The sequence below is a fragment of the Salvelinus fontinalis genome, chromosome 20 (assembly GCF_029448725.1).
Source record: "Salvelinus fontinalis isolate EN_2023a chromosome 20, ASM2944872v1, whole genome shotgun sequence".
NCBI lineage: Eukaryota > Metazoa > Chordata > Actinopteri > Salmoniformes > Salmonidae > Salvelinus > Salvelinus fontinalis.
In genome coordinates, this window is record NC_074684.1 from 19,977,492 (window position 1) to 20,265,849 (window position 288,358).

General features: G+C 42.8%; 13 protein-coding genes and 3 pseudogenes across 19 annotated transcripts; 7 read left to right on the top strand and 9 right to left on the bottom strand.

Moving 5' to 3' along the window:
- Window positions 1-26,705: 26,705 nt before the first annotated feature.
- Window positions 26,706-37,460, bottom strand: gnpat (glyceronephosphate O-acyltransferase). The gene is made up of 16 exons (XM_055872751.1): window positions 37,298-37,460; window positions 36,994-37,182; window positions 36,436-36,612; window positions 36,120-36,249; window positions 35,848-35,975; window positions 35,653-35,728; window positions 35,127-35,278; window positions 34,741-34,871; window positions 33,880-34,103; window positions 30,670-30,918; window positions 30,325-30,404; window positions 30,087-30,227; window positions 29,556-29,655; window positions 29,026-29,119; window positions 28,865-28,926; window positions 26,706-28,514 (listed from the first exon to the last, which is right to left on the bottom strand). Exons 1-16 carry the CDS (start codon window positions 37,319-37,321, stop codon window positions 28,471-28,473), a joined length of 2,001 nt encoding a protein of 666 aa, XP_055728726.1. The 5' UTR covers window positions 37,322-37,460; the 3' UTR covers window positions 26,706-28,470.
- A 38-nt stretch (window positions 37,461-37,498) lies between these two features.
- On the top strand, window positions 37,499-40,253 carry c20h1orf131 (chromosome 20 C1orf131 homolog). The gene is made up of 7 exons (XM_055872752.1): window positions 37,499-37,703; window positions 38,191-38,477; window positions 38,576-38,632; window positions 38,751-38,846; window positions 39,059-39,145; window positions 39,233-39,264; window positions 39,484-40,253. The coding sequence occupies exons 1-7, from the start codon at window positions 37,622-37,624 to the stop codon at window positions 39,608-39,610; spliced, it is 768 nt and encodes a 255-aa protein (XP_055728727.1). The 5' UTR covers window positions 37,499-37,621; the 3' UTR covers window positions 39,611-40,253.
- On the bottom strand, window positions 39,777-67,063 carry LOC129817476 (E3 ubiquitin-protein ligase TRIM9-like). 3 transcript variants are annotated; one of them, XM_055872748.1, is made up of 11 exons: window positions 66,161-67,059; window positions 54,414-54,509; window positions 53,235-53,357; window positions 51,100-51,210; window positions 49,913-50,066; window positions 47,500-47,568; window positions 47,076-47,236; window positions 46,567-46,705; window positions 44,480-44,783; window positions 43,030-43,192; window positions 39,777-42,723 (listed from the first exon to the last, which is right to left on the bottom strand). In XM_055872748.1, exons 1-11 carry the CDS (start codon window positions 66,917-66,919, stop codon window positions 42,673-42,675), a joined length of 2,130 nt encoding a protein of 709 aa, XP_055728723.1. In that variant the 5' UTR covers window positions 66,920-67,059; the 3' UTR covers window positions 39,777-42,672. The 3 variants fall into 3 exon arrangements, with proteins under 3 accessions (XP_055728723.1, XP_055728724.1, XP_055728725.1); XM_055872749.1 differs by lacking the exon at window positions 47,500-47,568 and having other exon boundaries at window positions 66,161-67,056; XM_055872750.1 differs by lacking the exons at window positions 39,777-42,723; window positions 43,030-43,192 and adding an exon at window positions 43,317-44,040 and having other exon boundaries at window positions 66,161-67,063.
- Window positions 67,064-68,305: 1,242 nt separating this feature from the next.
- exoc8 (exocyst complex component 8) lies at window positions 68,306-70,958 on the bottom strand. The gene has a single exon (XM_055872753.1). It carries the CDS (start codon window positions 70,758-70,760, stop codon window positions 68,691-68,693), a length of 2,070 nt encoding a protein of 689 aa, XP_055728728.1. The 5' UTR covers window positions 70,761-70,958; the 3' UTR covers window positions 68,306-68,690.
- Window positions 70,959-71,499: 541 nt separating this feature from the next.
- On the top strand, window positions 71,500-79,847 carry LOC129817480 (DNA-dependent metalloprotease SPRTN-like; annotated as a pseudogene).
- A 283-nt stretch (window positions 79,848-80,130) lies between these two features.
- Window positions 80,131-83,386, top strand: fam89a (family with sequence similarity 89 member A). The gene is made up of 2 exons (XM_055872754.1): window positions 80,131-80,582; window positions 81,222-83,386. Exons 1-2 carry the CDS (start codon window positions 80,331-80,333, stop codon window positions 81,480-81,482), a joined length of 513 nt encoding a protein of 170 aa, XP_055728729.1. The 5' UTR covers window positions 80,131-80,330; the 3' UTR covers window positions 81,483-83,386.
- A 15,808-nt stretch (window positions 83,387-99,194) lies between these two features.
- On the bottom strand, window positions 99,195-105,912 carry LOC129817114 (protein ARV1-like; annotated as a pseudogene).
- Window positions 105,913-105,982: 70 nt separating this feature from the next.
- ttc13 (tetratricopeptide repeat domain 13) lies at window positions 105,983-128,252 on the top strand. 4 transcript variants are annotated; one of them, XM_055872755.1, is made up of 23 exons: window positions 105,983-106,202; window positions 106,897-106,991; window positions 107,145-107,220; window positions 107,317-107,387; window positions 107,634-107,699; window positions 107,972-108,064; window positions 108,415-108,531; window positions 108,626-108,736; window positions 108,849-108,931; window positions 109,078-109,219; window positions 114,075-114,249; window positions 114,392-114,548; window positions 114,737-114,867; window positions 115,169-115,301; window positions 115,473-115,565; window positions 115,700-115,783; window positions 115,858-115,942; window positions 116,201-116,310; window positions 123,232-123,367; window positions 126,022-126,101; window positions 126,281-126,359; window positions 126,482-126,561; window positions 126,653-128,252. In XM_055872755.1, exons 1-23 carry the CDS (start codon window positions 105,998-106,000, stop codon window positions 126,765-126,767), a joined length of 2,517 nt encoding a protein of 838 aa, XP_055728730.1. In that variant the 5' UTR covers window positions 105,983-105,997; the 3' UTR covers window positions 126,768-128,252. The 4 variants fall into 4 exon arrangements, with proteins under 4 accessions (XP_055728730.1, XP_055728731.1, XP_055728732.1 ...); XM_055872756.1 differs by having other exon boundaries at window positions 116,204-116,310; XM_055872757.1 differs by having other exon boundaries at window positions 115,873-115,942.
- Window positions 128,253-143,413: 15,161 nt separating this feature from the next.
- LOC129817925 (C-type lectin domain family 11 member A-like) lies at window positions 143,414-145,490 on the bottom strand. The gene is made up of 4 exons (XM_055873522.1): window positions 145,294-145,490; window positions 144,889-144,985; window positions 144,600-144,791; window positions 143,414-144,468 (listed from the first exon to the last, which is right to left on the bottom strand). Exons 1-4 carry the CDS (start codon window positions 145,402-145,404, stop codon window positions 144,068-144,070), a joined length of 801 nt encoding a protein of 266 aa, XP_055729497.1. The 5' UTR covers window positions 145,405-145,490; the 3' UTR covers window positions 143,414-144,067.
- A 707-nt stretch (window positions 145,491-146,197) lies between these two features.
- LOC129817484 (uncharacterized protein C1orf198 homolog) lies at window positions 146,198-148,562 on the bottom strand. The gene is made up of 4 exons (XM_055872759.1): window positions 148,183-148,562; window positions 147,675-147,725; window positions 146,891-147,559; window positions 146,198-146,721 (listed from the first exon to the last, which is right to left on the bottom strand). The coding sequence occupies exons 1-4, from the start codon at window positions 148,486-148,488 to the stop codon at window positions 146,665-146,667; spliced, it is 1,083 nt and encodes a 360-aa protein (XP_055728734.1). The 5' UTR covers window positions 148,489-148,562; the 3' UTR covers window positions 146,198-146,664.
- A 2,192-nt stretch (window positions 148,563-150,754) lies between these two features.
- Window positions 150,755-186,232, top strand: LOC129817485 (cation-independent mannose-6-phosphate receptor-like). Its single transcript, XM_055872760.1, has 48 exons — window positions 150,755-151,006; window positions 151,633-151,772; window positions 154,169-154,293; window positions 154,767-154,865; window positions 155,911-156,043; window positions 159,694-159,805; window positions 159,985-160,090; window positions 160,304-160,463; window positions 160,662-160,854; window positions 160,980-161,083; window positions 161,229-161,405; window positions 162,300-162,446; window positions 162,706-162,852; window positions 163,763-163,900; window positions 164,069-164,219; window positions 164,462-164,639; window positions 164,938-165,053; window positions 165,246-165,405; window positions 165,748-165,924; window positions 166,033-166,134; window positions 166,266-166,367; window positions 171,363-171,537; window positions 173,182-173,355; window positions 173,510-173,659; window positions 173,806-173,981; window positions 174,165-174,252; window positions 174,372-174,581; window positions 174,691-174,821; window positions 174,935-175,038; window positions 175,171-175,301; window positions 175,491-175,687; window positions 175,937-176,063; window positions 176,282-176,413; window positions 177,335-177,603; window positions 178,121-178,336; window positions 178,472-178,621; window positions 178,757-178,915; window positions 179,102-179,306; window positions 179,494-179,646; window positions 179,757-179,991; window positions 180,166-180,302; window positions 180,470-180,587; window positions 181,041-181,187; window positions 182,420-182,604; window positions 182,884-183,070; window positions 183,345-183,506; window positions 183,623-183,692; window positions 183,854-186,232. The coding sequence occupies exons 1-48, from the start codon at window positions 150,867-150,869 to the stop codon at window positions 184,286-184,288; spliced, it is 7,530 nt and encodes a 2,509-aa protein (XP_055728735.1). The 5' UTR covers window positions 150,755-150,866; the 3' UTR covers window positions 184,289-186,232.
- A 543-nt stretch (window positions 186,233-186,775) lies between these two features.
- Window positions 186,776-190,971, top strand: LOC129817926 (solute carrier family 22 member 2-like; annotated as a pseudogene).
- A 4,863-nt stretch (window positions 190,972-195,834) lies between these two features.
- LOC129817487 (solute carrier family 22 member 2-like) lies at window positions 195,835-202,532 on the top strand. Of its 2 annotated transcripts, none has more exons than XM_055872763.1 (11): window positions 195,835-196,333; window positions 196,848-196,951; window positions 197,040-197,194; window positions 197,933-198,101; window positions 198,230-198,344; window positions 198,433-198,533; window positions 199,804-200,018; window positions 200,124-200,232; window positions 200,329-200,441; window positions 200,549-200,648; window positions 202,463-202,532. In XM_055872763.1, the coding sequence occupies exons 1-11, from the start codon at window positions 195,917-195,919 to the stop codon at window positions 202,530-202,532; spliced, it is 1,668 nt and encodes a 555-aa protein (XP_055728738.1). In that variant the 5' UTR covers window positions 195,835-195,916. The 2 variants fall into 2 exon arrangements, with proteins under 2 accessions (XP_055728738.1, XP_055728737.1); XM_055872762.1 differs by lacking the exon at window positions 202,463-202,532 and adding an exon at window positions 200,754-200,952.
- LOC129817486 (plasminogen-like) lies at window positions 201,258-227,101 on the bottom strand. The gene is made up of 19 exons (XM_055872761.1): window positions 226,957-227,101; window positions 226,136-226,271; window positions 225,935-226,041; window positions 225,351-225,465; window positions 217,723-217,862; window positions 217,380-217,500; window positions 216,319-216,437; window positions 215,916-216,078; window positions 215,637-215,761; window positions 215,260-215,419; window positions 214,724-214,917; window positions 211,112-211,260; window positions 210,891-210,984; window positions 208,949-209,063; window positions 208,748-208,822; window positions 206,091-206,231; window positions 205,873-205,979; window positions 205,566-205,711; window positions 201,258-201,753 (listed from the first exon to the last, which is right to left on the bottom strand). The coding sequence occupies exons 1-19, from the start codon at window positions 227,003-227,005 to the stop codon at window positions 201,589-201,591; spliced, it is 2,421 nt and encodes an 806-aa protein (XP_055728736.1). The 5' UTR covers window positions 227,006-227,101; the 3' UTR covers window positions 201,258-201,588.
- A 500-nt stretch (window positions 227,102-227,601) lies between these two features.
- Window positions 227,602-232,751, bottom strand: LOC129817488 (12-(S)-hydroxy-5,8,10,14-eicosatetraenoic acid receptor-like). Its single transcript, XM_055872764.1, has one exon. It carries the CDS (start codon window positions 232,544-232,546, stop codon window positions 231,524-231,526), a length of 1,023 nt encoding a protein of 340 aa, XP_055728739.1. The 5' UTR covers window positions 232,547-232,751; the 3' UTR covers window positions 227,602-231,523.
- A 21,092-nt stretch (window positions 232,752-253,843) lies between these two features.
- Window positions 253,844-256,294, bottom strand: LOC129817927 (12-(S)-hydroxy-5,8,10,14-eicosatetraenoic acid receptor-like). Its single transcript, XM_055873524.1, has one exon. The coding sequence runs from the start codon at window positions 256,078-256,080 to the stop codon at window positions 255,067-255,069; it is 1,014 nt and encodes a 337-aa protein (XP_055729499.1). The 5' UTR covers window positions 256,081-256,294; the 3' UTR covers window positions 253,844-255,066.
- Between the last annotated feature and the right edge of the window lie 32,064 nt (window positions 256,295-288,358).

The window sequence follows — 288,358 nt, forward strand, 5'->3', positions numbered from 1 at the left end:
ATCAGTCCTAAAACGAACGTTCAAAACAATATTGTGACGAAACGTGCAAACCATGAATAGGAAGACAGGCTCATTATAAATAAATGGAACGGGATCAAATGCATGGAAATCACGTTTGACTTTTCCATTTATTCCATTCCATTCATTACAATGAGCCGGTCCTCCTATATCCCCTCCCACCAGCCTCCTCTGATTCCCATTATCACCTTTGAAGTATTTGGGGCATCTGTCAGGGCGGTCTGTTTTCACTTTTTCTGGATGACTTCCATTCACAAACGCAACACTGTCATTTAGCATATGGTTGAAAATGCTGAGCAGATGGAAACTATAGCTGAATGTTTTGTTTGAAATATCTCAAGGCTTAAAATGCAATATAGACAACTGTCAAAGACATCGAAAGCATTCCAAGATCAAAACTATTAATTACATCTAAAATAGACAAGTAATTGCTTCACACCATGAAAAATAAATACCTGAGAGTGATAGGGTGTACTGTGATTTACTCCAAATGTAATGGGAAAAGACAACCATTCCAGCATTAGCATGTCTGCCTTTCATGCTGTGGGATGAGGAAATTCTGTTGCACTACCTGAACCTATGAAGTGGAATTGAGTCACAGACACTGAGTGCATACTTTTATCGCTCTGCTGAAATGCAAGTGGTGGAGAATATTCCAGCACACTCACTCCAGGGACCCCGGCTGGGATTTTTCTTTTACACATCGCTAAATTCCAGCAAAATCTCTGCTCCCATCTCTCACCCCAGACTATCTTGCCAATTTTCCGCATCTGTAGATCTAACATGTTTCATGCGTTTCCTGCCTCCCTGCAGGGGCCCTAGCTGGCTGCCGCTGGTCTTGTGCCTTGTGTCAAAGACGAGTGCATGAGATGCCCTCTGACATTTTCTGCTCTGCAGTGTCCGACATTCTCAGAGTGGTCCTATAATTAGCTCTCCTGTGTTTACCCCCACTTGAGAGAGAAAGAAACTGTTACAATTTACCAGGCGAAAGGTCAACAGAGGAGCTCTCTGGACCTCAGAGGGCAAATTAAACAGGAGGGCCATCCTGTAATCTAAATGAGTGATGAGGGATGGAGGCTGTGGAATTAGAACTTCATCACGTCTTGAAGATTCCAACTGGGTTCATATCAGGCTGTTTGATGTTCTGATGTTCCTTCCATTCTGTTTCAGCCTGTTCTATATGGTGTACAGCTCTGTCATCATGTTGTTACGCTCGTTGTTGGAATGAGTGGACAAAGGTGCAGCGTGGTAGGCGTAATCTTACTTTATACAATGAACACCGGAAAAAAAACAAATACAAACGAAACGTAAAGTTTAGTAGGGCTAAACAGCACAGTACCAAAACAATACCGAACAAACGAAACGTGAAGCTACATGCAGTGTTCACAGGCACTACACAAAAACAAGATCCCACAAATAACAGGTGGGAAAAGGCTGCCTAAATATGATCCCCAATCAGAGACAATAATAGACAGCTGCCTCTGATTGGGAACCATACCAGGCCAACAAAGAAATAGAAAACATAGATTGCCCACCCTAGTCACACCCTGACCTAACCAAATAGAGAATTAAAAGGATCTCTAAGCTTAGGGCGTGACACATGTTCCTTAGTCACCTATCTCTTAGTAAACATCATCCAGTCCAATAACATCAGAGAGAGCATGGGCCTCCCATGTGTCTGGACTCAAACTAAAGTGAGATGAAAAAAGGGGGGATAATTGCTAAGGAGACAAGCACCATTTACATGAGGAATGAAGAAGAGGAATTAAAACTGCATACTGTGTCCATTTATTTATTGACTATAGCAGGACTGTTGCATTTGACGATCAGGACAAGATATGCATTTTATTTCTTAAATCAAGATGTTAGCGTGGGTTTCAAGGAATGTAGATTGTTGTGAGCCTAGCAGTATTTTTCTTGATGTAAATCGTGAACATGTATAACTCTGTTTTATACCAAACTCCTACTCACTTTTCAAACTAGGAGTAGTATAATGCTTTAGGGACCGAAAATACCAAACCACTGACTGACCTTATCCATGTATCTGGTTAAGTTGATTCAGTCTCTGCAAATTATGTATTCCCGTGATTTGTTCCCACTGAATCACATGAGCATTCACCTATTTTGTAGAGTCATTGTTCCATGTCGCTCTCTCACAGGACATTATGAAGGGGCTCAGTCAGTAAGGGAGCCTTTACCTATTACACACACCCCTCTCCAGAATCACATTGACTCAACTATTTAACAGACTCCCCTGACATAAAGACTATACCTTGAAATATTTTCTCGTAAACCTGAGAAAATAGTAAAATGTCGCCGAAGAGAATGGCTGATGTTTTACATGCTCCTGACCAATTGTGCTATTTTGTTCGTTTTTACATTGTTTGTAACTTCTTTTTTAAACGTATTTTGTACATAATGTTGCTGCTACCATCTCTTATGACCGAAAATAACTTTTTTACATCAGAACAGCGATTGCTCACCACCAACTGGAAGAAGCTTTTTCCTTTAACGAGTCGGACGAGAAATATACTGCTCTCCAGAGAGCAGGCCAAAATCTCCATCATTTACGTGAAGAAAAGATGGAGGAAAAGAGGGCTCAGATCAGGCTGCCTTCTGAGAATCCATAGGCGAGCGAGTAAACTCCCACTGCCATCAATTCTACTTGCTAACATGCAATCATTGTAAAATAAAATTGATGACCTACGATTACGATTATCCTACCAACGAGACATTAAGAACTGTAATATCTTATGTTTCACTGAGTCATGGCTGAACAACGACATGGATAATATAGAGCTGGCGGGATTTTCCATTGCTCGGCAGAACAGAGATGCTACGTCTGGTAAGACGAGGGGTGGGGGGTGTGTGTCTTTTTGTCAATAACAGCTGGTGCGCGATGTCTAATATTAAAGAAGTCTCGAGGTATTGCTCGCCTGAGGTAGAGTACCTTATGATAAGCTGTAGACCACACTATCTACCAAGAGAGTTCTCATCTATATTATTCGTAGCCGTCTATTTACCACCACAGACCAATGCTGGCACTAAGACGGCACTCAACCAACTCTATAAGGCCATAGGCAAACAAGAAAATGCTCATCCAGAAGCGGTGCTCCTAGTGGCCGGGGACTTCAATGCAGGCAAACTTAAAATACCACATTTTTACCAGCATGTCACATGTTCAACCAGAGGGAAAAAAACTATAGACCACCTTTACTCTTCACACAGAGATGCATGCAAAGCTCTCCCCCGCCCTCCATTTGGCAAATCTGACCATAATTCTATCCTACTGATTCCTGCTTACAAGCAAAAACTAAAGCAGGAAGTACCAGTGACTCGCTCAATACGGAGGTGGTCAGATGATGCAGATGCTATGCTACAGGACTGTTTTGCTAGCACAGACTGGAATATGTTCCGGGATTCATCCAATGGCATTGAGTGCATCGACGACGTCGCCCCCACAGTGAATGTACTTACATATCCCAACCAGAACCCATGGATTACAGGCAACATCTGCATCGAGCTAAAGAGCACTTTCTGCCAGTCCTATCTGGTCCAGCGACAGTGGGTTTGTGCCCATAGGCGACGTTGTTGCCTGTGATGTCTGGTGAGGACCTGCCTTACAACAGGCCTACAAGCCCTCAGTCCCGCCTCTCTCAGTCTATTGCGGACAGTCTGAGCACTGATGGAGGGATTGTGCGTTCCTGGTGTAACTCAGGCAGTTGTTGTTGCCATCCTGTACCTGTCCCGCAGGTGTGATGTTTGGATGTACCGATCCTGTGCAGGTGTTGTTACACGTGGTCTACCACCGAGAGGACGATCAGCTGTCCGTCCTGTCTCCTTATAGCACAGTCTTAGGCGTCTCACAGTACAGACATTGCAATTTATTGCCCTGGCAACATCTGCAGTCCTCATGCCTCCTTGCAGCATCCCCAAGGTACGTTCACGCAGATGAGCAGGAACCCTGGGCATCTTTCTTTTGGTGTTTTTCAGAGTCAGTAGAAAGGCCTCTTTAGTGTCCTAAGTTTTAATAACTGTGACCTTAATTGCCTACCGTCTGTAAGCTCTTAGTGTCTTAATGACCGTTCCACAGGTGCATGTTCATTCATTGTTTATGGTTCATTGAACAAGCATGGGAAACAGTGTTTAAACCCTTTACAATGAAGATCTGTGAAGTTATTTGGATTTTTACGAATTATCTTTGAAAAACTGGGTCCTGAAAAAGGCACGTTTCTTTTTTTGCTGAGTTTAGTTACCTGGTGGGAGACAGAAAGAGAGAGAAATGACAGGGAAGTCGGAGAGGTACAGTTCATCTGGGGTGTAATACCTATAGAAAAAGTAAATTGGCTGTGCAGTTGGGCACGGTAGATTAGCAAACAGAGGTTTTATTAAACCAGAAATGAAATAAAAGTGCATGTATCCACCCAAGGCCAGAAGTATTTCCATCCTAGACTCTGTCTGATGTCCTGCCATGTTGGAGTCATGCTTGGATGATGAATGAGGAGGTTACAATTAGAAAGACCACTAGACTTTTTCCCACAAGTGGCAGCTAAGTAACTATTAACAGTTTTCCTACAAATACAGAGCTGTCATCGTCTGTATCAGTTCTGTCATCCACGGATGGTTCCATTTCCAGTCAAACATTGTATATTTCATGTGTATGCACAAAACACCTGGATTTCTTAGCCTGAATTTTTGAAAATAATTGTTCTCTTTGTATTATGTTGCTTGCTCATAGACTCTATCCCTGGGAGCATACTATGTCCACACCTGGATTTAATTCCCATGGGGGACCAGTACAAACAAATATGAAAATGTATGCACTCTAATGTAAGTCATGCTGGATAATGACGTAAATGTAAAACCTAGTGTCATCAGACGGTTAGATCATCTGGGACAGTCCTCCCTGAAATGAACAGGTTATTTAGTCAACCAGGATTATAGTGAGTAACCTAAAGTTATTAGGTTGAAGCCAAGGTCAGTCTCCTATGTACAGTATTCTACTGAATGATATTATAGGTGCTGTTGCCTATCTGAATGTAGCAGAATTTCCTTATGCCCACATAGGTTCAGTAAATGCAATAATGGTGTTAAAACTAATACAGAGGATAAAACTTCAGCCAATAACCAAGAGGTATGATAATTGAAATCCATTGGTCTTTGGCTAACGGGTATTGCTTTTAGGGTAGAAATAACACTGACACCTCCATGGTTGGTTGTAGCAATGGGCACTGATATTTCAGACATGTACATACAATGGTACATTTAAACTCATTCACCACCTCTTAAGTGATGAGTTATGTATCCCCATCAACCCTCCAGCTACAATAGCTTTTACATTAGCAACACCTTTTAGATCCTTTATACTCAAGACCAGGCCTTGAGGTTTATTAGACATTTTAGCAACAGAACATAGAATATCTGACATGCTGGCTTGACTACGGCCGCCCGCTGAGGAGAGAAAGCAATAGGAAATTAATCAGTATTCAAATTGAAAAATCATGTTGTCATCACAGAGCAATTTGTGTGGAGATTCTATCTGATACTATTAAGACCAAAGGTATGTGGCTCAGCCAGCCGCTGGAGAGAGTATGTTCTGCCTCAACATTCAATTTAAGAGTCATTAGTTTGGATTATCCCTTTTCGACAGCCAAGCTGGTGTTGTATCTAATTCTAATTATTTATCTATGTAAAACACTTGTCGCCTCTCTCAGTCCTGATAGAGGCCCAGACATTACAGTGCTGTCTCTGTCTCTGCAGCGACAGCCTTACTAAATTAACTGGCCAGTGCCAACACGGGGCCAAGCCTCTCCAGAGTGAAAGGCCAAAGTTCCGCTAGACCATTTTTACAAACCGTAATTGTTCACCGCTCAGAGAGACAAAAACAAAATCGACAGTCTTGACGTATCCCATGTCTGTCTCCTTTTGAAATTAATCAAGGGCTTGTATATGGGAAATGAGGTGGCATTTCCCAATAATGAGAAAAACTGTTTCCTGGCCCGAGCCACCAAGATTGACATTTTCCATTACAAAGAAAAAATGTACATATGTTCGTCCATCAGTGTGTCGGGTGCAGTTGATTTTGGCACACGGTGCCAGTCAGGTCATCAATCTTCAGTATCCAGACGCAGCCTTGCAGTGGAATGGGGAGGTGTTGCGATGATTTATTAAAAGAGTGGCGGTGGAACCCTGTGGTAAGGGAGCCCTGTAAATCCTGATAAAAGCAATTTAATGCCATCAATCATGCAATAGTGGGGCTGTAACATAACAGTGGGGAGTTGGGTCACACTCACAAACACCTGAACTGGGAGGTATCCATTTTACCTGAACTACAGTCCTCTGTGTACAGACACTGGTCTCCTTGTAATAGTAATAACAGATTCATTCACTTGGTTTGCAACAGGTTCTAGTTACTACAAAGATGTAAGTCAATAACTTGAGGAGGGAAAGTATTAAACATTCAAATTAAAAAAACATTGTCTTATGAGGGAAGTCTTGCTATTCACACACAAACCTCAAGGTGTATTAAGTGAATTGTAACGGTTGTCCTCCTACTCTTCGGATGAAGAGGAGGAGTAGGGATTGGACCAAAGCGCAGCATGAAAGTTTGACATACCGAATTTATTAAAGAAAAGATGAAACACGATAAACACTTGAAAAGGATTACCAAAATAACAAAACGACGTAGACAGACCTGAACATGGAACTTACGTAAATACACGAAGAACTCAGGAACAGGAACAGACTACATACACGAACGACAAAACGAAACAGTCCCGTGTGGTACACAGACACAGGAGACAACCACCCACAAACAAACAGTGTGAACAGCCTACCTTTATATGGTTCTCAATCAGAGGAAAATGTCAAACACCTGTCCCTGATTGAGAACCATATAAGGCTAATTACAACCGACCTAAACATAGAAACACATAACATAGAATGCCCACCCCAACTCACGTCCTGACCAACTAAACACATACAAAAATAACAGAAAACAGGTCAGGAACGTGACATGAATGATTTGTTGGATGGCAATATTCCATCTATCAATGGATTTCTGCTTGGTTATCCTGGCCTGAAAGGAAAACCCATCACAAGGTAAAAGGTAGTATTTAAAAAGTCCAGGGATTTGCATGCCTCATCTCATGCCTCAGTCAGAGCATATTCTCATACCAGGGAGGCACCGCCGCCTTGCCTCCTGTGTAGCATAGTCTATTTTCTCCTGAAAAGTTGTTTAGTTCCTTCCCCCAGCTGGATTTGTTTTTTGGAGGACTTGCTTGGACAATGCATCTTTTTATTGGACAAGCCAGACTCGGGAGGCCTTGAGAAATGATTTAATTTACTCCACCAGGCAGTAAATCAAAGTTCCTGCATTGCCTATGCAGCGGGATCAGTGATGTGAAATATTTAGCACCATGCTACTATCTCCTGCAATGCAAACAAGACAGATTTATATGAGGCTCACTCCTTTAAAGAGAGAGGAAAAGTATAAAGGTAAAAGCATAGGGAATGTATCTGATACTGTGGACTGTTTAAGAAGCAGGTATTGAACTTCTGAGGCCTTTAATCCTAGTATTTAAGAAGGAGGCTCTGTGTACTGGACCATGCCAGCATAGAGCCTAATGGTAATGATGCATGAAGGGAAAAATCCTAATAAACACACCCTGACATTAACGATATGAGTCAACGTGCCCAGTGCATGCCTGCAGATGTCTGAACCATGTGTGCGCCAAATGTGTTCATTCCGCTCTTCCTGTGAAGAACAATACAGTATACATATGTCTGTCTAGCACAGAACTGGGATGAAAAACCAAAAATTATCGACACAGACCAAACCGACCACTTATCGTGGACATTTTGCTGATATCTTTTATTACAATAAATAACCTATAGGGCCCTACTAGAGAAATGTGAAGTTTGAAATTAAATACATTTGCTAATATGGGTGATTGTTAATGGACAATTGATGGCTACAACATTCAAAGTACTAGTAGTAGTTTTAAGGGTAATATAAAAAAATAACTGGTGCACATTGTTATAAACATATCATTCTATTTATCTCTATCAAGGTAATTGTCAATTTATCGTGATATGGATTTTTGTCCATATTGCCCAGCTCTAGTCTAACGGCCCGAAAGAGTATAGATTTCCTCACTAATTCACTGCAGCCAGAGGGATGACTCTCAATGTGAGTCAAGCTTCCCCAACATTTAGCTGTAATTTATCCTCGCCTCTCACCTGGCATCCTTCAATGTCAGTGAAGTCATGCAGAATAAACATAGTACCATTCCCTGCAGTAAGATACACACCCCCTTTGAAATGAGCCTGAACTACTGCCACCTGTTAACATTGTAAACACACAACACCAGTGATTCACAGACAGACTCATACCATCCCCTCATCCTCTACAACTTGGGTATTTCTTTTCCTGTACCTACTGTAAGCTACCTCTTTACCTCCCCTACTGTTTAATATTTTTTGGTTCCTCTGACCTGGATGAACAATGAGGAGACACCCTGGCTGAGGGACACACTGTCAGACACAACACTTTCAAACTGTCACTTCTGAACTGAGGGCGCTGACAGGCAGCACTGACACCTGTTCGAGCTGTCGCTCTGCCCTCCCCCGGGAGCACCATTATCTGGGAACCATCACCCCACCAAGCGAAAGCGTTCAACAAGGCCAAAAACAATGACACGATCGTGTTTGCATGCTGCTTTTGAGGAAATTCCTGTCGAGCGAGTCTGAGTTTTATTCTGGGTCAGATTAGGAAAGATTTACAATGACACATTTCCAAACTTCAACTTTTATGCATTTGTGGATTGATTAAAATTGGTTCTTGTGACATGTAGCAACTGTGACCCAGCTAGTGTTCTTTGAACTGTCACAGCTAGAAACATGACGACACATAGAAGCCAGCAGATATAACTTCCTGGAACACTGAGTATACATACAGGAACATGATGTACTATTAACCAGAAATTGTCCTTAGACACTCTTGGCGTTTGAGTCCTATAATAATAGCATAAAGTGAAGTTGGAGGATATGGAACGAGAGTGCAGCTGTGACCCTCTAGCCATCTACTCATGGCTTTACAGGTGTCTGAGGAAAGCCAGGGAAGATCGTCAAGGACTCCAGTCACCGAGCCACAGACAGTTCATTCTGTTACCGTCTGGCAAATGGTAACAGAGACAGCTTCTACTACCATACCATCAGATTGTTGAACAGCTAACCCTAGCTGTCTACCTGCTCACCTCAGAGGGTGTTTCTCAATATGCATACTACAGTGCTCCACACTCTCATGCTCTGAGTGCATTCTCCGACCAGATTTTCTTGACTATGTCCTTCTGAGGACGAAAGTGTTGAGAACCCATAAAACAATACATTTGAGAAGCACTTGCACTCACCCTACTGTATTACCTCATGCTTCACATCCCCATTCACTGAACTGTCTTCCAGAAAGGACAATGGCAACAATAGATGAAACAAGACATACACTGTACACAAAGCAAACGTTTAACCTCATAATTATCAGCTAGAGATATGAATGGTAATAATCTAGCTAGCCAGCTAGTTAAACAGGCAAAAATGACCTAAAACTAATGTTGCGCAAGATAGATGTACATTCTTCATGGCTAGCTAGCTAGCCCTATTGACATACTAGGGATTTACCCATTCACTGAACCGTCTTCCAGCCAGGACAACAATGGCAAGAGACTAAAGGTCCGAGGTCCGCCTGGCATTGCTGCTATTCCAGTTTCAACTGTTCTGCCTGCGGTTACGGAACCCCTACCTGTCCCAGACCTGCTGTTTTCAACTCTTAATGATCGGCTATGAAAAGCCAACTGAGATTTATTCCTGATTATTATTTGACCATGCTTGTCACTTATGAACATTTTTGAACATCTTGGCATAGTTCTGTTATAATCTCCACCCGGCACAGCCAGAAGAGGACTGGCCACCCCTCATAGCCTGGTTCCTCTCTAGGTTTCTTCCTAGGTTTTGGCCTTTCTAGGGAGTTTTTCCTAGCCACCGTGCTTCTACACCTGCATTACTAGCTGTTTGGGGTTTTAGGCTGGGTTTCTGTACAGCACTTCGAGATATTAGCTGATGTACGAAGGGCTATATAAAATAAACTTGATTGATTGATTGACTAAACAAAATATACACAAAGCAACCATTTTACTAAATAACTATCAGCTAGCTATATATGAATTGTAATAATGTAGCTAACCAGATAGTTTAACAGGAAAAAATGACCTAAAACTAATATTATACAAGATAGATGTCAATTCTTTGTGGGTAGCTAGCGAACAATTCTTCGTGGCTATCTGGCTAGCTAACAGTACTAGTAGCTAGCCAGTTAGCCCTATTGACTTATTATGGGCTTGCGATCTATGGTACGTAGACAGGTAAACATGTCCAAAATAACACAGCATGTATTTATTAATGTATCAAGATAAAATAATGTAGTCAGGCAACATATGAGATGTGAATAGGCAACATGTCATCCCAAAGTCGGAGTGTATTTTCTCTCGCTTCAGCTGAAATAATGGCCACCATTGATTTGAAGAAATGTTGCACCATTGTTTACACGATTGCTTCATATTTCTTTGCATACTTTCCGTTGAAGCTTGCATCAATGCATGCTTCAGATATGTACAAACAGAGTACGCATTTGAGAAATGCCCTCCGTGCTCCGTTTCGCATACCTTGATTTGGACTCATTCTCGGACACTCCCATGCTCCAATTTGCATGCTCAGAGCACGGTAGAATGCATTTTGAGAAACACCCAGAGACTATCTGCACCCTTACACACACACACACACACACACACACACACACACACACACACACACACACACACACACACACACACACACACACACACACACACACACACACACACACACACACACACACACACACACACACACACACACACACACACACACACACACAGAGAGAGAGATAATCAACCATATATAAACAAGCACACATACTTCCACATACTTTCACACACACACTAGCCTCAGTGGGGTCGTAATTAAACGGATGTTCCGGTTTTCAGGGGAAATGGAAGAGAGACGGTTTTCAGGGGAAATGGAAGAGAGCCATGTGACTTGACTTCCGCTTTCAGACACTAACAAGGCGACATTCCATCTTAACTCCTCCACATTTACTGGAATGGTTGAACAGTGCAGAAGATAACCTCCCCTGACAGTTAAAAATAAATATTGTTAGGACCAGAATGTGGGGGATCTAGTTACAGGCATTTCGTTTATGCCTGCTATGTTAGGTTACACACACACACAGAGAGAGAGAGAGAGAGTCAACACTGCTTTTCTAGTATATACTATTTATTCAACTGCACAACTTTATGTTGTTAACACTGTCATCCTTGACATAGCACATGCATAATGTATAATGTAATTAAAATAGTGTACATATCCGTTTTATTACTATGCATATTACCTTATTCTAAAAATCGATTAAATTTAAAAAACACTCATCAATCTATACAAAAATATTACGTTTTTTAGACATTTTTGCAGATGTATTCAAAATAAAAAACAGAAATATGTTATTGACATAAGTATTCAAACCCTTTACTATGATTCGAATTTAGCTCAGGTGCATACTGTTTCCATTGGTCATCTTTGAGATGTTTCTACAACTTGATTGGAGTCCACCTGTTTTTATTTTTTATTTTTTTATTTCACCTTTATTTAACCAGGTAGGCCAGTTGAGAAAAAGTTATCATTAACAACTGCGACCTGGCCAAGATAAAGCAAAGCAGTGCAACAAAAAACAGCACAGAGTAACACATGGGATAAACAAAAGTGCAGTCAATAACACAACAGAAAAATCTATATACAGTGTGTGCAAATGGAGTAAGGAGGTAAGGCAATAAATAGGCCATAGTAGCTAAGTAATTACAATTTAGCAAATTAACACTGGAGTGATAGATGTGCAGATGATGATGTGCAAGTAGACATACTGGTGTGCAAAAGAGCAAAAAAGTACATAAAAACAATATGGGGATGAGGTAGGTAGTTGGATGGGCAATTTACCGATGGGCTATGTACAGCTGCAGCGATCGGTAAGCTGCTCAGACAGCTGGTGCTTAAAAGTTAGTGAGGGAGATAAAAGTCTCCAACTTCAGCGATTTTTGCAATTCGTTCCAGTCATTGGCAGCAGAGAACTGGAAGGAAAGGCGGCCAAAATAGGTGTTGGCTTTGGGGATGACCAGTGAGCTATACCTGCTGGAGCGCGTGCTACGGGGGGGTTTTGTTATGGTGACCAGTGGGCTGAGGTAAGGCGGAGCTTTACCTAGCAAAGACTTATAGATGACCTGGAGCCAGTGGGTCTGGCGACGAATATGTAGTGAGGGCCAGCCAACGAGAGCATACAGGTCGCAATGGTGGGTGGTACAGTGGGGCAAAAAAGTATTTAGTCAGCCACCAATTGTGCAAGTTCTCCCACTTAAAAAGATGAGAGGCCTGTAATTTTCATCATAGGTACACTTCAACTATGACAGACAAAATGAGAAAAAGACAAATCCAGAAAATCACATTGTAGGATTTTTTATGAATTTATTTGCAAATTATGGTGGAAAATAATACATTTTCTCTCAAATTTTCTCTAGGATTGAGGTCAGGGCTTTGTTATGGCCACTCCAATACCTTGACTTTGTTGTCCTTAAGCCATTTTGACCCCAACTTTGGAAGTCTGCTTGGAGTCATTGTCCATTTGGAGCTCCCATTTGCGACCAAAATTTAACTTCCCGAATGATGTCTTGAGATGTTGCTTCAGTATATCCACATAATTTTCCTACCTCATGATGCCATCTATTTTGTGAAGTGCACCAGTCCCTCCTGCAGCAAAGCACCTCCACAACATGATGCTGTCACCCCCGTGCTTCACGGTTGGGATGGTGTTCTTCGGCTTCCAAGCCTCCCCTTTTCCTCCAAACATAATGATGGTCATTGTGGCCAAAGAGTTCTATTTATTCATCAGACCAGAGGACATTTCTCCAAAAGGTACAATCTTTGTCCCCGTGTGCAGTTGCAAACTGTAGCATGTTTTTTTTATGGCGGTTTTGGAGCAGTGGCTTCTTCCTTGCTGAGCGGCCTTTCAGGTTTTGTCAATATAGGACGTCGGGCCCTCATACCACCCTCATGGAGTCTGTTTCTGACCGTTTGAGCAGACACATGCACATTTGTGGCCTGCTGGAGGTCATTTTGCAGGGCTCTGGCAGTGCACCTCCTTGCACAAAGGCGGAGGTAGCGGTCCTGCTGCTGGGTTGTTGCCCTCCTACGGCCTCCTTCACGTCTCCTGATGTACTGGCCTGTCTCCTGGTAGCGCCTCCATGCTCTGGACACTACGCTGACAGACACAGCAAACCTTTTTGCCACAGCTCGCATTGATGTGCCATCCTGGATGAACTGCACTACCTGAGCCACTTGTGTGGGTTGTAGACTCCGTCTCATGCTACCACTAGAGTGAGAGCACCGCCAGCATTCAAAAGTGACCAAAACATCAGCCAGGAAGCATAGGAACTGAGAAGTGGTCTGTGGTCACCACCTGCAGAATCACTCCTTTTTTGGGGGTGTCTTGCTAATTGCCTATAATTTCCACCTTTTGTCTATTCCATTTGCACAACAGCATGTGAAATGTATTGTCAATCAGTGTTGCTTCCTAAGTGGACAGTTTGATTTCACAGAAGTGTGATTGACTTGGAGTTACATTGTGTTGTTTAAGTGTTCCTTTTATTTTTTTGAGCAGTGTACTTGGGTACTATTGTTTGGTCAGATGAACGTGGTACCTTCAGGCATTTGGAAATTGCTCCCAAAGATGAACCAGACTTGTGGAGGTCTACAATTGTTTTCTGAGGTCTTGTCTGATTTCTTTAGATTTTCCCATGATGTCCAGCAAAGAGGCACTGAGTTTGAAGGTAGACCTTGAAATACATCCAGGTACACCTCCAGGTGACTCAAATTATGTCAGTTAGCCTATCAGAAGCTTCTAAAGCCATGACATCATTTTCTGGAATTTTCCAAGCTTTTTAAAGGCACAGTCAACTTAGTGTATGTAAACTTCTGACCCACTGGAATTGTGATACAGTGAATTATAAGTGAAACAATCTGTCTGTAAACAATTGTTGGAAAAATTACTTGTTTCATGCACAAAGTAGATGTCCTAACCGACTTGCCAAAACTATAGTTTGTTAACAAGAAATTTGTGGAGTGGTTGAAAAACTAGTTTTAATGACTCCAACCAAAGTGTATGTAAACTTACGACTTCAACGGTAGGTCTGTAACAGTTTTGATCTAGTGTCACACCCTTTGAAGAGGGGGATGACCGCGGCAGCTTTCCAATCCTTAGGAATCTCGGACAATACGAAAGAGAGGTTGAACAGACTAGTAATAGGGGTTGCAACAATGGCGGCAGATAATTTTAGAAAAAGAGGGTCCAGGTTGTCTAGCCCAGCTGATTTGTACGGGTCCAGGTTTTGCAGCTACTTCAGAACATCTGCTATCTGGATTTGGGTGAAGGAGAAGCTGGGGAGGCTTGGGCAAGTAGCTGCGGGGGTGCGGAGCTGTTGGCCGGGGTTGGGGTAGCCAGGAGGAAAGCATGGCCAGCCGTAGAGTAATGCTTATTGAAATCCTCGATTATCGTGGATTTATCTGTGGTGACAGTGTTTCCTAGCCTCAGTACAGTGGGCAGCTGGGAGGAGGTGCTCTTATTCTCCATGGACTTTACAATGTCCCATAACTTTTTGGAGTTAGAGCTACAGGGTGCAAATTTCTGTTTGAAAAAGCTAGACTTTGCTTTCCTAACTGACTGTGTGTATTGGTTCCTGACTTCCGTGAAAAGTTGCATATCGCGGGGACTATTTGATGCTAGTGCAGTCCGCCACAGGATGCTTTTGTGCTGGTCGAGGGCAGTCAGGTCTGGAGTGAACCAAGGGCTATATCTGTTCTTAGTTCAACATTTTTTGAAAGGGGCATGCTTATTTAAGATGGTGAGGAAATTACTTTCAAAGAACAACCAGGCACCCGCTACTGACCTGGGCCAGGTCAATTAGAAAGGCCTGCTCGCAGAAGTGTTTTAGGGAGTGTTTGACAGTGATGAGGGGTGGTTGTTTGACCACGGACCCATAACGGATGCAGGCAATGAGGCAGTGATTGCTGAGATCCTGATTGAAAACAGCAGAGGTGTATTTGGAGGGCAAGTTGGTCAGGATAATATCTATGAGGGTGCCCATGTTTACGGATTTAGGGTTGTACCTGGTGGGTTCCTTGATGATTTGTGTGAGATTGAGGGCATCTAGCTTAGATTGTAGGACAGCCGGGGTGTTAAGCATATCCCAGTTTAGGTCACCTAACAGAACGAACTCTGAAAATAGATGGGGGGCAATAAATTCACATATGGTGTCCAGGGCACAGCTGGTAGCTGAGGGGGGTCTATAACAGGTGGCAACAGTGAGAGACTTATTTCTGGAGAGATACATTTTTTAAATTAGAAGCTCGAACTGTTTGGGCATAGACCTGGAAAGTATGACAGAACTTTGCAGGCTATCTCTGCAGTAGATTGCAACTCCTCCCCCTTTAGCAGTTCTATCTTGACGGAAAATGTTGTAGTTGGGGATGGAAATCTCCAAATTTTTGGTGGCCTTCCTAAGCCAGGATTCAGCCACGGCAAGGACATCAGGGTTGGCGGAGTGTGCTAAAGCAGTGAGTAAAACAAACTTAGGGAGGAGGCTTCTGATGTTAACATGCATGAAACCAAGGCTTTAACGGTTACAGAAGTCAACAAATGAGAGCGACTGGGGACACACAGGGCCTGGGTTAACCTCCACATCACCTTAGGAACAGAGGAGGAGTAGGATGAGGATACGGCTAAAGGCTATCAAAACTGGTCATCTAGTGCGTTAGGGACAGAGAATAAAAGGAGCAGATTTCTGGGCGTGGTAGAATAGATTCAGGGCATAATGTACAGACAGGGGTATGGTAGGGTGCGGGTACAGTGGAGGTAAACCTAGGCATTGAGTGACGATAAGAGAGGTTGCATCTCTGGAGGCACTAGTTATGCTGGGTGAGGTCACCCCATGTGTGGGAGGTGGGACAAGAGGGGTATCTGAGGCATGTTGAGTAGGGCTAGGGGCTCCGCAGTAAAATAAAACAATGATAACTACCCTAAACAACAGTATACAAGGCATACTGACATTAGAGAGAGACATAAAGCGAGGCATAAAGCAATCACAGGTGTTGATTGGGAGAGCTAGCTAAGACAACAACGGGTAAGACAGCAACAGCTAATCAGCTAAGACAACAACAACAACAGGTAAAATGGCGATGAATGGGCAGAGAGGGTCAGTTAACTACACACAGGGCCTGAGTTCGAAGGCTGGGGCCGACAGATAAACAAAATGGAATACCGTATTAATGAACAGTCCAGCAGGCATCAGCTATGTAGCCAGGTGATCATAGGGTCCAGTGAACAGCAATAGATGAAACAGGGAAGTCGTTACAACGCTAGCAAGCGGGAGACACGGCGTTCATAAAGTTAGCAGGCCGGGGCTAGCAGAAGCGTCTTCACCGACGTCCGACAAAGGCCGGTTGAGGGCACAACAGACGGAATTACATCGGCAGACCAGACGTAATGGATCAGCCGGGGTCCGTGTTGACAAAGGGTCCAGGCCAATTGGCAAAAGAGGTATTGTAGTTGGAGTAATTTAGTTTGCTAGCTGGGAGATGCGCCTGGCTGGAGGCTAACTGGTGCTGGCTTCGGGGCAAGGACGTTAGCCACTATAGCCACTCGGTAGCAGCTAGCTAGTTGCAATGATCCGATGCAAAGGTCCAGAGCTTACAGCAGGAATCCGGCAATGTAGTGGCTTCTAGTTGTGTTAGTGAAGAGTCCGGGAGGCATCAGCTGTGTAGCCGAGAGATCATAGGGTCCACTGAGCTGGCCGGGAGATGGGCCTGGCTCAAAGGCTAGCTTCGGGGCTGGGCCACTCGGTAGCAGCTAGCTAGCTGCGATGATCTGGAGTAATGCTCCAATAATGGAGTAATCTGGAGTAATGGTGGAGAAAAACAGTCCGATATTCTCAGGGTTGATATCGCGGTGTGCAGATTGGCGGGTATTATCCAGGGTAAAAGCGGCTGGTGTCTGAGCTAGAGGTAAAGGCCGCTAGCAGTGGCTAACAATGACTAAATAGCTAGTAGCTAATTAGCTGGTTAGCATCTGATGGCTAGCTTCTGATGGAGCTATAAGGTCTAAAAAAATAGCAGATCCATATCACATTGGGTGAGGCAGGTTGCCGGAAGGTATATTTAATTTGAAAATGGAAAAAGAGATTGAAATATATACAAAAAAAAGACGAAAAAATACCAAATTTACACGGGACAATGAAACACATCTGCACTGCTACGCCATCTTGGAAAATAAGGTTAAGTGTGCTGAAGTCAATTGATTGGACATGATTTGGAAAGGTACACACCTGTCTATATATTGTCCCACAGTTGACAGTGCATGTCAGATCAAAAACCAAGCCATGAGGTCGAAAGAATTGTCCGTAGAGCTCCTAGACAAGATTGTGTCAAGACTCAGATCTGGGGAAGGGTACCAAAACATTTCTGCAGCATTGAAGGTCCCGAGAACACAGTGGCCTACATCATTCTTAAATGGAAGAAGTTTGGAACCACCAAGACTCTTCCTAGAGCTGGCCGCCCAGCTAAACTGAGCAATCAAGGGAGAAGGGCCATGGTCAGGGAGGTGACCAAGTACCCGATGGTCACTCTGAAAGAGCTCCAGAGTTCCTCTGTGGAGATGGGAGAACCTTCCAGAAGAACAACCATCAAATCAGGCCTTTATGGTAGAGTGGCCAGACGGAACCCACTCCTCAGTAAAAGGCACACAGACAATAAAGACTCTCAGACAATGAGAAACAAGATTCTCTGGTCTGATGAAACAAAGATTGAACTCTTTGGTCTCAATGACAAGAGTCACTTCTGGAGGAAACTTGGCACCGTCCCTACATTGAAGCATGGTGATGGCAGCATCATGCTGTGGGGATGTTTTTTAGCAGCAGTTACTGGGAGACTAGTCAGGATCAAGGGAAAGTTGAACAGAGCAAAGTACAGAGAGATCCTTGATGAAAGGTTCACCTTCCAACAGGACAACAACCCTAAGCACACAGCCAAGACAACGCAAGAGCGGCTTTGGGACAAGTCTCTGAATGTCCTTGAGTGGCCCACTCAGAGTTCGAACTCGATCGAGCATCTCTGGAGAGACCTTAAAATAGCTGTGCAGTGACACTCCCCATCCAACCTGACAGAGCTTGAGAGGATCTGCAGAGAAGAATGGGAGAAACTCCCCAAATACAGGTGTGCCAAGCTTGTAGCGTGATACTCAAGAAGACTCGAGACTGTAATCGCTGCCAAAGGTGCTTCAACAAAGTACTGAGTAAAGGGTCGGAATACTTATGTAAATGTGATATTTATAAAAACTGTTTATGCTTTGTTATTATGGGGTATTGTGTGTAGATTGATGAGGGGCGGGAAAACAATGTAATGCATTTTAGAATACTTTCTGAATGAACTGTAGCAAAATGAGACGACGAGATACAGTTATGTGACAAGTACATTTGATTTGATGTGAGGCTTAGCTCAGGGACTCAAACCCATCCAGTACAGTGTCCCTGTACTACCCATGCGTCTTTAGTAGCCTGTATTTCTACTGCTGCCCCTCACTTCACTGATGACAGAGGCTGACCTCTCAGGGAGGTGAGGCGCCCAGCGCGCTGCTCCACTGCAGCTTTCAGATAACCTTGCCCTGTCATTGCATTCTCCTCTTATCAGAATCTTTAAGCAGCAGCAAATGCAATTTCCCAAGCTCTCCTGGGTGCCTGCTTCAAATCCACCCCAGGCAATCTGGAGGTTTGATCTGACATCTTTAAGAGGGACTTGAACCGTACCAGTATTCTTTTTTTTTAAATCTTCATAACTCTTAGTCCAAAACTCAAAACAGATCATCAAAAAGGCAGTTGTTTCATTTTTTTATTGACAAGTACAACACACAAAATCACTTTTTCACTAAACTTAAATCCGTGATTCATCTAGAAATACATGCTTTACTTAATCCAATTGCTCTTAATTGATGATCACCTAACAGTATGGCAAACCTGTAGATTTAACATGTAAACTGGCTTGGCTAGTGCAGATTATGAGAACTACATCATGAAAATGGATGTCTAAATTAGAAACATAAAAAGTATGATAAATACTTGAATGTACTACTATGATGATGACTACTATGATTTTACATCCCAGTAAGTGAATTGATCGCGTACACAGATTAGCAGATGTTACAGCAGGTGCAGTGACATGCTTATGTTTCTAGTTCCTACAGTGCAGTAATACAATATCAATACAATACATTACCAACACGCAAACAATCCAGAATTAAGTTGCTGGGGTCTTTTGGGGGGGGGGGGGGGGGGATTCACACTGCTTTACTAATATTGCATTGGCCAATACACTACTATAATACCATAGTATCTGACATTTATGTAGCAGATACTATTATCCAAACTGACAAAAATCCACACATTTTGGTATCTGACACCAGTGGGAATCAAACCAACAACTAGTACTAGTACCATGCTCTAGTACTAGTACCATGCTCTTATGAACTGAGCAACGTACAAGACCACTACTATATTCTAAAATACAATACGATTACAATACAGGTGGAAAATTGATTGCCATCTCCATGAGCGTACCACACTCCTTCAGGCCATGGATGAGGCATGCAATTTATTTCAATCCAGTAATACGTATGTTGGATTTCTACCCCAGGTGCATGATATTTACTGCGATTCGATGAGAACCTATAGCCAAATGCTCAAGACAGTCTTTATGCAAACGAGTGCCTGCTAAACATTATGCTGCTTTCATTTATTTTATTAAATTACATTGTGAAAGATGTCTTCAATGATCACACATAGGATAGAAATTATGTAAATGTGATGTTCAATCAATTTTAATGTCGAGTGCAAGTGTATTGCCTAATGTGAAAACGGTGTAATGTAAAGGGAAACATGTATCTGACATTTTTTGCTTTTTGAATTAACTGGTTGTTAAAATAACTAAATGAGTAGATATCATGTTCTGTTTTGGTGATTAAACCAATGTACTTATATTTCACAGTAAACATATATTTTTGTTCAATGGTTGTGTGGTGAAAGATTTCTAGATTTCTACCTTTCTAGTTTTAACATGAACTAATTTAACATTATCAACGTTTCCCTTTACTGTGGGAATTGTGATCAAATCAATTAAATATTAGACACTTTCAGTGCAACATACAGAAACAAAACGACCTATGCATGACTTAGTATGCAAAACTAACTATGCAAGAGATTTTGTTGTAGGCAATCGGAGTAGGATTCTATTGCTTTGACAGGTATGACTCAGGCCCATACTCCACAGACCGGTGCACCATAACCAATCAGAGGTGCAGTAGGCCTATATGCAAATAGACCATTGCCATATATGGATCTGTGCCATTCCCTTTGAACTGGACTATTTTTACATGAGCAGTCGTGAGTAGATGTCTCCCTACATGTTGCGATGTGTGCATATTTGTTCATAACTTTGCTAGTTAGTGAGTTATTAGCCCAGTTATAGATAATTTTTTGTCAGCAATAGTGGAGTGATTGCTTCCTACAAGAGCACAAAACATGTACATTTCTAGACATCTTTGAAAAGCTAGACAGGTAAAGAGCTTATTTTTTTGTCTAAAGGGGCAGTGTTGTATTTTGAGACAGGCTAAGATGTCAATAGGCAGAGGGTAGCATAATTTGTCTGATTCTCTAATAATGGTATGGGAATAATGATGCATTTTATTTAGTAAAAGAACAGCAAATCAAATCAAATCTAAACAAATAAAATAAAATCTACATGGTATCGGGATGAACAGGCTCAAGTGACTGAGGTCCTTGATGATCTTCTTGGCCTTCTTGTGAAACCGGGCAGTGTGCCCCTGGGTGATGCGTTGGGCTGCTTGCACCACACTCTGGAGAGCCCTGCGGTTGCAGACGGTGCAATAGCCTACCAGGCGGTGATATAGCCAGACAGGATGCCCTCAATGGCGCATCTGTAGAAGTTTGTGAGGGTGTTAAGGGCCAAGCCGAATTTCTTCAGCTTCCTGAGGTTGAAGAGGTGCTGTTGCGCCTTCTTCACCACACTGCCTGTGTGAATGGACCATTTCATGTTGTCAGTGATGTGCACGCAGAGGAACTTGAAGCTTTTCACCCTCTCCACTACGGCCCCGTCGGTATGGATGGGGGCGTGCTCTCTGCTGTCTCCTGGAGTCCACAATCAGCGCCTTCGTTTTTTGATGCTGAAGGAGGGATTGTTGTCCTGGCACCACACTGCCAATTCTCTGACCACCTCCCTGTAGGTTGTCTCCTTGTTGTTGGTAATCAGGCCTACCACTGTTGTGTCGTCAGCAAACTTGATGATTGTTGGAGACGTGTGTGGCCACGCAGTCATGGGTGAAGAGGGAGTACAGGAGGAGGCTGAGCACGCACTTCAGTGGGGCCCCCGTGTTGTGGATCTGCGTGGCGGAGGTGAAGTTGCCTACCTTCACCACCTGAGGTCAGGCCGTCAAGAAGTCCAGGATCCAGTTGCAGAGGGAGATGTTCAGTCCCAGGGACCTTATCTCAGTGATGAGCTTCGAGAGGACTATGGTGTTGAATGCTGAGCTGTAGTCAATGAACAGTATTTTCACATAGGTGTTGATTTTTTTCCCAAGTGGGAAAGGGCAATGTGGAGTGCAATAGAGATTGTGTCATCTGTGGATCTGTTGGGGTGGTATGCGAATGGAAGTGGATCCAGGGTGTCTCGAGATGGGGTCCTCTGTAGCTCAGTTGATAGCGTATGGTGCTTGCAATGCCAGGATAGTGAGTTCAATTCCCACGACAAACCATATGTAAATTGTACGCACGCTGACTAAGTCGCTTTGTATAAAAGCATCTGCTAAACGGCATATATTATTATAATGGTGGTGTTGATATGAGCCATGACTAGCCCTTCAAAGCATTTCATGGCTACAGATGTGAGAGTTACAAACACTCTCTACTGAACTGTACATTCATAATTTCAGTGGATTAGTTATATAGAATTGTTTTTAAAACATTGTAAATATTACTTATTTGCAATGCAAAAAAGACAAATGGAGATATCCAGTGGGGAACACCAAGCGATATCAGGGCCCTATTCTAACTGGCTTTCTTTCTCTCCCACATACATTCCCAGTCGTTGTCTGGGAGGGAGAACGGAGTCCGTGTGAGTCACTCCCCATCAGCCAGCAGTGTACCCCTCAGGCCATCTGAACACTGATGTTGTCAACTTCATATGTATTCCTCTGCAGACGCGATGCAACGTCAAGTTGGAATGGGAGAAGGACAATTGTCTGCAGTGAGAAGACTTCACTATTTACCACAGTCTACTGCTAGAATGCATCACTAAAGTTTCTGTGTGGTATCTGTTTAGCCTGTGTTCACTGGAGCAGAAATAGAAGGGCTATATGAACCTGTGTTTTGCTGGCAGGATGAATGCAAAGTCAATTAAAACAGCCAGAGGTTGTTGGTGGATGGATGTACAAACAAGGAGAAACATGCATGCCCTATTCAATCAAACAATTCAAATATCACCCATCCTCATGTCTCTCTCATCAGAAACTAATAGAACACTGATCCAATTTATGACATAGGATGTTTCAAATGAGAGTTGATCAAACCACTATGACAGTGCAGCTCAGAAGGCTGATATCCATATTTGATATATAATCACTCTCATTTACCATAGCATCAGACTGCTATTCTCCTCCCTATACACTCATACAGGTCTCTGGAGACAGAAAAAGAGAGGATCAGTGTAATTGTAATTATGGAAACTATTTTGGCAGCCGAGTGCACTCATAAAACAAGAAGGGAAGTTTACCTATCCACTAATTTTAATTAACTAAAGGTTTGCTATTCACTTAATGAAAGGGCTCATTGAGACCCAATGGAACTCATTTTGTCATGCTAATTGGGAAGGCCACAGCCAGCAAGCCTAATGCTGTGTACCCACTAATTTGAATTGTGCTGATCAGCCTGCTGCTTTGTAATTTCATAATTACATTTCCTGTAATGCAGAAATGCACTTGCCTGAGGGTACGGCTAGGCAATGCATCATGAACCGACTTTGATTAAATATAGCGAGGGTATATAGGAGGTGGGAGGAGGAAATCCAGCAGAAGTTAACTCCAGTAATGTGCTGCATGTAGCCTACAATCAATGTGCAGGCATTGGAGAGAAGACTTGTTATATAAACTAAACAATCTGAGCATTACCAACCAATTGACATAATCTCAGTTTAGAAAGTTGCTTCCTTTCCTTCTGAGACATATTGAATACAAAGGAGCATTAGATGTAATTTCCTTTCTGTGGCTTATGCACTTAACATACAGTATATAACTCCCCATTGGGCCCAGCAATCTGCATTTTCCAAAGCAGGAAATAGTATAATTATGGGCTTTTTCTATACTGAGAGTTTATTAATCCATAGGTTAGAATGAATATACTCTATTATATTGGGAGGTATGAGTTAAGGAGCACACAGCTAAATGCTGGGCCTTTACAATTATTTGACTCTATTTAACTAGGCATGTCAGTTAAGAACAAATTCTTATTTTCAATGACGGCCTAGGAACAGTTGGTTAACTGCCTTGTTCAGGGGCAGAACGACAGATTTTTACTTTGTCAGCTCGGGGATTAGATCCCCGCCCCAATGAATAGATGTCACATTACCTTTCCACATCTTGTACCTTCATCGATGTCTCTCAGTACTGCAAAAGAAATAACAAATTGAGAGGATGTTCTTTGACAATAATGACATCCAGGGGGTACAGAGAACAATACAAGCCCACAGACACGACACGGAGAAGGCGGCACTTTCTAATGAAGTGTAGATAATGGCCTACTTTCACTGCATATTGAATGGACCTGATAAATGCAACCCGATGCATATAAGGCCTTATATTTATATGAAATGTGGCATATGAAAGGAAAATATCTAAAGACAACGCTTAGTTTAAATACAATATACAAATATTATAGCATTACAAAAACATAGAATGGATAAACATTCTCTATGCCATCATTCCCCACATATTCACAGCAGATGCTTTATACTTTGAGTACAACTTCGTTTAACTCATCTGCATCAGGCCCAGGTGGGTGTGAAGGTGTTGCAGGAACACAATATGCCAGATCCATTAGTTTACCAAATACTTTTTTTCCTTTATAATGTGTACTTCGAGGATCATGACAAAAATAAAGAGAGCTTGATTGCTCTCTGGGGGGTTCTGGCTCACCACTTCAATTAGATTGTATTGAATTGTATTACATTTTCTCCAGGCTGTCACTTCATTGCGGTCGCCATCTGAGGATTATTATTTATTTTCCTGTCAAACTTGCATCTCCAGAAATCCCACAGAACCGAGACACTGCTCTGAGAGCGGAGTAGAGGAGCAGAGGGCGGTGTAAGAACTGACTGCTAATGGATCCACTCCCTGGTGAAAGAAAACAATGTGTTGAACAACGTGGGACATTCTCACTTGGCAGACATTTCGAATTAGACTCCTAACACGCAGGGGCAGGGGGCTGGCTCTCAGAGGAGCGTGGGGAGTGGCATGTCTCTCTGCCATGTCAAGAACTCCTCTCTCTACTTAATGATATCACTGACTGTGTGTCATGAAACAACATGTTTTGTCTTTTGAGTCTTCAAACAACTACTCCCAGTCTCTGATGCTCCAAACAAGGTATGAGATATCATAACATAGGAAGGCTGAATCAAATGTTTTTCTGAACTGCAAATCATTATATCATTGTCATACAGTGCATTCGGAAGGTATTCAGACCCCTTCCCTTTTTCCACATTTTGTTACGTTACAACCTTATTCTAAAATGTATTAAATAAAAATTAAAAACTCAATCTACACACAATATCCCATAATGGCAAAGCGAAAACAGTATTCACACCCTTTGCTATGAGACTCGAAATTGAGCTCAGGTGCATTCCGTTTCTATTGGTCATCCTTGAGATGTTTCTAAAACTTAATTGAAATGCACCTGTTGTAAACTCAATTGACTGGACATGATTTGGAAAGGTACACACCTGTCTATATAAGGTCCCACAGTTGACAGTGGATGTCAGATCAAAAACCAAGCCATGAGGTCGAAGGAATTGTCCATAGAGCTCAGAGACAGGATTGTGTTGAGGCACAGATCTAGGGAAGGGTACCAAAACATTTCTGCAGCATTAAAGGTCCTCAAGAGCACAGTGGCCTCCATCATTCTTAAATGTAAGAAGTTTGGAACCACCACGACTCTTCCTAGAGCTGGCAGCCCGGCCAAACTGAGCAATTGGGGTAGAAGAGCCTTGGTCAGGTAGGTTACCAAGAACCTGATGGTCATTCTGACAGAGCTCCAGAGTTCCTCTGTGGAGATGGGAGAACCTTTCAGAAGGACAACCATCTCTGCAGCACTCAACCATTCAGGCCTCTATAGTAGAATGGCCAGACGGAAGCCACTCCTCAGTAAAAGTCACACGACAGCCCGCTTGGAGTTTGCCAAAAGACACCTAAAGGACTCCCAGACCATGAGAAACAAGATTCTTTGGTCTGATGAAACCAAGATTGAACTCTTTGGCATGAATGCCAAGCGTCATATCTGGAGGAAGCCTGGCACCATCCCTACGGTGAAGCATGATGGTGGCAGCATCATGCTGTGGGGATGCTTTTCAGCGGCAGGGACTGGGAGACTAGTCAGGATTGAGGGAAAGATGAACGGAGCAGAGTACAGAAATCCTTGATGAAAACCTTCTCCAGAGTGCTCAGGACCTCAAAATGGGGCGAAGGTTCATCTTCCAACAGGACAACGACCCTAAGCACACAGCCAAGACAACGAAGGAGTGGCTTCGGGACAAGTCTCTGAACGTCCTTGAGTGGCCCAGCCAGAGCCCGATCTCACATCTCTGGAGACCTGAAATTAGCTGTGCAGCGACACCCCCCATCCAACCTGACAGAGTTTGAGAGAATCTGCATAGAAGAATGGGAGAAATTCCCCAAATACAGGTGTGCCAAGCTTACAGCATCATACCCAAGACTCACAGCTGTAATCCCTGCCAAGGTGCTTCAACAAAGTACTGAGTAAAGAGTCTGAATACTTGTAAAATTTGATATTTCTGCTTTTATTTTTCATACATTTTCAAAAATTTATAAAAACTTGTTTTTGCTTTGTCCTTATGGGGTATTGTGTGTAGATTGATGAGGGGGAAAAACAATTCAATACATTTTATATTAAGGCTGTAACATAACAAAATGATGAAAAATTGAAGGGGTCTGAATACTTTCCAAATGCACTGTATATGTTCAGATGGATATTACGCCACTATGCAAATTGCCAAGGCTAATGGTGTTTGTATTTAGGCAGGATGTATTCAAGGAAATTAATGAAATTAGACTTTTCAAGGTTAACTACTAGGCATCAACCCATTTGTGACTATATCACACATTCATGATGAGGCCACAACTCCCAGTAGCAGAGTAATAGGAAAAGCAAAGATTGGTGTTAAAAACATTATTTATTTTTTTACTGCACTTCCATAGATGGGAAAACCCACCTGACTGGCCTAACCTGTTTTCCACAGAGCCCCAGCAGCAGCACTTCAGTTGAACAGAGTTAATCTGGTTCATGCCCCTTAAATAAAGCATGTCATGAGAAAAAAATATAAGTGCTGATATAGCTGTTAAAAGAGCTCAGAGGCCTGGATTGAGAAGGTAAATAGAGTGTGGTGACTTTAGAGAACTCAACAGTATGTCAGAGAAAAATTGATGGAAGCTAGGGGATTTGCTGGCTGTATTATCTTACTCAGCAGCATGACCACAAAACAACATGATGGAAAATACTTCCCTGATATGACACGTCCATCCACATTACTTCCCTGGAAAATGACAACCTACAGCATTTCATAGAAGAGGAGCAAGCCTGCCATCTATGGGAAGGTCATAAACATTTCTGCCTATAGATAACCACAACATTCCCCTAGTCCTCAGAACAGTCACACCATCTACCATTATATTTCAAATGCTTTATTCTTCCTGTAGATTTACTTCAAAAAGCATCATTGATCACAGTTAACTGCCACACACTGTCACATAGTTAAATGTTACTGTACAGCAACAGTAGTCATTAATGTTAGAACAACATTAATTCCACATCAAAAACACATACACATTGCACCCTACTGCACATGACAGAATGGTAGGGTAACATAGACACGTATACTTTGGCAGGAGACCAGCAGTCAATGCATCTGCTGCACTTGGTAACAGAGATCATGGTCACATTCTTCATGTGTTTGTCAAATCCGCATTGTAAACACAGTCATATCAAAGCAGTTCAGAAACATACTTCGGTCACACTAAACAAACCAGGAACTATAGGAAAGGAGAGATTATGGCACATCCTCAGTGGTCAGGGTACCTTTGTGAAACGGAGTATTCCACAATAGTCATTATATATCAGAGTAACAATGATGCAGTTGGATATGTAGCACTGCACATGTGTATAAAACAGATGTAAACAACATATGGCTCTCATGTTTGGATATTATACCATCAGCATATCTGATGAACTCACAAACTCTTTGGCTTTGATCATGAGAGGGGGTGTTTCTACTCCAAATCTGTTTTTATGATATAATAAAATATAGTAAATACAATTTCTTATCTACCCAGTGTTAACGTTGCATAAATAGGCTGGTATCCTCAATTGGGTCTGTAAACAACATGATGCGACCCCATTTTTGTAACAATGATTTCTCTGAAAAACACACAAAGGCAACGATCCCAGCAGAGGAGAAAGGGAGAGGTCCACACCAACACAATGCAAACACTAACAACATACATAAGTAGCAATATCACATCAGGCGCCATAACATCAAAATAACAAATGAAGAATATATTAATGAGTCCAAGCAGTGTTAGAAAACAAACGGGATTGCACAAAACGTGTTAATTAAAATGGTTACTATTAAATTACTTTGGCAACCTCGGAAATGTAAAACGTCTCTAGACAGAAACGTAGTTAGTGTGAGCGAAGATCTAAAGAAGTATTTCGGTGTTATTTGTCATATAAAAAATTTGAAGAGTGTGTGTGTGTGTAAAAACGGTGTCCCAGATGGCATCCCTGTGAAGTTCCCTTTAAAAAACTATGACAAACAACCTTTGTAGTCAGCAAAGCTGTGCTCTCCTGGAAAATTTGGCATTATGGTAATGAAGGCAGAGTTTACTCTCCAGAGTTTTCATTGGCCCGCGAAGTGAGTGAACTACAGTCGAGCGAGGACAGCTTTCTGAGTGGGAAGTTTGCCTCCTGAAGAGAGTAAAAACAAAATCAACCATCAGGACTCACACACTTGTGTTGTGTAATGGAAAATCCACTATAGGCTAGCTGTCATGCATGTGTCAGTGCCACATCATCCAAAGTGGGTCATGACAACTGCTGTAACAAAAAGTGTAAGTAGGCCAGCCCTCAGTACCTGATGCAGCCATTTGAAATGAAACAGCACTACACAAGCCTGTGTGACTCAAATAGAATTAAATATACAATCATCTTATATAACTTTGTGTCAACCCATCTCTATACAGATCTTCTGCTATAGCAACAAGAGAGACTTGGGCTGATCTGAGTCTGATTGATATGACTGATCATTCTACTCTTACCCAGTATATTGTCTATAGAGTTCACAGCCATCTTGTTCACTATGAGAGTGACTTGATCAGCTCTGAAATTAAAGAACAAAGTATTCACAGTCAGAACAAACATTCCCACAGCAAAATGGAACTTCACAACCCAGATATAGGAGTAGTTGAACTGGACTTACACTTTGACCTTTGTTACAGCATCCATACGCAGCAAAGCGGCAAGAGCATTCTTCTGCATGTCTGACGATAGCACCTCATAGCACCTCAGGTTTCCTGTGAAAACACACAACACAGAATGCTCACTTCTGAGAGTTGGCAGTAGCATCTAAAGCCACAAGATGGCAATTTTCATTGTGTCATATAAACCAAGAGCAAGGGTGTAGACATGAAGCTGCCCACTGGGCACACACTGGTTGAATCAACGTCGTTTCCACGGCATTTCAATGAAATTACATTGAACCAATGTGGAATAGACAGATGTCCAGCTAAACCTACCCGCTGGGCACAGACGTGGACATAAAGCTATGGTTATGGCTAGGGTTAGTGGATAGTAAGTTAAAATGTTGTTGACAGACAGCTGAACATCTACAAACCATGGGACTATCCAAATAAATGTATACTGTTCCACTTGGCTATAAACTAAAGTTGTTATGCTGCTGACTGAACCCAGACCACACTCAAAACATTTCAGAGAGTGAAGTGAAGGCACCTGCTAGGATGAGTTTGACAGCGAAGCTGCGGACAGCAGGGATGTACTGCTTCTCTGTCAGGCCCTCACTGGCCTCCTCACAGAGGTACCGACACACCACCTAGAAGAGCCACACACAAGAATTCAACACCAGTCAACTCACACACAGCCACTGAAGACCACGGAGTGGCACTATCCAAAGAAATGTGCAATGCTGATTTGTGGACACCCATCATGTAACACCCTAACGTGACAGTGCTCTGGTTATAGAGCTCCCTCTACTGGACACCGGTCATGAAAATTCATATTTCACTGAGGATTCTCCTGCAAGACAGTTGCCACTGTAAAATGAATTGACAACTTTTGGGAACTCCAATGTACACAATACTGCTAAATCATCAGGCCACTATAAAAGGCTCTTGAGCTCTTTGAGTAAAATGTAAGAAAAGTGTTTTAAGTTATGAGAAAGTAATAAAGCTATTATAAAGCCATCAGGAAGTATCATGCTCAGATAAAAGGTTTACATTAGTGCTAGACTGAGGGCCAGTGTACCTGGTAGCCTTGTAGGAATGGTTCCAGCAGGCCATGGAAGAAGGAGAGGGTGGGCTGACCTATGTCTGTCATCACTATGTCCTGCTGCGGCATCTGAACAGCACCAGTCTTCACCAGCAGGTAACACGCCTCCTCAAAGTCCTGTATGGATATTCACCATAGGAATAAGTGCATACTAAGAGCTTATTACGATTTTAAATCGCTTAAAATTATTTGTCACTGTGCATGTAAGTATTACCTGGACAGTGTCCCCAGGACAGAGGATGAAGTCATTGGAGAACATGTCCCAAAGGAAGCTGAAGCAGTTGTACACGTCATCTGAAAGATGCAGCCTTTGTTTAAATAAGTGGAAAAACACACATTCAAAAACCTCAGCCATGTATACTAGCTAGCACCCTATTGGGACGACATAAAAGCAGATATATTGAGTGGAAACTTAAACTGGGGCTATATACTATATTTCAAACCTAATAAATTTGTTCTAATAAGCATCTTTGAGTCCATGAAGCACTATATAAAACCCATGAATGTACTACTAATATTAAATGAGATCAGAGAGTTGGCCTACTGCCAGGCCACTCACTCTTCTTAGAGGAGGCTGCCGTGTGCATGGCCACAGCCAGCATGGCGGGCCGGAGGAACACGTGAAGGACCTGGTTCCTGTAGGAGGCACAGGAGAGCACGCTGACGGCTCTGTTAAAGAGAGCCTCCTCTGGGGTCACCGGGCCCAGGGGCTCCCCTACCACCAGACTAACCCGGCCCCCTGAGACACACGCCAAGCCCCTGTGGAGAGCCAGGCTGGACGACACCACCTTCGCTGTGGGAGCATGGTCTGGATGAGCGAGAGAAAAGAGACAGAAACAAAGAGTGAGACAGAGAAAAGAGAAGAAAGTAACAAGGTGACGAGGCCCAGCAGTGAGTTCTGTCTAGACGGCACACGCAGGGTGTCTGAGACGATCCTTCAGATCCTGTCACAACATCAGTGACTCATTAAGGATGGCAGGGAAATCCCCAGAGCAGTGACAAGGGACTGATGTCTGAGGCCTGGAAGGGCCATGAGAGCATCATCTGGGTGTGGTTAGCAAGCCCAGAAGTTCACACAGAGCTAATTATAAAGCTAGATCAGTCGCTCATACTCAAACATGTATTCTTCTGACATCAAAGGGAACTGGATATCAAACATCATATCGCATCAGGAGCAGTGGGTCTGATAAATAATATAGGGCCAGTCAAAGTCAGTGAGTGAACAGATTCTGCACTTTTAGGTAGAGAATGTTTTTAGGGCTCATGAAACACTTTTGTCCAAGAAAGACCTTGGCGAGGAAATTACATTTTTTTTTTTTCACTGGGTCAATTCCAATACGATCATACCGCAATCAACCCCCGATTACATGTGTGGGGCAGTAAATAAAACAATTTAAAAAATAGAATAACTTTGCCTTTGATTAAATTCTAATGCAATATGTATGACATTCACTTGTTGCCTGGAGGTGAACCAAATGTGCTGCATTTATATTTGGCCAGCAACATACCACTGTGCATCCCACTGCTGGCTTGCCTTTGAAGCCAAGCAGGATCGGTCCCTGGATGGGATATCAGATGCTGCTGGAAGTGGTGTTGGAGGGCCAATAGGATTTTTGGAGGGGGGTTGTTTTTTATGTAAACTTTATTTAACTAGGCAAATCAGTTAAGAATAAATTCTTATTTACAATGACGGCCTAGGAACAGTGAGTTAACTGCCTTGTTCATGGGCAGAACGACAGATGGTAACCTTGTCAGCTCGGGGATTTGATCCTGCAACCTTTCGGTTACTGGCCAAACACTCTAACCACTAGGCTACCTGCCACCCCTACAAGAAACACTAGGAAGCACTCTTTCCTCTGGGCAAAAAAAAAAAACTCAGCAAAAAAATAAACATCCTCTCACTGTCAAGTGCGTTTATTTTCAGCAAACGTAACATGTGTAAATATTTGTATGAACATAACAAGATTCAACAACTGAAACAAACTGAACAAGTTCCACAGACATGTGACTAATAGAAATGGAATAATGTGTCCCTGAACAAAGGAGGGGTCAAAATCAAAAGTAACAGTCAGTATCTGGTGTGGCCACCAGCTGCATTAAGTACTGCAGTGCATCTCCTCCACGTGGATTGCACCAGATTTACCAGTTCTTGATGTGAGATGTTAACCCACTCTTCCACCAAGGCACCTGCAAGTTCCCGGACATTTCTGGGGGGGAATGGCCCTAGCCCTCACCCTCCGATCCAACAGGTCCCAGACGTGCTCAATGGGATTGAGATGCGGGCTCTTCGCTGCCATGGCAGAACACTGACATTCCTGTCTTGCAGGAAATCACTCACAGAACGAGCAGTATGGCTGGTGGCATTGTCATGCTGGAGGGTCATGTCAGGATGAGCCTGCGGGAAGGGTACCACATGAGGGAGGAGGATGTCTTCCCTGTAACGCACAGCGTTGAGATTGCCTGTAATGACAACAAGCTCAGTCCGATGATGCTGTGACACACCGCCCCTGACCATGACGGACCCGCCACCACCTCCAAATTGATCCTGCTCCAGAGTACAGGCCTCGGTGTAACGCTCATTCCTTTGACGATAAATGCAAATCAGACGATCACCCCTGGTGAGACAAAACCGCAAATCGTCAGTGAAGAGCACTTTTTGCCAGTCCGGTCTAGTCCAGCGACGGTGGGTTAGTGCCCATGATGTCTGATGAGGACCTGCCTTACAACAGGCCTACAACCCTCAGTCCAGCCTCTCTCAGCCTATTGCGGACAGTCTGAGCAATGATGGAGGGATTATGCGTTCCTGGTGTAACTCAGGCAGTTGTTGTTGCCATCCTGTACCTGTCCCGCAGGTGTGATGTTCGGATGTACCGATCCTGTGCAGGTGTTGTTACACGTGGTCTGCCACTGCGAGGACGATCAGCTGTCCGTCCTGTCTCCCTGTAGCGCTGTCTTAGGCATGTCACAGTATGGACATTGCAATTATTGCCCTGGCCACATCTGCAGTCCTCATGCCTCCTTGCAGCATGCCTAAGGCACATTCACGCAGATGAGCAGGGACCCTGGGCATCTTTCTTTTGGTGTTTTTCAGAGTCAGTAGAAAGGCCTCTTTAGTGTCCTAAGTTTTCATAACTGTGACCTTAATTGCCTACCGTCTGTAAGCTGTTAGTGTCTTAACGACCGTTTCTCATGTGCATGTTCATTCATTGTTTATGGTTCATTGAGCAAGCATGGGAAACAGTGTTTAAACCCTTTACAATGTAGATCTGTGATGTTATTTGGATTTTTACAAATTATCTTTGAAAGACAGGGTCCTGAAAAAGGGACATTTCTTTTTTTGCTGAGTTTATATATCCAATGCCCCAGGACAGTGATTGGGGACATTGCCCGGTGTAAGGTGCTGTTAAATGGGTCTCGTGAGTAGCGGTGTTAACCCCGGAGTCCTGGCTATATTCCCAATCTGGCCACTTAATCATCGCCAGCTTCCAATTGGCTCATTCTTCTCCCCTGTAACTATTCCCCAGGTCGTTGCTGTAAATGAGAATGTGTTCTCAGTCAATTTACCTGGTAAAATAAGGTTTAAATAAACAAATATTTAGGCCAAGTTGTGCTGAGGCTACAAAAAAACACTAAGCAACAGCATCAAAGAGCTTACTGTATCATTTGAGGTCAACAGGAGAGTTAAAGCACAATCAATGGTGTGTTAAAGTTAAAAGTAAGAGTTACACTGGGATCAATGTGCATTGCCTATGCCTGGTGTGGATCCTACCAGGCCAGTCCAGGAAGGCAGCATAAGACAGGGCTAGGCCTCGGAGCCAGACGGTCTGCTCTGTCAGCACAGACAGTTCCAGGCCCTCCAGGTTCTGCAGGAGGAGGGAGGCCATCAGGACCCAGGGCTTCAGCACCATGTTGTCCTCCTGCAGACGCACTATCCTGTAGGCAGTGTCATTCACAAATGACTGGGTCTCCTCCATGGGCTTCCTAGGGATGTGTCTGTAACAGGATAAGACTCCAGTGATTACTGAAGAACATGACTAACCATCTCAAATTAAAACAGGGTCTCAACTGAATTGTATTCATTTTTTAATCTCAGGAAAAAAAAGCCATTGAAGTATTAGCTAGTGGGGAGAGTTATGAGTCAGGGATTAACATTGAAGTCTGAAAGGCACTTGCCCATCAGGCATGTCAGGAATATTTTTGGGTTGCCTGAAGATCACGTGGTCAAAAAAGTAAATTTGCTATTTACATGTAAAAGTGCCATATATGGCCTGCCTTTCACCTACACATCAAAAAGAGCAGTACTGGAGTTCTTTGTACTTTTGTTGTTATAAAAAAAAAATACTATTATTATTATTCTTTTTTTTTTTTATCAGAGCAGTCTCAACATGTCCGACTGCCTGAAATTACACAAATTTAATGTTTTTAACATAACAATGGGGACGAACCAGAAATATATGTTTTAGTGGAATTCTTTGCAGTTTGGTTGTTTTTTTAACACCTACCCAATGGGGCAACATAAAAGTAGGCTCAATTTATTCCCCAGGGATTAAGGCAACACTTAATGTCAATCCGTGTGAGCTATTGTAAGTTATGAGTGTAAGGTTTACCATAAATAGACAGCACAGTGTACCTTGGGAAAAGGTTGTACTTAGAGCGGTTGACCTTGCCCTGGGCCAGACTCCGTACTGACACTGGTTGGCCAAAGTACACATGAATGCTGCCATAGTCTTCACTGAGGATTCTCCTGGCTTTCAACAGTCCCTGAAAGGCAAAATTGCAGCCTATGTTTGAGTGTCAATATGCAATTGCCTGGCATTGTGCTGTGTAAACACAGGTGCAGGATATCAACTAAGTGAGGTGAGATATCAATGTACGCAGGAAGTAAGTTAATTTCAATCAATACTGAAAAACCGATGAAATCAAGTGAATGTCTACTTTCTCCAGACAACACCTCTCTTGGTTGTAAATCTATTTCCATCAGTACAGTACAGGGCTAGGCACATAGTAGAGACTCACAGAGGTGGACTCCTTAGGCTTGGGCACTCCCAGGAGCTCCCTGGCATAGAGAGATTCCTCTAGTATCCTCTCATAACTGATGCTGACAGGCACTAGGTTGACATCAAACACTTCTCCTTTGAAGAATGGTTCAATCACGATATTCAGTAGCCCTGAAATGATGAGAGCCATGGTCCAAAATGATTACAGTGGATTGGTTTCTCATACATCTACAGACAAGAGCATTGTATTGTTTTGAAATAATGCCACTGCAAAAAATGACATTTATTGGGGTCAATTCTGGCACCTCTCCCTGGGTGTATAACAGAAAATCTGGCAATGGCAGCAGAAAAGCTATTTCCTGTCACCTAGAGTTTTTTGCTGAAAGAAGAAAATGTCATAAAACAAAACACTTAAATGCTACATACTGCACAACAAATGCAGAGCTCAGCAATAAGCTCAATCAAAAGCAAGGAGCCAAGTCAGATATATGAATATAAGGATTTTGGTCAAGTCTCCAATCAAAACAACATGGATGTTTATTTACCTAATTTAGGGGTGAGGGACTTGCATGTTCGGCTTCTTGTACCCTCTAAGAAGAACTCAATAGGTGCAAATCCATTCTAAAAAACAAATTCAGAGATAGACAGACATACAAATTTAACACTCAGCACTTGCTCTGTTACAGCAACAAAGCACAATAAAAGGACAGCGGAACAGAACAGTAGGTCATTGTGCATACCCTCAGCATGGTCTTCACATACTCTGAGAACACAGCCCAGTACAGCTTGTCACCTCCAAACGAGCGCCGGATAAAGAACGCTCCTGACATCCGGAGCATCTCACCAACAAATTTCATCCCCATGAAATCTAGATCACACAATAATATCCTCAATACTACGGCGAGCAACAACAACATAAAACGGCCAAACAAAAGATAAAAGAACAAAGGAGAGTGTTTTTACACAGAGTGAACATTAAGGTGTTCAGAGAGACATTGGAGCAGATGCTTACCCATGCCTGCAGCGATGACAGGCAGGGCGAGGTCATAGGTGTATAGGATGTAGGACATCAACAGAAAGTCCATGTAACTACGGTGACTCGGGAGCAGCACCACCGGATGCTCCTGGATGGCCTGTTGGAGCTGGAGAAATTAAGAATGTGTGGATATGAATTAACTTTGTTAATAGGACAAATAGTTAATATCCCATATGTCCCATGCTCCTTAATCTACTACTTTGCATTACATTTCCAACATAACTCAGAATCAGAATGCTATTTGATGAGGAAGTGAGCTACCGTTTTTTATTGTCAGACTCAGGACACTCACTCTCTGGATGCCCTCCTCGTTGACACAGACATGTTGGAAGAGGGTTTTGAAGGCCTTGGTAAGGGCGAAGGCAAAGAAGCGGACGGTGCTGATCTGGAGCCGATGGGCCATCTCCTCCAGAATGACAGAGGCCTCTTCTTGGATGATGTCAGGGGCCTTGCCAGACTCTTGTGACACCTGGGCATGATCATCAACCAGAAGGCAGGGGTTATAAATAATACATGTATTGCCATATCCCCAAAGACAGTTTCAGAGTATGTTGTCAATACATTCGTCATTGGTAGTCAAACCAGTTTAAACACTGAAGGGATGGAATTAACCCGTTAGGTGACAAAGTCAAGGATAACTCTGCATGCATGCAAAGCAATGTCAGTTACATTCATGCACACATTGTATCAACACATTTTGTAATCTACATGTAGCCTAAAATTGTGGATCAGAGGGGTTGCATGTCACTGTGGTGTGAGGCACAATAGAAGAGCTGAGATGTAACACTTGACAACCTATAACAACCAATGACAAACTTTGCACATGCGGGCTATGGCACTGATTACCTACTTTATTAATGACATAGTGTAGCTGATCAGATTGGAGAACGATAATCTTGAGCATGTTTGCTTTGCAGGGAGTGACTCCCTTGTAAAGAACCGGTGCATAGCACCTCAACGCGTACTTCAAGTCGCTGGATTTCCTCCTCTCTTCTAAAATGTCTTCAAAGCCATCTCTCTTTAGCATGGGGTCCCTTTGCTGTAACGTTACAAACACAAGAATGTTAAGACAGCTGGCACAAACAGTTGACATTTAGCTCAAGTGTCAAACATGTTGGTGGGTGGGGCAAGCTAGCAATGTATAGCCTACGTACCGAATAAAGAGTTTTTGATGCCATTCCTTAGCAGGTATTATAAAAACATAGATGCTGCTTTGGCTGAAGAATCGTCGACAGAGATTTAAGCTAGATATATATGTTTGACTCGCTGGATAATTGCCTGCTATGAATGGCTACTTCCTTGTTTGTACATTAAACTACGGTGGCCAAGAAACGACATCCTGATCCTGTTGCTTTTCACTTGCATAGTACGCACACGTGTGTACATTGGTTTGTTATCAGTCATCCACAATCGTGTTTTTTCTTTGTTTCCCTATTTTATTTCGTATTTACATGATATTAGTTTAGTCACTGCTTGAAATGGACAACAACGAAAATGGAAAGGAAGAAGACACGGATCAGTTTTTTCTTGACCATGTCCTGAATACGTTGTATGATTTCGGTAAGCAAAAGTTAGCAATTTAGCTTGCTAGTTAGCAAACAAAGCAAAGCTAGCGTGTTGGAATTTAGCTAGCATTAGCTATCCAGAGATGGTTGTCTTACTAGTAGTGGTTGGACGTCATCCTTTATTTACCAGTTTAGCTCTGTTTTTTATACTTGCTAGCCATTAATTTAGCTAGCTAGCAGAAAAGCTAACGTTAGCTAGCTGTGTCTGTGACGTGTTGAAACAGGGCCAACCTCTTCCTGGAGAGTAATTGGGTGTGCAGGCTTTTGCTCCAGTACTGCATTAATATGTGTTATACTAATGAGCTGCTTTTTAGAAACGTGATTAGCATAATCCAGTTTATTTGAGCAGGGTTGGCGCAGAAGCCCACGCAACTAGCAGCTCTCCATGGCCACCCCAGTTCAAGGGGAGGCTAGCTAGTTGCTCATTTGTGTGGCTTGGTTCGGGTGGTCTTGAAGATTTTTCTAACAGCATGTTGTTACAGGTGATCGAACAGTGTCAAAGAGAGAACAAAAGTCACAGAAGAAGAGATCCCAAAGTAGTGAGGTGGAGGACGAGGACACCGCTGCAGACGATTGCAGTGATACTAAAGACAGTCTGGAAGTCAGACATTCAGATATCTCAGCGATTGACCTTCCTGGTGCTTCTGAAGTTGGAAACACAAGTTCAACCACTAAACAGGCACCACCAGTAGAGGTAGTCACATTCCAGGATCCTACAAAAAGACCGAGACAAGCCAGAAAGCCACCAGTGCCAGAGGTCAAGGACAAGGTACTATGCCTAACGGCATCTGTAAAAGGCATATTACGATTTCACCTCAACCTGAGCCTCTTGTCAGAATCATTGCATCTCATACATTTTTCTTCCAGCCTCCTCAAACAAAAGAGAAAAAGAAGGTGGACCCAGATGAATTCAGTCTAGAAAAGGTAACAAAGTGAATGTTCTAGGATATTGAAAATCTACCCAATTATGATACAATCTTATACCAATGATCCAATTATTTTGTTGAATTACAATGTCTTCCTGTTTTATTTTGTTTGTTAGGCTCGGTTAGAAGTTCATAGATTTGGAATCACTGGATACCAGAAAGTGCAGCAGAGGGTTTTTGAACAAGAGCGAGCCATCATGCTTGGAGCAAGGGTAAACTGTGGTTACATAAAGTAAACATGATATTTTATGCACATTCCAGAAAGTGTAATCTCTCCTGCTATTTGCACACCAACAGAGTTTACCATATAATTTCCCTCCCTTGTAATATACAAACATGATCCTCGGACAAAGTTGTGTAAAGTTGGCGTTGGTTATGATGAAGCAGAGTAAATAGTCTGACAAACTTAATTGTTTTATCACAGCCCCCTAAGAAGGAGTATGTAAACTACAAAGTGTTGCAGCAAAGGGTTAAGGACAAGAAGCAAAAGGCAAAGGAAGAAATTCAGACGGTAAATTGAATGATATCCCCATCATTTCGCATTGAGTATGATGTCATCTCAGTTCTGAATTTGTATACCAATTCTTTTCCATTCTAGAACTTAAAGAAAAAGAAGATGACTAAACCAAGGTTAGTGATGTTATTCTAAGTTTAGCTTTAAAATAGATTTCCAAATATGTGGACATTTTGCCACAATTGAATAGGTATGAACCACTGTCAGTAACTGTTATGTAGTACATGTTTGCTCCATGCCTCTACTTATTATGAATTTCTGCCTCCCTTAAGTGTTAAATCTCCATGTTTCATACTCTGTGTTCACTGAATGTTTCATGCTGTACCATTTACTAGGGATGAGAAGAGGAAGTCATTCTCCAGTAAAGCTCCTACAGGCCAGGTGGGACGCTTTAAAAATGGAATGCTGGTCCTGAGCACCAAAGAAATTCAGAAAATAAAAGCCTCCATCAAAAAAAAATAAGTTTAAAATAAATGCCACAAAAGTGATGAAGTGAAAACAATGATTAAGAGTTGCATTTTTGGGAGTTAGGAGACTTTTCACATGAAGATGCAGTAACGGACAATTGATGTCCAAGCCACAATTAACATAACCCCAGAAAGACTACAGAAAAGATGTGAAGAGCACATTCATATTCCATCACAGTTTATTCATTATATAAAGGAAAGAGAGCATTTTTTTTTTCTTTTAAGCTGTATAATATGAAAACAATGCCAAGTACAACGCATTTCATATACAAACCACTTAGAAGTACGAAACGTTTACATCGTATGAGAACTAAACATACGTAACAGAATTCTATAAAATAAAGCACAGCTTTTTGTGAACACACTCTGGACACGGATGCCAGTGTCCTAATGGACCAGATGACATTCCCTATGAGGTTTTGTGGTGCACCCTGCCTAGTTCTCTGGTAGGTTGCCAGTGAGAGGGCACTAGCCACGACCCCAGGGCATGAGTTGCAAGCCTGTGTTTAGAAGAGAGATGCCTCCCAGACACTACAAAAACCTTCCCCACATGGCATACTGAGGGTGGGGACAGTAAATGTGGGCAAAATAAATCTCTGAAATGTATTATACATTTATAAATAAATATATGAAATAAATGTGTCTACTGTCAGTCTCTTGAGGCAGAGTCAAAGATTGAAACCCAATTGTAATCTGACAGTCGTGACTGTTTCTAGCACCATTTTCTTTAAGGGGGGGTGGGGTGTTCACATTCAGAAGCAGGCTGGGAAATGCATGCCAAACACTACAATATGACACTTCGAGACGATAAGCTACTATGTGAATTTACTACAAAGATTCCTATGATATTATGGTCTGTACCGGCAGTGTGTTTGTGAACACCATTTCCATGGTGATTGTTGAGAGGCTACATGGAGCCAATTTTGTTTGTAGGCCTCTGCAGTCATCCCTTTTGGGTACATGACACTTCACTATACTGTAGTTGCCAACACAAGCACTTATTGAGTTTTATAAGAATATCTTCATAACAGGGATGATTCTCTCATTGACAACATTCACTTGGAGACACTCAATAACCAACTGTACATGCTGCAACCTGATGCATTGGCTTGTCTATACAAAATGGCTTTAGTCAATATCATTTATTTACCCTGGGAATGGTCACCTCCACATTTTAGCTTTGGACATACTGTAGTTCTGTGATCAGACAGTCTGCTCTACATCATATCAACATGTTTAATGTACAAGGCATTGGCTCTGTTCAGAGAACATTAAGCACAGCTAAATAAACCTAACATTAGATTTTAAGACCATTCAAAAATGCATGACTATATTTGGTGTTTTTACAAAGCGAGGATACAAGAACAGTACAAATCATTTTCACCAAGGTTGTACCACCATGCTTCAACACAGACTGAGCAGAATTTGTATTCTAATAGCAATAGCTTTATTATTCTTAATCCAAAAACCTATTACCATTTTGGATTAAGGGCACATCACTTTGAAGCAACACTTTTAGTAGCAGTCGGAGATCAAAATGTTTAAAAAATTAGAATTACAGAATATGATACAAAACAACTCCTAACTGCATCTAATCGTGATTAATGATATACCAGTATGTGAACTTTATGAGGACATGGTCAAATGTAAATGTGGGATAATAAGCCTGCCTAGTATCTACAATTCCATTAAGGACCCCTCGGACAAATCACAAACGCACTGCTTAACCCTCTAAATTAAAGTTGTCATCTGACATTGTATGTTAATATGCTTGAGCCCCATAAGATATTAAATTGTCACATAAATGGTTAAACACATTTTTTTTTTTGTTATGGGGAAATTAAAGTGATGCTGTAATTTTGACTTCAAACTCTAGGGGGCAAATGTATTGTACTGTACTAGGTAGTTTGAAAGGCTTCTGCATATCACTGTTTTAGGAATAGTTTTACTATGTACAGATGGAGTTAAGTAAACTAGTTTGCTTAGAATGCATGCTTAGGACACATTAGTCATATTTACAATTTCCTTACATACAGTATCATGCTATCTTGACCCTCTAGTGGACTGTCAATACAATATTTCTAACTGCTTTACAATACCTTTAACAATACTTGTTTATTCACATGAGCATACACCCTCTTAATAAATATTTCAATAGTGTAGTAAAACCCAATGCATAAACAGTAAATCGTTTGAAAAAAGATACATATTTGTATTTTAAATAGTTTGACAAAATATACATGGCAATGTTACATCTCAATGTCACAGTGGTTTGGCTTCACTTTGAACCAAGATTTGTCTTCTAGTGACAGAATTGTAGGTACCGTTTGTACTCTGATTTGTCCTTTACACAGATCTGATGATCTATGCTGGGGTGAATTCAATTTCCTTAAATGAAATGTATAGTGTATAAAATCCCCATAGGTAATTTTCAATTGAGCAGATTTCCAGATGAATTTATTCCAATTATGGTATGGAAAGGCTTTGTAAAGTTGCAAAGACAGTATTTCACCAATAATGTGTCTAAGAAAAGCTGTATTATTCTCAACTTTTGAATGAGAAGGGAAGGGAAAGAGGGATACCTAGTCAGTTGTACAACTGAATGCATTCAACTGAAATCTATTCAACTGAAATGTGTCTTCCGCATTTAACCCAACCAGTGATTTCCTATAAAGAAATTGGAGTATACAAAGTCTCTATGAAGGAACCTGAGAGAAGAGAAGTAGAGAAATTGTACTGTAGGACATCTCATGACTCTACCCTCATATGGGATTTCGTTCCAGTGATGCACTTCAATAAAGCACCCTGTGGCATTTTGACTGTAAACACAGAATCTGATTGTACGGCTTGAGATGCAATTAGGACCTGTAAAATTACAAAAACAACAGAATATTTTATATACAAAAGTCCCTCGTATATAAGACTCCCTACAAGGGTGATATTTGATCGTAGGCATTAAACAGCATAAGATATGCTGTAGTAGCAAAAACAGATGGGGATGGAGCAGGAGGAGTACATTTTGACATTGGTGGGACTGTGCCAGGACACCTTAGGAGGCTACTGCTGCTTAAAATTCTTTGGCACCTCCATTCCTGTTAGTAGGGTAACCTGTGAAGGACAAACATTACAAAATGAGATCATGACAGACTAAGCTGCTGACTCGAGATCCAGGATTTGACTTTCAGGAGCCACAGAGCTTACTAACTCAACATAATGTATATTTGCTGGTACGTAAGAATGGAATAAAAATATGTGCATATGCAGTTTAACATATCCCTAATTTGAAATGAATTTCATTACTAAATTAAGGCCATAATCCTTGAATTTCGAGACAAAACTACCCAAATTTGTACAAAAAAACAATGTTCTCCAGAGTTTTACCATCTAAGCAACTCTGTCTGACTGTCTGCTCACCTGGACATTCCTGTTGATGCTGACAGCAGGCATGAAGACTCCCTCCAGGTTCTCGAAGGCCACGGGGCCATGCTGCTGTTTGTTGATAAAGAATGTTACAGTGTGCTTGTTCAGGTCCAGCAGGATGCCCACAGTGGCACCCTTGCTGATGCCCCCCTCGGCCCTGCAGAACACACACACACACACACACACACACACACACACACACACACACACACACACACACACACACACACACACACACACACACACACACACACACACACACACACACACACACACACACACACACACACACACACACACACACACACACACTGAGTCTAGGCCTAATGGACCATATCAAAACAGATCAAACAGGCCCTTTGAGAGTGGTATGGGATCTCAGAGGGATAGAGGGTTGCCAATGACTCCAAACACAGTTTGCAGCAAATGGCTTTCAGCAGTTTCCTCTATTCAAAACATTAGATTTGACCTAATTGCAAAATAATGTGTGTTTTGTATGTAGGCTGTGTGTGAATTGATGTACAGTAAATCCAGATTACTTGTGGTTCACCAAATATATGAAAACCGCCTCTTGAGCTTCTCCTTCAGGGTGTGTAGCTTTCTCCATTCCAATGGCACAAAGTCAAATAAATACATCAGTATCCAAACATCTTAAATACTTTGGCAATGCAAAGCTGTATGTAAATAGTTAAACTCAATCCAGTCAACTCACCCAAAAAGCCAGCAGATTTTTGGTTTTTGAGAGTGAGCAGCTCAAACAACAAAATGGTGGAAGTGTGAAAGCATCACCGTTGTCAAACAGCTATGTCATGATTATGTCATGATTTCCAGATTTCCATTATGCTATGTCATGATTTCCAGAGAAATCCACTAGGCGAAAGAAACAAACAAGCAGAATTGCAAGCAAAAATCTGCCTTTGATGATTACCTGACATTCATGTATACCTGGCACTTTAATGAGGGAAATGAGTGTGTCATTGTGGGTGATAGGCTCCAACGTGACAGCTGACAGGAAGAGAAATAATGAGGGTGAACAAACACGAAGATGATCACAGGGAAACCTTTGAATCAGCTACTGAAAATGGTAACTACTACTGCATTATTGTTCATTAAGGGGGAAGGAGGATTGTGCTTTGTGTATTCTTGTCTCTGGATGTAGATTGCTAAGCCTGTGGAATTTGAATCTATGTATTTCATTACTCTATGCTACTCAGTAAGTATACAGTATAAGATTAAGTAAAAATGGATTTTCACAAAAGAATAAGATCACTGCCCTACAAATTATCTCTTCCATTTACAACTAACTGCCTGCCAATATTGTACGTGCGTAAGTGGGCTATTTCTGACAGTATGACACACAATGAGGATGATGATTATTTCTAAACTTGGTTAGCTGTGGAGGAGCAGGAGTCAGCCTTCCACCCCTGAGAGATGTCCCACCTACCTGTTGGTGTGGGAGTTGTTGTGCATGAACCAGCTGCGGTTGTTGTCCACGTACATGGCCCAGGCCTTATCATCCTTCCCCAGCATCATGTCCTTCATCGTGTTGATCCTCGCCACCCCGAACGCAGGGTCCGGGTGGTTGTCATAGCGATCCACCATGAGCTCCCAGTAATGTACCCCCTTGGAGAAGGCGGCAGTCCCCAGCACCACACGGTCATCATAGCTGTTGCAGCTCACCGTCTGGTTCTCATTGGTCAACACAATGTCCCTGTGAGCCGAGGCGGGGTCGAAGGTGAACCACGCCACTGCAGGAGAGACAAAGTAGAGCAGTAGGATGAGTCAGAGAGAAACGAGAACATTTCCAGGTCTCTAGGCTATGGCTGCCTGAGTGAACCTTAGTGGAAGATGGAGAGCAGGAAAGAATGAAACATGATGCTATTATAGAACAGCACGATCAGCTAGGACCCTATGGTGGGCTGCATACCGGGAGATGACACATGAAATATTCACAAAGCGCCACAATGAAAAATTCAACTTGATGTTCTCATTTAAATGTCAAGCACTGGATTAATTCTCATTCCGCAGAACTTTGCCCATAAGGCGCTGTATCAAATCATTGCAATGTATTGCTTTAATTAGCCCCATTCCTCAGAGAGACACTGCTATGTTGGAATAAACAGTTATCTGGCACACGACAGGCACTCACTAAGGCCTCCACATGCAGAGATCCATTGTTATTGCAATTGGCAGAGCCATAGCTGGAGCCGCCTGCACTCTAAGTCTAAACTCTCTCCCTGTCTCACCGCTCTGTCAGCCGTCAGCACATTGCCATGCTTTGCCTCCCAATCTCAGCCTTACACTCAATCAATGGCATCGACAACCTATTCTCTCTCCCTCTGCTCTCTCTCTCTGTCTTCCCTCCAGAACTGACATGCTAGAGTAATCACAGTCTGGCACGCGCTCGCTGTCATCCTTTGCTAAACAGCAAGACCACTTCCACTGTCTGCCAGCACTATATCAGGACTGGACACCTCTTTAGTGGAGCTCCTTCAGCTCTGGTTCTGGCATGGCGCTGCCTGGTGTTTACTGCTCTCAGCTTTGAGGCAGATAAACCAGGAGGATTCTGGGGACTCGGTCCCGGCTAGCACCACCACACCCAGCCAGGACAGTGACAGATTGCACAAGTCAAATCAAACTTTATTTGTCACATGTGCCGAATACAACAAGTGTAGACCTTACTGTGAAATGCGTACTTACAAGCCCTTAACCAACAGTGCAGTTCAAGAAGAGTTAAGAAAATATTTACCAAATAATCTAAAGTAAGAAATAATAAAAAGTAACACAATAAAAGGACAATAACAAGGCTATATACAGGGGGTACTGGTATTGAGTCAGTGTGCGGGGGTACAGGTTATTTGAGGTAATTTGTACATGTAGGTAGGGGTGAAGTGACTATGCATAGATAATTAACAGCGAGTAGCAGCAGTGTACAAAACAATGTTAATAGTCTGGGTGGCCATTTGATTCATTGTTCAGCAGTCTTATGGCTTGGGGGTAGAAGCTGTTAAGGAGCTTTTCGATCCTCGACTTGGCCCTCTGGTACGACTTGCTGTGCGGTAGCAGAAAAAACAGCCTATAACCTGGGTGACTGGAGTCTCTGACAATTTTATGGGCTTTCCTCTGACACTGCCTATTATATAGGTCCTGGATGGCAGGAAGCTTGGCCCCAGTGATGTACTGGGCCGTACACACTACCCTCTGTAGCGCCTTACGGTCAGATGCCGAGCAGTTGCCATTCCTCAGAGTCGCCTTCCATTAAAGTGGGATCGGGATGCCATTGCCGTTAAGGACACAAACAAGAGTGTTGCTGGTTGATGGAAGGGAGAGGCTCTGTAGGCAAACAGCAGGCCTGGATGTCCCAGAGGACTAGCTTGGCTCAGCAGCACTGAATACAGAGTATCATACTGTACCCCGGGTACTAATTAAGCCTGCCGTCCCCTGGTACCCAGTCAGAGAGAGGTCTTCCCTTCCTTCCCTTTCTTGTCTACAGTTAGGTCCACAGAGAGAGAAGACAGAAAGAAAACCCACCGTCAGATGTCTTCAGCACCACAGTTTTGCTATAGGGCCCCACCCCGGTGGAGTTGTAGGCCTTGACTCTGGCGTTGTAGGAACTGTTGAAGTGGAGGCCGTCCACGGTGCACACGGTCTCCTTCCCGACATACACCTCCTGCAGATATACATTACAGCACAGGACCATCTGGCGTTAGTTAGAGCTCTGACTCCAGCATAAGCACTATGAATAATAAAATATTCCGTAGAGGTGACAACTGTTGTCTATAGGTGAAATTTACTCCACATATAATTACAGTGGAAATGTATTACACATATTGAAATAATCTTGGCTAAATAAAATATTTCCCATAGATTCCTTGCATTGCATAATGAGCATCAACTTTCTTTGATTAAAGTTTAAAATTCTTTGACTAAATCTACTGTTAAAACAGCAGAGCGTGAAGTGCTCCATCCTAGTGTCAGACTACATGGAGCGTCGGACATGACGACACACACCATCTCTAATATATGAAGGATTATCTGACCCTGTATTGACCCCCATTGCCATCGTCCAGCTCCAGGACGTAGCCTTCGATGGGGTTGCTAGGGAACACACTGACCCTCCAGGCCAGGGTGGCACTGTTGTTGCGGGTGCAGCACTTCTCTAGCTGCAGCAGGGGGGCCGGGGGCACCGTGGCAGACTCCACTGGAATAGAAACGGATAGCAGGAACACCACAGAGGAGTTAACATCTATCACTGCATGGATAAGTAGCGGTGATAGTGGTTGTTGTCAGGCAGGTGTCAATATTAAAAGGGAAGAGTGTAAAGGGTAAAACATGCATGGGAGGAGAGCACTGTCGGGACCACTCTATGCCCCTTAACATGGTGGCCTGGTGTGGGCTGGCAGGTCTCAAGGAGGAAAAGGGGACAACTTGGATTTGGATGATCATATAGCAGCTCTGAAATACCTCCTGAGCTCTCCGTGTCTTTCAGTCCACCTGCATGCATTTGTTTCAATAATGGAGTCTCCTGAATATCTGAAACACGATATTGGACATTTGTTCATGTGTGATGCTTGAGTTATTTTGCAACATAGTGGAACTGATCAACTGCAGTGCTTTCTCAAGAGAATGCTGGTTCAACTCCCCATGGGTTAAAAATCACATTTGTTTTACATTACGTTTTACTTGGGCCAGACTGAGTTGGCAACTGGGTAAGGGAAAATCCTGTCTGCTTCATTAAGTGTTGAAGCGAACTGAAATACATATTCGTTTTGTAAAAAAAATATATCCTGGTATTCTAGGACATTGACAGGGGATATACACTACAAATCTTCCTCAGATTTACGCAAGCATAATATTTGGTTGCATGGTTAAATAGACTAATGGAAAAATAGCTGTGGACACATAGTATACTCAGAATATTGGACACCTTTCTGGTCAGTTTTGCAAAAACGTTTCTACCACTACACCAAGCAATTAAGCACAGAATGAGTACAGATTATGCATATCACAAGAGACAAGAGTATCTGCTCAACTGATGAACAGCCATACAAAACACAGTACAGTCAGGCACACTTAAAAGATGAGTCCACTGAAATCTAAGGGACAGATTGAAATTCACTGGGGGGAGGGGTGGTCCAAAATAAGAGAGGGTTATCAAACTTTTGTTTTTTGCTTTGGGGAGGGTTGTGTGTTTTTGGGGGGGCATGGGGGAGGGTAGTGCCTTTAGTCCCTGGTTTACATTCACTCTTCTGCTCATATTTTCCCTATAAAGAATGGCTTGACTTACTTTTGATACTACCCTAATAAAGTTTAGAAACGTTTGTGAAGGTTTAGTATGGTGGGGCTTTTAAGCTCTCCAACTGACTCCGAAAGCTGAACTTGAGGTGAGGAAGACTGTTTCAGCCCTACCAGAGCTACTCCTATAATATAACAATATAATGTTTATCTTTATACAACATTTATGGATACATTTTTTACTATTTACCCTCCTTATGTAGGTCTATATCTGTATAGCAGACGCAGCAACCATCTGACCATAAAGAAATCACATCGGTGTCGTAGGATCGGCATATCTCTCTCTCTTGGGTTAGGCCTAAGCTTATTTATTTAAATATGAATATAATACAGTGGACACGCAATGCCCTGATACATTTTGCACTAAAATCTCTGACAGCTGAACCGTGAGGTGGACAAGGATTTTTTTTAGGAAAGTAGCCTAAACCCCCCTCAAAAAAATAGGCTTTAAAGTTTTGCATATGCTATATGCTCTCTCAGAGAGAGAAGGATGACGGTGCTACAACACCGATGTGATTTCATCGAAACACAAGGAATAGCTTGTGAGAATTGTACTTAAACTCCCCCTTCACACTCATCTGGAGGTTGAGCATTTTTTTGTCTATCTCTGTAATGTGTCTGTATTTATGTAATTGTATAGTATTTATGTAAACAAATAGGGACCACAATGGAAATAAGTTGCCGACTTTATAGTGAAATCCTGGTCACTTTAAAAAAATATTTGTGTACAGTATATATGTATTTTTTTAACTGACAAAATCTATCAGTCAATCAATCCAAACTGTAGCGGCCAATTGATGAATGGAAAGAGACATCTGTTACAAAACACCAAAATGTTTAATGACATTCGGCGATTGCCAAGCCAAGCCTTTAATACAGGGTAAGCCTACAAGATAGGGAGGGATGTATTTTCTGTTTGTCGAGATTGATATAGTCTATTTATTGTGGTGTTGAAAACGGAAACCACGATATTGAAGTGCCCGAAGTCTGTATGCTTTGCTTATTGTTTGTGTGGTGCATTGGCACAGAAACCTGAAATTTGTTGCTTATATTTTATATAATTATAGATATGGCATCAAAATGTTGGAAATCAGATTTCCCCCTAGCTGATCATTGTCTGCACCAGGCTCTAATCGTTGTGTAATGAAACAGACAGGGAGAGGGAGCTCGTCTGTGGTGGTCGGCGAACCCTCAACATTCTGGCCCGTAGTCCTGTGTGGCATCGACTGTTCCACAAAAGCATGCTGAAGTGGCAAAGTCCATATCCACGTTTATAAACACATGGTCGCTACAGTTATTGTTATTTGTGGTCTTAAACATACTTTTGAGTTAATTTTATGAGGGGGAAGGTGTTCAATTTATTTTACAGTACAAGGGGAGGGTCATGTGAAAACTTTGGGGAGGGGGTGCATTTGTTTTTCATGACAACTTGAGTTGGACCAGTCCCCCCCCCCCATCCCCCCGGGTAAATTTCGAACGGTCCTTAACAATATAACAATATATTAAATGTGTATGAATAGACTCACACTATACAAACAGTGTGACTTATAAAGCAGATTAAAACATTACATAGATTGGGTACCTTTGCTCTGGACAAAGTCCAGCTGTATTAAGGTCTGAAGCAGGGGGTCGGTGTTCAGGGTTAGGTCAAACTCAGGGCCCACCTTGGGCTCCAGAGCCCCTTTGACCCACTGGTCCTGAGACGATGTCACACGTTTGATCAGCGCATCGGAGATCTACACAGAGACACACACAGTAGGAGGGATCAGCATCAAAGCAGATACAACTCCCCTAAAACATTAATCCTCATAGTAAATATACTATTACAGAGCGCAATATGGTTGGCTTTTTATGATTTCTCTGAGGCTTTGTGCTTCTGGAAAAATGCCAGCAGGAAATGTGCTGAATTTAGGAATAACCCTGTAGGGCAGTGGTTCCCAACCTTTTTCAGTTACTACACCAACAACTGAATTTGGCTCTGCCCGAAGTACCCCTGAAGTACCCCCTCATGTACATTTTACCAGTAGCCCAATGGACTCAGGAGTCTTCTCAAGTACCCCCTGTGGATGGGCCAAGTACCCCCTGGGGTTCTAGTACACCTGGTTGGGAACCACTGCTGTAGGGTACCAGCTTTCATGCTACCTGCAGAGCTTTTGTGAGAATTTATACAAGCTTTTATGTACAGAGCACAGATTTTGTTCCAAGGGGTATAAGAAATTGTACAATCAACACTTCATACAAATTTGAAGGGAGGAGATAAGCATTGATTCCCAGAAGATAGTCTTTCCACTCTATTTCATCTGATTCAGACCGCTCCTATCAAAAGACGAGGAGAATCAATGGCTTCCGGCTAATGGTGTGGGGAACTAAATATGTCACCTTGATGAGGGTGTCACAAACCAATGTTCAGTATCACGTTAATCTTTATTAGTACAAGCCAATGAGAAATGGTTTGGAATGACCTGTCAAGTATCAATATCTTCATCCACACTTAGCCAACAACAAAAACATCTATCCACATCTTTCTACAAGCTTATCATATGTATTCAATCAATATTTATTAGTATAGTAAAATATATAAGCGGTTCTTCAAAGGTCTCCTCTATTTGGTCTTAGCATTTAGAGCCCAGTAGGAGACAGGAACATCTGAGGGAAGTTTTCTCTGCATGAGAGGCAGACCGGCAGGCAGCAAGGATAGCCTCATCCATATCCTTCTACTAGCAGAGCTCCTGACCCATTCATCTATCCTTCCATACATCACTACTGTACCTGCAGGAAGCCGCTGGGGTCGTTCTCTTTGATCACCTCCAGACAGTACTCCATCATGCCTGTAGTCTGACGTAGCTTCATAGTGCAGTGAGTGATCTGGTCACGCACCACCTGAACACAACACAACACATGAGAAGCCAGAAGGACACAGACAGGCACCCTTTAATGTCATATTAACACTGGGCAGGCATTTCACACACACGCACGCACGCACACACACAAGTGGACCCCAGGAAGAGTAGCTGCTGCTTCAGCAACAGCTAATGGAGAGGCTGGTGGGAGGAGCTATAGGAGGGCAGGCTCATTGTAATGTCTGGAATAGAATATATGGAGCGGTATCAAACACATCAAACATATGGAAACCACATGTTTGACTCTGTGTGCTTCCTCCTCTCCACAGAGCACTGGGGAAAATGGATTTGGGTGACTGTCAAAGCCATTCATTCACAGCTAATTGAAATTCAGTGGACTGTCACCATTTTATGAGCCATTGTTTGGATAGACCACTTATACCTGCTCATGTGTTCAACTCATCTTTGCATTTTCAGGAAAAAAATATGACTATCAGATTATAAATGAAAAGGTCATACAAGGTAGATTAATTTCAAAGCAGTTAATCCCTCTTTATCAAATTAAGCCTTACAATTCCAAATTTATCCAATAAATAATTTGATTAAGTCACTGACACATTCAGGCAATAAACCAATAATTAATTAAATGCTCATAAACTATTCAACTGGATCTTAATTGAATAAAATAAGCATAAAATTAGCATTCCTAAAGGTTAGATTGAATAAAATATCACACAAATATAAACACACCAGAGGACAGTCAGGAACTGTCATATCTATCCAATGATAATGAATGAGCAGTAAGGTAAATAATTGTAACGACTCTGATTGAATTGACTGTATAATCCTCACATTACGCAGCATTAAAACAATAACAATCCAGCGCTCTATGGATTATGCCTGGACTAGACTGTCACGAATGACATGAAATCACTCTCTCCTTGGGAATGTGTAGTGTGGCGAAAGAGGCCACTGATAAAAACACAGCCGACAGACTACTGGCTCGGAAGAAATGAATTAGAGTAGAAAATGACATTCACTGACACAAACTAACACAACACTTGACGATTGAACAGGGGGAAACAAATGCCCTGATGTTGGGATTACATGATAAAAAATAAGATATTAGTGCCTTTGATGATAGAAACAGCTGTGTGATAGCTGAAATATTTTCAGTCGGGGATCATTGTCTTGTAGCTGATATAAAATAGCTTACCGCTAATCACCAACCATCTATCTCCACCACACTGTAGAAGATCAAATGTAATGGACACCAAATGCTGTCACGACAGTAGTTTGGTAAAAGCCCAACAACTGCTTTTTACAGTCCAGTTACTGATTTTACCATATGGCCGGAACTAAAGTCCATAAAACTCTTATTTTGTAATCTTCTGAAAAGGGTACATTAGTGTGATGGCCTTAATCAAAGTGAAATGAAAAGACCCTTTTTTCTGCTGTGTGATGCTGCAGCAGTCCTAGCTGCTCTTCAGCTCCAGCCCTGATAAACACAACAGCTGTCCTCTGAAGCCCCAATCCTCCAGCCGGGCACGTTGAGCCTGGGCATGGATCCATATGACCCACTGAGAGCTTAACGCCAGCCAGCCTGCAGGCCAAGGCCCACCACTCAGCTGGGGCTTCAAAAGGAGAGGACAGGGGGGAGGAGAGGAGAGAGACCTGGGTCCAGATGCACCTCGACCTAGGCCGAAACATGTGCACAACCCTGGATGCCCTTTGTTGCTAGAGAGAGCTGACAGCTGAGTCAATCACTACTCAGAGTTGTATTATGAATAACAGTTATCTATTGCTCATATTTTTTAAGTGTGCAAAGTCATGTTAACATATTTGATGCAGAGAGAGTACTGTGATTATTGTTATCAATAAACCATAAACCATTCACCGAACTGAATGATGCCATCTGTACATTACAGCCAACATAACCTGGTCCCCAGGCTAATTGTGCACAGTACAATCCGAGCTTGGTCTGGTGTGTGAGACTGCAGTCAACATGACGTTCCCAACCATCAAGCTGTTGGAGTGTCCATCAGATCAGACCCGCTGACCCACCTTGAGCTTGTACTCCCTCTCTTTGGTAACCTTGGTGAGGAGCTTGGCTTTCTGCCGCGTCAGAGCCTCAATAAGGGCGTCACACTGAGCCACCAGGCAGGCCTCGAACTCCACCCCGTTCTCCTGCCAGGGACACAACACAACACATCGCTTACTGACAGAACAGGGAGGTACAGGGCGCTAGGGCGAGACACAGAGAGACAGGGGGCAAGGACACCACCGGACTGCATATTCTGACACCACGCTGATTCCTGTTAAATCTTCCATCATCGACACTGTATATCAATAATTTATGTGAGAGTAGATGAGGCCTGAGATAGTGAATTCTAATCTAGAAACACTTTGCACTCAGTTCAAGGATGAGCAGAGCTGGGATTATACTCAAATAGAATCCTCTCAAACTGAGAATAAGAGTCTTAATAAATCGAATCAAATTTTATTTGTCACATGCACCAAATACATGCCACATGCACCACACAGGTATAGATCCTACCGTGAAATGCTTCCTTACAAGCCCTTAACCAACAATGCAGTTCAAGAAATAGAGTTAAGAAAATATTTACTAAATAAACTAAAGTAAAAATTATAAAAAGTAACACAATAAAATAACAATAACAAGGCTATATACAGGGGGTCCCGGTATTGAGTCTGTGTGCAGGGTACAGGTTAGTTGAGGTAATTTTAACATGTAGGAGGGGTGAAGTGACTATGCATAGATAATAAACAGCAAGTAGCAGCAGTGTGAAAACAAGGGGGTGTTTTTGACAATACACAGCATTGCTGCGACTGATAAGACATGGAAGTGCAGTATAAAAGCTGTGATTGTCTGGGGCAGTCCCTGTGGACAGTGTTGCCGTGCTGATTAGAGTGGCACAGCAGCCCTCTCCTGCTTCAGCTGTGAGCGTGGTCACAAACAGATACCTTTGTACCCGCTGAGCGACAAGAAGAACTTTTATAATCCCCACAAGTTTCCTGCATAATAAAAAGATTCTAGAAAGTGACATTGTATGAATCTGTAGCTTATTTCTTCTTTCTTTTTAGTATTTGTTGAGCATCTGTATACCCTTGATCTACAAAGCTGACTACAGGTAAGTAGTTTATGGGGAATACAACTTAAATTGATATAGGACAGAAATAACATGTGGATATTTCAATTGGATCTGCAAGACACAATGTTACCTGTATCTGCTGAAGCATGTTCTTCAACTGCACCAGAAATTCCTTGGCATCCTTGGCTTTATCTGACACACCATTCAAAGCTTGGGACAGTTGACACTGTGAATCAAAAACACACAATTAATCATACAAAATAAATAAAAAACACAATCTATGCAGACATTTCAATTGAATGAGTTTGGGAATGCAGCCACTTCTGAGCAATAACTCTCCATGTCACTTCTCTAACATGTTAAGATTAAAGCCTGGGGCAGTACCAGTGACGAAATATTCAGTACAGTACCAGCGATGATGCAAACAACTAATAAACACTTCACTCAAGCCCACCCACATGACCTCTTTGGTCATAATAATCAAGGAGATTCAAACGAGCACCTCAAAGCCATGTGTAGAAGTCAAGCCCTCACCTTGTAGTCCTATAATCACTTATTTCTCTATCTTTCACCAGATCTGCTCTGTACTGAGGCTCATGGCCCATGAGTGATGGGTAATCATGGTGTAAACCAACCCTGCTGTGATAAATCTGGCCAGGATCCAAACCTCCCACCTCCCTCCCGCTCCTCCCACCTGCTCCTCCCACCTGCTCCTCTTCCGCTGGGCCTCTCTGTAGGGCTTTTCTGGGGCTGGGCCTGTGGGCTATGTGCGTAGGTTCAAGAGGGCTGCAAATCAAGCCATCTGGCAAAACAAGCTGTCTGTCTGCACCGCTAACAAGGGGATGAGTGATTCCCCTCCTCTTTGCTGTTTCTTTCCACCAGGGCCCGAGTCACAGCCCCAGACAGATAGGACAAGACAAGAGGGCATTGCCAGGCCAGTGTATGTCTGCTAAGCCCTTTCTCTCTATACTGTGACACTGTGTCAGGGTGACCTCCAGGGGGAGGGGGGAGGGGTCCGGGGGCCCTCCTATGGGGAGAGAGCCTGCCACACGGCAACCTCCTGCACAACACCAATTAATGTCCTTTCACTGGGTTGTGCTTGTTTATCCTGACAGTGTTGTATGGGAGAGTTGGATTCAATATGGTAAGGAAGGATGCTACTGCTCAACATGAAGAAATGATCAAGGGAGCCATATCTTCAAGGTTTTATCGGTCTTGTCATGAGCCCCCATTGTAAGATCCAGTTTTTCTTTATGAGCTAATACTAAACTTCATGTTATAATTAAGTTCTGGATATTGTCCTCATGTGGCTCAGAAGTGGTAGCGATCTCATTTGTAGAGATGGATTACAGCATCAGTGGTAGACGACCTACATAACACCTTCACTGTCACTAAGGATGACAGGTGAGCTGTGGCAGGAAGAAACACCTGTTGTGAAGTAATGAGTAATACGGGTCATAAGATGAAAGGTGAGGCTCTATTCTTCAAAGAGGAATCCAATTAATAATTTTACAAATGTACCCTTAATCGTAATGTACACTGCTCAAAAAAATAAAGGGAACACTTAAACAACACAATGTAACTCCAAGTCAATCACACTTCTGTGAAATCAAAATGTCCACTTAGGAAGCAACACTGATTGACAATAAATTTCACATGCTGTTGTGCAAATGGAATAGACAAAAGGTGGAAATTATAGGCAATTAGCAAGACACCCCCAAAAAAGAGTGGTTCTGCAGGTGGTGACCACAGACCACTTCTCAGTTCCTATGCTTCCTGGCTGATGTTTTGGTCACTTTTGAATGCTGGCGGTGCTTTCACTCTAGTGGTAGCATGAGACGGAGTCTACAACCCACACAAGTGGCTCAGGTAGTGCAGCTCATCCAGGATGACACATCAATGCGAGCTGTGGCAAGAAGGTTTGCTGTGTCTGTCAGCGTAGTGTCCAGAGCATGGAGGTGCTACCAGGAGACAGGCCAGTACATCAGGAGACGTGGAGGAGGCCGTAGGAGGGCAACAACCCAGCAGCAGGACCGCTACCTCCGCCTTTGTGCAAGGAGGAGCAGGTGGAGCACTGCCAGAGCCCTGCAAAATGACCTCCAGCAGGCCACAAATGTACATGTGTCTGCTCAAACGGTCAGAAACAGACTCCATGAGGGTGGTATGAGGGCCCGACGTCCACAGTTGGGGGTTGTGCTTACAGCCCAACACCGTGCAGGACGTTTGGCATTTGCCAGAGAACACCAAGATTGGCAAATTCGCCACTGGCGCCCTGTGCTCTTCACAGATTAAAGCAGGTTCACACTGAGCACATGAGCACATGTGACAGACGTGACAGAGTCTGGAGACGCCGTGGAGAACGTTCTGCTGCCTGCAACATCCTCCAGCATGACCGGTTTGGCGGTGGGTCAGTCATGGTGTGGGGTGGCATTTCTTTGGGGGGCCGCACAGTCCTCCATGTGCTCGCCAGAGGTAGCCTGACTGCCATTAGGTACCGAGATGAGATCCTCAGACCCCTTGTGAGACCATATGCTGGTGCGGTTGGCCCTGGGTTCCTCCTAATGCAAAACAATGCTAGACCTCATGTGGCTGGAGTTTGTCAGCAGTTCCTGCAAGAGGAAGGCATTGATGCTATGGACTGGCCCGCCCGTTCCCCAGACCTGAATCCAATTGAGCACATCTGGGACATCATGTCTCGCTCCATCCACCAACGCCACGTTGCACCACAGACTGTTCAGGAGTTGGCGGATGCTTTAGTCCAGGTTTGGGAGGAGATCCCTCAGGAGACCATCCGCCACCTCATCAGGAGCATGCCCAGGCGTTGTAGGGAGGTCATACAGGCACGTGGAGGCTACACACACTACTGAGCCTCATTTTGATTTGTTTTAAGGACATTACATCAAAGTTGGATCAGCCTGTAGTGTGGTTTTCCACTTTAATTTTGAGTGTGACTCCAAATCCAGACCTCCATGGGTTGATAAATTTGATTTCCATTGATCATTTTTGTGTGATTTTGTTGTCAGCACATTCAACTATGTAAAGAAAAAAGTATTTAATAAGAATATTTCATTCATTCAGATCTTGGATGTGTTATTTTAGTGTTCCCTTTATTAAAAAAGGGGGGAGAGGCATCCTTTTCCTTGTCAGCAGCATCCTTCCTCTCTTATTATCTGATGCAATGAATGCAATGAAGAGACCCAGTAATGTCATTAGAGAGAGAACTCTTAAGTAATATGCATGACATTCAAGAGCAGAGGCTTTCAACAGTGGAGGAGCATAGCTATTCATTTCCAGCCCAGTGTTTAGGGATCTGGGTAAGACGATGCAAAGCTGCAGTGCTCATCTGTGGCGTTGACCATGATTTCAAATGGGTCTTTAGGGACACTCCTGGAGGAATAGCTTAGATTCTTATCGCCTCCATCTCCATTTTTGTTTCCCCTCTCTTTTTGTCTCCACCTCCTCCCTTTTCTCCCTCTCTCAGCAGCTATGTCATTAGCGCTCCACATCTGGATGAGAGCAGAACCATTCTCCCTCTCCGGCTCAGCCTCACACAAATCCTCTGGCCGTATGGCACACTGCTGCTCCACGACCGACTAACGCTCAACAGCATGTCCACGACAGCCAGCACAGCACAGTGCTGCACAGCACAGACAGCTCAGTACAGCATCACAGAGAATGCACACAGTTTGTGTTCGCATTGCCACGTACTGTGTACAAACTCCCTGGAAAGACATGTATCAATCTTGAGGAAGCTTGGAATTACTGATAGTGACTTTCCTTTCCCGAAAGCCAGTACCTCGGCTTGGACCGAGGTACAGGAAGCAGAGATGGATTGGGTGGTGGGAGCAAATGTCGTCTACCTGCACCCAACCTGGCTCTTGTGCGCTCTGATGCCAGTTATGGGAGGCTACTCGAAAAAGAGAGGGCAGCCAGGTTTGGTATGTACCCCCCGCCACCTGTGTCTGCCTCGGTCAAGCACTGCTTGCTTCTCTTCCCAGACTTGTTGATGAAGGGTCCGGTCCCACCTCAGTGATACGGTCCTACGTGGACTTTCAAGACTGGACTAGCTAAATGAGCCCTGCATAGCGTGCTAGCCAGGTTGGCTAACTCTCTGAGGCGAGCTAGCTATTACTAACTATTCCTGCCTCGCCACAGTGGTGTTGCTGGATTAGCGCTCTTGTTTAGTATACAGTATGTAGCGTTAAATTGCTTGGTTATTCTAAACGGACCGTGCTGCGGTCAAAGATGCTAGCTAGCCTAGCTTATGCTAAAAAGCCTCCTGGCTAAAGTCGGCAAGCATGCTTAACTTCCGGCGAGTCAAATTTACTAGCTTTCCCCAGCGTTATGGCAACCCCATTCCTATTTTCAGGTCCTAGAGTTGGAGGAAGTGAAGGAAACCGGTTTTGCGCGCACCTCAAATGAAAAAGTAGCCCCCTGAGCACTTGGCTGGGGTAACCCCCGGAGCAAGGGGCCATGACCAGTGCCCCCCTCTGCAAAAACATTACTGTGACAACAATGCCCCCACGCTTGGCAAACAGTCTCACGGAAGCACAGTCTTTCGAGCTCCCGAGTGGCGCAGCGGTCTAAGGCACTGCTTCATGGTGCTAGAGGGTTGTCACTACAGACCGTGGTTAAATTCCAGGCTGTATCACAACCGGCCGTGATTGGTAGTCCCAATGTCATCCGAGTTAGGGTTTGGCCGGGGTAGACCGTCATTGTAAATAAGAATTTGTTCTTTACCAACTTACCTAGTTAAATAAAGGTTAAATAAAAACTCACGGAAGCACAACGTATGTTGGAAGCTTGTCCATATTTAATGCTGCCACCTCCGTTACCCGCGTTCCACAGTGTTCACAGGGTTCAAAGGGTATATCAATCTCCCCAGGATGACAGTGACAAGTTGGGTCACTGTCCTCATGGGAGCGTCCCTCCCCATAGGTGGCTCATTACTGGGATTCAGTGTTGATTCCTGCCTGTAGCTCACTAGTCCCTATGAGGTGTCTAGTGATACAGGTTATGGTCTCTGTAGGCGATTATTTGTTGGTAGCGGAGTCGAGGGAATAAGCAGGGTTGGACACGACCAAGCTGTCTGGGAATTAGATTAAATTACGAAAGACACCCGTCTGTCACAACAGAAGGGGTCTGTTTTTCAGAGCTGTCTGTCCCATTCCCAGCTAGGTTACAAGGCACTTTGTCTACCGGGTGCCTATGACTTTGCTAACCTTCATGATAATGTTTTTTCCCTGGATCTATTTTTAATGCGTGCCGTCCACCGCTGGGTGCCAGCCCGTCACCGGAATGCATCTTACTGCCTAAATCAGTGAGGCTCGTTGTGACAACAGTACCCAAGTGGCACGGCCAATCGGGGTATGTCACTGGTCGCCAGAGCCCATGTACCCAGAGTAGGCTGGGCTTTAGGTAAACCATGGCACATAAACAATGTTTTTTCAACCGAGTTCCACTATTCACGGGTGTTAAAAGTGTTGTCTCCCGTATGTGAGTTTAATGAAATGTGTTCCTTCTCCATGTTCAGACATACGGTTGTCAAGAGTGGTGTAAATGGAAGAAGAACCAATTTCTCCAAGGCTACGAGGTGGAGTCCAATCTGTGTCGACCAATGTCGCGCATGTGTAGTGTCGCCCTGGATCATGCGAACAGTGACATCAGGCTACAATTTGGTGTGCATCCCCCACGCTTCTGCAACGTCATCACATCGACTGTTCCCAAGGCCTCAGCGCCCGTTTTGAGGGAGGAAAGATCTTCCCATCTCCAGAAGCAGGCAATCCGAGTGGGTCCTATGTCCGTACATCCTGTATACCTGGTTACGAAAAGGGATAGGACTTTTGGTCCCATTGTAGACCTACATGTCCTCAGCAAGCACCTCAGAGTCTACAAACTCAGAATGCTCACAAGCAACCAGATATCACAGCAATTGGCTGGTGGCGGCAGAGTTGAAGGGACAAGCAGTGTTACACACATCCATGCTACTGTCCCGTATTCAGCTCTAGGCTTCATAAGAAACCAGAAAAAGAGCTGTCTGAGTCCCTCTCAGCGCATTCCGTTTCTGGGTCTAGAGCTAGACTGACTCGCGTATCACACCTTTCTATCCCCACGGATGGTGTCCGGCTTTCGACTCTGCTTAGCCAAATACCGGCTGGCCCACACAGTGAATTTTCGCCAGTGCCTATGCCTACTGGGGTTGATGGCTTTTGTGGTGGAAGTTGTTTCCGTGGGGCTATTGTTGATGCGGCCCTTCCAGTGCTGAGTGCTAGCCACTCACCTGGACGCAACCCTCAGCTATTGTCAGGGGGCTCCCATGGGCTGAGTTGGGCTGAGTTGTATCCCAAAAGTTGATCACGACAGATGGATTCCCCAGAAGGTGGGGTGAGCTGTACGAAGGAAACTCGATTCGGGGGGCATGGACACTTGTGCAGAGCGCACTGCATGTCAATTACCCAGAGTATCTGGCACTCAGGCGATTCCCCCAGTTTTTGTTGGGCTGGCTTGTGCATGTCAGAACCGACAATATCTCAGCGGTGGCGTGCATCAACAGATGGGAAGAGACTGTCTCTCTCCCGCCTAACCTTTACTCACTCCCTATTGCTGGGGAGCAGTGTGCACATGCTTTTGCTTTGGGTGACGCATGTCCCCAGTTGCCTTTACTCGGGTGCAGATATTTTATCTAGGTGGAACCCTCTCTCCCAGGTATGGGACATTTTCAATATTTTTCTCGATGAAGGACCCGAGTGCCCCATTGGGAACGGACTGTCTGATGCACCAGTGGCCTTGGAATCTCCTTTACACGTTTCCGCCAGTGGTTCTGATTCACCTCACGTTGGAGTGTGTGCACCAGGAGTGCTTACCATTGATTCTTGTGGCTCTCCAGTGGCCCAGGCAGCCTTGGTTTGCGGAGACATTCGCCTTTTAGGCGGGGACCCGTGGAAACTCCCGTAGCACAGGGACCAGTTGTCCAAGGCACAAGGGCAGGTTTGGCAAGCAAGACCAGAGATTTGGTTCCTATGGGCCTGGCCCCTAAGAGGGCCAATTTGATGGCTAGAGAATTACCTCAGAATGTTGTTGTTACCATTCAGTCTGCAACGGCGCCCTCCACGAGAGGGCTGTATGCGTATAAGTGGCAAGCATTTGAGCTCTGGTGCCAAGATAAAGGACTTGTACCTTTTCAGTGCTCTTTTAGGGACATCCTAATGTTCCTACAGGAGCTTTTCAAGCATTCTCCACTTTAAAAGTGTACATGACCGCTGTCTCAGCATGTCATGTGGGAATTGACGGAACCTCACCGGGAGCTCACCCCCTGGTTGTACAGTTCCTGAAAGAGAGAACCGGTCTCTAAAGACCGGCCTCTAAATATATTGCGCCCACATGAGACTTGGCGCTGGTTTTGGAGGCACTGTGTGCATCCCCTTTGAGCCTCTGGAATTGGTGGATGTGAAAATCCTCTCCTACAAAACCTCCATGCTCATGGCTTTGGCTAAACGTGTTGGGGACCTCCATGCGTTATCCGTACACCCTTCCTGTACTCAGTTCGCCTCGGGGAACTCTAAGTTGCCGTTGTGTCCAAATGCGTCCTTCGCCCTGAAAGTCATGGCTGTGTCCTACAGGTCCTTAGCTTTTGAGCTATTTCCCAGGTTTGCTTCTGAAGAGCAACAGAGGTTGCATGCCCTGTGTCCGGTGTGAGCTTTATGCACGTACATTGAACGGACCTGGGATATCCGCTTATGTGACCAACTTTTTGTCTGTTTTGCTAATCCAGCTCGCGGGGCAGGGCGCTCTCTATGCAGCGTCTCTCCCACTGGATTTTCTGGATCTCCCTGGCATATACCAGCAAGGAGCAAGGTTTACATAAAGGTGTACACGCCCACTCCATCAGGGCTCTGGCAGCGTCTTGAGCGTTGTTTAAAGGGTTGACTATAGGAGATATTTGTGCTGCGGGAAGTTGGGCATCACCACACACTTTTGTGAGGTTTTATCGCTTGGATCTCACTGCTTTCAGTATAGCACACAGTGTGCTAAAGCCTGGGACAGGGAAAAGTCACCAGGCAGTGTGCCGTGTGCGCAATACCCAGACTGCCGCATTTGGTGGGGTCAGGTCTGGGTGGTCTGCCATGGGCCGTTTCATTTAGTATCTGTTGGGGTCGGCTTGGGTTGCAATTATATTTCCCCATAGTATGTTCTACCGAAGTTGACTGACAAAGGGAAAGTAACGTTATGACTATAACTACTGTTCCCTGAAGGAGGTACAACACCTGTTTGGCCCCACACCGTCTGTTCCTGGGCTCGGTGAAGAGCGGTATTAAATTGAAGGAATGAATTCGAGCCTCACGCTTATCACCGTAGAAAGCCGGACTTCCAGCGAGGTGCGGATTTCATTGGCCTTGTCAGTTGTGATTGTAGATCCATCAACAGAAGTCGCAAGAGTGTGACTCCCCATACTATTTTTTACCTCATTTCCCTCCTTCAGTGAACAGTAGTTATAGTAATAACGTTATGTTATATACTTAAAAGGAAGCGCCTTAACAAGATATCAAATATTGATAGGATTTGCTACATTAATATATGTATGAACATGCAGAATATGGACAATTTCCATTACATAAAACCCAGTTCAAATTACACTTGCAAGGAATAATTAATTAATTATTTCTTCATACTATGGGACAGTCAGCTTTCAGCTGTGTAGCTAAATACATCGAAAAGCATTGATCATAAATTATTCCTGCTATTTGAGATATTACACATATTGTAAAACCTGTTACATACACTTACAAAGTTAGAATATATTAATCCCAATTTTTTTCAAACATTCTGGTAATTTGCCACTGTGTAGCCATGGTAACACTTGCAGTATTTGCGCACAGCACTACAATCTCTGTCCACACACTTCATAAAGGTCTTGCCCAAGCACTCATTCTCTCCTCTAAAAATAGCTCAAAAATTCTCCTGCTCCTATGCCTTTGGTTACAGTAGTTGCACACATAAAGTATACGCACTCATCCTTTTATCCCTGGCTCCCCCATCACCAAACGTTTATTCATCACAGCATTTACCAAGTCTAGTGTATCAGGAACTATGCAGCTAGAGTAAGGCACAGCACACATATTCAATGGGATAGGCGATACTGTCATTTACATTAATAACTACATTCTGGAGCCAACGCCATTGCTGGGTCTGGGAGAGGGGCTCCCTTTTTCTCTATGCCTGAGGTAGCATAGCAAGATGTCTTCAGCTGCAGTATCATCTGTATCTACAAAGAGGAACCATGGTTTCTCTAATCTCCTAAAAGAGTCTTTGTGGCCATTTATAATGTGCAGTATTTGGGAATTCAGGACAAAACAAAGTTGGTTGTAACAATCGGCGAGCTGCCCTTCTGGACTTGGCAGGGCCCGATTGCGCATGTCTGCTGGTGCCTAGTGAGCAATGCCCTGTACTTGTGCATGCAGGTATAGAGTTTGGGACCAGTGTGTAGTGTGTGTGTGTGTGTGGGGGGGAGGGGGGGGGGCTTTAAATAGAGACTGACTTTGGGTGCTTCTGCTTGGCTGCCCACAGGACATTCATAGGAAACTACACCACTATGACTTACCATCCAATCCCTCATCTGTGGTTTATCCACTAGTAAATACATATTTATGATGTATTCCTGGCAACAAAAAAAAATCACTAACTCACAGTGGCACTGTAAACGGAGAGAAAAATATCATTGATACCCTAAGGCAGTCCCTTGTGTTCCGTTGTTTCATTTGACATACTGTAAATAACATAAACATAACGATGTCCTTCTTTACATTACTTTCAAATCATGTTTGTAAAAGCATCCCCATACAGAAAGATAAGATTGACAACTGAAGGTCCAACAAAAACTAATGGGGGTTTATTGTTATTCCCACTAGCAAGCCAAGTGCAATACAACAGCTCGAGCACTGTAATAAGAGACACACCCACACACCCCACCACACAAGAGCGCACACACTCACACACACACACACACAGTCTCTCATTCCCAGTGGACGTGGGTCAGATTTGAGGAGTGAGACAGCAGCAGTCCGGCAGAGGAGGTGTGTGTGTGTGTGTGTGTGTGTGTGTGTGTGTGTGTGTGTGTGTGTGTGTGTGTGTGTGTGTGTGTGTGTGTGTGTGTGTGTGTGTGTGTGTGTGTGTGTGTGTGTGTGTGTGTGTGTGTGTGTGTGTGTGTGTGTGTGTTGGGCTTTCAGTGCTGATTATGTTCTCCACAGTCCACAGACGGTCAGCACACACATGCCTCTCCATTATCAGCACTCTGGATCTCTGCAGCATGGAGGATGACAACTGCCTCTGGGCCACATGCCATAATCCATCTGTGGTCATAAAAGAAACCTTGGACGAGCAGCCTTTCTCTCTCTCTCCTATCAACACTGAAATCTCCAGGCCTTCCTACCCTAACTAACAGACTGGTTGTTGAGTCTGTTCAATTGAGTTTTCTGTCAGCTCCTAGAGGAGGACAAATGATAAAGCATGTCAGAGCCTGAGGGTGGATCTGGAGCTGTGGATGAGAATGTGAGTAACAGATGTGAATTAGTCCCCTATGTCACAACAGAATTACATCCTAGTGACAGTGACATAAAGGGCTGCCTGGTGTAGTGGACTCATTCATACATTTGGTCTCGTTTACATTTGGGCTCAGTTGGTAGAGCATGGTGCTTGCAACGCCAAGGCTGTGGGTTCAATTCCCATGGGGGACCAGTATGAAAATGTATGCAGTCACTAAAGTATGTTGCTCTGCATGACAGTATATGCTAAATTACTAAAATGTAAATGTACAGTGACATGGGGAGCTGTCTGGTGCAGTGGACTCATTCAAGAACAGGTGGGAAGAGTGATAGTGTAACTTCAACAGTACAGAGATAATTTGCCACAATAGCAGACCAATAGATTCATGTCCTCCCCCTCTTCATAAACACATACTCCCATTCCATCTCTCTCTCTCGTTCGCTCACACACACACACACACACTTCCAACCTGAGAAGAGCTCACTTGACCATCCCATTCTTGTCAATACAGAATGTTGGCCATAAAAACACTAAATGGACGATGTACTGGTGTGTAATTGAGCTCACTCAACCCCAGGAAATATATGAACTAAGCGCTTCTGCATATTTTATTTATAGGGCTCATTACTTATACATGCTGCTTCACACTTATGTGATTTTCACAGTCCTTTTGTGGGACAGTAGGCTAGTGTGATAAAAGTGAACTGAACTCAGAGCAACCCTTCTAATCAGTGAGGGTGAGTGGGAAGACGGATGCATGCTGTTTGATAAATGATGGATGGAAGGAAGGTCGTGGGGCATACAGTCCCAATCATGCAAAATGTGAGATTAGTGACCCAGTTTGCTCTGAGGGTGATAAAGGCTTTTAATTTTATTTGTGATAGCTGTGTAATAGCTCAATGTAATGTGTGTGTGATTGGGTACTACTCTACTATCTCTCAGTCCACATTCTGCCTATAGAAATGCTATGCCTGGGAGGAGCAGAGCCCAGCTCTGAGTCACAGCATCCTACTCCTCTTCACCATGTAGTGGGAGCTGAGAAAACCATGGGGCATGTTACACAGCGCTGGTGACCTTTTCACAAACCCAGAGCTGTACTGTAGGCAGGGAAAATCTGGCCTAGAAACTGGAGTTTAGTAAACTGACACTAGTGAGTCAGACTTGTGGGTTCCAATTATTTATTCATCTGTGAGTGAACCTACTATAGGTTACCACGGATGAATTGTCCCTTACAGTAAATTGTTGGTGTGATTTAAAAGGCACTGATGACATCGGTGATGTGATGCTGCACAGAGCAGCGGATTATGGCCAAGCCATCCCCACCGCCTCCATCCTTACCTTGTGCTGTTTCCACATGGCCGCTAAAGGTTTTACATCGTGACTCCCATGCTTGCCACCCTCCAGACACTTCATGCACACTGGAGTCTTGCAGTTGACGCAGTACATGCTAAAGTTCATCGTGTCATGGTCTGCACATGTTCCCTGTTTGCGTAAGGTGGCGGCGGGCATCTGCTGTCCTCCTGCAACTGGCGATTGGGTCGGTGGCACTAATCGATGTTTGGCCAGCTGTCCACGGGAAGGGTGGCATCGCTGCTGGCAAGGTGTGCAGTAAAACACGTCACACTGCTCGCACATCACAGTGGCATCGACAGGGTTGCGGTCACATAGCTGACATTTCACGTTGACAGAGCGGCTCTGTTGATACCGAGACACGATCGCCTCCAGTAGCCTGTTACGTGGAAAGCCCCTCAGCCCCCGCTCATCCAGAGAGACACTACGGTGACAGAGAGGACACGTTATGGAGCAGTGGCGGTGCACCAGAGTCGGAGGAAACACCCTCACCCCATTTGGAGACTTGAGGCACGGCGTGTATGATCCATAGCCGCTGTCCGTTTCACTATACATGCTCATTTTGTCCATATCCAAATAATCGTAGTCCGAGTTGGAGGCACGGCTATGCGGTGGTGTTTCACCTTCTGGGGTCTGTACAATGATATTTCGGGCGCACGCCAAACACACATTGTGCGAGCAAGGTAAAAGAATAGGATCCTTGAAAAGAGAACCGCAAACCGGGCATTTTAATTCTTCATCCATCATGTCTTCTATACAACGCTCCTTACACAGAACGCAAGAGCAGCAATCTATGAAAACAGACCAGCACTATTTGATACTGACAGCTCCCTTGCCCGTTTTACGCAGGCGCGCGCGAGTCGGAATTGTTGGCGTTGTAGTCCGAGTGGATCAGTTCTGCAACTGCAGCTTCACAATAAGAATTTCACGTTTATCAACAACAAAAAACTACAACCCCCTTAATCACAGTGAGAAGCCCCAACGTTTGTGAAAAATATGGTAATTGTAGGCTATTTACACCTCGGTGATACTAAATTTGTTATTAACCAGTAGGCTATCTTAAACCATATGGGTAGCAGACACACCTGCCTGCGCATTTAATAGGCTATTGAATGTGCAATGAATGTTGGTGGTGATTTCATTTCATTTAGATTTTCAACCTAACCATTTAATGAAATGCTGGATGCATATTCTGAAAATGTGGCACATTTTCCCAGAACGTTTCCCTTATCCTACTGATATGTAGGTCAAGTTATATCTATCCATGATTCACATGTTTTGCATATGCACCCATTGTCCTTGCCAAATTGGTTGGCATCCCTGTGAGCACACTGTCATTGAAATGTCCTGTCAGGCATAATTAACTAGTCAGGACAATGTGTTCCCTGGCCCTGATGTGTGCAATGCAGCAGGCTTGGAATAATTTACATCCATTGTGGCAGTTTATAAATCAATTGGTCTCAGATTATCTGAGATCCAGTCAAGGGGCTGTCATTTCAAGAGTATAATTGCTTCATACAATGGGAAAAACGCCACAACATGAACAATTGATAACTCATGCTTTGTATGACACAATCCCAAATTAGACTATCAAAAAATGTACTATAGGCTATCTTTGATTGAATGATTTTAAGATACATTTTTGATTCCAATGATAATATGGTAGCTGTCAAGACTGTATGCCAGAATTTCTTTCTCCCCAAAATTGTACCCTCTGTTATGTCTTTAGTATGTGAATTGAGTTTGTTACAACAATAATTGAAATATTTTGAATATCCAATCCATTATCCATTTAGAAAATCCTGAGACTTACTATGTGAATTTTGATGCCATGTTAGAAGACTATAATCAGTTATGATGGAAAACATTGAACATAAAACCCCTATTTTATCCAGAAATAACAAATGTTCTGAAAATCTTCACTAGGGATATGAAAAATATTGTATAAGAAGATTATAGTGTCAAAAAAAATCCCCTGCCCTCTTGATCTTTTTTTCCCCATCATAACACTCAATCGTAGGGTCAAAATCCTTTTTCACCATTTGGTTCAGTAATCCTTCGAATTTCCATTGTCTTGCAGAAAGTTAATCAAACAGTATATTAACAAATATTTTTTTCATTAATTGGACAAAATTGTTATAATGCATACACTTTTTATTTTGAGAGATAATTTGGGGGATACCATAGCGTTTTTCAGAAGCGCATTCATACAAATCAATAACATTCCTAAGTGCATTAAGTTAATACATGGCTTTATGAATCAGTCACCTTATTCCAGATAGCCTACTATTCGTAATGCTATTTCATCAAGCATAGGAAAAATAAGTGAAATTCTAAAATCACAAACTATATCGATGTCATTGTCTTCAACATCACATTCAACAGAAAGAATCATCACGGAATAGCCTGTACGACATAGCAGAATAAAGATTTCATCAGTTGTGGCCAAAGATTTGAAGTTCAACAGTGGCATCAATACAACAAAAAGTGCTGTTCACAACAGGTTATCATCCACCCACTAGACCTGAGACATAGTGCTATCAGGATTGACACGACTGGGCCGTGCACTTTTTCTCAAGTCCTGTAATTGCTTAGCAGGTTTCCCCACTCCTTCCTCAAACCTCTTTTCCACCACAGGGAGGACAGTATCGTGCAGGAAGGAGGCATTTTGGAGAATGAAGGCTTTCTTCTCTGCCTCCTGTTCACACCGCAGGCTGTAATCGACGTGCTGCACAGCCACAAGGATGATCTCCCTCAAGCTCTCCAGCAGGACCATGTGCAACTCTGGGAAGTAGAGCTTCAACCCCTCCTCCAGGAAAGCCATCATCTGTTTGGTGAAGGCCACGATGGTGTAGCTGAGGTTGACCCAGCAGTCGTCTCCTGTATACTGATTGAAGCTGCTCATGCCACAGCTGCGCATTTCCTCCTTCAGCTTGGTCAGAGCCTCTGGTGTCATTAGGTTCATCTTCCTCCACATCTCCTCAGAGTTTCGGTGCTTGGTGGCCTCAATGATGATCTCCTTGTAGCTCTGCAAGGCTGCCTTGATGTCTTTGACCAGGAGGGACTGCAGCGTGAAGGTGAGGTCCAGGCCGATTTCACTGAGCTGCTTGCAGTGCTCCTTGGCCACCTTGACACACTCAGCAGCAGTGGAGAGGTTCTCCTTACTGTCAAACACCTGCCCACTGAAGGCATCCACAAACGTCTTCATGGATGAGCGCGACCAGACCACAAATGCCGAATAGCAGCCTGTGTTACCGGCAAAGTCCATCTCAAACTCTTTGGCCGTCTCCAGCAGGCTAGTGAAGAAGATGTTGCAAAGCTTGTGTATGTAGAGCAGAGTAGCCCCCTCAATACGCAGCTGGCGGATGGCGGTCTGCACAGCAGCGGCTCGGTTCTTCAGGAAGAGCTCACAGGCCTTGGTGGACTGCCCCAGCCGGATTAACTGAGACACTGCCCGACGGGTTGCTTTGGGTCCCCCACGGAGGGAACGGTCAGGAGAGAGCTCAAACACCAGCACCTCCGTCAGCTGTCGGACACGCTCATCCACCTTCACCCTGAGATCCTTCACCCTCGTATTGACAGGCTGGTCCTTCAGGTACTCGTTCAGCTTGTCCAGGAGGTCCACGGCACCTTCAAAGTCCCGTTGGGCAATGCACACGTCCAGGTCCTCGGGAAGCTCCTGGATCCACTCCAATCCCAGATCCACTGCCTCCTCCGAGTCAAAAGGGTTGGTCTCTTCGTCATCAAAAGGGTTGGTCGAGACCAAGGCCTCTGGTCTCACAGGTGAATTGGGCAACTCTACCTCTTCCGTCTTATGTTTTTCCTGAGTCACTTTATTTTTCTTTGTCTCATCAAGGATCTCCAGCCACTCCTTTTTAATCTTGCTGTTCTCTGCCTGAAATATGCGGCTTTCGGGGAACATCAGGATTTTAAACATGTCCTTCATTGGGGGATGGTCTTTCACGTTAACGATTGCAAAGCTCTCCAGATCATACAGTGCATTGTATTTGTACTTCACTGTACCGTGGCGATTCGCTAACCAGGTGGCAATGAGAAGGCAATCATTCATCAGGAAGGCATGCACTTTTTGAAGTTGTGCCATGTTGTCCACATCATATTCAACCAGGTCGCCATTGTACACTAAATACCTGCCTGGGGTGTCCATAATGTTTTTGCACCCCTCTACTTTCTCAAGCAGTGTAGTCAGTGTTCTCTGTTTCACTTCCTCTGTCTCTTTGGGGAATGCTGCCAGCATCTCCTTTGCCGTTTCATCCTTATCTGTTGAGAGCAATGACTGGGTAATACTCTCCATGATACTCTTCTGCTCTGTCAAAATATGACTCAGTTGGTACATCTCACTCTCCAGGTACGAAATCTCTTTGGCAGTTTCGATGAACTGTCTGTAATTCTTGTAGACATTTTTCTTCAGGTTTTGAGCCGTTTCATCTGCTAGGGTCTGTATTTTTTGACGATGTTCCTGCAAATCTCTGTCGCCATCAGACTGTTGTGAGAGATGCTTGACATAATTTTGGGGGTCGAAATTAGCTGATTCCAATTGCTTGCGCAGTCTGTTCGCCTGGTCTGTCATCTCCAACGTTTTAAGGTATATTCTTCAGATTACAAACATGTGCTAGAACAATAATAATATACAGAAATAGGTGAGAACGACTACTGACCGGCTTGTTCTTTTTTGATTTTAGCAGCACAGTACTAACAGTCAGGAAGGGGGAAATAGGTTAACACCCAAAACGTCACGAGACGTCCGGCGACTAGGTGGCCAACAAAATGTGTATTATGGTCAAAGACTTTCGATTATAATGGCAAGATAATCGAGTGACCGCTCTAACAATCGAAACACATGTCGTTAAAGATGGAAGGCAGACAGAAGGTTGTGAGATCAAGTGTGACCATTATAGCCTATAAGAGGGCAGATACTCACGTCTCTTTGACCTCCATACAAAAATTCCTCACTTGGTCTTATTTTTGTGTACAGATTTAGGGCAGAGTAAACCCTCCCGCTTCTCCTTTTCCTCTCTGGTATGGTTTAAAAAATAAATGCATTGAATCATAAAATACATGGTGTGCTCAGTCATCGAAGTTGTATTGATATTGAGAGATCAAAATGACAGTCAATATTAGTTTGAACGTTTTCTTTTATTTCAGCGTAAGTGTTATGTAAAATCCCGAGTAAATGTTTAGTTGGACAACATTTATTCGCGAGTGCTACAGTAGTGTGTCATCACTAGTTACTTCAGCCACAATGTCATAAATCCCGCCTATTTCTACAATTTATTTTTCTTAAAATTTGATTTTAAAACTAAACATAACCTCAGCCACACTGCTAACCTTATGCCTAACATTAAATTAATGTCTGTAAAAAAAACGTTTTACAATAGAGCCATTTTGACTTTGTGGCTGTGGTAACTAGGGAAATCTCCGTGGAGGAACAACATATCCCAGAATTCCCAAAAGCACCGTAGACTGAAATTACACGTATTTTGAACAGGCGAGAATTTTATATAGTGTGTACTGTTATCTACCTAAAAATAACCAACATGAATCGATATTTAACTTAAGCAGGATATTGAGGTAAGCTTACGTAGATATAACAATAATATTTATCAGACCATGATGACAGTCATCTGAGGGTTGGTAAAGTTAAAGTAAAGCGCATTCATTAGCTAGTTAACGTTATAGGGCAACGATATTATAGTCAGTAACGTAAACTCGTACATCGCCTTGGTCCGTACATTTGCCTTTATTTTAGCGCCCCAAATACTTCCAGATGAACTGTAATGTCAATACCATTGTAAAGCACAATTTCTCCCCTTTCCAACATTATAAATTACATGACCTAAACGCTGCCCGTTTCTGCATAATTCAAGCAGGCAATGAGCCACGTCAGGTCTTTTTTTTAAAGGGCGGGTGGGGAAGCGAAACTAATGCGTGATAGTGAGAAGGAGAGATTTAATGTGGGAAAATAGCTTTTTTTCACTCGATCTGTCCAACTTATCGCCTCTAAAATGTAAATTAAACACTAAAGAGTTTATATAATGTGTCATTACATACCTATTTGAAGGTTTGTGTCGAATTTGAATCGGGTTTTTAGGGCGGTGCTAAAGTGATTTTAGAAGTAAACAGCGGCTTTGAGAATGATGATCGCAGGCAATGATGACGCAAAAAATGACTAGGTATCCCCCCTTACCCCCGGCATTGTCCATTTCTTGTTTTTAAACGATGAGAGAAGTGCTCCACCTGATGGAGAGAGATTGTAAGACAGAAATAGTTGCTTTATGCGTGCTGTACGTTACGACATGACACGTCACGATGTAACGGAGGGTCCGTTTTTTGAACTTTTCTCCAATACTATAGAACCATTACCATGTCGATCAACGCTTGAATAGAAACCTAGTTCACACCCCAGATTTTGAAGTCAACACAGTCGCTACAGTCCCATTCGTTTTCTTTGTAGCCTCGTTTGAATGTTGCGGTTGCGCACATTTGTACGGAATGGGGTGAGTTTACGTTACTACCAATCTAGCTCATCTATACTGAACAAAAATATAAACGCAACATGTAAAGTGTTGGTCCCATGTTTCATGAGCGGAAATAAAAGATCCCAGAAATTTTCCATATGCACAAAAATGTGTGAATTTTGTGCACGAATTTGTTTACATTCCTGATAGTGAGCATTTGTCCTTTGCCAAGTTAATCCATCCACCTGACAGGTGTATCAAGAAGCTGATTAAACAGCATGATTATTACACAGGTGCACCTCGTGCCGGGGACAACTCTAAAATGTGCTGTTTTGTCACACATTACAATGCCACAGACGTCTCAAGTTTTGAGGAAGCGTGCAATTGGCATGCTGACTGCAGGAATGTCCACCAGAGCTGTTGCCAGATAATTGAATGTACATTTTTCTACCATAAGACGCCTCCAATTTCGTTTTAGAGATTTTGGAAGTATGTCCAACCGGTCTCACAACCACAGACCACGTATATGGGGTTGTGTGGGCAAGCAGTTTGCTGATGTCAACATTGTGAACAAGAGTGCCCCATAGTGGTGGTGGGGTTATGGTATGGGCAGGCATTAGCTACGAACAACAAACACAATTGCATTTTATCTATGGCAATTTGAATGAGATACCGTGACAAGCTCCTGAAACCCATTGTCTTGCCATTCATCTTACGCCAGTACCTCATGTTTCAGCATAATAATGCACTTCCCCATGTTGCAAGAATCTGTACACAATTCCTGGAAGCTAAAAATGTCCCTGTTCTTCCATGTTCTGCGTACTTAACAGACATGTCACTCATTGAGCATGTTTAGGATGCTCTGGATCGACGTGTACAACAGCGTGTCCCAATTCCCAACAATATGTCAACTGGACTCCCGAGTGGTGCAGCGGTCTAAGGCACTGCATCTCAGTGCAAGAGGCGTCACTACAGTCTCTGGTTCGATTCCAGGCTGTATCACCTCCGGCCGTGATAGGGAGTTCCATAGGGTGGCACAGGTTTGGCCGGGGTAGGCCGTCATTGTAAATAAGAATTTGTTCTTAACTGACTTGCCTAGTTAAATAAAGGTTTTAAAAATCTATATAATATCCAGCAACTTCACACAGCCGATGAAGAGGAGTGGGACAACATTCCACAGGCCACAATCAACAGCCTGATCAACTCTATGCGAAGGAGATGTTTCGCGCTGCATGATGCAAATGGTGGTCAATACCAGGTACGGACTGGTTTTCTGATCCACACCCCCGACTCTTTTTTTTTAGGGTATCTGTGACCAACAGATGCATATCTGTAATTCCCAGTCATGTGAAATCCATAGATTAGGGCCTAATTAATTTATTTCAATTGACTGATTTCCTTTTATGAACTCTAACTCAGTAAAATCTTTGAATTTGTTGCATGTTGTGTTAATTTTTGTTCATTGTAGCTATCCATCTAACTTGAATTATCTTTTCAACACCAGTAGCTAGCTAGTTGAACATGGACAAAGATGTTGTGTTTGCCATTCAGCTGCAGGAGCAGTTTGACTTCGAGGCATCCTCATACACACCAACTGATGATAACTGTGGCCAAACCAGCAAAGAAATGGAAGTTGAGTCTAGCAGCAACGATGTCATTCCCTATTTACGTCCATCTTGACCCAAGTCCAGATGTGAGGGCAATGCTTCTAGAGTTCGATGACACGTTCTTCGGGGGAAAGCACAGTGGTGTGGAAGTCAAATGGAGCCCTTGAATAACACTGTAAGTCTGAACGATTCAATCATCTGATATGATAAATATGTCTATGATTATATCTCATACATTAGAATAATGGCTGCCCATCAACTGTCAGAATTTAAAGCATGTGGGAAATTTGGCTGTCATGGCTATAACTGGTCCATGTGAATGTTTTCCTGTGGTTAATTTTCCATTATTCAATACCTGTCTCTTTATACAATCTTCAATTGTAGGTATGCAGGTGTGTGTTCTTACGAAGGACGAGGTGGACTGTGTTCTATTCGACTCAGTGCGCCTTTACTGAAACTTAGACCCCGTTGAAATCTTGCACAGGTACTTTGACTAACAATCCTGAACCTTTTCAGATTGTTGGCAATTGTATAAGATACAGTTGAAGTCGGAAGTTTACATACACTTAGGTTGGAGTCATTAAAACTTGTTTTTCTACCTCTCCACAAATTTCTTGTTAACAAACTATAGTTTTGGCAAGTCGGTTAGGACATCTACTTCGTGCATGACACAAGTAATTTTTCCAACAATTGTTTACAGAAAGATTATTTCACTGTATCACAGTTCCAGTGGGTCAGAAGTTTACATGCACTAAGTTGACTGTGCCTTTAAACAGCTTGGAAAATTCCAGAGAATTATGTCATGGCTTTAGAAGCTTCTGATAGTCTAATTGACATAATTTGAGTCAATTGGAGGTGTACCTGGATGTATTTCAAGGTCTACCTTCAAACTCAGTGCCTCTTTGCTTGACATCATGGGAAAGTCAAAAGAAATCAGACGAGACCTCAGAAAACAATTGTAGACCTCCACAAGTCTGGTTCATCCTTGGGAGCAATTTCCAAACGCTTGAAGGTACCACATTCATCTGTACAAACAATAGTACGCAAATAGTACAGACGCGTTCTGTCTCCTAGAGATGAACGTACTTTGGTGTGAAAAGTGCATATCAATCCCAGAACAACAGCAAAGGACCTTGTGAAGATGCTGGTAGAAACAGGTACAAAAGTATCTATATCCACATTAAAACAAGTCCTATTTTGATATAACCTGAAAGGCCGCTCAGCAAGGAAGAAGCCACTGCTCCAAATCCACCATATAAAAGTCAGACTACAGTTTGCAACTGCACATAGGGACAAAGATCGTACTTTTTGGAGAAATGTCCTCTGGTCTGATGAAACAAAAATAGAACTGTTTGGCCATAATGACCATCGTTATGTTTGGAGGAAAAAGGGGGATGCTTGCAAGCAGAAGAACATCATCCCAACCGTGAAGCATGGGGGTGGCAGCATCATGTTGTGGGGGTGCTTTGCTGCAGGAGGGACTGGTGCACTTCACAAAATAGGTGGCATCATGAGGGATGCGGATTATGTGGATATATTGAAGCAACATCTCCAGACATCAGTCAGGAATTTAAAGCTTGGTCGCAAATGGGTCTTCTAAATGGACAATGACCCCAAGCAGACTTCCAAAGTTGTTGCAAAATGGCTTAAGGACAACAAAGTCAAGGTATTGGAATGGCCATCACAAAGCCCTGACCTCAATCCAATAGAAAATGTGTGGGCATAACGGAAAAAGCGTGTGCGAGCAAGGAGGCCTACATACCTGACTCAGTGACACCAGCTCCGTCAGGATGAATGAGCCAAAATTCATCCAACTTATTGTGGGAAGCTTGTGGAAGGCTACCCGAAATGTTTGACCCAAGTTAAACAATTTACAGGCAATGCTACCAAATACTAATTGAGTTTACGTGAACTTCTGTCCCACTGGGAATGTGATAAAATAAATAAAAGCTGAAATAAATAATTCTCTCTACTATTATTCTGACATTTCACATTCTTAAAATAAAGTGGTGATCATAACTGACCTAAGACAGGGAACTTTTACTTCGATTAAATGTCAGGTATTGTGAAAAACTGAGTTTAAATGTATTTGGCTAAGGTCTATGTAAACTTCCGACTTCAACTGTATAACGTAAGCAAAGTAGCTGATGTAATTTCTTCAGTATAGCATAACATGGAAATACCCTGTTATTCCAGACACTTCTGCATGAGATGATCCATCCTCTTCATGACTTAGAACAACAGAGGTCATGATGGGCATGGACCTGAGTTCTGCAAGCACATGGAAAGAATCAACCAAGCCGCTGGAACTAAAATCACAGTAAGTTATGCTCGGTGTCCCATCAATGTCAACTGTCAGTGTACTTTGTGTTAATATGTCTCTGAATCAACTGTGTTCCACCAGGTCTATCACACTTTCCATGATGAAGTGGATCTCTACCGTCAGTACTGGTGGCGGTGTGATGGGCCCTGTCAGACTCGTAAGCCCTACTTTGGATATGTGAAGAGGGTAATGAACCGTGCCCCCTCAGCCCAAGACGCATTGTGGGGGGATCACCTACGCTCCTGTGGGGGCACCTATACAAAGGTCAAGGAGCCAGGGGGTTATGGAAAGAAACTAAAAAAGACAGACAACAGCCAAGGCAAGACAGACATCAGCAAAGACAAGAAGCCTACAGACAAGCCCACAAGCAAGTGCAAGGCTTCCAGCACATCTACTGCAGGTAATACATGTATTTTAATCGTCTAATGAGTGCTGAGAGCAGTAATATTATTTGCAATTCAAAATATGGCTTTGTGAATGTGTCTTCGTGAATCTATGAACCCTATGTTTTGGTCTCAGGCTCTGGATTACAGGATATAAGGAATATCATTCCATTCAGTGACAAAGGTTTTTTGCTTGGAGGGAGTTCACAGCCACCATCATCAACTCAAAAACCTCTTGTCAACAGTCCCACAAAACCTCTCACTACTCCTTTGTCTCCCAGACTTGTACTGTCCTCCAGCTCAGGCAACAGCTAAGGGAATCAACTCGCCTGAACGGCCAGGTCTGATTATCCCACAGAAGAAGGGAAGCACCACAACCTACATAGCAGGGGGAGCCCATGGTCCCTTCAGAGGACAGAAACCACCAAAAATGTCAGCAAATCCAAGGCATTTTTAAACATCAATGGTTCACATGCTAGGGTTTACAAACCCAACAGCACTGTGACCAAGCCACATAGTGACTCCTCAGATGCTTTAAAGACCAAACAAAGTTTTGTCCAAGGCCTTGTTAACGCCAGTGGCTGGAAGTCTGGAAGTGCAGCTAGTACTAGTACCTCCACTGTCTCAAAACCAGCAGCTGAGAACAAAAGTGCATCTTCATCTGTGGGTGGTTTGAACTTTGGAAAACCAGCCAAAAACGGCCATTTCCTCAGATACCAGACAACTGGACAGCCATCGCTCTGGTGTTCCGGCCGCATCAAAACCCGGGTCCCCCGAGCCTCACCATTCCAACTATTTCGAAGGCCCTGAAAAGCCTAGTAGAGTCAACATTCCAGTTTCTAGGAAGAGGCCTTGGGAAGGTTGCACTTCTGCTCACATCTTTGACCATCAACGTCTAGGTGTACAACGGAGGACAAAGCAGCCCCTTCTGCAGTTCAGAACAGCACTGCCATCTCTGCAAGCCTTAATGTGTCCGTCAGTGGCCCAGTATGCCAAGCCAAGGTGCAAGAGTCAATAATCAATGCACATTTAGATTCCTGTCTCTCGTGAGAACGGAAACGTGAGCTGAAAGCCCAGCAACCATTTTATATGGCAAAACTTTTAACAAGTCTCAGCATAGGTGAAGTTTTAGAGTTTGTTTTCTTGAATTCAAAGCTGATTTTGCTTATAAGTTTAAATGTAATTTCTATCTCATGTAGGACTGCTGTAAGAGATACAGGTTTGAAGTTTTCCAGTTTGACTTTTGCTTGCATCTACTATGTCTTGTAGCCCATTGTTCAATTGTGAAATTCTACCTCAAACTATCCAAATGTTTTAGCGTTGGAAATGTCCTCTCTTAGGAAGAATTGATTTCATTGGTACCACTTCTACTTGATGGCTTGATGTTGCTATGACATAGGCAATTGATATAGTTGCTGCGGTCTTGAATTTGGAATATGTCTGTCTGGTATGCTGATCTGGCATTATAACATTTCACACATGCTTGCTATTCACTGGTATGAATTTTATTTAAACAATCAAATGTTCTTACAATACCCTAAGTATCTTCTGGCTGAATGTGCCTTTTCATAGTCCTCCTCAATGTCTGACTACAATGGCAGACTAATGGAAATCAATAAGAGTCTCAAGTACCATTTCATCATATCACTAAACTAATTAAATTGACTGAAAAATTACATCATTCTCGGACACATATACTTCAATACCCATACATGCTCAGATGCTTTTGAATAGATTTCCTGCCTCCCCAAGGGTGTAGACCAACGACGAGAAATGTCTGTTGATTCACTTTCAAAGAGTGCAGGATGGTTTTATGAGGACGTAACTAGACGGGCCAAGAGAGCAATGACAGTTTCCGTAAAGACAAACTTATTGTGCAATTTAATACCGATAGTGCTCTTTTCAAGTACAGTACTATTTGAGTCTGTGGTCTCACATGCATCAAGGAATGTTTTTCCTAGAATAAAACCAAGGAATATGTTATTTAGGGAAGGAAAGTGCAGGGGCAGTGGAGTGAGCTAAATGTCATAGAAGAGAGGAAGGCAGCAGAGTTCAAGGAGTCAAAGACCAACAATAAGACTGGCAGCTGTGTCACAACTTCTGCTCCTCCTGACCTGCAAGATACTGAGAACAACCCAGACAATTAGCACAATGACAAATATGTAGCATATTATGGATTTTAGGAAGAAAACAGACAAAAGAGCAGTGCTAAAATTAGTTGCACCCTGTTATCTCTAGCCTGTATTTAATGTTTCGTCAGTGGTAAACTGACAATCCTTTCAGCTTGAGTGCCGTGAAAAGGCACCAGCACTCATGTTGATTATGAAGGCTGTATGGGGTAGTCACTAACTGTCCTTGTCTTGACTACACAATTTAAAAACGAATTTTGAGTTCATTTCAACTCATATTGATGCAATGCCAATTCATATAAAATAATATGTTTTAAGTGAGGGAATACATGCATTTGTTTGTTTTTCACATTTAAAATTACTTATGTCAGTTGTTGAGACCTTGCTTTTTCAATGACATCTGACATTTTTTAGGCCACATGTGCCTCTGGGGGTTGGGCTTCATCTCTTTGTTGAGGGTCTGTTGTTAGTGAAGAAGGACCATGGATGGAAAGCCCACCATCTGTCATTCATACTGACACCTTTGTTCTGCAGACACATACTTGTCATGATGACCTCACCCACCCTCAGTTTGCATGTTGTACTATTCTCAGTCAATGGTATTCATGTTGCACATGTCAAGTTTGTTTCTTTTCTAAGTGTTCCTTTATCCTAAAGAAAATAAGCTTGAGAACTTTGATATTTGATAAAATGTTGAATGATGGCTATTTGGTGGTGGCTCATTAAAACTGTCTTCATAATAAATCATTCCACATAATGTAGAGCTGTGATTTACTTCAGGAATAATGCTGCGCTAGTCGGAACTAAGAAAGTCGAACATTTCCGACTTGCTAACTGGTTGAATGCGGCACGTGTAACTACAACCAGTTTGTAAATCGTACTTTTCCAGGTTTCCTAATTTCCGAGTAGCACTTGAACGCGGCATACACCACATGGATTAGATAGGAGGGTCACTCGAACGAACGAAAAACACTCTGGTATTAGGTTATGAATATTCAACCTCCCTTTCCTGTCCGTCACTGCGGGTAACGCCCAATCAGCCTCGAACTGTGTTAAAGGGACAGGAAGTGCGAGTTAGCCAGAGCTCGAAAGGAGAAGATTACGGCTGTCTGGTGTCAACGACTGTTGCATGTTGTTTGTCGGAGATGTGCTTTTCATTCCCGAATGTGGTGATTTATAACGACTAAAACGTATTAAAACTGAAAGTATTATATTTGTTTGAGTAAAAAAAGGTTTAACGATGAACGGTAAATCTGCGAATGGCACAGCGGGCGGAACACTGGCCTCCATTGAGGGGCTACCCCCACTGCCAAAGAGCCTAAGCGGCTTGCTGAATTCAAGCGGCGGGTCTTGGAGAGAGATGGAGAGGATGTATGCAAAGAAAACCATGATCCAAGACGACCTTAGCCGTGGGCGAAACAATTCCGACAATCTGCTTGCAAATAAACCGGCCAACCTTGATGCGGCTTTAGCACTCCTCCGAAAAGAAATGGTAAGAAGTGAAGGGGAGGTGAACAATTTATGATCGCAAACAGAATCGTGGGGGGGTTCCTTTTTATGAGGTGAAATGAGAGTAACAGCTGTTCTGACAGAATCAAGAAATCACTCCGTTACTGTTAATTACTTCATGGTCTAATTAGTATCCTGGCTCTTATGGTCGGCGTTAACATGTAAACCAACAATTTTACACTGGCAGTTTCCAATGTATGTGTGATAACATTTGCAACGTTAGCTAGTAACGGTGCCACAACAACAATGAAACATTTATACATTGTTGCTTGTAGAATTTCATAGCCTACATTCATACCATGCAAGCTCTGCCAGTTTGGTTTCATTTGAAAGCCTACACAATCTATACTCCATTGACTTGTGTGAAGATGTTGCAGTAGGAGTATCTTTTTGAAAGCTTACAAATCAAACTCTTTCAGCCTCACTGTAGGCCTATCCTCCGATGGGATTAATATTTGAACCCATAAAATATTTCTGCTTAATTGGAGAGAAAAAATTCTAGTTAAAGGCATGAAGCACCTCTGCCAATGTTTGTCTAATTGCTAACGGTTAGGCATAAGTATAGTATCAAGCACCTGTTTGGGAGATCTTAAAATAATTCAGGTCATTTTTATCTTTCCAGGTGGGATTGCGTCAGCAGGATATGTCGTTGCTGTGTCAGCTCTGGTCCCTCCATGAGTCAATCCAAGAGTACAAAGGCAGTTGCCAGGATCTCAGCGCCGGGCATGGGATAGAGAATGGCTACTTTGACGAAGATGATGAATACTACCAGGAGACCAGCACAACACCAACTGATCAACCGGAGGGAAGTGAGGCGACATCTCCCAAAAATGGGACAAGCAAGGACTCCTGGCTACAAGACTCTTTCCACATCACCATTTGAGTGACCCAAGAGCTGAGCTGTTTGCTCCTAAGCTTGACTCTACACGTTTGAGGCAATACGCTTTTTATAAAGAGCTGTGCCATGCATTGAGTTTTGCTGGCTTATAGTCCTTTTTCAGCAGACTTTTTTTTCATAAATATATACAAAAGTTAATTATTTATTATAAATGTTTTTTCCCTTATTACTATGGACATTTAGAGTTTTCTATGATTGGGTTGTGTGTACTTCCAAGCTCCTTGTCATCTTCACAATGTTTACAGGATTGAAATCCCAGACACTGGGACAGTCTTGATAAACAAAATGGATGGGATTCCTGTCCTTGCAATCAGGGGAGGAAATCAACTTTTAGATGGCATGTAGTGGCAGCTGTGACTGGTTTGTGTTGCCACGGCTGGAGAAAAGTATAAAATGCTGGAAATTGCTTACTTCTGGAAGGGTTTAAAAAAACAGGGGTAAGTAAGCATGTGCTTCTCAAAGCCCAGTCTATGGTGTGCAGACGCCAGACTGTGCTTCCTTTCATAATGTGCTGTGGCTCCATACTTTTTCAGTTAATAGTTCTTCAATGAGACTGGGAAGTCTGCATTGTTGAATTAAGTACAGTTGCTTCCATAAACCTTGTTTTCAATTAACTCAATACAGGGTACCCATTACGAAGTCAAAGTATGTTGACCCCACTAGGACATGCATTTAGTGCACGTATGGCAATGTTGACTATAGTCTCCCATAGCCAACTGACCCGATCTTGAGTTTCTATGCGCACTCAACATTTAGTTCCATAGACCGCATCAAAATTATTTAAGCTAGAAATGCATTCTTTAACTTTGACAATTTTGTGTGTAAACTGGTCCACAATTCATGTGCTTGTGGTACGTAAACCAAAGAGTATATTTGATGCTCGTTTGCTGAAATGTATTGGGTTTTAGGATTGATAGTGTAAAATGCAATGCTCTTCCTGATGCATCTAGTCTGTTTACTCTCCGAACAATATATCAAGAATGTTTTGTAATACTGGTGGTTGATCTGTTATGTATGTTTTCTTCACTGATTTAATGCAATTGAACAATATACACACCAGAGGATGATTGGAGGTCATAAACAGCATGCTTTCAAAATGGGGAGTTGAAAGAAAATGTTCACGGTACCTTCTATGCCTCAATGTGAGTGATCATGTACTGAATTTTCTACCTCCAGCTAAACTGTAAATGTGTATTACCGCCACCAGCCGCAAATTGAAAATCTGTATTTAAACAGAATACTTAAAAAAAATCTCCATTTAGTGCCTTTTTAGGTCTCAGACCTTGGCTATTGTTGTCTGTCCCTTCAACTCACAGCACTTTTCTCAACCTGGTCATGTCTTTTTGACAGTCTCATGGTAAACATGTTGTGCACTGCATACAGCATACTGTAACTCCAGTTACTTGTTCAATTCCCACCTAAAAGGAAACCTCTTATGTTCACCAGTGTCAATAATCCAAATATGAAATGTACACTTTTTCATGTGGCAATGGATATCGTCTTGATTTCATCCAATCAGAAAGCTGTGTTCTTGTACCACAGTTCATCTCAAGTTGTTGCCCCTGAATCCAAATCTACAGACCTAAAGGAATCAATATAGGCCTCAAGCCAAGAAAATTAAACATTGATTTCAGTCTGGTGTCAAGGTGGATGAATCTGTCATCAAATGAATAATATATTAATTTCATCTATGAATCTGGAGGATTGACAAATATATTGTGTTCCCTCAGATACAAAACTCAGTGTATTTGAAGGGTGTGTTTTGTATCAATCCATTCCTCATGTTTGTTATTTTTCAGTGAATGACCATACTACTGTTTTTGGAAGATTGTTATTATGCTCTCATGTGATAGCTATACTTATGGATTTAATAAAATGACTTGATACTCTATGTGTGTTATTCCTGCATGAAACTCATTCAATGAGGCAACTGAACACAACTGTCTACTTTAGCTCTAAAATTAGCTTTGGCTTTACAGGTCAGCACTCACCACTTTTATAGTGTATTGATCACCCTTAGATCATTGCACTTCTTGAGAGTGAATTTAAATAGTTTAGTTTTATAGCTGCCATAGAGACATCCTTTGTGTTTTGGAGATTGTTCACTACAATGTATGCTGTTCATTTTAAAAATGTATCTCTTATTCAAAAGAGGCATCCCTGAAGTTGCTATATAACTTACATTTAACTAGAGATCTAAACTCAGCAAAAAAAGAAGTTTCTCTTTTTCAGGACCCTGTCTTTCAAAGATAATTTGTAAAAATACAAATAACTTCACAGATCTTCATTGTAAAGAGTTTAAACACTGTTTCCCATAATTGTTCAATGAACCATAAACAATTAATGAACATGAACCTGTGGAACGGTCGTTAAGACACTAACAGGTTACAGATGGTAGGCAATTAAAGTCACAGTTATGAAAACTTAGGACACTAAAGAGGCCTTTCTACGGACTCTGAAAAACACCAAAGAAAGATGCCCAGGGTCCCTGATCATCTGCGGGAACGTGCCTTAGGCATGATGCAAGGAGACATGAGGACTGCAGATGTGGCCAGGGCAATAAATTGCAGTGTCCGTACTGTGAGATTTCTAAGACAGCGCTACAGGGAGACAGGACGGACAGCTGATCGTCCTCGCAGTGGCAGACCACGTGTAACAACACCTGCACAGGATCGGTACATCCGAACATCACACCTGCGGGACAGGTACAGGATGGCAACAACAACTGCCAGAGTTACACCAGGAACGCATAATCCCTTCATCAGTGCTCAGACTGTCCGCAATAAGCTGAAAGAGGCTGGACTGAGTGCTTGTAGGCCTGTTGTAAGGCAAGTCCTCACAAGACATCACCGGCAATAACGTCGCCTATGGGCACAAACCCACCGTCGCTGGACCAGACAGGACTGGCAAAAAGTGCTCTTCACTGATGAGTCGCGGTTTTGTCTCACAAGGGGTGATGGTCGGATTTGCGTTTATCGTCGAAGGAATGAGCGTTACACCGAGGCCTGTACTCTGGAGCGGGGTCGATTTGGAGGTGGACGGTCAGTCATGGTCTGGAGTGGTGTGTCACAGCATCATCGGACTGAGCTTGTTGTCATTGCAGGCAATCTCAACGCTGTGCATTACAGGGAAGACATCTTCCTCTCTCATGTGATACCCTTCCTGCAGGCTCATCCTGACATGAACCTCCAGCATGATAATGCCACCAGCCATACTGCTCGTTCTGTGCGTGATTTCCTGCAAGACAGGAATGTCAGTGTTCTGCCATGGCCAGCGAAGAGCCCGGATCTCAATCCCATTGAGCACATCTGGGACCTGTTGGATCAGAGAGTGAGGGCTAAGGCCATTTCCCCCCAAAATGTCCGGAACCTTGCAGGTGCCTTGGTGGAAGAGTGGGGTAACATCTCACAGCAAGATTAGGCAAATCTGGTGCAGTCCATGAGGAGGAGAATCACTGCAGTACTTAATGCTGGTGGACACACTAGATACTGACTGTTACTTTTGATTTTGACCCCCCCTTTGTTCAGGGACACATTATTCAATTTTTGTTAGTCACATGTCTGTGGAACTTGTTCAGTTTATGTCTCAGTTGTTGAATCTTGTTATGTTCATACAAATATTTACACATGTTAAGTTTGCTGAAAATAAACGCAGTTGACAGTGAGAGGACGTTTCTTTTTTTGCTGAGTTTATATGTTCAGCTGAAGGTAACATTGTTATTATCTCATACTGAAAACTGAGAAGCAAAGCTTCTGGAATTTGCAGTTTAGGTGAAGTAGAAAGCTATTGCACAATATGGCTATGTAAGTGTTTTCTTATCAGGTCAAGGCTCTGTAGACAAATCATGTGATCAACACTGGTGGACCCTCAGACAGTTACCCTGTTACTGTATCTTCTCACAGACAGACAGCAACGGTCAACAATCGTTACAGTGGGGCAAAAAAGTATTTAGTCAGCCACCAATTGTGCAAGTTCTCCCACTTAAAAAGATGAGAGAGGCCTGTAATTTTCATCATAGGTACACTTCAACTATGACAGACAAAATGAGATTTTTTTCTCCAGAAAATCACATTGTAGGATTTTTAATGAATTTATTTGCAAATTATGGTGGAAAATAAGTATTTGGTCACCTATAAACAAGCAAGATTTCTGGCTCTCACAGACCTGTAACTTCTTCTTTAAGAGGCTCCTCTGTCCTCCACTCATTACCTGTATTAATGGCACCTGTTTGAACTTGTTATCAGTATAAAAGACACCTGTCCACAACCTCAAACAGTCACACTCCAAACTCCACTATGGCCAAGACCAAAGAGCTGTCAAAGGACACCAGAAACAAAATTGTAGACCTGCACCAGGCTGGGAAGACTGAATCTGCAATAGGTAAGCAGCTTGGTTTGAAGAAATCAACTGTGGGAGCAATTATTAGGAAATGGAAGACATACAAGACCACTGATAATCTCCCACGATCTGGGGCTCCACGCAAGATCTCACCCCGTGGGGTCAAAATGATCACAAGAACGGTCAGCAAAAATCCCAGAACCACACGGGGGGACCTAGTGAATGACCTGCAGAGAGCTAGGACCAAAGTAACAAAGCCTACCATCAGTAACACACTACGCCGCCAGGGACTCAAATCCTGCAGTGCCAGACGTGTCCCCCTGCTTAAGCCAGTACATGTCCAGGCCCGTCTGAAGTTTGCTAGAGAGCATTTGGATGATCCAGAAGAAGATTGGGAGAATGTCATATGGTCAGATGAAACCAAAATATAACTTTTTGGTAAAAACTGAACTCGTCGTGTTTGGAAGACAAAGAATGCTGAGTTGCATCCAAAGAACACCATACCTACTGTGAAGCATGGGGGGTGGAAACATCATGCCTTGGGGCTGTTTTTCTGCAAAGGGACCAGGACGACTGATCCGTGTAAAGTAAAGAATGAATGGGGCCATGTATTGTGAGATTTTGAGTGAAAACCTCCTTCCATCAGCAAGGGCATTGAAGATGAAACGTGGCTGGGTCTTTCAGCATGACAATGATCCCAAACACACCGCCCGGGCAACGAAGGAGTGGCTTCGTAAGAAGCATTTCAAGGTCCTGGAGTGGCCTAGCCAGTCTCCAGATCTCAACCCCATAGAAAATCTTTGGAGGGAGTTGAAAGTCCGTGTTGCCCAGCAACAGCCCCAAAACATCACTGCTCTAGAGGAGATCTGCATGGAGGAATGGGCCAAAATACCAGCAACAGTGTGTGAAAACCTTATGAAGACTTACAGAAAACGTTTGACCTCTGTCATTGCCAACAAAGGGTACATAACAAAGTATTGAGAAACTTTTGTTATTGACCAAATTCTTATTTTCTACCATAATTTGCAAATAAATTAATAAAAAATCCTACAATGTGATTTTCTGGAGAAAAAAAATCTAATTTTGTCTGTCATAGTTGAAGTGTACCTATGATAAAAATTACAGGCCTCTCTCATCTATTTAAGTGGGAGAACTTGCACAATTGGTGGCTGACTAAATACTTTTTTGCCCCACTGTATATAGCAACCAACCCGGCTGGGCAGCTAAAATTAAGGCAGATCTGAATGAATCTCCTCTTCACACACTCAAACTTCATACACCAGCGTGTGTCCCTTAGAGTACAATATGAGCTACTTGTATTTAAAGGAGAAGTGGGGGTAAATATTGACTAGCATCAAGTGCCCTTTTGGCAGTGGTGGAAAAAGTACCCAATTTTCCTACTTGAGTAAAAGTAAAGATACCCTAATTGAAAATGACTCAAGTAAAAGTGAAAGTCACCCAGTAAAATCCTACTTGAGTAAAAGTTTAAAAGTATTTGGTTTTAAATATACTTAAGTATCAAAAGTAGAGTCCATAAGGGAGGACGTAGGCGCAGGTAGGACGTAGACGGCGGACGTAAAGGTAACGTAAAGGTAATGGCGGACTGAACGAAGTTATGTAGAGCACCTCAAGATAAAACATAATATTCGAAATATCTGCTAAATTAGACTAAAATATTAGCACTAAATAATCTGGTGGGTGATAACCTTCAATCTGGATAATGACACAAAACAAATCCTAAGACTAGAGACATTTATCGACAAATATTACGAAAACAAGCAACACCCAAACATGACGTGAGTACCAAATTCTCTCTCATGGATCTAGTTTGTATGTCCAGTAAGCATTCCTTCAGAACGTTGTTCTCCTTTTTAAATTCATTCATTTCGGTTTCAATCTTATTGACTGTCCCTTTTAGCGCGTGTGTAACCCAAACATGACGTAACATGACGTAACATTCCCCAGTAAGACAGGGGAACCGATTCAAAAACGAAAACGTGACTCCTCAACCGACACTGATGATCTAATATTCTCACCACCGGCAATGGTAAAGGTCGAAACCGATCTGTTAAAATCAATAAATGACAAACTGGGTATACTTGAATTAGTTAGTAAAGATATAAAAGTTGAAGGCAAGCCTAGAGATGAGTGATGAAAAAGCTGCGGCTTTGGAGAAGGAAACACACGCGCTAAAAGGGACAGTCAATAAGATTGAAACCGAAATGAATGAATTTAAAAAGGAGAACAACGTTCTGAAGGAATGCTTACTGGACATACAAACTAGATCCATGAGAGAGAATTTGGTACTTACAGGTATCCAAGAGAAAGAAGGAGAGGTTCCTGAATCTGTAGTTAGAGAGTTCCTTTTTGCAGCGCTTCAGATTCCACGCGAAGTTATCGATAAGATCCAACTTGAACGTGTACACCGCCTCGGACAGAGAGGGCAGAGGTACGAACGCCCAATCGTTGCCAAATTTGCTTCATTTAAAGATAAAATAATGGTTAAAAGCCTGGGTAAAAGACTTGCTGGGACCAAAATTGGCATGAATGATCAGTTTCCGAAAGAAATTGCAGAATGGCGCAAAGTTCTGTATCCAATTTTCAAAGAAAATAGATTAAAAGCGAAACGAGTAGCTCTCGTCGTTGATAAACTATATATTGATAACCAGTTGTTCAGAGACACAAAGATTACTCCATGGTTATTTTAAAAATTACAAAGTTCTCATAGATGAGGAAAATAAACACAATTCAAGCCCGGTTACTGATTGTAACAATACAATACAAAATATAGCTTTTCTATAAATCTTCACATATAACTAATTGAACACAAGCACTATTTCTACATAGTGAAGATAAAAACTAAGTAAACAGAAGGCACAGTATGTGTGGATGGTGTGGTGTGTGTTTATTTTTATTTGTTATGTTTGGAAAGTTGAGTGAGTAATGAAATAGTTGCATATCCCAGAGCCAGTGTATTGCTGTGGGCCGGGTATGAGAGGGCTTTCAATGTTGTTCAGATGATGGATATACTTTTATAATGAATTATACGTCTTATTTATTTATTGTCCTATCATGGGGAACTACATTTTTTAAATAAATTATATCTAATTATTTATTATCCTATTTTAATGGTACGGCCCATGGCCCTATACCCTAGACACCCACATGAATGGCCCAGATACTAAGGAGAAGTCCCTAACTGTTTTATGTGCATGCTGTAAGCGGTCTGTATGCAGCCAAAATGAGGTCAGGGACCATGAGCAGCACTGCCCCCTCAAGATTCTGAGCCTGCTTGGCAGGGTTTGTCCTGCAAAGCCAAAGCCCCCTAAAGGGAGAGCATAATAAACAAGGAAATTCTCAAAGCAGCTAATGAGAACCTTGACGACCTTGTACCTAGCCGGTGGGGATTCCGGTGGGGTGCCCCCACCCAGGCAGTGGCAGTGCTGGCAACACTGGCTGCAGTAACCCATGGGGAGGGAGTCACACTCGGACATTCAGAGAGGGGGTATATTATTGTGGCCCTGGTTGCACGAAACCAATCGGACTGCATGGAGATGCTTGGGAACATGGTCAAAATGGATGACCGTATTGTGGGTGTTTCAGGAAGAAGGTGTACATTTGACCTCCATCATCTAGGATGTGACAATGGTAAATAAATCTCTACATTTATGCTCATTTTTTGCGCGGTCTTGCAGGCCTTCTCATGCAGCTGCAACTGCAAGTACATTTGTAAATCATGACCCATCTTGAGTTGGGCTCTGGGATGGTGCAATTGTTGAGAGGGTGAGCTTATGGTTGTGTGGGGGTAAGGGCTGAATGTGTGTGGGTGTATGTGTGTATCCCACAACTGTTGCGAAGGAAGAAGTAAAAGATGTTAGGGACTATAGAGGATGATTCACAGCAATATGTAATAAAAATCGAGGTGAGGGCGATGGAAATGCATTTGGCAATGGATCTGCTTCGGTTCGGTGGATGGTGCTGTGTGCACTTTTCGAAGGATGGATCCCAGTCGGTCCGGGGCTGTGCGATGCGGGGGGTCGGGGGTGGTCTGCCGGGCATTGGGATGACAACCCAACTCGAGATGGGGGCTTTTGGCGGGTGGAATAGTGGGGACCAATTGGAGGTTTGCTTAGTGGAGATGCAAATGTCATGGTACAACTATGTAGACACTCAATCATTATGTTACTTTTTAATAGGACGTTTACAAACATATATTTTGATAAAAATAATTGAAAGGTGTGTCTCATTATGGTAAGTGGTGAAATAAGTATAGCCAGTTACAATTGTAATGGCTTAGCAGATAATAAGAAAAGACGATCAGTATTTACCTGGCTAAAAGAGAAGGATTATAATATCTACTGTTTACAGGAAACCCATTCGACAGTTTTAGATGAAGTTTTGTGGAAAAAGAACTGGGGGGGGCGAAATATATTTCTCCCATGGGCAAAGAAATTCAAAAGGGGTGATGGTTTTAATTAATAATAACTTTGATCCAAATGTGCAACTTGTCCAAACAGATCCTCAAGGTAGATGGATTATTTTAAATATGTTATTGGACAATAAACATATATGGCTTATTAACCTATACGGTCCGAATAATGATGATCCAAGCTTCTTTGACAATATATATAAGAATGTATCAACTCTACAAGCAACACTAGACTCTATTATTATAGTGGGAGATTTTAATACGGTCTTAAATACCTCTATGGACCGGAAAGGAAATCACACTACAAACTATCACCCTCAGGCGCTTAAGGAAATCAGGAATGTCATGGATATATTGGAATTAGTGGATATATGGAGACTTAAATACCCTGACCTAGTGAGATATACATGGCGGAGGCTTAATCAAGCTAGTCGCCTTGACTACTTTCTTATATCATTCTCTCTGGCACCAAAAGTTAAAAAGTGTTTGATAGGGGACAGAATGCGGTCGGACCATCACATAATTGGCATATATATTACTCTTACAGAATTTCCACGTGGGCGAGGATATTGGAAATTTAATCAAAGCCTACTAGATGATAAATTGTTTAGAACTAGGACAGAAGATTTTATAACTGACTTTTTTAGACATAACATAGGTACAGCAGATCCCCATATTGTATGGGACACTTTTAAGTGTGCCTTTAGAGGCCATGCAATTCAGTACTCATCTATAAAACAAAAGCAATTTCGATCAAAAGAGTCCATATTAACAAAGGAAATTGAAGGACTAACAGTACAGTTAGATAACAATAAAAACGGTACCATAGAGGCACAGAATAAGTTAGAGGAAAAACAAAAAGAATTGGAGGAACTTATTCAAGAAAGATCCAGTGTAATATATTACAAAAATAAAGCGAAGTGGATGGAATATGGGGAAAAATGCACCAAATTCTTTTTCAATCTTTAATATAGAAATGCTACCAAAAAAACGTATTAAAACTTGTTACAAATGATGGAGTCACGCATGATTCACCAAATGATATTTTGAAAGAGGAAGTAAAGTACTTTAAGAATATATTTTCGTTTCAGGCTCCTCCATCTCCACTAACTGAAACTAATTGTATGGATTTTTCCCCTAATAATAATGTAAAATTAACATCTGTACAGAAAGACTCATGTGAAGGCCTAATTACAGAGGAGGAACTACTTGATGGAATTGGGGCCTTTAAGGATGGGAAAACTCCAGGACTGGATGGCATACCGGTGGAAGTATACATTTTTTTTTTTGATATACTCAAAGGATTATTAGCTTGTTTTAACCACTCCTATATAAATGATAGATTATCAGACACGCAACAAGAAGGTGTGATATCATTATTACTGAAACAGGACCCAAGTGGTATATATAAAGATCCAGTCCATTTAAAAAATTGGAGACCTCTTACACTTCAGTGTTGTGATGCAAAAATCCTAGCAAAATGCTTGGCGCATAGAATAAAAAAAGTTTTGTCAGATATTATTCATCCTAATCAGACAGGTTTTTTACATGGACGATACATTGGAGATAATATAAGGCAAGTACTGGAAACAATAGAACACTATGAAATATCGGGGACACCAGGCCTGGTTTTCATAGCTGATTTTGAAAAGGCTTTTGATAAAGTACGACTGGAGTTTATATATAAATGCCTAGAATATTTCAATTTTGGGGAATCTCTTATAAAATGGGTAAAACTTATGTATAGTAACCCTAGGTGTAAAATAGTAAATAATGGCTACATCTCAGAAAGTTTTAAACTATCTAGAGGAGTAAAACAAGGTTGTCCACTATCGGCATATCTATTTATTATTGCCATCGAAATGTTAGCTGTTAAAATTAGATCAAACATTAATATTAAGGGATTAAAAATCCAGGGCCTAAAAACTAAGGTGTCATTGTACGCTGATGATTCATATTTTCTTTTAAAACCACAACTAGAATCTCTCCACGGCCTCTTAGAGGATCTAGATACATTTCCTATCCTCTCTGGATTAAAACCAAATTATAATAAATGTACCATATTACGTATTGGATCACTAAAAAATACACATTTTACATTGCCATGTAGTTTACCAATTAAATGGTCTGACGGTGATGTGGACATACTCGGTATACAAATCCCAAAAGAAAGAAATGATCTCACTCCAATAAATTTTTATAGAAAGTTAGCAAAAATAGATAAGATCTTGCTACCATGGAAAGGAAAATACCTGTCTATTTGTGGGAAAATCACCCTGATTAACTCTTTAATCATATCACAGTTTACCTATTTGCTTATGGTTTTGCCTACACCTAGTGACCTGCTTTTTAAATTATATGAACAAAAAATATTCAATTTTATTTGGAACGGCAAGCCAGATAAAATTAAAAGGGCCTATTTATATAACGAATATGAATTCGGAGGGCAGAAATTATTCAATATTAAAGCATTAGACCTCTCACTAAAGGCATCAGTCATACAAAAGTTATACTTAAATCCAAACTGGTTCTCTAGTAGATTGGTACGAATGTCTCATCCTATGTTCAAGAAGGGCCTTTTTCCCTTTATTCAGATTACACCTGCTCACTTTCGGTTGCTTGAAAAGGAAATAATCTCCAAAATATCTTTCTTTTTTAAACAAGCCTTAGAAAGTTGGTTGCAATTTCAGTTTAATCCACCTGAAAGGACGGAACAAATAGTACAACAAATCTTGTGGTTAAATTCAAATATAGTAATTGATAAAAAAAACTGTATTTATCGAAGAAACGTTTAAAAAAGGTATAATTTTTGTGAATGATATCATAAATAGGACTGGTGGAGTAATGTCACACATGCAGCTAACACAGACATATGGAAATGTTTGCTCTACCCAAAATTACAACCAATTAATTGCAGCATTACCACAAAAATGGAAGAGGCAGGTGGAAGGGGATAAAAGTAAGGAACTTGTATGTCGGCCTTATATTAAAGAACATAAATGGTTAAAGAAAAGTGTGATAAATAAAAACATATACCAATTTCATTTAAGGACCAAAAAACTTACAGCTGTGCCATATAAATTGCAAAATAGTTGGGAAGAGATTTTCGATGTACCCATTCCATGGCACATGGTTTATGAATTGATACGCAAAACAACGCCGGATTCAAAACTTCGAATTTTTCAATTTAAATTATTGTACAAAATTCTTGCAACTAATAGAATGTTATATATATGGGGGATACAATCTTCCCAGCTCTGTAGATTCTGCTGTGAGGAGGCAGAGTCATTAGACCATTTATTTTGGTATTGTCCGCATGTAGCTCGTTTTTGGTCACAGGTCCAGGAATGGTTGAAGAATTGCAACATTTGCGTAGAACTAACGCTACAGATAGCAATACTGGGGGATTTGAAAAGCCATAGTCAATCAATCAATAATATAATAATTATTTTAGCAAAAATGTTTATTTTTAATTTACAATCCGTGGAAGCTATGAGAATAGGAAGATTCAAATCTTTTGTGAAGCATCACAGCACAGTTGAAAAATATATGGCAAATAAAAATCCGAAATGGATGATGTTGGAAGATAGATGGGAAAGGTTGAGTGGAGCTGAAGGGTGGGACTAATAACAAGATAAACAATGTAGGGCATACGGGATCTGTGAAATGTGTATAGGTGCGGAGCTATTGTGAAATAGCACAGTTACAAGTGGAAATCAAACTGGATGGACAACAGAAATAGAGGAAGGACTAAGAACAAACAAGAGAGAACTATTATAAAGTAGACTGTGTCTGTAAAATGTGTATAAGATGTATAAATTGAAGGTAAAAACAGAAATGTTTATCAGTTTACTCCAATTGGGGGATCGGTGGTAGGGTTTGCGGGGAATAATAATAAAGGTATACTCTTTAAAAAAAGTATGTATGTCTATGTATATATGTGTATATGTATGCATACGTGAATGGATATATATATTTACCCCAAAAAATATGGGGGATTGGAAATGATGCAGACAATTACATTGGAAGCAACATTCTTTCCGCAATATTAAGCTGATCCACCCCCCCCAAAAAAAAAAAAAAAAAAAAAAAGGATCAAAAGTAAATGTAATTACTGAAATATACTTAAATATTAAAAGTATAAATAATTTCAAATTCCTTATATTAAGGAAACCAGACGGTGCCCTTTCTTAAGTTACGGATAGCCAGGGGCACGCTCCAACACTCAGACATAATTTACAAACTAAGCATTTTTGTTTAGTGAGTCCGCCAGATCAGAGGCAGTATGTTCTCTTGATAAGTATGTGAATTAAACAATTTTCCTTTCCTGCTAAGCATTCAAAATGTATCAAGTACTTATGGGTTTCAGGGAAATGTATGGAGTAGAAAGTTGATAATTTTCTTTAGGAATGTAGTGAAGTGATAGTAAAAGTGTCACGATCGTGTGGTGGATTGACGGACCAAAACGCAGCAGTTGGAAAATAAGCCATCTTCTTTTATTTTAAAAGATGACGAAAAATAAACACGACACGAAACACTTTAACAAAACAACAAACGACCGTGAAGCTAAATAAACGTCGTGCACACACACAGGCTACAAACGTTCTGACATAGACAACGCTAGACATATACACTCAACACAAAACCATATACTCCACCCCATAACCCCTTTACCAAATAAACACCCAAAACCAACAAAAACATAATCATTCCCCATGTCACACCCTGACCTAACTAAAATAATAAAGAAAACAAAGAATAATAAGGCCAGGGCGTGACATAACCCCCCCCTTGAGGCGCGAACTCCGGGCGCACCATACACAGTCTAAGGGAGGGTCTGGGTGGGCTCCCCTCCACGGTGGCGGCTCCGGCTCTGGTCGTAGTCCCCACGTCACCACAGTACCTAACCACCTCCTAGGCTTCCTCCAAACGACCCCCCTCCACATTAACCCCATTGCATTAAGGGGGAGTTCCGGACTAAGGGACAGCTCCGGACTAAGGACCAGTACCAGGGTAAGGGGCAGTACCAGGGTCAGGGGCAGTACCAGGATAAGGGGCAGTACCAGGGTAAGGGGCAGCACCAGGGTAAGGGGCAGCACCAGGGTAAGGGGCAGCACCAGGGTAAGGGGCAGCTCCAGGGTAAGGGGCAGCTCCGGACTGAGGAATGGCAGCTCCGGACTGAGGGACTGCAGCTCCGGACTGAGGGACTGCAGCTCCGGACTGAGGGACGGCCCATGGCTGGCTGACAGATCTGGCTGCTCATGGCTGGCTAACGGATCTGGCTGCTCATGGCTGGCTAACTGATCTGGCTGCTCATGGCTGGCTGACGGATCTGGCTGCTCATGGCTGGCTGACGGATCTGGCTGCTCATGGCTGGCTGACGGATCTGGCTGCTCATGGCTGGCTGACGGATCTGGCTGCTCATGGCTAGCTGACGGATCTGGCTGCTCATGGCTAGCTGACGGATCTGGCTGCTCATGGCTAGCTGACGGATCTGGCTGCTCATGGCTAGCTGACGGATCTGGCTGCTCATGGCTAGCTGACGGATCTGGCTGCTCATGGCTAGCTGACGGATCTGGCTGCTCATGGCTAGCTGACGGATCTGGCTGCTCATGGCTGGCTGACTGATCTGGCTGCTCCTGTCTGGTTGGCGGCTCTGGCAGATCCTGTCTGGTTGGCGGCTCTGGCAGATCCTGTCTGGTTGGCGGCTCTGGCAGATCCTGTCTGACGGACGGCTCTAGCGGCTCCTGTCTGGCTGGCGGCTCTAGCGGCTCCTGTCTGGCGGACGGCTCAGTGGGCTCATGGCAGACGGGCGGCTTTGCAGGCTCATGGCAGACGGGCGGCTTTGCAGGCTCATGGCAGACGGATGGCTCAGATGGCGCTGGGGAGACGGATGGCTCAGATGGCGCTGGGGAGACGGATGGCTCAGATGGCGCTGGGGAGACGAGCAGTTCAGTCAACGCTGTGCAGACGGCAGACTCCTGCCGGCTGAGGCGCACTGTAGGCCTGGTGCGTGGTGCCGGGACTGGTGGCACCGGGCTGGGGACACGCATCTCAGGGCTAGTGCGGGGAGCAGCAACAGGACGCACAGGACTCTGGGGACACACAGGAGGCTTGGTGCGTGGTTTAGACACTGGTGGTAAAGGGCTGGAGACACGCACCATATAGCTAGTGCGTGGAGGAGGCACTGGTGGTACTGGATTGGGGCGGGGAGGTGGCGCCGGAAATACCGGACCGTGCAGGCGTACTGGCTCCCTTGAACGCCGAGCCTGCCCAACCTTACCTGGTCGTATGCTCCCCGTCGCCTGACCAGTGCGGGGAGGTGGAATAACCCGCACCGGCCTATGTAGGCGAACCGGGGACACCATGCGTAAGGCTGGTGCCATGTACGCCGGCCCGAGGAGACGCAATGGTGACCAGATGCGTTGGGCCGGCTTCATGACATATGGCTCAACGCTCAGTCTAGCCCGGCCGATACGTGGAGCTGAAATGTACCGAACCGGGCTATGCACGCGTACAGGAGACACCGTGCGCTCTACTGCGTAACACGGTGTCTGCCCGTACTCTCGCTCTCCACGGTAAGTACAGGGAGTAGGCGCAGGTTTCCTACCTGACTTCGCCACACTCCCTTTAAGGCCCCCCCCAAGAAATTTTTGGGTTGTACTCACGGGTTTCCAGCCTTGTCTCCGTGCTGCCTCCTCATATCGCCTCCTCTCGGCTTTAGCTGCCTCCAGCTCTTCACGAGGAAGGCGATATTCTCCCGGTTGAGCCCACGGCCCCTTACCATCCAGTATCTCCTCCCATGTCCATGAATCCTGTGTAGGTAGGTCCTGTTGCCGCTTTCCATGCCGCTTGGTCCTATAATGGTGAGTAATTCTGTCACGATCGTGTGGTGGATTGACGGACCAAAACGCAGCAGTTGGAAAATAAGCCATCTTCTTTTATTTTAAAAGATGACGAAAAATAAACACGACACGAAACACTTTAACAAAACAACAAACGACCGTGAAGCTAAATAAACGTCGTGCACACACACAGGCTACAAACGTTCTGACATAGACAACGCTAGACATATACACTCAACACAAAACCATATACTCCACCCCATAACCCCTTTACCAAATAAACACCCAAAACCAACAAAAAACATAAACATTCCCCATGTCACACCCTGACCTAACTAAAATAATAAAGAAAACAAAGAATAATAAGGCCAGGGCGTGACAAAAAGTTGTCAAAAATATAAACAGTAATGTACAGATACCCCCAAAAACGACTTAAGTAATACTTTCAAGTATTTTTACTTAAGTAGTTTACACCACTGCCTTTTGGAATGCAGCCTGTAGTGAACATGCCTCTGTGCTGGGTTGAGCACCTGTTTAAGAGATTGTGGTAGATGAACATAATCTTGATTGAAAGCAAATCCAAGATATGTGTAATTCTGCCGCTGGGATGGGACAGTTTACAACACAAGCAATGGGCTATGCACAACTGGGCTGTGCCAACATTCACAGACCACAAACACACTGCTCACCACAAAGCTTTAGCAATTAATGGGAAAGAACACCAATAAATTCCCTTGGTTCTACTAACGCCAGAAAACTAATACAGCTCAGGAGTTTTCAGATGTATCCTTGAAGTTGGGTTTTATTCAGAAAGATGATGAACACAAAACTAAAACCATCAAAAAATTGTTGATGAACACTTACATTACTGGCAATCAAATATGGTGTGATTAGAAGCACATATGACCTTTATTGTGTCAACAGATGTGCTGTCTGAAACCTTGGTTAACTTGTCCAGAGGATTTCGAAAGCTGATTGAGAGTTTACAGCCCAGCTTTGGCACAGAACAGTCAGCTCTCCTTCAGTGATCCTGTCTGACTTTTACTCTCTGAGCCCTGGACTTGGCTGGCACTATCCTCATGAGCTTACACTGAGCTCTTCTTCATCTCCTTCACTGACATAGAGAATTACAACCACAAATTCTCTATTCTTCATGACATCTTTTGTCCCAATGACTAAAATGTTGTTTCCCTTTAACATTACATTCATGCACTGGTCTCAACATTCTAATGCCTCTTATGTGATTCTTGTTATACTAAACTGATTATCCAGACTCATGATCTACCACTACATCAGGTTGAATAATGCTGCACTCACTACACGCTTGCTGGAACACTTTCAGCCTTTCTCCATTACCAACACTGAGCTGGGGACGTTTAGCATGTGTGCTTCAAGGTTTACTACAAGGCTTGAAACCAGTTTGATTTCACAAGCAGTGGAATGTCTTTCAAAACATGGATCTACAATTACTCGCGACCACCTGAGGCCTTTCATAACACGTTCCCCCTGTTTGAAGGCACCGGGCTGGGTCAGCACGTCAGGCATTAGAGATTATTTCTTTGAGATTACACATTTCCCGTAAGTGACCGCCACTGCTCTTTAGAATACACATCGCCAATTTACTTGATACATTAGCGTACAGTATGAGTCCGAGGAACATGTGGTGTTTAATCTCTGTTCTAGCATTGTTGTTTACATTTCCATCCACTTGACATGCCTTGTTGTTTGGATAAGGTACCGATACTCACTATTCATTCAAGATATTCCTCTTACAATTTTCTCCCCTTATTCCATATGCTTGCGAGGCAAGCAGTCTAAAAACAATGACTATTTGTCATCCTGGACCATTCACGGACAGATGCTCAGATCCACTTGAGGTATCCTTGTAAGGATACCAAACAAAACATTTCAAAGCATAGTTCACTCAACGATGTAAAGACGTGTTACAACTTGTGAGCACAACATGAATCCTGAACCGAGTTATGGCAGGAATGACAAAAATGAAACATTAAACATTTTATCACTGTACAAAAAGGAGAAGAAAAAAAATAAGATCAGTTCGAAAAATCTCTAAGGACAAAACAGTGAGTAATCAAAAATATGATTTTATTCACACTGACTTCAGGCTCTGTCTGCATACAATAATAGCATTTTCGGAGGACATTAGTGTGCTTCATACAGTTAAGAAATACCAACAAAGCAACTGGCTTTGGTCAGAAAAAATATAAAGGCTCTGTGTATGCACTACTTAACCAATAAGGTCTCAAGGGGCCATAGCACATGCATTGCCTTCAGACAATATACCCTTTGACTTCTTCCATGTTTTGTTGTTTTTCAGCCATTTACACACAATACACCATAATGACAAACTGAAAACAAGTTTTTAGAAATGTTTGCTAATTCATTGAAAATGAAATACAGAAATATATAATTTACATAAGTATTCAAACCCTTAATCAATACTCTGCAGAAGCACAACCATTCTCAGGTCTTGTCATAGATTTTCAAGCAGATGTATTAAGTCAAAACTGTAACTCGGCCACTCAGGAACATTCACTGTCTTCTTGGTAAGCTATTCCAGTATAGTTTTGGCCATTTGTTTCAGGTTATTGTCCTGCTGAAAGGTACATTTATATCCCAGTGTCTGGTGGAACGCAGACAGAACCAGGTTTTCCTCTAGGATTTGCCTGTGCTTAGCTCCATTCCATTTATTTTTTATACTGAAAAATTCCCCAATCCTTAACAATTACAAGCATACCCATAACCTGATGCAGCCACCACTATGCTTGAAAATATGGAGAGTGATACTCTGTAATGTGTTGTATTGGATTTGTTCCAAACATAACAATTTGTATTCAGGACAAAAAATGAATTTCTTTGACACATTTTTTGCAGTATTACTTTAATGCCTTGTTGCAAACAGGATGCATGTCTTGGAATATTTGTATTCTGTTCAGGCTTCCTTTTTTTCACTCTGTCAATTAAGTTAGTATTGTGGAGTAGCTACAATTTTGTTGATCCATCCTCAGTTTTCTAATATCACAGCCATTAAACCCTGTAACAGTTTTAAAGTCACCATTGGTGTAACAGCTGTCTATCTCTTCCTCCTCATCTGACGAGGAGAGGCGAGAAGGATCAGAGGACCAATACGCAGAGTGGTAAGTGTCCATGTTTTAATAATATAAACTGAACACTACACAAATAACAAAATAACAAATGTGAACGAACCGAAACAGTACCGTGTGGCGACAAACACTGACACGGAAAACAAACACCCACAAACCAACAGTGAAAACAGGCAACCTAAATATTTATTTATTTATTTTATTTTCACCTTTATTTAACCAGGTAGGCAAATTGAGAACACGTTCTCATTTACAATTGCGACCTGGCCAAGATAAAGCAAAGCAGTTCGACACATACAACAACACATAGTTACACATGGAGTAAAACAAACATACAGTCAATAATACAGTGAAAAATAAGTCTATATACAATATGAGCAAGTGAGGTGAGATAAGGGAGGTGAAGGCAAACAAGTAAATACAATATAGCAAGTAAAAAATAACACTGGAATGGTTGGTTTGCAGTGAATGAAGGTGCAAAGTAGAGATAGAAATAATGGGGTGCAAAGGAGCAAAATAAATAAATACAGTAGGTAAAGAGGTAGTTGTTTGGGCTAAATTATAGATGGGCTATGTACAGGTGCAGTAATCTATGAGCTGCTCTGACAGCTGGTGCTTAAAGCTAGTGAGGGAGATAAGTGTTTCCAGTTTCAGAGATTTTTGTAGTTCGTTCCAGTCATTGGCAGCAGAGAACTGGAAGGAGAGGCGGCCAAAGGAAGAATTGGTTTTGGGGGTGACCAGAGAGATATACCTGCTGGAGCGCGTGCTACGGGTGGGCGTTGCTATGGTGACCAGCGAGCTGAGATAAGGGGGGACTTTACCTAGCAGGGTCTTGTAGATGACCTGGAGCCAGTGGGTTTGGCGACGAGTGTGAAGCGAGGGCCAGCCAACGAGAGCGTAAATATGGCTCCCAATCAGAGACAATGCAAAACACCTGCATCTGATTGAGAACCATATCAGGCTAAATGAACAAACCTAAACACAGAAACAAATAACATAGACTGCCCACCCCAACTCACGCCCTGACCATACTAAATAAAGACAAAACAAGGGAAAATAAAGGTCGGAACGTGACAATTGGCTTCATGGTGAAATCCCTGAGCGGTTTTCTTTCTCTCCGGCAACTGATTTAAGAAGAAAGCCTGTATCTTTGTAGTGACTGGGTGTATTGATATACTATCAAAAGTGTAATTAATAACTTCACCATGCTCAAAGAGATATTCAATGTGTGCTTTTTAAAAATTGTACCCATCTACCAGTAGGTGCCCTTCTTTTGGAAAACCTCCCTGGTCTTTGTGGTTGAATTTGTGCTTGAAATTCTCTGCTCGACTGAGGGACCTTATAGATAATTGTATGTGTAGGGTACAGAGATGAGGTAGTCATTCAAAAATCATGTTTAACACTATTATTTAACACAGAGTCCTGAACTTATTGTAACGTTCCTGACCTGTTTTCTGTTGTTTTTGTATGTGTATATGGTCAGGGCGTGAGTTTTGGGTGGGCAGTCTATGTTTTCTGTTTCTATGTTGGTTTTGGGTTGCCTGGTATGGCTCTTAATTAGAGGCAGGTGTTTTGCGTTTTCCTCTAATTGAGAGTCATATTTAGGTAGGGTGTTCTCACTGTTTGTTTGTGGGTGATTGTCTCCTGTGTCGTCGATGTATGTACCATATGGGACTGTTTGGCTGTTCGTTCGTTTTGATGTAGTCTGTTTCCTGTCCGTGAGTTTTACGTTTAGTTAGTTAAGTTCATGTTCAGGTTTAGTCTACGTCGTTTTCTTGTTTTGTAATTTTGTAAGTGATTTGTTTTCGTGTGCCGTCGTGTCAAATAAAGAGATGGCATATTTCCCTAATGCTGCGTATTGGTCCACTGATCCTTCTCTCCTCTCCTCATCTGAGGAAGAGGAGGACAACAGCCCTTACACTTATTTAGGCTTGCCATAACAAAGTGGTTGAATACTTACTAACTCTAGATATTCAGATTTTCATTTTTTATGAATTCCACTTTGACATTATGAGGTATTATGTGTAGGTCAGTGACAAAAACATCTTTATTTAATCCATTTTAAATTCAGGCTGTAACACAAGAAAATGTGGAAAAAGTCCAGGGGTGTGAATACTTTCTGAAGGCACTGTAAAGCCAACCTATGTGAACATATGTGTCAAATGCTTATTATTCCACAGCTCCTATACTTAATCATATAGGCTGCAACACCAAGAGAATATTGCTCTCTTTTACTGTACAGCTTCAATGAAATAAAGCATTCAAGGCAATACGTATGATTACTCACTGCAAGTTCTCTCTCTCTCTCTCTCTCTCTCTCTGTGACACACACCAATCTTACATCTGTTCCATATCAAAATATTTGTTGCTTTTACACAGCCTGTGGTTTTTGGCATTGCACAGAATAAAGAATATGTTCAATATGTCCTTTCTAACGTGGTAGGTATTTCACAAATAGCCTCAGGAATGCCCAGTATCCTTATTAACTCCAATACCAACAGAGAGGTTTTTGTCAGTGTTTGACTATATGACTAGGCACACTCCACACAGCACTGATAGTTTCCCCTCACCGCTCTCTGGTCCCGGGTATAATAGGCGCCATTGTAACAGTGTGTTCTTTAGGACCGGCCTGAAACAGGTCACTGGAATGGCAGGATGTCCTGTATGCTCCATGGAAGTGTCTGAAATGCCTGGGCTATGCACGTCTCCAATAGCAGACCCACACACACAGCCAGCAGGGAGAGCCTTCTGCTGCAGTATAGAATGACTGGAGAAGAGAGGAAATGATCAGAACACAAAAATGACAATATGCAGGAAAAGTACTTGTTTTGAACAACTGCACATCATGTTAATCTCCTACTTGCTGTAGAATTGAGAAATACTGCCATCAGTACAATAAACTATGAATTCTACAGAAATCCAATATCAATCAAATGTATTCATTAAGCCCTTTTTACATCAGCAGTTGTCACAACGTGCTTAAACAGAAACCCAGCCTAAAACCCAAAGAGCAAACAATGCAGATGTAGAAGCACAGTGGCTAGGAAAAACTCCCTAGAAAGGCAGGAACCTAGGAAAAAACCTTGAGAGGAACCAGGCTCTGAGGGGTGGCCAGTCCTCTTCTGGCTGTGCCGGGTGGAGAATATAGTACGTGGTCATTAAAGCCAGATCGTTCGTCAAGATGTTCAAACATTCATAGATGACCAACAGGGTCAAATAATAATCATGGCGGTTATAGAGGGTGCAACAGATCAGCACCTCATGAGTAAATGTCAGTTGGCTTTCCATAGCCGAGCATTTAGAGGTCGAGACAGTATGTGCAGTAGAGAGAGATAGAGAGGGGGAGAGGGGTGGAAACCGCAGGTCCGGGACAAGGTAGCACAACTGTTGAAGAGGTCAGGGTTCCATAGCCGCAGGCAGAAATGCAAAAACTGGACCAGCAGCACACAAGGGCCATTACCCTGTGTATTGTGAAAAACCACAGGGGCCACACAGAGACTAGTGCTTGCTTTGTGGGCCTGATTGTTTGGTGAAAAAAACATAACGCATAATGGTAATGCAGTTTTAGTGAATGAATGGATTCGTTTTGGACAATTTTGGGACCATTTATAACTATTTAGTAACTCTAGGGAATAACAGAATTCATGTTCGAACATGGATTTTCAAGCTAGGAGTAAGAGCTGCCATCTGCTGGTGCACATCAATGCTCCTGCTCCTAATCATTACCCTGTGAGCTGATGGTTTCTATTTTAATAGAACATGACTGATGTGAAAAGTAGATAGATATGGGGCTCGATGTGTGAAGTAGGTTATTTACTAGTATCAATAATGAGTTATGAGAACTTTTCAATCCATTTTCACTCCAATTCATTCACTGAATTGACAGGAACAGAGATGGCGCTAAATGTGAGTGACTCTAATGGGAGCGTTGGTACACTGAGGGAGGAGTTGGCTAATATACCTCTGATAGCCTGAGAGTTGGACGTGAGCACAAACAGCTTGATGAGGCTGAAACAGAGCGGGGAATAGTCATGCTCCCATATGACTATAGGGATGAGCAGAATGTTGCCATAGCTGGACAGCAGGATTTCTTTCAGCATTAAGCTCAGTTCAAAGTCCTAGCCAAGCAGCATCTAAACCAGCTAAAGGAAGCACAGCACTCCGACAGAGAACGCACCCAATTCTGTGGACAAATAAACTTGAAATTAGTACCAACCAGCAGAATACTGTCATTTGTATGGAATCATTGTGAAAAGAAAGCAGAATTTGTCACTTCAACCACACTTGGAAACATTGTTATAACATTGATATTAACATTGTCATATGCATGTTTGTTGATGAGTGCATGAGTTGTTATAGTAATAATGTGCTTTTCCCATGAGCAATACACCAAGAGCTGCCATCCTAAACATTCCCATTCGTTGGTGTATCTAATGATGTCTGCAGGGCCATTGTTCTGTTCAGATCCCTGAATTTGTGAACACCTCAGGTAGGACTCACACAGCAGGCAAAACACACACAGCTTCTAGTGAATCTGTAGAGGAAACCATCAATAAGACATACCATCATGTCTTGTGTCTCTCTGCAGAGAAAATGAAAATGCAACGCAACGTGCATCAAGTCTCCTCAATTTTCGAAAGCATGCACTGTAATCTGACTCTGGTGAATCGTTATTTGAGTGTCTTACTGTACTTACGTTCAATGTAATGTTGAACAGAATGTGTGTGAAGGCTTGAGTTTAGCATAAAATGGCACCAATCAGAATAATGACTGATCATATTCAATGTACTTGTCCACAGGCCTTTGGAAGGATTCCTGAAAGAAGTAGAGACATTTACCCATTTCAGACAGAAGGTGTGGTATGTTACCTGTAAAAAAATATATAAGGCAATGTTTATATGACCCCCATTCAAACAGTCCCTTATTTACTATTGAATTGCAGATATAATCCTTTTACATATCAGTGGGTACCTGGCAAATTGGTAGGGGTGTTGTTAAACCATGGGGGCTGTTTGCAGTTCAAATTTGGGAGGTGTTAAACAATGGAAGTGTCAATGAATTTACCTGCAAAAAAGCAGAGAACCATTCACACAGACCGGACACCTGTATTTTGGTTAAATGGTCTATCCAGGAATCATGTCGAGGTCTTTTGGTGGCATTTATTTTTCAACGTTTTTTACCTCCTACCCCTTTCAGATATACGAAATGGCTGTTGTAAAAATGCAGACATGGTAAATTTGTGGGATTTTGGTCTGTGTATGAAAGGGATAAAACAGGCACTCCACACCAAGCATTTCTCTAGCTTCTATGGCTAAACTAGATAGACATCTTACTGTTTTATCTGTTATAAGGTTAGAGTGCCAACCTCTAACCAGAAATGTCAGCTAATAACTTGAATAGAAACACAACCCCAGCTAACCAGTGAGAGCTCCCTTCATTTCTAGCTAGCCTAGCATCAGTTAGGTAATATCTAAACCAGTTAATGAATATGGGCCAGCTAGTTAACTCACACATATTATTATCTTCAAGATCCCATTACTGTAATCTTTGCGAAGCTCGTGTGCGTCCTTAATGCATTCAAAACATCTAAAGAACCCATTTGCTATTCTGTTTTATGTTGGCAACTTGGCAACGATAAGCAACCAGCTTGAGGAATCTGACTTCCTAGATTTATGCATGATTGGTCGGGAAATGTAGTCGTTTGCAGTTTGGCTAGCGGTTTGGGTCAAAAGGGGGCGTAGGTACCCGGGAACTACATTACCAATGCTCCCGCGCTCCTCATCTCACATGAAACACAACATGGCACCTGCTGGCCGGGGTGTTGTTGTGGTAGTCCTCTCATTTCTGTATTTATTCCGTGTTATATTTTCCACTGAATACTTCTCTACACTTACTTTTTTTAATAGCGAACTGCATAAACATGGTTGCAGCTCTCCGTCAGAATGGGAGGAATACGCAAGTGATTGCGGTAAGTTTTGCCACGTCCTCGTAACTCGCTGTGTAAATGTAGCTAGCTAGCAAAAGCTCTCTTTTTCCGCACCCGTTGACAGGAGGTTGGCTACTGTCCTAGCTAGCAAGCGATGGATATTACCCGCTCTCTCGTAGAGGTTAGGGTTTGATGGTAAAGGTCAGGGTAGAATCAGAGGCTCCTCAACTGATATGTCAAGATTTAATAGTACTAATAATACTTCGACAAGGTCCTCAGTTCCCCCAATAATACAGTGTTATGATGTCTTCACCTAAATACATTTTTATACACAATGTCAGCTAGTACATGCTGCGCGTCTTTCCTGCGCGTGAACGTAACCCAGAGCGCAACTCAAAGCTCGCGCTTGTCTTGCTTGCACAGGTTCTGTATTGGAATGTGCAATCAATGTATTCAAATAAAATCTAATTACATTGTAAACTGTGACTGAATCAAAAGATCTAGGATAATGAATGAAATATGAATTACTTTCCCACTGAACAATCACAAAGCTTGTAGTTAAGGCTTTTATGAATCATTCAACAATCAAATATTAGTATTTGATGTGACCTGTCCCTTCATTGCAGATCAGGTAAGAAGCCTGCAAATGTTTGTGATCCTTATCTATCCCCATAATGACCAAGTTGGCAGCAGTCGGGTTGCTGTGTTGAGTCTGATGCTGTATATTTCCCCACAGAGTCCTCCATTCTACAGTTGGACAGCCCAGACTGTGAGGAAGGAAGCAACCCGCCATGCGAGTCTGTCTTCTCTCTCAACGCAGAGAAAATCCTGGTGAAATGCACATAATTCACTAAGATCTCAATGCTTTTGCCTTGTAATTTTTGTTTGACTGACTCATCATTGTAGTGGAATATGGCACGTTTGTTTTCACAGTGGAGACTGAATGTGTAGCTAACTACAATGATCTTATCTTCTTTCAATCAGAGCCAAGCCAAGTTGTTCATAGAGCAGAAAAGATTCCCGTTTGCAGTGGACAACCACAACACAAATGAGGAGCTTGGTGAGTTAATCTTGTAAGAGTTTGGAATGTGGAGTGCATGCTATACATTTCTGCTATCAATGCCTTTTTGCTTGACTCATTTTCTTTTCATTGCAGCTATAGGATATGTTCTTATTGGCAATGGACTCTACGATGAAGCCATCAAACACTTCTCCTTGTTACTACAGGTTGGTTAACATTCATAGATGCATGAATTACAACACACATCTGTATATATGTCTTGGTCTGGCTTACTTGACAGTTTGAATAATGCATATTCTTTTGTTTAGTCAAATATATGAATAGTAGAGAGACACAGACTTCATTTACATTACATTACCTTTTCTCTTTCTCCTTGCTTTGAATATGTTGTGTGGTTTGCATTTGCAATAAAGGACACATTTCTTATCAGTGTTTGTTGTGCTCTGGTGTAGGGGGATCCAGAGGTGGTCAGCGCCATCTACGGGAGAGGGATAGCATACGGGAAAAAGAGTCTGCAGGTAAGTGATCACATTAGCATGATACGGGAGTTCACAGAATATTGATACTAGAAGTTCTATTCAGTTAGCCAATGTTTGCATTGAGACACATCTTAAATAAAAATCAAATCTGCTCAGCCTTTTGATTATGAGAGTGCCCCCACTGGGGACCCTACTCAGCAGTTAGCATGTGTGCGTATCAGTGGATGTGATTTGATAAAGGCTGAGAGTGGTGATTTTTTTGTCCTAGTGTGCCCAATGGAGGTGACACTGTTTATTTTCTTCTATGGAAGGACATCAAGAATGCAGACTTGGCGCTGTTCGAGTTAAGCCGAGTCATCACTCTGGAGCCCAACCGTCCTGAGGTGTATGAACAGCGGGCAGAGGTGAGGATAATGCTAAGCCTGTTATGGGTTAACCCTCTTTTTGTGTTAGACCTTGTGTTAGGGTATTGGCTTTTTTGGGGGTTCACTATCATGCTTGAATTGTATGTCTCTTTGAATGGAGCAGGTTTCTATGTCACCACATGCAAAATTGTTACAAATGAGTGAGGGCGGTGGTATTCGCTCAAGCAAGCATTAAAAAGATCTTGCACAGGAGACAACCACTGTTGTATTAACGGTATGCCTTGACGTAGCCTAGTTACTCGACCATTGGACTCCCCCACACAAGTAAAATGAAGGGAAAGTATATTCTCCTCTGATTTTCAAGTTTTACTTGTATAATGTGCTTGCAGATTCTTTCTCCTCTTGGAAGGATCAGTGAGGCTCTGAGTGATCTCTCCAAAGCCATCCAGCTCCAGCCCTCCGCCCGTCTCTACAGACACAGAGGAACTCTGCTCTTCATTTCCGAGGTCAGACTGGCAATGTATTAAAGTTTCTGATGAGTGTTGATATAGAGTTCAGTTCACACCGTGGGTTTTATAGGCTTTTTTCTTCTCTAAATAGGATTATGTGGCAGCTATGGAGGATTTTCAACAGTCTTTGGATCTGAAGAAAAACCAGCCCATTGCCATGCTATACAGAGGTCTAACCTTCTTCCACAGAGGAATGCTCAAGGTATAGACATTTTTGTAGAAAACCATAGTTGCTCAACTTTGAGTACTGCCAGTATAACCAGTTTTTGGTTATATCCCTGCACGTTTACGATACAGTTTTGTCTCCGATCCAGGAAGCCATTGAAACATTCAAGGAGGCCCTGAAATTAAAATCTGACTTCATAGATGCGTACAAAAGTCTCGGACAGGCTTACAGGTACAGTGGGGATGCTCTATGACCTGCTTTGGTTTCAACCAATGTGGCTCAAAGTTAGGGCCCTGAGTTCTTCCTAGTCAGGAAAAACTCAGGGCCTTAGTACTCATGGGCCAGTGCAGTAATTGATCCCTTTTGTGTGTCTGTAGGGAGCTGGGGGACTTTGAGGCAGCCATGGAGAGCTTCCAGAAAGCCCTGATGCTCAACCAGAACCACATCCAGTCTCTGCAGCTGAGAGGCATGATGCTATACCACCACGGCAGCCTCCAGGAGGCCATCGGCAACTTCAAGGTAATGGCCGTGTAACACACAGCTTCTTTCTCCTGACACAATCAGTCGACCACACATTACAAGTGATAACTAAAAATAGTTTTTATGTAGTTTAGTCTTAGTCATTTTGACAAAAATATCATAAAGATTTAGTCACATTTTTGTAATTTGAATAATTATTTAGTCTAGTTATTGTCAAAATGACGAAGACAGTGGGCCATTTTAGTCAACTAAATGCCCTTTCATTTTTAGTCACATTTTAGTTACATCACATTTTTATTGCCTCAATAACCTATAGTAAACATAAATCACTGACTTCCATGTGCACAAACATAGCCTTGTCCTACCAACATATTTTTGGGCATAACATCCTATCGCATGATTCTCTTTCCAACAGCCGAATTGGCAGCAGAACACATTACTCGGCAGCAGATTAAAAATCACATCTCTTGACAGGGCTCCAGATTAGCATTTTCCTCTAGGGGCACTGGTGCCCCTAACTCTTTCAGTTGACTTGGTCGCACCAATTTTTTCCTGTGGCATCACACAATGGAACAAATTATGAATCACCTTATAAAGTCATTCACAGTGCTTTAGACAGTGTAATTGGCTACTGAGATGGTAGGCTATTCAATAACTAAGTTGTTTCATCTAACATGTCCAAGCAGGAATGCATGATTCAAGATATTTTGATGTGCAACCTAATCCAGTAATTGTCATGAATTGTGGGTTGACAATTAGGCATTGTTATATTTTACTGTTAAAATAGGGCTCCACAATATTCTGAATTTTTTGGTTCAATAGAGATGAATTTGCCTACATCTTTATGTCTACTAATATCATAGGCTAATTTATTTTGGGGCTAATTCACCACACGAGGAAGTGAAAACTCAAAACACACTACTAGTTGTCATGTACAGTGGTGTAAAGCACTTATGTAAAAATACTTGAAAGTACTACTTAAGTAGTTTTTTGGGGTATCTGTACTTTATATTTTTCTCAACTTTTACTTTTACTCCACTACATTCCTAAAGAAAATAATGTAATTTTTTACTCCTTACATTTTCTTGATACCCAAAAGTACTCGTTACAATTTGGATGCTTAGCAGGACAGGATAATTGTCTAATTCACGCACTTATCAAGAGAACAGCCCATGTCATCTCCTACTGCCTTTGATCTGGCAGACTCACTTAACACAAATGCTTTGTTTGTAAATGATCTCTGAGGGGCTATCCGTAAATAAAATAAAAAACAAGATAATGGTGTCGTTTGCTTAATATAAAGATTTTTTAATGATTTATACTTTTACTTTTGTTACTTAAGTACATTTAAAACCAAATACTTTTAGACTTTTACTGAAGTATTATTTTCCTGGGTGACTTTCACTTTTACGTAATTTTCTTTTAAGGTGTTTTTACTTTTTAAAATTGGGTACTTTTTCCACCACTGGTGATGTATTAATTGAACAGCAATTTTTATGTCCTAAAAAAACTTTGGTAGTTGTAGCCTGCTACCCTACTGTAGCTATAGTAATCAAAGTTCTGTCATAAGTAGTGGTCTAAATAGCTAGCATTATCAATCTGTTATTACCTGAGCGTATATATTGAGATGATGCTCTTTCAGATGTCTCTTGAGGTTGGTAGTGTTTTTCCCCTTTTAATTGCGGGTGCAAACGCTTTCTTCTCCCGTGGAAACGTTGCATTCGCTCTTGTTTGAATCGACACGATGAGTAAAGTGGCTACAAACGTTGCCCCTTTTTTTACCGGGAGCTTGTGCCATACACCGGGAGAGTCGCCATGGCGTGTGCCTTATTTGCATCAATGATGTTTGCATCAATGATGTGTTGCTGCCAAATTGGAGAATGGGTCAATCTTTCCAAAAACTCTTGTCCAGTCCACTTACGAGAGTGTTCGTCAACTGAAACGAAAAATCATTTTCGTTTAGTTATAGTCTTCTGGGTCTATTCTAGTCAGTTATCATCTCGTCAATTGCCACTGAAAGATAGGTGCTTGCCGAATATCTTTGTTGACGAAATTAACACTGCAAGTTATTCTCCTGATGGTTTGTTGTCACTGTGGCTTCAGGCGGTTGATGGAAACGCAGGCTAACGAGCAGCAGTGCCATGCCCCTGAGCACAGATGTGTGTTATGTAGGCCACACTCTGACTGTCATCACCTTCCATATCCCTTATCTGTCTCCATGATGGCCTATTTGCCTACTGTCCCATCGGCAGCCCCTCTGTGGTGACTCCGTAGGCCTCATGCATTGATGTGGCATTACTTTGACGGCTACTACCAGGATGGCAGGTAGCCTAGCGGATAGGAGTGTCGGGCCAGTTACCGAAAGGTCGCTGGTTTGAATCCCGAGCTGACTAGGTGAAAAATCTGCCGATATGCCCTTGAGCAAGGTACTTAACCTTAATTCACCCTTTTTATAATGGCTGACCCTGGCCGTGACCCCACTCTCCGAGGGTGTCTTGGGGATTTGGGATATGCAAAAAACACATTTCCATTTCACACATGCGTATAGTACGCAGGACCAATATAGGCAACCACCAAATTAATATTATTATTAACTCTAATTGCTCCTGTAAGTTGCTCTGGATAAGAGTGTCTGCTAAATGACAAAAATGTATACACTACCGGTCAAAAAATGTAGAACACCAACTCATTCACAGGTTTTTCTTTATTTTTACTATTTTCTACATTTGTAGAATAATAGTGAAAACATCAAAACTATGAAATGACACATGTGGAATCATGTCGTAACCAAAAAAGTGTTAAAGAAATTAAAATATATTTTAGATTCTTCAAAGTAGCCACCCTTTGCCTTGATGACAGCTTTGCACACTTGGCATTCTTTCAACCAGCTTCATGAGATAGTCACCTGTAATGCATTTAAATTAACAGTTGTGCCTTCTTAAAAATGTATTTGTGAAAAAAGCTGTCATCAAGGCAAAGTGGCTATTTTGAAGAATACTTTTATTTGTTTAACACTTTTTTTGGTTACTACATGATTCCGTATGAGTCATTTCATAGTTTTGATGTCTTCACTATTATTCTACAATGTAGGAAATAGTAAAAATATATGTGTGTGTGTGTGTGTGTGTATACAGTTGAAGTCGGAAGTTTACATACACCTTAGCCAAATATATTTCAACTCAGTTTTTCACAATTCCTGACATTTAATCGAAGTAAAAATTCCCTGTCTTAGGTCAGTTAGGATCACCACTTTATTTTAAGAATGTGAAATGTCAGAATAATAGTAGAGAGAATTATTTATTTCAGCTTTTGTTTCTTTCATTACATCCCCAGTGGATCAGAAGATTACATACACTCAATTAGTACTTGGTAGCATTGTCTTTAAATTGTTTAACTTGGGTCAAACGTTTCGGGTAGCCTTCCACAAGCTTCCGACAATAAGTTGGGTGAATTTTGGCCCATTCCTCCACAGAGCTGGTGTAACTGAGTCAGGTTTGAAGGCCTCCTTGCTCGCACACGCTTTTTGAGTTCTGCCCACAAAATTTCTATAGGATTGAGGTCAGGGCTTTGTGATGGCCACTCCAATACCTTGACTTTGTTGTCCTTAAACCATTTTGCCACAACTTTGGAAGTCTGCTTGTGTTCATTGTCCATTTGGAAGACCCATTTGCGACCAAGCTTTAACTTCCTGACTGATGTCTAGAGATGCTGCTTCAATATATCTACGTAATTTTCCTACCTCATGATGCCATCTATTTTGTGAAGTGCACTAGTCCCTCCTGCAGCAAAGCACCCCCACAACATGATGCTGCCACCCACGTGCTTCACGGTTGGGATGGTGTTCTTCGGCTTGCAAGCCTCTCCCTTTTTCCTCCAAACATGACGATGGTCATTATGGCCAAACCGTTCTATTTTTGTTTCATCAAACCAGAGGACATTTCTCCAAAAAGTATGATCTTTGTCCCCATGTGCAGTTGCAAAACGTAGTCTGACTTTTTTATGGTGGTTTTGGAGTAGTGGCTTCTTCTTTGCTGAGCGGTCTTTCAGGTTATGTTGATATAGGACTCGTTTTACAGTGGATGTAGATACTTTTGTACCTGTTTCCTCCAGCATCTTCACAAGGTCCTTTGTTGTTCTGGGATTGATTTGCACTTTTCGAACCAAAGTACGTTCACCTCTAGGAGACAGAACACGTCTCCTTCCTGAGGGTATGATGGCTGCGTGGTCCCATGGTGTTTATACTTGTGTACTATTGTTTGTACAGATGAACATGGTACCTTCAGGCGTTTGGAAATTGCACCCAAGGATGAACCAGACTTGTGGAGGTCTACAATTATTTTTCTGTCTTGGCTGATTTCTTTTGATTTTCCCATGATGTCAAGCAAAGAGGCACTGAGTTTGAAGGTAGGCCTTTTAATGACTCCAACCTAAGCGTATGTAAACTTCCGACTTCAACTGTGTGTGTGTGTGTGTAATGAGGCGTCACTGCAGTATCTGGTTCGAATACAGGCTGCATTACATCCGGCCGTGATTGGGAGTCCCATATGGCGGCGCACAATTGGTCCGGGCTTGGCCGGGATAGACCGTCGTTGTAAATAAGAATTTGTTCTTAACTGACTTGCCTAGTTAAATAAAACACATCAGCTTACAGGACCGTGTCATGTGCTTCCCACACTACCTGTGGAGAATGTGGTTTGGTGGAGTCATGATTAATCAGTCTAGAGCCGTCACCCGCAGGCCGTTCACGCAGTCATCAGCGATCTGCAGTAATATCCACTTTGAGTCAGAATTATGTATGTGTGAATTTGAGGTTCCCTCCCTTTTTTAGTTATTACACCTATTGGCGTCATTGGACTTGATGTGCGACACCTTCATGTTGAATTGTGTTTTGCAGAGATGTCTACAGCTGGAGCCCTACAACGAGGTATGTCAGTACATGAAGGGTCTGAGCCACGTGGCTATGGGGCAGTTCTATGAAGGCATCAAGGCTCAGACGAAAGTCATGTTGAACGACCCTCTGCTGGGCCAGAAAGCAAGCTCGGAGTATCTCAAAGTGAAATACCTCAGAGGTGAGTGCAGCATTCGTGACCTCTCAACTAACATTTCAACCTGAAGCTGGATGTTTTATCTTTGATTGTTTCTTATCTCTGGAGATTGATGGTTTGAATCTCTCATGTCACCCCCCCCCCCCCACCACCACCACCACCACAGAATACTCTCGCTACTTGCACTCACATCTTGACATACCTGTGGCAGAATACAATGTTGATCAGGATCTTCCAGGAAACTTCAAAAACCACTGGGCAAAAAACCTCCCTTTTCTTATAGAAGACTATGAGGAGCAGCCAGGACTGCAGCCTCATATTAAGTGAGTTCTAAGGGATATACACCTGCTACTGACTGAACACAGTTCAATATCTTCTGCCAGCATTGCAGTATAGGCTAACTGATAGGTTATAGAATAGGCTCATTTACTGTAGTTGACATGGACCTACTGAGTGTTTGTGCTATTCAACCCATTTGTAACTGATCTTGTTTCATGCCTTGTCATTGTATGGATGTTCTACCTCAGAACTTTGAAAGCTACAACACTGAAGTTCAGAAGCTCATTTGCACAGCTGATCACCTTGGTGGCCTTATGCAATACAATACTCCAGGATTTCTTCCAAATCGCAGAATACACAGAGGTGGGTGAGTCACCTAGACACATTAGAATTCATACTAAAATCTGTTGTCCTCTTGTGTACCTTCTCAGCTGAAATCAGATTAAGTAACTCTATAACTTTTAATGTACTAATATCAGCCCTGAACTTGTTAAAAAACCCTATGCATGCTGGTATGAAAGTTTTTTTTGTTTTTTTAATTTATTTTTTATTTTTTCTGGAATACGTATTCTCTGATCCCATCCTATGTCTTAAATCCGGTAGCTCCATAACAGTATATTTCAAAGTTTTGAAATTTAACATGTTCTGTGTTTCACTTCGAAAGCTATGGGTCTGGCGACTCTAGAGGTCATGCAGGCTATGCAGCGCACCTGGAGCAACTCTAAGGTGCGAGTCAATGGCAAAACCAGGCAGATGCAGTGGAGAGACATGTTCGATATAGCTGTCAAATGGAGGAGGTGAGGTTTGGGTGTGAGACTGTTTGAGAAAGTTACTATACAATAAAGTTATTACAACAATGCACATCTGCAGTATCGATCAACACCCTGTCTGCAGTTTTTTTATTGTCAGTCTGTGAGGTTTGATACATGTTTCATGTCAAGTCATTCTGTTGGTCTGTCCCTGTGAAGGATCGCTGATCCAGACCAGCCTGTTCTTTGGCTGGACCAGATGCCTGCCAGAAGTCTCAGCCGAGGGTTCAATAACCATATCAACCTCATCAGGTAACCTAAAGGAAAACGACATATCATCTCAAAGATAGTCACTGTGTAAATCTAACACACAACAAACTGTAGAGTCAAGTTGTATTTTTAGAAATCCTTTTTGATAATGTGGTTTCCTGTTTTTTGTCTCACAGAGGACAGATCATCAACATAAGATACTTGGCGTATTTTGAGAAAATACTCAACTTCATCAAAGATCGAATATTGGTTTACCACGGGTGGGTTTTTTAAAGAAAATACAGATAGCGTTCTATTGGAGAAATATCTTGGCTTACTTATGCATTGTCCTCAGGGCATACAACCCAAGAGGCCTACTGGAAGTCAGACAAGCACTGGAAAATGTGGACAAGGTGGAAGACCTTCTCCCCATAATGAAGGTAATAAGGAACAACCACCAGATAAGAAAATATTGACTCCTCGAAATAGTATGATATAGTGTTTTCAGATTCTGGACCCAGGGGGCATAGCTCTGAGGCCTGATATATTCATGGACACAGCATATAGGTCCTAGGAACTACTAAGTGGTGTGTGCTAGATACGATATAATGTGCTAAAAGGTCTATTGCAAAAACATCCAAATTGAGATATCAACTTGGCATGAGTTTCACAACTGTCTTTTCATTTTTATCCTGAAGCAGTTTAACAGTAAAACAAGGGATGGCTTCACAGTGAACTCCAAGGTGCCCAGTCTAAAAGATCCCGGGAAAGAATATGATGGTTTCACGATCACCATAACAGGAGACAGGTCAGTTTATTTCGTTCTAATAAATTAATAACAAACTCCTCTCTTGACATTATAATTTCCATCAGTGGTTTGCCTAAGCTTTTCCAATCATACAGAAATTTGAGACACATTTTCTCATAACTGAACATCATTTAATGTGGAAAAACATCAGTTTATTATGTCAGCTCAGTTGAAAGCAGTTAAATACTTCAATGCATTGTATATTCTTGTTCATTCGAATTCAGCGCTCAGGGGTTTCTGTTAGGGAACTTCTAGCAAATGTTCTAGATCTGTTTGTTGAAGTTGCATTCAATTTATGTACATACTAGAACACCTCATCCTTTCCTTGCATAACACCATGTTGAACAGGGAAATAAAATGTAACTTTTCCAAGTGCCCCTTGAAGGGAAAGAACCAGACAACCAGTCCGTTTGGTGGTGCAGAACAAAAACACTGAGAAACTGCCGGAGGAGTAAAATCATTTGAATTCAATCACTTTTTGACAGCACCCGTTTTGATTTGAACAAAACCTTCCATAAATATTTGCTCAGAAAGTTACTTTTTGGGGTCTGAATGCCAAAACATTCAAGAGATAAAGGTGCTCAAAGTTGACCCATTTTGCATACCCCACCATAAAAATCGAATCAAATTTTATTGGAGATGTTATTGCGGGTGTAGCGAAATGCTTGTGTTCCTAGCTCCAACAGTGCAGTAGTATCTAACAGTTCACAACAATACACAAATCTAAAAGTAAAATAATGGAATTAAGAAATATATAAATATTAGGACGAGCAATGTCGAAGTGGCATTGACTAAATACAGTAGAATAGAATACAGTATATACATATGAAATGAGTAAAGTAGTATGTAAACATTATTAAAGTGACTCGTGTTCCATTATTAAAGTGGCCAGTGATTCCATGTCTGTATATAGGGCAGCAGCCTCTAAGGTGTAGCTTTTCCACTCTTAGTAGCCATGTTGTACTTTTTCAGTTTTGAGTACATCTTGTAGAAGAAAGCGAAGCGCTGCGTAAAGTAAAGTAAACTTCCCTGCATCGTGCTGATTTTTCAATTGAGAATAAATCGTTTTACGCACATCTCTAGCGTAATGGCCGTTTGTCCTACAAAGGGCGATCACATACTCATGGAAAGCCCAGCTCATTGGCCATCTAGCTAGCTATGTTTTAAAACGATAGGTGGTCACCGGACCAAGACACTGTCAATTAAGTGAACACCATCCGTCTCATTGGTGCATAATGATGGCTGACCTTGATGGGCTAATTGACGTGTTGTGTAGCCAGTATGTAATGTAGAATGATGAAACAAGGTTTGGTTGACTTCTAGAGTGTCTGAGGATTGCACAGAAACTGAACTTGACTGGGTGAGACAAGGTTTAGCCGATTTAGATTTCATAAATTGGTTTGTTGAAAGAGTCGGAATTCATGCAAATTGCTGTATAGAACATGGATCGTGTTAGGATATATAAAAAAAACTAGGCTACATCTTATCCGTGGGACCCCAGGATGACAATCTGAGCAAGATTACTGAATGTAAGTGCATTATTTACTGTCAGAGGTGAATGTATCAAACCAGTTGCCTTGATAAGTTGCTTTGTTGTTGTGCACTACCCTCAAACAATAGCATGGTATTTTTTTACGCTGTAATAGCTACTGTAAACTGGACACTGCAAATAGATTAACAATCATTTAAGCTTTCTGACGATATAAGACATGTCTATGTCCCGGAAAGTTGGCTGTTTACAACGCCATTCTAGTCAAATATCGCATATTAAGCCAGTAGAGGTTAAACAAATGTGGTTACTACTGACTCCTTGTGGATTTGTGTAATTTGATAAGAACCGCATTGTCCTTCAATAATAACGAACGCCAAAATGAGTTTGGACTTCTTGAACCATACACAAACATTAGATTTATGTAAAGTAAATTCATAATGTTTACTTTTATCATTAACGCTTAGATCTAAGTATAAACAAGTGCAAGCAAACAAGCTGCGACGAGGTAGGCCTATTCGTTCAGCACTTTCAAAATGGACACTGAAATTCAGATGTTAGTTCGGATAAATTCAGCAAGTTGCATGTTGAGACCTTAACTTTACTCTTCTTTAAGTCACCACACAGAGAGCGAGAGAGACTCAGTTAGCCTACCATTTGAAGTATTTTATTAGGCCTATGTGGTCTAAAAAGGAAGGAAAATACAATCATGAGGTTCCACTTTTATAGACATTATACAGAAGCACAGACAGTGCAATGTGCAAACTAAACAAAACAACCCTCACAATATCAACTGGAATTACATTGGTCTATTCCTAAACTTTTTGTTGAAAACAAATATTTGAATGGGAAGAGACTGTCACTGAAAAACATGGTTACAGACCCAACAACATTTATATAGTATCTCCTCCTCGTCAACAAAAACACATGAGCTAATTATAATACACAAAGTATGCAAAACAATTATATCAATCCAACATTGCCTTAAAGATAGACCTATATAAGCAATAGGCCTATAACAATTGAGATGCACAAACTATGGCACAAGGGAACGATGAGTGGATAAGAGGCAAGCTGTAATTTCGATTAAGACATTAATGAGCAAGCTAAGATGGAGGTAGTCAATATAACTATTTGTTCAGCACTTTTGAAATGTACAGTTACAGAATTTAGAACATGGGGCGTTCTTACAGTATTCTCCCTGCTCACCAAGTCAGAACCGTATGATAAATAAAGGTGGCATATAAGCAGACAATGAAAGCTCTCACGATATTCGATGATGACGACAAAAAGAAACAGGCTATAGGTACATGTGCACCACCAAGTCAGAACAGTAGGCTAAGTTCTTAGGGGGAAAGGGACCAAATTATTAGGGTGAGGCACATGGGCTACTAACAACTTACTATGCAACATACACTTAGTGTTACTTTCTTAGCTATAGTATACAGTGCTTTCGGAAAGTATTCCGACCCCTTGACTTTTTCCACTTACTTGGACCACACACCCTCTCCACCGAATAGCAGGCAGGGGAAGCAAAATAGTGATCGCAACACTTGCAGTTATCCACTGATGCCTTCCAAACCACTCATTGTTGAATTTGCGATTTCCGACTGGTTGTGTAATGTTTATGTCCAATGGCCGATGATCATCAGTATATTTGATCTAATTTCTCTTCATATGACAAGGATTGAAAAGGATTTGCCAGTAGTTTGTCCGTGATTCCTGATGTTGATTGCTTGTCTAGTTTGCTAGCTAAGATTTTTAGTATGATGTTGACATCATCAGTCCAATCAAAGCTACGCTAGATGTAACGTTATTTGATGTAATTTATCTGTGACCAATGACCTTGAGCCTTCTTGGATGGGCTCTTCTAATGTAAATCTATGGCAGCACCCAAGGGGGCTTGAACTGCCTAGCTCTCCTTGTAGATTATGAGTGACAGAACACTGAGCCAATCACAGCTCAACTAGAGTTGATTACCAACACCTACGCTGCCTCATCTACCGAAAGAGACCATGTTTGTATGCGACATTATTCACTCAATACATTTGTTTATACATTGTTTGCAAACTGATATGTGTGACAAACTAATGCCAAAATAACATGCTAAACAGGTAGGGCTCAAAACAGGTTGGGCTCTACCTGACCTGCCCTGAATGATGGGTCGCCACTGACGTGGTGTCTCAATTGATGGCGGGCACAACACAAAAACCTCAGATGGAAAAAAACACAAAAAGCCACAGATGAAATGGGGTCTAAGCTACAACATATTCTACTATGAAACAAATTGGAGTTTACACATTTTTAGATAATTTACGTTAAAGGTTTAAAAATGCATGCATGTATATGTGTGTGTATATAATATACATTAGATTGACAACACTGTAAGCTTTTAAATTACAGTGCCTTTGGAAATTATTCAGAACCCTTGACTTTTTCCACATTTTGTTACGTTACAGCCTTATTCAAAAATGTATTATATTGTTTTTTTCCCCTCTACACACAATGCCCCATAATGACATAATAAAAATAGTTTTTTAGACATTTTTGCAAATGTATCAAAAAACAATCACGTTTACATAAGTATTCAGACCCTTTACTCAGTACTATGTTGAAGCACCTATGGCAGTGATTACAGCATTGAGTCTTGGGTATGAAGCTTTGCACACCTATATTTGGGGAGATTCTCCCATTTTTCTATGCAGATCTTTTCAAGCTCTGAGCGCTCTGGAGCAGGTTTTCATCAAGGATCTCTCTTTACTTTGCTTCGCTCATCTTTGCCTCAGTCCTGACTAGTCTCCCAGACCCTGCCGCTGAAAAACATGCCCACAGCATGATGCTGCCATCACCATGCTTAACCGTAGGGATGGTGCCAGGTTTACTCCAGACGTGACGCTTTGCTTTCAGGCCAAAAGGTTCAAGCTTGGTTTCATCAGACCAGAGAATCTTGTTTCTCATGGTCTGTGAGTCTTTAGGTGCCTCTTAGCAAACTCGAAGCGGGCTGTCATGTGCCTTTTACTGAGGAGTGGCTTCTGTCTGGCCACTCTACCATAAAGGCCTGATTGGTGGTGCTGCAGAGATGGTTGACCTTCTGGAAGGTTCTCCCATCAACACAGAGGAACTATAGAGCTCTGTCAGAGTGACCATCGAGTTCTTGGTCACCTCCCTGACCAAGGCCCTTCTCCACCGATTTGCTCAGTTTGGCCATGCGGCCAGCTCTAGGAGGAGTCTAGGTGTGGGCAATTCCTTCGACTTCATGGCTTAGTTATTGCTCTGACATGCACTGTCAACTGTGGGACCTTATATAGACAGGTGTGTGCCTTTTCAAATCATGTCCAATCAGTTGAATTTACCACAAGTGGACTCCAATCAATTTGTAGAAACATCTCAAGGATGATCAATGGAAACAGGATGCACCTGAGCTCAATTTCGAGTCTCATAGCAAAGGGTCTGAATACTTATGTAAATAAGGTATTTCAGTTTTTTATTTAGAATAAATTAGCAAAAATGTCTAAACCTGTTGTTATGGGGTATTGTGTGTAGATTGCTGAGAAGAAATATTTAAAATGTTTTAGAATAAGTGTCTAACTTAACAAAAAAAGTCAAGGGGTCTGAATACTTTCTGAAGGCACTGTATATCAAACTCAATCATTTATCCTTTTCAGTGATGAAGACATGGATGTCTCATGGTATGGTGGGGAATACAAAATGGGTCAATTTTGAGCACCTTGTATCTCCTGAATGTTTTGTCATTCAGGTCCAAAAAGTGATTTTCTGACCACTTCTTCCATGGGCAAATATGTATGGGAAGTTTTGTTTAAATCAAAAGGGATGTTGTCAAAAAGTGGATTTACTCAAAGCAAGAACTGCAGTGTGACATACTGTATGGATATCCTCAAGTGTGAAATATTAGTTAAAATGAATGGTTGCATCTGAGAAATGAAATACACTGAACAAAAATACTGTATAAACACATGCAACAATTTTAAAGATTTTATTGACTTAGTTCATATAAGGAAATCAGTCAATTGAAGTAAATTCATTAGGCCCTAGTCTATGGATTTCACATGACTGGGAATACAGATATGCATCTGTTGGTCACAGATACCTTAAAGAAAAGGTAGGGGCATAGATCAGAAAACCAGTCAGTATCTGGTGTGACCACCATTTGCCTCATGCAGAGTGACATTTCCTTTGCATGAAGTTGATTGTGGCCTGTGGAATGTTTTCTCACTACTCTTCAATGGCTGTGTGAAGTTGCTGGATATTGTCGGGAACCAGAACACGCTATCGTACACGTCGATCCAGAGCATCCCAAACATGCTCAATGCCTGACATGTCTGGTAAGTATGCGGGCCATGGAAGAACTGGGATATTTTCAGCTTCCAGGAATTGTGTACAGATCCTTGCGACATGGAGCTGTGCATTATCATGCTGAAACATGAGGTGATGGCAGCTGATGAATGGCACAACAATGGGCCTCAGGATTTCGTCACAGTTTTTCTGTGCATTCAAATTGCCATCGCTAAAATGCAATTGTGCTCATTGGCTGTAGCTTATGCCTGCCCATACCATAACCCCACCGCCCCCATGGGGCACTCTGTTCACATCGTTGACATCAGCAAACCCACAGTTTCATCAGCTGTCTGGGTGGCTGGCCTCAGACGATCTCGAAGGTGAAGAAGCCGAATGTGGAGGACCTGGGCTGGCGTGGTTACACGTGCTATGCGGTTGTGAGGCTGGTTGGACGTACTGCCGAATTATCTAAAATGACATTGGAGGCGGCTTATGGTAGAGAAATTAACATTAAATGACCTGGCAACAGCTCTGGTAGACATTCATGCAGTCAGCATGCCAATTGCACGCTCCCTCAACTTGAGTCATCTGTGGCATTGTGTTGTGTGACACAACTTCACATTTTAGAGTGGCTTTTTATTGTTCCCGGTGCACCTGTGCAATGATCATGCCGTTTTAATCCACTTCTTGATTTGCCACACCTGTTATGTGGATGGATTATTTTAGCAAAGGATAAATGCTCACTAACAGGGATGTGACAATTGTGCACAAAATTTGAGAGAAATAAGCTTTTTGTTGGATGAAATATTTCTGTATTTTTTAAATTTTTAATTCAGCTCATGAAACATGGGACCGACACTTTTCGTGTTGCGTTTTTATATTTTTGTTCACTATTGAAACGGCCAACCCCCTATTTGAACGTATTGCATTCTTTGTCATTCAGTTCGGACTTTCTGAAAAAAACTTGAAATACAAAGCTTGAAATATGATTCAGCTTGTTATTCTACCTCTAACCCTACAGCTTTCACCAAAGTGTGCCTTGTTATCTGTCCCATGATGAATGTTGATGTATGTACAGTTGATGTCCATAGAGACCAAGGTGTTTGTTCAGACGGTGTGTATTTGTGTTACCTTAGAGTGGGGAACATGCTGTTCTCAGTGGAGACCCAGACCACAGAGGAGCGCACTCAGCAGTACCAGTCTGAGATTGAGTCCATCTACAAAGACCTGACTGCCAAAGGCAAGGCTCTCATGCTGTCCACTGAACTTGGGGTATACTCTCTCTCTTCCCCTCTCTTCTTCTTCCCTATTCCCTCTGTTTTCTTTTCTCTGACTGTCAGTGTTGGCTTCCAGTTGTGCGATTTTTAAATGCCATCAACAATCTGATCCATACTGTTGCTTTCCTATCTGATGTAACGCACATGTTTTTCTATTTTCTATTGTCGTGTTGATAGATGTATTCTCTACCACTGAAAATGTGGAGCAGTTTGTTTCATATGAGGCTACCTTACCTGTTAAAGGGAAAATCCACTCAAAAACATATATATAAACTCAGCAACAACAAAAAAACGTCCCTTTTTCAGGACCCTGTCTTTCAAAGATAATTTGTAAAAATACAAATAACTTCACCGATCTTCATTATAAAGGGTTTAAACACTGTATTCCCATGCTTGTTCAATGAACCATAAACAATTAATGAACATGCACCTGTGGAACAGTCGTTAGTGTCTTAACAGCTTACAGATGGTAGGCAATTAAGGTAACAGTTATGAAAACTTAGGACACTAAAGAGGCCTTTCTACTGACTCTGAAAAACACCAAAAGAAAGATGCCCAGGGTCCCTGCTCATCTGCGTGAACGTGCCTTAGGCATAATTGTTTTTCACCTTTATTTAACCAGGTAGGCTAGTTGAGAACAAGTTCTCATTTACAACTGCGACCTGGCAAAGATAAAGCAAAGCAGAGTTACACATGGAATAAACAAACATACAGTAGAAAAAGTTTATATACAGTGTGTGCAAATGAGGTAGGATAACGGATGTAAGGCAATAAATAGACCATAGTGGCAAAATAATTACAATATAGCAATTAAACACTGGAGTGATAGATGTGCAGAAGATGAGTGTACAAGTAGAGATACTGGGGTGCAAAGGAGGAAAAATAAATAAAATAGATAACAGTATGGGGATGAGGTAGTTGGATGGGCTATTTAAAGATAGTTGATGTGCAGTGATCTGTGAGCTGCTCTAACAGCTGGTGCTTAAAGCTAGTGAGGGTGATATGAGTCTCCAACTTCAGTGATTTGTGCAGTTCCTTCCAGTTATTGGCAGCAGAGAAATGGAAGGAAAGGTGGCCGATAGGAATTGATTTTGGGGGTGACCAGTGAAATATATCTGCTGGAGAGCGTGCTACTATGCGTGCTGCTATGGTGACCAGTGAGCTAGCTTTACCTAGCAAAGACTTATAGATGACCTGGAGCCAGTGGGTTTGGCGATGAATATGAAGCGAGGGCCAGCCAACGAGAGCATACAGGTCGCAATGGTGGGTAGTTTATGGGGCTTTGGTGACAAAATGGACGGCACTGTGATAGACTGCTTCCAATTTGCTGAGTAGAGTGTTGGGGGCTATTTTGTAAATAACATCGCCGAAGTCAAGGATTGGTAGGATAGTCAGTTTTTTACGAGGGTATGTTTGCAAGGAGGCATGAGGACTGCACAGGTGTAACAACACCTGCACAGGATCGGTACATCCGAACATCACACCTGCAGGACAGGTACAGGATGGCAACAACAACTGCCCGAGTTACACCAGGAACGCACAATCCCTCCATCAGTGCTCAGACAATCCGCAATAGGCTGAGAGAGGCTGGACTGAGGGTTGTAGGTCTGTTGTAAGGCCGGTCCTCACCAGACATCACCGGCAATAACGTTGCCTATGGGCACAAACCCACCATTGCTGGACCAGACAGGACTGGCAAAAAGTGCTCTTCACTGACGAGTCGCGGTTTTGTCTCACCCGGAGGGATGGTCGAATTCGCGTTCAGCGTCGAAGGAATGAGCGTTACACCGAAGCCTGTACTCTGGAGCGGGATCAATTTGGAGGTGGAGGGTCCGTCATGGTCTGGGGCGGTGTGTCACATCATCATCGGACTGAGCTTGTTGTCATTGCAGGCAATCTCAACACTGTGCATTACAGGGAAGAGATCCTCCTCCCTCATGTGGTACCCTTCCTGCGGACTCATCCTGACATGACCCTCCAGCATGACAATGCCACCAGCCGTTCTGTGCGTGATTTCCTGCAAGACAGGAATGTCAGTGTTCTGCAATAGCCAGCGAAGAGCCTGGATCTCAATCCCATTGAGCACGTCTGGGACCTGTTGGATTGGAGGGTGAGGGCTAGAGCCATTCCCCCCAGAAATGTCCAGGAACTTGCAGATGTCTTGCTGGAAGAGTGGGGTAACATCTCACAGCAAGAACTGGCAAATCTGGTTCATGAGGAGGAGATACAGTACTTAATGCAGCTGGTTGCCACACCAGATACTGACTTACTTTTGATTTTGACCCCCCCCCCCCCCCCCCCCCCCCCCCTTTGTTCAGGGACACATTTTTCAATTTCTGTTAGTCACAAGTCTGTGGAACTTGTTCAGTTTGTCTCAGTTGAATCTTGTTATGTTCATACAAATATTTACACATGTTAAGTTTGCTGAAAATATATGAAGTTGACAATGAGTGGACGTTTCTTTTTTTTGCTGAGTTAGATTTTTCCTCCGTATTCCCACTGTTGATAAAGTCCCAAAATGTTTTGCAAGTCAGCGGTCAAGTTTTCAAGATATTGGACTTTCATGTGACCACATCATCATTGTGTAATGATATTACCTCTGTAAGTGGACCCTGTAGTATGAATTGTGTTTTTGTTTCTATCTTTTAGGATGCAGATGCAGTGTGTAATTTAATCCTCTCCCTGGTTTACTACTTCTGTAACCTTATGCCCCTCTCCAGAGGGTCCAGGTAAGTTTTGTCCAAATCATATTTTCTGCTATAACCATCAATACATGTTAAGGCATGTGTTTCAGTTGGTCTTCTCTGAATTGTGATTTCATTTTGTGAAACGGTTTTTAGTTATGAAATCAGTACCATTTCCCCATTTTTGTTTTTTTTGTTTTTGTTGTCTCCATTTCCCTTTTCAGTGTTGTGGCATACTCTGTTGTCATGGGAGCACTAATGGCCAGTGGAAAGGAGGTGATAGGCAGAATCCCAAAAGGGAAGGTAATAGTGGCGTTTTGCTCTACTTTACACTACTTCATTCTAATACGTTACATTTCCCAGTGGTGGTATCAATGTTGTAACAATGTGCCTGGTTTAAGTATTTTTCTCTTTTTTTTTTTCAGTTGGTTGATTTTGAAGCCATGACAACACACAGTCCTGATAGCTTTAGTAAAACAGCTAAAAACTGGATGAATTTAAAGAGGTGAGTAGCTCGGCATGCCCACTGTTATCAACTTTAACCACATCATAAGATGGCCAATTATTGTATTGATAAACTTTTTTTTTTACCTCAGCTTACCATTGTGGTACCAGAGTCTTCCATCGGTAGCAGAAACGTTCCAGACGACTAGAACCATGATAGAGGTCCTCAACACGGACTCGACATCACACTGTCCAAAGAAGTCCTAACACCACGTCTCCTGATGAGAACAAGGGCCACTCTCCCTGTCCACTCTCTCTGCTCATAGTCTCTCTGGCCAAGCTCAACCCCCAAAGCACAACGTCTGTCTAAACATGATTTATGGGAACTACATGTTTGTTCAGATATGTATGCAATACCAGCAAAACCCTAGTAGGGTCTAGTATGTAAAAGCTAAGAAGCATAATTGATTTGAATGGGAGGTAATCTCGATTGTGATTGGCTCTAAAATGCAAACTATTTTCTTTTTAAAAACTCTGTCTGTAAGCAGAGAAAGTGGGGGAGGAGATTCTAAGATATACACTTTCCTTCAGGGCTATTCTATTCCACTTGGGATACTTGAACATTTTCGAAAAGTCAAGCAATCTTTTTATTTAGTCTTGTCGATGGTGCGATTGTGGAGAGTGTCACTCTGTGGCATTGCCTTTTTCAGTAATTGTTTTTAACGTGACCAATAAAGGGCATGAGGCAGGGTTGGTTTTAGGTTAGGTCAAACTTGTTTTGGGGAAAGAACACAACAGTAGTCCTCTGGTCTTATTTTGAGACATCAGTTTCTGTCTTGTTGCTGTTCTCTCTTTATCAAATTATTTGAAAACATTTGAAGGAAAAAATAATGGTCTTACTGACACAACATTTGAACAAATGTTCAGGGATACATTAAGGGGAGTTTGTTCAACTGCTCTGAAGAACCTCTTCATGTGAGGACAAGCTTTGGTGTTCAGTTTGTATGTTTCCCACTTACCCTTAAAATTAAAAACCTCTTCAGGATCGGCCCCTTTTTTTTCTTCAATTTTCGCCTTAAATGACATTCCCAAATCTAACTGAACCATTGCATTTCTGTTATAAATGTTGTATCAAGACTGCCAAAATGTGCCTAATTGGTTTATTAATAACTTTTCATGTTCAAAACTGTGCACACTCCTCAAACAATAGCATGGTATTCTTTCACTGTAATAGCTACTGTAAATTGGACAGTGCAGTTAGATTAACACGAATTTAAGCTTTCTGACAATATCAGATATGTCTATGTCCTGGGAAATGTTCTTGTTACTTACAACCTCATACTAATCGCATTAGCCTACGTTAGCTCAACGTCCCGCAGGGGACCCACCGATCCTGAAGAAGTTTGTGAATGACAGAATAAATTATGCATTGCCTGCCTGAATCCTTACGTAATGAGCTCCAGAGGATCAAAATAAATAACCAACAACAATTTTAAGTACTCTGCTTAACTTTATTTTATTTTTTGGCAGAACTTTTATCATGTTTCCAAATCAATGTTAGTGCTGAATGGCTGGGAGATTTGTTTTAATCTTTTTTTTTTGCACTGGGTGAGTTAGCTATGTTTATTAAAGCGCTAAGGTGGATTTTTAAGCATATGTCCCAGCTTGAAGTTTAAACTTGAAGGAAAGAAATCTGTGGAGATTTTAGGGAATTGGGATGTTCAATGGTCAATACAATTGGTTGACAAATGAGTTGTTGTGTCTTGTTATTTCAATTCAACCAGGAGTGATACTGATAGTTATCTAAAGTTATACCAGATCACCCACTAAGACATTAATTCATGAGCTTTCTTGCTACCCCTTTCAAACACATCTTGCTTGTACTTTCATTCAGGTCAGCAGATGTTGCACAAGTGCTCCTAAATACTGTAAACCACCATGACTTTAGCCAAATCATGTGATGTTTCTGATAAGCCGAATAGGATATGGTTTGTTTGCTTGCAATACAGTTGCAGCTAACACTACTGTTTCTGCTTTGCTGGAGGGGGTTGACAGTTCCCAGAGATGGCTGAAGATATCAGTGAGGCAGGGGATACTCTTATTTATGGTTTACCAGGCTTGTATACTATGGGAAGAAATCTACTCGAAAATGGCAAGAAAGAAGCAGCGGGTACAGTATACTACCGATATTTCTGTAGCTATCTTGTGGCGCTAGCTACTGTCACATTTAACCTATGCAGTAGTGATGGGTCGTTCTCAAACGAGGCTCGCATATCAGAAGAGCCCGAACTATTGTAGCGACCCGCACAGACAGCTGTGTGTTATGTGTTAGGCTAGTAGGTGGTTGTGTTGTACTGACCAGTACCCAGTGTTCGCGGGGTCCGACATGTCAATCAACCTGCTATCTGCCAATCACGGGAATGCCTGTAATGTTCTGATGCCGGGCATCCTGGCGGTTGGCGGAGTGGCGTGGAGGGGGGTTGGGCAGGGGGATGGAGCATTGGAAGTTAAGACCAGGTTTAGCCTTTGTTCTCTCTCTTATGTCTGGGCTTCCCAAGAGAAGGTCACGATTGGCTTGTGGGTTATCTGTCATTTATTTGGCGTGGGCTACGGCCAAACAGTAGCCTGTGTAAAGTTGGTTTAATAAACCGTCAATTCGCAAACTCAATCCTCTGTCTGGACGATTGTTCATTTATGATCTGGTCAGGTCATTACACTATTTATAAAATATAGAAAAAATAATTTATGAATAAGCAAAAGATTTAAATTAATAGAATGAACTAATTCAAAGAACGAAAAAATAAATAAAATAATATAGGCCGAAATGCTCAAGTGCACGCACATTCGTTCTAACTGTCTGCTCAGACTAACAGCCTCTCTAGTCCATTGTATATAATCTATATATACTTGTGTTCCCTCATGTACTTTCTGTATTGATTTGTTGTTAATTAAAAAAAAAAAAAATGTTTTAAACTTGGCACATTGGGACGACCCCCCCCCCCCCCCCCCCCCAAAAAAAAAACAACTAAGCGCATCTCCTGTTGTTCCTGTCAATCAGACACACAGTGTCAACCAATGAACCAAAGATGCGTGAGGGAGGGCCGAGCAAACTCACTCACAGTCACACACTTAGCAGCCTAGGAGAGAGAGGAAGGACAGCTGTGAAAACAACAGCTGGAAAATGAGTCGGAAGCACAGTAGCATTTGGATGCATTTTAATAACATAGACCATGTTAGAGCAAAGTGTATATATATAAAGTCGTGCTATAAATTCTCAGACAACCCAAAGATTCCTTGATGCCCTTCCAGACTCCCTCTGCCTACCCAAGGACGTCAGAGGACAAAAATCAGTTAACCACCTAACTGAGGAACTCAATTTAACCTTGCGCAATATCCTAGATGCAGTTACACCCCTAAAAACTAAAAACATTTGTCATAAGAAACTAGCTCCTTGGTATACAGAAAATACCCGAGCTCTGAAGCAAGCTTCCAGAAAATTGGAACGGAAATGGCGCCACACCAAACTGGAAGTCTTCCGACTAGCTTGGAAAGACAGTACCGTGCAATATCGAAGAGCCCTCACTGCTGCTCGATCATCCTATTTTTCCCAACTTAATTGAGGAAACTAAGAACAATCCGAAATTTCTTTTTGATACTGTCGCAAAGCTAACGAAAAAGCAGCATTCCCCAAGAGAGGATGGCTTTCACTTCAGCAGTAATAAATTCATGAACTTCTTTGAGGAAAAGATCATGATCATTAGAAAGCAAATTACGGACTCCTCTTTAAATCTGCGTATTCCTCCAAAGCTCAGTTGTCCTGAGTCTACACAACTCTGCCAGGACCTAGGATCAAGGGAGACACTCAAGTGTTTTAGTACTCTTGACACAATGATGAAAATAATCATGGCCTCTAAACCTTCAAGCTGCATACTGGACCCTATTCCAACTAAACTACTGAAAGAGCTGCTTCCTGTGCTTGTCCCTCCTATGTTGAACATAATAAATGGCTCTCTATCCACCGGATGTGTACCAAACTCACTAAAAGTGGCAGTAATAAAAAAAAATATATAAAAAACTATCGGCCTATATCGAATCTTCCGTTCCTCTCAAAAAAAAACATAAAAACTGTTGCGCAGCAACTCACTGCCTTCCTGAAGACAAACAATGTATACGAAATGCTTCGGTCTGGTTTTAGAACCCATCATAGCACTGAGACTGCACTTGTGAAGGTGGTAAATTACCTTTTAATGGCGTCAGACCGAGGCTCTGTCCTCGTGCTTAGTGCTGCTTTTGATACCATCGATGACCACATTCTTTTGGAGAGATTGGAAACCCAAATTGGTCTACACGGACAAGTTCTGGCCTGGTTTAGATGTCATCTGTCGGAAAGATATCAGTTTGTCTCTGTGAATGTTTTGTCTTCTGACAAATCAAATGTAAATTTTGGAGTTCCTCAAGGTACCTTTTTAGGACCGCTATTGTTTTCACTATATATTTTACCTCTTGGGGATGTCATTCGAATACATAATGTTAACTTTCACTGCTATGCAGATGACACACAGCTGTACATTTCAATGAAACATGGTGAAGCCCCAAAATTGCCCTCGCTAGAAGCCTGTGTTTTAGACATAAGGAAGTGGATGGCTGCAAACTTCCATCAGATTCCGATGGAAGCTCATCAAATAGTAAGAACTATTTAGGATGTTAATTCGTATTTCTGTTGAAAATGTTAAACTATTATTCCGCCATTAATTTCAGTGCGGTCTTGCTTTAACGCACGCTGTATGTCGTAGTAACGTTAATTTTAAAAATCTAACACAGCGGTTGCATTAAGAACTAATGTATCTTTCATTTGCTCTCCACCCTGTATTTTTTAGTCAAGTTTATGATTAGTTATTGATTATATTAGGTGCCTCTCCCAAGATTTCTCCCGACATTTTGTTTGCAGTTTGGCTACTATTCTCATTGTATAACCACGATTTGTGCCGCTAAATATGCACATTTTCGAACAAACCATATATGTATTGTGTAATATGATGTTATAGGACTGTCATCTGATGAAGTTTTGAGAAGGTTAGTGAAAAATTTAATATCTTTTGCTGGTTTATTCGCTATCGCTAACGTGCATGAATCAATGCTGCTGTGTGGTTGGCTATTGTAGTAAGCTAATATAATGCTATATTGTGTTTTCGCTGTAAAACACTTAAAAAATCTGAAATATTGGCTTGATTCACAAGATGTTTGTCTTTCATTTGCTGTACGCTGTGTATTTTTCATAAATGTTTTATGATGAGTATTTAGGTAATTCACGTTGGTCTCTGTAGTTATTCTAGCTGCTTTGGTGAGATTTTGTGATGGTGGCTGCAATGTAAAACTATGATTTATACCTGAAATATGCACATTTTTCGAACAAAACATATGCTATACAATAGATATGTTATCAGACTGTCATCTGATTAAGTTGTTTCTTGGTTAGTGACTATTTATATCTTTATTTGGTCGGATTTGTGATAGCTACCTATGCAGTAAAAAAATGGTGGGAAAAAAAAGTTGAGTCTTTTGCTATCGTGGTTAGCTAATAGAAATACATATTGTGTCTTCCCTGTAAAACATTTTAAAAATCAGTAATGATGGCTGGATTCACAAGATGTGTATCTTTCATCTGGTGTCTTGGACTTGTGATTTCATGATATTTAGATGCTAGTATTTACTTGTGGCGCTATGCTAGGCTATGCTAGTCAGCTTTTTTACTGATGAGGGTGCTCCCGGATCCTGGATGAGTACCAATTAAAAGTTAAAACTCGGACAAAACAGAGATGCTTGTTCTAGGTCCCAAGAAACAAAGAGATATTCTGTTGAATCTGACAAATAATCTTGATGGTTGTACAGTCATCTCAAATAAAACTGTGAAGGACCTCGGCGTCACTCTGGACCCTGATCTCTCTTTTGACGAACATATCAAGACTGCTTCAAGGACAGCTGTTTTCCGTCTACGTAACATTGCAAAAATCTAAAACTTTCTGTCCAAAAATGATGCAGAAAAATGAATCCATGTTTTTGTTACTTCTAGGTTAGACTACTGCAATGCTCTACTTTCCGGCTACCCGGATAAAGCACTAAATAAACTTCAGTTAGTGCTAAATACGGCTGCTAGAATCCTGACTAGAACCAAAAAAAAATATCATATTACTCCAGTGCTAGCCTCCCTACACTGGCTTCCTGTTAAGGCAAGGGCTGATTTCAAGGTTTTACTGCTGACCTACAAAGCATTACATGGGCTTGCTCCTACCTATCTTTCCGATTTGGTCCTGCCGTACATACCTACACGTGCGCTGCGGTCACAAGACGCAGGCCTTCTAATTGTCCCTCGAATTTCTAAGCAAACAGCTGGAGGCAGGGCTTTCTCCTATAGAGCTCCATTTTTATGGAATGGTCTACCTACCCATGTGAGAGACGCAGACTCGGTCTCAACCTTTAAGTCTTTACTGAAGACTCATCTTTTCAGTGCGTCATATGATTGAGTGTAGTCTGGCCCAGGAGTGTGAAGGTGAACGGAAAGGCTCTGGAGCAACGAACCACCCTTTCTGTCTCTGCCTGGCCGGTTCCCCTCTCTCCACTGGGTTTCTCTGCATCTAACCCTTTTACAGGGGCTGAGTCACTGGCTTACTGGTGCTCTTCCATGCAGTCCCTAGGAGGGGTGCGTCACTTGAGTGGGTTGAGTCACTGACGTGATCTTCCTGTCTGGGTTGGCGCCCCACCTTGGGTTGTGCCGTGGCGGAGATCTTTGTGGGCTATACTCGGCCTTGTCTCAGGATGGTAAGTTGGTGGTTGAAGATATCCCTCTAGTGGCGTGGGGGCTGTGCTTTGGCAAAGTGGGTGGGGTTATATCCTGCCTGTTTGGCCCTGTCGGGAGGTATCATCGGATGGGGCCACAGTGTCTCCTGATCCCTCCTGTCTCAGCCTCCAGTATTTATGCTGCAGTAGTTTATGTGTCGGGGGGCTAGGGTCAGTCTGTTATATCTGGATTACTTCTCCTGTCTTATCCGGTGTCCTGTGTGAATTTAAGTATGCTCTCTCTAATTCTCTCTTTCTCTTTTTCTTTCTCTCTCTCGGAGGACCTGAGCCCTAGGACCATGCCTCAGGACTACCTGGCATGATGACTCCTTGCTGTCCCCAGTCCACCTGGCCGTGCTGCTGCTCCAGTTTCAACTGTTCTACCTGCGGCTATGGAACCCTGACGTGTTCACCGGACTTGCTACCTGTCCCAGACCTGCTGTTTTCAACTCTCTAGAGACAGCAGGAGCGGTATTGATAATTTTAATGATCGGCTATGAAAAGCCAACTGACATTTACTCCTAAGGTGCTGACTTGTTGCACCCTCGACAACTACTGTGATTATTATTATTTGACCATGCTGGTCATTTTTGAACATTTGAACATCTTGGCCATGTTCTGTTATAATCTCCACCCAACACAGCCAGAAGAGGACTGGCCACCCCTCATAGCCTGGTTCCTCTCTAGGTTTCTTCCTAGGTTTTGGCCTTTCTAGGGAGTTTTTCCTAGACACCGTGCTTCTACACCTGCATTGCTTGCTGTTTGGGGTTTTAGGCTGGGTTTCTGTACAGCACTTTGAGATATCAAAGTGCTTTCCACAAAGTGAAAGCAGCTGTGGAATACTTCCACAGGAGCACACTAGGTGCTGAAAAACTAAAGTCTACACAACGCCAGATGGGGATGCCTGAGCTGAGGCCTAAACAAGACTGCACTACAAGATGGAATTCAACATTTTATATGTTGAAGTGGTTTCTTGAGTCAAAGGATGCCATCATCTCTACCCTGGCCATTGTCAATGCACCTGTTGATGCTCTGACCCAAGAGCAATGGGAGGTGTTGGAGGAGGTGTGCAGAGTCCTGGAACCCTTTGAGCAGGTCACTGTGGAGATCAGTGGAGAGAGGAGTAAGCAGTTATTACTACATCATTATTTAATCCAGTATTATATATGAATATGAGCAGAAGAAAAGAATGTAGGGTTTTTAAAATACATGTTTTTAAGAAAAAAAAATAGGTGGCAGGTTTGTGAATCCTGAGCAGAAGGCCTCAGACATCAGTAGACAAAACATGAACCTGAACTAATAAGTTACTGTTCTCTCTTTTCAGCTATGAGTCAGCCTCAAAAATGATACTCCTGTGTAAGGGTCGGCAGCGAATCACAGCCAGCCACCAGAGAGAAGCAAATGTGACAGAGTTGATGGACACCCTATGTTCATCAATGGACAGAAAGTTCCACAGAATGGAATATAATCACGTGCTATCAGAAACCGCTGCACTTGACCACCAGTTTAAGAAGTTAGCATTCAGTGATGCCAGAGCGATTGATGCTCTTCAAATAATAATCTCAGCAGCAGGGAGCTGGCTCAGGCACCAGGGCAACAGGAAGAAGAGGGACCAGATGGAGCAGAAGCACCAGCAGTAGTGCCACAAACGTCTGCTGTTTGACGAGAGAGCAACTGGGGTTGAAGCACGAAGGAATCCCTCAGCAGATGCCATAATGGAGGTCCAATCCTATTTGGAGGAGCCCCTCTCTCCATAGAGTCTACATAGTGGCCACATCCGTTCCCTCTGAGAGGGTCTTCTCTAAAACGGGACAAATAATTACTGAGAGAAGAAACCGCATCAGCCCCTCGAAAGTGAGGCAGCTTGCATTTCTTAATGCAAATCTCTCATAAAAGCAAAATATTGTCAGCATTGCTGTGTGCTGCTGGTTATAACATGGCAATAAAGAAGAGAGAGAAAAAAGGGACCAATTTAATGTTTTAAGTGGGATGCTGCAGTTTTGCACATTGTTATTTATTTTTCTTTGACATGGTGCAATATTCTATTATTATGTTGTTCAGATTGTATTTGTTTTGAATGGTTACATTTATATGCACTTTGTTTATATACATTAAAATGTTATCCTTTAAATGAACATGTGTAATAGCATTCTTTTTCATAACAAACCAATGCATTTTTAAACACATTGTGGTTAAGGTAGAGTATGATTTCATTTAATAATTTAATTAGAATAGTTTTAACACCAATTCAGGTCAAACTATCGCAAACTGTTTGACTTGAAAAAATAGAAAACATATTTTTTGAAGAGCCGTTTTGGAGCCAAAAGAGCCGTCTCTTTTTGGTGAGCTGAGCCAAACGAGCCGGCTCACTGAAAGAGCCAGAATGCCCATCACTACTATGCAGAGTGAGCCAAAAATAGCAATAGACAGGGAATAGCAATGAATATAAAATAATATTGACTGTGATCTGTAAACCCTAGAGTGAATTGCATGTGCTGTAGCCTACAGCAGGCTTTTCAAACTGGGACGGAGGTAGCCTACCTGTCACGACTTCTGCCGAAGTTGGTTCCTCTCCTTGTTCGTTCGGCGGTCGATGTCGCCGGTCTTCTAGCCATCGCCGATCCACCTTTCATTTTCCATTTGTTTTGTCTTGTCTTCCTGCACACCTGGTTTACATCTACTAATTAACATGTGTATTTAACGCTCTGTTCCCTCCATGTCTGTGTGGGGTATTGTTTGTTGTCAAGGTTGGCACGCTTCCGGCTGGTTTGCGCCGGGTTTTGTTTTACCCGTGCTTTGTGGCAGCCGGTACTTTGTACTTGGGTTTTGTACTTTTGCTGCCTCACTTGTTCTGTGGGCATTTGTTTTTGTGACGCTGTTGCGTTCTGTATTATGATTGCCTAAGTAAAGTGCTTTGTCCATTCATCTCTGCTCTCCTGCGCCTGACTTCCATACACCAGCTACACCCACCATTGACAGAATACCTTACCTTTTGATGAAGTCAGCAGGAGCAGGTGCCCCTGTTATTAGGGTAGAGGAGCGCGTCCAGGAACACGCAGCGATGTTCCACCATCTCGGCGCCGCCATTGATCGCGTCGTCCAAACAATGGACCGCTGGGAGAGACAGGGAGTTCCTCCAGCACCTCCACCAGCACAACAGGGACCTCCACTACTCGCTCCCCCTGCACCCAGTTCCAGTGGGAACTGTACGATGGGACGGCTGTTGACTCCTGTTGCAGTTGGAGTTATACCTGGCGACCGTCCACCCGGCTCCTTCGGGCCATGAGAGGGTGTCCGCCCTCGTCTCATGCCTCTCGGGGAAAGCCCTGGAGTGGGCCAACACCGTGTGGAAGGAAGGAGATGCGGTGCTGGACCACTTTGAGGAGTTCACCTGTCGTTTCTGGGCAGTCTTCGACCACCCGCCCGAGGGTAGAGCGGCGGGTGAACATCTTTTCCACCTGCGGCAGGGGACGAGGAGCGCACAGGTGTTCGCTTTGGACTTTCGGACCCTGGCCGCCGCAGCAGGATGGAACGACAGGGCCCTGATCGACCACTATCGCTGCAGCTTGAGCGAGGATGTCCGTCGGGAGTTGGCCTGCAGGGACACCACCCTCACGTTTGACCAACTGGTGGACCTATCCATCCAGCTGGATAACCTGCTGGCTACCCGCGGACGTCCAGATCGGGCTCTGTTGGTTCCATCCCCCAGGAGGATGGAACAGGAGGCCGGAGGAGGGGCCTTTGCGTGCACCATCTGTGGCCGTAGAGGGCATACTGCCGGTTGGTGTCGAGTTGGTTCCTCTGGGGGTCGAGGCAGCAGGCAGGGCACTCTAGCGTCACCCCAGGTGAGTCGGCACAATTCTCACCTAGAGCCCTCGGTTGCACACCTGTTTTTGCATGTCATGTTTCCTGAGTTTTGCCCGCATTCCCAGCATAAGGCGCACGTCGATTCAGGCGCGGCTGGGAATTTTATAGACAGAGCATTCGCTCATAGTTTAGGGATCCCCATTGTTCCAGTGGTTGTGCCCTTCCCAGTTCACGCCTTAGACAGTCGACCATTGGGGTCGGGGTTGATTAGGGAGGCCACCGCTCCCCTGGGCATGGTGACGCAGGGGGTCACAAGGAAAGAATCAGTCTCTTTCTCATTGACTCTCCTGCGTTTCCCGTGGTGCTAGGCCTACCCTGGTTAGCCTGTCATGACCCCACTGTTTCATGGCAACGGAGTGCTCTCACGTGGTGGTCACGAGAGTGCTCGGGGAGGTGTTTAGGGGTTTCCGTTGGTGCTACTACGGTGGAAAGTCCAGACCAGGTCTCCACCGTGCGCATTCCCCCTGAATATGCCGATTTGGCTCTCGCCTTCTCCAAAAAGAAGGGTCCCCAGTTCACTTCAAGGGTCTGGAGGGCGTTCATGGAGTGTCTGGGGGTCTCGATTTGCCTTACCTCAGGTTTTGCCCCCGAGAGTAACGGGCAGGTGGAGAGAGTGAACCAGGATGTGGGTAAGTTTCTGAGGTCTTATTGCCAGGACCGGCCGGGGGAGTTGGCGGCGTTCGTGCCCTGGGCAGAGATGGCCCAGAACTCGCTCCGCCACTCCTCCACTAACCTCTCCCCCTTCCAGTGCGTACTGGGGTATCAGCCGGTTCTGACTGCTTGGCATCAGAGTCAGACCGAGGCTCCTGCGGTGGACAACTGGTTCCGGCGCGCAGAAGAGACATGGGACGCCGCCCATGTTCACCATCAGTGCACCGTGCTGCGCCAGAAAGCCAGCGCAGACGGTCACCGCAGTGAGGCCCCGGTGTTCGCACCGGGGGACCGGGTCTGGCTCTCGACCCGAAACCTGCCCCTCCGCCTGCCCTGCCGGAAGCTGGGTCCGCGGTTTGTGGGGCCATTTAAAGTCCTGAGGAGACTGAACGAGGTGAGTTACAGGTTACAGCTTCCCCCCGATTACCGTATTAACCCCTCGCTCCATGTGTCTCTCCTCAGGCCGGTGGTGGCTGGCACGCTCCAGGAGTCTGAGGTGCGGGAGGTTCTGGACATCGAGGGGGCCCCGGCGTACTCTGTTCGCTTCATACTGGATTCGAGGCATCGGGCGAGGGGGGGGTACTGTCACGACTTCCGCCGAAGTCGGTTCCTCTCCTTGTTCGGGCGGCGTTCGGCGGTCGACGTCGCCGGTCTTCTAGCCATCGCCGATCCACCTTTAATTTTCCATTTGTTTTGTCTTGTCTTCCTGCACACCTAGTTTACATCTCCTACTAATTAACATGTATATTTAACCCTCTGTTCCCTCCATGTGTGTGTGGGGTATTGTTTATTGTCAAGGTTGGCACGCTTTTGGCTGGTTTGCGCCGGGTTTTGTTTTACCCGTGCTTTGTGGCAGCCGGTACTTTGTACTTTGTACGCTGCCTCAATTGTTCTGTGGGCATTTGTTTTTGTGACGCGGTTGGGTTCTGTATTATGATTGCCTAAGTAAAGTGCTTTGTCCATTCATCTCTGCTCTCCTGCGCCTGACTTCCATGCACCAGCTACACCCACCTTTAACACTACCACTTTTTCCTCCAAACATAACGATGGTCATTATGGCCAAGCAGTTATATTTTTGTTTCATCAGACCAGAGGACATTTCTCCAAAAAGTATGATCTTTGTCCCCATGCAGTTGCAAACCGTAGTCTGGCTTTTTTATGGAGGTTTTGGAGCAGTGGCTTCTTCCTTGCTGAGCGGCCTTTCAGGTTATGTTGATATAGGACTCGCTTTACTGTGGATGTCGATATTTTTTTACCTGTTTCCTCCAGCATCTTCACAAGGTCCTTTGCTGTTGTTGTGTGATTGATTTGCACTTTTCGCACCACAGTAAGTTAATCTCTAAGACAGAACGCGTCTCCTTCCTGAGCGGTATGACGGCTGCGTGGTCCCATGGTGTTTATACTTGCGTACTATTGTTTGTACAGATGAACGTGGTACCTTCAACCATTTGGAAATTGCTCCCAAGGATGAACCACACTTGTGGAGGTCTACAATTTTTTTTCTTCGGTCTTGGCTGATTTCTTTAGATTTTCCCATGATGTCAAGCAAAGAGGCACTGAGTTTGAAGGTGGGCCTTAAAATACATCCACAGGTACACCTCCAATTGACTCAAATGATGTCAATTAGCCTATCAGAAGCTTCCAAAGCAATGACATCATTTTCTGGGATTTTCCAAGCTGTTTAAAGGCACAGTCAACTTAGTGTATGTAAACTTCTGACCCACTGGAATTGTGATACAGTGAATTATAAGTGAAATAATCTGTCTGTAAACAATTGTTGGAAAAATTACTTGTGTCATGCACAAAGTAGATGTCCTAACTGACTTGCAAAAACTATAGTTTGTTAACAAGAAATTTGTGAAGTGGTTGAAAAACAAGTTTTAATGACTCCAACCTAAGTGTATCGCCACCTGCAACAGAATATAATTTGTATGTCTCTAGCGTTAGCGCAATGACTGGAAGTCTACTGGAACGTTAGCATGCTAGCTGTTCCTCTTCATCCGAGTCTGGGGAAGTAGATAAAAGGCTTCATTGCAAAATCTCGAACTATCCCTTTAATATAGTGTAAATTACAAATTTTTTTTAGGCGTGCCGTCTGTCTCAGTGATAATTTTCCAGATGGAAAACTATTTCAGTGTCAATTTGAAGGAAAACAATCAAATAGAAGGCAGTAAAGATATTGAACTATATACAGTATATATATTTTATCCTAATCTTTGAGAACTAACAATCAAATAAAAGCTAGACAGTCAGCGAGCCCCCCCCCCCAAAAAAAAAGAAACAGGCATTCAGGGCACATGCCATTGATTTTGTTAAAATGTTTGAGCAGAGGAATACAGCACTAGCCATGGATAAAATTGCAGGAAATTAGCTTTAAAACTGAATAAAATGTATCTCAGCTCAATGCCAAACTATTTGGAATTCATGGAAATGTGCTTCAAAAGTGCAACATTTTCTCTCAGCTCAAGAAAAAAAAAAATATTGCCGAAAATTTGCTGTACAACAGCAATATACTTTTCTAGCTAATAGACTATGCTAGAGTTTATGCTTCCTCTTCCATTGAACTGTGGGAAGGTCAAAATAATGAAACTGTCCATCAAATCTATTCATTTTAAAATGTTGATTACTTCCACTTGGCATTATCAATCACCTTTTCTAACATATGATGGGGATCCATCATCTATTGTTATTATCTATTATTCTTTTAGGAGAAGAAAAAATACATTTTGACAATGACACTTCTCTCCCCCAATTTTTGTACCAGCCATGCCAAGGTGCAAGAGCAGGTAGAGGAGCTCCTGCAGTTGGAGGTTAGTCTTCCATTCTACACAATGGTCTATTGTTATCTGTGATATCAGGTGAACTTTTGGCATGACTTGAGAGATGTTGTAATACATATGTAATGGAGATGTAATAGGTGTGTGCTCCTGCAGGAGGAATGGGATGCCTTTCTGGACCACATAGACACTGAGCTGAAGACAACTGACAAGCAGCTCACAGGAGGCCTAATCTCACAGAACCTGAGTGCTGATACGCTCCTCACAGATGCCAGAAGTGGAAAGTGAGTCACCATACAGTACCAGTCAAAAGTTTGGACACACCTAGTCATTCAAGGGTTTTTCTTTAGTTGTACTATTTTCTACATTGTAGAATAATAGTGAAGACATCTAAACTATGAAATAACACATATGGAAACATGTAGTAACCAAACAAGTGTTTAACAAATCAAAATATATTCCTACTTAAGATACAGTATACATTAAACACATTTCCTCTTTCTATGAAGAAAATGATTTATACAATGCCCAATTATTTTGGGATAGGTTTGTATAATCCATGTCCTCATTATAATTCCGTTTCTGATATGATTTCAGGTGGGCGCTAACTTTGTTCTGAATGAAGGCAGGAAAGTGATCCTTTCTCATCCCTGCAAGAATCCAATGGACAAGCCTGAAGTAACACAGATGGTGGCTACCATCTTGTCTGGTGGCCATCCTACTAGCTTATAATGTAGTAGTGATTCGCTCCATCTGAGTGGACATGACACTGACCCCTCATTGGAAGGGAACCTCCTTGGCTTGTGTGGATGAAGACACGGCTCAAGCTTATGACCTCATGAAGAGCAGTGTCTGAATGGAACTCACAAGCCAAGAACAATCACCATTCCTGCTGCGGGATTAGTGCTGCGCTAGTGCTATTATTCCTGACTGAATTCTATAATTGTCAATTCTATTGTTAACTGAACTTTTGATTAAATTAATTCAGATCTCAAGGATTTTTGAAGGTCCATTGCAACCATTTTTATCTCAATATCAAATAATTTCTGGGTAACAATTAAGTAACTTACTGTGATTATTTTTTGACCATTTTACTTGAAAACAAAATAGCTTCTTAGCAAAATGCAATTTCTCAAGCAAGAATTTAGATAGGACTGTCTGGGAGTGGTCTGAGAGAGGGGCCTAATTGGAGGAGTCTAATGGGAGTTGTGTAACCTGAAAACTAGCTGTTATTGGCAGAGAGGAGGGCAAACTCTTTGTTATTGGTATATTATAAAACAGGTGGGTCTAATCGTGAATGCTGATTGGTTAAAACCGCATTCCAGCCGGTGTCTATTTCACAAGTTACCACCAGCTAAATCTATGATGTTAAAATGCCTATTTACTCTGTCCCATCTGACTGTGTAATTCACTGTCTAATCAGCCCGGCCAGGCACTGTTTAAACTTGATCGCCACTATAAAAAGCATCTAGACATTATCTCACATTTCTTTTAGACTAACATTCAGTTTTCAACAGCAGAGATTTGTATAAACCTTGCTGTCTGTCTCTCCGACGTTTACAACATTGTTTCAATATTCAAATTACATCTCCAGATATTACATTAGTAATGAACGCGTCGGGATGAGACAGACAGGCTGACAGACACCAGTTCAATAGGGCGGCGCACAATTGGCCCAGAATTGTCTGGGTTTGGCCGGGGTAGGCCGTCATTGTAAATAAGAATTTGTTCTTAACTGACTTGCAATAGTTAAAGGTTAAATAACATATTAAAAGTTTTTTTAAGGTAATGGAACATTTAGAACGAACGACTGAGTTGCGTCCATAGATACAGAACAAAAGACTGAACGACTGGGTCGCATCTCTGGCAACCGAACCAATAGAACGAACGACCAACCGGCCGCTCGAACCTGTGTTTTGGAGGATATATTGGCACGGTTCGTCTCAGGCCTGACAACACCGTGCCAATATATCCTCCAAACACCGGCTTCTCGGGCATTATCACGTAATTAACTTATCACCACCTGGTGATGTCACAATTCCACAGTACTATTCCAACCTAATAGTGTGGAAATAAAAACTGAGTGTACAAAGCATTTTGCTCTTTCCATGATATACTGACCAGGTGAATTCATGTGAAAGCTATGATCCCTTATTGATGTCACTTGTTAAATCCACTTCAATCAGTGTAGATGAAGGGGAGGAGAAAGGTTAAAGTGTCACGTTCCTGACCTGTTTTCTGTTGTCTTGTATGTGTTTAGTTGGTCAGGGCGTGAGTTGGGGTGGGCATTCTATGTGTTGTGTTTCTATGTTGGGGTTAATGTGTTGCCTGATATGGTTCTCAATTAGAGGCAGGTGTTTGACGTTTCCTCTGATTGAGAACCATATTAAGGTAGGCTGTTCTCACTGTTTGTTTGTTGGGTGATTGTTGCTGTGTCTCTGTATGTCACACCACACGGTACTGTTTCGTTTCGTTTCGTTCGTTCTTTCATTTATTTATTTTCATGTGTTCCTTCCTGTTCGTGTGTTCATGTTATATGTTCTCTAGTTCAGGTTTGGTCAAGTCGTTTATTGTTTTGTAGTTCAAGTGTTTTTCGTGTTTCGTCTTTGTTTAAATAAATCATCATGTATTCATCACCCGCTGCGCCTTGGTCCGCTCATTCACCACAAGACGACCGTTACATAAAGAATGATTTTTAAGCCTTGAGACAATTGAGTGCAACTCAAATATTAGGACAGTGTTCTTAATGTTTTGTACACTATGTAAAAAAACACTGGAAATCACGTTTTTGACTGCACTGCCTCTTTAAGGATAATCACTGACTTTATGAGTAAAACATATCTGATCATGATACTGTGACAGAGCATTTTCAAATATTTTATTGCCCAATATTTGTCCTGAAACTATGCTGTTTACATTAACTGTGAAAAAGTACAGTAATAACATTGTATGCTTTTAATCATGATAAACTGAATAAATATTTTTATAATCCAGTTTTAGATTAAATATTCGATCCAAAGTATTCGATATTCAGCCAAAGAGATTTGCATAGCTTAGAGTGAGTAATAAGTTACGTATATATTTATTTTTTCAGTGTGGACTAAGATGAGCACTGTCTGTCTGTACAGTATGGGTTTGATACTGTTTTCTTTTTTAACAGTATGTTAAATGTGTTATGGATTATTATTCAACACAAGCACCATCAGCTAGTAAACAAAAATGTTATTGAGTATTGAACAGTATGATATATAGATTGTGGATCAATGACATCCCCTATTGCTTTTTAAACAAACAAAAAAACAAAAGATTTTACTTGAAATATATAACAAGATAGATAACTACTCATGATAGATTATCCACTAGGTACATTTTCGTCAAACTTGGCTGGATTTGTGTTTCTGAAATGTCAGATACTTGTCAAAAGTTTGAAGAAAAGGATTAGGCATCAAACTCACAGAGGTAAGACATATTCCTGTCACAATAGTTGTCCCACCAGTCCCCATCATCTGAAGCCATGGCCACACAATTCTCCCGCTTGCCACCGTCCGGCTGGCTGGAGAGGAAGTGCTTGCGCCACTGGAAGTAGGTGACGTGTGTGTTGTCCTCAAACAGGTAGAGTCCCTCAGAGCGCAGGTCATTGATGCCCAGCCACACAGGCCAGTTCCCTGGATGAAAGAAAGCCTTGACGTAGTCTGCCAAGGCCTCCTGCTCCTTTCTGTCCCGAGGCATGGCCATCCTTCCACCCCGCTCCAGGCACTTCTGGGCTGCCCCTGCATACGTCTCATATGTGCGGTAGACCAGATAGCACTTATACCCCACCCGTCGGCCCTTCTGACATCCTAGGAAGAGGAGGAAACATTTCACCTTTAGTTTTTCATGATTTTATAATGGTTTTTCATCCTTCCATTTTAAAACATTTGAACTATTGAGAGTAAAAAGTTCAAGGTAGGTATGCAGAATGCAGACATACCCTCCAAGCGGCCAATCTCCTTGCGGTTCTCTTTCGTGAGGAGCGATATCTGTTGCATGGTCTCCTCTACCTCCCCGAGGGTGCCGTCCAGCCGGGACACTCTGTCCAGCAGTTGGGTCACCTTCACGTCCAGGGTGTAGTGGCCCACATTCAGTCTGTGGATGGCCTGATCCATTGCTGCCAGCCTGGACACTGTTTAAGAGAAAACATCAGAAGTTATGTTTGACAATTCAGCAATAATTTGTTCAGTGTGTAGTGTATAACTTTTGTTGAGTCTGTGCAGACATACAAATATAGTTGTATGTGTTGTCAAAGTCTGAGACAGGACTGGGCTCTTGCTCCTCCGGTAAGTCTTCTCTCGCCTGTTTCCCCTGAGTCTCTGGATTCTGAAGGAAACAGTGAGGGTAAAACATTTGCAACCAATACTCCAGCTCCTCCACTGATTTCCATTATATTGGGACTGTTACACTAAATAGCTCCACTAAAAATACACTATAGTTAAAAAGACATAAAACTAGTCTAGGGGTTTCCATGCAATAATGACAACATAATGAAAATGTTACAATACTCTATTTGAGTTTATGTGCATCTGGAGAATTCATTCCATTCTTACTGCGCTAACAATGTGCTACTATACCACCTTAACTGATTTGATGTCTTAGCTCAAAATCTTCAAGCGAGTACAAGTCCTCACCTCAGTTGGTGTTGCATCGAACGGATCCTCATCTTTGATGCCGCTGTCCAGATCAGTCAAGCTGAGTGAACACATACACAAGACGATGACTAGGATGGCTGCTATTCCCATTTTACCCTGTAGTAACTTTGGTATCCCTCTGTCGTGCCACCTCTCTCTCTCAATCTCACACTCTCCTGTCGTTCTGACTTGTCCTGGGCGGGCCTCCCCAACAACAGGAAACCTGCTTTTCCTATCACCTCCCACTTCCACACTCTGTGTTAACAGTGCACTTTTAGAGGTGGACCTTTGGTGGCACACGTTCCTATTAATACAGTCCACTTTTATTACGGCGAACATGAGGATTTGCCAGTGTAAATAAATCACAGTAGTAGAGGCAGTGGTTGTGCAGTGGTTGTGGTGAGTAAATTTGCAGGGAAAATGAGAGTCAATGTATCCCTATGTGCTGAAGTCATGGCAGACAGGAGGAATGCCAGTTAAAATGCCACAAAAATCATACTTTCCATTCCACAGGCCCCAGGACTTGGACATGAGCTAGCTAGGTCTGCTAGGATGTCTGGGTGTGGCTACTGCCAGACACTGAAAGGGCTGAGTGTGAGGCAAAACTGAAATTTTCATACAGATTGCTGAGGATAACTGTACAACGCAAAAATAGGATGTGCAGTATCCTCCATAAGCATGTTTTTGACAGTACACTTGGAGTAACTTGACCAATACAGACATACAGTACACATGTCTGATGCTTTGCTGGTTTTACGTTTCCATTTTATCAGGGTCTGCTCAGACGGTTCATTCTCTATTTGTATTTTTGTGAGATGTTCTCATTTAAACCAAGATCTCTGCTGCCACATTGTGGACTGATATAGTCACTGAATCAAAAAAATTACAATCCCAGAACAACGACTTCATTCTCTATAATTTATTTGCTTTGAATCCAGGTTTTCAAAATGTATGAGTGCAATATAGCATACAGTAAATATAATTTACATACAAAATTCTGTAAAATAGTACTCTCTTGTAATGTAAAATGGTTGTAGATCTATATTGCAAGTGGTATAAATCACTTAACATGATGGCTTTCTAAACATACCGCTTTGAGTGCTTCTCATTAGTGTACACTACAGTAATGCTTAGCACTAGTACGAAGTCAGAGTAAAAAAGGTAAAGGTAACAGCTGGAGGGTGCGGGTTCTGGCAGTGGGGAATCAAAAGCACACGTAGTGAGATATGCCATAAAAAGCCATTTAAGATAAATAGACATGGTCAGTTCAATTGTTGGCTTTCCTTAATACATGTATTAAAATGGTCATCACAATGGTCCTTCTAATGTTGAGTTGATCCAGTCACTCAATGTTGTTACTTGAAGCCGCTGTTACCAGTTGTCAAGAAAGTCAAATCCGGTCTTCAGGACGTTACTGCTGGTATTAAACTGGTAGGAGAAAAAAAAAAAAAGAACATTCAATTAGAACAGTACAGAACACAACTTGAAATAAATTTACTATGTAACAACATGTAATACAGAGTAATTAGACTGTTACTACACAGGTAAATGCTGTTGTCAATTTTTGATCAGTATCAAACCACAATGGGTTGTTCACCTGAGCGAAGGTGGGACTGGTGGCCAGTTGCGACTCAGACTGAGCAGCAGCCTTCTCCTCTCTCTCTCTGGCAGTGTTGCCTGAGCGGGCAGGGGAATTGGTGGGCAGCCCCGGGGATTTATTGGCCAGCCCTGGAGTGAAGACGTCCTCCACTGTGTTGCTGACTGAGGGGAGGGTGCTCTGAGCGTGCTCCCAGCCAGCCACAGTGGACGACACACTGATAAGAGCAGGGGTAGGAGCCACGCTCATAGGGGTCACACTTAGGGCTGCTGGGGGGGGGACACCGATGGGCACAGGGGGAGGAGGCGCAGGCGGCCTGGGGGATCTCTGCGAGGTCACCCGTACCGGGGGTGGGCTCTCCTCTGCCTCCTTGGGGGTGGGCTCCTGACGAAGGTAGGAGGGCAGTGGCTTCTCCCCCTTCTCCAGGGACTTGATTTGGCTGGGGGTTAGGGATTGGAAGTCTGCCTGTTCACCCTCCAGCCTGGATCTCTCAGCACTGATCTTCCAGAATGAGGAGGACTCCTCTTTCCTGCCCAGGCCGAGGCTCTCGCCATTGGACACCTTGCTCAGCTGGCTGCTCTGGGTGACATTAGTTGGCTTGTAGTTAACTGTTGAAGCGGAGATGCCCTGCACAGATTCACCTGTTGTCAGGCTGATGTCCAACTGGCTCTGTAAAGAGAGAGGAGATAGTGTGTTGACCGAAAATAAAATGTGTACTGTAGCTACATCAATTTAAGGTAATCTTGTGAATGGTAGAATAAAACATGGGCACAGTCATACACACCTTGGTCTCCCAGGAAAATGGAGCAGAGTGCTCATCTTGCCAAGTTATGTCCTGAAATTGAACAAAAACAGATGTTTTCATCAAAGTGTGATGATTAGTGACAAATCACTACTCTCTTCACATGCAGAAACACTGCCACAGTCAGGTTACTGGACTATAGGACTGTACTAGCTGGCTGAGTGTTTTGATAATCCAGTGAATCAATTGACAGCAAAACAAAAATAGCTAGTTTCACAGATTTCCCAAATCAGACAGAGCATGTTATCATACAAAATGCCCATCCGTATATACCATGGGGAAGACCATGATGAAAAGTGCCATCTGATCCATCTCGATCTATTGCATTGTTTTGTTACTGGTATGATGTTTACCAGCCCAAATCTCAATCGTGGCTAACCAAATTCGTGTGTTAGCCATTTTAGCTAGCTGGAATCATGCGAGAAAAAGTAGATCATTCTATATGAAATAGATATGTGGCTACCAATGCAAATCGGGTAAAAGTCCATACCTCAACACCAAAATGGACAATTTTCTGTCCAGTCTGAATGAGCAATTTAGGATAACAAATGACTTCTTCTCGGTCAACCTTATGCATAGCATATCGAGCACGAATATGTGGGTCCATCATTCCATTGTCGATGGCGCTGTCTTGTTCATTCGGTGTCATTTTCTCCCAATCGGGTCCATGTCTCTCCTTGATGTTCTCCCTTTCTTGCATTATTTTCCTGGCCATGGAGTTGATGGAGGAGAAATACTCCAACTTTTTCCGCTCCATCCTATGGGCATCGGCCCCTGCCATAGTCGCAGCAGCCATTTTTCGACCAGCTGTACAGCATTCCTGAGCGTTGACAGGGAGCGGTCATTGATGACGTATAAATGGGAAGATGATGAGCGCGTTCCTCTGCCTAGGCGTTGCTGACGCATACCAAATATTACAACGCCTGAATAGGTAGCTATTTTAAGAATCAACTAACACCATCAAATGTTATAGCAACATTGGTGCTTTCAAGATAACGGGGAACTCACCGAAAAAGAATAAGGTAAAATGATGACGTCAGTCACCTTCAGGTCGGAAAGTTGGAGCTCTAGAAAGATTTCCGAGTTTCCAACTTGGAATTCCCAGTTGGCTGGCCGTTAAACATATTTTTTCCCCGGTCGGAGCTAGTTTTTTTTCCCGAGTTCCCAGTTGTCTTGAACATACTGAAGTCATACGTCTGAGATTTCCGAGTTCCCAAATTATGTGAACGCGGTAACTGTCAGTCTATGACACAGTCGACGACTTAGCCGTAATCACTGGTTGATGCAACAACGTCTGAGCAGGGGAACGCGACCACTCATTTACAGCCATATAATTAGAATAGGCTACTATAATGTTCATGAACCTTCTTATGATGGGATAAAGGTCAGACATTTTCGTCAGGGAGTTTGTCAAGCACAATGATTTATATAAACCCTGGATTGATGATGCTATGTATTGGCAACCGAGAGGCTTTGGAAGCCACTGATCGACCACGTAGGCCAGGGGTGTCAAACTCATTCCACGGAGGGCCTAGTGTCTGCAGGTTTTTGGTTTTTCCGTTCAATAAAGCCCTAGATAACCAGGTGTGGGGAGTTCCTAACTAATTAGTGATGTTAATTCATCAATCAAGTACAAGGGAGGAGCGAAAACCCGCAGACACTCGGCCCCCCGTGGAATGAGTTTGACACCTGTGACGTAGGCACTCCCTAGTATGAGCAGTCCTCCATAGGAATTAATGGAAATCTACAGTATTTAAATTAAATGTTTCAAGTACAAAATTCCATGTATTTAAGTATTTTTGTTGTAGTGGGGACAGTAACATTTGTACTCTCAAAAATATATACTTTAAAGAAAAAGTTTTTTGTATATTTATTCATTTTAAATGTGTGTTTAGCTAACATAATATAATTTAAAAGTATGCATTAAGTGCCTGTAAAAGAATAAACGTGTCAAAAACGAATGTATACATTAATAAAAGCTTTTTACAATTGAGGAGGAGTGCCAAGATGGGCATGTTGGCTTCAATACAGCTCCCCCTCTTAGTCATCAAGGGTTAATACACACCACTGGTCAACCATGGTGTGCCAGTGCTATGATAAGATTACCCAGTTCTACAGATGGCGATATTGAGTTATTTATTATACCGTCCAAATGGAATGTATGCAGCCGGCTATACACTCCTATCATCCATTGAGGCTGCAAAGGAGTCAATTTTCTCCTTAACTCGATTTAATGGCTCACCGTTGTGGAAAGAACAGGGAAAATGCTTACGTCTTAATAAAACAAAGATTTCCACTACAATTTTCTGACAACTCCCGGATGTTGTATACCGACAGTGTAATTGCATTTTGGTACACCAGAAGTACATTCATTTCCAATGCAACGCTGCGTTTGCCTTGCAGCATTGCGTTGCATAAATTGGATTTATCGAACGTATGCAAACTGTATTGTAATGAAACAGGCAGGGAGCAGGTCTCGAACCCTCGACCTTCTAGCCCGAGGTCCGGATGTCATAAGGTGAATGCACCAATTTGTAAGTCGCTCTGGATAAGAGCGTCTGCTAAATGACTTAAATGTAAATGTAAATGTAAATGTCCGGCGCGTTATCGACTGTGCCGCAAAAGCATGCTCGTGCGGCAGAGTCGATTTCCGCGCTTATGAACCCAGGGTCGTTATACTACTCCCTCCTTTCAAAGAGCGCGTCCTCGCGCTAGGTAGCCCATCAAACGAAAGGTCGCTAGTGAGCAAGGCACTTTAACCTAATTAATGTTGCAGTTGATAATGGCAAACCTTGGCCATGACCACACTATCTGAGGTTGTCTCACTATCTGAGTGGGCTTTGCAAAAAAATCGATTTCCAATTTCCAATAGGAGAAATATAAGCACCCACGAATTATTATTTGGCATGAATGGTTATTGCGTTCCATTCGTGCTCCGAGGCACTTGAACGCTCCAAGTCGTTCCTCTGAGGTAGACAAGTCGTTCCTCCAATAACTCCGTCATAACGTGAACGCGTTGTTCACGATGACTCATGGAAGGTCATGCCACGTGACGTCTTCTATCATGTGTTCAGTTTGTCATGTGATTCACCCAGTTCCTGCTAAGACTACCAGCGGACTTTTGCTGTATCATGTCGGACATAGTGCTCTAGTTTATAATACTGGATACAAAAGATGCACTCGCTTTGCAATTGTAACAAGGCTGTGCCTTGGAAAATAGTAATGTTACTTGGTTCGATCACAACGGTCCTGGTTACATTTCCCTCCGGCACAGCGGGTTCTGATGTCAGCCTCTGGTACCAAGACCTCTGCAGGTATAGTATGGAGGCACCGCTCACTCGCGCATTCTCATGGCAGTAAAAAAAGAGATTTCTTTGGAAATTGGAAGGATATTTAGCAACAAACGCAGCTTATACAGTTCATTTAGAGTGGTACAGAAAAATTATATACATATGAGGATGGAAACAGTATTGTGGCTCCATTGTCAGATGCTCCTCATCTGGCGTAGCGCCTGAACCTGGTTTTACAAGGCAGTTGTTTGGATAGAAAGGTGGTGTGTAGTCAGTTGGCTGACCACGGTATTTATTATGAGACTATACTTGTGAGAACAGACGGCTTAAAATAGAACTGGCATCTGGAAGAGGTCGGTGGATAGACAGAAGCGTCACGAGTTGTTTGTTTGGAAAGAAAATTGTAGGCTAATGTTATGTACAAGGTTAAAATAATAGCCATATATGGTGATTCATTTCTGAGTCATGAAAACATTGCTGTGATCATATTTGGAACTGCATATTAATGTTTTTTTTACTATGTTTTTTGAGGACACATAGATAACTAAACAGTACAATGTTTGTTTTATGTAAACGTTGAGGTGGTGTGAATGATTGCAAATGTATTTCAACTATTATTATGTTTCTTCTTCTGTCTCCTTGTCCTACAGTTACAAATGGGAGGCTATAGACCAAGACAACAAAGTAAAATACACACTGAAGCTCTGTGACTCCTCACCTCACACCGGATGTGGGGCCGGCAGTGCTGTCTGTGCCAACAACCTCACCAGTCAAAATAACCAGTCAGTGGGTGAGTATAGTTAGCGATAAGTGTTTTCCCTGACAATGTGACCTGGTCAGTACCAACTGGGCACTGGCCCTTGTAAACTATTACAAGGCTCTGGAGTTTTTCCCAGTCTGGTAACTTATGCTCAGGGAAAACTATTGGCCCTAATTCCAGTACAGGGCCCTGCCGCTGTTTGGAGGATGTGCTAAGGGTTCATTAAGTGAGGTTGGCATCTGATGATCTGGCCTGCTGATTAGGCAGAATGTTTTGCTGCTGTAGAATAGATCACTGTAGTAGATGCTGCTGCCAAGACACAGTGGGAGTCAGCAATAACACCATGAGCACCCCGAAGTAAGGATGGGCCTGAACGGATTCCAGTCAGATGCCAGTCAAGTCAATGTCCATTGATTCAGTTGATTTGTTTCAGTGAGGTGTTGGTTTAATGCAGTTTCGTGAAGAGACACCATTTGTTATAAAATACAAAGTTTGCATTATGATTTGGTGAAAGGTCAATGATTAGGGTCTGTTCAAACAAAACTTAAAAGGTAGGCAAACTTTTACTGGGAGTTTCTTATCAAACTGTTCCTCAATGATGACACATTTTCCAGTACTATTTGGTAAGGTATGTCATTAAAATCCCCCAACTGAAAAAATGGGAGCCTCAGCTTTTGCTGTAAACAGAGGAAGCACTGATATCAAACTAATTGAATCACACTTAATACTTGGCTTTGCTTCACTTTAGTGCTGACATAGCTAATCATTTCAGAGAAGTGGTTTTCATTGTCAAATATAGGCTAGCTGTTTTGGCAATACATGTTTTGTGGTTTACCTGGACTTACTCATAATTTTTTAAGCTCAAATGAATGTGCTCAAATGAATCTGCATTGTAAGGAGGCCATGTCAGAGAACAGGGCTACTGGACTAGACTATTCCATAACATGATCATCACAACAAGTCCCGGCCCGGGACACTTGGCCTTGACCTTCACTCTCATTGCCTAATCTGTGTTTGGTCGCGCTCAGGGTGAAACAAATTCAGGTCATGATTAAAGTCTACATGAGAGAAATGCCTGCAGCTGGTATTACACCCTGGGCTCAACTCAACAAGCTCTGAGTGTCAGAGTAGGATAGGAAGGGGCTCTTGTGACGGAGCTAATGCTGATAACTAGCGGCTAACCTATGTCTTTTGTGTTGGAATAATCAATGGAGGTTAAAGGTGAACCAGAGGAGCTGCCTGTTCACATGACTGTGCCTTTACGCTATGATAAGCATGGAACAAACAATTTGCAAGCATAGATTTGCTCACACAGCTTTCCTCTGAATTCAACCAGGCTGCTTGCGTGCAGGCAATTGACCTTGCATAATATGCGTTTGAATGTTCCAGGTCACCTCTATTGTTTAGTAATTTATGTTACTGGGTCAGCTGAGTAGCAATATATCAGCTCCAGGTTCTGCTGAATAGCTTTACTTTAGGTCATATATGTATATATATGATATGCGGCATTTAGCAGACGCTTTTATCCAAAGCGACATACAGTCATGCATGCATACTGAAGATATCTAATGATATAAGATAAAGCATGGTGCATGAAGGGAATTAAAATAGGACTTGTAAGTAGTGAACACTGTCACAACACAGCAGTGGATTCAGTCTTTGTGGTCAAAATACAGTAAAATCAATGAAAGCTAATAGCAGTGTCTGTTTATTCAGTGCTATTTGGACAAGCGATAGTAAAATATAAATGCCCTACTTATCATTACATAAAGCTTTGCTGTTGGTGCTGTACCCTAAACCTTTTTACGTCATTCTGAGAAGGTGTTTTCTGCTGTGCAACGCAGTTAGTCCTTGCTGGATTCTGCCCCTTCAAAACACAATAACAGAAACTCCAGCCAATCTGGTTAGAGGGGAAAATACAGTGTCTTTGAGGTAATAACTGGTCAAAAAGTATATTCTCTCTGCTCTGTTCTCTCTCTCTGGTTGGAGTTTAGCTGTAACTGTAAGTATGGAGCCTGCCCAGGCGCCAGGCTGTTGGCAGAGCAGACAGAGACAGGCAGTGTTGTCCAGTAGGTCATGCTCCCATGCTGTTTATCTGTCTGGCCTGTACATGGCCAGACAGCTCAGCAGAAAAATGGCCTCAACTACTAACCCTTCCAGACCCTGTGCCGTAATGCTTTGACCCCACCGCTGTAGAAACTGGGGGAATTGGTGGAGGCTTCAGATTCAGTTGAAACCTGTATTAATCATCCACTAAAATAACCACTGGGAAAGTTTAAGGTTTTAATGAATTGTTGAGTTTGTTTTGCAGGGAGTACATGGTTCAGCATAGCGTACTGAAACAAATTCTTAAACAATTCTATTACTTGTCTCAGCATTTGCGTGTTTAAGAGGCATGTTTCTCACTCATCCACTTCTATTTCCAGGTGATCTGTCCTTAAAGAAGGTGACTGGGAGCAGCGTGATAGATTTCAACAGCACTGAGAAGTGCCCAGGCAGTAGTGGGACTAATGTCCAGAGCAGCATCAGTTTCCAGTGTGGGAAGACTATGGTAAATCACCAGTAACACCTGTCATTACAAATGAAGAGTAGTCATGGGGAAATATATGTATTGGAAGCTGCTAATGAATTTCCTGTCAAACCACACTTGTGGGTTTTAGTTGGAGAATAATTTCATCACAAAGCGTTGTTCTTTGTCAGTCTGGTGGTGTAATGAAACTGCAACCACTCTGCAGTGGTTTCTTTATTTGAACATTTGAAGTTCTATTGAGAAACATATTAACTATCATATAACTATCATTTATAAAAATAATACCAGGCCTGCTTGTTGATAAGTGTGATCATGTGATTGCAGGAGCTTTGCTGCTGAACAAACACAGTAATCATGCTGCCAGTCCAGTTCCTCAAGTAGTGACTTTCTTGTAGGCCGTCACAGCCACGTCTACTGTAGCAGTTATTAGATTGAGTAAACGGTCAGGTCATACAGTATGTCAACTTGAACTATATTTGTTCTCTTACCCCCAGGGAACACCAGAGTTTGTCACTGTGGCCCAGTGTGTTCATTATTTTGAATGGAGAACATATGCAGCCTGCAAAAAGGATAAATACAAGCCCAATAAAGAGGTATGTCTGAATTGTGGTCTGCAGCTGTCAGGGCAGGATGTGTGTATATCACCCCTTTGTGGTGTGTGTGCGTGCAGACGCGTGTGACTCAGTGGCAGTGTGTAAGGCATCGGTGGTCCCACTGTGTGGGGGGGAGGTGAGTATGTGATGAGCACATTCACACTGTGGAAAATCATGAGTTCTCAGAAAGTCCTTTGCTGTCTCTTGTTTAAAGAAAAAAAAATTAATAGAATAAAGTAAATGTTTAATTTAAATGTCAAGTCATTCCAATATTACACTGAGTAAAGAAAACAAAACATGCTCTTTCCATGACAACCCTTATGATGTCACTTGTTAAATCCACTTCAAATCATTTTAGATGAAAGGGAGAACCCAGGTTAAAGAAGGATCTTTAAGATTTCAGACAATTGAGACATGGATTGTGTGTGTGCCATTCAAGTGTGAATAGACAAAATATTTAAGTGCCTTAGAACGGGATATGGTAGTAGGTGCAAGGCGCACCGGTTTGTGTCATGAACTGCAACACTTCTAGGTTTTTCACCCTCAACGGTTTCCTGTGTGTATCAAGAATGGTCCACCACCCAAAGGACATCCAGCCAATTTGACACAACAGTGGGAAGCATTTTAGTCAACATGAGCCAGTATCCCTAGGGCGGCAGAGAGCCTAGCATTGGACCAGTAATTTAATGGTCGCTGGTTCGAATCCCCAAGCCAAATAGTTGAACGATTGGTCAATGTGCCCTTGAGCAAGGCACTTAACTTTAATTGCTCCTCTAAGTTGCTCTGGATAAGAGAGTCTGCTAAATAACTAAAATGTAAATGAAAGCTTTCGACACCTTGTAGAGTCCATGCCCTGATGATTTTAGGCTTTTCTGAGGGAGAAAGGGGGTGTACACTTCAATATTAGGAAAGTGTTCCTAATGTTTGGTGTACTCAGTGTATATTGGATTTCAGTTACAGTAGGTACCAGTCCAGAACAAACTGAAAATAGAAGACGATCAATCCTGGGATGTTGTAATTCTTTACTCTTTCACTTTGTGTCTAGGTCCCTTGCTATGTCTTTGACACAGATGGGAAAAAGCATGACCTGAACCCACTCATCAAACTCACAGATGGTTACCTGGTGGATGACTCGGATGATGAAGTTGACTTTTATATTAACATATGCAGAAGCCTAAGTGAGTTTCTTTACTGTGCTCAATTGTTTTATGATTAAGAAATTATACTGTACAGTATCATCAGTTCAGTGATACTGTTTACTCTTCTGTGAAAGTAGGGTATAACAATTTAAATCATGAATCTATATCAGTGGCATTTAGCATATATGTATATATTATGTATGTGTGTATATGTGATATGTATGTATGTGTGTGTGTGTGTGTGTATATACACACTTCATTTCACATTCTTAAAGAATGTGTGTGTATATATACAGTGGGGCAAAAAAAGTATTTAGTCAGCCACCAATTGGGCAAGTTCTCCCACTTAAAAAGATGAGAGGCCTGTAATTTTCATCATAGGTACACTTCAACTATGACAGACAAAATGAGGGGAAAAACTCCAGAAAATCACATTGTAGGATTTTTAATGAATTTATTTGCAAATTATGGTGGAAAATAAGTATTTGGTCACCTACAAACAAGCAAGATTTCTGGCTCTCACAGACCTGTAACTTCTTCTTTAAGAGGCTCCTCTGTCCTCCACTCGTTACCTGTATTAATGGCACCTGTTTGAACTTGTTATCAGTATAAAAGACACCTCTCCACAATCTCAAACAGTCACACTCCAAACTCCACTATGGCCAAGACCAAAGAGCTGTCAAAGGACACCAGAAACACAATTGTAGACCTGCACCAGACTGGGAAGACTGAATCTGCAATAGGTAAGCAGATTGGTTTGAAGAAATCAACTGTGGGAGCAATTATTAGGAAATGGAAGACATATAAAACCACTGATAATCTCCCTCGTTCTGGGGCTCCACGTAAGATCTCACCCCGTGGGGTCAAAATGATCACAAGAACGGTCAGCAAAAATCCCAGAACAACACGGGGGGACCTAGTGAATGACCTGCAGAGAGCTGGGACCAAAGTAACAAAGCCTACCATCAGTAACACACTACGCCTCCAGGGACTCAAATCCTGCAGTGCCAGACATGTCCCCCTGCTTAAGCCAATACATGTCCAGGCCCGTCTGAAGTTTGCTAGAGAGCATTTGGATGATCCAGAAGAAGATTGGGAGAATGTCATATGGTCAGATGAAACCAAAATATAACTTTTTGGTAAAAACTCAACTCGTCGTGTTTGGAGGACAAAGAATGCTGAGTTGCATCCAAATAACACCATACCTACTGTGAAGCATGGGGGTGGAAACATCATGCTTTGGGGCTGTTTTTCTGCAAAGGGACCAGGACGACTGATCCGTGTAAAGGACAGAATGAATGGGGCCATGTATCGTGAGATTTTGAGTGAAAACCTCCTTCCATCAGCAAGGGCATTGAAGATGAAACGTGGCTGGGTCTTTCAGCATGACAATGATCCCAAACACACTGCCCGGGCAACAGAGTGGCTTCGTAAGAAGCATTTCAAGGTCCTGGAGTGGCCTAGCCAGTCTCCAGATCTCAACCCCATAGAAAATCTTTGGAGGGAGTTGAAAGTCCGTGTTGCCCAGCAACAGCCCCAAAACATCACTGCTCTAGAGGAGATCTGCATGGAGGAATGGGCCAAAATACCAGCAACAGTCTGTGTGAACCTTGTGAAGACTTACAGAAATCGTTTGACCTCTGTCATTGCCAACAAAGGGTATATAACAAAGTATTGAGAAACATTTGTTATTGACCAAATACTTATTTTCCACCATAATTTGCAAATAAATTCATTAAAAATCCTACAATGTGATTTTCTGGATTTTTCTTTCTCGTTTTGTCTGTCATAGTTGAAGTGTACCTATGATGAGAATTACAGGCCTCATCTTTTTAAGTGGGAGAACTTGCACAATTGGTGGCTGACTAAATACTTTTTTGCCCCACTGTATATACACAGTTGAAGTCAGAATTTTACATACACCTTAGTCAAATACATTTAAACTCAGGGTTTCACAATTCCTGACATTTAATCCTGGTAAAAATTCAATTTCTTAGTTCAGTTAGGATCACCACTTTTATTTTAAGAATGTGAAAATGTCAGAATAATAGTAGAGAGAATGATTTATTTCAGCTTTTATTTCTTCACATTCCCAGTGGGTCAGAAGTTTACATACACTCAATTAGTATTGGGTAGCATTGCCTTTAAATTGTTTAACTTGGGTCAAACGTTTCGGGTAGCCTTCCACAAGCTTCCCACAATAAGTTGGGTGAATTTTGGCCCATTCCTCCTGACAGAGCTGGTGTAACTTAGTCAGGTTTGTAGGCCTCCTTGCTCGCACATGCTTTTTCAGTTCTGCCTACAAATTTTCTATACGATTGAGGTCAGGGCTTTGTGATGGCCACTCCAATACTTTGTTGTCCTTACGCCATTTTGCCATAATTTTGGAAGTATGCTTGGGGTCATTGTCCATTTGGAAGACCCATTTGCGACCAAGCTTTAACTTCCTGACTGATGTCTGGAGATGTTGCTTCAATATATCCATGTAATTTTCCTACCTCATGATGCCATCTATTTTGTGAAGTGCACCAGTCCCTCCTGCAGCAAAGCATCCCCACAACATGATGCTGCCCACCCACGTGCTTCACGGTTGGGATGGTGTTTTTCGGCTCGCAACCCTCCCCCTTTTTCCTCCTAACATAACGATGGTCATTATGGCCAAACAGTTCTATTTTTGTTTCATCAAACCAGAGGACATTTCTCCAAAAAGTACAATCTTTGTCCCCATGTGCAGGTGCAAACCGTAGCCTGGCTTTTTTATGGCGGTTTTGGAGCAGTGGCTCGATGTAGGACTCGTTTTACTGTGAATGTAGATATTTTGGTACCTGTTTCCTCCAGCATCTTCACAAGGTCCTTTGCTGCTGTTCTGTGATTGATTTACACTTTTCGCACCAAAGTACGTTAATCTCTAGGAGACAGAACGCGTCTCCTTCCTGAGCGGTATGACGGCTGCATGGTCCCATGGTATTTATACTTGCGCACTATTTTTTGTACAGATGAACGTGGTACCTACAGGCGTTTGGAAATTGCTCTTAAGGATGAACCAGACTTGTGGAGGTCTACAATTTTTTTCTGAAGTCTTGGCTGATTTCTTTTGATTGTCCCATGATGTCAAGCAAAGAGGCACTGAGTTTGAAGGTAGGCCTTGAAATACATCCACAGGTACACCTCCAATTGACTCAGGCTAATTGACATTTATCAGAAACTTCTAAAGCCATGACATCATTTTCAGAATTTTTTCAAGCTGTTTAAAGGCACAGTCAACTCTGTGTATGTAAACTTCTGACCCACTGGGATTGTGATACAGTGAAATAATCTGTCTGTAAACAATTGTTGGAAAAATTACTTGTCATGCACAAAGTAGATGTCCTAAACGACTTGCCAAAACTGTAGTTTGTTAACAAGAAATTAGTGTAGTGGTTGAAAAACGAGTTTTAATGACTCCAACCTAAGTGTTTGTAAACTTCCGAATTCAACTGTGTGTGTGTGCGCATATATATATATTGGAGTCATTAAAACTCGTTTTTCAACCACTACACTAATTTATATATGCATAAGGTTTGCTCAAGGGCACATCGACAGCATTTTCACCTAGTCTACTCAGGGAATCGAACCAGAAACCTTTTCGGTTACTGGCACAACACTCTTAATCCCTAGGCTAATTCATCTCACCTCTGCCACCTCTACAGACCGACCAGAGAGCCCCTGCCCCGCAGGCTCTGCTGCCTGCTTGACCACCAGCAACGGCTCCTTCAGCATGGGCCTACCAACTACCCAGCTAGAGCTGATCTCCAAGGACCGGTACAGCCACGCTAAAGCCATACATAAACACAGGCAATGCTAATTGCTAGCTAGCAGCCTCTGTCTCTAGTCTGCCTCAGTCTTAGCCAAGAGGTCAAAATGAAGCAATTACTATCGACCAGATCCAGAGCTGCGTTGCCTTACTGAGCTGCTGACTTCTCTCTTTCTTACTGTGTCAGATTGAGACTGCGATATGAGGGAACCTCAGTCAGCCCGCCGGACTTCTGCAGTGGCCATAACCCTGCTGTCACCATCACCTTTATCTGCCCCTCACGCAGGCAGGAGGTAAGACAGAAGCCTGGGTGTCTGTCCCGTGGATCCCCTATTGATCACACTATTCATCATACTACAGAAAGTATTAATACATAGAATAGTGTATTTCATAAAATAGAAGTATGCTTCACATGTCAACCTAAATTTAAACACTTTGGGTTAAACAACACGATCTCCCCCAGGCAGTTAATATCATTTTAGTCATGTGTGACCTTGCCATTACAGGGCAGTGACCCCAAGATGACAGCCAAGTCCAACTGCAGGTATGAGGTAGAGTGGGTGACGGAGTATGCCTGCCACAGAGACTACCTGGAGAGTCACAACTGCACCCTGACCAGCAAGCAGCACGACATCAACATAGACCTCACCCACCTCACCCTCGGCCGTGAGTCCACCATTCCCAGAGCATGCCAGGCTTTGAGAAACATTGGGCAATGCATATTTTTTGTGTAATGCTATGAATACTCATATGACTGTTCAAATTCCCCACTGACTCAGGCTATTTTTATTCACAGTTTGATAGTTCCTCTAACAGTGAATGACGTGTTGAAATATATCACTGTGTCACATTCTGTGTGTGTAGCTACAGACGACCCCTATATGGCTGAGGCCAAGAGCAGCGATGGGAAGGACAGCTATTTCTACTACCTGAATGTGTGTGGGGAGACCAAGGCAGGAGAGTGTGGTGACGACCAGCACTATGTGTCCACCTGCCAAGTCAAAGCAACGGGAGATGTCAAAAAGATTGCCGGGAGATACATGAATCAAACACTAAGGTTTTTAAAATATTAATAAACATATTTTCTTGCCAGATGTCTTCATATTTCTCCATCTCAGCTTCTCTCTCCTTCTTTTCCCCTTATTTGTAACAATTGTCCCTTTTTATTGTTCTCTGTTCCAGGTACTCTGATGGAGATCTGACTCTGATCTATCCAGATGGGAGCAGGTGTAGCTCGGGCTTTCAGCGCATGACCATCATCAACTTTGAGTGCAACAAAACAGCAGGTGAGCATAACCCATAGCATGTCCAAGGAGAAAGCAAGGACCTTTTAAATGAACAATGCTTTCTGATGTGGAGGACTCTCCCCAATGTCAGATTAAAATATTTTCCATTACATTCCAGCTTATTCCTTATTTGTGTGTTTCTCAGGAAACGGTGGCCGCGGCTCGCCTGTGTTTGCTGGTGAGACAGACTGCACCTACTACTTTGACTGGCAGACGGCTTACGCCTGTGTCAAGGAGACGGAGGATCTACTCTGCATGGTCACAGACAACAAGACTATACACTATAAGCATTATGACCTGTCCACCTTAACACGTTACCCTGGTAAGATGGAGTCCTGGATCATCTCCATTTGCAGAGAGCTTAAATACTGCGTTCAGCTTCCATCCGATCAGCATGTTTCAATGTAAATGACCAGCCCCTTGACTTCCAATTTTATACTTTAAGTGAAAGGGATCAGAAAGATGAGTATGAGCCCTAATACCTTTTAAATGTACATTTAAGGTTTGGCGGGTCATGTTTCGGAGGACGCATGACTCGACCTTCGTCTCTCCCAAACCTGTTGGGGAGTTGCAGCAATGAGACAATTTTGTAATTAGATCGCAATTGGATATCACAAACTTGGGGCGAAAAAGGGGGTAAAATGCACACACAAAAAATATATACTGTACACTGAGTATACCAAACTTCATGAACACCTTCCTGATATTGAGTTGCACCCCCCACTTTTGCCCTCAGAACAGTCTCAATTCGTCGGGGCATGGACTCTATGACGTGTCAATCATTCCACAGGTTTGCTGGCCCATGTTGACTCCAATGCTTCCCACAGTTGTGTCAAGTTGGCTGGATGTCCTTTTGGTGGTGGACCATTCTTGAGACATATGGGAAACTGTTGAGTGTGAAAAACCCAGCAGCATTGCAGTTCTTGACACAAACCGGTGTACCTGGCACCTACCTTACCCTGTTCAAAGGAGCTTAAAACTTTTGTCTCGTCCATTCACCCTCTGAATGGCACACATACACAATCCATGTCTCAAGGGTTCAAGATCCTTCTTTAACCTGTCTCCTCCCCTTCATCTACACTGATTTGAAGTGGATTTAACAAGTGACATCAATAAGGGATCATAGTTTTCATCTTGATTCACCTGGTCAGTCCCATGGAAAGAGCATATAGTCAGTGTATATGCTAAACCACATAACTTGTCTTGTGCCTTTCAGAGTCTGAGTCGGCCCAGAACTGGGAGGCTGTGGATGCCAATACCCCCAAGTCAGACAGGATGCGCTTGTACGTCAATGTGTGTCACAAAGTCCTCCAGCAGGGGGCCACCAGCACCTGTCCCGAGGACGCTGCCATCTGTGCAGTGGGTACGTCTGGAGAAGATCTGGGCCTGTCTTCATAAAGCATCTCAGAGTAGGAGTGCTGTTCTAGGATCAGGTCCCCCATGTTCATTATGATCTAAAAGGAACAACTGAGTCTAGACCTACTCTGAGACGCTTTCTGAATACAGACCCTGACTCTTATCTGTACACGGACAACATGTTGTCAAATCTGAGAGACCAAGATGGCTTACAGTTTGTAGCTTGTTTGTTGCCTTTAAAACATGTATTCCTTCCCCTCCTTTAGGAAAGGAAAAAGTCATCAGCTTGGGCAAATTTCTCACCTCCCCTACCAAGACTGACAGCAACGACATACAGCTGGTATACACTGAGGGAGGAGAATGCAGGAAGCACACGAAAATCAAGACCATCATGATTCTGAAGTGCAAGCCAGGTGAGAGTGTTAGAAATAGTTAGTTGCAGAGTCCAAGGTGAACAACTGTTCACCTGAAAGTAGTGTTGCATTTTATTCCGAAACGTTGTTCCTTTTTTATAATTGAACATGAAAACGGTTCGATACTAGAATTTTTGTTACTTTCGGTACATCTGTCATATGTCTCATGTCGTCTACTGATTTGATAGAGGATCAAGTCTGTATCAGTGATGCCAATGTCCCCTTTTAGCATGAGAGCACCGTGCCTGCTCCATGCCTGCTCCACTTCCTCATTGCTAGCTCTAGCCTGTCCTGAGAAACCACTGCACTCACTAGGAGCCTCGGCTGCATCACCACTTATGCTGCACAGAAGTTAAAACACTTGAATGATGCAACACGGCATATAAAATGTTGAAACGGTTAATTACTGTTTGCAAAACAATGTCCATTACAGGCTAAAACACTTTCCAATGTAACCTAGGAAGCCGATAGTGGGTGTTAGATCTGCGATATCATCTAAGATTGATGTGCTCAGCCGGTAATACACTTGTGCATCTTTTTTTCCCAACGTCAAATTGATTGTATACTTTTGTATAATTGATTCATTAATGTATACATTCAAAAATCTCAAATCTGTAACGATATTGAACTCAAAAGATCTGTCTGGAACAAGTGCCATTCTGTGACTATGGCTGATACACCGCCTTTTCTGCCGTGGTATCGTTTTGATATCTAGTATCGTGATGGCATCGAGTATCGTGATACTAAACCTAGTATCGAAGTCAACATTTTTGTATCGTTTCAAGACTACCTGAAAGTGGAGCTAGCTAGCATTTAGTCCTACCTTAATGTTGTCTTTAAAGTCTAGCTGTTCAACTCTTCCTGACTTTCTGAGTGTGTGTCCCATCTCTCCCCCTGTCCTTCTACCCAGGTGACCTAGAGAGTGCCCCCATCATGCGGAGTGTGTCCAGTGACGGCTGTGTGTATGAGTTTGAGTGGTACACGGCTGCAGCCTGCGTCATGTCCAGGACAGAGGGGGACAACTGCAAGGTGGAAGACCCTGAAGCTGGTAGGTCACATGGAACCAGATGCCTACCAGCAATTTGTGTCCACGTGTCCAGAACTTTAATATTGTTTCATATGGAAGCAGAGAGACAAGGACAGGAGGTTTAGGTTATGGAGATGTAATATAGCTGTTTGATGTGTTACTATTTTCTCTTTTGTCTTCTCTCTACAGGGTTCTCATTTGACCTGTCCCCCCTGTCTAAACCTGGAGGAGGCTTCTACAACATGTCCAATGGAGATTATGACTACTTAATTAACGTCTGTGGCTCTGTCACTGCAGCCAAATGCCCTCTGAAGGCTGGGGCCTGCCAAGTGGACCAAAGGCATGTATTAACCATTTAAATCAACCCTTCTTGTCATACTAAATCCCTGTGGATATACAATAGGTGGAAGTGCCCTATTACAGTGGTAGGAAAATAGGTTCAAGCTTATATCTGGGTCCGTACATGTGCTTTAGAGTTCAGAGGTTAGAGGAGGACTGAATGGACTGACCGTTTTAGTCTGAAGTAATGGATGGATATACTGTAGCTTCTGTTCTTATGTGTGGTGTGTCTGTCTGCTACAGTGGCTCTAATTCATGGAGCCTGGGGGAGTTTAACTCTCAGCTGTCCTACTATGACGGGATGATCAAGCTGTCCTACAATAACGGCTCTCAGTACAACAACATGCAGCACACCCTTCGCTCCACTATGATCTCCTTCCTCTGTGATCGAGAGGCCGGCGCTGGAAAGCCAGAGTTTCAGGTACTGACTGGGTCCTAGAGGCGAAAGAAACGCACACCTATTTAGGCGAGGTGCTGGCTAGCGGAGTGGAACAGTTAAAAAATAAAGGAGAGCCGCACACTCTAGGAGTTCAGATGCTAAAATATTTATGTCCAACGTTTCGACAGACAAGCTGTCTTCATCACGGTATGTGTCCTGCTGACAGATCTCATCCAATCTCTAATATGTAGTTCCTCATATGGTTCACATATGCACTGTTCCACCTGTAGTATTTATACCATGAACGTACCATTATTCATAACCATGTTGATCCTCACAGGTAGAAGACAAGTACACCTATAACTTCAGGTGGTATACGTCCTACGCCTGTCCAGAGAGGCCACAGGAGTGTGTGGTAACAGACCCCAACAGTCTGGACCAGTACGACCTCTCCAGGTAAGAATTCCCTGCACAAGGATATGTTATGACTAGGGCTAGGAGTTTTCCCAGGCCACAAAGCTTCCTTTGTCCTGGTCAGGTCATGGGGTCAAGAAAAATTATTGGTCCTAGTTATGTCCAATGAAGGCAGACAAGAAACAATATTTGAAGAATAATGTGTGTAACCCTCCTCTCTGTCCTCTCTCCCAGTCTTTCCCGGTCTAGTGGAGGGAGGAACTGGCAGGCCATGGACCTGTCTGACCCTAACAACCTGAGGAAGTACTACATCAATGTGTGTCGTCCTCTGAATGCCGTGCAGGGCTGTGACCGCCAGGCATCCGTCTGCCAGATGAAATACGAGCCTCAGCAGGTTAGTGTAAAAGCTCCAGGATGACCTACAGGAGGAGGTTTACACACTATGATGTGTGTTAAACACTGTTTGGGTCATGGAACTTGCTCTTCAGTTTCCTTCTATCACCAGAGTACAGTATTTATCCAATGGCATTATCTGGAAAACAGCGCATTAAACAGCATTAAAAAGTTGAGACTTTTCTACAAATGATATATATATTTTTGTTTGTTATTGATATCAATTGAAGGTAAGACTGTTAGTATCCCTCTTCTGGTCCTGGTAGCCGTCCCCTGTGGGTCTGTCTTAGTACTGAACTGTAGCCCGACGTGATTCTGGTGTTTCTCTGTGTGTTGTCTTCAGGGCATTCTGTCTGAAACGGTGTCTGTCAGTAACATGGGCCTGGCTAAGAGAGGTCCAGTGATCGAGGAGAAGGACCGCCTGCTGCTGGAGTACACAGGAGGCTCCAAGTGCATCTCAGATGGACTGAAATTCACCTACACTACACGTATCCACCTGGTCTGCTCCAGAGGGTCTGTGGTAAGTGAAATGGCATATTTATAGAGCACTGTGTCCAAAAAATCTATATCATAAAGTCTGTCTAGGATTTTAAGAGTGAGATGTGCCTGTATTTATCTGTATCTACAGTCGTCCGGCCCTCGTTTCCTTAATTATGGAAACTGTACTGCCAACTTCATGTGGGAGACCGGGGCAGCTTGTGCCATCAGTACTGCTGATGACAAGAACAATGTGAGTTGTTGCGTTCCACATCAACTTGAAGCAAATTTTTATTGCTAAAGTCTTTAGATCTTCTGTTATAGATTTGGTGAGGTGTCGTCAATGATTTTTAAATGTTTCTTTGTTCTATTCTTCTATGGCAGACCTGCTCTGTGAGGGATCCCAACACTGGCTTTGAGTTCAATCTGCATCCTCTGTCCTCCAAGACTGGCTACAAGGCTGAGGGGAATGGGAAAACTTTCGTGGTAAGTCACTAGGGATGTTCACCTGTCCCTTTCAAGATGATTCGATACGTATCTAGATGCATGGGCTCAGATACGAAACAGGAATGATACGTTTTAGTTTGAAACTATTCAGTTTGATTAGAAGTACATATCAATGAGATACGATTTGATGCATTTGTTATACACTGCTCAAAAAAATAAAGGGAACACTTAAACAACACAATGTAACTCCAAATCAATCACACTTCTGTGAAATCAAAATGTCCACTTAGGAAGCAACACTGATTGACAAGAAATTTCACATGCTGTTGTGCAAATGGAATAGACAAAAGGTGGAAATTATAGGCAATTAGCAAGACACCCCCAATAAAGGAGTGGTTCTGCAGGTGGTGACCACAGACCACTTCTCAGTTCCTATGCTTCCTGGCTAATGTTTTGGTCACTTTTGAATGCTGGCGGTGCTTTCACTCTAGTGGTAGCATGAGACGGAGTCTACAATCCACACAAGTGGCTCAGGTAGTGCAGCTCATCCAGGATGGCACATCAATGCGAGCTGTGGCAAGAAGGTTTGCTGTGTCTGTCAGCGTAGTGTCCAGAGCATGGAGGTGCTACCAGGAGACAGGCCAGTACATCAGGAGACGTGGAGGAGGCCGTAGGAGGGCAACAATCCAGCAGCAGGACCGCTACCTCCGCCTTTGTGCAAGGAGGAGCAGATGGAGCACTGCCAGAGCCCTGCAAAATGACCTCCAGCAGGCCACAAATGTACATGTGTCTGCTCAAACGGTCAGAAACAGACACCATGAGGGTGGTATGAGGGCCCGACGTCCACAGGTGGGGGTTGTGCTTACAGCCCAACACCGTGCAGGACGTTTGGCATTTGCCAGAGAACACCATGATTGGCAAATTCGCCACTGGCGCCCTGTGCTCTTCACAGATGAAAGCAGGTTCACACTGAGCACATGTGACAGACGTGACAGAGTCTGGAGACACCGTGGAGAACGTTCTGCTGCCTGCAACATCCTCCAGCATGACCGGTTTGGCGGTGGGTCAGAGTTAACTGCAGCCCAAAATAAATGCTTCACAGAGTTAAAGTAACAGACACATCTCAACATCAACTGTTCAGAGGAGTCTGCATGAATCAGGCCTTCATGGTTGAATTGCTGCAAAGAAACCACTACTTAAGGACACCAATAAGAAGAAGAGACTTGCTTGAGCCAAGAAACACAAGCTGTCTTTTGGTCTGATGAGTCCAAATTTTTGATTTTTGGTTCCAAATGCCGTATCTTTGTGAGATGCAGAGTAGGTGAATGTATGATCTCCGCATGTGTGGTTCCCACCGTGAAGCATGGAGGAGGAGGTGTAATGGTGTGGGGGTGCTTTGCTGGTGACACTGTCAGTGATTTATTTAGAATTCAAAGCACACTTAACCAACATGGCTACCACAGAATTCTGCAGCGATACTCCATCCCATCTGGTTTGCTCTTAGTGGGACTATAATTAGTTTTTCAACAGGACAATGACCCAACACACCTCCAGGCTGTGTAAGGGCTATTTGACCAAGAAAGAGAGTGAGTGCTGCATCAGTTGACCTGGCCTCCACAATCACCCAACCTCAACCCAATTGAGGTGGTTTTGGATGAGTTGGACCACAGAGTGAAGGAAAAGCATCCACCAAGTGCTCAGCATATGTGGGAACTCCTTCAAGACTGTTGAAAAAGCATTCCAGATGAAGCTGGTTGAGAGAATGCCAAGTGTGCAAAGTTGTCATCAAGGCAAAGGGTGGCGACTTTGGAGAATCTCAAATATAAAATATATATTGATTTGTTAAAAAAATAAATAAAAAAAAGGTGGTTACTACATGATTCCATATGTTATTTCATAGTTCTGATGTCTTCACTATTATTCTGCGATGTAGAAAATAGTCAAAATAAAGAAAAACAACATTTTGACTGGAACTGTACACATATTGTGGATCGGAACCATTTTATTTTTTTGTTGTCTAAAATGAAACCCAAATCTAACTGCCTGTAGTTCAAGACCTGAAGCAAAGATATGCATATTCTTGATAAAATTTGAAAGGAAACACTTTGAATTTTGTGGAAATGTTAAATTAACGTAGGGGAATAACACATTATGATGTCGCTCTTGCTGCTGGTGAGTCTCTGATCCACCTCTACGCAGACGACACTATTCTGTATACTTCTGGCCCTTCTCTTGACACTGTGTTAACAACCCTCCAGGCGAGCTTCAATGCCATACAACTCTTTTTCCGTGGCCTCCAATTGCTCTTAAATACAAGTAAAACTAAATGCATGCTCTTCAACCGATCGCTGCCTGCACCTGCCCGCCTGTCCAGCATCACTACTCTGGACGGCTCTGACTTAGAATATGTGGACAACTACAAATACCTAGGTGTCTGGTTAGACTGTAAACTCTCCTTCCAGACTCACATCAAGCATCTCCAATCCAAAGTTAAATCTAGAATCGGCTTCCTATTCCGCAACAAAGCATCCTTCACTCATGCTGCCAAACATACCCTTGTAAAACTGACCATCCTACCAATCCTCGACTTCGGTGATGTCATTTACAAAATAGCCTCCAAAACCCTACTCAATAAATTGGATGCAGTCTATCACAGTGCCATCCGTTTTGTCACCAAAGCCCCATATACTACCCACCACTGCGACCTGTACGCTCTCGTTGGCTGGCCCTCGCTTCACACTCGTCGCCAAACCCACTGGCTCCAGGTCATCTACAAGACCCTGCTAGGTAAAGTCCCCCCTTATCTCAGCTCGCTGGTCACCATAGCAACGCCCACCCGTAGCACGCGCTCCAGCAGGTATATCTCTCTGGTCACCCCCAAAACCAATTCTTCCTTTGGCCGCCTCTCCTTCCAGTTCTCTGCTGCCAATGACTGGAACGAACTACAAAAATCTCTGAAACTGGAAACGCTTATCTCCCTCACTAGCTTTAAGCACCAGCTGTCAGAGCAGCTCACAGATTACTGCACCTGTACATAGCCCATCTATAATTTAGCCCAAACAACTACCTCTTTACCTACAGTATTTATTTATTTTGCTCCTCTGCACCCCATTATTTCTATCTCTACTTTGCACCTTCTTCCACTGCAAACCAACCATTCCAGTGTTATTTTTTTACTTGCTATATTGTATTTACTTCGCCACCATGGCCTTTTTATATTTTTATTTATTTATATATATATTTTGTTTGCCTTCACCTCCCTTATCTCACCTCACTTGCTCATATTGTATATAGACTTATTTTTCACTGTATTATTGACTGTATGTTTGTTTTACTCCATGTGTAACTATGTGTTGTTGTATGTGTCGAACTGCTTTGCTTTATCTTGGCCAGGTCGCAATTGTAAATGAGAACGTGTTCTCAATTTGCCTACCTGGTTAAATAAAGGTGAGATAAATAAATAAATAAAAATTAGATCTGGTAAAATATAATATCGTTTTATTTATTTTTGTTCCATCTTTGAAATTCAAGTGAAAGGCCACAATGTATTATTCCAGTTTAGGCGCAATTTAGATTTTGGCCACTATATGGCAGCAGTGCACGTGCAACTTTTTAGACTGATCCAGTGAACCATTGTATTTCTGTTGAAAATGTTGTGTCAAGTCTGCCCAAATGTACCTAATTGGTTTATGAAAACATTTATGTTCGAAACTGTGCACTCTCTTCAAACAATAGCATGATATTATTTCACTGTAATAGCTACTGTAAATTGGATAGTGCAGTTAGATTAACAAGAATTTAAGCTTTCTTCCCATATCAGATATGTCTATGTCATGGGAAATGCTATTTTTACTTACAACCTTATGCTAATCACATTAGCGCACATTAGCTCAACCGTCCCGCGGGGGGACACTGATCCTGTAGAGGTTTAATTAAAGCAAAAATGATTTGCTGATGGTGAACCCGAACAATCAAAATATAATCTAATTTAGCCTAAGCCCCGATCAGCAGGTAGCCTACAGTATATAGCCAGATGAGTCGATCAGCAGGTATGCCACATGTCAAACTCATTCCACGGAGGGCCGAGTGTCTGCGCGTTTTCGCTCCTCCCTTGTATTTGATTGATTTATTAAGGCCACTAATTATACCCCACACCTGGTTGTCTATGGCTTAATAGAAAGAAAAAAGAAAAAAAAACTGCAGACTCTAGGCCCTCCATGGAATAAGTTTGACACCCCTGAGGTAGGCTATATAGCCAGATGAGTCGTGTCTCCGGCACTTGCTTAGGCTACTTTAGTCTGGTAAAAAAACAGTTTTCAACTAGGTATTTGATAACAAAAACCTAGCAAATAACATTGGTTGTCACTCAATGAATAAAACCTAAAATTGCGCCATTTTACAAACATTTGAATGCTGAAGGTGACTTGCGGCCTACCTCTCGTTGGTGAGTGCATGAAGCAGTGCACAGTGCGCAGTTTGACTAGGCTACTGATATTGCCTGTGTTGTTTGCAAATTGACTTGTAGATCAATGACTGTCAGCATAGTTACATGCTTAAGTTCAGCACTGAAGGAGAGGACATATCATTTGTCACAAAAAAATAGTGTATTTTCGGGATGTAGAAAGAAAGTAACATGAGCTAAAACAAATTGAACCGCCAATTCGTAACGTTTGAATCGATTTTGACAGATTTGGATCGATTTGGGGTCAGCGTAAAAAATTGACCCGGGATTCGATGCATATCCAAGCAGTTTTAGTTCTGTTTCCTTTTAACTTCTCCACGCAGTGGCAGGTTGTAGCCTCTGGCCTGCATAGCAGAAATGGCACATTCCCAGAAATGTTGACTAATGTCCATCGTCCCTGTCAAATAAATGTCAGAAAATCAACTAAAGTGAATCCATTTCCCAGACTAGCTGTGGTTTCCAGTTCCTGACTTGACTTCTGTTGCAGTGAAATGTACACATACACATTGTTTGTGTAGCAGTGTTTTGGGGCACTGTGTCTGACTATATGACCCCCCCCCCCCCCCCCCCAGGTGAATATCTGTGACGAGGTGGCAGAGTGTAGCAAGGACCAGGGGAAGCCTGTAGCTGGCTGTGAGCTGGACCATGGCCTGGTTGTTGGTCCTGTGGGAGTGGAGAGATCTCTACAGTACTCTACTGATGGGCTGCTCACACTCACATACAAAGGAGACCTGGACAGGCCTACAGGTACAGTCAATGGACCCAGCTATCTTCAATCATCACAGCTGCTCCCTTCGACATAAATGCATAATTTGCACAAAAATCATCGTACATACAGTCTTATATAATAGAGTTGCACATTACATATCTCAAGTTAGGATACATACTATGGCAATATTAGCATGGCTGCCTAATAAAAGGAATCCACTTTTTTTTTCATGCTATATCCTGCATTCTCAAACATTTTTGTCTTAGAGATTTGCCAGAAGTTTGGTATAATTTCCGCCAGTAGTTTTGAAAGTAGCGCTCAAGAGCCAAAACAGGCCAAAATGGTGTACAATTGTGTACAACGTCATTGTTCTCGAGCCTCTGTAACGTGTACCCAAAGAGAGTAAAAAACAAACAATGTGGTGTTGAGCTCACCCTGTCACCTCATTGGACAATACTGGGCCGACCTGATCCCTCCCATTTTAATCCTTGCAACCTCATTGGACATCATTCCACCTGCCAATCAACATTGTCCATCACCTTTGGGATCGGTTGACAATTATGTTCTAAATGTATTTGTGTGGCTACAATGCCATCTTTAAAAAACATGAGCTGGCGCACACCCTGAAACATTTGTTTGTGTGGAGGTGCTGACTAACGGCGAAAGTCACACACTCCATATATAAACTCCCAGCAATTGAATGGGTATTTATCAACGTTTCGGCATCACTGTGCCTTCCTCAGGGTAATGTCATGAATACTTGAACCAGGTTATATAGACAAACAGTGCAATTAGTGCAACCAATGACAATTGTGAGGGCTGTATCATAATGAATTAATGAAACTGTAAAAAAAAAATACATAGTTTATGGCATTAAATATATTACGCTATTATCATATAGAAACATAATTGAATATTTTACATCATATTAGCATCAAGATACATTATTGTTTAATTCAATTTCACATAATTGATTCATATTTCATATTTGTTACATGTAATCTTTTGGTTCAGCCTTAATGTATAATGAGCATCATCAACAGGTGGAACATATTAGGTGTACGCTAATAAGCTGTAGCAAGAATATATCAATTTATAAGACTTGTTCATAAAAGAAAGATGTTTTCATAAGAAGGGCCTGAGATCAAGGTCAATATTCAGACCACTAGGGGTCAATGTTTTTAGATAGGATATCCAGTAAGCCTCCCTTTGTAGTAGAAGGATCTCCATGTTGACAGAGAGAAATGAAACTACTACTAAGGTCTAATAAATCTACCTTCTAATTTCAAATGTTTTCTAGCTTCTGATGTGTGGATTTGATCAATGTATTTTTGCTCTTATCGAAATAACAAATTGTAAGCGCATGTAACCAATCATCCCATTTGCTTCAGAGCGCACGTTCATTACATGACAGGAACGAGCACGTAGATCTCATGGACTAAATGAGGTTAGAATGTAAGGTTAGAATGTAAGGATTCTGTGCCTTTTTCTGCTGGGAGAGGACTGTAGATCGTTTATTATGCATGTATGAGCCATACATTTACGCGTTGAGTCCAAAAAGAGAAGTTAAAAAAATTAAAATAAAAAACTTCGTTTTCAATCCTCTGGTAAAGCCCTTTTTAATGAGTCAGTTCATAAGCATTTGGTCTGATAACTGTTCTGATTCCTCCCTTCCCCCCCAGGCACCAGGGACACCTTTATCATTAGTTTTGTGTGTGACCAGGACGCACACCCTGGCACTCTGAAACTGGTCCGAGAAGAGCTCAGCTCGTCTACACACGTCACCCATGATGTCCTCTTTGAGTTCTACACAGCCCTGGCATGCATCCCTGCCCCTGTGGACTGTCAAATCACTGGTAGGAACAACACTGTCAATGTCTTCAAAACAGTGTGTATGTCTTCAGTACGTCTCTATCGAGGCATATATCACTTTATCTACCTTAACAAACTCTGGTCCTAGAAATGGGTATTTTCATTAATTGAAAGATGTTGTTTGTCCTTCCATTTTAGATTCCCATGGTAACGAGTATGACCTGAGTCACCTGAGCAGGGACAGTGAAGACAGTCCCTGGGTGGCCATTGACACGGCGGAACAGGCTAAGAAACGCAGCTTCTTCATCAACGTGTGTAAACCTCTGCCTCCGGTCCAGGGCTGCCCCTGTGAGTCACACGCCATGAGCCTATGTTGATATGCCAGCCAATGAGGAGGAATACCTCTGTGCTGTACCATCAGTGTAGCATTACTCTTGACCATTTTTAGCTTTGTGTTTTAACTACTGTACATGCATCTATGTGTGCATCTGCAGCGGGCCTCTTGGGTGCATGTGGCACCATGGAGGGTAAAGGTGTGAACCTGGGCTACGTCCAGTCCAGCCCCCAGGTGGCCTCTGACGGCTCCATCAGCATTGTCTACCTCAACGGGGACCGCTGTGACACAGACCACTACTCCACACGTATCATATTCCAGTGTGACGACAACCCTGTGAGTAAAATACACGCATCTTGTTCTCTATGGGAATGCTCTTCTATGTTATGGCCATAGAGTTGGTGTACATATCAATGGCAGGAATCTGTGTGAAATTGTACTTTTTGATGTTACTGATCCTAATACCATATTTTCCCTCCTATTACCTATATTTTTCTTTGTTGGTTCCTTTACTAATAGGGTTCTCCTGTATTTGACCGCCAAGACGGCTGTGAATATGTGTTCATCTGGAGAACCTCCGAGGCGTGCCCTCTCACCAGCGCTCAGGGTAGGCTTGAAAGAGGAGGCTGCCATGTTTAATGTTGTGGCTCTGACTAAGACTGTTACTTCTCTCCACTAGTGTCATCATCATGCTCAAGTTAACTCTCCTCTCCCTGACTCCTGCAGGTGAAAACTGTAAAGTCAAGGACCCCAGAAGTGGCTACATGTTTGACATGAGTTCCCTGTCAGGGAAGGACTACATGGTGAAGAGTGGCCAGTACCAGTACCACTTATCTGTCTGTGGGGGGCTTCAGAGAGGGATCTGCACACACAAAGACACAGGCAGTGACCAGGTGTCAGTCTGTCAGGTGGAAGGCAGCACCCACAGAATTGCCGGTATGTAAACCTGTATAAAATACTTGGTCTTTAAAAAAGCTTTGATTTTGGTTTGTTAGTAACTGATCAAAAACCTCAGGCATGTTGCTTTTGTTTTATAATGTATTAGGCATGGCCTCCCAGACTCTGAGCTATGTTGGAGAACAGCTGGTACTCAACTACACTGGTGGGGAGACCTGCCATAGGATCTATCAGAGATCCACAGCGATCTACTTCTCCTGTCATCCTAAAATGAACCCTGTGAGTCTGAGCGTAGCGAAAGAGGAAACCTCTAATGCAACTTCTCTGCTTGTCCCAATGTGTGCTTGGATGTGGTAGTTACTGGGGTTGTTTTGTGTTGTTTCTGCCTATAGGGGGTGCCAGAATTTATCAAGGAGACTGCAGAGTGCACCTACCTCTTTACCTGGCGTACAGCTCTCGCCTGTATCCCCGTGAAAACTACCAGCTGCTCATACCAGTACGCATAGTCATATTTTATTATATTCTGGGAGCCCTCTCCCAACCACAACCTTCTCTTTCTCCCAGACAATGACTGGTTTCCCCTTTTGTTTCTTATCTTTCTAACTACTTTTTATTCTTCCTCTCACAGAGATTCTAATGGAAACTCGTACGACCTCTCCTCTCTGGCCCTGAACTCCAGAAACTGGGTGGTGGAGCCCAGCACTGGGAAGCAGGAGCGCTACTACATCAATGTCTGCAAGTCTCTGGTGCAAGAGGGGGGTAAGTGCCTATCCTCAACACCAGCATCCTTTAAATGAAGGACACTGGTGGTGCCTATATCCTTTTTTATTTCCCCATTTGTGTGAACAAATATCAGCATTCTCAAAGTCTTCATTCACTATTTGAATGTGGTGCAATTATGCTCGCCTTCTGAACCATGGGATACATATTTCTCTCCTCATGTTGTAGGCTCCTGGAAGTGTCCGTCCAACGCAGCGTCCTGTCTGAAGAGTGGGGAGCACTATGTGAGTCTGGGAGAGGCAGAGTCTGCCCCACAGTGGGATCAGAACATCCTTGTACTCAAGTACACCAACGGAGAGATGTGTTCCGGTGGACAAAGGAATAAGAGCACTATCATACGCTTCAAATGTGACCGGGACAAAGTGGTAAGGGATTATAGACATCACACACATGCAGATACACACATTACGCATAAACACAAATATGCACACGCACAGATATGCACACACACAATAGGTAGAGCATGGCGTTTGCCACGCCAGTGTTGTGGGTTCGATTCTCACGGGGGACCAGTATGAAAATGAATGCACTCACTACTGTAAGTCCCTCTGGATAAGAGTGTCTGCTAAATGACTCAAATGTAACTGAGTAGACGGACTGTGTTTCTGCCCCAGGACTCAAGACCAACCCTGATCATGGCCATAGAGGACTGTGTCTATACCTTTGTGTGGTTCACTGCAGCCGCCTGCCCCCTCAACAGCAGCCAGCATGGCGACTGCAGAGTCACCAATCCAGTCACCGGTGAGTGCCATTCCCACGCACAGCCACTGAAAACTGAAAGACCGCTGCCTGCACTAGACCATATTAAAAAAATTGGAGAAAGTATTTGCAGTTAGTATGATTATCATTGAAAAATACCATAATTCTCATAGAATCTCAGTGTAGTAGTTTTTTTTTTTTTTTTTTAACATTTGGACACGTGTATGTATGTATGTACTGTGTTGCCCTCCTGAACCCAGGCCACCTCTTTGACCTGAATGGACTAAGCCAGGAGGGAGGCTACACTGTGTATGACAACCTGGACCCTGGGAAGATGTTCCGGCTCAACGTGTGTGGGGAAGTGGCCAACGCAGGCTGTGGGCCAGACACAGGTAAGACCATATTCTATCTAACAAGCTCTGGGTTGGCTGGGAAAGCTCTAATACTGGTCAAAGCCACATCCCCTCAGGAATCAATCAACAGGACTGCCAATGTGTCTGCCATCCAGCAGTGATCAGCTTACTGAGCCATGGACCAGACAGGGGTCCCAAGACAACTGTGTAGAAATTAAGCAGACATTTCTAGACGATGTTGGTTTATTCAGTGGTATTTTGTATTAGGTCTGTGGCTCTGCTTTAGACTTAGGACTGTGAGGCTGGTTCTCTAATATGTTACCTTCCTGGATGAAGAGAACTAGATGTTCAAAGACATTCAAGCATTCACATGAGACATTTTGAAACTGAAAAAGCTAACAAAAAATGTGGCGCAGCGGTCTAAGGCACTGCATCACGTGCTTTAGACCCGGACATCACTACAGACCCGGGTTCGATCCCGGGCTGTATCGGGAGTCCCATAGGGCGCAGCGCACAATTGGCCCAGCGTCGTCTGGGTTAGGGGAGTGTTTGGCCAGGGGGGGTTGGCTGGGAGGGTTTTACTTGGCTCATCGCACTCTAGCGACTCTGGCGGGCCGGGCGCCTGCAGGCTGACCTCAGACGTCAGTTGAACGGTGTTTCCTCCTCTGGCTTCCGGGTTAAGCGGGCGGGTGTTAAGAAGCACGGTTTGGCAGGTTATGTTTCAGAGGACGCATGACTTGACCTTCGGCTCCCGAGCCTGTTGGAGTTGCAGCGATGAGACAAGATCGAAAGTAGGGAGGAAAAGGGGGTGAAATACAAAATAAACATACATTTAAAAAAATAATAATAATAAATGAATCCTGTGCAAAATTTCTAGAAATGGAGTGCTTAGACTTGAGTTTGATCAACGTAGACAGTCTGTTCAGTTGCTTATGGTAATGTAGTTGTTTGTGCGTGAAGGTGCAGGTGTGTGTATCAATGAGACCAAGAGTGCTCTGAGTGGTGGGCGGGCCAGCAGGAAGCTGTCATACCTGGACCAGGTGGTGGAACTGACCTATGAGGGTGGGGCTGTGTGTGCAGCCAACCCCGCCATCACACACAAAAGCATCATCAGCTTTGTATGCAAGGCCCACGGAGAGGCCAGCACGGGGCCAGTACTGGTGTACTCAGACAAGAACACGTGCACACACTTCTTCTCCTGGCACACGCCCCTGGTGTGCGAACAGCAGGTAATTACAAGTGTTTTTTCCCAATTCCAAAACAACCCGTAGCCTCATACTCCCTAGACTGAGTATAACTGAAAAGATTAGATAGACATAAGTAATATGGCAATTTGCATTACCTAGCCCCTAATTGATAGGTGGAATTTCTTCGATAGTGCTTACCAGTCATGCCAGTGAGCCCTTGATGTAAATTCATTTCAAACAAGTCAATGTACTGGTCATCTATTGTTACTGATGTAACTGACTGTCTGTGTTGAATAACCAAACTACATGCATGTGCTGCTTTACACAGGTGACTGAAAGGTTTTCTTAATACTTAATAATGTTTTGTCTGCTGAATTACCTCAACTGACATCATATTGAGGTGTTCAGATCTCAACCAACAGCTGTCAACTTTCTATTCAAATTTGGTGTACTGTATTGGGTGTATTATATCTAATAGGCAATTTAATATGTAAACATCTGATGTATCTTTTTTCTTTGCTAGTCCCCATCGTCTCTCTCTTTCATGATGTTTCCATAGGTGAAGTGTTCAGTCCTGAACGGCTCTACCCTTATCGACCTGACTCCTCTGATCCATGTGACGGGCTACTACATGGCCACAGACGAGGACCTGGTGGACAAGGACCAGTCCCCTGACTTTTACATCAACATCTGCCAGCCCCTCAACCCCATCCCTGGGGTCACCTGTCCCCCAGGGGCCGCTGTCTGCATGGACCCTGACGAGGGGCCCCCTATAGTGAGTCACACGCAGAGAAACGCATGCGCACCACAACACACACAGCAGAAATGAAGACTCTTTAATAGTATTCATTCTGTGTTTACAAACCAGCATGCTCAAGGATTTATCTCTCTGTCTCTCTCCTGCTAACAGGACATTGGTCGAATCACTTCCACCCCGGAGTTCAACAGCATGACCAATGAGGTGTCAATCACCTTCAATAGCACCACCACCTGCCCCTCTGACTCCACCCAGAACTACACTTCCACCATCCTGTTCACCTGCCAGAGAGGCCTGGAGCTGGTCAGTACCACATTTTTCACAGATGGAGTGTCTATATATTAGTGACCTTTTCTCACTGATGGTTCTTGTGTTGAAAGCTGGCAGAAATAGAAGTAATGCCTTTGCAGAATGAAAGCCTCTTTCCTGTCCCCCCAGGGCTCGCCCCAGATGATCAGGAAGCAGGACTGTATATATGTGTTTGAATGGGCCACTCCGCTGGTCTGTCCTGATGCCACTCAGACCAGTTTCTGTAACCTAACTGACTCACAGCTGCAGTTCACCTTTGACCTCTCACCCCTCTCTGGGGAGATCCAGGTGGGTTGACCTTTCATACGTGGCCTCTTACCCTCGATATACCTACTTCTACTTAGCTATATTTCTTATCTATGCATTAACACACAGTTGTCCATGTGTTAGGTGGACAGGGCTTTCTTTCTAAGTAGTTATTCTGTTTCATGATGCCTTTCATCCTTGTTGATACCCTTTGTCTTTCTCTTCCAGGTGCCCGGCGTCGGTTCAGAGACCTATAAGATCAATGTGTGTGGGGCGGTGACGGACCCCAAATGTAAGAACAGTGCAGTGTGTATGCGGTCGCCGGGCGTTTCAGCATTCTCCTATGGCATCAGCCAGGCCATGACTATGGACTACAAACACGAGGAGCAGGCTGTCATTATGCAGTACGGAGGAGGAGACATCTGCCCAGCAGGTTAGACTGTTCTCAGTCAGTCCTGCCTCTGAATCTATGACCAAGCCGCTAATGACACCTATATATATGGTGTTATTTAAGATGCGACCTATGATGCCTTGATGTGGTGTTGTATCCCAAAGTGAAGCTCATTTGAGACAAAATATAGTGCTGTTTTTTTTATTGCTGTACATGTTTTCCTTTTTAGTGACTGAGAATGAGGAGGTGTGCGTGTTTCCCTTCAACTTCCTGAAGAAGTCGTACACAGCGTGTACAACCGAGGGCAGGATGGATGGGAGAGACTGGTGTGCCACCACCAGCGACTTTAACAAGGACAGGAAATGGGGATTCTGCGCTAATGGTAATTACTGGTCGAAGCAATGCTTTTAGGCGATCTTGTATAATGTGGAACGGAGTTGGCTCTGGGCTTAACTGTGCTCAATACTGCTGTGTGTGTCGTCTCCCTCTCAGTTACAGGGAAGAGGCAGTCTTCCATCCTGTTCACCTGTGACCAGTCAGCCGGCCATGGCACCCCAGAGCTTCTCAGTGAGACAGGAGGCTGCGCTGCCACCTTCCAGTGGAGAACCACGACTGTATGCCCACCCAAGAAGATGGAGTGTAAGCTGGTGAACCAGCACCAAACTTACGACCTGCGCACCCTCTCCTCTCTCACAGAGCCCTGGAAGTTCAGCCACAACAAAATGGCGTATGTTTAGCTTTTCCCTACTCCTTCTCTGTATCTTCCTCTCTCCCTCCTACTCCTCTCCCATTCTGTCTTTCTCTCCCTCTGTACAACTTGATGATGAGTGAAAATGCACGGTAGTGGCAAGCTGTTAGAAAAAAACCTATTTGAGCTTTAGCTTGGCTGTGCTGTCTCCAGGTACTATATCAACCTGTGCCAGGGGATCCATGGGGGCCTGCCAGACTGCCCTGAGGGAGCCACGGTGTGCCGGAGGACCAGCGAGGGGAAGACCCAGACCCTGGGCCGTGTCTACACCCAGAAGATGGCCGTCTCTGGTGGGTCTTACAGCTCCCTCACACCCACACCTTAGCAGGACTGGAGGAAACTCTTTCAAAATTGGAATGTCATGTGTTACGTTTCACATTGTTCTTGGGCTTGTGTCCCAACCCACTAAAATAAGCTGTGATAGATGTATTGCCTTAACCAACCCTCCCTCTCCCAGATAAGAAGATCCTAGTGAGCTACACCATGGGAGACACTGTGTGTGGAAACGGCCTCAAGGCCAAGACAGTGGTCCAGCTGACCTGTGGTCCTAATATAGGCCAGCCCAAGCTGCTGAGGTGAGTGGGCTGTAAGCAGTTAGCTTGGGAGAGCCTCTTTGCCTGTAGCCTTGTCCCAGATCTGTTTGTGACAGATAACCAGCTGCTATGGTTGTTTGCTATACAGCACAAACAGATCTGGGACCTGGCCTTCTCTCCTACAGAGGAAAGCCAGCTGGCCTCCAGTCAGCAACTAATATGTGGATCTGTGGGCAAAACAAACTTATTAATCTCAATAACACTAGGAAAAGTTACTGAATGGCCAAGTTGGAGGCACTTTAACCTCCTTCGTAGTTGAAAATTGACCATTTAAATGTCCTTTTCAACTCTTGAACGTCATGTTTATTTTTCTAGTTCAACTTATTCATCGCTCACGGTTTCATTTGTCGCTCTTTCAAGGATTCCTGTTAACGCTCACACAGACACATATACTGTACACACTCTCTGACTAAATGTCTGTGTCTCTGTGCTTAGCGTGGATGAAGCCTCGTGTGAGTTTGTGCTGGGCTGGGAGACGCGTGCGGCATGCGCTGCTCAACAACGTGAGGTGGTGATGGTCAACGGAACCATCAAAGTCCCCGATACAGGTGCCAACTTCAGCCTGGGGGCCCTCTACTACAGGTGACACCTCTCACCACTAACACAGTTCAATCAACCAACTTTATTGTCACAACAACCTAGGCCACCTCTCCATTCTAGTCCCGTGTAGCTCAGTTGGTACAGCATGGTGCTTGCAACGCCAAGGTTGTAGGTTTGATTCCCATGGGGGACCAGTATAGAAAAAATATCTGCAATCTTTTTTTGTAACGGTCATAAAGCTAGAGTTAAACAATTAACCCTGGTAATATTATATTGACACCTGTTATGAGTCAAGTTCATGTGCTGAGCCAAAAACATGTTGTTTTTTTTACATGTTTTAAAAAAGAATGTTTACATGTTATCTTCCAGGTCATTGATCATAGGTCAAAGCATAGAATTATGAATTAGAATACTAGAATGGAGATGAACCTTCTTATGATGGTCCAAAGATCAGCCATGTTTGTCAGGGAGCTGGTCAACTATGGTTTTGCCAGTGCTGTGATAAGATATTGTGTAAAACAATGAATGTGAATAATTTATTTTCACGGTATGTGTATTAACTAGCTAGCTAGCCAGCCAATCTGTAATAGAGGAATGATTCCATAAATGTTTCAAATTTAACTCCCAATAAGCCAACATTCCATTCAAACAATGCAGTCAATTCACAGCCATACACTGGCTCAAATCAGTTGATAATAGGACTTTGACAAGTTGTAAATGCAACAAATGATCATATAATAGCACTCACGACTTTCCAAGAAAACAAAATCTGTGATATTTATGGTCTGTTTACATATATTCTAGAAGCTATTTATACAAAAATTGTGAATAAAGCCTGTATAAACTATATTTATAATTCCAATACACAATTTCTGATACATCACATGCCTTACTTTTATTTTCCTGCATAAGTCAAAGCAGAAAATACTGCCATTCATTCCAATTAGACTGGTTTTGGATTTCTCCCTGACTAAGATGGCTGCCATTTTGGGCCATTGTGGAACTTTGAGGGTTTATGACAATCCCTCTAGTAATTTAATATGATCTCTATGGGTCAAAGCCTCTTATGTCATAAATGGTCAAATGTTGCTCTGGCTTCTTAACTGCCTAAATGCCTATTACAACACCAGTGGGCCTTTGATGCAATTGAACCTCTCTACAGTTGCAGCAGGGAACATAAAACAAATGTTTAGAAATGTACTAGAGGGAAGATAAAATAAGCCTTTTATGAATGTACTCAGGCCAGGTTTTTTGTCCGTCTGTCCACTCTGTAGGCTCCACCAGGCCTCTGGGGACATTCGCTCCAATGGGGACAAGTACATCTATGACATTCAGCTGTCAGGCATCACCGACAGCTCCTTCTCCATGTGTCTCGGGGCCAACATCTGCCAGGTGAAGATCAACGGAGACTACAGTAGGAAGATCGGCTCCTCCAGCAAGGCCAAGTACTACATCAAAGGTAAGACACAAGCTAGACACAGGTTTACTCCAAAGTGGTCTGGGCCTTTGGGGAATAGAGTATGGGTGGGTTTGGATCGTGGTGTTGAACATCCTCAGTGCCTCACCTTGCAAACATCCTCAGTGCCTCACCTTGCACTTATTAAAGATGAGACGGATGTCAACATCACTCACAAGATACAGTAATTGGTAATCATGTATACTTACATTGACGTCAATGACTCAAGGAGCTCACTCCATTAAGCTGCTTGTGATTGACGGATGGACTCTTTCTCCTCAGGTGGTAACCTGGACGTGCTGGTCCCATCGGAGTCTGTGTGTATGCGGGACAATTCCAATACGGTGTCGTCGGCCATCTTGTTCCAATGTAACCCCTCAGCCGGGGAGGGCATCCCAGAGTTTCTGTTGGAGACGGACGGATGCCAGTACCTCTTCATCTGGCACACCTCCACTGTCTGTGGCCTAGTGTGAGTGAACAACTCGACACACAGACATCAGGATAATGTTTAGTTGTTTCAAAAAAGGAGAAAACACTTTTTAACAGGAAGTACTACCTGAAGTTGGCCTATTAAAAGGCTTTTCAACTTCAGCTTTAAAGCGCTTTCTTCCAGTTGTGTCTATTGAAAGCGACCCAGAGCTGTTAATTCTATTACCAGTCCATACATTGAATTGGACTTTGAATTTGAATGAAAGATGCTGTATAAAGTAGAAGTGTGACATTTTGTCTGGTGTGCCGTACAGAACTGTGGATACCTCCGAGTCCAAGCAGACTGATGATGATAGAGGGGAGGACCATAGGGCCTTGTCTGGGAGGAGCCAGGCTGTGGGGGCGGTCCTGAGTGTGCTATTGGTTGTGCTGACCATCTGTCTGCTGGTTCTGCTACTGCACAAACGAGAGAGGAGGTAGAGACATCTCGCATAGGGGCTATAGATACTAATTTGTGAATACCGCTTCAGTGTGTTTTGGTCATATGGTACATGCATCCTATTATCTTTTCCTAAATATTTTCTATTTCCAGGGAGCTGGTTATACAGAAAGTGATTGGATGTTGCAGGAGAGGAAACCCTGTTTCTTATAAATACTCCAAGGTATCCACACCAATAAACCCTATAGTACAGATCAAATCAACCAGCTACAGTATATAGTCTCTTCAATTCTGTTTATATTTTAAAGTAATTGATTCCATGTCAATGATGGTGTGGTGAGTTCCCAGTGCTGAATCTTCTCGTCTGTCTGTTTGTCCCTGCAGGTGACCATGGATGATGAGGGAGGGGACGATGAGATGGAGTGGCTGATGGAGGAGATGGAGGCCCCAGCCATGTCCTCTCGCCTCGGGAAGGAGGGCCAGGAGAACGGCCACATCACCACCAAGCCCGTCAACGGCGACGCCCTGCGCTCCTTCTCCCTGGACGAGCAGGAGGACAGTGAGGACGAGGTCCTATCTGTCCCCGGGGTGCGTGTCCATGGTGGTCGGACCACTCTACGGCCCTCGAGCTCCAGGACCCGCACTTCAGGACCCCTCCGCAGCGCCCTGCTGGAGGAGGAGAGTGATGAGGACCTGGTGGGGCTCCTGGAGGACAGGGGGAGGAGGGGAAGGGCCAAGCCTCACCGTGACGACAGACCCCCCCACAGGAAACAACAAGAGCCCCAGGATGACAGCGATGAGGACCTGCTGAGAGTGTGAGGGACTCCCCATTCTCCCGTCCACCTGAACTAATATCTCTCTCTTACTCTTTCTCTCTCTCTTTCTCTGAATGTCTCCACACAACGACGACAACGCAAGAAAGCTGAAACCCTTAGAGGCGTTTTGTTTATTTTGTAAAGGGAACGATGCAGAATGTCTGTTGGCTGTTTACAGTTTTAAAGAGCAGATTTTTTTGGGGGGGGCCTCTTCGAAAGAAGTCGATGCCTTCCTGATGAGTGTTTTCATCAATTCATTGTTTTTGTACTGTTTGATTTAATTTATGTCCATAGGTAATGGTATTCTATTTTGTCACTTTCATCTTCCTGAGAATTGCTTATTCAAGTTTTTTAATATTTAATTTTGTGTTCTGATTTTCTCTGTAAAACTCTATACTGCTAACCTTGCCAGGATTGGACATGATTGGCCTCTGCGTGAATGGATTGTTGTGAAAATGGAAAATAAGTTATTGGGAAAACAGGGACTTGAAACTGTGTTGCTCAAACCATAACTCATTGGTACATGAGATTCTTAGGTTGTATTTTTTTTTAGAGTTCCCTAAATTGTATTTATTCAACAACAGTATATCAAATCATCATGTGGTTTTGTACTTGCACTCCATATGTACCATATGTATAACAGGCACAGCTAGTTCCTGTATCTGTTAAATGCTATAAATTAACTTTGCTTCTAGATGTTGCCTTGTTAAAGTCATGACCTAAGTTTATTTGAAAAGGGATGTTTTCTGTAGAGCTGAAACTCACTTTTTGCCAAATTGCATGTGCTATCCCTCATAAATGGAAGTCATGAAAGTTGTAGCTAGTGCCATTAAAGATGCAATGTATTTGTGAGCTTGAGATCCCCTTTTCGGTCTTACTCAGCCATATTTATCCCTTTACTGGGTCTTTAGCAGAAATCACAGTATTACCTTTCTGGGAAAATATGTATTATTTGAAATTAATTTTGCATTTATCAGTTGGCACACACAAGTACACAAATCACATGTACATAGGCAGTCACTTATTCCACTCATGTATTTGCAGTTGGGACAATGTCTCATATTAATGTCAGTGGTACAGAACAGTAATTAGAAAAAGCTTTTGAAGTGGAACTTGCCTCACTAACCAGTCTGGCTACAGGATTCTTGTTACCGTTGTCTCTCTTCAGACTTCAAATTGGAGAGTTTCTTTGTTATGCCAGTGTTTATCACCAGTGTTGAAGCTAATGTTCACACACTTATTAGCAAGCCGCTGGCCATAGCGACCTTATCCCAAAAATAATGGTTCACCTTTCAGGGTATTTATTAAGGTTTGTAGCTGTACGTGTTATTAATAGGAGAAACGTTTTGGAATAACAGCAGAAAAAAATTCACAATGTTCACAAATTCACAATGCGAGATTATAAAATATATCTAATTTTGCATTTATTTTCATAAGTTTCCACACCTCCAAGATCATGAATTGAAATTGTGACATGACTGCACAAAGGCTAATATTTAAAACAGACATTACTGTAGAAGTCAGATGGAGAAAAAAAACAAGAAAAAAAAAACTAAGACTTCAAACCATTGCAAGTCAGTGTTTGAGTTTGGTCCCTGAGAAAAAATGAGATGTCTTCAGGTACTTTGATATGGGGAAAGATCACTTGCTACCTTTCTTCAGGAGTGATGGAAAGTAATCCTGTGTGGTAGTAATGTGAAGGAAATCCTTGCTCGTTGTATAATGTCTAGGTCTGCTGTAAGCACCAAAGCACCTCTGCTTGGTTCATCTGTGTGGGTATGAATAATGGGATATGGAGCTCCATTCTGATGAGTTGGTACTTTTGGAGGTGATTTGGTTCTTGTATGTTACTTTCTCAAACATGTTTTACTGCTTTTTGTCTGTTTTCATGTTTAAATTTTGATGTAAAAATGTTGCATTATTTGAATAAAAAAAGAGCTCAGCTGTCCACTGTTGTTTCTAGTAAAGAGTAACATCATTTAGCACTTCCAGGATTGTGGAGATTTCACTAAGGTTACTATGAAAGGTCAACAGGTTGATGCATTTATTGAACAGAACCTCAGAAGTCTCAGTACTGTACACCAGTACTGTATGTTTCCCCAGTCATAAATCACTGAGGCTTCAAAAGGAAAATGTGAGGTAGACCTACATTTCTGTAAGATCAATCATTCTTTTGACCATGTATACACTAATGTATACTGTAACAATGAACATTTTGTGGTTTGTGATGGACCGTCAATGAATGTGTTATTGGATTTGGCCCTTCATCTAACCAAACAGATTATTAAAGAATTCTGTAGAGTTCAATTGCAAGATCCCCATGACGTCTGAAGCCTGCTCTAGTGAACGTGTCTAAATGCATCGTCAGTCACTGATAGGTCGAAGGTCAACCTCTGTTGGACCTTTGATTGTTTTCACACCATTGAAAAACCATGGTCAGGTCTTTCTGCAGTCACAAATGTCTTAGTGACTGAAAACTGCAACCATATACATGTACACTTTTGATGACAACCTAGAGGAGGCGGGCAAGCTGGGGTGATCCCAGAAGTGAATCCTTTTCCTGCTCTGCATGGTCTCCATGCCATGGGTCTACGTAGGCATTATGTTCCAGGGGTTCACCCCATAGCATTGGTGCCGGGACTCAGGAGTGAGTCAGATCCGGCAGAGCTGTGGCTGGAACCTGATGGACGCCAGAAAGATCACGATCCCTCTGGTCAACACCTCAGGAGTGCTGGTCCACAGTCAGTGTGAGCAGTATGACCTGGACTGGAACAATACGGGTCTGACCTGTGACAACCCAGTCTGACCTTACCGACGCCCACTGCAGCAAAGCTCCCATGACCTCCTGCAAGGTAGGCTGGGAGTATGACTACGAAGTCAGGCAGTCCTTTGTGACCAAGGTGAAAACTTTATGAAATATTCATGAAATATATGTTCAATTTTAATTGAATGTCAGAACAAAGAACCGATTAAAATGGCAGTGAATGATAAGGTATTGGTGAATTTCAGTTTGACCTGGTGTGTGCTGTTGTCTGGGCGGTAGACATATTCCAGGCGACACTCAATGTGGGCTTCTTCATAGGCAGCATAGCCATTGGATACCTGGCTGACAGATACCGAAGGCTATGTGGGTCAGACAGAAGATCCCACCAGTGCAGATTTCTTACTGACTTAATGAGAAAAAGTGAAGGAAAATGGACTTGCTAAAAGAGAGTGAACCCTGAATGAAAGACATACACTTCTGAAATACTATGTGCAGAGATGGAAAAATGAAATATAAAGATTTGAATTTCCATCCTCTGGGTGTTCCTTTTTCTCCATTTTAGATTTGTCAGAAAGAAGAGCTTCTTAGTGTCCAACCTCATGAATGGGATTTTGGGAATCCTTGTAGCATGGTCTCCAAATTGAGTATCCATGCTAGTCTTCTGAGCATTCTATGGCTTTGGTGTCAAGGGAGGGTGGCTGGATATGTACTGAGTATGACAACATTGCTTTTTTTAGACAATGTCTAAAACCTTAACATGTGAATTATAATTTTACATTTCAAATTGTAGTTTTAGAAATTGTAGTTGTAATAATCACATCATATTGCACTTGTGGAGATAGTACGTCAGTCACAACACTTTTGACTATAGCATCATGTCAGAGGCTTCCTCTCTCATCCATAGGTCACGACTTCCACCGAAGTCGGTCCCTCTCCTTGTTTGGGCAGCGTTCGGCGGTCAACGTCGCCGGCTTTCTAGCTACTGCCGATCCACTTTTAATTTTCCATTTGTTTGTCTTTGTTTCACATACCTGTTGTCAATCCCACAATCACTTGTTCATTAATTAACTCTCTGTTCCCCACATGGTTTTTGTGAGTGATTGTTTATGTGTAATTTCGGTCCGTCTGTGTGTGCTCAAGATGTTACTTTGTATATTTGTATTTTTTGAGTAAAGCACGTTTTTTTACTCGTATCTGCTGTCCTGCGCCTGAGTCTCTCACCAGCAACACATGGGACTCGTTACATATCCTCTGTGTCCTGTCCTCATGCCCTGCTTCTACCCCCTCTCCTCAGTCACTGAGCTGATAGGAGTAGAGTACAGGAGAACTGTGGGAGTCGTCTACCAGATGTTCTTCTACTTCATCAGACTGGCTTTGGCTGCAGGTGATCATCACTGCACCTTACATCCTCTTCCTGTCCTACTACTGGTAAGACCTGGAACTGCCTCATACTGTAGATATTCAGGTAGATTTTTGTTTGTGTGTTTCATGTATTCAAGATTTTTATATTGAATTTTCTATTCAGCAAAGAAAGCTGTGGAGATCACTGAGGCAATAGCTAGAGAAAACAAGAAAACCCTCTCCAATAACATTGTGAGTAATTAGTGCTTTGAAGAATATATCAAATTGAAGAAAAGAAAGAATGCTCCAGTTACTGAAATGTAGTTTGTTATTACACACATTTGGCTGATGTATCGTACAGACACTCACAGACAGCACTGCATGTTAAACTAGATTGAAGAATAACTTTCATACGCTACTGTGTCTTACATACAATGAGAGACGGCAATGCCAAGACCTCAACTGTCTCATTCATGGACCTAATCAGAACTCCAAACATGAGAAAACACATCTTCATCCTCACTAGTTTCAACTGGTAAAACCTTTTCCACAAACAACAAGAAAATATCAAGAACTATAATAGCCTTATTAATCACAACTATATGTTTTCCTTTACAGTCACTTAGATCCCTCAGTAAATAACTTGTGTCTTTCCTCCAGGTTCACTAGTGCTATTGTCTATGTAACAGTATAACTTTACACCGTCCCCTCGCCCCGACACGGGCGCGAACTAGGGACCCTCTGCACACATCAACAACTGACACCCACGAAGCGTCGTTACCCATCGCTCCACAAAAGCCGCGGCCCTTGCAGAGCAAGGGGCAACACTACTTAAGTCTCAGAGCAAGTGACGTAACTGATTGAAATGCTACTAGCGCGCACCCGCTAACTAGCTAGCCATTTCACATCCGTTACACTCACCCCCCTTTCAACCTCCTCCTTTTCCGCAGCAACCAGTGATCCGGGTCAACAGCATCAATGTAACAGTAAACTTTTACGTCGTCCCCTCGCCCCGACACGGGCGCGAACCAGGGACCCTCTGCACACATCAACAGTCACCAATGAAGCGTCGTTACCCATCGCTCCACAAAAGCCGCGGCCCTTGCAGAGCAAGGGGCAACACTACTTAAGTCTCAGAGCAAGTGACGTAACTGATTGAAATGCTACTAGCGCGCACCCGCTAACTAGCTAGCCATTTCACATCCGTTACACTCACCCCCCTTTCAACCTCCTCCTTTTCCGCAGCAACCAGTGATCCGGGTCACGGCACCAATGTAACAGTATAACTTTACACCGTCCCCTCGCCCCGACACGGGCGCGAACTAGGGACCCTCTGCACACATCAACAACTGACACCCACGAAGCGTCGTTACCCATCGCTCCACAAAAGCCGCCTCCCTTGCAGAGCAAGGGGCAACACTACTTAAGTCTCAGAGCAAGTGACGTAACTGATTGAAATGCTACTAGCGCGCACCCGCTAACTAGCTAGCCATTTCACATCCGTTACATCTACCAGGGTCTTATTATGCACCTCGGAATTCTGGGGGAGATGTATACATTGACGTCCTGATCTCTGGCTTGGTGGAGTTCCCTGCTGCCTTCCTCTTCACCATCGACCGTATTGGACAGCGTCTTCCCTTTGCTACGGCTAACATTGTAGCAGGAGCATCTTGCTTCACCACTGATATGATCCCTGAGAGTGAGTCTATGTCTACTGTCTATGATAACATTGATGTCAAATAGCAATGACCTGCCAGGTTGAATGTGCATTAAATTATTTTCTTTCTCTCATTTACAGGTATGTTCTGCTTCAGAACAGTTGTGACCTGCATTGGCGTTTGGGCATCATCATGGCTTTTGAGATGCTGGTGTTTGTAAACAATGAATTGTACCCCACCTTTGTCAGGTAAGGTTTACCACAGGGGCACAGAAAACAACAATATAGAAATAAATAGCACGACATGGTTGCATCACACAACATTGACAATCAGCATAACAAAAAGTTCAGTTTAATGCTAAAATTCCAGACAGTGATAGTATTGTTTCTCTCCTAAGGAACATGGGTGTGTCAGTGTGCTCCACTCTGTGTGACATCGGATGCATCGTGGCGACATTCCTTCTCTACAGGCTGGCTGTCATCTGGCTGGAGCTGCCACTCATCATCTTCGGTACCTAATTGCAATGTTAGAACATGATTATACACAAGCATTATTAACTTGTAACATATCAATGCTGTATGAAGATGGAATCTTACTGTACCAGTATCTGAATATCTTGAGTTTGAAACTACTCCCGGTTTAACCCACTAAAATCTAGTGTAATTTTGTCAGATGCTTGATTAAGATGCTACCAATTACCAAAGACATTGATAGTCTATTCACAAGAGATTAGCTTGAAACTAATACTTTTGGCTGATAAAGCCACAAGCACAGCTACTTAGGGAATGTTTACAGGCGGGCACTTATATGCTGATGGTGATAAGTCTTTGTGACAAGGGGCCCTTGTGTTTGTGGCTGGTGTTGCTGTTGCCTGAGACCAAAGGTTTACAACTTCCTGACACCATTGAGTTTCCAGATAAGTGAGATTTCTATATATCAGTTTATTTTTTTTCCCTTTTAATTGTACCCCATTTTCTCCCCAAATTCGTGGTATCCAATTGGTAGTTACAGTCTTGTCTCATCGCTGTAACTCCCAAAGGTCGAGAGCCATGCTTCCTCCTAAATACGACCCAACCAAGCCGCACTGCTTCTTGACACAATGCCCGCTTAACCCGAAAGCCAGCCACACCAATGTGAAACACCGTACACCTGGCAACCATGTCAGCGCGCATGCGCACAGCCCATCACAGGAGTCGCTAGAGCGCGATGGGACAAGGACATCCCTGCCGGCCAAACCCTCCCCTAACCCAGACGACGATGGGACTGTGCGCTGTCCCATGGGTCTCCCGGTCGCGAGCCTGGACTTGAACCAGGATCTCTAGTGGCACAGCTAGCAATTGCGATGCAGTGCCTTAAACCACCTCGCCATTTGGGAGGCTCTTATATATGTTTCTATTATTTTTTATAAGCGAATGCGCTGAAATATCATGCTTTCAAACAAAAAGGTTATTGTATTGATAATGTCTGAGGTGAAAATCTATTCATTGTGTTTGTATGTGTTCCTCAAATCAAATAGAATTTTATTGGCCACATACACATGGTTAGCAGATGGTAATGCAAGTGTAGCGAAATGCTTGTGCTTTTAGTTCTGACAGTGCAGTAATATCTAAGTAATCTAACAATTCCCCAACAACTACCTAATACACACAAATCTAAAGGGATGGAATAAGAATATGTACATATAAATATATGGATGAGCGATGGCCGAGCGACATAAGCAAGATGCAGTAGATGGTATAAGATAGAGTATATACATATGAGATTAATAATGTTTACATATCTTACATTACTCAAGTGGCATTGTTTAAAGTGACTAGTCACTCTCTATGTAGGCAGCAGCCTCTCTGAGTTAGTGATTGCTGTTTAGCATTTTTTACATTTTTACATTTTTAGTCATTTAGCAGAGCGACTTATCCAGAGCGACTTACACTAGAGTGCATACATTTTATTACATTTTACATACTGAGACAAGGATATCCCTACCGGCCAAACCCTCCCTAACCCGGACGACGCTATGCCAATTGTGCGTCGCCCCACGGACCTCCCGGTTGCGGCCGGCTGCGACAGAGCGCGAACCCAGAGACTCTGGTGGCGCAGCTAGCACCTAGACCACTGTGCCACCCGGGAGGTCAGCAGTCTGATGGCCTTGCTCAAGACCCTGGTAGCAGTCTGATGGCCTTGAGATAGAAGCTGTCTCTCGGTCCCAGCTTTGATGCACCTGTACTGACCTCGCCATCTGGATGGTAGCGGGGTGAACAGGCCCCGCTGTGACATTGGGTGCTGTAGGTGTCCTGGAGGGCAGGTACTGTAGTTTGCCTCTGGTGATGCGTTGTGCAGTCTGCACCACCCTCTTGAGAGCCTTGCGGTTGAGGGCGGTGCAGTTGCCGTACTAGGTGGTGATACAGCCCGACATGATGCCCTCAATTGTGCATCTGTAAATGTTTGTCAAGGTTTTACATGACAAGCAAAAATTCTTCAGCCTCTTGAAGTTGAAGAGGTGCTGTTGCGCCTTCTTCATCACACTGTCTGTATGGGTGGACCATTTCAGTTTGTCTGTGATGTGTACGCCGAGGAACTTAAAACTTTCCACCTTCTCCACTATTGTCCCTTCGATGTGGATAAGGGGGTGCTCCCTCTGCTGTTTCCTGAAGTCCACGATCATCTCCTTTGTTTTGTTGACGTAGAGTGAGAGGTTGTTTTCCTGACACCACACTCCGAGTGCCCTTAACTCCTCCCTGTAGGCTCTCGTCGTTGTTGGTAATCAAGCCCACCACTGTTGTGTCGTCTGCAAACTTGATGATTGAGTTGGAGGCGTGCATGGCCACGCAGTCACGGGTGAACAGGGAGTACAGGAGGGAACTGAGCATGTACCCTTGTGGGGACCCAGTGTTGAGGGTCAGAGAAGTGGAGATGTTGTTTCCTGCCTTCACCACCTGGGGGCGGCCCCTTAGAAATTCCAGGACCCAAATGCACAGGGCGGGGTTGAGACACAGGACCTCCAGCTTAATGATGAGCTTGGATGGTACTATGGTGTTGAATGCTGAGCTGCAGTCAATGAACAGCATTCTTACATAGGTATTCCTCTTGTCCAGATGGGATAGGGCCGCGTGCAGTGTGATGGCGATTGCATCGTCTGTGGACCTGTTGGGGCGGTACGCAAACTGAAGTGGGTCTAGGGTGGCAGGAAAGGTGGAGGTGATATGATCCTTGACTAGTCTCTCAAATCACTTTATGATGACAGAAGTGAGTGCTACAGGCCGATAATAATTTAGTTCAGTTATCTTTGCCTTCTTGGGTACAGGAACAATGGTGACCATCTTGAAGCATGTGGGGACAGCAGACTGGGATAGGGAGCGATTGAATATGTCTGTAAACACACCAGCCAGCTGGTCTGCGCATGCTCTGAGGATGCGGCTAGGGATGCCGTCTGGACCAGCAGCTTTGCGAGGGTTAACACGTTTAAATGTCTTACTCACATCGGCCACGGAGAAGGAAAGGGTGGTCCGCTGTCCTTGTTAGCGGACGGCGTCGGTGGCACTGTATTATCCTCAAAGCGGGCAAAGAATTTGTTTAGTTTGTCTGGAAGCAATACGTTGGTGTCCGTGACTGGGCTGGAATTATTTTTGTAGTCCGTAATTGCCTGTAGACCCTGCCACATACGTCTAGTGTCTGAGCCGTTGAACTGCGATTCCACTTGGTCAATAGATTTACATTTCTCTTGTTTGATTCCCTTGCGGAGGGAATAACCACACTGTTTATATTCGGCCATATTCCCAGTCGTCTTTCCATGGTTAAATGTGGTTGTTCGCGTTTTCAGTTTTGGTTTTTGGTTAGGGTAGGCTTTAATAGTCACAGTGGGTACAACATCTCCAATGCATTTCCTTATAAACTCACTCACCGTGTCAGCGTATAGATCAATGTTATTCTCTAAGGCTGCCCGGAACATTTCCCAGTCTGTGTGATCGAAACAATCTTGAAGCGTGGATCCCGATTGGTCAGACTAGCGTTGAATGGTTCTAGTCACGGGTACATCCTGTTTGAGTTTCTGCCTATAGGACGGTAGGAGCCAGATGGAGTCATGGTTGGATTTGCTGAAGGGAGGGCGAGGGAGGGCCTTGTATGCATCGCGTAAGTTAGAGTAGCAGTGGTCCATGGTATTGGCTGCGCAAGTGCTGCTATCAATATGCTGATAGAATTTAGGTAGCCTTGTTCTCAAATTTGCTTTGTTAAAATTCCCAGCTACAATAAATGCAGCCTCAGGATATATGGTTTCCAGTTTACATAGAGTCAGTGAAGTTCCTTGAGGGTCGTCGCAGTATCTGCTTGAGGGGGTATATACACAGCTGTGACGATAACTGACGAGAATTCTCTTGGGAGATAATATGGTCAGCATTTGATTGTAAGGAATTCTAGGTCAGGTGAACAGAAGGACTTGAGTTCCTGTAGGTTTTTATGGTTACACCATGAGTCGTTAATCATGAAGCATACACCCCCACCCTTCTTCCCAGAGTAATGTTTATTTCTGTTGGCGCGATGCATGAAGAAACCCGGTGGCTGTACCGACTCCGACAACATATCCCGAGAGAGCCATTAGGGTCGCCTACTGGGATCCGATCCATTGCCCTGGGTTTTTGGACCGAACAAATGATCCGCTTCGGGAAAGTCGTATTCCTGGTTGTAATGTTGTTAAGTTGACGTCGCTCTTATATCTAATGGTTCTTCTCGGCTGTATGTAATAACACTTACGATTTTCTGGGCTTACAATGTAAGAAAGAATGCATTAAAAAATACTGTATAGTTTCCTAAGGACTCGAAGCGAGGCAACCATCTCTGTCGGCGCCATCTTGCCCCTCTTGCCATCTCAGATGCAAAGAACAGGCTCTGAGAATTATGTACTGTAGCTGAAGAGGAAACAGATAAGCCTCTTGCTCACCACCATCGACGTAACGACCAACAAAGAACCTGAGACTGTCTGATTCCGTCCCGGACCTCTTAGAGGTTGTGTGATAAAAGTACGAGAGGGTGGTGAAGAGCAGTATTTATTATTTTATGTTAACATTACCTGCCTGTTTAATTTGTTGTCTCTAATACAATAAGGATTGTTTGTATTGGTGTTTGCAAAGTTGAATCTTTCATGTTCACTGTATTTATATTGTATATCCTGTATGTTGACTGTGTGTCTGTCTTCTGTTTGTACATTGTCTGTTGCTGGCAGCACTTATTCACTAACTCAAATTCTGGGTATGTGAATGTTTATTTGGGGAATAAAGTGATTCGGAAGTTATTTTGAATTCTTGTGTGCATCAGATACAGTAATATCTCACTCTCAGATTATGTGCTTTGTGTCATGTTTATTTTTTTATTATGTGTTTGAAGGAATTTACTGAAATAGTTTGTTGTTGCCCTAGCTTTGTTATTATAAGTGTTTGACAGTTACTTACCTGCCATTGTAGAGTTGTGGATGGATTGTGTTGTTTCTGTGAATTGACAATATGCTGTGCGAGCAGAAAATATGTAAGAGAGAACATGTCTATGGTTATACAACCCTACTCCTGCAAACACACAAACTTGTAATAAATGTGACATTAAACTACAATTATAATTATGTAATTATATTCCAGGAGTATAGCAAAAAAAATCCACATGGTCTAATTTGCATAATACGCATAATACACAGTGGAATTGCACTCTGTACAGCCAGCGCTATTAAAAAGTAACATGCTGCCTCTGTTGGCGAGTGAACACTGTAGGTCCAAGGTCAACCTCACTATTGGACTTTTGATCTGCTCTTTGCTTTTAAAACCCCTTCACAAATCCCACTGCAGTCTCATATAAAGTACCTCTGCTTCTGACACCCAACTCTGCAACCATGACCACTTTCGATGAAATCCTAGAGGAGGCAGGGAATTTTGGTCGTTGCCAAAAGCGCATTTTTGCTCTGCTATGTCTGGTGTCGTTGCCTTTTTCTGGGGTCTATGTGGGCATTGTGTTCCAGGGGTTCACCCCAGAGCATTGGTGCCGGGACTCAGGAGTGAGTCAGATCCGGCAGAGCTGTGGCTGGAACCTGATGGACGCCAGAAAGATCACGGTCCCTCTGGTCAACACCTCAGGAGTGCTGGTCCACAGTCAGTGTGAGCAGTATGACCTGGACTGGAACAATACGGGTCTGACCTGTGACAACCCAGAGTCTGATCTCACCGACGCACACCGCAGCAAAGCTCCCATGACCTCCTGCAAGGAAGGCTGGGAGTATGACTACGAAGGCAGGCAGTCCTTTGTGACCGAGGTGAGAACTTTCTCTTTTTTTATTAGACAATAACTTGTATTGTATGTAACACTAAACAATTGTTCTGTAACACTAAACAAGTTCATGTTTTAAGACATTAAAGGGATACTTTGGGATTTTGTCAAAGAGACCCTTTATTTACTTCCCCAGGGTCAGATTAACTTGTGCATATCATTTTTAATGTCTCTGCGTGCAGTTTGAAGGAAGTTGCTAACAAGCACTAGCACAATTGCTAACTAGCTTTAGCGCAATACCTGGAAGTCTATGGGTATCTGCTAGCGGGTATCTGCTAGCACGCTAGCAGATACCCATATACTTTCAGTCATTGTGCTAACGCTAGTTAGCAATTGCTCGCAAAACTGTCTCTAACTTCATTCTTACTGGATACAGAGACATAAAAATAGTATTCACAAGTTCATCTGACTCTGAGGAAGTAGATAAAGGTCCTCATTGCCAAAATCCCAAAGTATCCCTATATTATGGCAGTGAATTATAAGGTATTTCTTCATTTCAGTTTGACTTGGTATGTAATGATGCCTGGGTGGTGGACATGTACCAGGCTACACTGAATGTGGGTTTCCTTGTTGGAAGCATCACTTTTGGATACCTGGCTGACAGGTAAGTTTGGTCCGCAACGCCGACGAAAGATTCTCTTTTCAATATTAGATCCTGTTTTTACATTCTCTTTCTTTCTTCTTGTTTGAAGGTTCGGCAGAAAAATGAGCTTCTTGATGTCCAACCTCTTGAATGGGGTTTCTGGAATACTTGTAGCAGTGGCTCCAAACTATATATCCATGCTTGTATTCCGCACAATCTTTGGCTTTGCTGTCAAGGGAGGCTGGATGTCTGTATATGTGCTTAGTATGAAAAAACATAATTTGTCCCACAAAAGTTTATATATTAACTACATGATCATTTGCAGCAAATTAGTCTATGGTTTAGCAAATAGGAAGTTAGTTTATTTCCTATGCAACTTTCCACCGAGGAGGATGGTCAAATTATGTTTCAGTAATAAATCTTGCTTTACTTAAGGTTACATGCTTTATTGTACAGTATGTCTTACCTGCAGTGTTGGGGAAGCTAGTCTGAAAATAAAATTGACCAAGCTACTGATTGCTTCACACTGGAAGAAGTTAAGCCACAATAGCTAACTTTAAGAAAAATATAGTTGACTTAACTAAAGTTACTTTAAAAAAGTAGTTCACTACATTCAAACTACTTTGTGATATATTATATGTACATTTGAACTGTCATAGACTAAAAATTGCAAGAACAGATCACTCTGGAGTCAGATTTTTACAGTGGCACAGGTGTAATTTAGTCTATTCTAATACAACAACTGTTTCAAGTGAGAATTAGGCAGGCCTAATGCCTAAAAATGTAATTTTCGCACAAAAAATAAATAAAATAAAAATATTATTTTTGCACAAAATGTAGTGTAGTTCCAGCAGTTACTTTTGCCATGTAGCGGTGTAGCTAACTACTGAAAACACTACCTAGATTTCAAACTACCACTAAGCTACTGCAAAATGTAGTTAAATTACTAGTTGAACTACATGTAGTTCACTACTCCCTAACACTGCTGTCCTGTCTCCTCAGTCACTGAGCTAGTGGGAGTTGAGTACAGGAGGATGGTGGGAGTGCTTTTACAGATGTTCTTCAGTGTTGGCCTTCTCATTTTGACCCTCATTGCCTACCTCATCACTGACTGGCGCTGGCTACAGGTGGCCTTCGCTGTTCCTTACTTCATATTTCTATCCTACTTCTGGTAAGACCCGTGATCACCTCAGATATTGTACAGGCCTGTTGTAGGATCACCATGTCCAATGCCCTTCTACACTGAATGTCTGCATGGTTCTAAAAACCTCATGTTGCGTCTCACATTTTGGCTTCCAGGTTGATCCCAGAGTCTCCAAGATGGCTTCTTTCTCAGAACAACTCAACCAAAGCTAAGGAGATCACTGAGGCAATAGCGAAGGAAAACAAGAAAACCCTCTACAAGAACATTGAGGTAAGAAATGTTTCAGGACATTCATCATTTAAAAGGCACTGCTAAACTAGATTTGATGATAGCTTCCATAGCCTAACATGTCTTACAGACGCTGAGAGACGACAATGCACAGACCTCAACTGCCTCTTTCCTGGATCTGGTCAGAACTCCAAACATGAGAAAACACACCTTCATCCTCATGTTCAACTGGTAAAACCCATGCTGCAAACAATAGCTAGACATCTATTGACCAATGTTTTAGGCTAAAATTACAACAGCACAAAAGCTATATGTAACGTGGGAGATTATACCATAAATAACCTTTCCTGTAGCCAATACTACTCCAACTTTTTTATACGCGAGGTTCTCGGGACTAAACTAAACATACAGGTTCTTTAACAGCAGGGGTGGAGCATTTGAATAAACAGGCCAGGTAGAATGCAACATTAGATGTTATTCACTATAGGACCAACAGAAAGCTTAGACTGGGACATCTTCAGTGCCTAGCATTCTCTGTGCAGAATCTGCTGACCAACAAATCATTTAGTCACTGTATATCATCATCACAATAATCATCATCACCAGTATTCAATGATCAAGGTTTCGCTTCAGAATGTTCTGTTTAACTCTGGGCAACATACAATACATCATACATACCAACAAGCTTGGAGAACATACCAAGGGAGAAGGAGAGTGGCACCAATTGAAACAGGCACTCTTGCCATAGAACCTTTACTCCCGATTAAACTTGTCTTCCAACGGAATGCCAGACTTTACAATTTTTTGTGGATCCCCTGAAACATCTTCTTCAGTGGAGTTTAATGGCGGTTGGCATCCAATATGTTGCATTACCGCCCCCAATTCAACTATAGTATAAATCCATTACACTTTGTGATAAAAAATGAGAAAAGGAGGAAATAAAATAAAGATACAAATATATTTTGAATTATCCTACCAACTAACCTTTACTCATTCAAACCAATCACCTTATTCCACTAATTTAACCCTCTCTGATCTTACTCAAGGCCAATGGTGAGACAGGACAGGACACTACCACTCAACACACCCTGTAACACTTCTGAAGTCATATCTTATACCCCCAAGTACTTCTCTGCAGTGGCGACCACATCTATTTTCTGTGACTTACGTTTCATCTCTGCTGTTCAGTTGATAAGCATTGCTATGAACGCTAAGAAGCCAACTTTACTGAAACATATATCAATCATTGGCCTTTCCCTCTGTTCTGGCACATATCTACTATTCATAGAGATCCTCAGAATATCCCCTGAAACAAGGGAAAAGCTCAGCTTTTATACAAAATGCCACACCCTTAATTAGAAGGAGGTGCATCTGTGATTGGCAGAGGCAAGAGGGTGTGTTCAAGAACCACAAATAACTTCAACCCGTTACATATACATTTATGACAGGGTCCCTTTCTCTATTCCTGGCCTAATTGGATGTTGTATCATCATCTTCACAGGTTCACTAGTGCTATTGTCTACCAGGGTCTTATCATGCGTGTGGGAATCGCAGGAGGAAACGTCTACATTGACTTCCTGATCTCTGGCCTGGTAGAGTTCCCTGCTGCCTTCCTAATCCTCTTCACCATCGATCGTATTGGACGTCGTCTTCCCTTTGCCACGGCCAACATTGTAGCTGGAGTATCCTGCTTCATCACTGCTATTATCCCAGATAGTAAGTGTGCAATATCTTAAAGAAAACTTGTTAGAAAATGGTAGTATCCCGTCTTATTTAATGTGCATAGTACATACAGTACAGTAATGTCTCTCTCTCCTGCAGGTCACTTCTGGGTCAAAACAATTGTGGCCTGCATTGGCCGGTTGGGCATCACCATGGCATTTGAGATGGTGGTGTTTGTGAACACTGAATTATACCCCACCTTTGTCAGGTAAAGTTTACCAGGTGGGAACATCTCAAAATTGAGAACTAATAACAAAGCAGGGAAAAAATTATGGAAAAATACTACAACTGTCTCTTCCCTCAGGAACCTGGGTGTGTCAGTCTGCTCTACTCTGTGTGACATCGGAGGCATCGTGGCCCCGTTCCTGCTCTACAGACTGGCTACCATCTGGCTGGAGCTGCCACTCATCATATTTGGTACATGATGATTAAAACACTAATTAACCTGTTATAAGATGCTTATTCACCGGAGACCATTTCTGTCTGACACTCAATGTGGTAATATGTTTTGTTGTACCCCACAGGGGCGATAGCGTGCGTAGCTGGAGGTTTAGTCTTGCTGTTGCCTGAAACCAGAGGTGTAAGACTACCTGAGACCATCGATGACATTGAGTTCCCAAACAGGTATGATTTTATTTATCACTTCAAACTAAACTAAATTGCACTGTAGTGTGTTAGAGGATTTGTTTGGGGAATATGGATTTATTGTACATATTCCGTTGGCAACAGCCACAAAGAAAACCATCCGAAGAGTCAACAGCTGACAAATCTCTTGCCCACTGACATGACGACCAACAAAGAAACTACAATCGTCTGATCAATCTTGCTCCGCCTCTTCACAAGATTGACAGCATACTGAACTCATATACTGTATTTACGAATATATGTAGCTTAGCCTATATGTTTTTTGCATTTGTTGTTTCTCAACACTAGCTGATGTGAATCTTTTCATGTTTTTGAGGTGCTGGTATTTATATGTATTACTGTACAGGACATCATTTTAGATCATAATAATTATCATAATAATAATTTAGCTGTTAAAATACACATAATGGTGATTTCTATTATTTAAAACAAATATTTCAGTTGGAAATCCCCAAATGATATCCCTTATCATTCCTCCACTAGTTTTATGGTGGAAATTGCCAGAAACGTCATCTCTAGTGTCTTTTGAGAAAATTCTTATTCTAAACTGTCTGTAGTTATCCCAAATGTTAATATACCCCAGTCATGTTAAATATTATACATTTATTTTTGACTGACCTGACAGAAATTAATAAAAAGGTTTCCCATCAAAGATCCCAATGACACACAAGCTCTTACAAAATGTCAGCCTTTGTTCCCTTTTTTTAACATGTGGTCAAACACCATGGTTGTGTACCAGGCTAGAACATAATTGGATTGCTTATCAATTGAATTATTTTATAAACAAAAACAATGAACCTTGCAATTTCGGAAGAAATCACTGAGGACAGGTATTTAATTTGTACTTTCAAGTCTTAATAAAACTACAATCAGGGCTCAAATGATCCATTCCTCGAGTTTATGTATGTATAGCAGAGGGTTAAGAATTAATCTTTATCTGACTGTTAATCCAATCCGTAAACTTCGATACTCTGACGTACACCCCTGGCTTCATGGCATTAGCACAGCCCAGACCCCAAGATGTCACTCCCTGGAGAACAAAGGTGTTCTGAGCATGGCACACCAAAGGGCCGCCACTGTCCCCCTGGAAGAAATCAAAAACATCATCACCAACATCATCATCATCATCACTCCAATGCAGTTAACGTTAAACTCATTGTGGAAACTGCAGTATACAACCAACCACACAGTCCTTACTGAAATTGAATGATTACTAGTTGTTGCTGAGCATGTACACTATAGGTCAAAAGTTTTAGAACACCCCCATTTTTCCATTTTTTTTAAATTTAAGCAGTTCAAGTCCAGTGAATAACCTGAAATGGTACAAAGGGTAAGCGGTAAACTGCCAGAGGTTAAAAATAAAAGTTTCAGTTACCAAAAACTGAAAAATAATGTAAATTTCAGAGTTATAAAAAAAAAATGCATTTTTCAGGGAACATTAATGGGTTAACAACTTACAGCTGTTCTGCAGCAATGGAAGTAAATTCAGCCTTGAAATTTGATGCTAACAATTCCTACAGGTGTCACAACTTTTGTTGATTAATTAGAATCCCTCTGTCTGTATAAAAGCAGTGTTGGAACAGACTGTTACTACACCCTCTTAAGCATTATTTGGACAGTATTATACTGCAGGAAGTAGTATATTGCTATCATAATGGTGAGAAAAAGGCAATTGAAGGAAGACAGACAACTATAACCCTTAAAAGTGTAGGTCTTTCCTTTAGAGAAATTGCAAAGAAAGCCAAGGTGTCAGTGAGTACAGTTTCCTACACCATCAAACTGGAAACTGACAGGAAGAGGTCTGGCAGACAAAGCCACAACAGAATCAGAAGACAAGTTTCTGAGAGTCAAAAGCTTGCGTGATAGGCGGCTCACAAGACAACAGCTTTAAGCACCGCTTAACACTGGTCGAAGCAAGTCTTAGTTTCAACTGTGAAGCGAAGACTTTGAGCTGCAGGTTTGACAGGTCGAGTGGCAGTAAGAAAGCCATTGCTAAGATGGCAAAATAAGAAAAAGAGGCTTGCCTGGGCCATGAAGCATTGCCAGTGGACTACTGAAGACTGGAAGAAGGTCTTATTGTAACTATCATGTTTTAAGGTATGACCCAGGTGCAGACAGTGTTGAAGAAACAAAAGTGTATTCCTCAATCAGGGGCAGGCAAACGACAGGTCAAAGCAAGCAGGGGTCAATAATCCGGAGAGGGTGTAAGGTACAGGACAGCAGGCGGGCTCAGGGTCAGGTCAGGCAGAGGTCGGTAATCCAGAGTAGTGGGGCAAAGGTACAGGACGACAGGCAGGCAGAACGGTCAGAACCTGGAAACTAGAAAACAGGAGCAAGGAACAGGCGGGAGCAGGGAAACAAAATGATGGTAGGTTTTACGAACAAAACGAACTGGCAACAGACAAACAGAGAACACAGGTATAAATACACAGGGGATAATGGGGAAGATGGGCGACACCTGGAGGGAGGTGGAGACAAGCACAAAGACAGGTGAAACTGATCAGGGCGTAACAGTAACAGCCTTGAGACGGCAAACGCTGGGAAATGGGAAGCAAGTACAGGGTGAGGGTTTAATAAAAAATAAACATGAAACTAAACAAAAACAGCGTCTGGACAAGAGAAACAACACAACATCAATGCAGATACGGGAATGAAACTGAGGAAGTGACAGATATCGGGGAGGCAATCAATGACGTGATGGAGTCCAGATGAGTCCGATGAAGGGCTGGTGCGCGTAACGATGGTGACAGGTGTGCATAATAATGAGCAGCCTGGCGACCTTGAGCGCCAGAGAAGGGGAGCGGGAACAGACGTGACACTTATGGGCCGATGAATCAAAATGACCTCTTCAGTTCATTACGCAGGGTTTTTGTACGCCGTCGAGTAGGCGAAAGGATGGTTTCTCAGTGTGTGACATCAACTGTCAAACATGGAGGAGGAAGCGTGATGGTCTGGGGCTCTTTTGCTGGATCCAGAGTCGGCGACTTGCACAGAGTGAGTGGCACCCTGAACCAAAAAGGCTACCACAGCATTTAGGCAACGCCATGCAATACCCTCTGGTGTACGCGTAGTTGGTCAGGGGTTCACCCTACAGCAAGATAATGACCCAGAACATACCTCCAGGCTATGGGGTTCATCATACAGCAAGATAATGACCCAGAACATACCTCCAGGCTATGGGGTTCATCATACAGCAAGATAATGACCCAGAACATACCTCTGGGCTATGGGGTTCACCCTATAGCAAGATAATGACCCAGAACATACCTCTGGGCTATGGGGTTCATCATACAGCAAGATAATGACCCAGAACATACCTCCAGGCTATGGGGTTCATCCTACAGGTAGATAACGACCCAGAACATACCTCCAGGCTATGGGGTTCATCATACAGCAAGATAATGACCCAGAACATACCTCTGGGCTATGGGGTTCACCCTATAGCAAGATAATGACCCAGAACATACCTCTGGGCTATGGGGTTCATCCTACAGAAAGATAATGACCCAGAACATACCTCCAGGCTATGGGGTTCATCATACAGCAAGATAATGACCCAGAACATACCTCTGGGCTATGGGGTTCACCCTACAGCAAGATAATGACCCAGAACATACCTCTGGGCTATGGGGTTCACCCTACAGCAAGATAATGACCCAGAACATACCTCCAGGCTATGGGGTTCATCCTACAGCAAGATAATGACCCAGAACATACCTCTGGGCTATGGGGTTCACCCTACAGCAAGATAATGACCCAGAACATACCTCTGGGCTATGGGGTTCATCCTACAGCAAGATAATGACCCAGAACATACCTCTGGGCTATGGGGTTCATCCTACAGCAAGATAATGACCCAGAACATAACTCTGGGCTATGGGGTTCATCCTACAGCAAGATAATGACCCAGAACATACCTCTGGGCTATGGGGTTCATCCTACAGCAAGATAATGACCCAGAACATACCTCTGGGCTATGTCAGAACTACCTTCTAACTACCATCTAAACCCCATTGAGCTGGTTTGGGATGAACTGGGCAGAAGGGTGAAAGCAAAGCAACCTACAAGTGCAACACATTTGTGGGAACTTCTGCAACAGTGTTGGGAAGAACTTTCCGAAAAATATTTCATTTCGATTGTAAAAAGAATGCCACGAGTGTGTTTGGCTGTTATGCCTGCAAAATGTGGCTACTTTGATGAGCCAAAAATGTAGATTACATTTTGTTAAACAAAACAATTCCATTATTTATTTTTTGTCTCCAGTTGTTTATTTGTTCTATGCTTCAATTTCAGAATACATTAAGACATTTGTCACGATGTATAAATTATTGGAGACAGGCGCAGGAATACGTAATAGGGGGTTTTAATACTCCACCCAAAAATACAACATGCCATGAAAGGCACCGAGACAAAGCCCAAAACAAACCTGTACAAAAACAAAGGGATGTGACCCAAACAAAAGAGTGAGGTTAATCTTCTAATAAAAACATGGGACGAGACCCATAATAACAATAAACGGGACGAGACCCGTAATAACAAGTGCACAACAATACACCGGACGAGACCCATAATAACGAGTACACAATACACACAGCGCGAAAGCCGAAACAAGAAAGCACAGGTACTCACAAGACCAACGGACATGGGAACAATAACTGACTAGACAATGGTGAACAGAGGACACATATATACAATTACTAATCAGGGGAATTGGAATCAGGTGTGCGTAATGAGACAGTTCAATGATGCCTAGAGGCCGGTGAGGTAGACCTCCGGAACTGGTGCACGGAATGAGCAGCAGTACCGGGGGAATCCGTGACAACATAAAACTGTGTGAATTTCAATAAAACTGGAAAAATTTAGGTGTTCTAAAACTTTTGACTGGTAGTGATATACCTGGCAACTGTCTGCTCCCCCTTCAATGTTCCCAGCACACATCTCATGGTCCTTGATTCTGTTGTTCAGGTAGGCTGGACGATTACACACTTTATTTTCTATAACAGGGAAGCCCGTCTCCTTGAGGAGCCCTTCTCCACCAGTTCCTACAAAGACAAAGATCAATGTTTCATGTCGGAAAATATCAAAACATTATTGGTATATTTGCATCAACAAAGTAATGGAGTCCTGGACAGAAGAATAACTTAATTTTGTATCATGTTATGAGAGCAACCATGAGGGGAAAAAACATGCATGACTCTTGAACCTTGTGTCTCTCCCCATCCTGTCACATAGCACTCTGTTCCAGGTGGTACCACATAATCCTTCTCAGGTAAGCATGCTGGTAAAACCTTGTCATTTATGATTGCAGGGCTGCAAATCAATCACACAAGTCTTTTTACAGCTTCGGACCTCCAAACAGCAAGACAAATATAAAACATTCTATTGTGTTTTTATTAAAGACAATGAAATGGGCTCACTCACCTCTCTAGCTTCAGTAGTGCAATGTCTGTTTCGCCAGGTCCCAGGATCAGTTTCTCCAGTTTACGCTCCTGCTTGGACAGTTCATTTGCTCCCTCTGTATGTGTTCCCAATACCACCATGTAGGCAGATGGCCTCTTTGATCTGATATACACACACACACACACACACACACACACACAGACAGATGTACTTGTATGAAATCCATAACTAGGGCCTCGCAGTAAAAATGAATTAACAGTAATGCTGCTTTTCTTCTGTGTAGGAGGCTAACACTCAGCCACTACCAACTTTACCTCTAAACTGCACTGTGCACGCAGCTCCCTTCACACAGATGAAATAGAGAAGCAGAGATTGAGCTTCTTTCTAGTTTTCCCTTAAGAGTTAACACTATCAAAGTTTCGCTCTGCTGTGGGAATTGTGCTCGAATCAACACAATATTAGCCACTTTCAATGTAACATACCGAAGCAAAATGAACTATGCAAAACTAACTGTGCAATATCTTTTATTGTAGGCAAAGCACATTGGCATAGGATTCTATTGCACTGACATGCACGACTCAGTGCCAATTTATGCTTGATCCGACAATGTGGTCGGAGGCTCCACATTGATGGTGTGACTCAATTGCGGAGCGTCCTGAGGCACGCAGATGCCAAATGTATTTTATTTATTTAACCTTTATTTAACTAGGCAAGTCAGTTAAAGGACAAATTCGTATTTACAATGACGGCCTACGACGGAAAAACCCTAACCCGGACGATGCTGGGCCAATTGTGCGCATCCCTATGGGACTCCCAATTACGTCCGGTTGTGATATAGCCTGGAATCAAACCAGGGTCTGTAGTGACGCCTCTAGCACTGAGATGCAGTGCCTTAGACCGCTGCGCCACTCGGGAGCCCTTGATCTCTGTACCACATCGCAGTGGGGCTCCATATAGCTCCACATTGACATGATTGGTTGACAGTACTGTAGGTGGGGGCGGGAGATCCTGCATAAACACAAACTCACTTCCTTGACAACTTCTTTCACAACAGCTCTGCGCTGCTCGGCAAAGCGCAAGGAGTATGAATGCCCTGACTTCTGCTGAGGCCATATCACCGTAAATGCTGTATGGCCAATGCAGACATCGGCTTGACCATACAGACATCGGATTGACCATGCAACACCTGTCAGACCCATAGTATAGTCTACACAGACCGGTACACAATAACCAATCAGATCTGCAGGAGGGCTTTATGCAAATAGCCATTGCCATATATGGATCGGTGCCATTCCCTTTGAATTGGACAGCATGAGCTGTCATGAGCTGACACTTGTTCTGAGATCAAGCGAGAGCTACATGTAGCCACCTGTTCACATTTGTTCATACTATTTGCTAGTTAGTGAGTTATTACGCCAGCTAAAGCTAATTTCTAGTCAACAATGGGGGATTGGTTGCTTCCTACAAGAGCACAAAATGTGTGCATTTTTAGCCATCTTTGAAAAGCAAGTCAGGCAAAGAGATTGTTTTATGTCTTAAAGGGGCAGTGTTGTATTTTGAGACAGTCTTGAATAAGATAAGTAGCCAGTAGGCAGAGGGTAGCATCATTTGTCTGATTCTCTGCAATAATGGTATGGGAATAATAAAAAATTGTAAAGTGGTTTCTTGCATCAAACAACACAACATTTTCAGTCACCTTCTTGTCTGAATGATAAGTGGATACACTGGTTAATGTCAAGACCTGCATGTTTTTGTTCTCCCAAAAGTCTGATGGAATGTAGGCCTACATTGAACACCACATATAGGCTGCTACTGTAGGCTGAACGATAGAACAGCTATTTCCATCTTAAAAAGTTATGTGGGCCTCCCGGGTGGCGCAGTGGTCTAGAGCACTGCATCGCAGTGCTAACTGCGCCACCAGAGTCTCTGGGTTCGCCCCCAGGCTCTGTCGCAGCCGGCCGCGACCGGGAGGTCCGTGGGGCGACGCACAATTGGGCTAGCGTCGTCCGGGTAAGGGAGGGTTTGGCCGGTAGGGATTTCCTTGTCTCATCGCGCTCCAGCGACTCCTGTGGCGGGCTGGGCGCAGTGCGTGCTAACCAAGGGGGCCAGGTGCACGGTGTTTCCTCCGACACATTGGTGCGGCTGGCTTCCGGGTTGGAGGCGCGCTGTGTTAAAGAAGCAGTGCGGCTTGGTTGGGTTGTGCTTCGGAGGACGCATGACTTTCGACCTTCGTCTCTCCCGAGCCCGTACGGGAGTTGTAGCGATGAGACAAGATAGTAATTACTAGCGATTGGATACCACGAAAATTGGGGAGAAAAGGGGATAAAAAAATAATAATAATAATAATAAAAATAATAAAAAAAATAAAATAAAAAGTTATGTGATGCATTTTTCACCATTGTTTTTGATGGTAGGCCACTCTGGTAGTTCTACATTATAATCAATAGCAGCAGTAGCCTACTTGGCCACAGTTAAAACTTTAACTTAAAGCAGTTACAGCGTCAGTGTTGCACAGAATTTTCACAATGTTCATGTTTGCACTCAGCAGACATGAAATTTGCTTAGAGCCAAAAATAATTAGAGGAAACATTGGCCACTACTACACATTATGTCCTGGTTGGTATAGGTTTAGTAAGTAGTAAGCCTCATACGGGCACTGATGAGGGCTGCTCTCTCACCTCTCCAGGCAGTGTACAGCAGTGAGGACCCACTGAGGGGCAATCAGAGTTCCTCCACAGAAATGGATGCCAGTGCTGCAGAGGGATGGACAGAAGGGTAAGTGAATAAGTTCTCCGTGAGATATTGTTTTGTCTTATTGTATGTAATTATCAATATGTTAATGAGATTCATGAAAGGGAATGGGATACTATCCTCCATACTTGGTTCTCAGGCTGATCTGCCAGGGCCATGAGTGGGGTTTGGACACACAGCCTCCAACGATGCGACCGAAACACCTCCTGGGCTTTGTAACAGGCTGCCCACATGTCAAGCCAGCTGGAGACCAAAAATACACTTTTATTTGTGAATTCCACAATGTAGACCAGATAGAATGCAGGCAGATATACATACAGTAACCACATACAGTACATCTGGATAAAGCAACTGTGTTAAAACAACAGCCATATGTATAATGATTAACAGAAACTGTCACTCACAGTCAGAGTGCGAATTACACCGTGACATTCGGGGTGGCGGGCAGGGGGGTTATTGGATGCACACTATTTTTTTATGGGTCTATATTAAAGAAGTAATATGAGGTAAAAATGTATTACCTTTTAATGTGGCATGAACACAACCATTCATGATGCTTTAATCTGATTGTCAAACAAATCACTTCAAAAAGATGTGCATGTTCCTCCACTCCAAAATAATAGAAACAGTGCAATACATGTACTGTACACTCACACCATTTGATGAATGGAAATACACATCTGTTTACATAACACCAAAAGTTTTGCCTAATGACATTCAGTTATTGCCATTGAGTAGGCCTATATTAATTAATGCGGCTTGCTGGCAAATGTACTTTTTTGTTAGCCTGAAAAGTTGGGACACCTGAAATGGGGCTGAAACTGTCCCAGGAAAAACTGGATGGTCACCCTAACACACAGGGTCAATTTATTAGACTAGGCTGCAATGTGTAGGCCTATTACTATCCACTTCAAATAGGCCTTTCTGTAGCCAGTGGTAAAAAAAAATCTTGGTGGGTAAACTCTGATTTCCAGTCACGGTGAAACAAAGTAACGCTCCCTATACTTTCACTGCATTTTTCTGAAAAGGTGGTTAAACTGCGTTTAGCTGCATTTACATTCCACTAGGCCTCACCACTGCTGGTAGCCTGCCCCTGCCCCCACATTTATGACAGTGTTATTTGTAATTTTAAGCATTTAACAATTGAATTAGAACACTGAACTTAAATCCAGTACGATTCCTGGATCTTGGAGATCTCAGAAAATGCACTGTAAGTATAACTATGCCTACGTAAAATGTAATTATGTTTTGTCATGAAAACCATTCTCATGGGCACACAAATCCAAAATAATGTAGGCATATGCCATTGCAAAATGTAATGCTTCTAACCAAAATCAAATCAAATGTATTTATATAGCCCTTCTTACATCAGCTGATAGAGTCAACTATAGGCCTACTGTCATTAATGTTGGATGGGTTGGATGCAGATTGGTGTCTAGCTGTAGGCTAGTTGTCTAGTGATATTGGCGACCATCATCAGCTGATCCAGGAATGAAAACAAATATTGATAGAAAATAATAAAGCTAAATAAATGGTCTACTTCTTCTGGACAGGACGGCACAGAGAACACCAATACCCGCAACGAGTGCTCTAAACAGCTGACTGACAAAACCAAACGATAAATCAACGGATAAATCTAATGCATTGGAATAAAGGCATATGCTCTTTTTTTTATCAAGGGCGCATGGCAAACAAATGGCGAAAATCAGCAAGTGCAAAGGAAAATCTATGCATTTACAGGAGCTCAGCAATGGCCAAAATTCAGCCCTACTGAGTGAACAGTGCTGTGGACAGGGAGGTTTGTGCAGCCACGTAGAAATACATGGTTTAAACCATGACAGAGAGGTGAGGGTGTTTGTTTCATTTGTAAGCTTTTATTTTCATATTTACCACTGTAAAACATATTTACCACTGCATTTTAAAAAGGAGAATTGTTACATTAGCATTATTTAGACACCCCCCCAAATGTTGACTTTTGTTCTATTTAGTAGAGCTAATGTCTCATTCAGGGGAGCTGAGCCCCCCATAGCTCCCCCACAATTTGCACCCTGGTCACAGTAGTCCACATACCGCAATCTGGGATTTGGCAGTAGTCCCATTTCTGGTTTCTGTCTGTGGTGTAGCACCATGGTCCATTCACGTCATTGTCAGGGTTTCTACAATTCTAACAGTGAAAAAGGGCGCTGAATAAATATAAGTACATCTTCCCAAATGTCTGTCATATGCAATACTTTTGCAGTATCATCTGACATGATTTAAATATGTCTTATAAGAAGACTTCTTGAACTTACATTGGATTCCATGCCTTTGTCAGGGTGGGATTCAGGGGTGAAGCTGGCGTGCTGATGGGGGCTCTGGGCGCTCCAACTCTGACAGGTGACACCCAACATGGTCATGGAAGTAGGACCCCTGTATGTCCCCCCGTTGCCCACCTTGCAATCTGAAAGCCAGTCAACAGAAAACAATATCAGGGATAACATTTCTACCCTCAACATTGACAATGTAGGATGAATGAATGAATGTTGAACTCAATTCTAATCTAGGTGTTTTCAGTAATTAATTACTTTTTCTTTATGTAGCGGTGTAGCTAACTACTGGAACTACACACACTTATTTTTTGTCTAAAATAAAATGTGGGTAAAGTAAGCAATACTTTCCTTTCTTTTTCGGAATCAGCCCTGCCCAATTCTCACTTGAAACATAGTTTTTGTGTTAAATAGGCTAAATTACACATTCTGGTAGCAAATGAACCTATAGTGAATTGTAGTCTATGGCATTTTAGATTTGCAGTGCCTTCATAAAGTATTCATACCCCTTGACTTCTTCCAGATTTTGTTGTGTTACAGCCTGAATTCAAAATGAATTAAATTGAATTTAAAAAAACGTATATCTCACGCATAAATATATATATCTCACACATAATACCCCATAATGACAAAGTGAAAATATGTTTTGTAACGTCCTGACCAGAGTTCTTATGTGTTTTGCTTGTTTAGTGTTGGTCAGGACGTGAGCTGGGTGGGAATTCTATGTTGTGTGTCTAGTTTGCCTGTTTCTGTGTCCAGCCTAATATGGTTCTCAATCAGAGGCAGCTGTCAATCGTTGTCCCTGATTGAGAATCATATATAGGAGGCTTGTTATGTGTTGGGATTTTGTGGGTGATTGTTTCCTGTCTCTGTGTTTGTGTTCTGCACCAGATAGGACTGTCTCGGCTTTCACGTTTGTTATTTTGTTATTTGTTAATGTTCACCGTTTATCGTCTTATTAAACATGTTGAACAATAACCGCGCTGCATTTTGGTCCTCTCCTTCATCCCAGGAAGAAAGCCGTTACATGTTTTTAGAAATTTTTGCAAATGTATTGAAAATTAAATACAGAAATATCTCATTTACATAAGTATTCACACATCTGAGTTAATACATGTTAGAATCACCTTTGCCAGCAATTACAGCTGTGAGTCTTTCGGGGTAAATCTCTAAGAGCTTTGCACCCCTGGGTTGTACAATATTTGCTCATTATTCTTTTCAAAATGATCTGTCAAATTGGTTGTTGATCATTGCTAGGCAACCATTTTCAAGTCTTACCATAGATTTTCAAGCAGCTTTAAGTCAAAACTATAACTCGGCCACTCAGGAACATTTACTGTCTTTTTGGTTACCAACTCCAGTGTAGATTTGGCCTCCTGTTTTAGGTTATTGTCCTGCTGAACCAAGTTTTCCACTAGGATTTTGCCTTTGCTTAGCTCCATTCCGTTTATTTTTTTTTATCCCCAGTACTTAACAATTACAAGCATACCCATAACATGATGCAGCCACCACTATGCTTGAAAATATGGAGAGTGGTACTCAGTAATGTATTCTATTTGATTTGCCCCAAACATAACACTTTATATTCAGGACAAAAAGTGAATTGCCTTGCCAAATATTTTGCAGTATTATTTTAGTGCCTTGTTGCAAACAGGATGCATGTTTTGGGGTATTTTTATTCTGTACAGACCTTCTTTCACTGTCAATTAGGTTAGTTTTGTGGAGTAACAACAATGTTGTTGATCCATCCTCAGTTTTCTCCTATCACAACCATTAAACTCTGTAACTGTTTTAAAGTCATGGTGAAATCCCTGAGCAATGATACACCATCTAAAGTGTAACTTCACCATGCTCAAAGGGGTATTCATTGTCTGCTTTTTATATTTTTACCCATGTACCAATAGGTGACCTTTGCGAGGCATTGGAAAACCTCCCTGGTCTTTGTGGTTGAATCTGTGTTTGAAATTCACTGCTCGACTGAGGGACCTTACAGGTTATTGTATGTGTGTTCAAAAATCATGTTAAACACTATTACTGCACACAGAGTGAGTCCAAGCAACTTATTATGAGACTTGTTAAAGATGCACTATGCAGAAATTTTGCCGGCATTTCCTGGTTGCTAAAATTCTAATAGTTTCAGTTTATGTGACAAAATAAGCGAGTAGTGTAGAGAATCATTGTAGCATCTAAACTGCTGTGAAATATATTTTCCAAAAGCAAAAATATTATATTGTTCAGCTGTTTGAAGCTGGTGTACAAATCCGAAATGTAAGAACGGGAAGCATAGAAATAGCGTGCATAAAACCGATCTACCGCTTCTTAGACTTGCTTTCAATGACAAATCTATACTGTTTGTATCGCCCAAAAAGTTACAAATTGCAGCTTTAAGCACATTGTTACTACTGAACTGATTTAAGGCTTGCCATAACAAAGGGGTTGAATAATTATTGACTCAAGACGTTTCAACTGTTTATTGTTAATTAATTAATGTGGACGCTATCATGGATAATGCTGAATGAATCGTGAATAATGATGAATGAGAAGGTTACAGAGGTGTAAATATCATACCCTCCCCCCCCAAAAATGCTAACCTCTTCTGTTATTGTAATGGTGAGAGGTTAGCATGTCTTGTGGGTAATGATATAAAATGCTAACCTCTTCTGTTATTGTAATGGTGAGAGGTTAGCACGTCTTGGGGGTAATGATATAAAATGCTAACCTCTTCTGTTATTGTAATGGTGAGAGGTTAGCACGTCTTGGGGGTAATGATATAAAATGCTAACCTCTTCTGTTATTGTAATTGTGAGAGGTTAGCATGTCTTGGGGGTAATGATATAAAATGCTAACCTCTTCTGTTATTGTAATGGTGAGAGGTTAGCATGTCTTGGGGGTAATGATATAAAATGCTAACCTCTTCTGTTATTGTAATGGTGAGAGGTTAGCATGTCTTGGGGGTAATGATATAAAATGCTAACCTCTTCTGTTATTGTAATGGTGAGAGGTTAGCACGTCTTGGTGGCATGATACTTGTCTAACTTTCTCGCTCATCATTATTCAGGATTCATTCAGGATTATCTTTTATCATGGTAGCATCCACATTAATGTAGAAGTGTTTATAAACATATTCTATTCTTATTTCCCAGAAAAGTGACTCCAAAACGACACAATATATTTTTTACCATTAATATCTATTGGGCACAAAATAATCCTAAACACAACCAAAACAAACAGCAAATGCATCCAACAAGTTTGTATAGTCACAAGCTTAATGTAGTCATTGCATGCTAGGAATACGGGACCAAATACTTGAAATTTTACTACACACATAAGTGAATACTTTTGGTCCCCAAAAATGGGGGCACTATGTACAAAAAGTGGTGTCATTTCTAAACGGTTCACCTGATATGGATGAAAATACCCTCAAATGATAGCTGACAGTCTGCACTTTAACCTCAGTCATTGTATTATTTCAAATCCAAATTGCTGGAGTACAGAGCCAAAACAACAAAATATGTGTCACCGTCGCAATACTTTTGGAGATCACTGTATATTTTCAAAATAGCTTCCCAAGCACTGATGGAAGGATGGATAGATTACCTCTGCTGTCGTCTGAGGGTGTCGGGGAGGGTTTTGGCTTGGCCTGGTCATGTTTGTCAGGTTTAGGAGTAGGCTTGGGAGCAGTTGGGCATCTTTGCACACTGCAGAACTCCCAACGAACAGAGGGGTCAGTGGTGTAGCACCATGGTGCACGGTCGCCATCAGGGTTCCTACACAGGTTTCTTCTCAAATCGCTGTGAAGCACATATAAAAGACAATGTCCTCAGAGACTGAAGATGACATATTACATTGTTTGGCTTTCAATGACTAGATAGTAGAAGACAGAGATAGAGCTAGAGATATACATTGCCCACTTGACACAGACATCAGTTCAACGTCTAGTTTTGATTTACATTTGATTTACACAAGTTCTAAATGACCTTACGTTGATGACTTTTTGCATATCTAGTCAGTTTTCCACATTGATTCAGTGTCATGTCATAGATTTTGCAGTTTCAAATGACGTGGAAACAACGTAGATTCAACTAGTTTTCGCCCAGTGGTTAGAGATGATTTGACTATGCTCTAGGCCTCACGCTTTAGGGAAGACCTGCTGTGTCTTATTGTGACCGTGAGGTGTCATCGAGCTCCAGTACTGGCATCTCTTCCCACTGATGGTCTCTGTCACCATACCACGATAGTCGGTCCCGTCGCCCACATAGCAGTCTTCCTCAGCTGGAGGGGGAGCTGCGTAATCTGAGGTTTAAAAACAATATGAGCCACATCAACCAAATTAAATATGAATTTTGGTGAAAAATGTAGGCTGTATGGATTGCTAGTGGATGACATGAGTTTCGCTATGTAGTTAGTATATAGCGATTTTTGCATTTGGGAAAGCTATATAAATCCAATGCATTAACATCATCATCATAATCTTCATTATCATCATCATCATGATGCAGTGTCAAGTGACCTGGTCCAGGAACATCTCCACAGCTGGGCACCTTGCAGTACTCCCAGCGCGTCTCTGGGTCTGTAGTAAAGCACCAGGGCATCTTCTCATGGTCTGGGTTCCTGCAGTAGTTCAGTTCCAGGCCTCTTACAGGAACACAAACAACCACACATATTGGTTAAATCACAGTCAGCCTGTATCTATAAGACATTAAAACACTGATCTACTGCACTGAGAAACGCAAAGTTCTGTTCTTGCTTGAGTAAAAACAAGTTGCCCAATCTCGTGGGTTGATCTTACTTGCATGGGTAGTTGTCTGGAGTTCTGTTGTGCTGTTGGGGCGTCTGAGTTGCCCAGACCTGACAGGCTTTCCCAGATGCTGTCACTCCGATGGTTCCCCTGTAGGCACTGCCGTCGCCTGTGGCACAGGTGAGCTCCTCCACCACCCTGGGAGGCTCAGAGGCTAAGGGAGAGGGAAAGAGTGAGGAAAACTTCCTGGGAGTTAGTAAACTCATGTTTTAATTAAATTGTTTATATTAATGTGAAAGAGCAGGGGAAACAGGGGTCATGGGAGACAAAAGAGATACAAGATGAAGATAATAAATGGGGTGACAGAGTCGCTAGTAGGGAGTAGAAGGGGTCCAGGTTACGAAAGCCATAGACAATATACTAGTAATAGTGTTGTATATCTATGATAGCTCACTGCAGCGAGGGATAGAGCAGAAGTCCCAGCGTTTGGAAGGGCTGGTGGTGAAACACCAGGGTCTGGGGTCTCCGTCTGGGTTCCTACAGTAATTTTCCTCCAGGTACTTCTCAAGAAGACTGGAGAGAAAGGGAGGGTGGGTGGGTGGGGGGGGGGGATGAAGGAGCACATGGTTAGACATATACAGTGAGCCCAAAAGTATTGGGAAAGTGACACATTTTTTGTTTTTTGACTCTGTACTCCAGCACTATGGATTTGAAATGATGAGGTTAAAGTGCAGATTGTAAACTTAAATTTGAGAGTATTTTCATCCTTAACGGGTGAAATTAAAGCAGTTTAGAAATTAAAGCAGTTTTTGTACATTTTTATTTAACTAGGCAAGTCAGTCAAGAACAAATTCTTATTTTCAATGACGGCCTAGGAGAAAGTTACACCCGCACAAATATCATACCCCCCCGAAATGCTAATATTTATGCATCTGTAACTTTCTCACTTATCACAATTCATTCAAGGATTATCCATAATCATAATAGCATCCACATGAATGAATAAGTGTTTAGAAACATTATATTCTTATTTACAATACAAGTGACTCCAAAATGACACAATACATTATTTAGCATTATTTTCAATTTGGCACAAAATAATCTGAAACACAACCAAAACAAACGGCAAATGCATCCAACAAATTTGTAAAGTCACAAGCTTGATGTAGTCATTGCATGGTATGAATATAGGACCAAAGACTTTTGACTACTTTAATACACAATACTTTTGGTCCCCTAAAATGGGGGACTATGTACAAAAAGTGCTGTAATTTCTGGAAATACCCTCAAATTAAATGTATAAATCGTATAATTTCAAAATCGATAGAGCTGGAGTTCAGGCCCAAAACAATACAAAATGTGTCACTGTCCCAATACGTTTGGAGCTCACATTCAAAGATATTACACAGATATTACTGAGAGAGAGAGCGAGAGAGAGCGAGAGCGAGAGAGAGAGAGAGAGAGAGAGAGAGAGAGAGAGAGAGAGAGAGAGAGAGAGAGAGAGAAGGCTATTACGCGCTGGGAATGTAGCCATGGTTGTGAGGTTTCTGGGCGTTCCAGTGCTGGCAGGTGTAGCCATTCTCAGTGGTGGAGATCTTTCCCCTGTAGTTCTTACCACTGCAGTGCATACATTCCTCTATGGACCAAACCACAGCACTTTAGAAATAAAACACTTCCAAATTACACCGACTGCATTTTTTAAATTGAACTGTCATGATGAGCGAGTGACTAAAAAAAGTAGTCAACTCTTGGTTAAATATAGATAGTATTTTAGTGGTTTTGAAATCTTAATTTTTGTGCCAACATGACACCAGCTGTTACATTAGCTTATTGGGACATAACAAGATATTGAGGGTACCGCTGCAGTTCTGGACATTGCAGGTCTCCCATCTGGTGTCAGGGTCTGTTGTGTAGCACCAGGGACCTTTGCTGTCCCCATCAGGGTTTCTGCAGAAGTTGGACTCCAGGTCGTTTTTGGGGTGTGTTGACGGAGTCATGCTGTAAGAGACATTCACAAAGATAACGTGAATTTAATTCAGGTGTTAAGAAATCTAACCTCGCGAGTTACTTAAGAGATTGAACAGTATCTTAAGCACTTACAAATTCATAACATAGTGTATGAATTCAATTTCTTTGTTGTTGCAGGATGTGGGTGATTTTATTTGGCCCCCCAAGTTTTCTGAGCAAAATATATTTTTCTATTGTTGTACATAACAGACTAAAAACACCAGCAAATCAGCTCCAAGTGATTTTAATTTTGGAAATCTGTTCTAAAGTATTCTCGTGGATAGTAGAGCGATATATGTAGGGTTGCAAGGGTATCGGTAATTTACCAAAGTTAACTGGAATCTTCAGTCGTTTTGGTAATTAACAGGAAATAAATGGCAATCTATCATAACTTTGGTAATTTATACTTGAGTAACTTAAAAAATGTGTATTTATATAGAGTATGAATTTTTTATATCTGTCTACGAGTTTCTAGTAGATAGCCCATATGGTTCAAGAGAAAATAGCATAATTAATGGAAAAAAACATCTAATCAACAATGGCATTGCTTTCAATTTTCAATTCCCTCTTCCAACTATTTACTTTTTTTACAACTGCCACCAGTTTGACTCCAAAACATTGACAACAAATACATATTGACAGAGTACAATAAATCAAAATGTGTTAAGGGTATTTAATGCTGAAACCCTCATATTAAACACAAATTATATTCACTAAGTTGATGGTTTATATGTAAGATAATGTTTTACAGCTTTGTCATTCTATATACAATAAAAGTTTGGACACACCTACTAATTCAAGGGTTTTTCTTCATTTTTACTATTCAAAGTAACCACCCTTTGCCTTGATGACAGCTTTGCACACTCTTGGCATTCTCTCAACCAGCTTCACCTGGAATGCTTTTCCAACAGTCTTCAAGGAGTTCCCACATATGCTGAGCACTTGTTGGCTGCATTTCCTTCACTCTGCGGTCCAACTCCTCCCATACCATCTCAATTGGGTTGAGGTTGGGTGATTGTGGAGGCCAGGTCATCTGAATCAGCACTCCATTCTTGGTCAAATAGCCCTTACACAGCCTGGAGGTGTGTTGGGTCATTGTCCTGTTGAAAAACAAATGATTGTCCCAAACCAGATGAGAAGGCGTATCGCTGCAGAATGCTGTGGTAGCCATGCTGGTTAAGTGTGCCTTGAATTCTAAATAAATCACTGACAATTTCACCAGCAAAGCACCCCCACACCATCACACCTCCTCCTTCTTGATTCACAGTGGGAACCACACATGCAGAGATCATCCGTTCGCCTACTCTGCATCTCATAAAGACACTTCAGTTGGAACCAAAAAATCGCAAATTTGGAATCATCAGACCAAAGGACAGACTTCAACCAGTCTAATGTCCATTGCTCGTGTTTCTTTGCCCAAGTAAGTCTCTTCTTCTTATTGGTCTCCTTTAGTAGTGGTTTCTTTGCAGCAATTCGACCATGAAGGCCTTATTCACACAGTCTCCTCTGAACAGTTGATGTTGAGATGTGTATGTTACTTGAACTCTGTGAAGCATTTATTTGGGCTGCAATTTCTTAGGCTGGTAACTATAATGAACTTATCCTCTGCAGCAGAGGTAACTCTGGGTCCTCTTTTCTTGTGGCAGTCCTCATGAGAGCCAGTTTCATCATAGCTCTTGATGGTTTTTGCGACTGCACTTGATGAAACATTCAAAGTTCTTGTAATTTTCAGGATTGACAGACCTTTATGTCTTCAAGTAATGTTGGACTGTTGTTTCTTTTTGCTTATTTTAGCTGTTCTTGCCATAATATGGATTTGGTATTTTACCAAATAGGGATATCTTCTGTATACCACCCCTACCTTGTCACAACATAACTGATTGGCTCAAACACATTATTATGAAGGAAAGAAATTCAACAAATTAACTTTTAACAAGGCACACCTGTTAATTGAAATGCATTCCAGGTGACTACCTCATGGATCTGGTTGAGAGAATGCCAAGAGTGTGCAAAGCTGCCATCAAGGCAAAGGTGGCTACTTTGAAGAATCTCAAATCTCAAATATAGTTTGGTTTGTTTAACACTTTTTTGGTTACTACATGATTCCATAAATATTATTTGATAGTGTTGATGTCTTCACAATTGTTCTACAATGTAGAAAATAGTAAAAATAAAGAAAAACCCTTGAATGAGTAGGTGTGTCCAAACTTTTGACTGGTACTGTATATATTTTTTGTATCTTATTTAATTATTTCATATATTTTACATGTGATAAGGCCACAAGATGTCTTGTTATAGATTACACAAAATCCTTGAAAGACACAAAAATTATGGTAGTTTACTGGTAAACTCGAAGTTTCCAGTAATATACCCTCCCTTTCCAACCCAAGATACAGTGCCTTTGGAAAGTATTCAGACCCCTTGGCTTTTTCCACATATTGTTACGTAACAGTCTTATTCTAAAATGGATTCAATAAATAAAACATCCTCAGCAATCTACGCACAATACCCAATAATGACAAAGCGAAAACAGGTTTTTTGATTTTTTTTGCAAATGTATTAAAAATAAAAACAGAAACACCTTATTTGCATAAGTATTCACACCCTTTGCTATGAGACTCGAAATTGAGCTCAGGTGCATCCTGTTTCCATTGATCATCCTTGACATGTTTCAACAACTTGATTGGATCCATCTGTGAAAAATTCAAATGATTGGACATGATTTGTAAAGTCACACAAACGTTGACAGTACATGTCAGAGCAATAACCAAGCCACGAGGTCGAAGGAATTGTCCGTAGAGCTCTCAGACAGGATTGTGTTGAGGCTAAGATCTGGGGAAGGGTACCAAAACATTTCTGCAGAACTGAAGGTCTCCAAGAACACAGTGGCCTCCATCATTCTTAAATGGAAGACGTTTGGAACCACCAAGACTCTTCCTAGAGTCAGGCTGGTGACCAAGAACCCGATGGTCACTCTGACAGAGCTCTAGAGTTCCTCTGTGGAGATGGGATAAACTTACAGAAGAACAACCATCTCTGCAGCACTCCAACAATCAGGCCTTTATGGTTGAGTGACCAGACGGAAGCCACTCCTCCGAAAAAAGGCACATGACAGCGCGCTTAGAGTTTGCCAAAAGGCACCTAAAGACTCTCAGACCAAGAGAAACAAGATGAAACCAAGATTGAACGGTTTGGCCTGAATGCCAAGCGTCACACCATCCCTACAGTGAAGCATGTTGGTGGCAGCATCATGCTGTGGGGATGTTTTTTAGTAGCAGGGACTGAGATACTAGTCAGAATCGAGGCGAAGATGAACGGAGAAAAGTACAGATAGATCCTTGATGAAAACCTGCTCCAAAGCGCCCAGACTTAAACCCGATCTCTGAAGAGACCTGAAAATAGCTGTGCAGCAATGCTCCCCATCCAAACGGACAGAGCTTGAGGGGATCTGCAGAGAAGAATGGAAAAACTCACCAAATACAGGTATGCCAAACTTGTAGCGTCATACCCAAGAAGACTCAAGGCTGTAATCGCTGCCAAAGGTGCTTCAACAAATTACTGAGTAAAGGGTCTGAATATGTATGTAAATGTAATATTTCTGTTTTTTATAAACTTGCAAAAATGTAATTTGTTATTATGGGGTATTGTGTGTAGATTGATGAGGAATAAATACAATTTAATCAATTTTAGAATAAGGCTGTATCCTAACAAAATGTTGAAAAAGTCAAGGGGGTCTGAATACTTTCCGAAGGTATACAAATGTAAGCAAGGTTTGATAGCAAGGTTTGAAATTATTTAGTTAAATATTATATCTGTTTGGGATTCTTGCAGAACTATGGAACTCCCTCTTGTGGTTATTTTTTATAGGAAAAAGTCCTCATTGAAAATGACATTAGGCCAAATGTGGAGAATTATACATTTGCCTCTGTTGCCCATCAAGTAGCCTATTAATGTATATGTCATTGTAGGCTACCATTTGATACAATAGATATGTTGAAATGATGATATCACTGGAGTCATTGCAAATCAATTTGTGCCACTTATGCGGCCTACCTGGAGCTGACAAACTTCAATTTATTATTGTTGTAGCCTTGTGTTATTATCAACGCATTAGATTGACGGTAAACCAATTCAAAAAATAAACACTGGCTGTTGTTAACAAACAAATTCAGGTCATATACATATTATTAATTTTTCATTCTGTAATTGAAATTATGACCCCATCCTCAGTATCCTATTCCAGCACGCTACTGAGGAAACAAGCACTTCTTATTGCGAAATCGCCTCGCTATTTATGTTGAATAAATTAGTCTGTTAATTTGAACTAAGCAAGTGGCTAAATTGTTCAGTTTACATCTGGTCTACATCTTGTCTAGGCTACTGTAGACTATCTGAAATGAGATGTAGGTCTATCAGGGGCTATAGGCTTCCTGCCTTTATCTTAGCAAACTATGGCAAAAAGCAATTTGATTTTAGACTGTAGCCCATACCCAGGGGCGCTGCCAGGGAATTTGTGCCCTATGAAAAGATATCACATTAGGCCCCACAACCACAGGCACCACCAACCCTGCGCAATTGCTGTAACCACACACCTCCAGAACCCAATCGACCCATTCAAAGCTTTAAATAACTACCTTTGCAGGCTTGGAACTCTCTTGTAGTCCAATATTTACTGTACGATATTTACTGACAGTGAGCTGTGAAAATATAACACTGTGCAGACATGCATGCAATATTCTGCATACAGTGGAATTCACTATTTGATGCTACACTGATACCCTCTATAAGAAATGTGCTAAAGGTAATCTTTTACAGTCTAAATGTAATTTTAATGGTCAAATTCTTGAATGGAAAATTCTCTTAACATTAATGAATAACTTAAAATAAATATAACTTAAATATACATTAACCTCTTCAATTAAAATGAATTAACTTTATCATCTATAGAATGACATAACAAACGTTATAATATTTTCAGCAGCAGATTTTTTAACTAAGTGTACATACCAACTAGAAAATAAGCAGCTGCAAAAGTGGAAATGGAAAACAAAATGGAAATGGAAACGAAAAGGCCTGATGGTGGCGCTAGAGGAAAGGTCTAGTGGTCTTCAAATCAATAGGTTTCTTCCACTTGGGGTCTTGATTGTGCACAACAAATTTTATGGCAATCCAGCCATTACTTTGAGATATATCTTGTTCTCAGTCTGTTCTCAGCAATACAGAGGCTCTCTGGATGTTTACTTTTTTGCCCCAATAAACCGTTAGTTTTATTAGTACATTGTAAATAAAATATTATATTAATGATGATAGGTTAATAATTTAATATTGAAAAAAACGTACAGTCACAGGCCCTTAGAATTGTCCTAACCCTCTCCCCATACGGCGCCCCTGCCTATACCTTTTGAAATGACAAGTCATTCTTGCAAATGGGCCATTTATAACAGTTTGTACTCATAACATCCAGCACATAATAACAGCCAGAAAATAGCCTAACATTTAGTTTTTTTTTATTCATCCAGGTGTTTCTTGCTCAGAGATTTCGAGATCCTCTGTCCAACTTTCATCACTCAAACTCTCCTGTCAGATTTATCTATAATCATGCACATGCGCAAAAGGGATTTATTTACAATTATAAACCTTGTTCAAGCCCTGAATGCGGATTAGTTGAAGGCCGTGGTATATCAGACCATATACCACGTGTATGAAAAAACATTACTTTTTACTGTTCTAATTACATTGGTAACCAGTTTATAATAGCAATAAGGCACCCTGGGAGTTTGTGGTATATGGCCAATATATCCAGGCACTCTGTGCTGCGTCGTAATTAATTAAGATCAGCCCTTTGCCGTGGTATATTGGCCATATACTATACTCCCTTGTACCTTATTGTTAATCATAGCAGTCAAGCGAGTTAAATCGACATCCATTGATGGGAAATGATCTGGCGAGTTTAATAAGGGCGAAACATCTTTTCTCTTTTCACATATTCAAATTCCTAAATTAAGTAATGTCATAGGCTTACAATAATTATTATTTTGAGGAAACCTGAATTTTTAGCAAGTTATGGGTAGTCATTGTTCTCGAAATTTGAACTTGACCTGGCAACCCTGGTTGGATGAAAGTTGGCGGGTGCACAGTGCGCTGTTAGGATGCTAGGTTGCAGGGTTGCCCGAAAGTAAATTGATGTTTCGCCTAAATTATATAATTACTCATCTCTAAATAAAATAACTCAAAATACTTCACCAGGGAGCCACAGAGGTTCATTATCTTATTTAAACATTTGGGAAGCAGGGAATTTGGGTAGTGGGCGTGGCAATAGGTCTAGCTGATTGAGTTGCGGCTGTCAGTAAAAAGCGTCTAAAATACGTGTTAACATAATTTGCTTCGAGTATAATTTAAAATGTTGCATCAAGAAAAAGGGAAGGGGGTGTGGCGAAGATATGTTGCGTCTCTCTCCAGAATGCATGAATATATAGGAAAGTGCCCATTTGACAATGTCTGATTTCTGATTGTCTTAACTCACCACATACACCACCATTTTGTTATTCGCCTCACGCAACTCAACGAAGTTTTTTCTATACATGCATTACAACCGATAGTTCCTCAGTATTTGAAAAATCTTTCCAACACGCCCAATCACCAAGCCTTGGTGTGAAAGAGCAAAATATATCCCATGTATCCAGGGTAAACGTCATTAAAAACTGCTTTCTGTCCTCAACTCACTGGCCCAGGAAACTCCGAGGGCCCGGAATAGGCTAGTTGATATATAAATATATACATGATATATACAACATACATACATATATATATATATATGTTGCAAGTTTGCTAGCGAAAGCTCCGGGACCGACCAAGTGATAGTTTAATAAATTGTTGCACTTCACTAGCAATTGCTCAAGACCGATAGAAAGGGACGTAGACAGGCAGATTAGAGAGATGAATATGATTGAAAGAACCGGAATTTTTATTAGGATATTTTCTACTGTTTTTATCTGTTGGCTTTAGGCCTATTTATTTTACTTGGTTGACGATGGAAGTTCTAGGCCTACTGCGGCATCACTGAGTTCTATGCTCTCGTTTCTTTAGCCGCCAATGGATCACAAAGTATAAATGTGTCGAAATGGCAGAGGCAAGTGCTCTCGCCATAATTTAATTTTAACTTTAGATTTTTATAATTTTACTTCATATTTTTATGATTAACCACGTGACAATGAAAAGTAAAACGTTATTTATTGAAATGAAACTGTTCCACGAAAATGCGCAAATATACATATACATTACTGGCACGCAGATTGGTAGAAATGGTAGGATAATTTGTAAGTTTCCCCAAACTTGAAACTCAGTTGCCTATGGTCGTTACTATTACATCCATTAAAAACAATTGTGAACACGCAAGTCCCGTTTAAAAACGTGCCAGCTTATTGAAATCAAAGGCCTGTCCAACTGATTCGTTCTGGCACAAGTTGTGGCAGAGCATACTTAGGCTTGTGTGGATATTTTGATGCCCATCTCTGGCAAGTCTTCCCTGAGTTTGTTTTGGACTTTGTTCCTCTGTAGTCCATACCGATTCCATTTACACACTCCATCAAGTACTCTGTAAAGACAGAAAATAAGATGTCTCAACAGTAGTAGGTGGGTTGATTGGTTAGTAATCTTTGCCTTTTTATTGAGCAAGTTCAGCAGTGTACCAAATGCCCCCCTTGGGCAATTAAAAAGCATCACCAGGCTTTTACTATCTGAGATGTTGTCATATATGGTCAGTATGGAATTTGATTTACCCTATGTGCCTCCCACTGACGGACTGATTGGACTCTCTTGTTTAGATAATCTGCTTCAACTCTTAGGTTTGTTTACTGACACAGTCCAAACATCTTACTGGACATTCCACAAAAGTTAGCTAAATATTAACCAAAAATAATGTTGACCAATACAGTCGCATGAAACTCATTTGTATTTTAATATTTGTAATACATGAATTAACATTTTTGTATGGGTTGATACATTTGTCACAAGGGAAAATCTAGCTACTTATCAAGAAAAATCAGAAAAACATGAGGACTTGCCTTTCTTTTCATATAGAGAAGTGCTGGTTCTTCTCAGAATAGACTCTATTTTGCCATTTGCTGGTATTGTCAAACATTCTTGATCCTTTTCAATGTACATGAAGGACCTACCGAGAAACATTCAGAATTCATTTTGACTATGACATAATTTCCCCCAAATGAATTCATTATCACTATTAATGACCATAAGCATAATGATACCTGCAAGTGAAAGCTGTTTCAATGTTACACTTGATAGCACATTCTAGGACTGTGCCTACTGAGTACTCCCTCTTCACCAAAGAGAGAATCCAGGCGCCCTCTGTTTTTGCATATTCGTCCAGGACAACCGCACTGACTAAAAGGACAAACAGATAACAAATACTGAGTATGACTGAAAAAATACCGGGTCCTGTTTGCCTACACTTGCTCTGTGATGCAATGCTTAAACCCAATGGTTCCAGGGCTGAACTGCTGTTACAGACCACTAACATAGAGGTTGCAACATGAAGGTCTATTGACAGATGAGTCATTACTGGAGTGGACATAGAGTACAAAAAAAACAAGTTATTCAAAACAATTTACAAGTAAGAAAAATACATAGAAGCGTTAATGTAATAAACAGTGTTTCAACACTTTACATTGTTCTTATTACTGTGCACCGTGTAACAAGTATTGTAGTTACTCATTCTTCCACTGTAGTGTACATCCACTACAGCAGTAAACCTAGCCCTAAATAAAGCCTAATAGATAAGTAATTACAATACACTGTACAGTACTAAGAACAATACATCCAATGTGATTAAACGAACTGCTTCAGTTATAAGGTTCGACAGAAGATAATCTTACAAAATGATTATATTGAAGAACTAAGCACACGTGAAGTAACTTCGTAGACACAGGTACCTAGCAAAGAACTTAAGGGAACAGATAGATGGACTAATTTGTGAATAAATGTTCAATTTGCAAGTATAAACACTGTGTGGGAATCCTTCAGTTCACTTCAACTTCCAATGCGTAAAATGATGCCAGCTATATCTTACCTGCAGATAAAAGGGTGCCTAGCAAGAACGTTGTTTTGTACAGGTCCATGATGAGCACTGTCAAGCAGCGTATACAAACTCACCAGTTCGATACGTTTTGTGTCTTTTTAGCCATGTCAGTAAGACAAATAGATTTCACTCGTCAGTCAATCATTGGCCTAACAAGGACATGGAGCAGAGGTCAGGCTGTGTATGTCAATGGGATTTTAGTACATTCACATAAATAGTTATTTCTTGATGTATTGTACAGTAGGCTACAGCTCCTCCCCACCTCACTCGCCTGATGGTAGAATTTTTCATCCATAACTCCTTTTTATACTGTATGAGGCATTCGTATTCTAATCAATCATGTTTTGGGATGTCGCATCACTCTGTGTGCATAAACAGACACATCTCAAAAACCTTACTAGAAATTAAAGGCAGAGACAGAAGTGTTGAGTAACATGTTTATGCAATAAATAAAAGTAGATGAAAATGTTTCAGATTTTTGTTTCAGAGCATTTTTATGACAAATGATCTGTGCGATGTAGCTGTCTAAAATCGATATTAGTGGTTAATTATCAGCTAATAGAGACCCATGTCCTCTTTTGCAAACTTTACAAAATGATAAGAGAATTTTGTTCTCCAGGTTCATAACCCAATTTAAATATATTACTCAGTCTGCAAACCAGAATTTGTAAGATCCTGGTCGAATGAAACAGACGGAGGCCCAGCTAAATAGTCAAAAAGGTTTATTCACGGAACGTTCTAAAGTCAGGAATACAAAACAATTAATTTTATACTGACTTCTCACGCCCACACATTCACACAACCATACGCACACACACACACACACATACACACCCATACAAACAGACGCACACACATGTCCTGCTACCCAGCCGCCAGGAATTAGTGACCTTGTCCTTGAGACATACTCCCTGTTCTTCTCCCAAATCTCTAGTCAGGTCGGCACCAAGCTCAGACAGTCTGTGTTTATAATACCATAAAGACATATGGTCTTTACCCTAATTCTGACTAGACTACACATGTATTGATTATGATGTTATACATTCTAATCACTTCCGTACAATTATATGTTTCAGGGCGGAATATTCTAATCATTCAATTAACCGATAATTCTCACCTAACACAAAACGACCTACTTTTGTTGTAGAGCAATTCACTAAATCACCTCTTTCCAGTTACTTACAATTTACTTTTGCAAGAATTACAGCGATGGCTCCTTCACTCATTCATTTTGCCTCAGATATGAGTGACAGGTAAGGTGTTCTGAGAGGGGAGATTAGGCTACCTGGTGCATGACAGATAAACTCGTCAAAAAAGAAACGTCCTCTCACTGTCAACTGCGTTGATTTTCAGAAAACTTAACATGTGTAAATATTTGTATGAACATAACAAGATTCAACAACTGAGACAGAAACTGAACAAGTTCCACAGACATGTGACTAACAGAAATTGAATAATGTGTCCCTGAACAAAGGGGGGGTCAAAATCAAAAGTAACAGTCAGTATCTGGTGTGGCCTCCAGCTGCATTAAGTACTGCAGTGCATCTCCTCCTCATGGACTGCACAAGATTTGCCAGTTCTTGCTGTGAGATGTTACCCCACTCTTCCACCAAGGCACCTGCAAGTTCCCGGACATTTCTGGTGGGAATAGCTCTAGCCCTCACCCTCCGATCCAACGGTCCCAGACGTGCTCAATGGGATTGAAATCCGGGCTCTTCGCTGGCCATGGCAGAACACTGACATTCCTGTCTTGCAGGAAATCACGCACAGAACGAGCAGTATGGCTGGTGGCATTGTCATGCTGGAGGGTCATGTCAGGATGAGCCTGCAGGATGGGTAACTCATGAGGGAGGAGGATGTCTTCCCAGTAACGCACAGTGTTGAGATTGCCTGCAATGACAACATGCTCAGTCCGATGATGCTGTGACACACCGCCCTAGACCATGACGGACCCTCCACCTCCAAATCGATCCCGCTCCAGAGTACAGGCCTCAGTGTAACGCTCATTCCTTCGACGATAAACGCGAATCCGACCATCACCCCTGGTGAGACAAAACCATGACTCGTCAGTGAAGAGCACTTTTTGCCAGTCCTGTCTGGTCCAGTGACAGTTGGTTTGTGCCCATAGGCGACGTTGTTGCCGGTGATGTCTGGTGAGGACCTGCCTTACAACAGGCCTACAAGCCCTCAGCCCAGCCTCTCTCAGCCTATTGCGGACAGTCTGAGCACTGATGGAGTGATTGTGCGTTCCTGGTGTAACTCGGGCAGTTGTTGTGGCCATCCTGTACCTGTCCCAAAGGTGTGATGTTCGGATGTACCGATCCTGTGCAGTTGTTGTTACACGTGGTCTGCCACTGCGAGGACGATCAGCTAAGAAAGTAATGCTAAGTGTATGTTGTGTAGTAAGCTAGGTGTGTTTTGTGTAGGTCGCTCATGGATTAAAAAGGGAAAACCAGCCACGTCCTGGACACCAACGTCTCGCTCCCGGACAAGTTAAACACCTTCTTCTCCCGCTTTGAGGATAACCCAGTGCCACTGACACGGCCCGCTCCCAAGGACTGTGGGCAGTAGTGGTAGTAGAACTAATAACAACAATAGCAACACACTTAACTTGAGAGTAATGTTTATTTGACCCAGACAATTAGTAACAACAGAGTCATTATGAGCTTTTTAACATGAAGAATGACATCACAGGGGAAAGAAACCAGATGACTGATGATAACAGAAACAAGTAGTGAATCACAGTCTGGTTTGGCAAACTAACATGAATGTCTCATCATGAGAACAAATAGTCATAATGCAGTAATAAAACATGTCCTCTATTTGAGAAAAGCAGTCTATTCTGCTACTGTAACAGTATAACTTTAAACCGTCCCCTCGCCCGACACGGGCGCGAACCAGGGACCTTCTGCACACATCAACAACGGTCGCCCACGAAGCATCGTTACCCATCGCGCCACAAAGGCCGCGGCTCTTGCAGAGCAAGGGGAAACCCTACTTCAGGTCTCAGAGCAAGTGACGTAACCGATTGAAATGCTATTAGCGTGTACCCGCTAACTAGCTAGCCATTTCACATCCGTTACACTCACCCCCCTTTCAACCTCCTCCTTTTCCGCAGCAACCAGTGATCCGGGTCAACAGCATCAATGTCACAGTATAACTTTACGGCGTCCCCTCGCCCCGACACGGGCGCGAACCAGGGACCCTCTGCACACATCAACAACGGTCACCCACGAAGCGTCGTTACCCATCGCTCCACAAAAGCCGCGGCCCTTGCAGAGCAAGGGGAAACCCTACTTCACGTCTCAGAGCAAGTGACGTAACCGATTGAAATGCTATTAGCGCGTACCCGCTAACTAGCTAGCCATTTCACATCCGTTACACTACACTGTCATAGAAAACTGTACATTTTCCCTTTAACATATATGTCACAGTGTCTTAAACACTTGGTAACTGTCTGTAGTACTCAATCAATAAATAACATGAAACCACTACTTTCAGGAAGATTTCCTAATAAACACTTTTGGCACTGTCTAGTGGACGATCTTTGTAATTACCTTATCGGAGATTGGCGCTGAAAACACGGAAGGTTTGCTCCCCCCGAAGACCAGAAATGCCTGAGTAAATGTTCTAAAAATAATATACATTTTTGGCGAAGTTTAGTAACTTAAAATGTTCTAGTGATATGCGACATCGGGCATTAAGTGATGCAAACCACACATTTTATAATGCTTTTTATATCAATGTATTGTTTTATTTATTTTTTAGAAATAGTTCATTTGGGGTCTCCCGGGGCAGTCCTTAATTTTCATGCAAGGAAAACTGGGTCCGGGTACTACTGCAGCATACTCTAAATTATGGTGCATTGTTGGAAAGTGTTCTGGGCAGGGAAAAAATTGCTGTATTTCAAATGGTACTGTAATTCCACCCCACATAACACAGTACCATACCATATCTTTGGAGTGCCAAAAACCTTTTGACCACTAGTTGGTGCATGGTATTGTTTTTAAATAAAAACATTTAATTAAGAAAAATATGTTTTGAGGCTGCCTTGTAAGAGGCTATATTTGTTGCACCTGTGAGTGAGAACGCTGTAACAATTTAACTCCTATGTGGTTATGTTGCCCCATCACATTTTAATCAGATTGGAGTGGCAGCAGGCATTTTGCCATGTCCTTTTGGTCTGTTTTGTCCTGTAGTCACTGCCAGTTTGGAAGCCTTTGTTAAGTGTAAGTGGTATAAAGCACCAAATATTAATTAAAATGCTGTAATGTGTAAACAATTTTTACCTAGCAGCCAACCTGCTTGCACCAATCCCTTGTAAATACAGTACAATCCTGTGAAATACAAACCCATCCCCTCAATGAATTTCCTGAATGAATTCTGATTACGGTAGCATTTACTTTTTACAGTATAATACAGTCAATTTTACGGTATTGTACTGTGTGTCATAACACAGTACTTGCTTTGATACCACATTTATATTACAGTAGGTTAACTGTATTATGAAATACAGAATTTTACTTGCCACTGAGCTTCCTGTAAGTTACTGTCAAATTCAGGGCAACCCCTTTACAGTGTACAATGCATTGTTTTTGCATTTTCGATTTAAGTTGTTTCCTGTCAAGTTAGGGCTTTCAGCTGATTCTGCATCTTTGCTCAGTAGACTGGGGCAATAAGTTGTCAGGTAGAGGCTTTTGAACTTAGTGCTGCTTAAGCAGTACACAATTGGGTCCACTAAACAATCCATGTAGGATAAAACCATGAGTCCATCATAGAGCTGAACAGCTATATTCTCAGCATTCTGTAGATCCTTGATTCTGAAAATCAACAGAACCATTCTAGCTATGGTACAAGGCAAGAAACAGAAAGAAAAGACCAGCATTACTGAGGTGACCAGAAACACTGCTCGACGCAGCTTGGTACTATCCCCTACGGTCTTCTTTTTTAGTCTGTTAACAATGCGGACCGTGCAGTAGACCAACACAAAGAAAGGGATGAGAATCTGGGTGAAAAACACAACCTCTCTCAGAGTGTCAGTGACATCCTCGACTAGAGTGTCATCTTCACGCCCATAACTATTACAGCACTCAAAGGACTTCAGCATGGTGGGGATAGTCAGGGGGAGCAGCAGTAGCCAGATGAGGAAAGAGATATGAGGAGACCTTTTTAAAGCCTTGGCACAGTTATTTCCCCCAGGATGAACCACATTGAAGTAGCGATCAACTGAAATCACAGTCAGGAAGGCGATACTGGCACCTCGGTTCAGAAACAGCATGAAGAGCATGGCTTTGCAGGTCCCTCCTTCTGTACTCCGCCGATTCCCGTTAAGAAAATGATACGCCTTTACTGGCAAACATATAAGCAGAAGAACGTCAGCCAAGACGAGATTGAACAGGAAAATGTTGTTGGTTTTAGATTTCCAGAACTTCAGCTTGAAGATGAATAGATAAAGCACTGAGAGGTTGAGCGGCAGAGCCAGTGTGAATTCCATGATCATCACAGAGGCGTAAAATTTGTACAGTGGTAGATTCTCTGCTGTGCAGTTATCACTTGGATGGTTGTCCTCCATAATTTGCATTGTCGAAAGCTGCCCCCTTTACAGTCAGAAAAAGTCAGTCAGATCCTGTCAGAATCCTTAACAAGAAGTAAAAACAGTCCTCTAAAGTACTCAACTCCAAATAGTTCCTCACTTTACAAAACAAGTGAGTCTGTTCAAGGGAAGCGAAGCAAGCTTCTAATCCGTGTGTAGACTTGGTGAAGCTGAAGGACTGCACTTCAGTCTCTGGAAGTAATTCCCCCCAGCACGCAGGCAGCATACAGTACCACTCAGTTGTAAATTGTTCAGACTTGTTGGTTAAGCTGCACCTCCCACGCCTGAATAGGCGAGTCACCACAGAAAGAATAGATAATCATCTGGTCACACGAGAGAATGAGGACATAGTGGAAAACGTTGCATTGACTCAGACCATCACAACCTTTCCCATATTTGTCAACTGTGTATAAGAAGTGACCTCTTTCTATGCCAAACATGTCCTTGTAACTCCTTGTGGAATTCCTATATGGAGTAAGTAAGTGCATGGTCATGCTTCCAGTTGCACAACATCCATGGGAATGAAAATGTAGTTGAGGTTGTCATAAATAACACATTTGACTGATTAAACAGACAGAGAGCAACAATGTGAAGCAACAGGCAGTTCCTAGCTGAAAATATCTCAGACGAGCAGGAATGTTAACAATGCTACAAAATGGTTGTGATGTTTTCAAGAAGAGGAGTGTATCCTAGGGAATTGGATAGATTTACTAGCAGATTAATTGCTTTTACCACATGGAAATGGTCTGTTTTTGGGGGTGTACACCCAACATGATTTAAACGCATGGCAGTTAGTAGCCAGTTCAGAGAAGTCTGAGATGACAGACACATTTTTCAGGGTATTTTTTTCGAAACCTATTAAGCCCACGTACCCATTAAGCCCACTTCCATCTTTGGGTTCAAATAAAAAGTAAAATTCAAAAACATTTCTGCTATTTTATGTTTAAACCAGTTACTGTGTTTGTTGGTATCTATGCCAGTTTTTATGGATACATGCAAATCAGATGTTTTATTCATGTTATTGACAGTTTTGTATAAATTCCTACTAGTGGACAAAACACATTTTTCTGATATTTTTTAATACCTTGTCAGATAAGTGAACATACTTCATGTAAAATTAAGATATTAATGTGTCTATATGCCCATGATAGTAGGCTACATGGGTGTTAATACATATGTTTTAATTCTAGCTGTTGTACCACGTGTTACAGTCAATACAGTATCAACATACCTTGTTGCACCACAACAAGTTTGTCTTATTTTACTGTTAAATGAACCTTGCATTGTTATACAATACATCGATGCCTTTTTGTAAATTTGACATTTATCTCAGGTGGGCGTAAAGGGTACAATATCACAAAAAGCACCAGCTCTATATAGAATGTAAATGGCAATAAATACATTTTGTTCAATATGATCACTACTAACTTTGCATAATATTGTAGTATAGAGTATATATTTATACCCCAGACCACTGGTTTACAAATATTTTATGTCAATAAATCCTAAAATGTTAACTATATAGAGTCAGATGAACACATGGATACCATTTGTATGTCTCTGCATCCAGCATTAAAGATTTTAGAGGTAGTTTCGTGAGCCAATGCTAACCAGCGTTAGCACAATGACTGGAAGTATATGCTATGTACGAGCATGCTAGCAGTTACCATAGATCTCCAGTCACAGATTTAAAGTTCCCACACAGTCATCCTATTTCCCAAATAAAAATAGCCTTTGAATGACCAAAACATCACCAATCATATTTTTACGCTATCAAAATGCTCAGAATATATTCTTTTTAACCTTTTCTCTCATCTCTAACTGTCAGGAAGCCTGAAAGAACAGGCTGAGTGGGTGGGGAGCTTATATTCATGAGCTCACCTTGACTGACAGATCTTTGAAACGCCCTTGTGGTCATTGCCAGGTGACAAGATAAACAATGGGCCACATGTCATCAATGACAATCTAAACAATGCATCGGTCACGTCATGCCATTGTTATGAACGTTTTCAAGCTGCCATCTATCGGCGGCACCATAGTGGTGTCCTAAAGTGGTGATTAGCCCAGTCATTCTGGACGGAGGCTAACTACTGTTTAATCTAAATGACTTGAAATACGATGACATTTCTAAAGTAGTCAAATATTTAGTAGGAAGCAACTTTGCCAACATTATCATGTCATCAAATTTACTTTAGACAGAAGTCAATGTTGTCATTAGCTAGCAAAGTTAGTAAAAAATAGCTAGCTAAAATCCGATGGCCTCCCCTCAATCTTAGCTAGCTAGCTAACGTTATACTGCATCTAAAGTCAATCTGGTGACATAAAAATGATGACAAAAGGTTTTCCTACGAATTATTTGCCTCCTTTTGAACGTCATTGTATTTCCAAGCCACTGTAATGGCTTGGAAATACGAAACATGCAACCCTTGAATAGGCCACATGTCATTCCAAGCCTAAATAGTATGCCTCAACTCATTTTCTATGCAAAATGCTCTCATGGTCAACAGAGCTGATCATGGACTGTTGAATATCAGACAAACACCAGCAAAACACTTTTGCATTAGAATTGTTTTGTAACTAAATACAGAATACAGTTCATTGATACACTTTTTCACAATAATTAGTAAAGCCCGAGTCACCTTAGACATTAGGGAATGTACATGAAAACAGCATACAATAGGTGTACTGGACAATTTATTGGTGCCTCTGCATTAGCATTATACACTGCTCAAAAAAATAAAGGGAACACTAAAATAACACATCCTAGATCTGAATGAATGAAATATTCTTATTAAATACTTTTTTCTTTACATAGTTGAATGTGCTGACAACAAAATCACACAAAAATGATCAATGTAAATCAAATTTATCAACCCATGGAGGTCTGGATTTGGAGTCACACTCAAAATTAAAGTGGAAAACCACACTACAGGCTGATCCAACTTTGATGTAATGTACTTAAAACAAGTCAAAATGAGGCTCAGTAGTGTGTGTGGCCTCTACGTGCCTGTATGACCTCCCTACAACACCTGGGCATGCTCCTGATGAGGTGGCGGATGGTCTCCTGAGGGATCATCCTCCCAGACCTGGACTAAAGCATCCGCCAACTCCTGGACAGTCTGTGGTGCAACGTGGCGTTGGTGGATGGAGCGAGACATGATGTCCCAGATGTGCTCAATTGGATTCAGGTCTGGGGAACGGGCGGGCCAGTCCATAGCATCAATGCCTTCCTCTTGCAGGAACTGCTGACACACCCCAGCCACATGAGGTCTAGCATTGTCTTGCATTAGGAGGAACCCAGAGCCAACGGTGGTCTCACAAGGGGTCTGAGCATATGAGCATATGGTCTCACAAGGGGTCTGAGGATCTCATCTCGGTACCTAATGGCAGTCAGGCTACCTCTGGCGGGCACATGGAGGGCTGTGCGGCCCCCCAAAGAAATGCCACCCCACACCATGACTGACCCACCGCCAAACCGGTCATGCTGGAGTATGTTGCAGGTTGCAGAACGTTCTCCACGGCGTCTCCAGACTCTGTCACGTCTGTCACATGTGCTCAGTGTGAACCTGCTTTCATCTGTGAAGAGCACAGGGCGCCAGTGGCGAATTTGCCAATCTTGGTGTTCTCTGGCAAATGCCAAACGTCCTGCACGGTGTTGGGCTGTAAGCACAACCCCCACCTGTGGACGTCGGGCCCTCATACCACCCTCATGGAGTCTGTTTCTGACCGTTTGAACAGACACATGCACATTTGTGGCCTGCTTGAGGTCATTTTGCAGGGCTCTGGCAGTGCTCCTCCTGCTCCTCCTAGCACAAAGGCGGAGGTAGCGGTCCTGCTGCTGGGTTGTTGCCCTCCTACGGCCTCCTCCACGTCTCCTGATGTACTGGCCTGTCTCCTGGTAGCTCCTCCATGCTCTGGACACTACGCTGACAGACACAGCAAACCTTCTTGCCACAGCTCGCATTGATGTGCCATCCTGGATGAGCTGCACTACCTGAGCCACTTGTCTGGGTTGTAGACTCCGTCTCATGCTACCACTAGAGTGAAAGCACCGCCAGCATTTAAAAGTGACCAAAACATCAGCCAGGAAGCATAGGAACTGAGAAGTGGTCTGTGGTCACCACCTGCAGAACCACTCCTTTATTGGGAGTGTCTTGCTAATTGCCTATAATTTCCACCTTTTGTCTATTCCATTTGCACAACAGCATGTGAAATTTATTGTCAATCAGTGTTGCTTCCTAAGTGGACAGTTTGATTTCACAGAAGTGTGATTGACTTGGAGTTACATTGTGTTGTTTAAGTGTTCCCTTTATTCTTATGAGCATTGTACATGACAATATGTGCAGAATTGTATGTACTGATCAGACATTTATTTGATAATTTACAATAGGACAGCATAGCTGAAATATTGATCAACATGAACACTCGTGAGAAATAATATATCACATAAAAGTGATTTACTTAGGCTTTAGGAAATGCAACCAACTACAGAGATTGATGGGGAGGGGAGCGGAAAAGGAGGGGGACCCATGTACCCCGCTTCAATCAAGCAGGCTTCAGTCACGCACTTGGCTTCAGTCACCCCCAAGATTAAAGCGGTAGACAAATCCAGCTATGGCCTCCTCCTATTCAGGCCTCTCACACTGGGCAGACAGGGGTCCTGGAATGGACAGCTCAAACAGCTTCCCCACATACTGTATGCTGCTGGGTCAAGGGTGACCTTGTTGAAGAGGAGATGCAAGAGCGTGTTGTGGTATCCCAGGAGGTCTACCCCGGGGGATGGTAATAGAGGGGAGGTACGTGAGGCGACGTTGGCTCCCTCTGCTGGGAATACGGGAGCTGGGCACCCCGACATGGACAGCTCCAAGTGGAGGTAATTAGGGGAAAGTGCCAAGCAGCCGTTTCCCCCCGTGCTCAGATGAGCGACCTGGTGCGCCTGACCAAGGCCTGGCTGCTGACGGAAGTACTGTCCCTCCCGATGCTCAACAAGCTCGCCCTAGATAAATACCTTCGGGCCCTGCCATGCAAGATGAAGAAGACGGTGAGCATGTAGAACCCCCAGAACCTGGAGGAATTGTGACCACGATGGAAATTCATCAGAACACACAGGACCTGCTGATAGGGGCCCGAGCGGAGAGAGGAGACGTGGCGAGGGGGACGAACAACACAAAGAGAGGCGAGGGGCTGAAGGGGGCCCGGACGGAACCAGCAGAGGCTGTGAAGCGGGAGGGTGATCCAAACCGACGGCGGCTGCTGGACCCAGATCAGAGACGCTGCTATGAGTGCGTTGAGCTGGGGCACCTCGTGTGGAGCTGTCCCGGCCGGGAGGAGGCCTTGCCCTCCGCATCCCCCAGCTGGGGTAACCCGGATGGTGAGTTACGTCACATCTTGTTGGGCGCACACCGAGACGGCCCCTCCGATGGTTCCTGTATGAATCGATGGCATCGACACCAGCGCTCTGCTGGACTCCGGCAGCATGGTGACCCTGGCCCACCCGCAGTGGCTCACACGAGAGGGGAAGGAGGAACCGGGGGATGAGGAGATGACAGTGTCCTGTGTACACGGGGACACGAAGAGGTACCCAACGGTGCCAGTGAGGATAACCACCAGATGCACGTGGGAGCTGTTCCTAATCTACACGTGTCCATTCTCCTCGGTCGAGACTGCCCTCTCTTCCAGGCACTGTGGAGGAGGGAACTGGGGAGGCGTGCATGGGAGGTAGGAAGAAAAGGAAAAAGGACGGTGGCCTGTGCAACCCAACCCCCACCACGAGAGGTGTCCACTGGGCCCGAGTCGGACCCGGAGGAGGGAGACGACCCCGCTCCGGCAAGCGAGCCACTGTGCGAGGAAGACCTCAGGCTCCCCTTTATGGAGGTGGAGGCACTAGACGGACCTCCCTGACACGGGAATCCTCATGGGTCAGTTCGGGATGGCCCAGTTAGAAGACCCCAATCTCCAGAACGCTAGGGGCCAGGTGATTGTGGTGGATGGCGTACTGTTACCTGGAGTAAGTGATTGGCGCTACCCCCAATTCGCAATCAAGCTGAATTTATTGTATCAGGTAGTAAAGCATAATGGGGAGACAAAATACTTGTTACTCATACCCAGCCAGTATGTTAGGACTGTGTCGCAGCTTGCCCACACCCACCTGTTTGGGGCACACCTGGGGATGGAGAAAACCAGGGAGCGGATCGGGAACCGGTTCCACTGGCCCGGAGTCAAGCGCGCCGTGGAGGGCTACTGCCGTAGTTGCCCGGAATGCCAGATCACAGCTCTGAGGGTGCATTATAGAAACCCTTTGGTTCCCTTGCCCATTATAGGAGTGCCATTTGAGTGGGTGGTAATGGATCTGTTGGGTCCATTGGTGAAGACCGCGAGGGGACACCAATACATCCTGGTAATCGTGGATTACACCACCCCTCACGCAATGTTTTCATTGCGCGATGTACCCCAAGCATCCATGGGTTCTCCCCCTTTGAGCTGCTATATGGCCGTCGGCCCCGCGGGCAGCTGGACCTTGCCATGGAGGTCTGGGAAGAGCAGCCGACCCCCCTTAGCAGCGTAGTAGAACATGTGGAGGAGATGAGGGACAGGATGATGGCGATTTGGCCAGTGGTAAGAGAGCCCATGGCCCCAGGCGTAACGTGCCCAGGAGCGTGTCTACAACCAAGGGGCCCAACCACGAGCGTTCCAACCAGGTGAGAAGGTCTTGGTGCTGATCCCTACAACATAGAGTAAATTCCTGGCTACGTGGCATGGGCCCTATGACATTGTTGAGCGGGTAGGCGACGTCAACTATAAGGTCCGCCAACTGGGGCGGAGAAAACCCCTACAGCTTTACCATGTGAACTTACTGAAGAAATGGCACGCACGCGAGGCGCTGTGCATAACGTGGACCCGGCCACAGCAGGGCCCGCCCTCGGTCGAAGTTGCAATGAGGGGAGACCTCAGCCCGACCCAACGACAAGAGCTCAGAGAGTTGGTCCAGCGGAATGGAATACGGCCGTGTTCTCCGAGGTGCCGGGGCGCATGGATCTCGTGGAACATCATATCCACAAACGTCTGGGAGAAAAAGTGCGCAAATGGCCATACCGGATACCAGAGGCCCGAATGGTGGCGGTCCAGCGGGAAGTGATGACAATGCTAGAAATGGGGGTACTGGAGGAGTCACACAGTGAGTGGTCTAGCCCGTAGTGCTGGTTCCGAAACAAGACAGAACACCTTGGACCTGACAAAGGGGTACTGGCAGGAGCCACTGGTTGCGGCCTCCCGGGAGAAGACTGCCTTCTCCACCCCGGGGGGCTATACCACTACCGGGTTCTGCCTTTCAGGCTCCACGGGGCACCAGCGACCTTTCAGCGACTCATGGAGCGCGTCCTGTGGTTTCACAGTGAGTACGCAGCTGCTTATCTGGATGACATAATTGTGCACAGTGACAGTTGGGAGTCACATCTTTGTAGGTTACAGGCCGTGGTTGATGCGCTAAGGGATGCAGGTCTGACCGAGAACCCCCACAGGTGCAAGCTGGGCTACACCGAGGTGGAGTACCTGGGATATCAGATCGGTAGGGGAAATGTGAAACCCCAAGAAAAAAAAACGCTGCAATTAGGGGATGGCCGGTCCCCCGAACCAAGAGGCAGGTGAAGTCATTCCTGGGATTAGCAGGGTACTACAGTAGATTTGTACCTAACTTTGCCACAATAGCTTCTCCCTTCACCGACTTAACAAAGGCACAACTACCCCAGACGGTGCAATGGACGGAGGACACAGAGGCGGCGTTCCAGTCCCTGAAGGATGCACTATGTTCGCACCCGGTACTCGTCAACCCTACCTTCTCAAAAAACCTCCTGGTCCAGACAGACGCGTCTGAAACAGGGGTAGGGACCGTTTTGTCCCAAGAGCACACCGCGAGGGAGAACGGGGAGAGACCGACACCAAGCAAAAGTAGAGGAGAAGGACCGTGCCAAACCCAAGTAATTTTCTTTGTTATGTTGATTTTCTGTCCTAGTAAAGTTGTTTTTGTGGACTAAAACCTCCCTGTCTCTGTGTCAATCTCTGCACGCCCACGGTTTACCACACTGTCTACGCTCTTAGTCATAAAGCTGCTATCTAGAACCTAAAAGGGTTCTTCGACTGTCCCCATAGTATAACCCTTTGAAGAACCCTTTTTGGTTCCATGTAGAACCATTTCCACAGAGGGTTCTACATGGAACCCAAAAGAGTTCTACCTGGAACCAAACAGAGTTCTACCTGGATCAAAAAGGGTTCTCCTATGGGGACAGCTGAATAAATCTTTTTTTCTGAGAGTGTACGTTGCCTGTAATGTTTTTGAAGAGGGAAATGTTTGTTAAATGGGTAGTGAATTTACCTTGGACCTGACAAAGGGGTACTGGCAGGAGCCACTGGTTGCGGCCTCCCGGGAGAAGACTGCCTTCTCCACCCCGGGGGGATATACCACTACCGGGTTCTGCCTTTCAGGCTCCACGGGGCACCAGCGACCTTTCAGCGACTCATGGAGCGCGTCCTGTGGTTTCACAGTGAGTACGCAGCTGCTTATCTGGATGACATAATTGTGCACAGTGACAGTTGGGAGTCACATCTTTGTAGGTTACAGGCCGTGGTTGATGCGCTAAGGGATGCAGGTCTGACCGAGATCCCCCACAGGTGCAAGCTGGGCTACACCGAGGTGGAGTACCTGGGATATCAGATCGGTAGGGGAAATGTGAAACCCCAAGAAAAAAAAACGCTGCAATTAGGGGATGGCCGGTCCCCCGAACCAAGAGGCAGGTGAAGTCATTCCTGGGATTAGCAGGGTACTACAGTAGATTTGTACCTAACTTTGCCACAATAGCTTCTCCCTTCACCGACTTAACAAAGGCACAACTACCCCAGATGGTGCAATGGACGGAGGACACAGAGGCGGCGTTCCAGTCCCTGAAGGATGCACTATGTTCGCACCCGGTACTCGTCAACCCTACCTTCTCAAAAAACCTCCTGGTCCAGACAGACGCGTCTGAAACAGGGGTAGGGACCGTTTTGTCCCAAGAGCACACCGCGAGGGAGAACGGGGAGAGACCGACACCAAGCAAAAGTAGAGGAGAAGGACCGTGCCAAACCCAAGTAATTTTCTTTGTTATGTTGATTTTCTGTCCTAGTAAAGTTGTTTTTGTGGACTAAAACCTCCCTGTCTCTGTGTCAATCTCTGCACGCCCACGGTTTACCACACTGTCTACGCTCTTAGTCATAAAGCTGCTATCTAGAACCTAAAAGGGTTCTTCGACTGTCCCCATAGTATAACCCTTTGAAGAACCTTTTTGGTTCCATGTAGAACCATTTCCACAGAGGGTTCTACATGGAACCCAAAAGAGTTCTACCTGGAACCAAACAGAGTTCTACCTGGATCAAAAAGGGTTCTCCTATGGGGACAGCTGAATAAATCTTTTTTTCTGAGAGTGTACGTTGCCTGTAATGTTTTTGAAGAGGGAAATGTTTGTTAAATGGGTAGTGAATTTAATTTCCTTTTATTTACTGTTCAGAGATATGATGCTATCAATTAGTTGATGTTCTGATCTACTCATTCTACAATGTGTTTTTGAAGTACTCAGTTAGAAATATGCAATATTTGATTGTGTACTTTTTTGTGAAACTTTTCACTGTTTGTACTTAACATTTTTGTGTGCTTGAAATGCTCAATTTATGTAGATTTGAAATGAATAACTGACTTACAGTATGTTGGGTCTGTCTTCACATGCTTCACAGCATATCCCCCTTTCTTTGCCTTCGGAAAGGTGATTTTGTATCACAGCATTTCTGCTGCTGTGGTTGCCTGGGAAGCTGTGCAGACAGAGTAGATGTTGGATTTTCTAAAATGTATATCATTACAGCTGATGACAGTGAAAAGACAAAAGGAGATGGAAAGTGAAATAATATTTTTGTTGATTTTCGGTGCAGCTTGTCCATTCAAAATTAAAAGCAGCCACTATTGTCGGATGTCTTCATTCTTCAAAAAATAGTGTAAGGTTAATTTTACATTATGGCATCCAGTCACAACACAGTGTGCTTTTGCCGGCATGCTGGTAAGTAGCTTGCTAGCGAACAGTCACACCACAGATGAAAGGTTACCAGTATCTTTGGTCATACATTCTGCTTGAGCTAGCTACAAACTAAAACCATTCCTCTAGCTCCCAGGCGTTTTCCGGGGTCCAGATTCAGCTATGATGATACGTTTGTTCAGGACATTCAGTAGTGAATATTTTTCTAATTTATACTGAACAAAAATATAAACACGACATGCAACAGTTTCAATGATTTTACTGAGTTACAGTTAATATTTGGAAATCAGTCATCTATGGATTTCAAATGACTGGGAATACAGATATGCATCTGTTGTTCACAGATACTGTACCTTTAAAAAAAGGTAGGGGCGTGGATTAGAAAACCAGTCAGTATCTGGTGTGACCACCATTTGCCTCATGCAGCACACCACATCTCCTTTGCATACAGTTGATCAGACAGTTTATTGTGGCCTGTGGAATGTTGTCCCATTCCTGGATATTGGCGGGAACTGGAACACGCTGTCGTACACGTCGATCCAGAGAATCCTAAACATGCTCAATGGGTGACATGTCTGGTGAGTATGCAGGTCATGGAAAAACAGAGCCATTTTCAGCTTCCAGGAATTGTGTACAGATCCTTGAGACATGGGGCTCTGCATAATCATGCTTAAACATGAGGTGATGGCGGTGGATGAATGGCATGACAATGGGTCTAAGGATCTCGTTACGATATCTCTGTGCATTCAAACGGCCATCGATATAATGCAATTGTGTTCGTTGTCCATACCTTATGCCTGCCCATACCATAACCCCACAGCCACCATGGGACACTCTGTTCACAATGTTGACATCAGAAAACCGCTTGCCCACACAACACCATACACGCTGTTTGCCATCTGCCCGGTACAGTTGAAACCGGGATTAATCCGTGAAGATCACACTTCTCCAGTGTCCCATTGGCCATCGAAGGTGTGTTTGCCCTGAAGTTGGTTACGACACTAAACTGCAGTCAGGTCAAGACCCCGGTGAGGGCGATGAACACATAGATGACCTTTCCCTGAGACGGTTTTTGACAGATTTTGCAGAGATTTTGAGGTTGTGTAACCCACAGTTTCATCAGCTGTCCAGGTGGCTGGTCTCAGACGATCCCGCAGGTGAAGAAACGTGGAGGTCCTGGGCTGGCATGGTTACACGTGGTCTGCGGTTGTGAGGCGATATGCAACGTCACACGAAGCCAGAAATGTAATATACCAATGGTAGCGTCTTATCATCTTAACTAATTTAAATATGTACCGCCTTAAAACCATCATCACTGCTAACCCTAAACTACACTGAACAAAAATATTAACGCAACATGTAAAGCGTCGGCTCAGCACAGGTAGGCATCCACACTATAGCTAAATAACTTAGCAATATTTAAAGACATTTTGCCAGCAAGACTCATCTGTTAGAATGTCTCATTTTAATTTGGGAAGATGGACAAGCAATATGTGGAAATGCATTATAACAAAGGCAGGTAGGCTACATGTAGGGATTAAGGATGCAGGCAGACAATGATGATGAAGTAGGCTTACAGCAAGAAGTAAAGAAAAGTTAGGTAGGTAATCAAACTAGGTAATTATTAATGATTTGCATTATCTCAATTATCATTCTGTCACTGCATTACAATAGATATTTGTTATAGCCTACAATTTTTATTGTCTTTGAAGCCAAAAACAGAACATGTAGGAAATACAGTGGCAAGAAAAAGTATGTGAACCCTTTGGAATTACCTGGATTTCTGCATAAATTGGTCATAAAATTTGATCTGATCTTCATCTAAGTCACAGCAATAGAAAAACACAGTGTGCTTGAACTAATAACACACAAATTATTGTATTTTTCTTGTCTATATTGAATAGAGCACTTAAACATTCACATTGTAGGTTGGAAAAAGCATGTGAACCCCTAGGCTAATCACTTCTCCAAAAGCCAATTGGAGTCAAGAGTCAGCTAACCTGGAGTCCAATCAATGAGATAAGATTGGAGATGTTGGTTAGAGCTGCCCTGCCCTATAAAAAACAAACACAATTTGAGTTTGCAATTCACAAGAAGCGTTGCCTGATGAGAACCATGCCTCGAGCAAAAGAGATCTCAGAAGAATTGTTGACTTGCATAAAGCTGGAAAGGGTTAGAAAAGTATCAGAAACAGGACAACGACCCAAAACACAGAAGTAAATCAACAACAAAATGGCTTCAACAGAAGAAAATATGCCTTCTGGAATGGCCCAGTCAAAGTCCTGACCTCAATCCGATTGAGATGCTTTGGCATGACTTCGAGAGCGGTTCACACCAGACATCCCTAGAATATTGCTGATCTGAAAGTTTTGTAAAGAGAAATTGTCCAAAATTACTCCTGACCATTGTGCAGGTCTGATCCGCAACTACAGAGAACGTTTAGTTGTTGTTATTGCTGCCAAAGGAGGGTCAACCAGTTATTAAATCCAGGGTTCACATACTTTTCCCACCCTGAGCTGTGAATGTTTACACGGTGTGTTCAATAAAGACATGAAAACGTATAATTGTTGGTGTGTTATTAGTTTAAGCAGACTGCGTTTGTCTATTGTTGTGACTTAGATGAAGATCAGATCAAATTTTATGACCAATTTATGAAATCCAGCTAATTCCAAAGGGTTCACATACTTTTTCTTGCCACTGTAAGTTTTCAGATCCTTTGCTATGAGACACGAAATTGTGGTCAGGCCTATCCTGTTTCCATTGATCTTTATTGAGATGTTTCAACAACTTGATTGGAGTCCACCTGTGGTAAATTCAATTGATTGGACATGATTTGGAAAGGCACACACCTGTCTATATAAAGGTCCCACAGTTGACAGTGCATATAAGAGCAAAAACCAAGCCATGAGGTCAAAGGAATTGCCGTAGAGTTCCGAGACAGGATTGTGTCAAGGGACAGATCTGGGGATGGGTACCAAAAAATGTCTGCAGCATTGAAGTTCCGAAAGAACACAGTGGCCATCATTCTTAAATGGAAGAAGTTTGGAACCACCAAGACTCTTCCTAGAGCTGGCCGCCCGGCCAAACTGAGCAGTTGGGGAAGAAGAGCCTTGGTCAGGGAGGTGACCAAGAACCAGATGGTCACTCTGACTGAGCTCCAGAGTTCCTCTGTGGAAATTGGGGAACCTTCCAGAAGGACAACCATCTCTGCAGCACCACCAATCAGGCCTTTATGGTAGAGTGGCCAGACAGAAGCTACTACTCAGTAAAATGCTCATGACAGCCTGCTTGGAGTTGGCCAAAAGGCACCTAAAGCCTCTCATACCATGAGAAACAAGGTTATCTGGTCTGATGAACCCAAAATTGAACTCTTTGGCCTGAATGCCAAGCGCCACGTCTGGAGGAAACCTGGCACCATCCAACGGTGAAGCATGGTGGTGGCAGCATCATGCTGTGGGAATGTTTTTCAGCGACAGGGACTGGGAGACTAGTCAGGATCGAGGGAAAGATGAATGGAGCAGAGTACAGAGAAATCCTTGACAAAAACCTGCTCCAGAGCGCTCAGGCTGGGGCAAAGATTCCCCTTCCAACTGGACACCCGCTCTAAGCACACAGCCAAGCAAATGCAGGAGTGGCTTCGGGACAGGTCTCTGAATGTCCTTGAGTGGCCCAGCCAGAGCCTGGATTTGAACCCGATCTAACATCTCTGGAGAGACCTGAAAATAGCTGTGCAGCAACGCTCCCCATCCAACCTGACAGAGCTTGAGAGGATCTGCAGAGAAGAATGGGAGAAATTCCCAAAATACAGGTGTGCCAAGCTTGTAGCGTCATACCCAAGAAGACTCTAGGCTGTAATTGCTGCCTAAGGTGCTTCAACAAATTACTGAGTAAAGGGTCTGAATACTTATGAATGTGATATTTCAGTTTTTTTTTAAATAAATTAGCAAAAACCCATTTTTGCGTTGTCATTATGGGGTATTGTGTGTAGATTGATGAGGGGATTTTTTTTTTAATACATATTCGAAGTTGTAACGACCTGGGTGTCGGGGGGTGTGAAATCAGACGCAGGAACAGCAGAGCTTCAATGCTGTGATTTTTAATTCCCAACCGGCAAACCAAAATGTCCAACACGGACTTACTGGGTGTCATAAACACCTGTCTACTAATACGGGAGACAGACCCAGTATACAATACAATACACCACTCCCGAAATCCACAGCTACAGACGAACAATCCCGCACAAATAAGCATACAGGCTGGCTGACTAATTAAGCCACACTAATTACCAATTAACTCAAACCAGGTGATACAAATAAACACATAAGGAGGGGGAGGAAAAAGAGTCAGTGGCAGCTAGTAGGCCGGTGACGACGACCGCCGAGCGCCACCCGAACGGGAAGGAGAGCCTGCCTCGGTTGAAGTCGTGACAGAAGTAGTTTGTAACCTAACAAAATGTGGAAAAAGTTACAATTGTGGACACACCTACTCATTCCAGGGTTTTTCTTTATTTTTACTATTTTCTACATTTTATAATAATAGGGAAGACATCAAAACTATGAAATTACACATATGGAATCATGCATTAACCAAAAAAAGTGTTAAACAAATCCAAATATATTTTATATTTGACATTCTTGATAGTAGCCACCCTTTGCCTTGATGACGCTTTGCCCACTCTTGGCATTCTCTCAACCATGATTCCATATGTGTTATTTCATAGTTTTGATGTGTTCACTGTAGAAAACAGTAAAAATAAAGAAAAACCCTTGAATGAGTAGGTGTGTCCAAACTTCTAAATGGTACTGCATATATATACAGTATATATAAGGGTGTGAATAGACAGTATGGACAGAATATGAACAGGAGAGGTGTGTACAGCATTAGTTATATATACAAAACTATTTGGACACCCCTTCAAATGAATAGATTCAGTTATTTCAGCCACACCCATTACTGACAGGTGTTTAAAATCGAGCACACAGCCATGCAATCTCCATAGACAAACATTGGCAGTAGAATGGCCTTACTGAAGAGCTCAGTGACTTTCAACGTGGCACCGTCATAGAATGCCACCTTTCAAGTCAGCTTGTCAAACTTCTGCCCTGCTAGAGCTGCCCCGGTCAACAGTAAGTGTTGTTATTGTGAAGTGGAAACATCTAGGAGCAACAACGTCTCAGACACGAAGTGGTAGGCCACACAAGCTCACAGAACGGGACCGACGAGAGTCTGTCCTCGGTTGCAACACTCACTACCAATTTCCAAACTGCCTCTGGAAGCAACATCAGCACAATAACTGTTCGTCGGGAGCTTCATGAAATGGGTTTCCATGGCCAAGCAGCTGCACACTAGCCTAAGATCACCACGAGCAATGCCAAGTGGCGGCTGTATTGGTGTAAAGCCATTGGACTCTGGAGCAGTGGAAATGCATTCTCTGGAGTGATGAAATACACTTCACCATCTGGCAGTCCAATGGACGAATCTGGGTTTGGCGGATGCCAGGACAACTCTACCTGCCCGAATGTATAGTGCCAACTGTAAAGTTTGGTAGAGGAGGAATAATGGTCTGGGGTTTGGGCTAGGCCCCATAGTTCCAGTGAAGGGAAATCAAGATGACAATGCCCCCGTGCACAAAGCGAGGTCCATACAGAAATGGTTTGTCGAGATCGGTGTGGAAGAACATGACTGGCTTGCACAGAGCCCTGACCTCAACCCGATCGAACGCCTTTGGGATGAATTGGAACACTGACTGCGAGCCAGGCCTAATCACCCAATATCAGTGCCCGACCTCACTAACGTTCTTGTGGCTGAATGGAAGCAAGTCCCCGCAGCAATGTTACAGCATCTAGTGGAAAGCCTTCCCAAAAGAGGGGACAATTGACAATTGATACCGGAGCTCCGATGCAGTTTTCAAAGCACTACTGATCCGATACAACGTACCAATGCTCGTTTCAAAGTAGCAATATCAGTGATCAATGACGTTCGACACTTCGTTTGATCAGGTGCTTTTTCAAACCATGTGTTGCAAAATGCGAGATCCCACTGATTTCACCGTGGTTCCGGTGCTTTCTTCGATTCCAAGTTGTTTTCAAACATCGTCCTCTACTGTGCACCTTACTTAGAAATCTAGTTCGTTTTTTTTTAAATTACTGCTCTTGAATGGTAGCGCATCAGGTAGATTTGGGAACCATGGAACTCTCATAGCTGACAGGGTATGGGTCGAATCCAAGCTAAGGCACTCTTAAACATTGTTGTATGTGAAACCACACTTTTTAAGCTTCTGTCTTGAAGGTAGATTCAGGAATATGACATAAATGCAGAAAGTAAACAGCACAGTGGCTACATTTCTGCAACAACTAATACCATTGAAGTGCGATTGCTCAACTTCTCCGCTGTTTTGGTCTCGTGGCTACCGTGCTCTAACCGCATGAAGCAAACCTGTGCACATGCTCAGATACTGTGTGACGTCTTGCATCTTTGCTCATCTTAATATCTGCAGTGCTCCTCGTGGCAACATCATTTCGCAGAGTCTACCTTTAAACATCCTAAATAATGCCATAGATTTACCGTTATTTAAAAATAGTAAACTTGAAGGCAAAAACTGGAAGCATGGTGTTAAATGCCATCCTGTTGTTCTAACTGATTGTAGGCTACAAGCAGCCCAATTCTGGTCCTTTTTTCACGAATTGGTCTTTTGACCAACCAGATCAGCTCTGAAAAAGATCTGATGTGAAAAGCACTGATGTGATTATTTTTTATTATTATTGGTCAAAAGACCAATTTAGTGGAAAAAAATATAAGCATTGTGTGTAAACAAAGCCTAAGGCACGCGACTAACCACTGCCACTGAGTTTGATTAATATTATGGGTAAAAAAAACGTATATGTGAACATCAGATTCTGATATTTATTGCTGACCAGCAGATGTTACTAATCTGCATTGTGTTAAAAGCTCAGAGTAATGAACCATTTTCAGCACAATTAGATGAAGCCCAAAGAAAGCCTGAGTTTCCCATCACTACTTTTAACAATAAATGAGTTGCTGAATCTTCTCTTGGCTTGAATAAGGTAAGGTCAGTGGCCGTTGGCCTATGGCGGTCACAGTGTTAAGCCCAGTCCGGACTGTTTGTTTTTATCTCTCATAACACATTGGTGTAAGTAAAGCCTTACAACTTCCCATGAGAGATGAATCTTACATTTTATCTCCAATATTGGGTCTGTAAACGATATAAATGTCTACTTAGATTTTGGGCTTAATACTTTACATTCAGAAAGTATTCACACCCCTTGCCTTTTACCACATTTTGTTGTGTTACAGCCTGCATTTAAAATGGATTCAATTGAGATTTTTGGTCACAGGCCTACACACAATACCCCATAATGTCAAAGTGGAATTATGTTTTTAGACATGTTTACAAATTAATAAAAAATTTAAATCTGAAATGTCTTGAGTCGATAAGTATTCATCCCCTTTGTTATGGCAAGCCAAAATAAGTTCAGGTGCAAAATTGTACTTAACAAGTGACATAACAAGATGCATGGACTTACTCTGTTTGCAATAGTAGTGTTTAATTTAATTTTTGAATGACTACCTCATCGCTGTACCCCACACATACAACTAACTCTAAGGTCCCTCAGTCGAGTAGTGAATTTCAAATACAGATTTAACCACAAAGACCAGGGAGGTTTTCCAATGCCTCGCAAAGAAGAGCACCTATTGGTAGATCGGTAAAAATGTAAAAAGCAGACACTGAATAATCCTTTGAGCATGGTGAAGTTATTAATTGCACTTTGGATAGTGTATCAATACACCCAGTCACTACAAAGATACATGCGTTCTTCCTAACTCAGTTGCCAGAGAGGAAGGAAACCGCTCAGGGAGCAGTTGAATGGTTGTGATAGGAGAAAACTGAGGCTTCCGCCTGGCCACTCTGCCATAAAGGCCTGATTGGTGGAGTGCTTCAGAGATGGTTGTCCTTCTGGAAGGTTCTCCCATCTCCACAGAGGAACTCTGTTGCTCTGTCAGAGTGAACATCGGGTTCTTGGTCACCTCCCTGACCAAGACCCTTCGCCCCCCATTGCTCAGTTTGGCCGGGCGGCCAACTCTAGGAAGAGTCTTGGTGGTTCCAAACGTATTCCATTTAAGAATGATGGAGGCCACTGTGTTCTTGGGGACCTTCAGTGCTGCAGACATTTTTTGTGTGCCTTTCCAAATCATGTTCAATCAATTTAATTTACCACAGGTGGACTCCAATCAAGTTGTAGAAACATCTAAAGGATGATCAATGGAAACAGCTGCACCTGAGCTCAATTCCGAGTCACATAGCAAAGGGTCTGAATACTTATGTAAATAAGGTATTTCTGTGTTTTTTTATTCATACATTTGCAAAAATGTCAAATGTGTTTTTGCTTTGTCATTATGGAATATTGTGTGTAGATTGATAAGGATAATTTTTAAAATCCATTTCAGAATACGGCTGTAAAGTAATAAAATGTGGAAAAAGGGAAGGGGTCTGAATACTTTCCGAATGCACTATATAGGCTATATGAAATGCATGCTCGGAGAAGTACAGAGCAAACATTTCTAAGAAAATGTACTTCCTTCCAGAGTCTTTAGCGCTGCTGGGATGGTGTAAATAAAACTAGGCTGCATTATACACTACAATGGATATTCCAACCCTGAGCCCCACCCTGTTCTGCTCAAAACCTTTTGTGCTGCATAATCAATGGCTTCTTCCACAAAATAATTTTGGATTGGGTCTAGTCCCCAAAACAGTCTGTGGTGTGCATGCGGACTAGCCTATGTGTTTTATTCAGTTTGAGAAGGAGAGCGTGAAGATGAGAAGGAGGACCAGAGGTCAACTTTGATAGCTTGCTATTACTATAATCGATTTAAAAAAAAAATATTATGTTTCTTTCCTATTATGCATTTATCAGAGTTATTGACCTCACAATTAAGCAGATTATAGTCATTTACATTGTGGTGCTGAACTTGAAGCGGCAGAACAATCATTCAGAAATGGACAGCTCATGGTGCTGAAAGTAGGCAACTTCGAGTAGCCATAATTAGGCTTAATTAATTTAATCCGTCTTCATTTTAATTCGACTTTACAAACAGACTTTGTGTTGGACCCTATTTCTTAGTATTTAAGAAAAAAGAGGTAGGCCTACCTGTTTGACAGACGAACGTAGACTATAGACTGCTATCCATACATTTGTCGGCCAATTCCTCCACCCACCATGCACTCTAAGTAGCCTGGCTCTGTGTCAATGAAGGGTTGTTAAGTTAAAACCAGGACTTGAATTGAGGGGGTATGATAAGGTATGCCATAGGCCTACTTTTTATTAACAGAAAATGGCAAAAAGCATAGGCTTACCCCTTGTTATCTTAAGATTTTTAAGAAAATAAAACGGATCTGATTACAGTGCCTTCAGAAAGTATTCACACCCCTTGACTTTTTCCATATTCTGTTGTGTTACAGCCTGAATTTCAAATAATTTGTCACTTGTCTACACACAATACCCCATAATGTCAAAGTGGGATTCTGTTTTTCAAATGTTTTACTAATTAATAAAAAATGAAAATCTGAAATGTTTAATACTTTACCATGTCATAACAGCTAACATATCTTGTCATAACCTGTCATAATACAGTCATAACACTGTCATGACCCATATATTTACACCTGTTGTCACATTTATTACAATATTTTATGGCTGGTTATGACACCTACAAGGGTGTCAAAACCCACAAAACCTACCACACAAGGCAAAACATTCCATTACACCATAGCCTACTTGTCAACAGTATGGTTATGTTATATAACATTTTCAGAAATTGACCATGTTATATTATCATTGTAATTGTGCACACATTGATGTCACACATGCACGTACCCCAAAGCTCTGTTGCTGATGACTGGAATGAATACAGGAGCAGGTTTCAGGAGCAGGACAAGCCACCGTCTGTTTGACTGATGACTGACATGAGGGCATATACGTGACAGGCCAGATATATGATAATGACAATCATAATGCTTCTTGACTGTGTCATAAAGTGCATGTTCTCAGTCCAAGTAAAGTGACACAGGATGGTCATAATGCTTCATGACAGTGTCATAAAGTCTATTTTCTACAAGTTATTGAAAATATTACGAAAAAATTAACATGACTGTATATACAATTCATTACAACCAGGCAAGTGCACAGATAAGGCTCTACTTGTGCCCCTTTGCCCTTCCAGACTCCAAAGTGCCCTTTTCAAAAAGTTGTGTGTCTTGATTGTTGACCATCAGCATTGGTGAGCAAAGGCGGGCCCACATATCCTGATTAGTCACTTGTTTCAGTTCCTTCAGTTTGGCCTGGCAAAAAGTTTATCATCCATATAAAATATAATTTTGCAATCTACTGAATCATCTTTGCCAGAACATTAGGCTACTGTCACGTTCCTGGTTTTCTGTTATTTTGTATGTGTTTGACGGTCAGGGCGTGAGTTTGGGTGGGTAGTCTATGTTATGTGTTTCTATGTTGGTTAAAAGGTGATATGGCTCTCAATTGGAGGCAGGTGGTTTTCATTTCCTCTGATTGAGAGCCATATTAAGGTAGGTGTTTTCACATTGATTGTTGTGGGTGGTTGTCTCCTGTGTCTGTGTTTGTCGCGCCACACGGGACTGTCTCAGTTTGTTTGTACGTTCGTTCTTTTGTGTAGTCATTTTCCTGTTCGTGAGTTCTTCGTTGTATGTAAGTTCGCATGTCCAGGTCCGTCTACATCGTTTGTTATTTTGTTAGTTATTCAAGTATAGTTCGTTTTTGTCTTGTTAAATAAATTCATTATGTTCTACTCCAACGCTGCATTTTGGTCGAATCCTTGCTCCTCCTCTTCGGATGAAGAGGAGGAGGAAATCCGCTACAGCTACCTGGCAATTTGATGATTTTCATATTTCAGATAGGCCTAGTTTGGGTGGCTACTGGCTATATGTCTAAAATAGGCAGATGTAATATTATGGGATGAAGATGTAACATATTCTGGGGAATTTATTATGATGTTTGTGAGGAATAACAGGGCTACTTGGCTGGCAATGAGCACTCTAGAGGCCGGCTGCCCTCCAATGTGATGACGCGGTGCAGACAAAACATGCTTTCCATCCGCTCCTTCAACTTCTGCTACAAGTTGGCTGTATGATTTTGCTTGCTCTGGGCAACAGAGAACTGACATGATCAAATCAAGTTTTATTTGTCACATGCACCGAATACAACAGGTGTAGACCTTACCGTGAAATGCTCACTTACGACCTCTTAACCAAGAAATAGAGTTAATCAAATATTTACTAAATAAACAAACGTTAAAAAAAAATCTAACCAATCAAAAGTAATACAAGAAATGTACATAACAATAACATACATAGCAAGAAATGTACATAACAATAACATACATAGCAAGAAATGTACATAACAATAACATACATAGCAAGAAATGTACACAACAACAAATGTACATAGCTATATACAGATATATCCATAGTTGATATTGACCGCTAACATGAATGTCTTTCAGCTCCAAATGCAGGTGTAAAACATAGTTTATTTCTGTAGCATATCTTGAGTTTTGAAAATGCATCACCGTGTGCACATGCACATTTGCGTGAACAGGGTTTCCTGTTTTCTACCACTCTGTTTTGGTGATCGCAGGTCAAAAAGTTTGAAAACCACTTGGATACATGATAATGGCAACAAATGGATTTGGGTTAGGTATAGTAATGGTAGGCTACAGAATTTCTAACAAGATTTTATTTTGACTGGAATTGTGTTGGTCATTGTTAATAAGTGCAGCATTAGTCCAGTTCAAAATAGTTTTGCCAAATACTCATCAGATTGGTCTGCTTTCTTCTGCTTTTGTAGTAATTGCTCAATGAGTCTTGTGGGTGCCCTTTTTTTACAGTGGTATGTTTTGTGCGTTTTGACACCCTCATATAGGTTTCATAACCAGCCATAAAATAACGCAATATATGTGACAACAGGTTTAAATATATTGGTCATGACAGTGTTATGACCCTATTAGGACAGTTTATGACAAGTTATGCCAGCTGTTATGACATATTATGACATGATTAAGACTGTGCCATTACGTGTTATGACGCTGGGTGTCAAGTAAAGTGTTAACCTGAAATGTCTTGAGTCAATAAGTATTCAACCCCTGACATAATAAGATGAATGGACGAATGGCTAGAGAGACAGCGATAAAAACAACAGAAAATACACATTTCTGGGAGCATAACTCGAGAAGATGATTTATTTGACCCAGACAATTAGTAACAACACAGTCATTATGAGCTGTTTAACATGCTGATGGTAACAGAAACACGTAATGAATCACAGTCTGGTTTGGCAAACTAACATGAATGTCCCACCATGAGAACAGTCGTATAGTCAGTAATATAACAGTCATTTCCATGTCCTCTTTTTACCTACTATGCAACAATATATTGTTGTTGCGTTTTGGGCTTGAGTTGTTTCCTATTGAGATTGTGCTCTCAGCTATTTCTGCATTTTCGCTCAGTAGACAGCGGCAATACGTTGTCAGGTAGAGGCTTTTGAACTTAGTGCTGCTAAAGCAGTACACAATTGGGTCCACTACACAATCCATGTAGGATAAAACCATGAGACCGTCAAAGACTTGAACAACTATAGCTTCTGCTTTGGGTAAATTCTCAACTCTCACAATCAACAGAACCATTCTAGCTATGGTACAAGGCAGGAAACAGAAAGAAAAGACCAGCATTACTGAGGTGACCAGAAACACTGCTCGGCGCAGCTTGGTACTATCCCCTACGGTCTTCTTTTTTAGTCTGTTAACAATGCGGACCGTGCAGTAGACCAACACAAAGAAAGGGATGAGAATCTGGGTGAAAAACACAACCTCTCTCAGAGTGTCAGTGACATCCTCGACTAGAGTGTCATCTTCACGCCCATAACTATTACAGCACTCAAAGGACTTCAGCATGGTGGGGATAGTCAGGGGGAGCAGCAGTAGCCAGATGAGGAAAGAGATATGAGGAGACTTTTTTAAAGCCTTGGCAAAGTTCTTTTTCCCAGGATGAACCACATTGAAGTAGCGATCAACTGAAATCACAGTCAGGAAGGCGATACTGGCACCTCGGTTCAGAAACAGCATGAAGAGCATGGCTTTGCAGGTCCCTCCCTCTGTACTCCGCCGATTCCCGTTAAGAAAATGATACGCCTTTACTGGCAAACATATAATCAGAAGAACGTCAGCCAAGACGAGATTGAACAGGAAAATGTTGTTGGTTTTAGATTTCCAGAACTTCAGCTTGAAGATTAATAGATAAAGCACTGAGAGGTTGAGCGGCAGAGCCAGTGTGAATTCCATGATCATCACAGAGGCGTAAAATGTGTACAGTGGTAGATTCTCTGCTGTGCAGTTATCACTCGGATGGCCGTTCTCCATAGTTTTCATTATCGAAAGCTTTCCTCTGTACAGTCAGACTCTGTCCAAATCCTTAATGAGAAGGAAAAACAGTCCTCCAAAGTACTCAGTTCCTAAGATTTCCTTACTTTACATGAAAAGCAGGTCTGTTTGATGGTAGTCAAGCAAGGTCCTAATCCGTATGCAGACTTGGTGAAACTGAAGTACTGCATTTCAGTCTGGAAGTAATTCCCCCCACCATGCAGACAGCATAGCACTCAGTTCAGACTTGTTGGTTAAGCACCTCCCATGCCTGAGTAGGCGAGTCACCACAGGTCAAATAAATAAGCAGCTAAATCCCACTAGAGATTCAGGAAATAGTCGAAAACATTGCATTGTGAAGAAGCGGACCGAGGGCTTCTCACACTAAATCTTCTTCTTGAAAAGGCAGAAGATTTCATGAAAAGTTCGTTTTTTATTATAATAAATAGAGCAAGTTAAACAGGCACATAATGAACGGAGTAAAAGAGGATCAAGTTAAAAACCAGGAGCAAGCCAATGTGCAAACTGCTCCTAGTTAACTCTTCCTCTGATCAACTAACACTAGACTTTAAAGTAACTGTCCAGTGTTTCCAGAAGTCTATGAAATGTGACCTATAATAAGTACTATCTGAGTGGAATAGTTTTCCTTCCAATTTTTTTTAATTTAGTATGTTAAAAAGCAGCTTTTCTGTGGTTTGAATGGTGTGTGTAACATGTACACTGGGAGTAGGGAAGCAAGTTCAGGGAATGTACTTAATAAATAAATGAACATAGCACAATAACAATAAACAAGAGTAGGGTACAGACATGAAACAATGGAACAGAAACAATAACACCTAGGGAGAGAACCAAAGGGAGCGATATATATAGGGAAGGTAATCAGGCAGGTGATGGAGTCCAGGTGAGTTTGATGAGGCGCTGTTGCGCGTAACGAGGGTGACAGGTGCGCGTAATAACGAGCAGCCTGGTGACCTCCAGCGCCGGAGAGGGACTCTATGTGACAGTGTGGGAATACCCCAATAACAGAATGGTGTGGGCGTATACCCGCCATTAAAAATAAAAAAATATATATGGCCAATCAGTAGACCACTGATTTGCCAGCTCAGCCAATGAGCCAACTTAACATCATATTCTATGACGAAATGGCAAGCAATTTTGAAATGGTCTTTTTGAGATAGTTTTGAGTTGTTGTTTTTTTCTCTCAAATGTATGCTTTGGCCACAAATACGAATATAGGATGAGTCAACAACATTATTTGGGTGTGAGTTAACAGAATATTAACTTTTAAATGTGAGATTTAGGACTTAATGAGGGGTTTGGCCTATTACCACATACAACATCCTATTGCCTCTTCTAAACCCAAACCTACATACTGTAGCTTGAAACAATTAATACATTGTAGGGGGAAATAAGCTTTGGATATTGTAGGGAATATGTAATGAAAAATAAAAACAAAAATATATGTTTTACGTGAGATGTATTGGTCTGAAGTAAATAAATTCACGAGCACCACAATGCCTACTCGAACCATGCTCTACCAAGGCTTTCTAGCACACAGCTTTGACCTACTACAGTAGCTATGTTGGTCTATTGTATTTCAAACAATGTGTATGCAGTTGCTAGGGTTCAAACCTTCTCAAACAGCCTAATTCATACTCGTAGAGGAGGTGCTCCCACAACAATGTGATTTGTTAAAGTATTGGATCCCATGCTACTACATTTTTTAAATGATATGAAAGCAAGCTTTGCTCTTATGTTTACAAGGCCACTATTCTTAATTGAGTGAGTGGTTTTGTCTTGTAGTAAGGTGGTGCCTGCCTGTATTTCCTTAAACCTTAGCAATATATGTCATTGAGAAAATATATATATTTTATAACATATTCTTTGGGGTCAGTAGATGCCCAACATAACAGGTGGTGGTGTGTTGGACACAGTCACTCATATATCGAGGTCTATAGAGCCTGTCTCCATTCCTGATTTCTGTAACCATTAGCTTACCTGTGTAATGTTGACATAAGCTCAGAAACACTTGTTTTGCAAACATGGTACAGTTTTATCAATTGGTGTGCTGATCAATGGACAGTTCATTACCCCTGTCAAATGACTGTGTCGCTTAGAGGTGTTTGTATTTGTATTTAGTTTTGCAATAAAGAGGTTGACGCTACAATAATACACATTTACATTAGGCCTACATTTAAAAATACATACAGTCTATATACTGTACATATTCATTATTTTAATAGCATGACACTGTAAAGTCCATTATTCCTCTGAAGAGTATGAATTAGGCTGTTTGAGATGTTTTGAACCCTAAGCAACCTGCATACACATAACTGGAAGTACAGTAGACCAACATAGCTACTGTATTAGGTCAAAGCTGTGTGGTGTAAAACCTTGGTAGAGCATGGGTGGAGTCATTGTGGTACTTATAGGAATGTATTTTATTTTTCGGCTTCAGACCAATGCCTCCTTCTTACTTAAAACATGTTTTCTTATTTTTAATTTCCATGCTTTTTACACTGGAAGGTGATTTTTTGTTAAAGGTGCATTATACAACATTTCCACATGCAAAGCCAGATTTTCTTTTAGCAACGAAGTCTGCCATTGGCAGTGCTATTGTTGTAACTGTAGTCTTCGTTCTCCTCGTCTGAGGAGTAAGAATGGTCGGACCAAGATGCAGCGTGGTGAGTATTCATATTTATTACGAATACTTTCAAGAACGAACAAAACAATAAACTAAACAAAAATAACTGAAGACGCTACAGTCCCGAAAATGTGAACACAGAACACAGGAACACACGAACAGGAACAATCACCCACAACCCACAATACAAAACAGGCTACCTAAATATGGTTCCCAATCAGAGACAATGACTAACACCTGCCTCTGATTGAGAACCATATCAGGCCAAACGACAAACCCAACATAGAAACACAAAACATAGATAACTCACGCCCTGACCATACTAAAACAAAGAAAATACAAAAGAACTATGGTCAGAACGTGACAATTGTAACCTTTAATTTGGCCTCTGCCAAAAGATCTGGGCCTCACAGGGATACTTTGGGATTTTGGCAATGCCCTTGATCTACTTCCCCAGAGTTGCTCGACCCAGTTAGATAGAACTCTGAGATTCGGTTTGAAAAGATGTTAGCCTTGTCAGAAATTGGTTGGTTCTTAATGGACAGAAATGTGCACGTGACTGCAATAAATTATACATTTAATAACAACTGTTGCATCTACAAATTTAGTCAATCTGAAATGTTTTAATTCCAATGGTCACTTTATGGACGCTATAGTCTCATTTTAATCCGACATCTAGAATTTGAGCTAGGTAGGCACAGAAAATACTTAGAAAACGAAATTGCTAACCAGCCTGTGTTCATCGACATTGGTGTCATATTGGCTTAGATTTGTTGGTTGGGAGATTTGAATTTAACATTGAGTTTTAAAACCTCTTCCGCTTCTCTCTCCCGGATCCGGGATCCTCCTCATCATAAAAGCTGACTAGCATAGCCTAGCCTAACGGGACAGGGATATCATATAATATAATTTCATGAAATCACAAGTTCAATACAGCAAATGAAAGATAAACATCTTGTGAATCCAGCCATCATTTCCAATTTTTGAAATGTTTTACAGCGAAAACACAATATGTATTTATATTAGCTCACCACAATAGCCAAACACACAACGCCATGTTTTCACCATGTTTCCACCGCAAAGGTAGCTTTCACAAAACCCACAAATAGAGAGAAAATTAATCACTAACCTTGAACAACTTCATCAGATGACAGTCTTATAACATCATGTTATACAATACATTTATGTTTTGTTCGAAAATGTGCATATTTATAGCTACAAATCCTGGTTTTACATTGCAGCCACCATCACAAAAAGCACCAAAGCAGCCAGAATAATTACAGAGAGCAACGTGAAATACATAAATACTCATCATAAAACATTTATGAAAAATACATGGTGTACAGCAAATGAAAGATAAACATCTTGTGAATCCAGCCAATATTACAGCGAAAACACAATATAGAATTATATTAGCTTACCACAATAGCCAAACACACAAAAACATTTATTCACCGCCAACATAGCTTTCACAAAAACCAGCAATAGATATAAAATGAATCACTAACCTTTGGACAACTTTATCAGATGACAGTCTTATTACATTACGTTTGTAACGACTCCCACCGAAGGTGGCTCCCCTTCCTGTTCGGGTGGCGCTCGGCGGTCGTCGTAACCGGCCTACTAGATGCTACTGACTTTTCCTCCCCCTCCCTTTTTGTTGAGTAGTGACACCTGTTTGTGGTTAGGGTGATTTGTGGGGCTTCATTACCCAGCAGCCCGGCCTGCTGGGTGTGCGGGATTGTTGTGTGTACAGTCTGTACATTGTGTGTCAGGGTACGTGTACGTTGGTTTGTGATTGTCGTGTTTCTCACTTTGTTTGTGGTGAAGCATTTGTTTTAGAGTAGCGTCGTGTTTTCACCCGTGTGGGGAATTAAATTTGGAACGCTACTCTGAACTCTCTGTCTCCTGCGTTTGACTCCTTTCATCCACTACACCCTGGGCATTACAATGTTATACAATACATTTATGTTTTGTTCGAGAATGTGCATATTTAGAGCTGCAAATCGTGGTTATACATTGTGAATACGTAGCAACAATTCAACAAAATCTCCAGAGATATTTTGAACAGTCACCTAATCTAATCAAATAACTCATCATAAACTTTACTAAAAAATACATGTTGTACAGCAAATGAAAGATACACTGGCTCTACCTCAGGGTCTCTTCCTCTGGTGGTGCGGTTCCTGAAAGGCATGTGTCGACTCGGACCAGGGTCTTGGCCTATTGGACTGACCTGGGACCTGGCGTTGGTCCTAGACGCTCTGTGTGAGCCTCCATTTGAACCATTGGAGTCTGTGGAACTGAAGGTCCTTTCCTACAAGACTGCCTTGCTCATGGCCTTTGCGTAGGCCAAGCACGTTGGATCTCCACAAGCTATCAGTAAACCCTTTCTGTTTGGAGTTTGAAGTCTTGCGACTCCAAAGTGAGGTTACATCTTAATGCAGTTGCTCCCAAGGTTATGCCTATGTCTTATAGGTCTCTGGCTTTCCAGCTTTCCTTTTCTCACCTCCTCTGTTTGCTTCCAGTGAACAACGGCGGTTGCATGGCCTGTGTTTGTGAGAAAGGTGTGGTTGCTTCTTTAGCAGTATTCAGCGGCATAATGATTGGTGATATCTGTGCTGCAGTGAGTTGAGTTTCCCCACATACCTTTGTGAGGTTTTATCGCTTGGATGTAACTGCTCCCAGATTTCGCATTTATCCGAGTTACCACAGTTTCCCTGTGGGTTAGAGCCATGGGCTGCCATGGTACGTCGATGAGGTGGCGTGCAAAAGTACATTATCAAGTCATTATCAATTCGATGTTAGGCAGCGTTTTGTCTGGGTTATCACAGTTCCCCTGTGGGTTTGAGCCTTGGCTACCCTGTTGGGCGACGGTGCACAGAGTGCGCATTATCAGGGTTATCAGTTTCCTGTAGGTTTGAGCCTTGGGCTGCCGTGGCAGTGAGCGAGTACACAGTTTCCAGGTTGCTTAAGTTGAGATGGAGCCTCTGGCTGCCATGGTTCATCAACTCTGGTAAATGCGATGCAGCGAGCGTATGAGCTTTACCATGTCACAACAGGTGTTCTGTTGTTTTGGACTTGCAGTTTCTTTCTTGCAGTTACGAGTTCTGACATTTCAGACTCGTAAGGTAAGTGTTGTTCTTAGAACTGTGGGATCTATGGATTGCAGTGGCAGCATGTCAGTGCGCATAGCCAAGTTGGAGCAGGTTCTGGCTCCCTATATTTGGCTCTGATCGTCGTGTGTGACCCTCGTGGAGCTAAGTGATGAGGTTGTGTCACAGAATCACACGTATGCTACTATGAGGTGTCTTTTCCATAAACGAACTGAGGTGAAGGAGCCGCAATGCAGCTGTTTGATAGTGCCCCTACACAGCAGTCTCCTATCTCTGAGTAGCTTTAACAGTGACAAGGACGAGGATAACCCTAAATCTCAGTGCCACCAGCAGCCCACCCTTCCGTCTTCCCCAAGGCTTGGACACAAGGACTAGAAGCTAGACCTGTCCGGTGGTGACTACGCCATCGATGCCTCCAGCGAGTCTGGGGATTGCTTGGCCTCTGGACCTTGTCCCACCCAAGGAACCACCCTCCACCCCCACCACCAACACCCCTCTAGCTCCAGCAGCGACTTTGACACAGAGCTCAAGGACATGGACTGGCACAAGACAGGACCACGTCCATTGTAACCACAGTCTGCAAGGAAAACAAGCACAGAGTCAGCCCTGCCACTGGGGAGCAGCAGAAGGGGAACAGACATGAAGTCAAAACGTCCCTCCTCTGCCGAACTCAAATCCAGCATGGTCCCTAATGTAACTACCAGAACTAAAGAGTCTGTGAAGGACAGACATCACCAGGGATCCAAGTGGGTGAGTGTACTGTTTATTTCAGCTAAACTCACTATGTAATTTAACAACTATGATGAAGTATACGGACATGAATCATGAACTGATGTAGCTTTATCAGTGTACATGCTACATGACATGTTATTCTTTGAAGAGGCCTTCTATCTATCTATTTGGGCTCCAGAGTGGCGCAGCGGACTAAGGCACTGCATCTCGGTGCAAGAGGCATCAAATCAAATCATAATCAAATAAAATGTATTTATATAGCCCTTCTTACATCAGATGGTATCTCAAAGTGCTGTACAGAAACCCAGCCTAAAACCCCAAACAGCAAGCAATGCAGGTGTAGAAGCACGGTGGCTAGGAAAAACTCCCTAGAAAGGCCTAAACCCAGGAAGAAACCTAGAGAGGAACCAGGCTATGAGGGGTGGCCAGTCTTCTTCTGGCTGTGCCGGGTGGAGATTATAACAGAACATGGCCAAGATGTTCAAATGTTCATAGATGACCAGCATGGTCAAATAATAACAATCACAGTAGTTGTCGAGGGTGCAACAAGTCAGCACCTCAGGAGTAAATGTCAGTTGGCTTTTCATAGCCGATCATTAAGAGTATCTCTACCGCTCCTGCTGTCTCTAGAGAGTTGAAAACAGCAGGTCTGAGACAGGTAGCACGTCCGGTGAACAGGTCAGGGTTCCATAGCCACAGGCAGAACAGTTGAAACTGGAGCAGCAGCACGGCCACTATAGTACCTGATTCAAAACCAAGCTGTATCACATCTGGCTGTGATTGGGAGTCCCATAGAGCGACAAACAATTGGCCTAGAGTAGGCCGTTATTGTAAATATGAATTTGTTCTTAACTGACTTGCCTAGTTAAATAAAAAATAAACTGTTCTACTAACGGTCACTTTGAGCAAATCAAACTGTGTCAAAGCCACACAGCAGTCATTTATTTGGGAAAAAAGCAGAAAAAAATAATGACTTGCTGGACAAGATGAAAACGGAACAAGAGACATCAATAGAACTACTCAGGTAAAATATACAGGGAACGTTTAGTTAGTTTGGATAATGTGACGCCTCAGAAAATCTTTCTGTGCCACATCTGATTGCGATGACAGGTGGTGGAGAAATGAGAAACAGAAACCAGGGAAAAACCACTGAAGATGTACAGTTGAAGTTTACATACACTTAGGTTGGAGTCATTAAAACTAGTTTATCAACCACTCCACAAATTTCTTGTTAACAAAATATAGTGTTGACAAGTTGGTAAGGACATCTACTTTGTGCATGACACATGTCATTTTTCCAACAATTGTTTACAGACAGATTATTTCACTGTATCACAATTCCAGTGGGTCAGAAGTTTACATACACTAAGTTGACTGTGCCTTTAAACAGCTTGGAAAATTCCAGAAATGATGTCATGGCTTTAGAAGCTTCTGATAGGCTAATTGACATCATTTGAGTCACTTGGAGGTGTACCTGTGGATGTATTTCAAGGCCTACCTTCAAGGCCTAAACTCAGTGCCTCTTTGCTTGACATCATGGGAAAATCTAAAGAAATCAGCCAAGACCCCAGAAAAAATTATTGTAGACCTCCACAAGTCTGGTTCATCCTTGGGAGCAATTTCCAAACACCTGAAGGTACCACGCTCATCTGTACAAACAATAGTACGCAAGTATAAACACCATGGGACCACACAGCTATCATACCGCTCAGGAAGGAGATGCGTTCTGTCTCCTAGAGATGAACGTACTTCGGTACTTCGGTGCAAATCAATCCCAGAACAACAGCAAAGGACCTTGTGAAGATGCTGGAGGAAACAGGTACAAAAGTATCAATATCCATAGTAAAACTGGTCCTATATCAATATAACCTGAAAGGCCGCTCAGCAAGGAAGAAGCCACTGCTCCAAAACCGTCATAAAAAAGCCAGACTACGGTTTGCAACTACACAAAGGGACAAAGATTGTACTTTTTGGAGAAATGTCCTCTGGTCTGATGAAACAACAAAAATAACTGTTTGGCCATAATGACCATCGTTATGTTTGGAGGAAAAAAGGGGAGGCTTGCAAGCCGAAGAACACCATTCCAACATTGAAGCACGGGGGTGACAGCATCATGTTGTGGGGGTGCTTTGCTGCAGGAGGGACTGGTACACTTCACAAAATAGATGGCATCACGAGGTAGGAAAACTATGTGGATATATTGAAGCAACATCTCAAGACATCAGTCAGGAAGTTAAAGCTTGGTCACAAATGGGTCTTCCAAATGGACAATGACTCCAAGCATACTTCCAAAGTTGTGGCAAAATGGCTTAAGGACAACAAAGTCAAGGAATTGGAGTGACCATCACAAAGCCCTGACCTCAATCCCATAGAGATTGTTGCGGGCAGAACTGAAAGGATGTGCGAGCAAAGAGGCCTACAAACCTGACTTCGTTACACCAGCTCTGTCAGGAGGAATGGGCCAAAATTCACCCAACTTATTGTGGGAAGCGTGTGTTCAAGGCTACCCGAAATGTTTGACTCAAGTTAAACAATTTAAAGGCAATGCTACCAAATACTAATTGAGTGTATGTAAACTTCTGACCCACTGGGAATGTGATGAAAGAAATAAAAGTATAAATAAATAATTATCTCTACTATTATTCTGACATTTCACATTCTTAAAACAAAGTGGTGATCCTACCTGACCTAAGACAGGGAATTGTACTTCCGACTTGATCTCTAGGTTTCACCAGATTATTAAAAGGAAATTTCAAACAATTTCAGCTTCTTATTTATTTATTTTTTATTTCACCTTTATTTAACCAGGTAGGCAAGTTGAGAACAAGTTCTAATTTACAATTGCGACCAGGCCAAGATAAAGCAAAGCAGTTTGACAAATAAAACAACACAGAGTTACACATGGAGTAAAACAAACATACAGTCAATAATACAGTAGAAAAATAAGTCTATATACAATGTGAGCAAATGAGGTGAGATAAGGGAGGTAAAGGCATAAAAAGGCCATGGTGGCGAAGTAAATACAATATAGCAAGTAAAACACTGGAATGGTAGATTTGCAGTAAAAGAATGTGCAAAGTAGAGATAGAAATAATGGGGTGCAAAGGAGCAAAAATAAATAAATACAGTAGGGTGAGAGGTAGATTATTTGGGCTAAATTATAGATGGGCTATGTACAGGTACAGTAATCTGTGAGCTGCTCTGACAGCTGGTGCTTAAAGCTAGTGAGGGAGATAAGTGTTTCAAGTTTCAGAGATTTTTGCAGTTCGTTCCAGTCATTGGCAGCAGAGAACTGGAAGGAGAGGCGGCCAAAGGAAGAATTGGTTTTGGGGGTGACCAGAGAGATATACCTGCTGGAGCGCGTGCTACAGGTAGGTGCTGCTAAGGTGACCAGCGAGCTGAGATAAGGGGGGACTTTACCTAGCAGGGTCTTGTAGATGACCTGGAGCCAGTGGGTTTGGCGACGAGTATGAAGCGAGTGCCAGCCAACGAGAACGTACAGGTCGCAATGGTGGGTAGTATATGGAGTTTTGGTGACAAAACGGATGGCACTGTAATAGACTGCATCCAATTTCTTGAGTAGGGTATTGGAGGCTATTTTGTAAATGACATCGTCGAAGTCGAGGATCGGTAGGATGGTCAGTTTTACAAGGGTATGTTTGGCAGCATGAGTGAAGGATGCTTTGATTCGAAATAGGAAGCCAATTCTAGATTTATCTTTGGATTGGAGATGTTTGATGTGAGTCTGGAAGGAGAGTTTACAGTCTAACCAGACACCTAGGTATTTGTAGTTGTCCACATATTCTAAGTCAGAACCGTCCAGAGTAGTGATATTGGACGGGCGGGCAGGTGCAGGCAGCGATCGGTTGAAGAGCATGCATTTAGTTTTACTTGTATTTAAGAGCAATTGGAGGCCACGGAAGGAGAGTTGTTTGGCATTGAAGCTCGTCTGGAGGGTTGTTAACACAGTGTCCAAAGAAGGGCCAGAAGTATACAGAATAGTGTCGTCTGCGTAGAGGTGGATCAGAGACTCACCAGCAGCAAGATCGACATCATTGATGTATACAGAGAAGAGAGTCGGTCCAAGAATTGAACCCTGTGGCACCCCCATAGAGACTGCCAGAGGCCTAGACAACAGGCCCTCTGATTTGACACACTGAACTCTATCAGAGAAGTCGTTTTTGAACCAGGCGAGGCAATCATTTGAGAAACCAAGGCTATCGAGTCTGCCGATGAGGATGTGGTGATTGACAGAGTCGAAAGCCTTGGCCAGGCCAATAAATACGGCTGCACAGCATTGTTTCTTATCAATGGCGGTTAGGATATCGTTTAGGACCTTGAGCATGGCTGAGGTGCACCCATGACCAGCTCTGAAACCAGATTGCATAGCGGAGAAGGTATGGTGGGATTCGAAATGGTCGGTAATCTGTTTGTTGAAAAAATAACCAGGCATCCTCTACTGACGGGATGAGATCAATATTCTTCTAGGATACCCTGGCCAGGTCGATTAGAAAGGCCTGCTCGCTGAAGTGTTTCAGGGAGCGTTTGACAGTGATGAGTGGAGGTCGTTTGACCGCTGACCCATTACGGATGCAGGCAATGAGGCAGTGATCACTGAGATCTTGGTTGAAAACAGCAGAGGTGTATTTAGAGAGCAAGTTGGTTAGGATGATATCTATGAGGGTGCCGTGTTTACGGCTTTGGGGTGGTACCTGGTAGGTTCATTGATAATTTGTGTGAGATTGAGGGCATCAAGCTTAGATTGTAGGATGGCTGGGGTGTTAAGCATGTTCCAGTTTAGGTCGCCTAGCAGCACGAGCTCTGAAGATAGATGGGGGGCAATCAGTTCACATATGGTGTCCAGAGCACAGCTGGGGGCAGAGGGTGGTCTACAGCAGGCGGCAACGGTCAGAGACTTGTTTTTAGAGAGGTGGATTTTTAAAAGTAGAAGTTGAAATTGCTTGGGTACAGACCTGGATAGTAGGTCAGAACTCTGCAGGCTATCTTTGCAGTAGATTGCAACACCGCCCCCTTTGGCTGTTCTATCTTGTCTGAAAATGTTGTAGTTAGGAATGGAGATTTAAGAATTTTTGGTGGTCTTCCCAAGCCAGGATTCAGACACGGCTAGAACATCAGGGTTGGCAGACTGTGCTAAAGCAGTGAATAATACAAACTTAGGGAGGAGGCTTCTAATGTTAACATGTATGAAACCAAGGCTATTACGGTTACAGAGTCATCAAAAGAGAGCGCCTGGGGAATTGGAGTGGAGCTAGGCACTGCAGTGCCTGGATTCACCTCTACATCACCAGAGGAACAGAGGAGGAGTAGGATAAGGGTACGGCTAAAAGCTATGTGAATTGGTCGTCTAGAACTTCCGGAACAGAGAGTAAAAAGAGGTTTCTGGGGACGATATAATAGCTTCAAGGTATAATGTACAGACAAAGGTATGGTAGGATGTGAATACAGTGGAGGTAAACCTAGATATTGAGTGATGATGGGAGAGATATTGTCTCTAGAAACATCATTGAAACAAGGTGATGTCATCGCATGTGTGGGTGGTGGAACTGAAAGGTTGGATAAGGTATAATGAGCATGGCTAGAGGCTCTACAGTGAAATAAGCCAATAAACACTAACCAGTCACGGATCCCAATTCGCCCATACGGAAGAATAGGTGTTGAAGAATCAACCATTTCTTCCTAACCTAGACGTGTGTGAGGCTCAGGTAAAGTCATTATGTCAGTCTGATCTTCATAGCCCTTCGTAAATATGTCCTTTAGAATCTCATAAAACCTTGAAGCCTAAAACAAATGACATTTTACAAATTTAGCAGACACTTAGCAGACACTATCCAGAGCAACATACTTTAGTGAGTGCATACATTTTCATACTGGTCCCCCACGGGAATGGAATCCACAACCCTGGCTTTGCATGTGCCATGCTCTACCAACTGAGCCTCACAGGACCTCTACTGTATGTCGCCCAACTGGTATTAATATGTCATACTTGGTAAGTGTGAATCAGTCAGACGTGTCCCCATTTATGGCTGAAATGAAACGCATCTCCTTTGCTTATTGTGAACTGATGATAACAGTTTATAGCATTACAGAAACTTCCCTACAGCTGTATAAACAAACCCCCACTCATCCCACTCAAACTGTGAACATGAGTCAAATATGCACTCACTGGGTCTCATCCTGTGTGTGAGTGTATGTTAGTCTGTGGATATGTGTGTGTGTGCGTGTGCATGCATGCGCATATGTGTGTGTATGAAGGATCTCAGGAAGCAGATTCAAACTCTTCAGGTGCAGTTCTGTAAGAGGGAGTCCCACTTGTCCCAGGTTTATGGACTGCTGCAGACCCAGGTGGAAGCCCTGACCAGAGAGAATGTGGAGCTTTGTGACAAGCTTGGTGCTCCTACGCAACACTACCAAATGGCAGGGAGCAGTGATTGTGTCAGAAGACACAATCACTGCATCTTACAGAGGCAGAGAGCACTGTAAGAAGACACATACTGTACCTGAGTAATAACCCAATCAAATCAAGCTTTATTTATACAGCACATTTCAGATATGGAATGCAACGCAATGTGCTTTACAGGAAAAAACGAATAAAAAACTATGAAAATAAAAGCTGAAATACTTACTACACTTCAAATATAACATAAAAAAATAAGAATGACAAACTGAACGACTGAAAAGCACCCTAAGGAAAAGCAGAGCAAAAAAGGTGTGTATTAAGATCTCTTTTTGTCACAAATCCCGCTTCCTGAGTCTGTTTTTGCCTGTGTTCTGTCCTGGAGTGTTTTTTCCGGTGTTCTGGAACGCACCCTGTCTGGTTTCCGGCGACGTAGCTAGTTGGAAGATTTCTGATGACCCGCACCTGTATCCCATCCGCTATCTGCACACCTGGTCCTGATCATCACCCCTCCACTTCATAAGCACTGACCTAACATCCATTCCCTGCCAGATCGTTAGCCATGAACAGTATGTTGTGCCAGCATATCAGCCTCCAGTTTGATAGAGTTTGTTTTGTTGTTTTGTACGTCTTGCTTGCCTTGAACTTACCTCCGTTTGTTCTGTCTACAGTCATTCAACCGGAACACTCACCCCATCCCTGCCTGGTCGTCTGTCACTCCCTTGGATCTGCCTATTCACTCCCATCAACTCACCTCCACTGCCCGCTCCGCCACCTGGATCTTTCTACCGCTACGTTTAAACTTGTAAATAAATGCTCACCTTCGTCCTACTCTCCTTGTCCTAGTCTGCTTCTGGGTTCAACTTTAGAAAAAGCGTGACACTTTTAAATATGTCCACAGTTTCGGCCCCCCTCAGGTTCTCTGGCAGGCTATTCCAGAGGCTGGGAGCATAATAACTAAAGGCTGCCTCTCAATGCCTCTTGGTCCTAGGCTTTGGGATAGTTAAAAGGCCAGTGCCAGAGGACCTGAGGGACCTACTGGGTATTAAAATCATGTCTGACTTAAAAGCCAATAGAAGAATCTTAAAATGAATTCTAAAAATCACAGGCTACTAGTGCAGAGACCTTAAAACTGGTGTAATATGTGCTCTGTCTGGTCTTGGTCAGTACCCGTGCTGCAGCATTCTGTATGTTTTGCAGTTGACCAATGGTGTCACGTTCCTGACCTATTTATGTTAGTTGTTATGTGTGTTAGTTGGTCAGGACGTGAGGTTGGGTGGGCATTCTATGTTTTCTGTTTCTGTGTTGGTTTTGGGTTGCCTGGTATGGCTCTTAATTAGAGGCAGGTGTTTGGCGTTCCTCTAATTAAGAGTCATATTTAGGTAGGCGTTGTCACAGTGTTCGTTGTGGGTGATTGTCTCCTGTGTCGTCGATGTATGCACCATACGGGACTGTTTGGTTGTTCGTTCGTTTTGATGTAGTCTGTTCCTGTCCGTGAGTTTTACGTTTAGTTATTTAAGTTCATGTTCAGGTTTCGTCTACGTCGTTTTCTTGTTTTGTAATTTTGTAAGTGTTTTATTTTCTGTAAGGGCTGTCGTTCTCCTCCTCCTCGGACGAGGAGAGGAGAGAAGGATCAGTGGACCAAAATGCAGCATTAGGGAAATAAGCCATCTCTTTATTCGACACGACAGCAACACGAAAATAAAACACTTACAAAATTACAAAACAAGAAAACGACGTAGACGAAACCTGAACATGAACTTAACTAACTAAACGTAAAACTCACGGACAGAAACAGACTACATCAAAACGAACGAACAACCAAACAGTCCCGTATGGTGCATACATCGACGACACAGGAGACAATCACCCACAACGAACACTGTGACAACGCCTACCTAAATATGACTCTTAATTAGAGGAACGCCAAACACCTGCCTCTAATTAAGAGCCATACCAGGCAACCCAAAACCAACACAGAAACAGAAAACATAGAATGCCCACCCAACCTCACGTCCTGACCAACTAACACACATAACAACTAACATAAATAGGTCAGGAACGTGACAAATGGCTTTCTTGGGTAGACCAGACAGGAGAGCATTACAGTAGTCAAGCCTGCTTGTAATAAAGGCATGGATGAGTTTCTCTGTATCAACCTGAGAGAGAAATGGCCGCACCGTGGCAATGTTTCTCAGGTGGTAAAAAGCTATTTTGGTCATATTTCTAATCTGTCATTCGAAATTTTGTTCGGAATCTAAATTAACACCTAGGTTTTTTACCCACAGGAGTCTCTGTGGTATTTATGACGTGGTTGTAAGGTCGTAAAACGGAGGGGGGTTCAATTCACTGAACGGGCTAGCGTCATGACAGTGCCCTAGCCTACCACTCAAAGGCACTATGGATTGATTTCCCCTAGTTAACTTCTTTCGGATCAGTTAAATGTTTATAGTAATTTAATTTGAATTTGGCGCTCTGCAATTTCACCGGATGTTGTCGAGGTGGGACTCGTCCCACTGATCCGAAAGAAGTTAACTAGGGGAAATCAATCCATAGTGCCTTTGAGTGGTAGGCTAGGGCACTGTCATGACGCTAGCCTTACAACCACGTCATAAATACCACAGAGACTCCTCTCTCCATAACCCTGCGGTATAGAGAGAGAGAGTTTCACAGTAAGACAAAGGGATTCTCCCGCCCAATTCTACTACATCCCAGAATTTGATGGTCGGGGGAGAAGCCAGCTACGACCCGGTCCATTTTGTTTCATGTTTGTGACCTCATGAAAGACAATACAGCCACATTACCCTAACTCTGTTCATACAGGTCCCTCGGTTATGAGGCTTGCATCTAATTATTATATAAAATGAATGAGTAAAGATTAAACTATTTGCGAACTGATGGAATGTGATGTTATGATTTGTCCTCACGTTTAAAAGGGCTGATTCTAATGTCAACCATACAGGCCAGGAAACGTGGGAGCTTGCTCTGAACGTGAAATGGTCTGAACTCTGAACTATTGATCACCCAAAAAGAAGTGAGTCCTAACATACTGCAGCTGGAAAGGTAGCAAATCTAGTATGAGAACACTGACCGACGTGAACCAATCTCCAGAGTGAGATGAACCTCTCAGACCACGTGAACTTCTCACACGACGACCCAGAAGATTCCACAAAGGACAGGGCATCATCGACTGGGCAAACCAGAGCCTCACATCACCAGCTTCACATAAATACAATGCATTGCTTTTCCGAATGAGCGGTTGTTAGTGGCATTTGTATTTATGTGAGAATAGCTTCCCAGGTCCGATAAAGACCAATGTTCCTTAGTCTTCCTTCCAAAACCCCTTCTCTTCTCTCTGAATCTATATAACCAAACTGTTTCTGTTTAGTCCACTAGGGACGGTATAATGTTATTATGTATTGTATACTCTGTAATTGTTCAATTAGTTAGTAAGTAAATAAGTGCGCCAATTGGTGTATGGATGATTTATAATAAAGGCTGGGTTCGTGCAGATAACCAACAATTTACGACATTCAGATGAGATTGACGAAGATAATAATAATTATAATAGAAGACTAATTGATCTGATATTAAAATATCTAAAGAGTTATATTCGGAAAATTATAACTTTGTACTCTGAACATTTTCCGTGGTGCCCTGACTTCCTAGTTAATTAAATTGACATGATTAGTTTAATCAGGTAATGATAATTACAGAGAATTGATTTGATAAAATAACAGTCTTCACCTTTAATGATACTAAAGACACGACAGCACCTATCATCAAACTTCTCATCAGGTCTTGCTTGACTGATACCCAGCCTAATGTTGGTTATCTTTTCTCTGAAATATAACGCAAACTCATCACATTTAGATGTGGAGGAAAGTTCACATATATTTGCAGGGGTAGGATATATAAGGGCATCAATTGTCGAAAAGCGCACTCTCTAATTATTCTGATTATTAGTGATCAAGTTAGAAACATTAGCCCATCTAGCATTTCAAATGTCTTTGTTATATATGACAAGTTGCACTCTCAGAATATCAGAATGGAACTGCAACTTGATCAACTTGATCAACTTTATCAACATGCACATTTGTGGGCTGCTGGAGGTCACATTGCAGGGCTCTGGCAGTGCTCCTCCTTGCACAAAGGCGGAGGTAGTGGTCCTACTGCTGGGTTGTTGCCCTCCTACGGCCTCCTCCACGTCTCCTGATGTACTGGCCTGTCTCCTGGTAGAGCCTCCATGCTCTGGACACTACGCTGACAGACACAGCAAACTTTCTTGCCACAGCTCGCATTGATGTGCCATCCTGGATGAGCTGGACTACCTGAGCCACTTGTGTGGGTTGTAGACTCCGTCTCATGCTACCACTAGAGTGAAAGCACCGCCAGCATTCAAAAGTGACCAAAACATCAGCCAGGAAGCCAGGAAGCATAGGAACTGAGAAGTGGTCTGTGGTCACCACCTGCAGAATCACTCCTTTTTTTGGGGGTGTCTTGCTAATTGCCTATAATTTCCACCTTTTGTCTATTCCATTTGCACAACAGCATGTGAAATGTATTGTCAATCAGTGTTGCTTCCTAAGTGGACAGTTTGATTTCACAGAAGTGTGATTGACTTGGAGTTACATTGTGTTGTTTAAGTGTTCCCTCTATTTTTTTGAGCAGTGTATATACAGTTGAAGTCGGAAGTTTACACACACCTTAGCCAAATACATTAAAACTCAGTTTTTCACAATTCCTGACATTTAATCCTCGTAAAAATTCCCTGTCTTAGGTCAGTTAGGATCACCACTTTATTTTAAGAATGTGAAATGTCAGAAAAATAGTAGAGAGAATGATTTTTTTCAGCTTCTGACCCACATTCCCAGTGGCTTCTTCCTTGCTGAGCGGCCTTTCAGGTTATATTGATATAGGACTAGTTTTACTATGGAGATTGACACTTTTGTACCGTTTTCCTCCAGCATCTTCACAAGGTCCTTTGCTGTTGTTCTGGGATTGTATTTGCACTTTTCTCACCGAAGTAAGTTCATCTCTAGGAGTGGGGGGGGGGGCAGCCTGCGAAAATACAGAGCGTAGGCATTGGTAATCGTCTTTAGTTCCGCGGTGATTGGCTCAGTTCTGCCACTCATAGTGACACTTTCCTAGTGGTTAGAGTGTTGGGCCAGTAACCAAAAGGTTGCTGGATCGAATCCCCGAGCTAACAAGGTAAACATTTGGCGTTCTTCCCCTGAGCAAGGCAGTTAACTCACTGTTCCCTGGGCACCGAAGACATGGATGTTGATTAAGGCAGCCCACCGCACGTCTCTGATTCAGAGGGGTTGGGTTAAATACAGAATATACATTTCAGTTGTACAACTCCTTTCCTCACCGCCAAATCTACAGGGAGAGCTAAGCAGTTCAAGCCCCCTTGGGTGCTGCCATATATTTACATTAGAAGTGCCTGTCCAAGAAGGCTCAAGGTCATTGGCCACAGATTAAATTACGTCAAATCACATTATGTCTACCATAGCTTTGATTGGACTGATCATGTCAACATCATACTTTCACAATATTAGCTAGCAAGCTAGACAAGCAGTCATCCTCACGAATCATGACGACAATCTACTGGTAAATCCTTTTCAATCCTTGTCATATGAAGATAAATTATAGATAAAACGTGTCGGTGCTCATCGGCCATTGGACATAAACAATGAGTGGTTTGGAAGTAATCAATGGCTAACTGCAAGCATCACGAAGCAATCACTACTTTGCTTCCCTTGCGGTGGTGAGGGTGTGTGGTCCAAGTCTAGATTTAAGTATTTAAAACATCTGTCAGCAAGGATAAACAAGCTTAAAAGGATAAACATGCACACACAACACCATGGGCCAGAAAAGGTTGCATACATTGGCCATGCTATCAATCCAGCCAACAAAATCTCACTCTCAATTTGTGCAAACGTTCAAAAAGTATTTAAACAGATTTTGTGTGTTTTTGTGTGGCTTAGTTCGTAGGAAAATACACACATTTTTGTGCATCTTACATTTTTGGGGGGCAAACTTTGGAACAATCTTTTGAAATGTATTGGAGCAATGCATTTTGGGCAATGGTGTTCTACACTGCCTTTTTTTGTGCCCCACATTTATTTATGTCAAAAAACAAACGTGTTAATCAACCAGGTTGTCACCGAAATAATGCTAATATAATAGTAGCCTTACGTGGTCGTTTTTTAAATGAATGCTAATATTGTAATATTGTTTTCTATGCTTATAATAGTAGCCTTACGTTTCTTTGGAGTAAAAAGCTGTACTTGTCTGTTTTTTTGTGGTAACGATGAAGGTATTTGATTGGGGAATTGGAATACATTTTCATGATTGGAAATTAATTAATCAATAAATGTGGGGAAACAGATGTTTGGTTTAAATTTGCAACTATACCGAGTCTGAACTAGGATCAATTAAGCCATATCAATGCAGTTAAACCGGTTAATGTAAAATAATTAATAATTTTGTCTAACACATGTCACTTCCAAGGTCGTTTCATGATGATTATTACGGTTGTGTCAATCATGTTATATACTTTGGCTATTGTTACAAGGCATATGCCAGCATTGTAGGGCTACTGCCTCTGCCCAGAGGCCTACTAGGCTTTCATGGCAACGGCCGATAGAGCTCACTGTGCCACGTATGAGCAATGGTTAGAGTCCCTGTTACTTTCTTCCGCTACATTGGTGGCAGCGTTGGGCCCACATCTAGTTATGTGATCTAGTGGTGGGACGCATTCTGTTTTTCAACATTGTGTTGGGTGTAATTACATTGATATAACTAGTGAACAATGGATAAACAGCAATGGACGTGACGGATATAATTAGTCACTACAGGTGTGATCAAGCCTTAGCCCCATAGGTTGTAATTAAACCCTTTTTAAGGAGATATAACTTGTATCATTATTACAGGGCTGTGAAACCCACAGCCGAATGGCTTCAGATTGAGCATTTCTCACTGGAAATTGCTGCTGACATCGAACATAGCTTGGGGTTAGGGTATTTAATTAATTTCAGACTCCTATACAACAACCTCTCCCTCAACGTGAGAAAGACAAAGGAGATGATCGTGGACAACAGGAAAAGGAGGGCCGAACACGCCCCCATTTACATCGACGGGGCTGTAGTGGAGCGGGTCGAGAGTTTTTTATGTTCCTTGGTGTCCACATCACAAACAAACTATCATGGTCCAAACACACCAAGAAAGTCATGAAAAGGGCACGATAATGCCTTTTCGCCCTCAGGAGACTGAAAAGATTTGGCATGGCTCCCCAGATCCTCAAACAGTTATATAGCTACACCATTGAGAGCATCCTGACCGGTTGCATCACCGCCTGGTATGGCATCTGACCGTAAGGCGCTACAGAGGGTAGTGCATACAGCCCAGTGCATCACTGGGGCCAAGCTTCCTGCCATCCAGGACCTATATACTAGGCAGTGTCAGAGGAAGGCCCAAAAAATTGTCATAGACTGTTCTCTCTGCTACCACACAGCAAGTGGTACTGGAGTGCCAAACCTAGGTCCAAAAGGCTCCTTAACAGCTTCTACCCCCAAGCCATACGACTGCTGAACAATTAATCAAATGGTCACCCAGACTATTTACATTGACACCCTTTGTTTTTACACTGCTGCTACTTGCTGTTTATTATCTGTGCATAGTCACTTTACCCCTACCAACATGTACAAATTACCTCGATTAGCCTGTACCCCTGCACATTGACTCAGTATCGATACCCCCTGTATATAGCCTCATTATTGTTATTTTATTGTTTTTTGACTCTAATTAATTTAGTAAATATTTTCTTAAATCTATTTTCTTAAAACTGCATTGTTGGTTAAGGGCTTGTAAATAAGCATTTCACGGTAAGGTGAAATACCTGTTGTATATGGCGCATGTGACAAATACAATTTGATTTGATTTATACCACTATTCCCAACATCTTTTTCCCCATAGATTGTAAATAAACTATTTTTAAGCTGATATAACTTCTATCATTATTATAGGGTTGTGAAACCCTGAGCCAAATGGCATCAGACTGAGCATTTCTCAACATTTATTTACGGACAGCAATTTCAGTTTCATAACAGGTAGTGTCAGTTTATTTACAGTAGTGTGTTGATTCATTATTGCTTTCTTCAGTGGAAATACAGAATATGTCTAAAAATTCTAAATATACCAAAAACTAAATCAAGCAGAGATTTACGAATATTTAACCATGTTAATCATTACTGGAACATGACTCGACTCTGGGATGCTGGCCTTCTAGGCAGAGTTGCAAAGAAAAAGCCATATCTCAGACTGGCCAATAAAAAGAAAAGATTAAGATGGGCAAAAGAACACAGACACTGGACAGAGGAACTCTGCCTAGAAGGCCAGCATCCCGGAGTCGCCTCTTCACTGTTGACGAAAGACTGGTGTTTTGCAGGTACTATTTAATGAAGCTGCCAGTTGAGGACTTGTGAGGCGTCTGTTTCTCAAACTAGACACTCTAATGTACTTGTCCTCTTGCTCAGTTGTGCACAGGGGCCTCCCACTCCTCTTTCTATTCTGGTTAGAGCCAGTTTGCGCTGTTCTGTGAAGGGAGTAGTACACAGTGTTGTACCAGATCTTCAGTTTCTTGGCAATTTCTCGCATGGAATAGCCTTCCTTTGTCAGAACAAGAATAGATTGACGAGTTTCAGAAGATAGTTATTTGTTTCTGGCCAATTTGAGCCTGTAATCGAACCCACAAATGCTGAAGCTCCAGATACTCAACTAGTCTAAAGAAGGCCAGCTTTGTTGCTTCTTTAATCAGGACAACAGTTTTCAGCTGTGCTAACATAATTGCAAAAGGGTTTCCAAATGATCAATTAGCCTTTTTAAATGATAAACTTGGATTAACTAACACAACGTGCCATTGGAACACAGAAGTGATGGTTGCTGATAATGGGCCTCTGTACGCCTATGTAGATATTCTATAAAAATCTGCCATTTCCAGCTACAATAGTAATTTATAACATTAACAATGTCTACACTGTATTTCTGATCAATTTGATGTTATTTTAATGGACAATAAAAATTGCTTTCTTTCAAAAACAAGGACATTTCTAAGTGACCCCAAACTTTTGAACGGTAGTGTATGTTTTTTTAAATGCAGTAAATGAGACTGAATGAACTGTTTGGCTGCCAGACAAGGCTCTGCTGATAGCCAGGTGTAGCAGTGGTAAGGTGTTGGGACTGCTGTTGGGACTCTGCTGTTGGGAGGGCTATATGTAGTTTGTGGGCACCGTTTGTCACACTTATAGTGCAATTAATGTATTGTTTAATGTTGTGTTGTGGCTTTGCTGGCATGCATCTAAAAAAAATTGCCCCACAAAGATTTACATGCCAAAATCGCCACTGCATACATTTATACTGACTCTACACACACGCACACCCACTGACATATAAACAGAGTAGCAGCAACTTGACTAATATCCTGTTGCCTAGTCACCTTACTCCTATACATACAGTATCTACCTCCATCACTCCAGTATCTCTGCACATTGTAAACATGGTATTGGAACTAACCCTGTATATAGTATGCTTACTTACTTATGGTGTTCTTCATATTTATTCTTCTTTCTTGTGTGTTTTTTTATTGTATTACATCGTTATTGATTATTGCATTGTTGGGTTTTGAGATCGCAAGAAAGGCATTTCACTGTACTTGTGCATGTGACATACTGTACAAACTTGAAAGTATTAGTGTCAATGATTGTATCAATCATCAGTTGTATCAAGGTGTCAGTAGCGCTCTTTGTCAGCATATAATCCATATGCCCAGGTGTCTGAGGAAATTCATAGGGCTGCAAATCAGAGGATGAGGGAGAGGATATCTTAAAGTTGTTCCAGTATCAGTTGAAATCCAGCCAGAAGGATGTAACAGTCCTGACCTATTTATGTTAGTTTTTATGTGTTTTTGGTCAGGGCATGTGTTTTGGGTGGGCAGTCTATGTTACCTGTTTCTATGTTGGTTTCGGTTTGCCTGGTATGGCTCTTGATTAGAGGCAGGTGGTTTGCATTTTCCTCTAATCAAGAGTCATATTTAGGTAGGGCATTATCACTGTGTGTTTGTGGGTGATTGTCTCCTGTGATGTTTTCGTGTTGTCGATGTATTCACTTTTGGAGCTGTTTGGCTGTTCGTATGTTTCGATGTCCGTTCCTGTTCGTGAGTTTACGTTTGTCTATGTAAGTTTATGTTCAGGTTCCGTTTTACGTCGTTTTTGTTATTTTGTAGTTTGAAAGTGTTTTGTTTAGTTTTCGTGTTGCCATCTGCATCGTTGTCAAAAGTAAAATAAAGATGGCTTATTTCCCTGACTCCGCATTTTGGTCCGAAGATCCTTCTCTCCTCACCTCATCTGAGGATGAGGAGAGCGACAGCTATTACAGAATCACCCACCAAAATACAGAGACCAAGCGGTATGGGAAAAATGCTCGACGGAGCAACAAGGACTTTTGGACTTGGGAGGAGATCCTGTCTGGTAGAGGACCCTGGGCGCAAACTGGAGGAAATCGCTGCTCTCGTGAGAAGAGTGAGGCAGCCACAGCCCAGGAGCGCTGGTATGAGGAGGCAGCTAGGAGACGTGGATGGAAGCCGGAGATTCAAGCTCGTAGCCGGAATTATGAGGGGACACGTCTTGCACGGAAGCCCGAAAAGCCCGTGAGTAACTCCCAAAAATTTCTTGGGGGGGGGCTAAGGGGTTGTGGGCCAAGGGCAGGTAGGAGACCTGCGCCCACTTCCCAGGCTAACCGTGGAGAGCGGGAGTACGGGCAGACACCGTGTTACGCAGTAGAGCGCACGGTGTCTCCTGTACGTGTGCATAGCCCAGTGCGGGTTATTCCACCTCCCCGCACTGGTAGGGCTAGATTGGGCATTGAGCCAGGTGTCATGAGGCCGGCTCAACGCGTCTGGTCTCCAGTGCGTCTCCTCGGGCCGGCATACATGGCACCTGCCTTACGCATGGTTTCCCCGGTTCGCCTGCATAGCCCAGTGCGGGCTATTCCACCTCGCCGCACTGGCAGGGCGACCGGGAGCATTCAACCAGGTAAGGTTGGGCAGGCTCAATGCTCAAGAGAGCCAGTACGCCTGCACGGTCCGGTATTTCCGGCGCCACCTCCCCGCCCCAGCCTAGTACCTACAGTGCCTATATTACGCACTAGGCTACCAGTGCATTTCCAGAGCCCTGTTCCTCCTCCACGCACTCTCCCTATAGTGCGTGTATCCAGTTCGGTGCCTCCAGTTCCGGCCCCACGCACTAAGCCACCTGTGCGTCTCCCAAGTCCTGTACACACTGTCACTTCTCCCCGTACTAGTCCTGAGGTGCGTGCCCTCAGCCAGGTGCCACCAGTGCCGGTACCACGCACCAGGTATAGAGTACGCTTTGAGAGTTCAGTGTGCCCTGTCTCTGCTCCCCGCACTAGTAGGAAGGTGCTTATCATTAGCACGGTGCCTCCAGTTCCGGCACCACGCACCAGGTCTACAGTGCGCCATATCCGGCCAGAGCCATCCGTCTCCCCAGCGCCATCTGAGCCATCTGTCTCCTCAGCGCCATCTGAGCCATCCGTCTCCCCAGCGCCATCTGAGCCATCCGTCTGCCAGGAGCCTGCAAAGCCGCCCGTCTGCCATGAGCCTGCAAAGCCGCCCGTCTGCCATGAGCCTACAGAGCCGTCAGCCAGACAGGAGCCGCTAGAGCCATCAGCCAGACAGGAGCCGCTAGAGCCGCCAACCAGACAGGATCTGCCAGAGCCGCCAACCAGACAGGATCTGCCAGAGCCGCCAACCAGACAGGATCTGCCAGAGCCGCCAACCAGACAGGATCTGCCAGAGCCGCCAACCAGACAGGATCTGCCAGAGCCGCCAACCAGACAGGATCTGCCAGAGCCGCTAACCAGACAGGATCTGCCAGAGCCGCCAGCGAGCCATGAGCAGCCAGAGCCGTCAGCGAGCCATGAGCAGCCAGAGCCGTCAGCGAGCCATGAGCAGCCAGAGCCGTCAGTGAGCCATGAGCAGCCAGAGCCGTCAGTGAGCCATGAGCAGCCAGAGCCGTCAAAGAGCCATGAGCAGCCAGAGCCGTCAGTGAGCCATGAGCAGCCAGAGCCGTCAGAGAGCCATGAGCAGCCAGAGCCGTCAGAGCGCCATGAGCGTCGTGAGCCGTCAGCCTGCCATGAGCGTCGAGAGCCGTCAGCCTGCCATGAGCGTCGAGAGCCGTCAGCCTGCCATGAGCGTCGAGAGCCGTCAGCCTGCCATGAGCGTCGAGAGCCGTCAGCCTGCCATGAGCGTCGAGAGCCGTCAGCCTGCCATGAGCGTCGAGAGCCGTCAGCCTGCCATGAGCGTCGAGAGCCGTCAGCCAGCATGGACCTGCCAGAGCCGTCCAAACAGGACCTGCCAGAGTCCTTCAGCCGGGATCTGCCCCTTGTCCCGGTGTTGCCCCTTGTCCCGGTGCTGCCCCTTGTCCCGGTGCTGCCCCTTGTCCCGGTGCTGCCCCTTGTCCCGGTGCTGCCCCTTGTCCCGGTGCTGCCCCTTGTCCCGGTGCTGCCCCTTGTCCCGGTGCTGCCCCTTGTCCCGGTGCTGCCCCTTGTCCCGGTGCTGCCCCTTGTCCCGGTGCTGCCCCTTGTCCCGGTGCTGCCCCTTGTCCCGGTGCTGCCCCTTGTCCCGGTGCTGCCCCTTGTCCCGGTGCTGCCCCTTGTCCCGGTGCTGCCCCTTGTCCCGGTGCTGCCCCTTGTCCCGGTGCTGCCCCTTGTCCCGGTGCTGCCCCTTATTCCAGTGATGGTCTTTATCCTGGTGCTGCCCCTTGTTTTTGTGCTGCCCCTTGTCCCGGTGCTACCCCTTGTCCCGGTGCTGCCCCTTGTTCCGGTGCTAGCTGATTATTTAGGGGAAGGTAATGTTTGGGTGGTCAGTGGTAGGGGTAGACAGAAGAGGGGAGTGACTATGGTGGTATGGGGACAGCGTCCGGAACCGGAACCACCACCGTGGTCAACTGCCCACCCGGACCCTCCCCTGGACTTTGTGCTGGTGCGCCCGGTGTTCGCACCTTGGGGGGGGGGGTACTGTAACAGTCCTGACCTATTTATGTTAGTTTTTATGTGTTTTTGGTCAGGGCATGTGTTTTGGGTGGGCAGTCTATGTTACCTGTTTCTATGTTGGTTTCGGTTTGCCTGGTATGGCTCTTGATTAGAGGCAGGTGGTTTGCATTTTCCTCTAATCAAGAGTCATATTTAGGTAGGGCATTATCACTGTGTGTTTGTGGGTGATTGTCTCCTGTGATGTTTTCGTGTTGTCGATGTATTCACTTTTGGAGCTGTTTGGCTGTTCGTATGTTTCGATGTCCGTTCCTGTTCGTGAGTTTACGTTTGTCTATGTAAGTTTATGTTCAGGTTCCGTTTTACGTCGTTTTTGTTATTTTGTAGTTTGAAAGTGTTTTGTTTAGTTTTCGTGTTGCCATCTGCATCGTTGTCAAAAGTAAAATAAAGATGGCTTATTTCCCTGACTCCGCATTTTGGTCCGAAGATCCTTCTCTCCTCACCTCATCTGAGGATGAGGAGAGCGACAGCTATTACAAAGGAGGTCAACAGTTGACAGTTTTCCAGTTGCAAATTCAGAGGGGCCGGGAACTGTAATAATATAGCTACAGACCATATGAAAGCCTTGAGGCCCACAGTTTTGTCCTAACAGGAAATAGCTTTTTGGCTGTATTTCTAAGAGATTTAACTGTATACTTGGGTTTTATTTTTTTGTCAAACAAAAGCTTCCATTTTCAGCTGGTTTACTTCAATTCTCAACTCATCTTACGTCAGCCTTTTCTACCTCAGTCCTAACCTTTGTCATTATGAAACAACAGTACACAACGTACCCTGAAGTACCAACACTTATACAGTAGGTAGAAGGGCATCAACCAGAATAGTGGATGCTATAACATGTCTACAATATGGACATTTGTTTCTCAGATTCCTGAACAAAGAAAATAGTCACAAATGGTTTCTGACGCAACTCCTTCAGTTGTCCCCAACAGAAGTGCCAATCCTGCATTCAACAACCCACCTGTCTGTCCAGTAAGGTGGACACAGTCAGTATGCATCCTATATCAGTCTGGTAAACAATAAGTAATACAAGCTGTTTAAAACACCCATAGAAACCTGAAGACCATTCATTTATGTACAGTACTGTATATTCCATGTGATTCAGATCAACCTGACATTGTATTGTCAGCTCACTGCACCATTGACCATTTTAGAGGTCTATGTTGTATTTTATCTCAAGTTTTGTCTGAGATAGACATTTGTCTGCATGCAGTCAACTTGTTAGGCTAAATGTAATTAGTATCAAGTTATTCAAGTAAAAAAATGTGTTCTGAAGTGGTCTTTAATCACCCCACTAATAATGTATATCGATTTACAATGGGTTGTGTCAGATTAGTGACTCTGCCCATTATTAAGTATTTATACATGTAATGAATTTAGTCATTGCCAATTCTTAGAAACTTAAAGCGTTACAACACTGATTTTACTTTTCAATAATTACTTCATAATGTATGAACACTTTTGAACCAAAGTTCAATAATGGATGGACACTCAACAATATGAAAGCAGATCTAATTAAATTTAATAATCTTCCCATACATCTTAAAGGTAGAACGTTCTCTCATCTTCAGAATGGCAAGTTTTTGTATTTATTTTCGATAATACCAAAGACATTCTTTTAAAAAGTATACTCGATTATAACAGACTTTATGTGGTTAAATGAAATAATAGAATAAAAAGGAAAGTTTTATATCTTCTGAGGGTGGTTAAAACCTTCCAGATATGTAGTTAAATGCACTAAAAAGGAACAATGGGTACATATTAAAGATGCACATGCTCATCCCCAGAATCTTTTTACTTGTCTATTTTCAAAGGATAAAGCTAAGAACATTAAGAACTTCATAGTTAAGAACACTATAACAACATGGAATAAAATTAAACGTATTCTAAAAGAACTAATATCACTCCCTAAAAGCACAACCTTATGGAACAATCCTTAGATAGCTTTTCAGAATTCACTGATAAATTGGTCCACATGGAAAACTAAAGGCATAGAAACCGTAAATGACTTGGTATCAGGAAATACACTTATTTCCATGACAGAATTAAAAAGTAATTTTGGACTGACCAATGAACATATATAGTTTCAAATACATAAAAAATTACGTATCATAACATTTCGATTTGAAGTATTTTGGACATCAGACCAAACCTGAGGGAATCTTATTTCAGTTAGAAAATGATGTTCATATGATAGAGAAGACATACAAAACCTTGCAGAGAGCATATCCAACTGACAATCTCAGTATGTCCAACCGGCCTCACGACCGCAGACCGCGTGCATGGCGCCAAGTGGGTGAGCGCTTTTCTGATGTCAACATTGTGAATAGAGTGCCCCATGGTGGTGGTGGGGTTATGTTACCGGCAAGCATAAGTTACGGACAATGAACACAATAGAATTTTGTTAATTTGAATGCACAGCGATACAGTGACGAGATCCTGAGGCCCATTTTGTGCCATTCCTCCACCACCGTCACCTCATGTTTTAGCATGATAATGGTAATTGCCTCCAGGATCTCCTCAGGTGTGAAGGGGGAGTTGAGATCTTCTTGGTTGGTCTCTGATAGTTTTGGTATTGAGATTCCCTCTAGGAAGGAATAGAGTTCTGCATCTGTATGTTTTCTCTCAGAAGTATGTAGTTTGCAGTAAAAACCATGAAAAGTACAATTTTATGCAAATGCTTTGTTTGAAAACATGGAGGTGTTGCATTTCCAGTACTTTGACCTCGGGATGTTTTTGCAGAGGTCAAAGCGGAGGTAGACAAAGGCGTGATCTGAAAGTGCTATGGGTCCGATTGTACACGTGGCAGAATTTATGAAAATCTTTGGGATAAAAATGTAATCTATACGAGAGTAGGTGTTATGGACATTAGAGTATTATGTATAGTCCATAGATGAGCTATTAGTCTCTCTCCAGATATCTATCAGTCCCATCTCTTTGGTAAGAGAGTTCAACATCTTTGCAGATCTAGGATTTGTGGTGGGGACTTGAGATGATTTGTCCAGGGTTGGGTTAAGGGTACAATTAAAATCTCCAGCCAGCACTCCAAAGGAAACACAATGCTCATTGAACAGGGTTATCATTTTCGACATGAAAGCAGGAGTATCTGTGTTAGGGGCGTATATGTTTAAGATAGTAATTGGTTTCCCATACAGTGACCCAGTTATCAAAATAAATCTCCCCTCCTGGATAAGATATGTTTTTGTCAATTATGAATGGAACATTCTTATGGATAAGTATGGCTGTACCTCTACTGTTTGATTTGAAAGATGAGAAATACACCTGTCCCACCCAAGCTCTGCAGAGTTTAGCATGTTCGGCATCACAGAGGTGTGTCTCTTGTAATAGCACAATGTCGGCTTTTTCCTTAAGAGCACACGGTCTCTTTTTTAGTTTTATTGCATGACCTAGACCATGGCAGTTCCATGTCAGTAGATTTACGGTACTAGTCAATGTGAACCTGCTGCCATCTTCTGGTTGATCTGGCACTCAGAACATAATTTAACTTTGTTTTCTACGACCTGATCCATGTTAGACAACCAGAAGTAAGATCTGGCTAAACTTTTCATTAGGGAGGCACCCGGGTGAGCCTCATGGACCTCATCCATGACTTGTGCACAGGCAGGGGGCGGAACAACCACTCTGGACCCCCAGAGTATGCAGCCATCCTGCACACTCAGCTCAGTTTTGCGCTTTGTATAAGGTCTCAGTCCCTCATCCTCTATGACGGGAGGCTAGCCCTGCATAAGGAATCTTTTCACTAGGGCCAGGATAGGATCCCGGTCTGTCCACTGTTTGATCTGTTTGGCATTCACAGGTGACTTTAACAATCTCTCCATTAGAAAAATTATCTCGGGGGCACCACAGTTGTGGCGGGCATCTCTGGTACCGGGAGACGGATGAGCGCATCTGCGTTTGCATTGTCCTTCCCCGCTCTGTACACTATAGTGTACTGGTAAGCTGACAGTGTGAGAGCCCACCGCTGTATCCTTGCTGAAGCCATGGGGGGAACGCATCTTGATTCACTGAAAAGGCTCATCAGTGGTTTGTGGTCAGTGCATATGGTGAAATGAAATCGTTTCACAGAAAAACTATGGCCAGATCTTCCTTGTCTAACTGTGAATAACCCTTCTCAGCACTCGTCAGCGTGTGTGATGCGAATCCAATGGGTTTCTCTGACCCGTCCTCCATCTGATGAGTACTGCCCCGACGCTATAGGGCGAGGCGTCACATGACAGAATGATCTCTTTGTCTTGGTCAAAATGAACCAGCAGATGTGCTGATTGTAGTACTGCTTTCACTTCCTGGAAAGCTTTCTCTTGAGCTGGCCTCCACTTCCATTTACAGTCTTAGTGGAGCAGCTGATAATGTGGAGCCAACACTGTTGACAGCACAGGGAGGAACTTACCATAGTAGTTGACCATGCCCAGGAACGACCTGAGCCCGGACACGTTCTTGGGATTTGGAGCATCCTTGATTGCCCTGACTTTGTCCTCCACAGCACACAGACCCTACGCGAGAATCTCTCTAACACCTTATCCAGATGGTGGAGGTGCTCCTCCACCATCTGGATCCTCTGCAGCAGATTGGAGCTGCCCAGTGGGAGAACTGAATGGGAGTAATGATATTTGTTTCCTGCAGCCGCTCCAACTCATCCTCAACTTTATTTTTCATGGAGTAAGGCACTGTCCTGTTCTTGAAAAAGCAAGGCTCGGCCGGAGGATCCACAAAAAGCTTAACTGCAGTGCCCTGTAGTGTGCCCAGTTCATCTTTGAAAATCTCAGGGTACTTTTGAATTACATCCTCAGTCATTCGTGTGTGTTTTATCTCACCCTAGTTCAGTTGTATTTTGTTGAGCCAGTCATGCCCTAGTAAACTAGGCCCATTCCCTTTTACCACCAGGAGCCGTGCTCTCGCTTACCATCTCCAGAGCCCCCGGCAATGGTATGGTCTCCCCGGTGTACGTACAGTCTGATTCCTGCCGGTGTGAGGGTGGAGCCTGTTTTGAGCCCCACATTTGTTTTGTAGGTCTCCTCACTGATAACAGAGGCAGAGGCCCCCGTGTCAACCTCCATCCTCATCTACTTTCCATCTACCTCCACTGTTGCATAGATAGGCTCTGCGCACAGCTCACTCACATTAAACATGTTGTAGGAACAATGCTCTTCCTCTTCCTCCTCCTCTGTGCTCTCTAGGTGGTGTGCTGCTGACTGTGGCTTCGTTGCTGGGAACTTCCCTGCCCAGTCTGCCCACCCTCTGGCGTGCTCCTAGGACCCTGCATTTTTTAGCTAAATGTCCCTTTTTGTTCCATTTGTGACAGACAGTAACCTTGAACTTAAAGTTGTTTGCATAATGTGTTCCCCCACATCTTAAACATTCCACTGCTTTCCCCTTTTTCCTGCTGCCTCTTTTGTCACCTGATGTACTGCACAACTTACACTGTTGGCCTTTTGAATATTTTTGACATTACTAGCGGCCATCTCCATCCCTTGAGATAGATCCAATGCTCTCTTGAAAGTCAGTGTGGCTTCCCCCAGCAAACGGAACTGTATGCTGTCCTCATTAATGCCACAGACTAATCTGTCACGGAGCATGTCCTCTAACATAGCCCCAAACTCACAATGTTCAGAGAGTTTACGTAATTCAGCAACAAAGTTAGCAACATATTGACCTGTTTTCCGAAAATGGCAGTTAAATTTGAACCTCTGGACAATCACTGAAGGCTTTGGATTGTGGCGAGTCAACAACCTATAACCTATAAACCTATAAACATCATCAATGGAGAAGTCAACATGCAAGTGTAAGTAAAAACGAGTGCAAATAAGTTACAAATTGTGCACATGACGGCACAAAAACGTCTCGTAAAAAGTAAATGTTTTTGTTTGGTTATCTTTTGGAAATTGTAGAAATTAAACATTTTCCTTCTTTAGAAGTTCCAGCTAGGCAGGCTAACGTTAGTTAGCTAATTAATTTGCTAGCTGTCATACAGTAGGCGTATATTAATAATAATATATTTAATGTAAGTAGACATACACTCATAATTGACTGTAGCGCATATAAAGCAACCAACAGCTACCGGTGGCTGAAAACACAATCAACGCGGGATGAATGAGTGACAAATTTCCGGGCAGGGTGGTCCATTTAAAAACCATTCCTTCCTCCCTCTTTTTATTTTTTTATTTTTATTAACAACAAATCAATACAGAAAGTACATAAGGGAACACAAGTATATATAGATTATATATAATGGACAAT

Coding starts and splice junctions, on each gene's coding strand:
- gnpat (XM_055872751.1), bottom strand. CDS start 37,321: ATGGCATCAAAAACTCTTTATTCG. Junction 36,250..36,435: donor ACGAGGAGGGCATCCAGAGA/GTGAGTGTCCTG, acceptor TAATTTCTCCAG/CTCCAACAGGCCATCCAGGA. Junction 30,919..33,879: donor TGCCTTCCTGGACTGGCCTG/GTAGGATCCACA, acceptor TCGCTCATCCAG/ACCATGCTCCCACAGCGAAG.
- c20h1orf131 (XM_055872752.1), top strand. CDS start 37,622: ATGGACAACAACGAAAATGGAAAGGAAGAAGACACGGATCAGTTTTTT. Junction 38,633..38,750: donor ATGAATTCAGTCTAGAAAAG/GTAACAAAGTGA, acceptor TTTGTTTGTTAG/GCTCGGTTAGAAGTTCATAG. Junction 39,265..39,483: donor AAGAAGATGACTAAACCAAG/GTTAGTGATGTT, acceptor ACCATTTACTAG/GGATGAGAAGAGGAAGTCAT.
- LOC129817476 (XM_055872748.1), bottom strand. CDS start 66,919: ATGATGGATGAAGAATTAAAATGCCCGGTTTGCGGTTCTCTTTTCAAG. Junction 54,510..66,160: donor CCATGTGGAAACAGCACAAG/GTAAGGATGGAG, acceptor TTTGATTCACAG/TGTCAACTGTCCCAAGCTTT. Junction 47,237..47,499: donor AGACACGGAGAGCTCAGGAG/GTATTTCAGAGC, acceptor TTTCTATTCCAG/TGGAGTCTGCCACGGTGCCC.
- exoc8 (XM_055872753.1), bottom strand. CDS start 70,760: ATGACAGACCAGGCGAACAGACTGCGCAAGCAATTGGAATCAGCTAAT.
- fam89a (XM_055872754.1), top strand. CDS start 80,331: ATGAACGGTAAATCTGCGAATGGCACAGCGGGCGGAACACTGGCCTCC. Junction 80,583..81,221: donor CACTCCTCCGAAAAGAAATG/GTAAGAAGTGAA, acceptor TTATCTTTCCAG/GTGGGATTGCGTCAGCAGGA.
- ttc13 (XM_055872755.1), top strand. CDS start 105,998: ATGCTCCCGCGCTCCTCATCTCACATGAAACACAACATGGCACCTGCT. Junction 109,220..114,074: donor AGGCCATCGGCAACTTCAAG/GTAATGGCCGTG, acceptor TGTGTTTTGCAG/AGATGTCTACAGCTGGAGCC. Junction 114,549..114,736: donor GGACTGCAGCCTCATATTAA/GTGAGTTCTAAG, acceptor TTGTCATTGTAT/GGATGTTCTACCTCAGAACT.
- LOC129817925 (XM_055873522.1), bottom strand. CDS start 145,404: ATGGGAATAGCAGCCATCCTAGTCATCGTCTTGTGTATGTGTTCACTC. Junction 144,986..145,293: donor TCGATGCAACACCAACTGAG/GTGAGGACTTGT, acceptor TGTTTCCTTCAG/AATCCAGAGACTCAGGGGAA. Junction 144,469..144,599: donor GGAGATTGGCCGCTTGGAGG/GTATGTCTGCAT, acceptor TCCTCTTCCTAG/GATGTCAGAAGGGCCGACGG.
- LOC129817484 (XM_055872759.1), bottom strand. CDS start 148,488: ATGGCTGCTGCGACTATGGCAGGGGCCGATGCCCATAGGATGGAGCGG. Junction 147,726..148,182: donor TTGTCCATTTTGGTGTTGAG/GTATGGACTTTT, acceptor GTTCAATTTCAG/GACATAACTTGGCAAGATGA. Junction 147,560..147,674: donor CATTTTCCTGGGAGACCAAG/GTGTGTATGACT, acceptor CTCTCTTTACAG/AGCCAGTTGGACATCAGCCT.
- LOC129817485 (XM_055872760.1), top strand. CDS start 150,867: ATGCACTCGCTTTGCAATTGTAACAAGGCTGTGCCTTGGAAAATAGTA. Junction 181,188..182,419: donor CTGGGGGCCCTCTACTACAG/GTGACACCTCTC, acceptor TCCACTCTGTAG/GCTCCACCAGGCCTCTGGGG. Junction 183,071..183,344: donor TCCACTGTCTGTGGCCTAGT/GTGAGTGAACAA, acceptor TGTGCCGTACAG/AACTGTGGATACCTCCGAGT.
- LOC129817487 (XM_055872762.1), top strand. CDS start 195,917: ATGACCACTTTCGATGAAATCCTAGAGGAGGCAGGGAATTTTGGTCGT. Junction 196,952..197,039: donor TTTGGATACCTGGCTGACAG/GTAAGTTTGGTC, acceptor TCTTGTTTGAAG/GTTCGGCAGAAAAATGAGCT. Junction 198,102..198,229: donor ATATTTCTATCCTACTTCTG/GTAAGACCCGTG, acceptor TTTGGCTTCCAG/GTTGATCCCAGAGTCTCCAA.
- LOC129817486 (XM_055872761.1), bottom strand. CDS start 227,005: ATGGACCTGTACAAAACAACGTTCTTGCTAGGCACCCTTTTATCTGCA. Junction 206,232..208,747: donor GCTGTACACTGCCTGGAGAG/GTGAGAGAGCAG, acceptor TGTGTATATCAG/ATCAAAGAGGCCATCTGCCT. Junction 201,754..205,565: donor GGGGAGCAGACAGTTGCCAG/GTATATCACTAC, acceptor GATTTCTTCCAG/GGGGACAGTGGCGGCCCTTT.
- LOC129817488 (XM_055872764.1), bottom strand. CDS start 232,546: ATGCAAATTATGGAGGACAACCATCCAAGTGATAACTGCACAGCAGAG.
- LOC129817927 (XM_055873524.1), bottom strand. CDS start 256,080: ATGAAAACTATGGAGAACGGCCATCCGAGTGATAACTGCACAGCAGAG.